This window comes from Apostichopus japonicus, chromosome 11, assembly GCF_037975245.1.
Source record: "Apostichopus japonicus isolate 1M-3 chromosome 11, ASM3797524v1, whole genome shotgun sequence".
Lineage (NCBI taxonomy): Eukaryota > Metazoa > Echinodermata > Holothuroidea > Aspidochirotida > Stichopodidae > Apostichopus > Apostichopus japonicus.
In genome coordinates, this window is record NC_092571.1 from 13,715,335 (window position 1) to 14,003,692 (window position 288,358).

Sequence of the window (288,358 nt, forward strand, 5' to 3'; positions counted from 1 at the left end):
CAACAAAGTAAGGTTGCATCTTGAATGAGTTTCAAAAATTTGGTGACTCAGGAACAGGACCTCTCCATCTCCCACTATACCTAAGGTCAGAGAAACTGGAGTGATAAAAACACGCGTACAAATATTCATTTCAGCTTAATACTTTAATATGTTTCATAAACTCTGTTGTTTGTATTGTTTTCTCTAGTATTTGAAAAGTGGGTTAAGAAACTGTCTGCCAGCAGTGTTCTTACAAGCTTCATAATATACAAATATCATAGAGTAATGACTAACCTTGATCGGTTTTAGAGATGTTAAACTCACATCTTTGTGAATACTGTGATGTAGCAAGGGACTCCGACGGTTCCTGGGTAGCGATGCATCCAATGGTTGAGTTCTGATCACAAGAAGTAACGTACACTGAAAGCTCTTTAGTTCCGTTATTATCTGTGTAATGTTTCTGATAATCACAGCCATCGGGTTTGATTACTTCCAGATTTATCGGTGGATACCCGTCTGTTATTGAACAAGATAGGACGACGTGGTATGATGCAGACGGAGATGAGGACGGGCCTTCACAAACAAGAGGTGAAGGAGGCTGGTAGACTGTAAAGAATTTATATATGTAATGAGTGTAAAGAGTATACGGGAGTTATCATCAGTCAGTGGTAGACGATAAAGTACAAAAATCGTCTCGTTGAAGGTTGAAGATGGAGTAAGTGAAATCAGCCTTTGTAACTCAAGGAAAGTAGCACGAGTAATCCTCATTAACTTAAGTAAATGTTTATTGACAGCGAACCTTTATTATACAAGAAATGAAAAATTTCCGAAAAATTGCCGATAATGTGGGGCTAGAAATGAAATTTAGCAATATTACGTTAAATCATAATATTTAAGTGGTGCACTCGTATCATAAAATACAAGGACTTAATGTAAAGAATGTAAAGAAAACTGGCGACGCTCTCACATGCAATATGATACTTAACATGACTCCGTGAGCATTCTACCATAATCAGCTATGAATAATTCACGAATGCTTCCACAATGTGACGTTACATTGTAGACATACACCTACGCCTCGTCATATGCATAACTAAGTTAAATATATTGCATCTAAAGCATTAAGCAAAAGTATTAATAGAATACTCACGGAGTAACCCTTTCGAACCACTAATAATATACTATAATAGAATATCCTGTTTACAGATAAAATCAATTATATTATATTTATCGAATTTTTGAGATGCCACAAAAACGAGATTAGAACACACAGAAGCTATCCTTAATAATTTTGCACAGACTGAGAGAGTAATACTGTATTTAATGTATTAATAATCTTGTTACGAGTTCACTGTTGATGCATATACAGTTAGCAAACGTATCTGATACTTGAATTAGTGGGGGATAAAAACATTGAAATACGAAAATGTTGTAAGGCAAGACAAGATTGACCTTAGAATACGTTACTATGTACAAACTCATAGTTACATCCGAACTACTTTTACTTGTTTGTAGGCATGTTCATTGATGGCTATCGCCTTCGGTAAAAGTATATTAAAAAATTGTGGTTTGATCAAGGCGGTTCATCATTACTTTATATGATATAGTACTCGTGTTTTCCAAGTGTTATTCCAAGAAGGTGGTACAATTGACATATTGTGACCTGTCTTATTTTATTAGATCAAAGAGCCGGTGTCATCGGGCCGTGATTATCAGACTGATATATAATATTCATATATTTGATATGAGACGGAATTGATCTTCAGCGTGATAAAAAATGGCAAATCAGACCATGTTGTGTACTGCCTGGACTGCTTTCTTATAAGTTGTTGTATTTTTTCGTTTAATGTGATAGCGTCTGTCAAGACGATAAGGTTGTGTGCCGTAAATTTAAAACTACCTGCCGACGGAGAAATTATTCAAAATAAGATACTGTGAAATTATCAATATCCCACAAAATGTATGTTGAAGTGATGGGTGATAAATATATTTGAATTCGTTCCACATATAATCCACACATATTTCATATCTTTGTTTTTCTCCATAATTTAAGAAAGAACTGGAAATATCAATGAAAATTTGGTATAATAAAACGTAACTCACAAAGTATGTGTTTTGCCACTAAAATCATGAGACGAGATATGAAAATGGTAAGACACCGGTGCCCTAGAACGCTGGAAACAGATATCATATAACGGTATGGCTTACCTGCATATGTCTTAGGAACTTCCCAAGCACAACTATCAGAGAAACCTGTGATGGACATGAAGCCCAAGTGTCCCTGGGTAGCAACACAGCCCACTGTTGAATTACCACTACACGAGGTAATGATAATAATTACTACATTAACGTTACCTTCACGTGAATAATGTTTCTTAAAACTACAGTCTTTTGGTTCCATAACGTGCAAGTCTACGACAGGATATGCGTCTGGAATGGAACATGTCAGTTCAAAGTTAAAGTCATTATTCTGAAGTAAAGTAAGATTTTTCCTTTCACAGAGGAGAGGTGCATTAGGAAGATAAATGGTGAACAGACGGTAAGTGTGCAGAACGAGAAGTCTGTCATAATAATCATAGAATAGTGACACATGGTAGGTTCCAGCATCTTCTGGTTGGAGGTTTAGGATTGAAAAATTTAAGTCATGAAAGTACGATGGATAATCTCCGTGTGAGTATTCTACCTGAAATAAATAACGATTGACTGTGTGATTATAATCCGACCAGAAGAGCTCAGTGTAGGCAAAAGTACGGGTAGATGTTTCTCCGGTGTGGGCCATCTCAGTGAAGTTAAACTCTAATCGAATATATATATTGAATTCATATTTATACGAAAAGGAAATATCTCGAAAGGCAAAGTCACATCCTACTACCGAATAGCAGTCTGTCGATCTGATAGCTGGTCCATCTTGACAATAAAAATCACAATCGGTGCACTTGGAAAATGACATTAACAGGAATACAACAAAGAAGAAAACAGAAAAATTTAAAATCTCCATTATTAAAGACTTATTATCTTTACAACGTTTACGCTGTACGTTATAACTACCGTTGATTAGCTCTGCAGTGTAGTCTCCTTTCGATAGAAACCAATAGTAGACAGTAGGTATTCTAGAAGCGATTAAGGTTCGTACGCATGCTCGGAAGCGTTCACAACATGTAATCTCACTATAGCCACGCGTCTAAGATCGCTCATACTAAAAAGTGAAATAAAATAGTTTTAACAGTCTTTTGCAATGAATTTATTTTCAACGTATTCGACTGAGGCTCTTTCGTTAACATGGACGGACGGACGGACGGACGGACGGACGGACGGACGGACGGACGGACGGACGGACGGACGGACGGACGGACGGACGGACGGACGGACGGACGGACGGACGGACGGACGGACGGACGGACGGACGGACGGACGGACGGACGGACGGACGGACGGACGGACGGACGGACGGACGGACGGACGGACGGACGGACGGACGGACGGACGGACGGACAGATACACCGCTTATATACCGATCTGTGATTTTTTTTTTGTCTAAATCCAAATCTTGACTTTCTTGTAACAGACTGTTGAGGAAGGCATTATTTTCGCTAGTTCAATATTTCTCCATACTCTATACACCGCTCAGAACAGTTACATGTTTGCCCTCTTCTGCGCTTCCTCCCTGACGTCACGAAAACTATTACGTAATAGTACTTGTTTCCAATTTCTACCCTTTTGGAGAAGGAAAATGGACGAGGAGTCAACTCTAGATTTCCATTGACCTTTAAGTAGCTCCTGTAGGCCTACATGTGACTTGGAAAAAAATAAAAACAAGACATATTAGACAGGAAAAGAAAACGATGATTCGATACTGAGTTACTGCCCTCATTTTATATTAATACTTGCTAAAGTTTCAATTTTTTATAGGCTCTTAGGTCAATGCCTATGTGAATCCTGCAATGGCGTCGTCATCCTTGGTTGTAACTAACATAATATGTTATAGCATATGATGTTCTAATGTAGCTTATATCCGTCACACTGCGTGCGGTTTTCCGTTCCTTAAAATTACATATGAAGACTATGAATCAACACAGCAAGGCTTCACTGTATTACTGTACTAAGTACTCGTGTGTTTGTACGGTAATGTTTGTACGGTTATGGTCAGGAAAAAGAAGTCCCTTGACCACACCCACCAGCCCACTGACTTCGGAGCAACGCGTGCAAGGAATTAAAATTGTGTACTTTAACGATAACAGGGAACTAGCTGTTAGAGAAGTACATTGCTTGTTTTGGTGCGATTTGTTATTTGGAAATTGTTCTAAGTCTGAAACATTTTCTAAGTGGGTGGGATATTTTTATATGTTAGGCGATGTCTTTAAGAATAGACTGTTTTTCCTTTCAAAGCATTTGCGTACACTGTTAATAAAGTAAATGACAAAAGACTCACCAGGATTACTTTTAGAGATGTTAAATTCACATCTGTCCAAATACTGCGGTGTGAAAAGGGACGCCATCGTTTCCTGTGTAGCGATGCATCCAACAGTTGAGTTCTTATCACAAGACGTAACGTAAATAGAAAGCTCTTGAATACCGTTATCATCCGTGTAATGTTTCTGAAAATCACAGCCGTCGGACTCAATCATTTCCAGATTTATCGGTGGAAACCCGTTTGTTATTACACAAGATATAGTTACGTGGTAAGAGCCAGATGGGGACGAGGAGGGGCCTTGACAAACAAGAGGTGTAGGAGGCTGGTAGACTGTAAAGAGATGATAGGTGTGATGAGAGTAAAGATACGGGGAGTAAGAATCAGTCAATGACAGATGATAAGTACCAGCATCCTGTCGTTGAAGGTTTAAGATGGAGAAAGAAAAATCAACCTTAGTAATCCGAGGCGAATAGTTGTACAGATCTTCCTCGATATATTCTACTTTTACTTGAAATAAATATCGATTGACTGTCTGATTCTGTCTTATTTGTAAACCGTTGAAGGAGTGAGTTCCTTTAGAGGGAACGTCTCCGTTAGTACGTGCGGTAAAGTTCATCGCTACTCGTAAACCATATATGTATACATCTATTTCATGTATAGATAATGTAATATGATTTTTATTAACAGCAATATCCGGAAACGAGAAGTCACAGCCTAGCATAGCATAGCATTCCTTTGAATTTACTGTTTGTCGTTCTGTGCAGTGATAGTTACAGCCGATTACGTTACAAGTATATAATACCAAGAAGATGGCAAGATGAAAGAACTTTGAAACAATGAAACCATCCATGTTTAAATAATTAACACCTTTTTAAGTTGTCCAACGTCGCAGACGTGCGTTTGTGCCTACATTTATTTTGAAAACTCTTATGAGAGATAGAAAGTGATCTTTGTTACAATGCGCATGCGTTAATTTGCTTTGAACTGTGCATGACTGGAAAATATATTTCCGACATGACAACTTGCATGCACGAGAGGTTTCGAATTTTGAACGTCGTTATGTTTTGTTTTTATTTGAGCAGTTACATAGGCTAAGAAGTAGGCTAATGATTTCATATAACAATGTTATTTAATGACAAACAATTTTTTTTAAGGGTGTGTTTGTGTATGAACCGTTTGTTGTCCTTTGTGTTCTCGCTATTTATTTAATGCTTATACGTGGCTTTTGGAACAGTATCCTCCAGTAACATCAAATCAAGTTTTAGTATGTAAAGAATGTCATAACTTTACTTTCATACTGAGTAAGACCGAGAAAACAGAATGAAAATTCAACGTGGAGCTTGAAATGAAGCACTGACAGAGCATAAGCATATATACATTATATTCATCATTTTAATGTGATACATTCATCAAAAACGTATTAACTTTACCTTAAAGTGATGACGCTCTCACGTGAAACATTGAATAGCATTCTACCTTAATTTGCCCTGGTGACCTGACGAATGCATTCAAAATGTGATGCAACAGTGTATTAACAAAAAATCCGGATTTACTATTCTTTTTTTTTTGCTTTATATTTCACATCCATGTGAATTAATATCTTCGTGGTTCTCGATCATCCGCATCGAATTACTTTCAGTGTTACTTTATCACAGTTTAAATACAACATGCTCGTGGACTCATATGGCAGGAAGATTAGTAAAACGCACTTACAAATGGTGAGACCTTTATTTACCTTCCATTGCTTTTTTGGTAGAATCTTCCACCCTTTTTATATTGAATAATTTATGGAATATAATTAATCGCATTGTTCATTGTGCCGTTATCGGGTAACCTATATTAACTATGCACACCTCGATAACGAGAGTCCAAGCCGACTTAGAACTCAATTCGTTTTCAAAGAATATGGCAAAACTTTGTCATAGAACTGAACATCAGTCTCCATTTCGATGGTACCCTAACCCACCTTACCTAATAACCATCAGTTTATAATGGCAGTTCTATAATGTGGAAATATATTCAAATTCACTTCAGAAAACGAAAAGACACATGATGTCATCCTTGTTAACGAATAGTAAAAGTTATTTCTTATTAAGCTTTTTTTTTAATTTCACGAACAGCTAATCACTTGGATATTTCTGTTCGTTTTTATTTCAATCAAAGTTACTTCTTAACTCAATGCATGTAAAGAATTTTAACATTTACAGTAATGCTTTGCCAGATGTTTCAACGATGTTGGTTACTCTGAACATGTGTCTCTAACACTCGACGGCTTTTAGTCATATATAGCTGGGTATGAGTAGATACATGTTAGGTAGAGCTTACCAAATAGATGGTATGTGTGTTGCAATACAGTCAGGCCGACAGTCCAGTCGCTGTTTGTAGACTTTATGTCAACTTGATAAGTTCCAGCATCGTCTAGTTGGATAGTTAGGATTAAGAAATTAAAGTTAAAAAAGAAATCCTCATGGTCAAAATATACTTGGAATAGATAACGCTCATAAGTATGATCCTCATATCCCCAGAACATTCCAGAGTAAAGGAAGGGAGCTCGAGGAACAGTATCATCGGTAGCCAGCTCGGTAAAGTTCAAATCTAATTTAAGTAGCCTATATCTATATATAGATGAAAATGAAATATTTCGAAACGATAAATCACAGCCTACAACCACAAAACAGTCTGTTGAATTTACTCTAGGGCCATCTTAACAGTGATAATCACAATCAATATCTTCGGGAAATGAAAAAATGATCAGAAAATTGAGAAAACAATGTATAACAGGTACAAATCCCATATCGATAGATCGCGGTATTGTCACAATTATTCACAGTAAATATGATGCATTTATTGCAACATTTCGCGCATCTGTCTGTACAGCGAGGAGCGCTGTTTATCAATCAAAACAAGGAGTCGTTATTAAGAAACACCCGTGCATGCGCACATGTGTGTGTTTTCATTTGAATAATATATGTGCTGATTCAAAATGAAAATGAAAATGACTAGGCTGGCAATGAATTTTTTTATGGCTACGTGACAATAAAAAATAATTTTAACTTGAAGTTTCGAGAGAAGGAAGCCTGCTGATGTCTGTAGTGTTTTCATAACCTTTTAACTTGTAATCTTAATGGATGTAAAGCAGTTGAAATCGCTCGGATGATATTATTTTATACATGCACGTCAAATAGTTTTAAATTCCCTGTGTCTGCATTTTCTGTAAGAAATTATAATGCGTTAAACTTTTAAAGTATGCAATTGATTGTCGATGCTCGTGAATTTTACATAGTTACTATCTAACTTAACCAGATTCACCACTCAATGAGATGCTATACGTATCTACAAAAGACAGAAAACATCTTTGAGCCTAAAATGAGGAATCCTTTGAAGCAAGTTTATAAATTTTAACAACTTTATATCGTAACAATTATTACTCAATATAAGATAATTGTAAGTTATTAAGGTGAGACATCCCTCATAGACTTTAGCAAACAATTTCATTTATTACAGTCGTACATAGTAGGCAATTAGTAGGCATAATATTTTATTTATGTTTTCACAGCCCCTGCTACCCGTCCCGCCAACCTAGATCACTTTTTAATAAATTTGATGACTATTTTATAATAATAGCCGAAACAACCCTATGAATATCACGTGGTTTGAAGTGGAGATTTCGTTTATGTCAATAATACATTATTAATCAATTACTACTTTGTTACGTAATTTCAGATATTAACAATTTAAAACAGTGAGCTTCTATTATATTATTTCTTGATTTGTTTTAAATGCGTTTATTTTAAAATCATATCAAACGATTCATCCAGAGTGTTATTATCAATTGGCTAATATTCTATAAGGATTACATGTTCAGTTCCTTTGACTTAGTCAATTACCTTTCTTCATTCAGGTAACAGGGGACCTGTGCAAGACTCATTGTATACAATGTCCCTGCAGATTCTCAAAACGTTATCATGTAACACTGGTAAAGATGGGTACCAAATTATCAGTTAAAACTGATGTGTTATAATGTAGGACCAGTTGCTACTGAGGACACATGATCCTATGCATATGTGGATTGACTGGACTGACCACTCAGGTTTCGCCAATTATTTCGTCCATATCAACTTGTTTTACTGTGTTATAACACACTTCAGTTTATACTGACGGCTGTCTCTTATTCAGAGTACAAACTGATCAAGCCATGTATATTGGGTGGATTTTCCGACGCGTATTTGGTCCGCCTTAACGCTCCGAGAGCAACTTTTTAAAGTGCACAAGATTCTGTATATGGGTGTAACATAACATTACATGACTGTGCTACTGTCGTGTTATGGGTCTTGGTCTTGATACGAAGAGTGTAAAATATAACTACAATTAATGACAGACTTTAATGTTATCAGATAGTGTGAATTACTTTACGTAATCATTTCTGACCTAAAAAGGTAACAAATTTAACTTAGGGTCGCTATCAATTCGCTCGATTACTCTCTCTGTCTGTCTCTCTCTCTCTTATGACAAGTGCCAAAAGCAACAGCAATCCTTGTACATATGGTTCTAACCAAGATTTGTATTTTTCTTTATGCACGTGGATGTAGCTTGCGACTTAAAGAGCATGATTGGTGCCACGACTGACTCAACTGAGGCTAATTTACACCACGTTAGAATTTCAAAGAGTAGCGTAGAATATTTGTTAACCCGTAAGTAAAGAGGCTTGTCTACAAATGACGAAAAGTTGCGGCTTTTGGGGTAAATGCCTTCACGAAGAGCTTACGCTTCAGCTCTAAAATGAAGGACTGCGTATTTTTTACGTGACCCGCCCTGCGTGATCCAAAACGTCACGGCCAAACGGCACTACTCAACCATCCCTTTCTGACAAACAAAACTCAGGTCAGGCGAGCCAAAGAAGTCAAAACGCCCACCGACCTGCAGAGGCATACCCCCAACTACCCACTCAAACATTAAAAAAAAAAAAAGGACGTTGCTTTATATGGGTGGTAAATTATTCATATATAGCAGTATCATTCTACCAAATCGTCTGACTGTTGCCATGGTCAGTCGAGGGCGCTGTAACAAATCTCTGTTGAAGTTAAACACCTTCCCACTCTCGGACTGTATTGACATGGTGTATGCTATCGATCGTTGATGATCCAACAAACAAGGTGCGGATGTCCCTAGCCTCTATGGGCTTATGAGTGGGGTGTTGCGCTACTAGCTTCGTTTGGTTCGTCTTCATCCCGTTGCACGGCCATCCTTCTGGCACCTTCTTCTGGCACCTTCAGACGGGTTGTGCCGCTAGGGTGGAGACGGACCATGACGTCCGATTGGTTTGCATTCTCTTCAAGTATCCACATGGTAATATCTGCCTTTGTAACATGTATACTCCCTATCGGTCTTCTGCTAGACGAGATATTTATCAACACACTGCCTTCCTTTGTTCCTGGTAGTGCACTCGGGGCTTCTGTGTCTGCTGGTCCTGATACTGGGATTGCAAAACTCGACAGATTCCCCTCGGCAAAACTTTTAGCCGATGTTTGGAGGCATATGAGCGCCCGGAATACATTCCACGAAGTCATCATTGCATAACGTTATTACTCGTAGTATTCAACATATTAGATTTATGAGTAATATATTTTGGTTATTTATATTGTTGACTCATAGCACTTTTTGGTCTCTTTTATCCAGGATTGTGTCGCATGTATTTTATTCATTCTGACTAAAGTCATTCGTATAGAGTTAATTAACGTATTATGTGAAAGCAAAAGATAACATTTATTACATTATGATTTTTCTCTCTTTGAATAAAAAATAATAATAATAAAAAGCCATCTTGAAATAGTTTAGTGATTATATTTGAGGTGTATTATCCAATACGTTCTGCAGGTTGTCCAAGTTTATTGAATCTATATGATCGAGGTATATGGAACAAAAATTTGACCATGTTGGTTGCCTAGTGCAATTTTCTATTAATTCAATAACAAAGTGGAATGATCCAACAACTCCGTGAAGTACATGCCGTGCTAAACAATGGGGGCAAGAAACATACTCATGCCCCTTCACAATCTCTCCCTCCCATGCACACACCCCCTCTCCAACATATTTGCCACTTTAAACGCCTGTTATGGCAATATGATCCGAAACAATTCTTTATATATATTAAATGGCCTGAAGTCAAGGTTTTCTAAATGACTAATAGTTCATTACGAATCAGTAATGACTTTAATACATGGCTGTGACAGGACACAATGTGATGACTGCCAAAACGCATCAAGAGAACGTCAAAGTGTACACTGTAGTCCCATTAAAATGCAATAGCTGTAATTTATTCTTTGTAATTTATTTCTTCTTAATAAGAAACAACTCCGTGCCGTTGTCAAAGTATGATATGTCAGATCGAACGTTTATTTATGCTAATCAATAAAATACAATTAATTAAAAATTAAACTAGTCTAGTAACCATGCTCATAAGCAATACGTTTCAGATGACGCTGTACCACTATATAACAGAGGAAGTTATAAAATTCTAACCGCATAATTTTAAGGTGATAAGAGTAGATAGCGTACGTGTTATTAAATTTTCTTGTTCCCTTCAAGTAGGAGATCGCATGTGTCACACCTATTTCATAAATAAGTGTGTGTTTGTTCTTGTAGCAGTACATATTCTTATTCGGCTATTGATTCTATTTCTGTGACTAAAAGAGTTCTACATTTCAAATTAAATAATCTATTGTTATGATATCACATATTACAGAGGACACATTACTCGGGTGGAATGTCTTTATCTATCTCTCTTATATATCTCATCCAGCTATGTCATTGGAATGACCTTGAACACCTGACCACCTTTTATCTGTCACAATATCCTGTAATTGCAAATCAAACAATAATACAAACCAAGGGCGTAGGAACCGGGGGGCTGGGGGCGCCATCACCCCCCCAGTGAAAAATATGGCGGGCGGAAGTATCATTCCGCCCCCCGCTTCGCAAGTCAGAAAACCCCTTTTTTCATTTCCAAATGAGAAAAAAATCTCATTTGGAGCACCAAATTGCATCTAAGGCAAGGTGAAAATGCAAAATTATTTACAAAGTGGAGTGGGTGTTGAAGTATGCTATATAGCACCAAATTGCATCTGAGGCCACCTGGAAATGCAAAAAAATTCCCCCTCCCCTTAAACCCCCCCCCCAGGCCGGCCATCAGTCTTCAGCCCCCCACTCAAGAGTCCCTTCCTACGCCACTGATACAAACCAAAAACAAAGTAACGGTGGTCCTAAAGGAACACACGAGTTGCAGACTAACTGTGTTAGTATAACCCGACAACCAGTGAAAATTACAATATTTGTCGTGTTGTCCAATTACGTGCAGCACAACAACTGATCACTGGTATTCTTCGTCAAATGCCAATGCATATAATAGCTTGTCAACTAAGCAAACATATACACATTTGTCGAGGTGTGAACAATTCCCTTTTGCCTTCAGAAACAACATTATATCTTTGATCGTGTCGTTATTTCATCGTATCGAGAAGAATATGGTTGGGTCTCGATGATTGGTCAATTTAAAAACTCATTGTAAGGTTATAGTCGGTTTGTCGGCTTGTCGAGACCTGTTTCCTCAGTTGGTTTTCTGGTGTGGGGGAATAAATTAAGGGCCCACGGACGGGCCGACCGTTTTTACTTTTGTAGATGCTTCGTGGTCAGTTCGGTGTGTGGGGGTGGAGGTGTGTTTTAATTGTTTGTTGCTGATAGTTTAGTTGAAGTGCGGGTAGGGTTTGGTGTTGAAAGCATTTTAGGCCGGATGTTCTGGATTCCGCTTGGCGGATCACGTTAACAGCACAGTAAAGTTACCAACAACTATCGGTTCCAAACCACTGGGTGTACCATATTACGTAAATACCTTACCGTAAATATAAATGAGACTATCAGCATATAGGGCGGGAGCTCGGCCTCGCATGCATTGTAATAAAATTTCAAAGTCGTTCATGAAGAATGAATTTGGGATATTGATGATTGAGCATTGTTTCTAAGTTCCTTAGATCTGAAAACTATTAGAGTGGTCCCCTTAATTACGTACATAATATAGTTTTCTATAACCTTTTCTTGTTCTGTTCCTCGTGTATATTTTCTGGCTCACTATAGCCTGTTTTGCATGGCTGTAGATGATAGGTACGGTGGACGGGGCTAGGTCATTTTTGCATTCAAAGAATTGTTATTTCTTCTTCCTCTTTTTGTCAGTTATCTTTATTGATTCTTTTCTCTTATATGCTCTTTCTGGACTACTATACTCTATATGTTTCCTTAAAGCTTTCTCAGCAGCCCTAGTCACCTCAATCAATTAGCATATTGTTTGATCTACCCTGTACAATTTTATTCATTTGCATATATCTATATTAATACTGTCTCTCTTGAGTAAGATTATGTCTTCGTCTTTATTGATTAAGTGATTGAAATAAACTTGAATTAGATTAAAAACTTGAATTGTACTGAGTTTTAACGGTCAATACCGCAGTACAAATTGACCAAAACTTTTGTTTGTGTAACTTAAGTGATACGTTGGTTATCTGAATTAATCAGGTTGTTATTTCAAGTTACCGTCGATTCGTCTCTTCCACCCCTTTCTACTCGAGGGGGAAGGTTAACGCTGCATATCCAATGCTCTAATGCCGTAATGGTATTTCCATACTGTGTGTATGGAAATGACTTTCAGCAAACATGGATTACTTTGGTGAACAACCCGCAGAATCAACATGTTTAAGGAAATAATTGCTCTATTTAGGAGACACATGGGTTGGATTCAGTATCGAGGGGCTGCCATTTTGATGAGATAAAGGAGTATAAGAGATGACAGTCATTGCGGTTCATTTTTAGGGGCGAATATTCGCCGTCCAATTGTTTTTACTCTTTTAACCAACTATACTTTTCTATTCATTTTACGCAACTAAGAACCTTGGCGGTTGAGGGACTAGTGTATTCAGCCACCGTCCCAGACGGTATGTCTGAGGCGTGAAAAATACATTCCATACTTGTCTTACGTTTTCGGGAGAATATCCCAGCACCAAGATGTTACCAGGCGATGGAAGCATTGCCAAAGACCTTTATATTTTATTCTTATAGATTCTTATAAATGAAAAGCATTGCAAGTGCCCTCGATATTTACATTGTAAACTTTTTACAATAAGGTCTATGAAACTAAAATGTCGCCCTCACATTCAAGCGAAAGTTATCTCTTGTTTCTTGAATGACAAGTTGTGGTCTTTAAGCTCCTACGTGTAAAATGCTTCTTGTATTTTGTCATTAACATAACGTCCTTTGGGCTATTCTTAAAGGTTAATCAAAGATAGTTTTCACGTACCCAAAACAAAAACTAATATTTGTGAACGATAAGTGACATGCATTCCTTACGATTGGCCAATCTTATTATAATATGTGTATTAAAAGACTTTGATTATACACGTTGTTGATTTCTATTATTATTTTCATATGTCTTTTTAATACCTCACAGTTGTTTATGAGTAGATGAAATTAACAAATTCGACGGCATGTTTCACAGTATCTATTAAATCTCTTTTAATAAAAGGATCTATATTATTTCTTGATTCATCGAGTTATACGACTTACTGTTTGTTGTGTGAAACATGGAATGTTTAGTCCCTCCAATATTTCCTACTTAAACCACGTTTCTTTCTTCCATTTCGTTAATTTGATAGTTTTTTACCAGCTTAAAAGAATATTAATAATGTCTTAAAGTCGCTAACTTTTAAACAATATTGTTATTTTACAACTGTCACGTCTTCCAAAATTCCTGCTCTTTTACAACGTTCTTATTTTCAAAGTTGGTCAGCCAGTTGAATTGGCCCTCTCATGTATTATAATATCACTTTCTACCCCAACATCATCTCTCAAGAATAGCTGCTGCCACACAAAGATGGTTTTATTTCATATGTTCCTGTGTGCCTCGTAAGCGATATCAAAATATAAATTGGGGCGAATCCGTAGTTTTTTTTAAGGAAATGGATGAGTTCTTCGGTCGATGAAGCTGCCTCCCGTGTAGGAGGGAAGATTTGTTGGGAGCATCCTTATGTAAAATGGTGCAATCTGATGCATTTGTAAACTATAAATTAGGTTTATTATTAAGTCTAAGCGCAACAGTACTAATAACTACTTTTAAATTGTGATGTTAGGTTGAAATGAAGGAAGTAATGTACACCTCCACTCGTAAAATCAGCTGCTGTGATAACAATATACATATGCGATCGATATAGAACTTAATATAGAGCAGTCGTCCACAGTTCTTGACTCGTAAGTAAGCTCACCGATGTCATATCGCCGATCCCGAAGAAAGATGATGAATGCTGCAACGAGGAAAATGAAAGAAAGAAATATCATTAATAGTTCGATAAGCAGTAACATGATTAAAGTTCTTCAAGATGAAACACAATTAGATCGCTTATCTATCAATACGAAGTACTTATTCATCTCACCCGTTACATTTAATTGAATGCAAAATATGTGTCGCTGTAACGCCAACATGAATACATTTAAAGCTTGTTCATTACGCATTGCTCATTGTGTGTGAGATGCCCTCGCTCTCTACTCTAAATGAATGATATTTATTTCAATGATTAGATTATATATAATTACCTGTATTGCTCTAATATGGTGTAAATTTGTGAGACAAAACACAGTTAGTAGAAACCTTGGTCAACCATTTCAAGTGAATTAGATGTATTTATTTCCAATTCTCTCAATCCGCTGAATTTATAAGCGTCATTAGGCTTTGAAAATAGACGAACCACAAATCACAGAGACTTTTGTGTAATTTTAATAGAGACATAGCAAATATATAAAGACCAGAAAAGTAAGATAAAGATGTAGGCAGACCGTTTAGTGTGTGTTAACGTGGGGATGTATGTCGTCGTGACTGTGCGTGTCATGTAAAAAGAAGAACATATTATTCATATTAGAAACTGTTTCTCTTCTTCTCATTACACATGTGTTGGTTGACTGTTGGCTACCTAGATGTGCACCCTCATATAGTATTACAGTCATTATATTTATAACTCTCTTCTACTCTAGTTCAATAGACGAAATAAAGTGCGTAGAATTGTGAAGACACGGTCGTACTTTTTCTTTTCGCAATAACTTCACCACAATTGCTGTGTATTTCAATGAATGAAATCATCAGTAACAAAAACAATCAGGATACTTAATATCTGTGCTTTAATCTGTCACGGTTTTGTAGTCTGACTTTTTCCTGAATATCCTCTCACTGAATTTTGAAGTTTATCTCATCTGCCAACCACCGTAAGTTAGCTCTCTTCAAAACTAGATTCGTAATACCGTAGCTATTCCAGGTGAAACTAGGCGTTTTGGGTAGCAAAGAGTAAACTGCTTTACGGTGGATACCAACTTTTTCGGAATGTTCCAAAATAAGTGCTATAACGGAGGATATCAGATGAGCGTTACGGCGAGTGACCTGTACACCTTACCAATGAGAATATTTTCTTTATTATAAATTCAATAAAATGAGGTGTTGAAGGGACTGCAAAGTGCTCGTTGGATAAGAATCTAGAGGCAAGGGTACGGTTGATACGGAGAGTACCAACTTGGAACCTCAGTTAGTACCATATCAGCGGCAAACTAATATACGATGAGTTCTGCTAATGATAATTGGGTCATGTTTTTGAAAGTTCCGGATAGTTGATGCTGCTTTCTACAGCATATCTGTTAATAATGTGCCAATCGCATACTGATCTTCTGCAAAAGACAAAATAAATATTAGCCCGTGACTGGAAAATTAATTAGACCTTTACACAATGCGGTACATCAATATTGGTGCAACTAATTTGCATATAAATTGACAAATACCAAGCAATTTATCCAGACTGCTAATGCGCTACATGAATTAGAATTTTGAAACACAATTTAAAACAGAATTTTAAAAGCAATGCGATAAAATCAAAACCCAAATAACTAATGATGATCGCAAAAAGCGCTAAAACATAATATAGTGAGTTTTACTTGCAAACAATGTAAACCTATACAAAGTCCTCAAAAACACGACATCACATATTCCCAAACACCAATAGGAAGAGACCCATAACCTCTTAAACACCTTCAATATATCTAGAATCAATGAAAAACTTGGGATTTTGTGAAAATCAGAAAGCACTCAAAATGATATGTACAGAACCGAGGAATGTAGGAACCCAAAAAAGTAATGGCACATCTGGAATCGTAAAGAATACTCATTCTGTGCGACGGAATAATTAATAATTTGAAATCTCTTTGAACTTAATGGCTAGCCAGACGATACCAAGAAAAGTCTCTTAAAGCAAAATATGATCATAAATGATCATTTAAGAAAAACATTGCACACCAAACGATTGTCTATAGAGCCTTGCACTAATACTATAAATGATATTTCCAGAACCACAGAGACGTTTACAAACCCTTAACTATACTGTACATAACGTCGGAAAATACTTGTAATTGTCAAATGTCAGTATTCTACCATAAGGATCGGTGTGTAAAGGTATATTATATAATAAATGCTATCATTTAGTCTTCTCTGATTATCTTGTCATATGATACACTTAATTTTGAAATGGTGGTTGCCATTCATTTTCATTTAATAAAAAATCAGCATAGTTATAGTTTTGTCTTTTATATTCGATTCAATGATTAAAAAGTCAGGTAAATATTCATTGTTTCGTTTTCGAATATTGTTTGATCTTGTATAGAATAAATGAAGAAAGTGATTTCATTTCTTGATCCAAACAGTTTTGGGTAACTTGTTTACGTATAGGAAAGGTAATATAGACACCTATTCTGCATCCTGGATTAACTGTCATAATTCAGAGCATACTAATTTTAAATATATGGAAAGTATTTTTTCTCATGAATGGCATTGGAAATATTCACAATTTAAGTTGTGTTTATTACATTATTTACACGTTGTCTCTTTTAATTAGTGTCACCGTTTAGGTTCAATAAGAAGGTTGTTGTACATAATATATTCAATGATCGTTTATGTATCAAACGTAGTTTTAGGTCTTGGTTGATTATAACCAACTTTAGCAAGGAATCGAAAGTCTTGTTTTATATAAAATAAATCGAAATATCATTATATCATAAATAGGAAAAAATTCTTTCAAATTTATGTAAAAGCTTACAAATCTGGATATCGTTTATATCATTCACAATTTTAAAGCATAAATATATTTCAAAGAAGCATCATTGGATACTCACTTGACCACTGCACTATGGTGCTTAATATTTTATTTCCTTGTTTTATTATAATAGTATTGAAATTGATAATTCCATAAAGTAGAATTAACAAACTTCTGAGAGGGATTATTTTTTTTTTACAATTGCAATATTATAAGTTTGTAAAAGAATAGAAATATTCACACAGTTCATGACAGTTGCGTATAAATAAAACTTTGTTTAAATCAGCATACGAACTCTCATGAATAGGTGTTATCGATTAACGAAGATGACATATAATCACATTGTGTCATTAATACTTTCACTTACCCAGGAAATAATATACTAAAAACTGTAAAACAGTGTAATTCGACTTTCCCCTCCGTTAATGAATGATCGATATTGTTTCGTTTTTTCTCTCTCTAATATTCAAGGTAATAGTAAAAGATTGCGTGGAGTACTTGACGCTGACGTTCATTTACATACTTTCACCTGATTTCTTCATCAAGCAAATCGAAAGTCCATTAAACATGACACTATTTCTTGTGAACCTCTGTTACATCAGAGATGTGTCTACAATACACTAATAGTTCAATTAAATCAATAAAACAATATTCTGAACCTTCATTAACGCCTGTTTCTCACTTTCAGCTAACACAGCTGTTTGGGCTAACCACAGGTAATAACAAGATTCAAACATACACGTATTATTTGATACCACTTTACAGATTTTAAATCAGTATGTGAACAATATTCGGTTTGATTGACGCCTGTTTCTGAGCTTACGCAGCAGTTTGGGCTGATCAAAGGCACTACATACCTGTGGCGTAGCTAGGGGGGTCAAGGGGGGCGCTGAAATGGGAGAATGAGAGTAAAAAACAAGCACTTTTTAGAACAACATGACGAAATTGATGTTTGTCGTCAGGCATGAATTTTTACAGTTTTAAAATCTGAACTGAATGTACATGTTTTTATTAGCAAATTTAATAAAATTAGATAACAAAAAAGGCAATTTACTCTCCAGATGAATCACCCCCAACCCGTCAGTTAACAGATTTTGTGACATTACCGCACTCTTGACAAGCTCTGTACCACCCGACCAAATAAAGGAAAACATCCAGTCGCACCAGAACGCGACGCGTTATTGGGTACACCGCGTCCGGGTACCAAAAGATAGGCGAAACAAAACATCAAAATAAGATAATCCTCCGAGAGGGCGCTGACGCAGGTCAGACTCGAAACCACACACGTGACCACATCTGCATATTGAAGGTATTCACTTTGGCCCTACGTGTCACAACGAATGGACAAATTCTCAAGTCCCTTTCTAAAAGCCTACAATGAGACTCCCTAAACAAAACATAATGGAGACAGAGGACACCCCTGGCGCATCCCTCTCTCTACGATATAAACTTCAGAACCGTATTAATCAAATGGAAAAACAAATACAATGGATATTGTCCGTCTGTGTACTCATCTTGGAATAAATGCTGCTAATATGAACCTTTCAAAGAATAAAACAGAACTTTCTGCACAGTCAGACTGTTGCATTCCAGTTGTAAGTTAAGTATTCAAAACAACATCCGTAGACGGACGATGGATAATATAACTTCACAAAAAAGGTGCCGTTTGGTCCTGAAATAAGTAAAATTAAAGTGTGACCAATTTCAGTATATACATTAATTTTGAATGAATATTTGCCAATCTTGAAAATGAAAAGGTAATGTCTGGACAGGGAAAGTTACAATCTACATAAACAAACTTTTGATCTGACAATGCAGATAGCATTTCAGGAAAGCAAAATTGAACCACTTCAAAACTTTCGACTTTAAATTAAAATTATAATTTTACTTATCCGACCTAATCAACCATATTGTTAATACAATGAAATAATTAATGGCATTGAAAAAGTTAATTGAATTAAACAAACATTTGCTTTAATCTCAAATATATATGTTTTCGCCTTTTATTTATGGTTTCGAAAATAGTAATATACCAAATAAATCTTTATTTGTTAAAAATGTGATGTAATAACAGTCACCGTTGTTCGTTTTGTGAAGTAGTTCATTACATATCAAGAGAAGTTATATTTACCAAAAATAATCAAATTAGGAATTGAATGAAGTATGCATTCATATATTTCGTGCATGGAAAGTACAATACTTTCTTCCTACGCACAATGGTTTAAGTTTTCAAAAGCATTTGACAGACAATGCGAAACTCGCAATGATATAAACTTACTAATGTTTTTGTTACTCCTTTCGTAACTGCCGAGCTGTCTGGAATGTGTTGAAAAGAATCCATACAAAGAAATATCTCTGTTCATCTGAGATAGTCGCCAACCACTTAACTTATTAAAAAGAGAATACTAATATAACAATGTGCTTGGTTTCTTTCTTGTACATTGTTTGAAATTGAAGGATTTAAAAACAAACAATGAATGAAATGATTTAATCCACGAATCAAAGCAACTTTTCAACTCGTTAGCCTGTATGAAGGATATACAAAAGAGAAATTACACTTTTAGGTTTTACTTTCACAATTGAAAGCATGGTAACTTTCAAAAAGTAGCAATTACAGTTTCTCTCAAATGACATCAATAAGCATTCTCAATAATAACTTTCTATAGTTTATATTAACTTTATTAACTTTGTATTAAATTGTGTAGATGCTTTTCAAATGCCATTACAAATGAAATCGTTACACAACAATTTGACGCTCTCTTTGTATTCTGTTTGACCTTATAGCGTTCAGGGTTAAAGGGTTAAGAATCTAAATGCGATGATTGTATACATTGATCGTTATAGCAGTAAACTTATATTCGTGACACAAAGTACCAGTTAAAAGAAGAAAACGACTAATGATCTTTTCTTTCACACACAACAACATGCCTTACCTAAATATGGTGAAACTTGTCCATCATAGGTATGAAAAAATCCCTTTGTTTCTGTGGAAACTTTGAATTTTTTTAATTGTGCCAGCAATTATTTTGGACAAAATAAATTATGGCAACTTAAGAGAAAAAAAAATATATACATTAAGACAGGAACTATAGTGCCATACATCTACCATATACTTGTTAATATTACACTCACGAATGTTAGGGCAATAAATATGCGAACACTGAACTAGAAACTTTCATTAAGAATGTTGATTTCTTGTTTTCTTTAGTATTCCAAAAGAGGTACTATAATTTAACAACGAAATGAAACGATTTTATTTGTGTTCAACATTCTGCGAATACCCGGATTTTCCTTAAATAACTGTTACCATGATCACAAACAGCAGTTAGCTCTTTATTGAAATGTATCCATAACAATAACTGTTTTAAAGCGTCACATTTGTTTCTCCATCTTCCACATAAGTTCTGCTGCCCCCTCCTCTCACGTTGACAGCAGAAAGTGGTGTCCCAGCTAATCATTCCCTGTGTATTATTTGTAGACAGTAGAGATAGAGCAGGTGTAGGTATGGCTTCAATTATAGACAATTTGCCGAAAATGTAACTGTCTTCCAAAGTTTGAAGATTTTTTTTTACATTATGTGCAACATTGAACGACCTTTAACTTCAGTCTCAATTAATGTTATGAAAGGAAGACAAACATCGATTCTTTAGAGTAACCACTGTTTTGTAATGTTTCCTATTTTGTCTTCATTTTGGCTGATAACCCTGATTGGTTGAGGGTCCTTTAAAAGGTTTAGAATGTTCAAAAAAATGTTCCTACATTACTGAAAGCCTTTATCTTTTGTTAAACATATAATCAGTTTACAGGTGTACTCACTGTCTAAGGGTGTTGTAGAGGGCATACAGAAAAGTATAATTTACAATAATCCATTCTTAATTAAGTAAAACCGCATTTAGCATCAGTGTTTATACACATAAATAATACCAATAGCATTTTACACTAATTAAGGGTACAAAATATTTTTTTCTGCCTAACTTCCATATCAGAACAAATTTTGTAGTAACTGGCATACTTTCATGTAATGAAACTCCCACGGTAAATACGTCATATTTAAGACAGCAGCGGCTGAAAAGGAAACTACACACAGTTATTAACAACTTCTCAAAAAATGATTGAAAGGTCCATATTGATATTTGTTTTGGAAAATGTTTATTTTGTAGTTTGGGATTGCAGCTCTTTTTTGATACACATAATTTGGACACCTATCCGATTCTGGTGTAACAATTTGCAGGCGCACTCGAGGGGCTATGTGGTTTATGCATTCATGGAGGCATTTAGAAACGGATACAATTATTTGGTCTGAAATACACCAGGAGCAATACAAACAGATATTAGAAAACTGAGAGAAAGGTTTTTTTCAGAGTATGTTCATACGAGATCAAAAGTATGTCACATGCCCACACACGTTGTCATTGGAAACTGCTATAACTCGATAATATAAAACCGTTCTTCCTGATAAATACTCTCTCAGCTGTCTACAAAATTCAGTTTCATAAGCTGCCACATATCAATCAGAAAATGTTTTGTTTGCATTGTTTCTTGAAAATGTGTTCGCTCTAGTTAAAATAAAGTTTAGTAAAACTTTGATATCGCCCTCACTTTTACAGGGAAGTTTATCTCTTGTTTGAAAATGAAAACTTTGGTATTTAGACCCCTGAAATGCTACTTTATACTTTTTAGCCAATTTTAATTGAAACACTTTATGTTATTTCAGAGGTAAAGAAAGATAGTCGTCATACACAATATGATCAAAAGGTAACGCCCTCTGTCTGTCATTGGCTAATCTTATTATGATATGTCTGATTTAAGACATTGTATAAACACGTAGGTTATACACACGTAGTTCCCATCCTTACGTGAACAGGTGTTTTTCAAGGACTCTCAGTTTAGGGATAAAAAATGTAGTGAACAAATTCTACTGCATGTTTCACAATATATACTAAATGTCTTTTTATAAGGGATTTTTTTTTATTTCTCTCCTGAATATTCTTTATACTAGTTGATCATCGGGTTATACGGACAGTTACTGTATGCTGTGTGGTTGATGGAAGTTTAATCCCTCACTACTTATCCTTTTGTGGTTTTTGAATGTTTTAGTGGGTGGGTGGTGGTTTTTCTTTGCATGTCGATGGGCGTATTTTCCTTTTTTTTGGCTCGCTTGACTTGAGTTTCGTTTGTTGTAATGGGATGGTTCGGTAGTGCCGTTTGGCCGGGACGTTTTTGTATTGTTTTGTGGCGGGTCACGTAAAAAGCACTTATCCTTTAACGCTACCCAGGCATCTATCTTCCATTTCGTATTGTTTTTTCCAGTTCTCATCATTCAAGAATATTTGTAATATCTTAAAGTTCCTATGTTTTAAACAACATTATTATTTAACATGGGTCACGTCTTCCAGAGTTCCTACTCTCTTTGAACATTCAAAGTTGTGTGCTAGTTGATCAGCCTTCTCATTTCTTATAATATCACTTTCTCCCCAACATATGTTTTCAAGAAAAGCTGCTGCCTCACAGGGATGGTTTCTCATTTGATATGTTCCGTGTGCCTCGGAAGCGATATTAAACGTTCAATTGGGGCGAATCCATATTTTTTCGAAGGAAAGGGATGGGCCCTTGGTTGTTGAAGCTGCCTCCCATGTAGGCAGGTGGTGTAGACCTCCACCCAAAATCAGCTGCTGTGATAACAATATTTATCTGGATCGACATCGAATTTAAACTTGAGCAAGTCTTCTACAGTTCTTGAATCGTAAGTAAGCTCACCGATGTCATATCGCCAGTCCCGATGAAAGACGATGAATGCTCTAACGAGGGAAAAAAGAAAAGAAATATCATTAATAGTTCGATAAGCAGTAACATGATGAATCTTCTTCGAGATGAAACACAATTAGATCGTTGTATGTATCAGTACGAAGTGCTTGTTCATCTCACCTGTTAAGTTTCCTTGAATACAAAATTAATAATTGTATCAGTGACGCAGTAACGATACACACAACATGTGTAGAGAAAAAAAGGCCTGCTCGTTAAGCATTTATTGAACATGCTTTGATCTCACATGTTCATGAAGTATTTGCATGTGAGTTGCCCTCGTTTTCTACTTGAATAAATTTTTAAGATTATATTATATATCATTTAGTATGTTGTTTTAATATGGAGTAAATATGTGAGACAAAGGACAAGTACTATAACCTTAGCCAACCATGTGAATTATAGATGTATTCATTTCCAATGAATAACGTGTATTTCTCTCAATCCGCTGAATGTAAGCGTCATTAGGCTAGAAAACTACTAACCGATCGCAGGTATGAAAGAAGCGTGCCATTATATTGGGCATTGCAGTTATAATTTTCCTGCAGAAATTCTGTGTGATAAAAGTTGTGATTATTTTTAACAGAGCCATTGAAAAGATTAAAAGATGAGTAAGATAAAGATGACTAGGACGTAACTGAGAATCACGTTTTAAGCATACCAGTGTTGACGTAGACAGGGGTGGCGTTTGGGCCGGAGGGGTTGGCAAAGAAGTTTTTTAAGAAACACTCCAACTTGAACTTATGGCATTTCTGGTAAAAAGTTATGCAAAATGATGTCAGATTTCCTTTCCGCGGTAGCTTCACCAAAATTGTCGTGTATTTCAGATCAATGAAGTCATAAGTGACAAAACAAAAGTAGGCTGACTTATTTCGAGCACCATAAGTTTACTTTATTTAACTCCGTATCAATTCCAGGAAAAAACGAGGCGTTTGATTAAGCGAAAAGTGCAGTGATACGGTGGTTACCAACTTTTTCGAGCATCTTAGATGTTCCATATAAGTGCTTTAATGTGGATATCAGATGAGACTTGTTAAGTGTAAGTGAAGGTACCATAGAAGTGTTACGAGGGTAGTTCATGAGGAGCCCGAGAAGTGCCCTAAGAGATAGGAAACCTACAGGCAAGGGTACTGGTGATACGGAGAGTAACAAGTTGGAACCTCAATAAGTACCGGGTGAGCGCCATTTCGGATAGAACTCGGATCATCTTTTGGAATGTTCCAGGTAGGTGATCCTGTTTTCTACAGCATCTCTGTGAATAACGTGTCAGCCGGACATCTGCAAAAGAAAATAGTCTGTGACTGGAAAACTTAATTAGACCTTTAAACAATGCGGTACATCAAGAGTCGTGCAATAATGGTGTTAAGATGAAGTATTCAAATTAGTTAACTAATTTAAACACCATTATGATACAATGCATCTAGATTGACAAATGCCAATCAATATATCTAGACCGCCAATAAGCTACATTAATTATAACTTTTGAAACACAAATACCAAATGATACATCTAGAACCGTTGAAAGCAATGTGACGAGACAAACCAAAATAACTAATGATGATTAACCTATGCTAAAAAACAATATAGTTAATCTTACTTAAGAAAAATTTAACATATACGATGTACCTCTATAACACGGCATCACAGTATCCCCAACACTAATGGGAATTGATCCATAACTTCTTAAACACCTACGCTATATCTAGAATCAATGAAAAAATGAAAACCTAATATTACAATAAGAAAACACTCAAAGGGATATGTACAGAACCGAGGAAAGAAGTAATAGCACATTTGGAATCCTAAAGAATAGGCATAGTAAAATCTATCCTACGGGAAAGACCATGCTGTGAAATCTCTTTCAACTTATTGGCTAGTCTGACGATCACAAATGCTGAATGATTATATCAAAAGTATTCTAAAACACCAAACGATTATCTATAGAGCCTACTCAAATGCGGTACCGGGACTTAAAATGATATCTCCATAACCATGGAAACATTTACAACCCCTTAACTATTATATAGGAAAATACAGCTACAATAAACAAAAAACTTGTAATCGTCAAGTGTAAGTGTTCTACCATTTGGATCTGTTTTTAAAGGTATATTTATATTAAATGTTATCTTTACCTTATCATGTGAAATGCTTAATTTCGAAGTGTTGGTTTCCATTAATTATTATTAAACAGTTGAATAATTTCGTTCAGCAGAGTTGCATTTTTCTATCATTTACATTCGATTAAATGAATATAACTTCAGGTGACTATTGGTTTTTACTTTGTTTCTTGTAATTAATGTGACCTTATAGATTTTTCCAGAATATAATCGATTATCGTTATGTAACAAACGTAGTTTAAGGACTTGGTTTATTAAAGACTTAATAAAGAAAGAAATTCAAGAATGGATGGACGATAAACTATTCGTTTTCATTCAAATACCGCGTAGGACAAATTTCTTTTCATTTCTGTCAAAGATTACAAAACTAAAAATCGTTTTCATCATTCTCAATTATTAAGCATACTTCAAGGCCTATATGAAAGTATAATTATTGAGTTAAAGTGTTTTGTCTACAATATGTATGACTATCTGAACCGTTCGCCTGGTGTATAATTTATACATGCATGGTCTTCACTTGACCTTCTGTAGTATGGTGCTTAATATTCATTTCCTTGTTTCTTGTGACAGCATAGCAATTGACATTTCAATAAGGTATTATTATGAAACTTCTCCGAAAGATTAAGCGTTGTTTCACAATTGCAATATAACAATTATTACTTTGTAAAAGAATAGAAATAGCCACACAATGCCATTTGCGTAAGAATAGAAACATTGTTCAAATCAGCATTATGAAATCTCATGAATAGGTGTTTCGATAAACGAAGATGACACAGAATGACTTTATACTTTCACTTACCCAGGTAACAATAGACTATTGACACAATAGATTTTACTTTCCCCTCTGTAAATAAATGATCGACATTGTCTTTTTTCTCTCTATCCCTCATCTTCAAGTTAATAGTACACTCATATGTCAATGACTGGGTGGAGTACATGATACTGACGTTCGTTAACATGTTTATACTTAGTCTAAAGTGCTTCTTCTCTTCACGCAGATTAAAGTCCTATTAAAATGATATCAGATAGAAGCCTTCAATACACCCAAGATTCAATCAAAATCAGTATGTGAACAATATTCAGAGGCTTTATTAACGCATATTTCTCACTGATCAAAGATACTAACAAAATTCAAACATACACGTATCATTTCATACTGGTTCACTGTCTATACGTAAATTCTACCTTTGGTCAATGTTTCATCTGATATAACAGTCTACGGGAACCTTAAATATGTAATGCTATAAGGCAAGACACGATTAACTTTATACCACTTTACAATGAATATGTTGGACATCCTATTGCCAACGTTCATAAGGTTATAGTCACTTCCAAGCCCCTTATTTGATATACTTCGAGAGAGGCGTAGTGATAACTGACGTAATATGTACTCAATATTATGAAGCCATCAAAGCTGTTTATTATTTAATTTATATGATTGTATACTCGTGGACCCCAATACTTCCGGCAACAATAAAGAAGATGTGCACTGTAGTGTTTTAAGAGAATTGCCACTTAATTCAGTTCAACATATATTCAACTGTTTTAAAGCGATTCTTTAACTTTCCGCACACATATTCTGCAATGTCACTTTCCAGTTAAACGTTTATGATTGATAAACCCAAATTCTAGTTGAACAAAGGACAATTTCCGTTTTATTACTCTGCTTTGGTGTCAAAGTAAATTATCCCACAACCCACATCCCAAATATCCCACAACCGAAAACAATAAACAATCTTTTCATCTGACAGTCGGTTCATCTTGAGAAACAAATCCATTCAGTGCTATCGGGAAAAGACATTATCAGGAACATTTCGACAAATGAACCGGGAAGAATGGAAGGCTCCATATTGAGTTATGCCAGTTTACAAAGATCTCAAACTGCTATTAGTCCATCGGGGCAGGCTCGATATCGTTCCCTGTCGTTGCACATATTTAGTACCAAGGTTTGATCACATATTATGGTGTGTTTTCATATCCTTATTACAATTCTAGATGTTGGATGGTCCGGGAAGTGTTATTTTAAGAGTAAACAGCAGTTTAATACGGACTCATTTAGTCCGCTTTGCGTTGTTAGGACTTCTCCGAACGCAGCGATTTTTCAGTCAAGGGCCAATCAAAATCCTCATTGTATGGCATGTAATTTGTCAGCTGATACAGAAACTGCTCGGCTCGACGTGGTGTATATGCACAGACTGTGTGTATGTAACGTTTGAACGTGTTTACAATTCGTCTGCATAACGCACTGCATAACAAGAGAACGATGGGTTTAAAGTCTAACGAAATTTACAGCCAACAGTTGGCAAACCGACGTCAAATGTGCCGAGATATGAAGCAGTATTGAGAGTGGCAAATTTTCAGGCAAATTTTCATGTCTAGAATGTGCTTCCATGATTCAATAAACGAACGATGAAGGTAATTCTAGGCCTGTTACTAATCCTCATGTTAGAGCATTACTGTGACAAGAAAGTATACATAACTTCCACAAGTGATACGAACGCCAACTATGAAAATTTAGGACAAGGCTCTTCAATATTATACTACTGCTAGGGATTTACGTAGCATCTATGAAGGATAGATCGACAGCTACTATAAACTGGTATCTGTTATTTTATGTTACCATTTATTTCACGTTTTATTTGTCATGAAACAAATAAATGAAATCAACACCAGTGTAGGTTCGATAGGCAGACTAACGTTAGGCCTATCAATATTCTATGTCGGCCTAGGCCTAGCCCCTAGCCTTGGATTAATTTGTCAAAACAGGGCCTTACTAAGCCCAGAGCATGTCTCTATGGCTGCTGGTAGTACTGGCACACACACAAACAAACAAATGTAGCCTGTAATGAAGCTTATATACAGGCCACTAAATATATAGGCCTAGGCAATGCTATAGTATTGCCTAGTCTCAGATCCCTTCTTGTATTTTGTACACCTAACAAAGCGAGTTGCCATATGCCATATGACATATTGTTCAGTTCTCGTGGAGTGCGGACGTGTTTTCGGCTGCTCTCCACCTTTCGTTGACCACACCTTTATTGTGTTTTTACGTTGGCCCTTCATTAGTTTACAGTTTGTTTTAGTGTAGTTTGTGTGTTTTTGGTTTGTTTCGTTTTGGTTTGTGTATAGGTGCGTGGCTTTGCCACACCACACCCCTAGCTGTCATGGCGGCTCGCCGTGACAGCAAAATCGTATTGTTGAGTTTTTCGGGGGAGGCTAAGGTCGTCCCCGTACAAGTTTTTTCAGTTTTGCGTTCTGTTGGTTTAAAGGTCCCTGGAGAGGTTGACGCTCTTCAGCGTAAACCTCTCCGGGGTATGAATTGTTTTGATGTACGGTTTACCTCGGAGGCTGCCCGCGTCCGAGGCGTCCATGTGTTGGAGGGAGTTGAGGGACTGAAGGTCACACCGTATGACAGTTCGGTGTGGGTGACAGTCCTCCATCTCCCTCTGAACAGGTTGTTGTGTGGACACTGGGGCGTTTTGAGAAAGTGACCGGCTACGAGGAGCCGGAATTCCTTGAATGTAAAGGTGTCAAGACCGGGACTAGACGAGTTAGAATCGAACTCAAGTCCGATATCCCCTCTACCTTGTGGGCTAATGGGCACAGGGCCCACATTGCATACCCGGGCCAGCCTCGCACTTGTTGGAGGTGTGGGCTGGAAGGGCATGAGCCCAGGTTGTGCCCGAACAAGCGGTGTAGCCGCTGTTTACAGGTTGGGCATACCCTGGCCGAGTGTAAAGGGGATATCGTTTGCAACTCGTGTGGGAAAACGGGCCATCTCGCCCGTTTATGCCCAGACCGCTCATACGCCGCGAGAGTGGCTACGGGCGTGGTTGAAGCGGTCCCTGTCCCTGCCTCTGACACCGTACCACATGATGCTCCTGTTATCGCCCCAGTGTCCGACACTAGGCCCCGATGGAGGCTTTGTTCCCCCTTTCGTGTCCGACCTCTCCCCTGATCGAACTTGCCGAGACTGCCAGCCTGCCCACTGAGGCAGAGCAGGACAAAACGGCGGAGATGGTACTAGCGGAGTGGCACGCGGCGCAGGATGCCGCTTGTACTGGTTCACCGGTAGCTACGCCCGCTATCGGTGATACTAGTCGGGGCCCGAGTCAACCGGCCCAAGAGACATTAAGTGGCCCAGATTCTGACTCGCCAATGGAGGACTGCACTACAGCCTTAGTAGTTGTGGCTAAGGAGTCCTCCGATTGGTTTGATGAGACAAAACAGGCCACTGATCTCATTGACTCGAGTGGCCCTTCCACCCTACCCGCAGCCGCTTCCGCTATACCGGCCACGATGGTCGCTATTGGACCTCCTGTTCCTGACAGGGAGGTCCACTCGATCAATGTTGACGAGGAGTTAAGAACTCTGCTCCCTCGTAAGAAAAGGGGGAATACTGTTAGGGGCTTGAACAGACCCGTATTGGGAAAATTTCGCAGGTAATGCGCAAGCCTGTCGTCTGCTATCGGGACGGCGTACCCCGGATAAATTTTGGAGTTAGTTAGTTCTTATGTGTGGAGTGGAGGGTTTGTGTGGTCCTTACATAATATGGGTTGGGGGTTTTCTGTTTGTGGTTTGGTGTTGGCTTTTAGGGGCTGGTTTGTGGAGCTTTTTCTGTTTTGGTTCTGTTAACCTTTGGGTCCGTGTCCTTTTCACGTCACGTTAAACGCTATATTTTATACATTTGTGGGTTAGTGAGAGATTTCTGTTTGTGAGTTTTCAGTTGGGTTTTTGGTGGTTGTTAAACAGACTGGGATTGTTTTTGGTTTTGTTGACCTTTGGTCCGTGTCCGTTTCTTTGCACGTAAAAAGCACACCGAGTTGCCATATGTAAGTTTCCAGCTATTGAGCATCAGCATGACACTCCATTTAGTAGCACCTATAGTCTTATTACAGCTCTTTCAAAACTTGGTACAAAATATTTTATATCAAAGCATCTTGCTTGGTTTATTTTACTTTGATGCATGTATGGTAAGGCCTTCTTTTATTATGGGAAATCCTCTCCAGTAGGGTTGCATGTGTTCTCAAACCTTTGTTGTGTGTGGGTTTGTAACTATGCCCTACCAAGCTCATGGCTCCAGACTTACACTGAAATAAATGGAATATCAGATGGCTTATTAGTCAGTTGAGTTCCAGTGTAGACAATTAATGTGAACGACAGTGTGATCGACAGACAATTCAAAATACTGTATCAACCAAACAAATTTGTTTTTTATTTGTTGCAGATGAAAGTACAGGCCCATCGGCGCCAAAGACAAGGATATTTGCGGTGCTTCCTCTACAGAGATTTCTCTGGCACAATCAGGACTCAAGTTTTCGAAAAGAAGAAGATCTGTTAGCAGGCAGACAGAGCAGCTGTCTCAGTGTCTGACACGAGATGCTGAAAAATGGCTCAAAGAAGCTTCTGAACAGAGATGTGCTTTTTACGTGATCCGCCATGGATACCAAACGTCACGGCCAAACGGCACTACCGAACCATCCCATTCTGAAAAACGAAACTCAGGTCAAGCGAGCCAAAAAAACAAGATACGCCCGCCGACCTGCAGCGACAAAAAATGCCCAACACCCCCCCCCCCCCCCCGCGCAGGAACATTCAAAAAACTAGAAAAGGACGACCCGCACGCAGCGAAACGAAAAGCTCCTCCCCAGCACACCAGCGTCCAAAAAAGGCAGCCCCAGATAAACGGCGAAAATCGCCTTCAACTTGAAGGCGAATGTCAGACTTCACCGCCTCCAGGACTGCCTGCCAACTGGCAACCGTCCCCCTAAAATCCACATCACATCTATTCCGCCAAACATGTTTTTTCACAATAGAGCAAACAAAAATAATGCGATGCAATAAAGCAATCGAACAAACTGGGGGGTCTACCCCATATAATATAAAGCCCTGTCCTACCGACCATGAACGGTCTCCCGTTACACGGTCGGTCCAGGTCTGGAACCACTCCCATAAGTTTAAAACAAAGCAACAATGCCAAAAAGCATGAGCGGTACTCTCTAAGCTGTCACAGCCGGTCCTGTCACCCAATCGCCAATGATACCTTTTAAGGTTCGTCACCAAGGCACCGTGTGCAATTCTCCACGCAAGATCACGGAGCCTGCCACCATTCAGCCTTGAATGCACCGAACGCCATACTTCGGCAGAATGACGTCCCTGGACAAAATTGCATTCAAGGCCCTATCCCGCAACGAACTGTGAACGAGGGCCGGCTGTGACAGGTCAACAGGGGGCAACTCAATCAGAGCGGAGCAAATGACACGCACCACCCTGTTTGGAGTACTACTATGCGGTTCTCTGTTGCTAAACAGCGCCGGGACCCATCGACGCAGGTGCAAACCGCCCCAAAAACGTACAAAGTATGAACAAGGCAACCCTGGGTCAGTCACCGCTACAAACAGTTGTTTAAATAACAAAGAGGTTAATTTACTTCTCAGATGAACCACCACTAGTCCCCCCTTCTCCAGTTTTTGGTACAATACCGCCCTCTTAACAAACTCTGTACCACCCGACCAAATGAATGAAAATATCGCTCTCTCCAACCGCACCAGGACGCGACGCGGAATTGGGTACACCGCGCCCGGGTACCACAAGATGGGCGAAACAAAACGATTAATAACGGTGACTTTCCCCAAGATCGAAAGCCAGCGGGTGCCAAAAGTTTCGAGCCTGCTCTCAAATACCACAGCCCTCTCGTTCCAGGTGACATCACAAGGTGCATCGTAGCCGAACCATATAACATTAATTTTGATATTCTGATCCGACCACGCCGCACCGAATGGTAAATCTCTGTATCTCCAGCTACCAAGACGAAGGCCCTTTGTCTTTCCCGGATTCAACTTCGCCCCGGTAGCTCTCTCAAAGATAGATAAATCCTGCGAGAGGGCACGAAAGGAGCCCAGACTCGAAACAACACACGTGACGTCATCTGCATATTGAATGCATTTCACTTTGGCACCCCCTGGCACAACGAATGGGGCAAGTCTGGAGTCCCTTTCCAAAAGACGAGAGAGCGACTCGCTAAACAAAACATAAAGTAATGGAGACAGAGGGCACCCTTGGCGCACCCCCCTCTCTACGTCAAAAACCTCTGAACAAAACCCATTTACGATTACAGAACTGACACTTTCCTGATACAAAACAGAAATCCATTTACGAAAATTTGGATGCATCTTAAACGTCTCCAAAACCTTCATTAAAAAACCGCGATCCACCATGTCAAAGGCCTTCTGCTGGTCAAGAGACACCAATACACATGGCAGATCACGCTCAATAACAAAGTCGGTTAAGCCGCGCATCAACCACAAGTTCTGCTGGATGCAATGACCCTTCACTACACAAGTCTGGAGATCACCCACAAGATGCGGTATAGCCAGTGCAAGGCGGTTGCACAAAGCCTTAGCCAGCAACTTGTAGTCCACATTTAACAAGGTGATCGGACGCTTGTTATGAGGATTCAAGGGGTCCCCAGATTTGGGCAGCAAAGTAATCATGCCCAGACGTTGACTTTGGTTTAACAATCCGTTTTGGAAGGCGTCTTCGAAGACGGCTCTGATGTCGGGTCCTATTATTGCCCAGAAGGCCCGGTAGAACTCCCTCGGAAGCCCGTCCGAACCCGGGGACTTGCCATTCTTCATCTTCGAAAGCGCCTTCCAAAGCTCAACAGTGGTTATTCCGCCCCCAAAATATCATTGACATCGTGGGGAACGGTCTTTAACATTCCCCTCAACAAATCGGCCTGTGCCGACAAGTCGACATTGCCACGCGTAAACAAACTCGAATAATACTCTTTATATACGCGGACAATGCCGTGAGGGTCACTAACCACGGTCCCATCAGTAGCGCGCACAGATGGGACGCGTCGGTCACCCGCCGATGAGCTTACGGACTGATAAAACCTCAGTGATGGGCGCTCCTCTGCTTCCATCGCTTCGACACGGGCCCTGACGCGGGCACCGTGGTACTTTCCATCTAGATATGTCTGCAAAGCGATGACAGCCGAAGGGTCGCCAAACTTCACCTCCGCGCACAGCTTCGAGAATTTTTGTCTTCGACGCCGTGCGCGGGTCACGCAATACTGAATTGCGTAGCGTTTGATGCGCAACTTGACATCATCCCACCACTGGGATGCAGAGGCAAAGGCCGGCTTCAATGTTTGCCATCCTTTGTACCTGGTCTCGAAACCTTGGCGGAACTCTGCCTCGCCAAGAATCCGACAGTTAAGCTTCCATAGGCCCCGCCCGATCGGGAAAATGGAAGGCAAAACAAAACGTGCTACTACAGTGTCATGGTCAGAGAGCGGACAGCTGAGCGTCTCGCAACCCGAAAATTTAAAACTCACGGGCGCATACACCCGATCTATCCTGGAGGCATCTTCTCCGTTAGGCCTCACCCACGTATACCCCGTACTACACGGGTGCAAAAAGGTGTGCCGAAGTAAATCTGTCCAGCTCTGTGATTCCAGCGTCAGGACTAGCAGACAAAGAAGTTCCGAATCTGTCAAGACCCGAGTTTGGGACACAGTTAAAGTCTCTGACCATGACACACGGCGCACTACCAGGAACAAAGGAAGGCAGCGTGTTAAAAAAAATCTCGTCTAGCAGAAGGCCAATTGGGAGCATACACATTGCAAATGGAGATGTTACCCTGTGGATACTTGAATAGAATGCAAACCAATCGGCCCTCGTGATCCGTCTCCACCCTAGTGGCACAACCCGCCTGACGAGCTGACAGAAGGATGACAGTGCCACAGGATGAAGACGAACCAAACGAAGCATGCAGCTCACCACCCCACTCATAAGCCCATAGAGGGACATCTTCTTCCAAAATATGTGTTTCTTGCAGGCAAACGCAGTTTAACTCCATTGATTTACAATACTGGAAAATGCGACTGCGCTTGCGATGATCCCTCATGCCATTCACGTTCAAAGTGGCAAGTGAAAGTGTATCGGCCATGAGAGGGCAATGGGGCAAAACTACGAAGACGACGATTTCGTAAGCTTCAAGCGCGCCCTAGACGACATATCGTCGTCCGAGTCGTCACTTGAAGCCAACCTTTTAAGAGAGGGTTCCCCCATATCGTCGTACCAGCTCGTCCCAGTGGCACGTTTCGGCTCGCTCATCATCGCGGTATCGCCAGTTCCGGAGGCTTTGTCTGACGGAAACACGGTGGTCATCGATTCTCCGGAGGCTCTGTCTGACAGCGACTCCGGTGAATCGGTGATCAGCGTGTTTCCGTCAGACAAAGCCTCCGGAACTGGCGATACCGGCGGCGGACTGGGGACGGAACTGGACGAGTTGATGGGGGAAGCTGGTGGAGACTTTCTCGGTGCGGGCACGGGGTTGGGGTCTGCAACGACGGGGGAGGGTGAACCAGTTGCAGGGGAGGGTAAAATCCCACCAGATTCCCCCTCCTCTCGTGAAGCAGTAGGTGCGTCGGAACTCGACTTACTCCCACTCTTAGTCCTAGAGACATAAGAGGAGGTACAAGCTCGAAAGACATGTCCCTCCTTCCCACAGAGTGAGCACACAACCTCGTTTGGGCAAGCGGTGCTATCGTGCCCAAGACGAAGGCAGCGCCCACATTTCTTGTTTGGGCAGTCCTTGGCTTCGTGCCCGATCTCCCCACACCTGAAGAAGGTACGGGGCTGACCGGGATACCGCACGTGGGCTTTATGCCCTGCTATAAACAGGAAGGAGGGAATGTCCTGTTTCAGGTCGATCCGAACCTGTCGGTGCCCGTTCAACACCCCAGGGGCCTGTGCATAGGAGCACATTTTGACAGCCCCAAACCGACCCAAAACCGTTACGACAAGTTCCTGCCGCACCTCTAGTCCTACGTGGATGATAGTTACCCATACGGATCGCTCGTATGGAGTAACTCTCATCCCCTCGACGTTACTCAGCAACGTGACACCCTTCTGACGGGCCACGTCACTGGTAAAACGTAAATCGTACGTATTACGACCCTGGAGAGCTTGTAAAGCATCAACCTCTCCAGGCACAACAACACCCTTGCTCTTCAAAATACTGAAAACTTGCACCGGTGGAACCGCTTGTTCACCGGTGAAGGACAACTTAACAATCCGAGAATCACGAAAGGATTGTTTGTGTAACCAAAGCCTAACCTGGTCAATGTTTTGTTGTTTATGTTGATCATTTCCTTTCATTTTCCCATTTTGTTTTATTCATTTGATCTTTTCCGTTCTTTTTCTTATTTTGATTTATTCATTTGACAATGAATAACTTACTTTGGTAGATTGAGGAGTTCCCTAAAGTTTCACATTTTTGCTACTACTACAGGGCAACAGTTTGTGGTCAGGTGGCCCTGTGTGACCTTTGTCAATTTGGAACATAGTAATTGTTTTGTGTGGCCCTTGTTTTCTAGGAATATATGTACTGGCTCCAAGCCTCTATCACTTTTGAGAACTGTGGGAGAAATAGACAATTTAATATCTATTTTGTTTTGGTAGGAATATTCTTGGTGATGGATGTGTATCTACAAACTTATTTAAGGACACTGATGAGAACCATTTATAAGTTTAGATTTGGGTTAAGTAATGTGCCTGGTAATTATTTAGTAAATTAATTGACAGCTGATAGGTCAATGGGCCCAGATACCAGGGAGTGAAGAGCAAGCTGGTCTAGAGCCGCCCAGAGAGCAAACCTACCCCAGAGACGTCCCCCAACAGAGTGAACCTGCCCCTGATCGAAGTAACCCAAGGAAGTAATTATATTTTGCAACTTTTTATTTGGCTGACCCGCGCTGTGATTGTGTTCTAATTTAGGACTTTTAGGCATTTTATTTTCCAATTTTGGATTTCTTGTGAGACGTAACAGCTCTGATATGATCTGTCAGCTACCCATTTATATCATTTAAATTTTTCTTTTAAGTTTAAGTGACCCCATTGTTTTTAATACAAGATTCATGTGCATAGTTAAACCTACTATTTTTCCTTATGTTTATTTTTGTGTGAGCGTTACGCCTTTTCAAGTTGTCCCAACGATCTCAGGGTCATCCGGTCCTATTCTCATGGGAAGGTGCTACTTGTAATTTTCCCAAACCTGAAACATATATTTTTGCCTGGTCACTGCGTTTTTGACCAGCTACATTTGCGTTAAAGGTGAGTCTCGAGGCAGACTTCAGGAGACGGACAGTGTTTAAAAATGCATTTGTTCAAACTATGTTTAACCAGGGAGTTCTCCCTGGTTTAAGACAACATGAATTTGTTGTTTTCGAAAAATAACACTGCTTTAAGAATCCGACAACTCCTAAAGTATTCTTCGAACATTCCTCTTTTACTTCAGCCAACACATCCTGGTTCTTAATACTGTGTTTAATTATTTTATCATCTTGCTGTGACAAGGAACTGCACTGTTTAATTATCGTACAGTACAACGTATAAGAATGACGTTATTTGATTATTGTTTACTCTTTACATAACACCTCTCTTAGCACCCAACAACTTAAAATTTTCTTCAGACGTTCCTATATAGCTTTCAAAAACATTATTTGGTCCTAAGTACTGTTAGTGCAAGAACATTAAAATTATGTTATCATCTTGCTGTGACAAGAAACTGCTCTATTTTCATTATCTTACAACGTATAAGAGTGACGTCATATGTATATTGTTTACTCGTAAAATAACACCCCTCCTAGCACCCAACAACTCTTTAAATATCATTTTGATATCGCTCCATTACTTTCAACCAACACGTCCTGTTTCTAAATAAGTGCAAGAACATTTAAACTGTCGTTTCCATGTTGCTGTTACAAGGAACTCCTGAGTTTTAATTGTCGTCCAACCTATAACAGGGACGTCATATGTTTATTGTTTACACGTAAAGTGTTACCTCTTTTAGCATCCAACAACTCCTAAGATAATCTCAGGACGTCCCTGTAAAACTGTCAACAAAAACATCTAGGTTATAAGAAGTGCAAGACCATTTAAATGCCATTTTCATGTTGCTGTGACAAGGAACTGTTGTAATTATCGTACACTGTACAAGAGTGACGTCATTTGTTTGTTGTTTACTCGAAAAATAACACCTCTCCAAACATCCAACATCGCGAAAAATGTTCCCAGGACATCCCTCTACAACTTCCAACCAACAAACCTTGGCACTAAATATGTGCAACGATACTCGTTTTTAAGCACTTTTTGAAGCCTGCCCTGATGGACTATGACATCATATGTTTATTGTTTACTCGAAAAGTATGACATCTTTTAGCATCCAACAACTCTTCCAAGTATTCTAAGGACATCACATCATCCAACCAACAAACCTTGGTTCTAAATAGGTTTAGTAACATTTAAAAACTATTATTATGTTGCTGTGAATAGTCGTTGCTGATTTTTAATTTAGCCCACACTTCATAGTGAGGTCATTTGTTGTTTACCCGCAAGATGACATCTCTCCAAGCATCCAACAACTCCTAAGATAATCTCAGGACATCCCTCTATACCTGTCAATAAGTACAAATGCATTTAAATGCCGTTTTCGTGTTGCTGTGACAAGGAACTGCTTTGTCGAAATATCACAGAAGGCAAGAAGAAATATCACAGAAGGCAATGTCAAATCATAAAACTTTGAATATGAACAGGTTGACCTGATAGTTGATAATCTTCACTATAAAAATATCAATCAGTTCCCTTTGGGAAACAGCAGTAACATTGCGAAGAATAATATGAAAATGAAAAATTACTACATTGCAAGATTTCGTCTCCATAAATATTCGACTGTCTTAAAACTGTGCGTTAACGATGTTGCCGCAAATCTGTATTTTACAATGGCCCGTCCTGTTAAAAAGATTAGGATTCAACTACTCGATTAATTATAATCTAAGTACTGTATAATATACATTTGGAAAGAAAAGCTCATCTCCTACAACCAAAGAACAAACTGTTGATCTGATAGTTGGTCCTCCTTGAAAATACAAATATAAACATTTATCTGGGAAATGTCGTTAGCAGGATCAAAACAAAAACTAAACCAGAAAAATGGAGAATCTGTTCATTATGAAATCTTAGTTTAATAAGGATTGAAAAAAATCATGAACTTACGATGGATAATCTCCATGTGATTATTCTACTTGGAATGTATAACGCTTGAATCTATGATACATACGCAATGATTGTACGCAATGTTACTGCCAGATTTGTCTCCGCTGTGAGTCATCACCAAGAGTTTGAACACTTAACGAAGTACTATATAATACTTTTATGAAAAGGAAATACTTGTAAAGGCATTCTATAATACACAGCTACACAATCAGCATGCGGAAAGTTTCGCTAGCAGGAGCATTACGAAGAGGCGGACAGGAAAGGTAAACCATCCATATTGATAGATTTCAGTTCGATGAATCAACAAATGTGTTCATGTTGTGCGTTAGTAACAGAGAATGAATTATTTTGTCTCATTTTCCACATGACTAGGCTTGAACCAAATGAACGTTTGACTGATATTCTCCGTGTGAATATGTACTTGGAATAAAGAACGATTGAAATTATTATCCACATAGAAAGGAACATTTCATTTGTACACAAAAGTACGGACAGATATGTAGCCGCTCTGTGATATCTCGGTGATGTTCAACTATAATCTAAGTACTATATATTATTTATGGCAAATCTACATAAAGGCAAGTTCTAGTTCCATCTATCTTCGACTCCTTTATAAGATTTGGGATAATGGCCACCTACAAATTATTGTTGCAGTGCTGCGTTCCTGTTTAAGGTTTTGGATTGAAAAAAAAAACAATATCATGACATTACAGTTGGTAATGTCCTTGTGAGTATATACTTGAACAAAATAAAGATTTTATCCAGTATCCATATAGAAAAGTGTAACCCATTGTATATGTATGTAAGGACATATCCATGTTTCCAGTTCAATTCTTGTCTGACTTTTGTGAAGAAGAAACATCAGAGAAGCATAGTAATTTCCTACAATGTACCTTTTTGGCTCGCTTGACCTGAGTTTCGTTTGTAAGAATGGGATGGTTTGGTAGTGCCGTTTGGCCGTGACGTTTTGTTTCCCGTATGACGGGTCACGTAAAAAGCATTTCATACAATCAAATAAGAACAGGTTGATCTGAAAGCTGGTAAATCTTGCTGATAAAAATATAAGTCAGGAAAACCAGGAACATGACGGAGAATGAAACAGAAAAAAAAGATAATAAGTCCCTACATTTGCAAGAAATTACTTCGGAACATGTTAGTTCGCATTTAAGATGCGAGTTACAGCCGTTCCTGCAGACGACTTACTTTGCAATGTCGCGTTCCAGTGTAAAGGTTATGAATGATAATACCAAATACAATGAATAATCTCCTTTCGTGTCTCCGATTGTACGCAACACTTCGGTCAGATTTGTATCCGGAATTAGTCATTCCCATGAGTTTCAAATCTAATTCATTGCAAGTACAATAAAATATATTTATGAAAAGGAAATGTTTGAAAGGGTGGAGTGACATCTACAACCAATCAACATATTGTTGATATTAAGTAAAGCCATTGACAACAAGTCAAATCAATTTGAGGAAAAAGTCTCTAGCATGGAAGTATGGTATATAATCTCCCCTCCAAATCGCATAAAGCATCGTCGTATTATAGGATTGCAAATATTCGATTGATAATATCAGTGTAAGTATCTACTTGAATCTATGATCCATAACGGAAAGAGCATCCTATTGTAGACAGAAGGCGGACAGATATGTTCTGGTCTGGGATATATCGGTGGAGTTAACTCTATAATATTTATACGAAAATGAAATATATAGAAAGACCAAGCTACGCAACAGAAAGACAATCGAATAGCAATATCATGATCCGACAGTTGTTCAAACTTGACAATAGAAAATTACAATCATTATTCTTGGAAATTAACGCATTGCACGACAATTTCGAGGAATAAAAAAGAACAATTTTGGGATTAAAAAAAACGAAAATTTATGGAAGGATGGATAATCTAATGAAGTCCCCCCCCCCCATCTCCCACCACTCCTCCAAATTGAGTAACGGTTTGCCTAAGAACAAGAAAAATTACGACAATGTACCCACTATAATTGGATACAAACGTAACACATTTTGGGTGAAGTAGTTTCCCAACTTTTAGACCAGGTCAACATTTTTTTTATTTTAAATTGAAATTAAATTTTACCAATCCTACTATATTGTTAAAAGATGTTAACATTTGATGTCATCGTTGAGTTATTTATGTGTTAATTATATTCAATCCAAACAGCTGCTTTAAGCACATATATTTATTTTATCGCATTTTATTTATAAGATATTTATAAGATATTATATTAAAAAGATAGTAATACTATATTTAATAGAATGTAATTAAATAGTTGATGGCCTATCAACCGAAAGGTTAAATTTAGCGAAACTGTCAAATTAGGAATTGGAAGAAGTATATTTTTATATATTTCGTTCATGGAAAAGTACGATGTTTAAGTTTTCAAACACATTTGGTTCCAGTGAGAAACTTTGTCTTTACATTTCATATTTATTCTAGATAATCAACGCCAAAATACATAAAATAGCAATATATCATTTTATTCCTATTTTAGAGTTCAAAACGATACGTAGACACAAGGCCTACTATGAATGATATTGTGTGTAGTTTCATTCATAGTTAAACTATATATCTGTCGATCTATAACGTATTACTTTGCTTACCTGTAGAAATATAGGATGATTATCACAGACAGGACGAGTACTACAGCAATTACGATCATCACCATGACGTTCATTATGTTGTTCGTGTCTGTAGAGATGATATTAAGATATGCAAATATGTTAATATCAGCAACCATATTGCGTAAGTGGATTAAATTCACTGCAAATTCACTTAGACATGAAAAAATTGTTTCATAAATAATATTTATTTGTGAAGTATATTTACTAACTTAATAAAATGTGATACATTAGATTGCTTAGCTTAGCTCTTAATGCAGTCTCAATTCAAGGTTTCGTCAAACTGATTTTTATCATATATCATTTTGCAGTTACTAGATATGTATCATCCAGTTTACTTAAATTTTCTGTGAACTCCGCTAACATATTTACATGGAAAAAGGCTCACATGACGATATTGATTATAATAGGGGTATGCTTCTTAGAAATTGTACATCTTCAGACAAAAATGCTCCATTTTCCGACCCCTGGCTCATTCGTCATGGACGCCGAAAACGTAATATAAACCATTGAATAATCAATTGATAAATTGTTACTCTCATAATCCGTTGAAATAAAACTCCACACGTTTTCTAAAGAAACTTTACTTTACTCCCTCACACAGTCACAAGTATTAAATGGTGAACCTCACACTACATCACATCAGATGTTACCCTGTGGTACACATCGCCCCCTCCCCCCTCACCCACCAAATAGAAAAGCCGCCCCCTGGCCAGGGGCGTCAATCCGATTTGAAACGTGGGGGGGACGGAATCGATTCGAGTATTCCGGTCGTAAGTACTATCTAAGTGGAGCGCCACCATCGGTTGGCGCGCAGCGTACAAGAAAATTTTTCTTCTGGCAGACCCCTCAGATTGCAGGAAACGGCACTTCCCGTGCATTATGGCAGAAAGCAACACCCCTAAAATTGATAAAAATTTTCGGCAATTTTTTATTTTGGGAAATATTCTCGAAGGATGTGATCGCCATTTATTCCTAAGTTTACGAATTCCTGGTCTCCCAGAAGCACCCAACATTTAAGATATCGAAACATTTTCGTGTTGACTGATCCATGATCACCGCCCATCAAGGGCAGCGGAAGCACTTTTAATCGGGGGGGGGGGGCACCGACATCAAAGGGCACTTTGCAGCAATTCGATTGGACTGATGCAGCCTTATATTTAGTACCCTTTACAACTCTTATTGTATTATCTTATTTGTGTACTCACATCACTCCATCAACGCCCCCCCCCCCCTCTCAAGGAAAATATGCATACTAGCACTGCAATCTCCAATGTGCAAATTGGGAAACAAGGAACAAGTTTTCTTTTGAGACAAAATGAGGCGAAATCATGCTAATTGCTAATGTAGGAATCTTCCGAATTGGAGTTTATTTCTTGTTATATCTTAACAAATTTGTTTCATTCGAAATAGCTTTGAGTTTGACCCACAGAAATTCACTAAGAGTCAGAGACGTAGCCAGGAGTTGCAAAGTTGTATGCACGACTATCTGAGCGGAGCGCCACCATCGGTTGGCGCAGAGCGTAGTAGAAAATTTTTGGTTTTACAAACCCCTCAGATGGCCGGAAAAAGGCCCTTCCCGAGTGTTCATTCTGGTTCCCTGGCCTCTTGCTAACTTGAGACACCTCAATTTTTATGTAGAAAATGGGCACATTTTTAATCTGGGGAAAAATGGGGGCACGTGCCCCCTGTGCCCCCCGGTTCCGCCGCCCTTGCCGCCCATGCCCGTGAGAAGTGGTGACTGGGTGAAGAAAGAGCCATGCCGTTTGAAAACATGGGCAGAACAAGTGAAAGTAGCGAAACCTAAGGTAAAACGCGCGATAACGAAGTGATTATTTTCCAGGTTAATTGAGACTGTATCAAACGCGAGCTTAGGACAAACATATTCAAAGGTAATGGCATTACTAATCCCGATATGTCGTCTTTGAGGTGTGTGGAAAATCTGCAACGACCATCAAAGAGCAATTGAATATTTAGTCTACTTTTCGATTTCAAAAACACTTTTTTTTTAATTATGACAAAATTTTATGACACCTTTGATTTTTTTTTTTTGGGGGGGGCTGTGCCCCCGGCCCCAATGGGCACGACGCCACTGACCACAGGGCCTCAGATATAGGCCCATTGCAGGGGTGGGCAACCTTTTGAATGAATGGGCCAGATTTTAGGAGTGAAAGATTGACAGGGCCGCACCTAACCAACGGCCTGCTGCTGATTACAAACCTTTGATTCCGAGGACGTTCAAGCAATAGGTGTGTGTACTTAATCTGTATCCACAAAACCATAATGTCAATACAGTCCTGTTGATAATTAATGGTGATAATAGACCAACCTGACAGCATCATAAGTGCAGATAAATTCTAAGCAGCTAGCTCGTTTTTGGTGATGATGCAAAATAGATTGATTTTTTTCTTTTTCTTGAGACATCTCACGGGCAGCAAAAAAATCACTGGCGGGCCGCATGTGGCCCACAGATTGGCACCCCTGGTCTATAGGAACGATGTCCCAAAATTTCCCTGGACATATAGGTGAAGGAAGCTATCCGCCGCGACTATGAGTTTCTCGACTTTCTGTCCTGGGGGAGTCATACCACAAAATGGTGCATTTCCTCATACGCCATTATTAATAATTTAAATAACTAACTAATAAGGCACAGCCCATATCCGAGTTCGTATAGCGAGCTTAGCGCAAATTTTGCGCCAGCATGTTAACCAGGTTGCTAGGTCTACGAGAATACATTTACATGAAATTTGAAAACAAGGATAGCAAGACATACAACTTTTATTATGTTTTCAGGACCTCACACATGCGCATGTATCGTCAGACTTAGAATAGGTCCCATGTGAGTGGTGGCTAAAGTGATGAAGGCATGAAAATAAATCAGTGGTTGTTCGTTGGAGTCCTCAAGCAAGTTACCTCGGTTGCTAGGTGGATTTGCATCTGGTTATCGGGTGAATTCTGGTCGGAGCGTACTATGTAACCACCATGTACCCAGGGACGTAGCTAAGGCCTGATGATTGGGGGGGGGGGGGTGTAGTGGCTGAAAATCGGTTTTGAAGCCAGAAAATTCCAACTGCTGCTTTGTACCCCCCACCCTCCCGCTACTCGTCAACGATACGGTCAGTGTCAGTCAGAAAACCCAATCTTTCGCGACTGCACTTCTGTTACGAACTTGTTGCGATACATTGGTACCCACTGGCACTCATTTCAAAAACTTATTAGCCCCCCCCACCCCAACCAAAAATTTTTGTGAAATTCGGGCAATATGCTGATAGCTTTTTTGATAATTTGCAATGTGTTTTTCAGTGGTTATACTGATATTATTATTACCCAACAATTATCACCAATACGGAAGGGTAATACTACGGAAAATGATTGTATGCTATTTGCATGCGATGTAAAAACCGATACATGCCTGTAGGGTATGCACATGATCATGCGTGAAAAATTTTGGTTATATTTTTCGGGCAAGTCGTTACAACCCCCCCCCCCCCCCCACAAAACGAATTGGGCTCCTACGCCTATGACGGTAGTTCTATTAAGCATTTTTTTGTAGTATTCAAAATCATAAGAAGTTTTGTACGGTGGAGTATAAGAATCGCGAGAAACAATTTCCCAAAGTGGCAAGGAAAACGTGGTATAAAAAACAGGTTAAAGGTCAATTTTGACCGAAATTTAAAAAAAAAAATTACATGAAAAGGCCTAGATAAACTAGAGTGCGACTGTCGGAAATTCCGACTGTCGCACTCCAATTTTCCAACTAGCGTCAGTTTTACCATGGCTTGGGGGTGAGACACACCCACACCCCCTCTAACGACGTCCCTGCGCGGTGAATATGGAACACGATCACATGGTTCAGCCTCTGTTGAGTCATGGTGCTCCGTAGCCTTGTCTTCAAACGCCTCAAAGCACTAAAAGATCTCTCGGCTTCCGTCGAACTAGCGGAGGAGACGAGGAGCAACCGCAAGAGAGCTTCGACTTCACCAAACATAGCCCGTACCACTGGATTCATCAACTTGAATATTTGTCTATACCCTTCAACTGACGACGAATGGAAATGGCCTCGAAATAAAGGCAGACTAAGCTTAAGATTGTTGGAATGCTCAGGGTACCAACTCACGAGATCTGGGTGGAATTCTCCATTCAGCAACATTGAGTGATATTCGAGGATATGAATCCTAAGTGTAAGCCGTAACCAAATAGAGCCACGACACTACTTTTTTTTCCAAATGTGTGGGGGGGGACATTTGATATTGTTTCCCCCATCCATCGAAATGTGGGGGGGGGGGGACGTGTCCCCCCGTCCCCCCCCCCCCCCTGGATTGACGCCCATGCCCCTGGCTCATTCATTATGGACGCCGACAACGTAACATGAACCATTGAATAATGAAATGATGAACTGTTAATCTCATAATCCGTTGAAATAAAACTCCACACGTTTCTAAAAAAACTTTACTTCACTCCCACACCCACACCCAGTCAAAAATATTAAATGGTAAGCCTCACACCACCTCACATCAGATGTTACCCTGTGATACCCATCGCCCCCCCCTCCTCCGCCCCCACCCACAAAATGGAAACGTCGCATTTGATATTCCGTTTGCCCTTAGGTACGTCGTTCAATGTGTGATCTATCGACTCTCTCCAGCAACTCTTGTAAACTAGAAAGCATTATTCCGCGAAAAATTACTTTTTTTTTATGATTATGCTGATTAGACCAGAGTGGGACTGGTCATGAGGCAGATGACTTCACCAATAAAAATGGGCGATTGACAGTGCTATTTGCCCAAGCAAGGTAGTTTGCTTGCTGTGTGGAAAGGAGGGTCATGTTTTTTTCGAGCCTGCCCCTTGTCATATAAAGCATGGCGAAAGCGCGAGGTGCAGCAGGCAACGGGACCTGTTCTGCTTCAATTTACAAAGGTGGGGGACCAGGTGACCCCTGCGTGTTTGGTGCCGGTGCCGGTGGGTCCCATGCTGTTACTCGCCCTTCCACAGCCCTTGTGGAAATTCCTGTTGTCACTTACCCCTTCCCAAAAATTGCGGATCCCCATATGGAATGGATTGGTTTGATGAGGTCGGGAGGCTAGCCTGAAGGTCGGCATGAAATAAGGAAACGAACCCACGTGAAACGATTGGAGTCATCGTCATAGTCAAATGTTAAATGTTTCAATATTGTAAGTGTATTGATGTCGACTACGTTTGCCTTCAGTAAATTCGCATAACTGAAGAGAATGCCGATTATGTACCTACAGTTGGGGTGGTGGCCTTCATGCTTCCTTTGGTACGGTATCATTCTGTGGTGCGGTCGTCCTAATTTCTCCACGTCTGAGTGGCCGTGCAATCAGGATTAAGACCGATCACGAAGGTCGCTTGGTATCCGTACTGTTAAAATACCCACAGGGAAACATTACCTTATGTACCGTTTACCCGCCTTATCAATCTTCTTAAGGGGAAGACTTTGTGAGCCTCTGCCATCCATTTACCTAGCAGTGCACATTGTGCCGTGGCTTAATTACTCGCAATTTTAAAGTTTGCTTACCTTTCATTGTCAGTTGGATAGTTTCATATCGTATCGTCGTTTGGTAGGTGTTTTGAGGTGTCTTAACCTTAGAGGTCATAAATTATCTTGGATAAGACTAAATGGGTCTGATGCTTACAGGGGTTTCTAATTGCGATATTATAAGTTGCCCGTATTCCGATAATGATGCTGTGGTAGCTAAGTTTATTCCCTGTGGGAAGGGGATTTTGAAAAGTTAATTGTCATATCTTAGGGGAAAGACAGTTTCTCCATGGATTATAATACAGGTACATTGAAGTACCTTGAAGCAGAAGTACCTTATAATAGTACCTTATAATACAGAAGTACCTTATAATACAGGTACATTGAAGTACCTTGAAGCAGACCTTCATGTCTTTAGCAGGCTGGTGGGAGGATGTTAAGTTTCGCATCATTCGATATGTTGTAGAGTACTGTGTAGCCAAAGCTCGTCGTCGAAGAGAAGATCTTTGAAACCTCTGCGCAAGTGTCAAAACTTGGGGTTCCCTCCACTGATGACGCTATATAAACGAAATACATTAATGCTAAAAGCCATGGAGCTCACATGAAAATGCGTGGAAGCGGAGGATCAACTATCATTTAGCTTTTACCGAACAGCCTTTTGGCTAAGATCATGTGTAGTATATGTGCTTTTTACGTGACCCGTCATACGGGATACAAAACGTCACGGCCAAACGGCACTACCAAACCATCCCATTCCTACAAACGAACCTCAGGTCAAGCGAGCCAAAAAAAGTACATACGCTCACCGACCTGCAGAGACAAAACGCCCAACCCCCCACTGAAATATTAAAAAAAACTACAAAAGGACGACCAGCACGCAGCAAAACAAAACACCCTTCCCCAGCACACCACCGTCCAAAACAGGGCAGCCCTAGATAAACGGCGAAAATCGCCTTCAACCTGAAGGCGAATGTCAGACTTCACCGCCTCCAGGACTGCCTGCCAACTGGCAAATTTCCCCCTAAAAACAACATCACATCTATTCCTCCAAATAAGTGTAGTATATGTTCCCTTTCGAGGGGAATGATGATGCCCACCCGACGACGATCACATTGTCTCGATGCAAGGAGACTGGGGTTGAGAGCGGAGTAGTCGTTCGTTAGTTTGTTTTTCGTGCCCAGGTTCTTTCCCGGGCGACTTTGTCTTAAAAATTATCTATTGACAAACGTGTTCCGCTGTCGGTAATACAAATAGGAATACCTTTTGTGATCCGGTAAGCATTATCTCCGTATACAGAGATTTTTTAAAATAACCTCTTTTCACGAGATAATGTCAATGGTCAATTGGGTGCTAACTTTACTACAGCCGAACTTGAATTGCGTTGTCAAAAATGAAGAATGGCAAACCTCCCGGATTGGATGGGCAACCTGGAGAATTTTACAGAACGTTTTGGTCGATCATCGGATCGAACATTTAGACCGTCTTTGCCAGCGCCTTCGAAATCCGAGTTCTCGAGTACTTCAGCCTCTGCTGGTCGGAGGGCGTACTTACTTTTTTAGGGGGGGGGGGGCTCGCTTGACTTGAGGTTTCTTTTTCTGGTTGGGCTGGTTTGGTAGTGCCGTTTGGCGTGTCGTTTATATTCCCGCAGGGCGGGTCACGTAAAAAGTACTCGAGTTCTTACTCCAAATCATCGTACTTGGATTTCTATTTTATACACCACAAGTTTAAGTTCTAATATTATCAAGCGAGCCAAAAAGTCAAAAACAACATTAAAAAACCCACAAAAGGACGACCAGCACACAGCGAAACTGTTAGATGTGCTGCAATGATAGTGCTTAAGATGACAGTGCCATGGATTTGGTTTCAAGCTTTTTGGAATATAAACATCCTACACAAATACTGACATTAAAAAAAATGTTTTAATATACAGCTCACTTTAAGTCAATATTTGTGACAGAAGCACCAAATTTAGCCAATATTAAGATAAAACGTTACATATCTTCGATCCATTGGCACAAATACACAGCCAATAATGGACAGCGAAAGTTTACTTTATGATGTTTTTATATTATTTCTTTACCTATATTTTAATTATTTTGGGAGTAGTAGATCCCTTTAAAGCTGTGGTGAATCTAATTCGCGTGGAACCATCTGTTAGGTTACCACGTTTTACATTTATGTATTTTAAAAGGTTATCAAGAGTATCTTCTATATAGGCTCTTATTTTACTTCCAGCTGTGAATTCCGGGATGCCTTCTTTCATTACAATGTTAGCGTACGCAATGACATCATACTGACAAATAATGCCCTAGATCATTCAAGTACAAATATGAGTAGCGACTTACCTTGATCGGTTCTAGAGATGCTAAATTCACACCTGTCATCGTACTGTGATATAGTTTGGGACTCCAACGATTCCTGAGTAGCGATGCATCCAATCGTTGAGTTCTGATCACAAGAAGTAATGTAGACTGAAAGCTCTTTAGTTCCGTTATTATCTGTGTAATATTTCTGATAATCACAGCCCTCGGGTTTGATTACTTCCAGATTTATCGGTGATTACCCGTCTGTTATTGAACAAGATAGGACGACGTGGTATGATGCAGATGGAGATGAGGAGGGGCCTTCACAAATAAGAGGTGTAGGAGGCTGCTAGACTGTAAAGAATTGATATATGTTCATGTAATCAGTGTGAAGAGTATACGGGATTTATCATCAGTCAATGATAGACGATAAAGTACAAACCTCGTCTCGTTGAAGGTTGAAGATGAAGTAAGTGCAATCAGCATTTGTAACTCAAGGAAAGTACCACGAGTCATCTTCCTAAATATATATTCAACATTAACTTGAGTAAATATTTATTGACGTAGCAGCGAACATTTCCTTCTTTACTTTTATATAGTAAAATACACGGACTTATTGTAAAGAATGAAAGAAAACTGCCGACGCTCTAACATGCAATATGAGACTTAAAATGACTCAGTGAGCATTCCTGAATCAGCTACGAATAATTGACGAATGCTTCCACATTGTGACGTTACATTGTAGACATGCACATACACCTCGTCAAATGCATGACTAAGTTTAATACACTTTCATCTTAAACATTAAGCAAAAAGTATCCGGAAAAACCCTTCGAATCACTCCTATACACTCTATATAGAATTCCTGTTTACATATGAAATCAATATAATATTTATCGACTTTTTGAGATGCCACACAACGAGATTGGAAACACAGATGCTATATTTATTAATTTTGCACAGACTGAGAGCGTATTACTGTACTTAAATAATTATCTTGTTAGGATTTCACTGTTTATTCGAATACCGGATCTGATAATTGATTCAGTGTGGGATAAAAACATTGAAATACGACGTTGTTGTAAGGCATGACAAGATTGGTGTTAGAATACATTACAATGTACAGACTGATAGTTACATCAAACCTCCTTGCTGTACTTGTATTGTAGACATGTTCATTGATGGCTATTACCATCGGTAAAAGTACATTCAAAATTGTAATTTGATCAAGGCGGTTCATCATTCATTTATATGATAAAGTTCTCCAGGACCAGCGCGCCACTTTAAAGTAGATCTGCTATGTAGGACTTTGTCTTGTCAACAATTAACCAAGTTAATTCAGTTTTAAACTAGAAACACTAGTAACCCTACAAAAAATGCATGAAAGTGTCACTCCAAGAAGGTGATACAATTATCATATGTCACTAGTGTTACTAGTGTTATATTATTATATTAGATCAAAGAGCGGATGTCATCGGGCCGTGATTATAATCGCGATGAGACTGTAATATTTTATATATATATATATATATATATATATAGTGTGTATATATATATATATATGTGTGTGTATATATATATATATATATATATATATATATATATATATATATATATATATATGTGTGTGTGTGTATATATACATATATATATGTATGGCACAGTATGGCAAATTAGACCATACTGTGAACTTTATGGACTGCTTTTCTGCAAGTTACGTTTTTTCTTCGTTAAAAGTGATAGCGTCTGTCAAGACTTTAAAACTTACCAGCCCTACCGATGGAGAAATTATTCAATACATCATATTAAAATTATCACTTTTCCACGAAATATAACTGATGAGTAGCAAATGTATTTATTTTTTTATTTTCTTAATGATAAATAAATATCGTCTCACAAAGGAGATCGGCAGAGTACTAAGCGTTTTATGACTGCTAACTGTATTCTTTTGGTCCGTTCGGTTACAACATTTTACTGGGCTAATATTTCCCATTTCATCCCCAGCCCACTCCTCCCTGTTCATATAAAGCATGTTTATGTCACTAAAACCGTGAACGAGATATAAATGAAGGAAAACACCGTTGACCTAGAAAAGCTGGAAGTTGATATCAAATAATACAGTGTCCTACCTGGATATGTCTTAGGAACTTCCCAAGAACAGCTATCAGAGAAACCTGTGATGGACATGAAGTCTAAGTTTCCCTGGGTGGCAAAACAGCCGACTGTTGAATTACCACTACACGAGGTAATATAAATCTTTAACACATTATCTTTACCTTCACGGGAATAATGCTTCTTAAAACTACAGTTATTTGGTTCAATAAAGTGCAAGTCTACAACTGGATATGCGTCTGGAATGGAACATGCCAGTTCAAATTTAAAGTCATTATTTGGATGTAAAGTAAGATTTTTCCTTTCACAGAGGAGGGATAAAGGAGGATGATAAATGGTGAACAGACGGTAAGTATGTCGAACGAGAAGTACGTTATAGATATCATCGAACAATGACACATGATAGGTTCCAGCATCTTCTGGTTGGAGGTTTAGGATTGAAAAACCAAAATCATAAAAGTACGATGGATAATCTCGGTGTGAGTATTCTACTTGAAATAAATAACGATTGACTGTATGATTATCATCCGACCAGAACAGCCCAGTGTGAGCAAAGGTACGGGTAGATGTATCTCCGGTGTGGGCCATCTCAGTGAAGTTCAACTCTACTCGAAGTACATATATATATTTATCATATTTATATGAATAGGAAATATCTGGAAAGGCAAAGTCACATCCTACAACCGAATAGCAGTCTGTCGATTTCCTAGCTGGTCCATCTTGACAATTAAAATCACAATCGGTACACTCGGAAAATGACGTTAACAGGAATACAACAAAGAAGAAAACAGAATTATGTAAAATCTCCATCATTAAAGACTTCTTATCTTTACAACGTTTACGCTGTACGTTATAACTACCTTTGATTAGCTCTGCAGTTTCCTTTCGATAGAAACCAATAGTAGACAGTAGATATTCTAGAAGAGATTAAGGTTCGTGCGCATGCTCGGAAGCGCTCAAAACATGTAATATCACTATAGCCACGCGTCTAAGATCGCCGATACTAAAAAGTGAAATAAATATCTTTAAAAGTCTTTTTCAATGAATTTATTTTGCAACGTATTCGACTGAGGCTCTTTCGTTAACCTGAAGGTTGCATGATGTGAAGTGGTTGGTAGTTGTAGTTACTATGAAAGATTGAAACAAGGATGGCATCTTACTTACAAATATTTGACACAATTTCTTGAACATCCGGGTTCTTTTCATACATGACAGCAGTTATTTCCATGATAATTGACTTTTACACTGACGTGTAATTGTACAATCATTACGATATTATCAATTTCCATCAGCTCAAGAAACACTTCTATAAAAATGATGGTGTTTTACTCTGTTAAAGTTTGTAATGTCTACTACAAATGGCGAGAATATGAGTTAGGGGTGGGTGATACGATGCAAGAACAGAACGGTGAGCATAGTTAGCAGTAAAAGCACGTGTTTGGGAATAGGAGCGAACAATGTAATTCAACTAATCTTAATTGTTTTTTCAAAGCATTGTTAGTTTCCATCAACTCGATTACCCGTTTCTCACAGTCTTGTGATAGACTGTTAACACATATATTGGGGTCTTTGGAATTATGCTCGAGATTGCTCGTCTATATACATCGGCGAAACGGGGTGTATTATTGGAACGAGAATAAAAGAACATATACGTATGACTAAACAGACCATATACACTCATTTACAAACTCACAATATAAATCCGAAATCTGGAGAAAACATCAATTTGGCAAATCCTACATCGCAACTAATCCAATACCAGTAAAAGAAAAATAATCGAAGCCCTTACCATTAAAGCCAGTAATAACTTATTGAATGGCTCTGCTGGACGTCAATTGGATATTTAAGCTTTTCGTCTCTTACCGGTCCGTCTGTACGCTCCGAATACAGTTTGTTCGCTGGTGCGTTTCAGCTCAGGGGAATTGGTTGTACAGTTTTTACTAATATACACGGAGTCGGTAGTTTGCATATAATTCCTTGCTATTATGTTATATATATATATGTTATATATATTATGTTATATATATATATATATATATATATATAACATAATATGTTATAGCATATTATGTTCTAATGTAGCTTATATCCGTCACACTGCGTGCGGTTTTCCGTTCCTTAAAATTACATGTGAAGACTATGAATCAACACAGCAAGGCTTCACTTTATTGCTGTACTAAAGTACTCGTGTGTTTGTACGTTAATGGAGCTTAAGGTCAGGAAAAAGAAGTCCCTTGACCACACCGACCAGCCCACTGACTTCGGAGCAACGCGTGCAAGGAAACACTTTGAAAAGCTAAAAGTCATATTGGGTTAACATTGTGTACTTTAACATTAACAGGGAACTAGCAGTTAGAAAGGTACATTGCTTGTGTCGGTGCGATTTAGTATTTGGAAATTGTTCTTAGTCTGAAAATTTTTCTAAGGGGTTGGGGTATATTTATGTTAGGCGATGACTTTAAGAATGGTGAATAGACAATTTTCTCTTTCAAGCATTTGTGTACACGATTAATAAAATAAATGACAAAAGACTCACCTGAATTACTTTTAGAGATGTTAAAATCACATCTGTCCGAATACTGCGGTGTAGAAAGGAACGCCAGCGTTTCCTGGGTAGCGATGCATCCAACAGCTGAGTTCTGATCACAAGACGTAACGTAAATAGAAAGCTCTTGAATACCGTTATCATCCGTGTAATGTTTCTGAAAATCACAGCCGTCGGGCTCAATCATTTCCAGATTTATCGGTGGAAACCCGTTTGTTATTGAACACGATATAGTTACGTGGTAGGAGCCAGATGGGGACGAGGAGGGGCCTTGACAAACAAGAGGTGTAGGAGGCTGGTAGACTGTAAAGAGATTATAGGTGTGATGAGAGTAAAGTGTATACGGAGATTTATCATCAGTCAATGACAGATGATAAGTACCAGCATCCTGTCGTTGAAGGTTCAAGATAGAGAAAGAGAAATCAACCTTAGTTATGTTACGGAAGTAGTGGGATAGATCTTCCTCGATATATTCTACCTTTACTTGAAATGAATATCGATTGACTGTCTGATTCTGTCTGATTTGTATACCGTTGTAGGAGTAAGTTCCTGTAGAGGGAACTTCTCCATTAGTACGTCCGGTGAAGTTCATCGCTACTCGTAAACCATATATATGTTCATTTATAGATAATCTAATATAATCTTTATTAACAGCATTATCCGGGAACGAGAAGTCACAGCCTAGCATAGCATAGCATTCCTTTGAATTTACTGCTTGTCCTTCTGTGCAGTGATAATTACAACCGATTACGTTACAAGTATATAATACCAAGAAGATGGCAAGATGAAAGAACTTTGAAACAATGAAACCATCCATGTTTAAATAATTAACGACTTTTAAAGTTGTCCAACGTCGCAGACGTGCATTTGTGCGCACATTTATTTCGAAAACTCTTATGAGAGATAGAAAGTGATCTTTGTTACAATGCGCATGCGTCAATTTGCTTTCAACTGTGCACGACTGGAAAATATATTTCCGACATGACAACATGCATCCACCAGTGTGCTTCGAATTTTAAACATCGCTTTGCTTTTTCTTAACTTGAGCAGTTATATTAGCTAAGAAGTAGGCTAATGGTTTTTATATAACATTGTTATTAAATGACAAACAAATTTGTTGAAGGCTGAGTGTGAGTGTATGAATCGTTTGCTGTCCTTTTGTGTTAAGTTAGATATTAATTTAATGCTTATACGTGGCTTTTGAAACAGTACCCTCCAGTAACATCAAATCAAGTTTAGTATGTAACGAATGCCATTAATATACTTTCATACTGAGTTAAACCGAGAATGCAACGTGGAGCTTGAAATGAAGCACTGACAGAGCATAAGCATATAGACATTATCTTTATCATTTTAAAGTGATACATTCATCAAAAATGGAATGACTGTACCTGAATGTGATGCTCTCACGTGAAACGTTGAACAAAACTGAAATCGTGAGCAGCATTATACTTTAATCTGCTCTGGTGACCTGACATGTGAGTTCCAAATGCGATGCAACAGTGTAGATAACGACACATCATCAATTCGATGGCTAAAATTACATTTTACATATGAGGTATTAACAAAAAATCCAGATTTACTATTCTGTTTTTCTTTTTTTGGCTTTATATTTCACATCCAGGAGAATTAATATATTCATGGTACTCGATCATTTGCATCGAATTACTTTTAGTGTTACTTTATCACAGTTCAAATACAACAGGCTCGTGGACTCATATGACAGGAAGATTAGTAAAACGCACTTACAAATGGTGGGACGTTTATTTACCTTCCATTGTTTTCATGGTAGAATCCTTTACCCTTACATATAGAATAATTTATGGAATATAATTAATCACATTGTTCATTGTGCCGTTATCGGGTAACTTATATGTACTATGCACACCTCGATAACGAGAGCCCAAGCCGGCTTAGAACTCAATTTGTTTTCAAAGAATATGGCAAACTTTGTCAAAGAACTGAACATCAGTCTCCATTTCGAATGTCCTCTTACCCATGCACCTTAACTAATAACCATCAGTATATAATGGTAGTTCTATAATGTGGAAATATATTCAAATTCACTACAGAAAACGAAAAGCAAATCATGTCATCCTTGTTAACGAATAAATAAGGTTTTTTTTATTAAACTTTTTATTATTTCGCGAACAGCTAATCACTTGGATATTTCAGTCCGTTTTGTTTCAATCAGAGTAACTTCTTACATCAATGCATGTAAAGAATTTTAAAATTTACAGTAACGTTTTGCCAGATGTTTCAATGGTTTTGGTTACTCCGAACATATGTCTCTAACACTCAACGGCGTTTAGTCATACATAAATGGTAAATTAATCGTTTTGTTTCGCCCATCTTGTGGTACCCTGGCGCGGGGTATCCAATTCCGCGTCGCGTCCTGGTGCGGTTGGAGAGAGCGATATTTTCATTTATTTGGTCGGGTGGTACAGAGCTTGTCAAAAGGGCGGTAATGTACCAAAAACTGGAGAAGGGTGGGTTAGAGGTGGTTCATCTGGGAAGTAAATTGACCTTTTTGTTATTTAAGCAGTTGTTTGTAGCGGTAACTGACCCAGGGTTGCCTTGTTCATATTTTGTACGTTTTTGGGGCGGTTTGCACCTGCGTCGATGGGTCCCGGCGCTGTTTAGCAACAGAGAACCGCATAGTAGTACTCCAAACAGGGTGGTGCGTGTCATCTGCTCCGCTCTGATTGAGTTGCCCCCTGTTGACCTGTCACAGCCGGCCCTCGTTCACAGTTCGTTGCGGAATAAGGCCTTGAATGCAACTTTTGTCCAGGGACGTCATTCTGCCGAAGTATGGCGTTCGGTGCATTCAAGGCTGAATGGTTGCAGGTTCCGTGATCTCGCATGGAGAGTTGCACACGGTGCCTTGGTGACCAACCTAAAAAGATATCATTGGCGATTGGGTGATGGACTGTGCCCTAGGACCGGCTGTGACAGCTTAGAGAGTACTGCTCATGTTTTTTTGGCATTGTTGCTTTGTAGTAAACTTATGGGAGTGGTTCCAGACCTGGACCGACCGTGTTACGGGAGACCGTTCATGGTCGGTTGGGCAGGGCTTTGTTTTATATGGGGTAGACCCTCCAGTTTGTTCGGTTGCTGTGTTGCACCGCATAATTTTTGTTTGCTCTATTGTAAAAAAAACATGTTTGGCGGAATAGATGTAATTTGGTTTTTAGGCGGAAATTTGCCAGTTGGCAGGCAGTCCTGGAGGCGGTGAAGTGTGACATTCGCCTTCAAATTGAAGGCGATTTTCGCCGTTTATCTGAGGCTGCCTTTTTTGGACGCTGGTGTGCTGGGGAGGGGTTTTTCGTTTCGCTGCGTGCGGGTCGTCCTTTTGTAGGTTTTTGAATGTTTGAGTGGGGGGTTGGGCGTTTTGTCTCTGCAGGTCGGCGGGCGTATGTTTTTTTGGCTCGCTAGACCTAAGTTTCGTTTGTCAGAATGGGATGGTTCGGTAGTACCGTTTGGCCGTGACGTCTTGTATCCCGCATGGCGGGTGACGTAAAAAGCACAAAAATAGGTATGAGTAGATAAATGTTAGACAGAGCTTACCAAATAGACGGTATGTGTGTTGCAATACAGTCGGGCCGGCAGTCCAGTCCCTGTTTGTAGACTTTATGTCAACTTGATAAGTTCCAGCATCGTCTAGTTGGATATTTAGGATTGAGAAATTAAAGTTACAAATGCAATCCCGATAGTCACAATAAAGGTATTCACATTGAAAAAGATAACGATCATAAGTATGATCCTCATAATCCCAGAACATTCCAGAGTAAAGAAAGGGAGCTCGAGGAACAGCATCATCGGTAGCTAGCTCGGTGAAGTTCAAATCTAATCTAAGTATATATATATATGAAAATGAAATATTTGGAAACGTTAAGTCACAGCCTACAACCACATAACAGTCTGTTGAATTTACTGTAGGGCCATCTTGACAGTGATAATCACAATCAATATCTTCGGAAAATGAATAATTGATCAGAAAAATGAAGAAACAATGTAAAACAGGTACAAATCCCATATCGATAGATCGCGGTATTCTGACAATTATTCACAGTAAATATGTTGAATTTATTGCAACACTTCGTGCATCTGTCTGTAAAGCTGGGAGCGCTGTTTATGAATCAAAACAAGGAGTTGTTCCTAAGAAAAACCCGTGCATGCGCACTTGTTTGTGTTTCATTTGAATAATATATGTGAAAATGACCAGGCTGACAATGATTTTTTTCTTTATGGCTACGTGACAATAAAAAATCATTTAACTTGTAGTTTCGAGAGAAGGAGGTCTGCTGATGTCTGTAGTGTTTTCATAACCTTTTAACTTGTAATCTTAATGGATTCAAAGCAGTTGAAATCGCTCGGATGATTTTATTTTATACATGAAAGTCAAACTGAGGTTTTAAATTCCCTGTGTCTGCATTTTCTGTAAGAAATTATAATGCGTTAAGCTTTTAACGTATGCAATTGATTGTCGATGCTCGTGTTTTTTACATAGTTACTATCTAACTTAACCAGATTCACTACTGAATGAGTTGTTATACGTATCTATTAAAGACAGAAAACGTATCTTTAAGGCTAAAATGAGGAATCCTTTGAAGCAATTTTTTTATATTTCAACAACTTTATATCGTAACGATTATTACTCAACATAAGATAATTGTAAGTAATGAAGGTGAGACACCTAATAGACTTTAGCAAACAATGTCCTTTTATTACAGTGACTCGTATATAGTAGGCAACGCAGGTTATTGTAGCCATCCATTGTAATATTTTAAAGAGAATATTTCATATGTTTTTATTTTGGTTACCAATGTTTCCAAGATGGTTTAATAATATTATCATGTATGTGAGACTTAAAACCGACTATTTGGTTGCCTAGCTTTTCTTCTACAATTCAATGCTCCGGCCGAATGATCCAACAACGATATGGATTGCATCCCGCGCTAGAGAAGTGAAGTGCGTGACGCTACTGCGGCCCCGTCCGGGGCGAATTATTTTTTCCAAAACAGGTTTGCAATAACGGAGTTTTCAGCCAATCAGATTGCTCGTTACGTCAGCATCAATAATGACCATCGCTCGGAGGTTCGAAGACATACACTGAGTTACACACTGACACGGGTTCGTGTTTACGTCATCCAAGATTCGTCAGCCGTTCTATTGAAATCGGAAATCGTTTCGTGGAATGGGTAGGCCTACACCAAAATCAACTTCACGACGCGAGTACAGTCTTGAATGAATATACGCAAAACAGTATAGTGTACAGTATGATATATTTCCGTCACTGCACTGTGTACACAGTTATAATATATATAGGCCTACAGCGCATGTGTGATGCACCCTGTACGAAACTTTCACTGTGCGATGTTATCGATTAATGCCTTGACAGAAATCTTCGATCAAAGTAGATCATACAATGTGCTTTTTACGTGCAAAGAAACGGACACGGACCAAAGGTCAACAAACCAAAAACAATCCCAGTCTGTTTAACAACCACCAAAACGACCGTAACGACCACACAACCCCCCCCCCCCACGCCTAACAACTAACTCACTCCAAAATTCATCCGGGGTACGCCGTCCCGATAGTAGACGACAGGCTTGCGCATTACCTGCGAAGTTTTCCCAATACGGGTCTCTTCAGGCCCCTAGCAGTGTTCCCCCTTTTCCTTCGAGCGAGCAGAGTTCTTAGCTCCCCGTCAACCTTGATCGAGTGGACCTCCCTGTCAGGAACAGGAGGTCCACTAGCGACCATCGTGTCCGGTATAGCGGAAACGACTGCTGGCAGGGTGGAAGGGCCACTCGAGTCAATGAGATCAGTGGCCTGTTTCGTCTCATCAAACCAATCGGAGGACTCCTTAGCCACAACTACTAAGGCTGTAGTGCAGTCCTCCATTGGCGAGTCAGAATCTGGGCCACTTAATGTCTCTTGGGCCAGTTGACTCGGGGCTCGACTAATATCACCGATGGTGGGCGTAGCTACCGGTGAACCAGTACAAACGGCATCCTGCTCCGCATGCCACTCCGCTAGTACCATCTCCGCCGTTTTGTCCAGCTCCGCCTCAGTGGGCAGGCTGGCAGTCTCGGCAGACGAGGTGGGACACGAAAGGGGGAACAAATCCCCCACCGGGGCGCTAGTGTCGGACACTGGGGCGATCAACGGAGCATCAGGTGAAACGGTGTCAGAGGCCGGAACGGGGACCGCTTCAGCCACGCCCGTAGCCACTCTCGCGGCGTATGAGCGGTCTGGGCATAAACGGGCGAGATGGCCCGTTTTCCCACACGAGTTACACACGATATCCCTTTCCAGTCGGCCAGGGTATGCCCAACCTGTAAACAGCGGCGACACCGCTTGTTCGGGCACAACCTGGCCTCATGCCCTTCCAGACCCACACCTCCAACAAGTGCGAGGCTGGCCCGAGTATGCATTAGCCCACAAGGTAGAGGGGATATCGGACTTCAGTTCGATTCTAACTCCTCTAGTCCCGGTCTTGACACCCTTACATTCAAGGAATTCCGACTCCTCGTAGCCGGTCACTTTCCCAAAACGCCCCAGTGTCCGCAGAACAACCTGTTCAGACATGTCCAGAGGGAACTGGAGGACTGTCACCCACACCGAACTGTCATACGGTGTGACCTTCAGTCCCTCAACTCCCTCCAACACATGGACATCTCGGACGCGGGCAGCCTCCGAGGTGAACCGAACATCAAAAACATTCATACCCCGGAGAGGTTTACGCTGAAGCGCGTCAAAACTGAAAAAGAAACTTGTCCGGGGACGACCTTAGCCTCCCCCGAAAAACTCAACAGTACGATTTAACTGTCACGGCGAGCCGCCATGACAGCTAGGGGTGTGGCAAGCCACGCACCTACGAAAAAATCACGAAACAAAGCCAAAACTACACTAAACAAACTACAAACTATTGAAAGGCCAACGTAAAAAAACACAAAGTGTGTGGTCAACGAAAAGTGGAGAGCAGCCGAAAACACGTCCGCACTCCACGAAAACCAACTACCAATCAAAGTAGATCATACAATACTAGTGTGCTCAATATGTCTAAACCAATTCCAAACACATCTACATATATTTACGAAAAGCTGCTGGTAATTTTGAACGGGTATCATCTTCGTTGCAACGAAAGGTTTCTATTGTTATGACGTAACTTTTCGGACCAATCCTGAGCGACTATTTACACACAATTGCAAACCTGTTTGGGAAAAAAATTCGCGTCCGGGGCGAGGGGTTGTCTCGCCCAGTCCCTGCCTCACGTCCCGCCAACCCAGAACACTTTTCAACTATTTAATAATAATAGCCGCAACAACCCTTTGAATATCACTTGGTTTGAAGTGGAAAATTTTGTTCATGACAATAGTCCATTAATAATCAATCACGACACGTCATTTCAGATGTTACAATTTAAAACAGTAAGCTTCTATATTATTTCTTGATTTGTGTTAAGGGCGTTTTAATTTGAAATCATATAAAACGATTAATCCAGAGTGTTAGTATCAATTGGTTAATATTCTATAACGATTACATGTTCAGGTCCTTTGACTTATTCAATTACCTTTCTTCATTAAAGTGTGTGACAGGGGACCTGTGCATGACTCATTGTATACAATGTCCCTGCCGCTTATCATGGCTATATCATGTAACACTGGTAAAGGTGGGTACCCAATAATATGTGTTATAATTTCTGCACATGTTGCATATGTTACATTCATGACCAGTTGCTACTGAGAAGGACTTACATACAGAAAATACTAAACAAACAATCCTATGCATATATGTATTGACTGGACTAACCACTCAGGTTTCGCCAATTATTTCGTCCATATCAACGTGTGTTACGGTGTTATAACACACTTCAGTTATACTGACGGCTGTCTCTTATTCAGAGTACAAACTAATCAAGCCATGTATATTGGGTGGATTTGCCCAAACCGACGCGTATTTTGTCCGCCTTAACGCTCCGAGAGCAACTGTTTCAATTGCACAGGTTTCGGTATATGGTTGTGACATAAAATTACATGACTGTGCTACTGTCGTGTTAGGGGTGTTGGTCTTGTTACGAATAATGGAAAATATAACTACAATTAATGACATACTTTATTGTTATCAGATAGTGACAATCACTTTACGTAATCACATCTGACCTTTAAGGTAACATATTCAACTCAGGGTCGCTATCAATTCGCTCAATTACTCTCTTTTTTTTCTAATGACAAGTGCCAAAAGCAACAACAAACCTTGTACATATGTTACTAAATAAGATTTGTATTTTTCTTTATGCTCATGTGTGTAGCTTGCAACTTAAGGAGCATGATTGGTGCCACGACTGACTCAACTGAGGCTAATTTACACCACGTTACAATTTCAAAGAGAAGCGTAGACTATGTATTAACCTGCGAATAAAGAGGCTTGTCTACAAATGACAAAGTTGCGGCTTTCTTGGCTAAATTACTTCACGAATAGCTACGTTTTTAAGCTCTCAAATGAAGGACTGCTTTTTTTTACGTGACCCGCCCTGCGTGATCCAAAGCGTTACGGCCAAACGGCACTGCTCAACCATCCCATTCTGTCAAACAAAACTCAAAAGTCAAGCGAGCCAAAAAAGTAAATACACCCACCGACCGAGGCAAACCCCCAACCACCCACTCAAACATTCAAAAAACCACTAAGGACGTTGCTTCATATGGGTGTAATTCAATTTTTCATAAAAAGCAGTATCATTCTACCAAATCGTCTGACTGTTGGTCAGTCGAGGGCGCTGTAACAAATCTCTGTTGAAATTAAACACCTTTCCACTCTCGGCCTGTATTGGCATGGTGTACGCTATCGATCGTTGAGGATCCAATATTAAATAAGGCGCGGATGTCCCTAGCCTCTATGGGCTTATGAGTGGGGTGTTGGGGTACAAGCTTCGTTTGGTTCGTCTTCATCCTCTGGCACGGTCATCCTTCTGGCACCTTCTTCTGGCACCTTCAGGCGGGTTGTGCCACTAGGGTGGAGTCCGATTGGTTTGCATTATTTTCAAGTATACACAGGGTAATATCTGCCTTTGTAATATGTAAACTCTCAATCGGTCTTCTGCTAGACGAGATGTTTATCGACACACTGCCTTCATTTGTGTCATGGTCGGAGACTTTCAAACTGTGTCCTAGACTCGGGTCTTGACAGACTCGGGGCTTCTGTGTCTGCTGGTCCTGCTGCTGGGATTGCAAAACTCGACAGATTTCCCTCGGAAAAACTTTTAGCCGATGTTTGGAGGCATATGAGCGCCCGGGATACATTCCACGAAGTCATCATTGCATACCGTTATTACTCGTAGTATTCAACATATTAGATTTATGAGTAATATATTTTGTTAATTTATTGTTGACTCAAAGCACTTTTTGGTCTCTTTTATCCAGGATTGTGTCGTATGTATTTTATTCATTCTGACCAAAGTCATTCGTATAGAGTTAGTTAATTTAATATGTGAAAGAAAAAGGTAACATTTATTACATTATGATTTTTGCCCTCTTTGAATAAAAAATAATAATAATAAAAAGCCATCTTGAAATAGTTTAGTGGTGATATTTGAGGTGTATTATCCAATACGTTCTGCAGGTTGTCCAAGTTTATTGAATCGATATGATCGAGGTATATGGAACAAAAGTTCGACCATGTTGGTTGCCTAGTGCTCTTTTCTAATAATTCAATAACAAAGTGGAATGATCCAACAACTCCGTGGAGTACATGCCGTGCTAAACAATGGGGGCGAGAAGCAAACACCTGCCCCTTCACAATTTATAGAAGGAAATATATCTCTTCCTCCCATGCACCCCAACCCCTCCCACCACACCCCGAAACGTTATTGCTTCTTTAAACGCCTGCTATGTCAATGGGATCCGATAAAATTCTGTGTATATTTTAAATAGCCTGAAGTCGAGGTTTCCTAAATGAAAAATAATTCATTACGAATCAGTAATGAATTTGTGACGCAGTTTAATACATGGCTGTGACAGGACACCATGTGATGACTGCAAAAAAGCATTAAGAGAACGTCAAAGTGCACAACGTAGTTGCAATAGCTGTCATTTATTTTTATCAATAAAATACAATTAATTAACAATTAAACTAGTAACCATGCTCATAAGCATTTAGTTTCAGATGGCGCTGTACCACTATATAACAAGAGGAAGTTATAGAATTCTAACTGCATATTTCATTAGGTGATAAGAGTAGATAGAGTATGTGTTATTAAATGTTCTTGTTCCTTTCAAGTAGGAGATCGATTGTTATGAGTATATATTACAGAGGACAATATCTCGGGTGGAATGTCTTTATCTGCCTCTCTTATATATATCATCCAGCAATTGGTATTGGAATGATCTTGAACACCTGATCACCTTTCATTGACAGTCATCTGTCGCAATATCCTGTAATTGCGAATCAAACAACAATGAAAACCAATACTATAGTTACGGTGGTTCTGATGGAACAGACGAGTTGCAGACTTACTGCACAACAACTGATCACGTTGGGATTCTTCGTCAAAATGCCAATGCATAGAATCGCTTCTCGGCCCTTTGGCTAAGATCATGTGTAGTATCTGTTCCCTTTCGAGGGGTATGGTGATACACACCCGACGATGATCACACAGTCACAATCTCGATGCAAGGGGACTGGGGTTGGGAGCGGATCAGTCGTTCGGTAGTTCGGTAGTGTGGTTTTCGTGCCCACGTTCTTTCCTGGGTGACTTTTCTTAAAAAGTATGCATAGAATAGCTTGTCAACTAGGCAAACATATAATAATTTGTCGAGGTGTGTACAATTCGCCTGTATCGAGAAGAATATGGTTTGGTATCGATGATTGTTCAATTTAACAACTCATTGTAAGATTGCTTGGTGGTGAATGAAATGGCGTAGCCTGCAGTAAAATAACAACCAGTTATAATCAGTTTGTCGGCTTGTCGAGACCTGTTTCCAAGGGCCGTTGTTATTCTGGTTTGGGGTAATAGAGGGCCTACGGACGGTCCGACCGTTTTTACTTTTGTAGATGATTCGTGTTCAGTTCGGTGAGTGTGTGCAAAGGGGGGGGGTCAGTTGGATGTTTGTAGTAATTGTTTGTTGCTGATAGTTTAGTTAAGGTACGGGTAGGGTTTGGTGTTGAACGCATTTAAGCCGTGACGTTTTGAATTCATCTGGGTGGATCACGTTAACAGCACAGTAAAGTTACAACCAATAACAATCGGTTCCGAACCACTGAGAGTAAATATTACGTAAATACCCCCTAAGTGAGAATATCAGCATATAGGCCGGGAAGCTTGGCCTCGTATGAGTTGTAATAATTCTGACCAAAGTCGTTCATGAGGAATACATTTCTGATTTCTTACGATGTTTCTAAGTTCCTAATATCTGAAAACTATTAGTCTGGTTCCCTTAATTATGTACATAAGATAGTATATTATAGAAGTTTTTTTCTGGCGAGGTCATTTTTGCATTCAGAGAATTGTTATTTCTTCTTCATCTTTTTTGATTCTCATCTACATGTTTCCTTTAAACTTTCTCAGCAGCCCTAGTCACCTCAATCAATTAGCATATTTTTTGATACACCCTGCATAGTTTTATTCATTTCTATTTATCTATATTCATGTTATCTCTCTGGAGTAAGTTTATGTCTTCGTCTTTATTGATTAAGTGAATGAAATAAAGATGAATTAGGTTAAAAACTTCAATTGTACTGAGTTATAACGGTCAATACCGCAGTGCAAATTGACCAAAACTAGCGACTATCTTTTGTTTGTGTAACTTAAGTGATACCGGGTTGGTTATCTGAATTAATCAGGTTGTTATTTCAAGTTACCGTCGATTCGTCCCTTCCACCCCTTTTCTACTTAGTTCCGACGGTGGCGAGGGAAAGGTTAACGCTGCATATCCAATGCTCTAATGCCGTAATGGAATTTCCTTACTGTGTGTATGGAAATGATTTTCAGCAAACATGGATTACTTTAGTGAACAGCCCCCAGCATCAAAAGGTTTAAGGAAATAATTGCTATATTTAGGAGACATATGGGTTGAATTCAGTGACTGGGGCTGCCATTTTGATGAGATATAGGAGTATCAGAGATGACAGTCATTGCGGTTGAAGGGGCGAATATTCGCCGTCCAATTGGTTTTACTCTTTTAACAAACTATACTTTTCTATTTATTTTACGCAGCTAAGAACCTTGGCGGTTGATGGACTAGTGTATTCAGCCACCGTCCCAGACGATATGTCTGAGACTAGAAAAACACATTTCATACTTGTCTTACGTTTTCGGGACATTATCCCAGCACCAAGATGTTACCAGGCGATGGAAGCATTGCCAAAGACCTTTATATTCGATTCTTATAGATAAAAAGCATTGCAAGGGCCGTGGCTTTTCTTATTGTTAACTTTTTAAAATAAGGTCTATGAAACTGAAATGTCGCCCTCACATTCAAGAGAATGTTATCTCTTGTTTCTAAATGACAATCTGTGGTCTTTGAGCTCCTAAATGTGAAATGATGCTTGTATTTTGACATTAAAGTAAGGTCCGTTGTGCTATTCTTTCAAAGTTAATTAAAGATAGTTTTCACGTACCCAAAACAAGTACCTAATATTTGTGAACGATAAGTAACACGCTCTCCTTACCATTGGCCAATCTTATTATAATATGTGTATTTAAAGACATTGATTATACACGTTGTTGATTTCTATTATTATTTTAACATGTCTTTTTAATACCTCACAGTTACTTATGGGATGAAGATGTAATGAACAAATTCAACGGCATGTTTCACAGTATCTATTAAATATCTTTGAATAAAAGGATCTATATTATTTCTTGCCTCATCGAGTTATACGACTTATTGTATGTTGTGTGAAACATGGAATGTTAACCCCCCTCCTACATTTACTACTTTAACCAACCTTCTATCTTCCATTTCGTTTATTTGATCGTTTTTTACCATCTTAAAAGAATATTAATTATGTCTTAACGTCGCTAACTTTTAAACATTATTGTTATTTAACAAAAAGTCACGTCTTCCAACATTCCTACTCTTTTACAACAATCATATTCTCAAAGTTGGTCAGCAAGTTGAATTGGCCCTCTCATGTATTATAATATCACTTTCTACCCCAACATCATCTCTCAGAATAGCTGCTACCTCACAAAGATGGTTTCATTTCATACGTTCCCGTGTTCCTCGTAAGCGATATCAAACTATTAATTGGGGCGAATCCATGTTTTATTTTTAAGGAAATGGATTGCCCTTCGGTCGGTGCATCCTTATGGAAAATTGTACAATCTGAGGAATTTGTCAACTATAAATTAGGTTTAATATTAAGTCTAAGCGCAACTGTGCTTCTTTTAAATATTGATGTTAGGTTAAAATGAGGAAAGTGGTGAACACCCCACTCGTGAATCAGCTGCTGTGATAACAATATCCACTGAGATCGACATAGAACTGAAACTAGAGCAAGTCTTCTACACTTCTTGACTCGTAAGTAAGCTCACCGCTGTCATATCGCTGATCCCGAAGAAAGATGATGAATGCTTCAACGAGAAAAAAGAGAGAAAGAAATATCACTAATAGTTCGATGAGCAGTAACGTGATTAAGTTAGATCGCTTATTTATCAGTACCAAGTACTTGTTCATCTCACCCGTTACATATCTTTGAAATCCAAAATATGTGACACTGTAACGCCAACATGAATACATAAAAGCCTGTTCATTACGCATGTTCATGGGGTGTTTGCGTGTGAGTTGCCCTCGCTCTCTACTTTGAATAAAATGATATTTATTTAATTGATTAGATTATTTATTATTACGTATATTGTTTTATTATGTGGTAAATTTGTGAGACAAAATACAGTTAGTAGAACCTACGCGAACATTGTCAAGTGAATAATATGTATTCATTTCCAATGAATAGCGTGTAATTCTCTCAGTCCGCTGAATGTAAGCGTCATTAGACTTGGGAAAAGGGCAAACCACAAATCGTTTGAAGGTACAAAAGAAGCGCGCCATTACATTGAGCATTGCAGTTAGCATTTACCTGCAGAGACATCGTTTGAAGCATATAATATCAGCGTAGCCAGGGGATGGCGTTTGGGCCGGAGGGGTTGGTGAACCTGTAGGCGAACTGGCCTTTGTTTTTAGAAAATTAGTTGATTGGATAGTGTGTGAACGTGGGAATGTATGTCGTCGTGGCTGTGCGTGTCATGTAAACAAAAGAACATATAGTTCTCTAATTTGTATAACAACTGCTTCTCTTCATACACCCTCATATAGATTACAGTCATTATATTTATAACTCTCTTCTACTACAGTTCAATGGACGGAATAAAGTGCGTAGAAGTTAACTTTTATTTAAAGTAGATTCTTAAAACCGTAGCTATTCCAGGTAACACGAGGCGTTTTGGTTAGCACAGAGTGAAATGTTACGGTGGATAAGTGCTATACGGCGGATATCAGAGGACACTTTGCCAATGAGAAGATTTTCTTTATTATAAATTCAATAAAATGAGTGTTGAAGGTACAACGAGGTTAGTTCATGACAGGTCCGCGAAATGCCCGATTAGATAAGAACCTAGAGTCAAGGGAATCGGTGATACGGAGAGTACCAAATTGAAACCTCAATAAGTACAATGTGAGCGCCAAATTGATATAAGATGAGTTCTACCGCGGGTAGTTGGGTCAGGCTTTTGAAAGTTGATCCTGCTTTCTAAAGCATATCTGTAAATAATGCGCCAACCGCATACTGATCAACTGTAAATGACAAACTAAATAGTAGTCCGTGACTGGAAAAATAATTAGACTTTTACACAGTGCGGTACATCAAGATTGGTGCAAAAATTGTGGAAAGATTAAGTATTCAAATTAATTGAACTAATTTAAACACAATTATGAACAAATGCATATAAATTGACAAATTGATTAAAACAAAACCCAAATAACTAATTATGAACGCAACAGCGCTAAAACATAAAACAGTGAATTTTACTTGGAAACAGCGTAAACTAGTCCTCTAAAACACGACATCACATTATCCCAAACACCAATAGGAAAAGATCCAAAACCTCTTGGACACCTACAATATATCTTGAATCAATAAAAAAAAAACTAATATTACAAAATCAGACAGCACTCAAAAGGATATGTACAAAACCGAGGGAAAAACAAACGGCCCATCTGGAATCGTAAAGAATACTCATTCTGTCCTACGGAATAATCAATTATTTGAAATCACTTTGACCTTAATGGCCAGACGATACCAAGAACGGTTTCTTAAAGAAAAATATGACCAGAAATGATGATGAAAGAAAACATTGAACACCAAACGATTGTCTATAGAGTCTAGCACAAACACTAAAGATATATTATATAATAAATGCTATCATTTTCTCTTCTCTGATTATCTTGTCATATGATACACTTAATTTTGAAATGGTGGTTGCCATTCATTTTCATTTAACAATTTGAATATTTGTTCAGCATAGTTATAGTTTGTCTTTTATATTCGATTCAATGATTAAAAAGTCGGTTGAATATTCATTGTTTCTTTTTCGAATATTGTTTGATCTTGTGTAGAATAAATGAAGGAAGTGATTTCATGTCTCGATGGAAACAGTTTTGGGTAACTTGTTTTCGTAGGAAAGGTAATATAGACACCTATTCTGCTTCCTGGTTTTACTTTCATAATTCAGAGCATACTCAATTTAAATATATTGAAAGTACTTTTTTCTCATAACTGGCATTGGAAATGTTCACAATTTAAGTTGTGTTTATTACACAAGCAAATCGAAAGTCCATTAAACATGGCACTATTTCTTGTGAACTTCTGTTACATCAGAGAGGTGTCTACAATACACCCTTAGTTCAATTAAATCAGTAAAACAATATTTTGAAACTTCTTGACGCCTGTTTTCACTTTTAGCTAACGTAGCTGTTTGGGCTAACCAAAGGTTATAGCAAGATCCAAACATACACGTTTTATTTGATACCACTTTAATGATTTTATAATTAGTATTAAGTATTATTATATGATTTTAAATCAGTTCGTGAACAATGTTCGGAGGTTTGATTGACGCCTGTTTCGCACTTTCAGCTTACTCAGCCGTTTGGGCTGATCAAAGGCATGACATACCAGTGGCGTAGCTGGGGGGAGGGGCAAGGGAGGATACGTTCCCCGGGTTAAGAGGGCGCTGTAATGGGAGAATGAGAGTATAAAAAGTAGCACTTTTTAGAAAAACATGATGAATTGATGTTTGTCGTCAGGAATGAATATTTTCCAGCTACAGATTCTGAACTGAATGTAGTTGTTTTTATTAAAAAATTTATAGATTGTGATTTCTCCAGTCCATTTCGACCGTTTTCTCTCTTTTTTTTTATAATTCTGTTCTGTATTCTGTAATGACTACATGACACGGTACATAAACAAACTTTAAATTATAATTATAATTTTACTTATCCAACCCACTCAACCACACTGTTAATAGAATTTAAATAAATAATGGCATTGAAAAAAAATTAAATTTAACTTAAAGAGATGCTTTAAGCACAAGTATATATGTTAAAGCACTTATTTATTGGTTTCAAAAATAGTATTACTATCAAATAAATCATTATTTTTTAAATGTGATGTAATAACAGCAACCGTTGTTCTTTTTTTGAAGTAGTTGATGACCTATCAAGAGAAGAAGTTATATTAAACAAATTACGAATTGGATAAAGCATGTTTTCCTATATTTTGTTCATGAAAAAACACAATACTTTCGTCCCCCGCATAATGGTTTAAGTTTTTAAATGCACTTAACAGCCACTGAGAACTCGCAATGGCATAAACTTACTTATTTTATTGTTACTCCTTTCGTAACTACCGAGCTGTCTGGAATGTGTTGAAAAGAATCCCTACAAAGAAAAATCTCTGTTTATCCGAGACAGTCGTTGATCACTTAACTTATTCATGAGAGTATCATAAAAATACAGTGTACTTTGTTTTGTTATTAAACATTGTTTGACATTGAAAGATTAAAAACAAATCAATTAAGGAAGTGATATGTTCACGAATCAAAGCAACTATTCAAATTGTTAGCCTGTATGTGGGAAAACAGAAGAGAAATTACACTTCTATGTTTTACTTTCAAAATTGAAAGCATGGTCAGTTTAAAAAAGTGGCAATTACATTTTCTCACGAATGACCTTTATAACCATTCTTTACAATAACCTTTTATAGTTTATATTAACTTTATTAACTTTGAATTAAATTGTGTAGATTCTTTTCAAATGCTATAACAAATGAATACCTCTATCGATACACAACAATTTAACGCTCTCTTTGGATTCTGTTTTACCTTAAAGGGTTCAGGGTTATAGGGTTAACAACATTAATGTGATGATTGTATTCATTGATCGTTATAGCATTAAACTTATATTCGTGACACAAAATACCAGTTATAATGTTAGTGTTAATATTACACTAATGAATGTTACAGCAATAAAATATGCAAATACTGAACTAGAAATTTTCATAAGGAATGTCGCTGTCTTGTTTTCTTTAAGATACATTTCCCCGTTCAAATAACGTAATGACTTAAAGTAATGACTAACCTTGATCGGTTCTAGAGATGTTAAATTCACATATGTCATCGTACTGTGATGTAGAAAGGGACTCAAACTGTTCCTGGGTACAGATGCGTCCAATGGGTGAGTTCTGATCACAATAAGTAACGTAGACTAAAAGCTCTTTAGTCCGTTATTAATGTGTAATGTTTCCGATAATCACAGCCCTCGCATTGGATTACTTACAGATTTATCGGTGGAAACCCATCTGTTATTGATCAAGATAGGGCAACGGGTTATATGATGGATATTAGGAGAGGCCTTGACAATAAGAGGTGTAGAAGGCTGGTATAATGTAAAGAGTTGTTAGATGTGATGAGAGTAAAGTGTATACGCGAGTTATCATCAGTCTATGATATATGATAAGTAGAAACACATGAGAGCGTTTTACTGTACTTTAATAATTATCTTGTTAGGAATTCACTGTTTATGCGTACATCGATAGTAAACGTATTTGATACTTGAGTCTGTGAGGGATAAAAACACTGAAATACGAAAATGTTGTGAGGCAAGACAACCTTGACCTTAGAATACTTTTCATATATTTAATGAGACGGAATTGATCTTGTGCGTGATAGTAAGTTGTGGACTGCATGAAAAACGAACAACAACATTACAAGACACCCATGTCTCTTTTGTAAGCCGACGAGGAGTGTGCATAAGTTTAAAACTTTATGCGGTACTATTACCAGCCCTATCGACGGAGAAATTATTCCAACCAGGATGCCAAAAGTATCACTCTCCCACGAAATATAATTTAAAGAGTGCCAAGCAATTTATGACTGCAACCCAATTTACTGGGCCAATAATTTCGGGATTATCCCCAGCCCACTCCTGCCTGTTTATATATATGTCTTTGGAACTTCCCTAGCACAACTATTAGAGTAACTGGTGATGGACATGAAGTCCAAGTGTCCCTGAGTAGCGACAAAGCCAACTGTTGAATTACCACTACACGAGGTAATATAAGTTTTAAACACATTAAATGTTACCTTTAAGTGAATAATAGTGTTTCTCAAATTTCCCTCATTTCAATAACAAGCAACTGGATATATTTGTCTGGTCTGGAACATGTCAGTTCAAAGTAAAAGTTATTATTCTGAAGTAAAGTAAGAGTTTTCATGTCACAGAGGAGAGGTGAAAGAGGATGATAAATTGTAAACATACGGTAAGTATGCTGTAGGAGAGTAGCATGTATAATATTATGATCATAATCGACCAATGGCACTTGATACGTTCCAGCATCTTCTGGTTGGAAGTTTAGAACTGTAAAACTAAAATCATAAAAGCGCGATGAATAATTTTCAAGTGTGTAATTAAAACAAATATTGATTGACTTTATGCTCACCATTTGACCATAACAGCTCAGTTTCAGCAAAAGTACGGGTAGATGTCACTCCGATGTGGGCCATCTCAGTGAAGTTCAACTGAAATCGAAGTATATATATATATATATTATATATATATATATATATATATATATATGTATATATATATATATATAATTCATATTTATATGAAAAGGAAATATCTCAGAAGGCAAAGTCACATCCTACAACAGAATAAAAACCTGTCAATCTGATAGCTGGTCCATCTTGACAATTAAAATTACAATCGATACACTCAGACAATGACATTAACTGGGACATTACGACGAATAAAATGAAAAATTGTAAAATCTCCATTTGTAAAGATATCTGATCTTTAACAATGATTATCCTGTACGTTACCGCTGTCTAAATCTGCAGTGTCGTCTTTAACAATGTTTACGCTGTGCTTTAAAGCGACCGCCGACTAACTTTGCAGTGAAGTCTTCTTTCGATAGAAACCAATAGTAGACAGAAGGTATTCTAGAAGAGGTTAAGGATTGTGCGCATGCACGGAAGTGTTAACACAGGAAAATAAAATACTTTGGTCACAGTATTCAGTGAAATAATATAAGTATTTCTCAATTCCTGTTAATCTGCCTTCGGAGTGTTGATTGTAGAAGGCAAAGAACCAATGATTATTTTTCTCGCTTATCCTTTCAATGCTCAGCTTACCATTTGTTACTCTCAGAGAATGGATGATGATAAATCTCTTTCATAGTTTCCATTTGCAAACCATATGACTATATGACAGTAATGTGTTTATATACAGGTAAATATAAACTAAACGCTGGTTATGCGAAATAATCCTCTGACACTGTACAAAGCTTTTGCACCCGGTGCTTGGCTAAGTAACTTTTAAATGTTAAAGAATCGAAATCTCATTGATATTTCAATGAAATACTGCGTGAAATCTTAAAAAATGAAACGAAAATCGCCTTCAATCTGAAAAGCGAATGTCACACTGACAAGGTTGTGCAGAGATGTCGGTGGTTTTCTTAAAAAACAAACGGACGTGAACTGAATATGACAGAATGTTTCACATAGTGAACGTAGGGCAAGCAATGTCGCTTATTCCACTATTTAAATCTACCATGAGCCCACACTACATCTTCACCCATTCGGCATACACCAAAACGGTAACAACAGTCCACTTTTAATTACAAAAATATGCTGCCTCAACTAGGTCACCACACAAAGGTTATAAGTATTTCCTTATATTTGTCCTAATATCTGTCCTTATATTTGTCCTAATACTTGTCATTTAGCCTTTGAAGAAGATCCTGCTAGAATCGAATGTCAGGCCAACTTACTTTTACACCTTCTCCCACACAGGCTCTCTAGTGGATAAACAGTTTGCCAGCAGTTTTATTTTATTCTAATATTTAATTCATACTATTTTAGGCTCTAAGGTCAAAATCTTATGTCAATCATGCAATTGTGCCGTCTTCCATGGTTATAACTATCATATATTCTAATGTAGCTATACCGCCCCTGCGTGCAGGTCTCCGTTTCTTAAAATTTAAGACTATTAAACAACATAACAAGGCTTCTTTTTATCACTGTACTTATCAATAAATATCACTTGAAGAAAGTTCACAAGTTAGCGTTGAACGTTTCAAAGAAGAACCTGGCAATGACAGGACAGGAATATCAGGAGGCGCCTGTAAAATGGAGCTTGGGATCAAAAACAAGAAGTCCCTTAACCATACCCACCAGCCCACCGACTTCGGAGCAACGTGTGCAAGGAAACACTGAGCTTAAAGTCATTTTGGATTAAAATTGGATACTTCAACATTAACGGGGAATAAGCAGTTAGAAAGGTAAAAGCTTCTGTTGGTATGATTTAGTATTCAGAAATTGGTCTTGGATAGTTTGTTAAATTTGAACGATTCTTTTCTTCTTGGGGTGGGGATATATTTATATGTTAAGCGATGGCTATACAAATGAATAGACACTTTTTTCTTTCATATCATTTGCGCACACGGTTGATAATAAAAATGACAAGAAACTCACCTGGATTACTTTTAGAGATGTTAAACTCACATCGGCCAGAATACTGCGATGTAGAAAAGAACTCCAGCTGTTCCTGAGTAGCGATGCATCCAACGATTGAGTTCTGATCACAAGACATGACGTTAATAGAAAGCTCTTGAATACCGTTATCATCTGTGTAATGTTTCTGAAAATCACAGCCGTCGGGCTCAATCATTTCCAGATTTATCGGTGGAAACCCGTTTGATATTGAACAACATATAGTTACGTGGTAAGAGCCAGATGGGGATGAGGAGGGGCCTTGACAAACAAGAGGTGTAGGAGGTTGGTAGACTGTAAAGATATGATAGGTGTAATGAGAGTAAAGAGTATACGGGGAGTAAGAATCAGCCAATGACAGATGATAAGTACCAGCATCCTCTCGTTGAAGGTTTAAGATGGAGAAAGAAAAATCAACCTTAGTAACTTCAGGTCGGTAGTGGGATAGATCTTCCTCGATATATTCTATTTTTACTTCAAATAAATATCGATTGACTGTCTGATTCTGTCTGATTTGTATGGCATTGAATGAGTAAGTTCCTTTAGAGGGAACGTCTCCATTAGTACGTCCGGTAAAGTTCATCGCTACTCGTAAACCATATATGTATACATCTATTTCATGTATAGATAATATAATATGATCTTTATTAACAGCAATATCCGAGAACGAGAGGTCACAGCCTAGCATAGCATAGCATTCCTTTGAATTTACTGTTCGTCCTTCTGTGCAGTGATAGTTACAACCGATAACATTACAAGTATATAATACCAGGAAAATGGCAAGATGAAACAACTTTGAACCAATGTAACCATCCATGTTTTAATAACTAACGACTTTTAAAGTTGTCCAACGTCGCAGACGTGCGTTTGTGCCTACATTTATTTTGAAAACTCTTATGAGAGATAGAAAGTGATCTTTGTTACAGTGCGCATGCGTTAATTTGCTTTCAACTGTGCATGACTGGAAAATATATTTCCGACATGACAACATGCATGTACGAGTGTGTTTCGAAATTTAAACCTCGCTTTGTTTTTCTATTTAATTTGATTAGTTATATTAGCTAAGAAGTAGGCTAATGATTTTAATATAACATTGTTATTTAATGAAAAAATATATTTTTAAGGGTGTTCGTATGAATCGTTTGTTGTCCTTGTTTGTGTTCTTGCTATTTATTTAATGCTTAAATTCGGCTTTTGAAACAGTACCCTCCGGTTACGTCAAAACAAGTTTTAGTATGTAAAGAATGTCATTACTATACTTTCATACTGAGTTAGACCGAGTAAAACAGAGAATACAACGTGGAGCTTGAAATGAAGCATTGACAGAACATAAGCATATATACATTATCTTCATCATTGTAAAGTGATACATTCTTCAAAAACGGAATGACTGTACCTGAAAGTGATGACGCTCTCACGTGAAAATTTAACAAAACTGAATTCGTGAGCATTCTACTTTCAACTGCTCTGGTGACCTGACGAGTGAATTCAAAATGTGATGCAACAGTGTAGATAAGAACTTATTAGCAATTGAAGGCTAAAATAACATCTTCCATATGAGGTATTGAGGTATATATGAGGTAACAAAAAAATCCGGATTTACTATTCTGTTTTTTCTTTTGTTGGTTTTATATTTCACATCCAGGTAAATTAATATATTCATGGTACTCGATCATCCGCATCAAATTATTTTTAGTGTTACTTTATCACAGTTTAAATACAACAGGCTCGTGGACTCATATGGTAGGAAGATTAGTAAAACGCACTTACAAATGGTGAGACCTTTATTTACCTTCCATTGCTTTTTTGGTAGAATCTTCGTTTTCAAAGAATATTTCAAAATTTGGCAAAGAACTGAATATCAGTCTCCATTTTGAATGTCCCCTTACCAACCTTACCTAATAACCATCCGTTTATAATGGTAGTTCTATAATGTGGAAATATATTCAAATTCACTTCAGAAAACGAAAAGACACATGATGCCATCCTTGCTAACGAATAAAGTTTTCTTTTGTATTACTTTTTATTAAACTTTTTTATTATTTCTCGAACAGCTAATCACTTGGATATTTCAGTCCGTTTTTTTCTTGTTCAATCAAAATAACTTTTTCATCAATGCATGTAAAGAATTTTTAAATTTACAGTAACGTTTTGCCAGATGTTTATATGGTTTTGGTTACTCTGAGCATATGTCTCTAACACTCGACGGCTTTTAGTCATACATAAATGGGTATGAGTAGATAAATGTTAGACAGAGCTTACCAAATAGACGGTATGTGTGTTGCAATACAGTCGGGCCGACAGTCCAGTCGCTGTTTGTAGACTTTATGTCAACTTGATAAGTTCCAGCATCGTCTAGTTGGATATTTAGGATTGAGAAATTAAAGGTAAAAAAGCAATCCTCATGGTCACAATAAAGGTATTCAACTTGGAATAGAAAACGATCATAAGTATGATCCTCATAATACCGGAACATTCCAGAGTAAAGAAAGGGAGTTGGAAGAACATCATCATCGGTAGCCAGTTCGGTGAAGTTCAAATCTAAATATATATATATAGATGAAAATGAATATGAAAATGAAATTTTTGGAAACTTTAAGTCACAGCCTACAACCACATAACAGTCTGTTGAATTTACTGTAGGTCCATCTTGACAGTGATAATCACAATCAATATCTTCGGAAAATGAAAAAGTGATCAGAAAAATGAGAAAATAATGTATCACAGGTACAAATCCCATATCGATAGATCGCGATATTGTGACAATTGTTCACAGTAAATATGATAAATTTATTGCAATATTTCGCGCATCTGTCTGTAAAGCGAGGAGCGCTGTTTATGAATCAAAACAAGGAGTTGTTCCTCAGTAAAACCCGTGCATGCGCACTTGTTTGTGTTTCATTTGAATAATATATGTGCTGATTCAAAATGAAAATGACCAGGCTGACAATGATTTATTTTCTTTATGGCTACGTGACAATAACAAATAATTTAACTTGTAGTTTCGAGAGAAGGAAGTCTGCTGATGTCTGTAGTGTTTTCATAACCTTTTAACCTTAATGGATTCAAAGCAGTTGAAATCGCTCGGATGATTTTATTTTATACATGCAAGTCAAACTGAGGTTTCCCTGTGTCAGCATTTTCTGTAAGAAATTATAATGCGTTAAGCTTTTAAAGTATGCAATTGATTGTCGATGCTCGTGAATTTTACATATTTAATATCTAACTTAACCAGATTCACTACTGAATGAGTTGTTATACGTATCTATTAAAGACAGAAAACATATCTTTAAGGCTAAAATGAGGAATCCTTTGACGCAAGTTTTTATATTTCAACAACTTTATATCGTACTGATTATTACTCAATATAAGATAATTGTAAGTAATCAAGGTGAGACAACCCTCATAGACTTTAGCAAACATTGTCCTTTTATTACAGTCGTATTTCATATGTTTTTATTTTGGTTACCACTGTTTCCAAGTTGGTTTAATAATATTATCATGTATGTGAGACTTAAAATCGACTATTTGGTTGCCTAGCTTTTCTTCTACAATTCAGTGCTCCGGCGGAATGATACAACAACGATATGGATTGCATCCCGCGCTAGAGAAGTGAAGTGCGTGACGCTACTGCGGCCCCGTCCGGGGGCGAATTATTTTTTCCAAAACAGGTTTGCAATAACGGAGTTTTCAGCCAATCAGATTGCTCGTTACGTCAGCATCAATAATGACCATCGCTCGTAGGTTCGAAGACATATACGGGGTTACACACTGACACGGGTTCGTGTTTACGTCATCCAAGATTCGTCAGCCGTTCTATTGAAATCGGAAATCGTTTCGTGGAATGGGTAGGCCTACACCAAAATCAACTTCACGACGGGAGTACAGTCTTGAATGAATATACGCAAAACAGTATAGTGTACAGTAGGATATATTTCCGTCACTGCACTGTGTACACAGTTGGAAGACTTCCTCCACTTTGTACTTTTGTGGCAAACAAATAAATAAAAATAAATAAAAATATATAGGCCTACAGCACATGTGTGATGCACCCTGTACGAAACTTTCACTGTGCGATGTTATCGATTAATGCCTTGACAGAAATCTTCGATCAAAGTAGATCATACAATGTGCTTTTTACGTGCAAAGAAACGGACACAAAACCAAAAACAATCCCAGTCTGTTTAACAACCACCAAAACGACCGTAACGACCACACAACCCTCCCCCCCCCCGCCACACCTAACAACTAACTCACTCCAAAATTCATCCGGGGTACGCCGTCACGATAGTAGACGACAGGTTTGTGCATTACCTGCGAAGATTTCCCAATACGGGAGTGTTCCCCCTTTTCCTTCGAGCGAGCAGAGTTCTTAGCTCCCCGTCAACCTTGATCGAGTGGACCTCCCTGTCAGGAACAGGAGGTCCACTAGCGACCATCGTGTCCGGTATAGCAGAAGCGACTGCGGGCAGGGTGGAAGGGCCACTCGAGTCAATGAGATCAGTGGCCTGTTTCGTCTCATCAAACCAATCGGAGGACTCCTTAGCCACAACTACTAAGGCTGTAGTGCAGTCCTTCATTGGCGAGTCAGAATCTGGGCCACTTAATGTCTCTTGGGCCAGTTGACTCGGGGCCCGACTAATATCACCGATGGCGGGCGCAGCTACCGGTGAACCAGTACAAACGGCATCCTGCTCCGCGTGCCACTCCGCTAGTACCATCTCCGCCGTTTTGTCCAGCTCCGCCTCAGTGGGCAGTCTCGGCAGACGAGATGGGACACGAAAGGGGGAACAAATCCTCCACCGGGGCGCTGTGTCGGACACATGGGCGATCAACGGAGCATCAGGTGATACAGTGTCAGAGGCCGGAACGGGGACCGCTTCAGCCACGCCCGTAGCCACTCTCTCGGCGTATGAGCGGTCTGGGCATAAACGGGCGAGATGGCCCGTTTTCCTACACGAGTTACACACGATATCCCTTTACAGTCGGCCAGGGTATGCCCAACCTGTAAACAGCGGCGACACCGCTTGTTCGGGCACAACCTGGCCTCATGCCCTTCCAGACCCACACCTCCAACAAGTGCGAGGCTGGCCCGGGTATGCAATGTGGGCCCTGTGCCCATTAGCCCACAAGGTAGAGGGGATATCGGACTTCAGTTCGATTCTAAATCGTCTAGTCCCGGTCTTGACACCCTTACATTCAAGGAATTCCGGCTCCTCGTAGTCGGTCACTTTCCCAAAACGCCCCAGTGTCCGCAGAACAACCTGTTCAGACATGTCCAGAGGGAACTGGAGGACTGTCACCCACACCGAACTGTCATACGGTGTGACCTTCAGTCCCTCAACTCCCTCCAACACATGGACACCTCGGACTCGGGCAGCCTGCGAGGTGAACCGAACATCAAAAACATTCATACCCCGAAGAGGTTTACGCTGAAGCGCGTCAAAACTGAAAAAAAAAACTTGTCCGGGGACGACCTTAGCCTCGTCCGAAAAACTCAACAATACGATTTTGCTCTCACAGCGAGCCGCCATGACAGCTAGGGGTGTGGCAAGCCACGCACCTACGAAAAAAAATCACGAAACAAAGCCAAAACTACACTAAACAAACTACAAACTATTGAAAGGCCAACGTAAAAAACACAAAGTGTGTGGTCAACGAAAAGTGAAGAGCAGCCGAAAACACGTCCGCACTCCACGAAAACCAACTACCAATCAAAGTAGATCATGCAATACTAGTGTGCTCAATATGTCTAAACCAATTCCAAACACATCTACATATATTTACGAAAAGCTGCTGGTAATTTTGAACGGGTATATCTTCGTTGCAACGAATGGATAAGGTTTCTATCGTTATGACGTAACTTTTCCGAGCAATCCTGAGCGATTATTTACACACAATTGCAAACCTGTTTGGGAAAAAAATTCGCGTCCGGGGCGAGGGGTTGTCTCGCCCAGTCCCTGCCCCACGTCCCGCCAACCCAGAACACTTTTCAACTATTTAATAATAATAGCCGCAACAACCCTATGAATATCACGTGGTTTGAAGTGGAAAATTTTGTTCATGACAATAGTCCATTAATAATCAATCACGACTTTGTTTCGTCATTTCAGATGTAACAATTTAAAACAGTAAGCTTCTATATTATTTCTTGATTTGTGTTAAATGCGTTTTAATTTGAAATCATATAAAACGATTAATCCAGAGTGCTAGTATCAATTGGTTAATATTCTATAACGATTACATGTTCAGATCCTTTGACTTATTCAATTACCTTTCTTCATTCAGGTGTGTGACAGGGGACTTGTGCATGACTCATTGTATACAATGTCCCTGCCGCTTATCATGGCTATATCATGTAACACGGGTAAAGGTGGGTACCCAATAATATGTGTTATAATTTCTGCACATGTTGCATATGTTAGATTCATGACCAGCTGCTACTGAGAAGGACTTACATACAGAAAATACTAAATACACAATCCTATGCATATATGTATTGACTGGACTAACCACTTAGGTTTCGCCAATTATTTCGTCCATATCAACGTGTGTTACGGTGTTATAACACACTTCAGTTTATAATGACGGCTGTCTCTTATTCAGAGTACAAACTGATCAAGCCATGTATATTAGGTGGATTTGCCCAAACCGACGCGTATTTTGTCCGCCTGAACGCTCCGAGAGCAACTGTTTCAATTGCACAGGTTTCGGTATATGGTTGTGACATAAAATTACATGACTGTGCTACTGTCGTGTTAGGGGTCTTGGTCTTGTTACGAAGAATGGAAAATATAACTACAATTAATGACATACTTTATTGTTATCAGATAGTGACAGTCACTTTACGTAATCATATCTGACCTTTAAGGTAACATATTCAACTCAGGGTCGCTATCAATTCGCTCGATTACTCTCTTTTTTTTCTAATGACAAGTGCCAAAAGCAACAACAATCCTTGTACATATGTTACTAAATAAGATTTGTATTTTTCTTTATGCTCATGTGTGTAGCTTGCAACTTAAAGAGCATGATTGGTGCCACGACTGACTCAACTGAGGCTAATTTACACCACGTTACAATTTCAAAGAGAAGCGTAGAATATTTATTAACCTGCGAGTAAAGAGGCTTGTCTACAAATGACGAAAAGTTGCGGCTTTCTTGGCTAAATTACTTCACGAATAGCTACGTTTTTAAGCTCTCAAATGAAGGACTGCTTTTTTTTACGTGACCCGCCCTGCGTGATCCAAAGCGTTACGGCCAAACGGCACTACTCAACCATTCCATTCTGTCAAACAAAACTCAAAAATCAAGCGAGCCAAAAAAGTAAATACGCCCACCGATCGAGGCAAACCCCCAACCACCCACTCAAACATTGAAAAAACCACTAAGGACGTTGCTTCATATGGGTGCAATTAAAGCAGTATCATTCTACCAAATCGTCTGACTGTTAGTCAGTCGAGGGCGCTATAACAAATCTCTGTTGAAATTAAACACCTTTCCACTCTCGGCCTGTATTGGCATGGTGTACGCTATCGATCGTTGAGGATCCAATATGCTTTTTACGTGACCCGTCGAACGGGATACAAAACGTCACGGCCAAACGGCACTACCAAACCACCCCATCCTTACAAACGAAACTCAGGTCAAGCGAGCCAAAAATAAAGTACATACGCCCACCGACCTGTAGAGACAAAACGCCCAACCACCCACTGAAACATTCAAAAAACCACAAAAGGACGACCAGCACGCAGCGAAACAAAACAGCCTTCCCCAGCACACCACCGTCCAAAAAAGGCAGCCCCAGATAAACGGCGAAAATCGCCTTCAACTTGAAGGATACAATATTAAATAAGGCGCGGATGTCCCTAGCCTCTATGGGCTTATGAGTGGGGTGTTGGGCTACAAGCTTCGTTTGGTTCGTCTTCATCCTGTGGCACGGTCATCCTTCTGGCACCTTCTTCTGGCACCTTCAGGCGGGTTGTGCCCCTAGGGTGGAGTCCGATTGGTTTGCATTATTTTCAAGTATACACAGGGTAATATCTGCCTTTGTAATATGTATACTCTCAATCGGTCTTCTGCTAGACGAGATGTTTATCGACACACTGCCTTCATTTGTTCCTGGTACTTTTTAAGAAAAAGTCACCCAGGAAAGAACCTGGGCACGAAAACCAAACTACCAAACGACTGATTCGCTCTCTGCCCCAATCCCCTTGCATCGGGACTGTGACTGTGTGATCATCGTCAGGTGTGTATCACCATTCCCGAAGGGAACAGATACTACACATGATCTTAGCCAAAAGGCCGAGAAGCCTGGTAGTGCACCATGTGTCATGGTCAGAGACTTTCAAACTGTGTCCCAGACTCGGGTCTTGACAGACTCGGGGCTTCTGTGTCTGCTGGTCCTGATGCTGGGATTGCAAAACTCGACAGATTCCCCTCGGAAAAACTTTTAGCCGATGTTTGGAGGCATATGAGCGCCCGGAATACATTCCACGAAGTCATCATTGCATACCGTTATTACTCGTAGTATTTAACATATTAGATTTATGAGTAATATATTTTGTTAATTTATTGTTGACTCAAAGCACTTTTTGGTCTCTTTTATCCAGGATTGTGTCGTATGTATTTTATTCATTCTGACCAAAGTCATTCGTATAGAGTTAGTTAATTAACTATGTGAAAGAAAAAGGTAACATTTATTACATTATGATTTTTTCCCTCTTTGAATAAAAAAATAATAATAATAAAAAGCCATCTTGAAATAGTTTAGTGGTGATATTTGAGGTGTATTATCCAATACGTTCTGCAGGTTGCCCAAGTTTATTGAATTGATATGATCGAGGTATATGGAACAAAAGTTTGACCATGTTGGTTGCCTAGTGCTATTTTCTAATAATTCAATAACAAAGTGGAATGATCCAACAACTCCGTGCCGTGCTAAACAACGGGGCAAGAAACATACTCCTGCCCCTTCACACACACCCTCTCCAACATATTTGCCACTTTAAACGCCTGTTATGGCAATGTGATCCGAAAAATTATGTATATATTTTAAATGGCCTGAAGTCGAGGTTTCCTAAATGGCTAATAGTTCATTACGAAGCAGTAATGAATTTAATAAATGGCTGTGACAAGACACCATGTGATGACTGCCAAATAGCATCAAGAGAACGTTAAAGTGTACACTGTAGTCCCATTAAAGTGCAATAGCTGCCATTTATTCTTTGTATTTTATTTCTTCTTAAGTAAGTATGATGTTCCAGATCGAACGAAGGTTGGTTGTTTATTCTAATCGATAAAATAAAATAAATTAAAAATTAAACCAGTCTAGTAACCATGCTCATAAGCATTTAGTTTCAGATGGCGCTGTACCACTACATAACAGAAAAAGTTTTAGAATTCTAACCGCATATTTCTTTAAGTGATAAGAGTAGATAGAGAATGTGTTATTAAATGTTCTTGTTCCTTTCAAGTAGGAGATCGATTGTTATGAGCATATATTACAGAGGATAATATCTCGGGTGGAATGTCTTTATCTGTCTTTCTTATATACATCATCCAGCAATTGGTACTGGAATGGCCTTGAACACCTGACCACCTTTCATTGACAGTTATCTGTCGCAATATCTTGTAATTGCAAATCAAACAATAATGAAAACCAATAATAAAGTTACGGTGGTTCTGATGGAACAGACGAGTTGCAGACTAACTGCGTTAGTATAACCCGACAACTAGTGAAAAATACAATATTTGGCGTGTTGTCCAGCCACGTGCAGCACAACAACTGATCATGTTGGGATTCTTCGTAAAAATGCCAATGCATATAATCGCTTCTCGGCCTGTTGGCTAAGATCATGTGTAGTATATTTTCCCTTTCGATGGGAATGGTGATACACACCCGACGATGATCACACAGTCACAATATCATATCATTTCATTTCATTTATTTCTTCACAACATTATTTACATATTTATATAACATATATACAAGAAAATAGCATTGGTACAGAAAATTTACAATCATATAAATATAAGGAAAAAATTAGAATGAATAATATTGTGAAAGGAAGTGTTGTACAAAAAATCTGGAGGGCTTAACAGGGTACAACACTCCCCGATACAAATAATGATATATAATTAATATATATACTCCTCTCCCTTATCCCACACTCTGCACCCCTTCCCCACCATCCTTACCCACACCCCACCTTAATACAATTCTGATGCATTTTGTATTTACCGAGAAAGTACTTCTTAAGATGTTTCTTTAAGCTAGACAGGGTAAGAAAAGTTCTATCGTTTAAATGCAAAGAATTCCAAATATTAACTGATCGATTTCTTAAGCTCTTTTGGACATTGTTAGTATAGCAAGGAAAAGCGTGAAAGTCATTGCGTTGTCGGGTATTGTATTTGTGAATCTGACTGTTTTGTGTAAAAAAAAGGTATTAAATTTATTAGGCAAGTTACTGTTACTACATCTAAAATATACGAGACAATACTTAGGTTAATGAGGTCTGGTAATTTTAATAAAGTAAGCGATGCAAAGAGGGGACTAGTGTGGTAAAAATAAGCTCAAGTAGATAGAACGTAAAATATTTCTAGGCAAGAAGTGTTTGAGCTTAGATAAGATTCCAGCACACTTTGCAAGAGATGAAGAGATAGCATTAATGTGATCACGCCAGGATAATTTGGAGTCTATGAAGACTCCCCAAAAAACGTATTTTATCAGTACAAATGATAGGTTTATTGTTTAGGCAAATGCGAAAATTGAAATCATCTCTAGGTTTACCAAAAATCATGTAATTCGTCTTGTCAATATTTAAGGATAATTTATTTGCATTAAACCAATTATTAAATTTATTAAGTTCCTCGCATATATTATATTATAACCTTTTCGGATCATTATCAGAGAAAAAAATGTTTGTATCATCAGCAAATAAAACAAGGGAAGAATTAGTAGAAACCTTACTTATATCATTTATATACAAAATAAATAATAAAGGGCCAAGGATTGAATCTTGTGGTACTCCACACTTAATACATAACTGTGTTGAGCTTACACCGTTAATAAGTACTAAATATCGATGCAAGGGGACTGGGGTTGAGAGCGCATCAGTCGTTCGGTAGTTTGGTTTTCGTGCCCAGGTTCTTTCCTGGGTGACGACTGTTCTTAAAAAAGTATGTATATAATAGCTTGTCAACTAGGCAAGCATATAATAATTTGTCAAGGTGTGTACAATTTGCCTGTATCGAGAGGAAAATGGTTCGGTATCGATGATTGTTCAATTCAACAACTCATTGCAAGATTGCTTGGTGGTGAATGAGATGGCGTAGCCTGCAGTAAAATTACAACCAGCTATAATCAGTTTGTCGGCTTGTCGAGACCTGTTTCCAAGGCCGTTGTTACTCTGGTTTGGGGTAATAGAGGCCTACCGGTCGACGGTCCGACCGTTTTTACTTTTGTAGATGATTCGTGTTCAGTTCGGTGAGTGGGTGCAAAGGGGTGGGGGGGGGGGGGGTTGAGTTGGATGTGCATCGTAATTCTTTATTGCTGATGGTTTAGTTAAAGTACGGGTAGGGTTTGGTGTTGAAAGCATTTAAGCCGTGAAGTTTTGAATTCCTCCGGGCGGATCACGGTAACAGCACAGTAAAGTTACAACCAATAACAATTGGTTCCGAACCACTTGGAGTACCATATTACGTAAATACCCCCTAAATGAGAATATCAGGATATAGGTCGGGAGGCTTGGCCTAATATGAGTTGAAATAATTCTGACAAGTCGTTCATGATGATTACATTTTTGATATCTTGCGATGTTTCTAATATCTGAAAGCTATTAGTCTGGTCCCCTTATTATGTACATAAGATGATATACTATAGTAGTTAATTTTTTTCTGGCTCGCTGTAGCGTGGTTTGTACTGCCGTAGGTGATATAGGTAGGGTGGACTCGGCGAGGTCATTTCTGCATTCAAAGAATAATCATTTCTTCTTATTTATTTTTTTATTCTCCTCTACATGTTTCCTTTCTCAGCAGCCCTAGTCACCTCAATCAATTTGCATATTATTTGATGTACCCAGCATAATTTTATTCATTTATTTGTATCAATATTCATGTTCTCTCTCTTGGGTAAGTTGTCTTCGTACCTTCCACCCCTTCTTCTACTCAGTTCCGACGCTGGCGAGGGGGGAGGTCAACGCTGCATATCCAGTTCTGTTATCGTAAATGGGTTTTGTTCGGAGGTTTTTAACGTAGAGAGGGGGGTGCGCCAGGGGTGCCCTCTGTCTCCATTACTTTATGTTTTGTTTAGCGAGTCCCTCTCTCGTCTTTTGGAAGGGACTCCAAACTTGTTCCATTCGTTGTGCCAGGGGGTGCCAAAGTGAAATGCGCTCAATATGCAGATGACGTGACATGTATTGTTTCGAGTCTCGGCTCCTTTCGCGCACTCTCGCAGGATCTATCTATTTTTGAGAGAGCTACCGGGGCCAAGTTGAATCCAGAAAAGACAAAGGGCCTTCGTCTTGGTTGCTGGAGATACAGAGACTTACCATTCGGTGCGTCGTGGTCGGATCAGAATATCAAAATTAATGGTATATGGTTCGGCTACGATGCACCTTGTGATGTCACCTGGAACGAGAGGGCTGAGGTATTTCAGAGCAGACTCGAAACCTTTGGCACCCGCTGGCTTTCGATCTTGGGGAAAGTCACTGTTATTAATCGTTTCGTTTCGCCCATCTTGTGGTACCCGGGCGCGGTGTACCCTATTCCGCGTCGCGTCCTGGTACGGTTGGAGAGGGCGATTTTTTCATTCATATGGTCTGGTGGTACAGAGCTTGTCAAGAGGGCGGTATTGTACCAAAAACTAGAGAAGGGGGGACTAGGGGTGGTTCATCTGGGAAGTAAATTGACCTTTTTGTTATTTAAGCAGTTGTTTGTAGCGGTAACTGACCCAGGGTTGCCTTGTTCATATTTTGTACGTTTTTGGGGCGGTTTGCACCTGCGTCGATGGGTCCCGGCGCTGTTTAGCAACAGAGAACCGCATAGTAGTACTCCAAACAGGGTGGTGCGTGTCATCTGCTCCGCTCTGATTGAGTTGCCCCCTGTTGACCTGTCACAGCCGGCCCTCGTTCACAGTTCGTTGAGGAATAGGGCCTTGAATGCAATTTTTGTCCAGGGACGTCATTCTGCCGAAGTATGGCGTTCGGTGCATTCAAGGCTGAATGGTTGCAGGCTCCGTGATCTTGCATGGAGAGTTGCACACGGTGCCTTGGTGACCAACCTAAAAAGATATCATTGGCGATTGGGTGATGGACTGTGCCCTAGGACCGGCTGTGACAGCTTACAGAGTACTGCTCATGTTTTTTGGCATTGTTACTTTGTAGTCAACTTATGGGAGTGGTTCCAGACCTGGACCGACCGTGTTACGGGAGACCGTTCATGGTCGGTAGGGCAGGGCTTTATTTTATATGGGGTAGACCCTCCAGTTTGTTCGGTAGCTGTGTTGCACCGCATCATTTTTGTTTGCTCTATTGTAAAAAAACATGTTTGGCGGAATAGATGTAATTTGGTTTTTAGGGGGAAATTTGCCAGTTGGCAGGCAGTCCTGGAGGCGGTGAAGTCTGACATTCGCCTTCAGATTGAAGGCGATTTTCGCCGTTTATCTGGGGCTGCCTTTTTTGGACGCTGGTGTGCTGGGGAGGGGTTTTTCGTTTCGCTGCGTGCGGGTCGTCCTTCTGTACGTTTTTGAATGTTTGAGTGGGGGGGGGGGATGGGCGTTTTGTCTCTGCAGGTCGGCGGGCGTATGTTTTTTTGGCTCGCTAGACCTTAGTTTCGTTTGTTAGAATGGGATGGTTCGGTAGTGTCGTTTGGCCGTGACGTTTTGTATTCCGCATGGCGGGTCACGTAAAAAGCACGCTGCATATCCAATGCTCTAATGCCGTAATGGTATTTCCATACTGTGCGTATGGAAATGATTTTCAGCTAGCATGGATTTCTTTAGTGAACATTTTGATGAGATAAAGGAGTATAAGAGATGACAGTCATTGCGGATCATTTTTAGGGGCGAATATTCGCCGTCCAATTGTTTTTACTTTTTTTACCACCTATACTTTTCTATTCATTTTACGCGACTAAGAACCTTGGCGGCTGAGGGACTAGTGTATTCAGCCACCGTCCCAGACGATATGTCTGAGACGAGAAAAACACATTCCATACTTGTTTTACGTTTTCGGGAGATTACCCCAGCACCAAGATGTTACCATGCGATGGAAGCATTGCCAAAGACCTTTATATTCGATTCTTATAGATTTATACATAAAAAGCATTGCAAGTGCCCTCGATTTTTACATTGTGAACTTTTTAAATAAGGTCTATGAAACTGAAATGTCGCCTCACTCACATTCAAGAGAAAGTTATCTCTTGTTTCTAAATGACAAGCTGTTGTCTTTGAGCTCCTGCATGTGAAATGATGCTTGTATTTTGACATTAAAATAACGTCCTTTGTGCTTTTCTTTCAAAGTTAATTAAAGATAGTTTCCACGTACCCAAAACAAGTACCTAATATTTGTGAACGATATGTAACACGCTCTCCTTACCATTGGACAATCTTACTATAATATATTTTTAATACCCCACAGTTACTTATGGGATGAAGATGTAATGAACAAATTCGACGGCATGTTTCACAGTATCTATTAAATATCTTTGAATAAAAGGATCTATATTATTTCTTGCTTCATCGAGTTATACGACTTATTGTATCTTGTGTGAAACATGGAATGTTAACCCCTCCTATATTTCCTACTTTAACCAACCTTCTATCTTCCATTTCGTTCATTTGATCGTTTTTACCATCTTAAAAGAATAATAATTATGTCTTAACGTCCCTAACTTTTAAACATTATTGTTATTTAACAAAAGTCACGTCTTCCAACATTCCTACTCTTTTACAACAATCATATTCTCAAAGTTGGTCAGCCAGTTGAATTGGCCCTCTCATGTATTAATAATATCACTTTCTACCCCAACATAATCTCTCAAGAAAAGCTGCTGCCTCACAAAGATGGTTTCATTGCATGTTCCCGTGTTCCTCGTAAGCGATATCAAACTATTAATTGGGGCGAATTTTTTTTTAAGGAAATGGATTGCCCTTTGGTCGATGCCTCCCATGTAGGCTGTGGGTATGTTGGCAGCATCCTTATGGAAAATTGTGCAATCTGAGGAATTTGTAAACTATAAATTAGGTTTAATATTAAGTCTAAGCGCAACTGTGCTACTTTTAAATGTTGATGTTAGGTTAAAATGAGGGAAGTGGTGAACACCCCCACTTATGAATCAGCTGCTGTGATAACAATATCCACTGAGATCGACATAGAACTTAAATTAGAGCAAGTCTTCTACAGTTCTTGACTCTTAAGTAAGCTCACCGATGTCATCTTGCCGATCCCGAAGAAAGATCATGAATGCTTCAACGAGGACAAAAAAAGAAAGAAATATAATTAATAGATCGAGAAGCAGTAACATGATTAAAGTTCTTCGAGATCGCTTATCAATCAGTACGAAGTGCTTGTTTATCTCACCCGTTACATTTCTTTGAATACAAAATATGTGACACTGTAACACCAACATGAATACATTTAAAGCCTATTCATTACGCCTTTATTGAACATGCTTTGATCATGTTCATGAGGTGTTTGCGTGTGAGTTGCCCTCGCTCTCTACTTTGAATAAATGATATATGTATTTAAATGATTAGACTTTATATTATTACCTATATTGTTACCTATATTGTTCTAATATGGTGTAAATATTGTGATACAAAAGACAGTTCGTAGAACCTAAGCCAACCATTTCAAGTGAATTAGATGTATTTCTTTCCAACTCTCTCAGTCCGCTGAATGTATAAGCGTCATTAGGCTGGGAAATAGACAAACCACAAATCACAGAGACTGCTGTGTAATTTTAATAGAGACATACAAAATATTAAAGACCAGAAAAGTAAGATAGAGATGAGTAGGATGTAACGGAGACTCACGTTTGAAGCATTTAATATTAGCGTAGCCAGGCGATGGCGTTTGGGCCGGAGGGGTTGGTGAGCCTGTAGGCGGACCGTATATTGTGTGTCAACGTGGGGATGTATGTCGTCGTGGCTGTGCGTGTCATGTAAAAAAAAGAGAACATAATATTATACATATTCTTCTGATTACACATGTGTTGGTTGACTGTAGACTACCTAGATGTACACCCTCATATAGTATTACAGTCATTATATTTATTACTCTCTTTTTACTCTACTTCAGTGGAAGAAATAAAGTGCGTAGAATTGTGAAGAAACGTTCGTTCTTTTCTTTTCGCGATAAATTCACCAAAATTGCTGTGTATTTCAGTTCAATGAAATCATTAATAACAAAACAAAAGCAAGTAGGATGCTTGATATTTGTGCTTTAATCTGTCACGGTTTTGTAGTCTGACTTTTTTCCTGAAGATCCTCTTACTGAGATTTGAAGTTTATCTTATCTGTCAACCACCGTAAGTTAACTGATATTTAAAGTAGATTCTTAAACCGTAGCTATTCCAGGTAAAACGACGCGTTTTGGTTAGCAAAGAGTGAAATGCTAGGGCGGATATCAGAGGACACTTACGGCGAGTAACCTGTACACCTTACCAATGAGAAGATTGTCTTTGTTATAACTTCAATAAAATGAGTGTTGAAGGTACCACGAGGTTAGTTCATGAGAGGTCCGCGAAGTGCCCGATGAAATATGAACCTAGAGTCAAGGGAATCGGTGATACGGAGAATTGATATAAGATGAGTTCTACCGCTGGTAGTTGGGTCATGCTTTTGAAAGTTGATCCTGCTTTCTATAGCATATCTGTAAATAATGCGCCTACCGCATAGTGATCACCTGTATAATTCATTTAACTAATTTAAACACCATTATGAAACAATGCATATAGATTGACAAATACTAAGCAATCTATCCAGACCGCAATACGCTACATGAATTTCAATCACAAATAAAAAACAATATAATAAAAGCAAAACCCAAATAACTAATTATGAACGCAAACACCGATAAAACATAAAATAATGAATTTTACTTGGTTACAGCGTAAACTAGTTCTCTAAAACACGACATCACATTGCCCCAAACACCAGTAGGAAGAGATCCACAACCTCTTAAACACCTATAATATATCTTGAGTCAATAAAAAAAAACTAATATCACAAAATCAGAAAGCACTCAAAAGGATATGTACAAAACCGAGGAGAGAAGTAACGGCACATCTGGAATCGTAAAGAATACTCATTCTGTCCTACGGAATAATCAATAATTTGACCTTAACGGCTAGCCAGACGATACCAAGAAAGGTCTCTTAAAGCAAAATATGATCAGAAATGATGATAAAAGAAACACATTGAACACCAAACGATTGTCTATAGAGTCTAGCACAAATACTAAAAATGATATTTCCAGAACCACAGAGACGTTTACAAACCCTTAACTATAATATACATAACGACGGAAAATACTTGTAATTGTCAAATGTCAGTATTCTACCATAAGGATCGGTTTGTAAAGGTATATTATATAATAAATGTTATCATTTTCTCTTCTCTGATTATCTTGTCGTATGATACACTTAATTTTGAAATGGTGGTTGCCATTCATTTTCATTTAACAATTTAAATATTCGTTCAGCATAGTTATAGTTTTGTCTTTTATATTCGATTCAATGATTAAAAAGTCAGGTGAATATTCATTGTTTCTTATTCGAATAATGTTTGATCAAGTGTAGAATAAATGAAGGAAGTGATTTCATTTCTTGATCGAAACAGTTTTGGGTAACTTATTTTCGTAGGAAAGGTAATATAGACACCTAATCTGCTTCCTGGTTTTACTTTCATAATTCAGAGCATACTCATTTTAAATATATTGATTTTTTTTTTTTAACGAAGATGACACATAATCACATTTGGTGTCATTAATACTTTCACTTAACCAGGAAATAATATACTAATAACTATAAAGCAGTTTAATTTTACTTTCCCATCCGTTGATGAATGATCAATATACTCTTGTTGTTTGTTAGAGTACATGACGCTGACGTTCATTAACATGCTGTTACCTGATTTCTTCATCAAGCAAATCGAAAGTCCATTAAACATGACATTATTTCTTGTGAATCACTGTTACTTCAGAGAGGTGTCTACAATACACCCTTTGTTCAATTAAATCAGTAAAACAATATTTTGAAACTTCTTGACGCCTGTTTCTCACTTTCAGCTAACGCAGCTGTTTGGGCTAACCAAAGGTAATAACAAGATCCAAACATACACGTATTATTTGATACTACTTTACAGATTTTAAATCAGTATGTGAAGAATATTCGGTTTGATTGGTTTGATTGACGCCTGTTTCTCACTCTGAGCTTACGCAGCAGTTTGGGCTGATCAAAGGCACTACATACCTGTGGCGTAGCTAGGGGGTCAAGGGGGGCGCTGGAATGGGAGAATGAGAGTAAAAAAAGTAAAGCACTTTTAAGGAAAACATGATGTTTGTCGTCAGGCATGAATTTTTCCAGTTATAAAATCTGAACTGAATGTAGTTGTTTTTATTAGCAAATTTATAGATTGTGATTTCTTTTCAGTCCATTTCGACCGTTTTCTCTTCTTTTTTTTTTTAAATTGTATTCTGTAATGACTACATGTCACGTAAATTTCGGGTATTCAGTATACAGTTCCAAGGCAGTAGATTTCGAAAGGTGGAAATATCATAGGCGTAGGAGCACAATTTGATTTAGGGGGGGGGGGGGCTGTAACGTCTTGCCCGAAATAAATAACCAACATTTTTTCGCGCGCTTTGCGCGACATTTTGTTTTCTTCCAGTATGTGGGGCGCAATTTTCTACTGTTGTACTCGGGCGCCAAAACCTCTAGCTACGCCACTGCTATATACACGTATCATTTCATACGGGTTCACTGTTGATACGTACAATCTACCTTTTAGTAATGTTTCATCTGGTACAACAGTCTTCGAGGACCTTACATATAGAAATGCTGTAAGTCAAGACACGATTGTATGTTTTGAAAATCCTATTACCAACGTTCACAAGGTGATAATCACATCCAAGCCCCTGATTTGAAATACGTTTATTCTAGATAGGCGTATTGATGACAGTTCCATGTGTACTCAATATTATAAAATTCACTTAAATGATTGCTTATTAGTGGCCCCCAATAGATCCCGCAACAACATAGGACTCTTTCCATTATAGAACTTTTCCTTAACTTCATAAAATAAACGATATATATATATATATATTTCAGTTCAACATATATCCAACTGTTTTTAAGCTGTGCGTTAACGTTCCCACAGACATATTCTGCAATTTTTACAGTTAAGTGCTTCTGCAGATACGAAGGAAAAGCCCAAGTTTTATTACTCTGCTTGGTAGCACTAACTATTGAATCCATGATTCATCAGTAAATTTTCGGGCAGATACGTCACCGATACGATATAATTCCGTATTGTCAGCTCAAATCGAAGTACTTAATAATATTTAATATATGACAGTGAAATCAAATGGAAAGAGAAAGTCACATCATCCCACAACCCGAAAACAATATTTTCATCTGATAGTTGCTTCATCTTGACAAGAAAAATCCATTTAGTGCCTTCGTGAAACGTTATCAGGAACATTTGGAAAAATAAACCAGGAAGACGGGAAGACTCCATATTGGATTATTCCAGTTTACAAGAATCTTCAAATGGTTTTATACGTTGTGCGTTAACTACCATGCCTTTCATAGCTTAAAGAGCTTCCCATCGTACACAAAAGTACAGACAGATATTTCTCCAGTGTGCACACTTCGGTGACATTCCACTCAAATGTAAGTACATCTTTATGATATTTATATGAAGAAGAAATATTAGAGAAGGCAATGAATAGGTTGACCTGATAGTTGATCTATCTTCACTATAAAAATAACAATAAGTTCCCTTTGGAAATGACGCTAGCCGGAAAAATACGAGGAATAATATAGAAAATGTTAAATCACTACGTTGCAAGATTGCGTCTCAATAAATATTCGACTGCATTTAGGCTGTGCGTTAACGATGTTGCCGCAATTTTTTTTTTTACAATGGCCCTTTCCGTCAAAACATTAGCATTGAACTACCTAAATTCGTTTAATTATATTTTACGTACTATATAATATTAATATGGAAAGAAAAACTCATATCCTACAACCAAAGAAGAAACTGTTGATCTGATGGTTGATCATCCTTGACAATAAAAATATAAACATTTATCTGGCTAATGTCGTTAGCAGTAACAAATCGAAGAATAAACCAGAAAAATGGAAAATTTGTAAATTATAAAATCTTAGTTTAATTAGGATTGAAAACAAATCGTGAACTTACGATGGATAATCTCCACGTGAGTGTCTCTCAGTACCAAACGGCACTAGCCAACCAGCCCATTCTTATCAAACAAAAAATCAAACTCCATGTGAGTATTCTACTTGGAATGCATAACGCTTGAATCTATGATTAACATCCCAAAACAGCTGATTGTACGCAACACTACGATTAAAGTTGTCTCCGGTGTAAGTCATTCCCATGAGTTTCAACACGAAAGGAACACTTAATTGTACACAAAAGAACGAACAGATATGTAGCCGCTCTGTGATATCTCGGTGATGTTCAACTCACAATCTAAGTACTATATAATATGTATTTATTAAATATGTAGAAAGACCAGGCCACACAACAGAAAGACATGCGAATAACAATATATTGATCTCATAGTTGATCCATCTTGACATTATTAAAAAAATACAATATTCTCGAGAAAAAAGTGCATTTTCCTTTTAAAATAGTTTAGAAGGTGTAGGTTTGAAAGAAACAAGAAAAAATGATCATAATCACTGTGTGAGTGTTCTTCCCCGAGCATATAATCTTTGAATCTAAGATATATCTCCGAAAAAACAGCCGATTGTACGCAACACTACGATCAGATTTGTCTCCGGTGTAAGTAATCCCCATGAGTTTCAACACTAATCTAAGTACTATATAATGTTTTTTATGAAAATGAAACATTTGTAAAGGGGAAGTGATATCTACAGCCAAACAACGTATTATTGATTTTTAGTTGCGTTAATAACAGAGAATTAATTATGTTGTCCCGTTTTCTAGTTGCAGTATAGGATTTAAAAAAAAAAACAAATCATGGAAGTAAGATAATCTCCGCTTCAAATCGTATCAAACATCATCGCATTGTACTTTTTACGTGACCCGTCCTGTGGGAACCAAAACATCACGGCCAAACGGCACTGAGAATCAAACCGCCTCTCATAAACAGAACTCACAGCCCAAACAAGCCAGAAACAAAAGGCTTACCACCTCCCACCCGAACATTCAAAGTGCTACAAACGGACGACCTGCCCGCAACGAAACAAACTGCCCTCCCCCCCCCCCGCAGCATACCAGCGCCCGTAGAAGGCAACCCAGATAAACGGCGAAAATCACCTGCAACCTGATTATCTTCCGCATAAGGGTACTTTTTAAGAAAAAGTCGCTCAGGAAAGAAAACCAAACTACCGAACGACTGATCCGCTCTCAACCCCAATCCCCTCGCTTCTCGGCCTTTTGGCTAAGATCATGTGTAGTATCTGTTCTCTTAGGGAATGGTGATACACACCTGACGATGATCACACAGTCACAGTCCCGATGCAAGGGGACTGGGGCTGAAAGCGGATCAGTCGTTTGGTAGTTTGGTTTTCGTGCCCAGGTTCTTTCCTGGGTGACTTTTTCTTAAAAAGTATCCCCTTGCATCGGGACTGTGACTGTGTGATCATCGTCGGGTGTGCATCACCATTCCCCTCGAAAGGGAACCGAAACCAAACTACACATGATCTTGGCCAAAAGGCCGCATAAGGGTATAACTTTTCTAAAGCATTTGGCAGCCAGTGTGAAACTCACAATGTCATAAACTTTATGATAGACTGAAAATATATGCATTCACATGTTCGGAAAGATAATTCGTCAATCATAGCATAATCATGAAAATTATTCTGGATAATGAACGCCAAAATACATAAAATAGTATTAATCATCTATTCCTGTTAATAAGTGATACATATACACAAGGCATACTTTGAATGAACTTATATGTAGTTATCATAGTGTCATAGTATCAATCTTAGTGGAACTATTTTTTACTGTAGATGTATAACGTATAACTGTGCTTACCTGTAGACATATACGATGGCTATCACAGAGAGGACGAGTATTACGGCAATTACGATCATCACCAACGTCATTATTTTCTTCGTGTCTGCAGAAATGACAGTAAGATGCAGTTTATTAATATTAGCAACCAAACTACGTAAGTCGATTAACTTCACCGCACTTGGGTGAATGTTCTTGTGAGTTCAACATGATGTACTAACTTTGTAAAATGTTATACATTCGGAAATTTGGCTTAGATACAAGATTTCGTCGAATTGATTCTTTCTTTTTGCACCAATTAAAAATTGCCCAAACGAGGTACGTTTGTTTGCAGTGTGGAATGGAGGGTTATGTTTTTCGCGCCTGCCCCTCGTCGTATGTAGCAAAGGCGAAACGCGAGGAGCAGCCGGCAATGGGATATGCTCTACTTCCAGTTACAAAGGGTTTTAGACAGGGTAAAAAGGTGGAGGTCCCGGTGCACACTGTGTATCCCTTGTTGATACTGAACCCTTACCGAACCCCGCAGATCACCCTGCTGTCACTTGCTTCCCGTAACCCCTCCGACAGACGATTCCACCAGTCTGTCGAACAGTGACTCGGTCTCTTTGAAATCGTGTCCTGGTTTGATGAGGTCGGGAGCCCTCTCTGAAGAGGTCGACTTCATGTGATTACGTTGAGGAATTATGTAACAGAACCCGCGTAAAATGGTTGGAGTCCTCTTTATTGTCAATTTTTTTACTTCATTTGGTCTGGTAAAACAGAACTTTTTAAAAGGGTGGTTTTATATCAGTTTTTCGTCACTGGGGATTCGGGTGTGGTTTATTTCCCAGCAAACTATCAACTAAGGCAACTGTTCGTAGCAGTAGAAAATGAAGGTTTGCCATGTTCGTATTTTTGCAGTTTTTGGGGTGGCTTGCATGTGCGTCGTTGGGTTCCAAATATGTTACGGAACTCGGAACCACAACGTAGTATGCCATCTGATGTTATTGTTAGCATTATTGAAACATTGCGTTACCAATAGCTTTCTGTGGATTTGTCTCGGCCTTCTAATATTCAGAAGATCATATTAGAACAAGCTGTTTGACCGAGCTGTCCGCACAGAATCGTCATCCGACCGATGTATGGCGATCTGTTCATTCTAGGTTACATAATACAAGGCTTCTTCGGACATTATTACCGGTGACCGATCATGGTCAGTAAGGCAGAGGTTTGTATTTTACTGGATTGATCCGTTGCTGATAGTTTAGTTACTGTGTGTAGGGTTTGGTGACGTTTTGGATTCCGCTTAGCGCATTACTTAAAAGCATCGGCAAACAACAAATAGATGAAAGCTACAACCGACGATGTCTGGTTAAAGAAAATAAAAGACATAAAAATGATTGCATTTTGAGAACCCCTTCAAAGAAAAATCTCTGTTTGTCCGATACAATTGTCAATCACTAAATTGATCATAAAAGGAAGATAAAAACATCGTGTTTTTGTTTCGTTGTTTAACATTGTTTGACCTTGTAGTAATAAGAAACAATCATTGAATGAAGTAATTTCCTCCTCGAATCAAAACAAACTATTCAACTTGTTTGCCTGTATGTAGGAAAAACAGAGATATTAGAAAAGAGAATTACACTTCTGGGTTTTACTTTCACAATGGAAAGCATAACAAGCTCCAAGACGTTGGAATTACATTTCTCACGAATGGCATTAATAAAGATTCTTTAAGAAAAGTAAAGTGGATTAACTTGTGTTTAAATGCTTTTAGAAGTTATGAAAATGAATCCTTTCTAATCGATACACTACACTTTTGAAAACTTTCTTTGGATTTTTGTTGAACCTTACTGTGTTCAATAAGAATATTAATGTGGTGATTGTAATTCATTGATCGATTAGCATTAAACTTACTTTCGTGAACAATTTTACTATTTGTAGGAAAACAGCTATAGCAATAATTTTACTTTATAGTTTTGTTACTATAATATGGTAAAAATTGCTTACTTACTTCAAACGAATGAAAAATCAGCATATAAAACGTCCGCATACCGTCCGAAATAAGTGTTTTGAGTGAAAATGAGATACAACATCTTATTTCTTTTAAATAGTACTCGCACTTTTTCAAACAACTTAAGTATTGTTTACACCAAATCACTTTTCCTGAATTTCCCTTCGATTGGAAAGGTAGCTTGTGTGAGCTAGATAAAGGTTTCATTTGATTCTCGTTTTAAGCGGAACTAAACCAATATAACTAAATGAGGTTATTTCTGTTTGTAGAACATCAAAAATCATGGATCTCTCTGTCTAAATCACGTCAAAATAATATTTAAAAAAATATGACTTGTTAGGATAGATACAAATTAAACCCTGTCTGTTCTTTTTCTGATGATCCTATTGTTAGCTAGATTAACGAGATAGTAGACTAAAATTTTGATGATCTTCCATGCAAGATTAGAGCGTGTTGCATAGTTACATAATGATAAGGTCACATGAGATGTAGTTTCCTAATACTGCATTGCTAAAGAAACTGTTAGATGTGCTGCAGTGATAGTGCTTGAGATGACAGTGCCATGGATTCAGTTGTATGTATTTTGGATTATAAACTTCCAACACAAATACTGACATTAAACAAAACGTAATATACAGCTTCCTTTAGTCAATGGTTGTGACAAAAGCACCAAACAGTTTAGTCTATGATGTTTCCATATTATTTGTTACCTATATTTTAATTATTTTGAGAGTAGTAGATCCCTTTAAAGCTGTGGTGAATCTTACTTGCATCTTCCCTCGTCCATCTCACAACAAACCCATGAGATCATTACGTATCCCCCCCCCCCCTCTCAGGAACTGTTAGGTCACAACCACGTTTTTCATTTCACGTCATGAGAATTACCATCAAGCTTTAAGTATTCTAAAAGTTTGTCAAGAGTATCTTCTATGCAGGCTCATATTTTAAATCCAACTAAGAATCCTAGGATGCCGTCTTTCATTACAATTTTTGGGTACGCAATGACACCATACTGAAAAAATAATTCTCCAGATTATGCAATTTGTAACATGGGAATACCAATAATTTGCTTAGGTTTTGTTCCCCTAAACTTTCACAGTATGTAATACCTATACGTTGTACGTGTTTCTGTAAGTAATGACTAACCTTGATCGGTTCTAGAGATGTTAAATTCACATCTGTCAGTATACTGTGATGTAGAAAGGGACTCCAACGGTTCCTGAGTAGCGATGCATCCAATGGTTGAGTTCTGATCACAAGAAGTAACGTACACTGAAAGCTTTTTGGTTCCGTTATTATCCGTGTAACGTTTCTGATAATCACAGCCACCGGGTTTGATTACTTCCAGATTTATCGGTGGATACGCGTCTGTTATTGAACATGATAGGACGACGTGGTATGATGCAGATGGAGATGAGGAGGGGCCTTCACAAACAAGAGGTGAAGGAGGCTGGTAGACTGTAAAGAATTTATATATGTAATGAGTGTAAAGAGTATACGGGAGTTATCATCAGTCAATAATAGATAAAAAGTACAAAAGTACCACGAGTAATTCCCTCAATATATTGAATATTAACTTAAGTAAATATTTATTGACTTTGCAGCAAATATATCCAAGAAGGGTCAGTGCCACTTAAAGATTGCCGACACAAATATGGTGCTAGAAACAAAATAGGGGTGCATTCGTATAATAAAATACACAGAATGAATGTAAAGAATGTAAAGAACTGGCGACGCCCTCACTTGCAATATCAGACTTAACATAACTCCGCGAGCATTGTACCTTAATTAGCTATGAATAATTGACGAATGCTTCCACAATGTGGCGTTACATTGTAGACACCTACACCTCGTAAAATGCATGACTAGGTTAAATATATTTTCATCTTTAGCAGTAAACAAAATGTATCTCGAAAGAACTTTTTGAACCACTCCTATATACTCCATATAGAATTCCTGTTTACATAAGAAATCAACATAATATTAACCGAGTTTTTGAGATGCCACCACAAAACGAGATTAGAAAACACAGATGCTATCTGTAATAATTTCGCACAGACTGAGCGTATTACTGTACTGTAATAACTATCTTCTTACGAGTTCACTGTTTATGCGTATACCATATCTGATACTTAAGTCAGTGTGGGATACAAACATTGAAATACGACATTGTTGTAAGGCAAGACAAAATTGACTTAAGAATACATTAAAATGTACAGACTGATAGTTACATCCAACCTCCTTGCTGTACTTGTACTGTAGACATGCTCATTCATGGCTATCACCATCGGTAAATCTATATTCAACATTGTGATTTAATCATTGATTTATATGATGTAGTTCTCGAAGAGCCGCACCAATTTAAAGTAGTTCTGCCATGTAGGACTTTGTCTTGTTGACAATTAACCATGTTAATTTAGTTTTAAACTAGTAACACTGCCAGAAATGCATGAAAGTGTTAGTCCAAGAACGTGATACAATGATCATATATCACTAGTGTTACCTATATCATTTTATTAGATTAAAGAGCGGATGTCATCGGGCCGTGATTATAATCGCAATGAGACTGGTGTTATATATTCATATATATGATACGACACGGAAGTGATCTTGAGCGTGACAGAAACGGCAAATTATACTTTATTGTGAACTTTATGGACTGCTTTTCTGCAAGTTGTTGTTGTTTTCTTCTTCGTTTAAAGTGATAGCGTCTATCAAGACGACGAGGTTGTGTTCATGAACTTAACACTTATTACTCCTACCGATGGAGAAATTATTCAAAACATGATACCAAAATTATCACTATCCCTCGAAATATAATTTGAAGTGATGGGTAATAAATGTATTCGATTTCGATCCACAAGCATTCCACAAATATTTCATTTCTTCGATTTTCTTCATTATATGAGAAACAACGGAAAATATCAATGACAATTTGGTACGATAAAACATCGTATAAGATATAAATAAATATCATCACACAAAGCGTTTTATGATTGCTTAACTGTATTCTTTTGATCAGTTCGGTTAAAATATTTAACTGGGCTAATATTTCCGGTATTATCCCTAGCCGATATTCCCTGTTCATATAAAGCATGGTTTATCACTTAAATCATGAAAGAGATATAAATAAACCTAGTAACGCTGGAAGTTAGACAAGAAAAGAAACCGATGATTCGATATCTTAGCGAAATCAGTTGTTGTGCTATCGGAATACATTCCGAGAAGCCATCATTGTATATCGTTATTACTCGTAGTATTCAACATGTTAGATTTATGAGTAATATACTTGTTAATTTATTGTTGACTCAGCACTTTTCGTTCCCTGTTATCCAGGATTACGTTGTTTTACAAATTGCTCTTGTTTAATTATGCAAAAGTTGGGCAAAATTTCAGTTCAATAGAAAGAAACTCAGTATATCCACCGTCAATGAGATAACAGTTACTCATTACTTTACGAATTAAATTGGTTGCTTTAGATATGCAAAAGAGGCAAGGGGAAATGAAAATACAAGCTGAAAGAGATAGAAAGAAAAAAAAGAAAACTTGAAACTAATCCCAAAAGTCGACGCTCATATAGAGACATGCTAGATAGAAACGAGAACATTTCTTTTACCTACTCGTCATGAACTGAACACGTTGAAAGAACCTTCAACGTAACAGATCTTATACTAAAACCAAAAGGAAGAAATATACTGCAGGGACCAAGTAAAGAGGCGTCTGAATGGAACCATATGTAGTATATATGAAATAGACGTAAACACGTATGAGAATATATAGAAAGATGCTTCTAACTGGTATAAATTACAATGTTGTTTATATTCCACATCAAAACTCATATACACTCTCTGTCCTTCTTTATTTTACGTCTTCGTCGACTGCTTTCTACAAAGAATCCTGTCATATAACCAGAATACACTACCCATACACTGAACAATATAATAAGTTTTAATTTGCCTGAAGTTTGCTTTACAGAAAACAGATGTGGTGAATACTGATAACATTAATATTTCTATATTGAACTACTGACAAGGAACATAATTTAAAGGGTTCCCAGAACAAATTCCCCGGACGGTTACCCTGTCGACGATTGATTGACAGCCGATGTAGGCGGGGTTTATGCTATTAGTCCAGTAAAACCTAGAACTAAATGCAACAGAAGATTTCATTTTGTCATATTTGTTGGTGTGTCCCCACTGAACCATTTAAAGAAATTGTTCGAAGCCCCGTCTACTCATGTGACCGTCTACTCACTATGGGTAACCTACCTACCAAGTATGAGACCGATCGGGTCTTGCATCATTCAGTGATCGTGATTACAAGCTGGCGTTACAGACACACAAACAGACACACGCACACATGCGTGACTACATATATTTATTTTGCATCTGGAAGTTCAAGGAATAAAAAAGGGTCAAAGAAAAGTCTACCCGGGAACAAATGCAGCAATAGTGCGCGAAAAGTGCGCAGAAAATGTTAAGGTGATCTAGCTAACATGCATGTGAAAGGAGTCAATAATTTTCACAGTATCAATGCAGCTAGTGCGCGCGAAGCGACAAATCTATTTTTCACAAAATTAATAAAGTGACGCCCAAAATATTATCATTGTATCAGTGAAGCTACGTTAATTTATATCTCTCTGTAAGTAGATCAAAGTCAACCAATATCTCACACCTTTATATATATTTCTAATGCACGAGAATCTCGCACAAAGATACTCGTTGTTCGTATCTTTAACTTCGCGCTTATTTTTCCGGGGGGGGGGATGAGCCTGTTGGTTATGCTAATATAACATAATATAGTACGCACGGTTTTTATTAGTAATTAGCGTTATAAAATCGTCCCAATTGGGTGCTCCCGATTGACAATAATCTGTGGGCCAATAGTGTCCGGGAGGGTAATTGTCCGATGGAGAGTCGACCGGGGTGGGAATTGTCCAGTGGGTAGTTTTCAAGTGTGGGAAGTGTCCAGGATGGGGATTATCTGGGTAGGGATTGTCCGGGGGTACTCGTCTAGGGGTTATTGTCTGGGGGTAACTATCCAGGGGGGGGGGGGGGGTCCGTTCACCATTTAAAGAGTGTGACGTCGTATAACACAGAATTCACTACCCACTTACTGAACAAGAATAGTGGATTTAAATTTGACTATCACACGTTGCCCTATAGAAATTGTACGTGGTTAAATTTAAAAGTTAATATTACTTGATAACTTACTAACTGACAATGTATTGCAGGTTCTTGTAATACATGGATGTGAACTGAAGATAGTATGCGTAGGAAAAAGATGTCACTCGTGCCAGTATTTAAATATGCCATGACCTACCCTATATCTTCACAGATTCGATACACACCAAAACCCACTGAAATAACAACAGTCCAAATTCCTTACAAGAACATGTTGGTTCTGCTCAGTCACTACACCGTTATTTAAAGACTATAGGTACTGGCCTCGTTTTATCAATACTTGCTAACTTTTCATTGGCTCTTATGTCAAAAGCTTATATGAATCCTGCAATGGTGCCGTCTTCCATGTAATATAGTAGCATATGTTCTAATGTAGTTATATTCACCACTACATGCAGTTCTCCGTTCCTTAAAATACATAACATTAATAAACACAGCAAGGCTTCACTGTACTAAAGTACTTGTGTGTTTGTACGATAGCGTTGAAAGTTCACAAATATGAAAAAGGCAAAGGCAGGTATGGCAGGAGGTGCCTGCATGATGGAGCTCGGGTTCAGGAAGAAGAAATCCCTCGACCATACCCACCAGCCCACTGACTTCGGAGCAACGAGTGAAAGGAAACACTTTGAAAGAGCTAAAACTCATATTGGATTAAAATTGTGTACTTTAACATTAAAAGTACGTTGCTTGTTTTGGTGCGATTTAGTATTCGGAAATTGCTCTTAATCAGAAACATTTTCTCAGGTGGTGGTTTATTTTTTTGTTTATGTTGGACGATGACTTTAAAAATGATGAATAGACAGCCGGATTTTTCTTTCAAAGCATTTGCGTACACGGTTAGTAAAATGACAAAAAAAATACCTGGATTACTTTTAGAGATGTTAAATTCACATCTGTCCGAATACTGCGGTGTAGAAATGGACGCCATCGTTTCCTGTATAGCGATGCATCCAACAGTTGATTTCTCATCACAAGACGTAATGCCAACAGAAAGCTCTTGAATACCGTTTTCATCCGTGTAATGTTTCTGAAAATCACAACCTTCGGGCTCAAGCATTTCCAGATTTATCGGTGGAAACGCGTTTGATATTGAACAGGATATAGTTACGTGGTAGGAGCCAGATGGGGATGAGGAGGGGCCTTGACAAACAAGAGGTGTAGAAGGCTGGTAGACTGTAAAGAGATGATAGGTGTGATGAGAGTAAAGAGTATACGGGGAGTCAGCATCAGTCAATGACAGATGATAAGTACCAGCGTCCTCTCGTTGAAGGTTTAAGATGGAGAACGAAAAATCAACCTTAGTAATTTTCGGCCGGTAGTTGGACCGCTCTTCCTCGATATAGTCTACTTTTTCTTGAAATAAATATCGATTGACTGTCTGATTCGGTCTTATTTGTATACCGTTGTAGGAGTAAGTCCCTTTAGAGGGAACGCCTTCATTAGTACGTCCGGTAAAGTTCATCACTACTCGTAAACCATATAAATTTACATATATTTCATTTATATATAATTTTATATGATCTCTATTAACAGCAATATCCGGGAACGAGAAGTCACAGCCTAGCATAGCGTAGCATTCCTTTGAATTTACTGTTTTTCCTTCTGTGCAGCGATAGTTACAACCGATTACGTTACAAGCATATAATACCAGGAGATGCAAGAACTTTGAAACAATGAAACCATCCATGTTTTAATAACTAAAGCCTTTTGAAGTTGTCCAACGTCGCAGACGTTCGTTTGTAGCTACATTCATTTGACAACCCATATAATAGATATGAAGTGATGTTTGTTTCAATGCGCATGCGTTAATTTGCCTTCAACTGAACTAAACTGGAACTATATTTCGGACATTAAAACATGCAAGAGTGTGTTTCAGTTTAAACATCATTGTATTTTTTTATTTGAGCAGTTATATTAGCTATAAAGTAATGCTTTTAATATAACATTGTTATTTAATGAAATAAATATATGTGTGTTTGGGTGTGTCTGTGTGTGTGAAGGGTTCGTTGTCCTTGTTTCGTGTTATTGCTATCGATTTCATTCTTGTACGTGGCTTTTGAAACAGTACCCTCCAGTAACCTCAAATCGAGTTTTAGTATGTAACGAATGTCATTACAGAACTATACTCGTACTGAATGAGACAAAGAAAAACACATGACGGGAATACAACGTTGGACTTCAAATAAAGCACTGACAGAGCCAAGGCATATAGACATTATTTTCACAATTTTAATGTGACACAAAACAGACTGAATGTACCTGTACAGTTTAAATATAACAGGATCGTGGACTCATAAGACAGTAAGATAAGTAAAACGCACTCGCAAGTAGCAACTCCATGATTTACCGTCCGTTTTATTTTTTGGCAGAATCCCTATAGACGACCCTTACATATTGATTAATTTATGGAATTTAATTAATCGCATTGTTCATTGTGCCGTTATCAAGTTATTTATATCAACTTTGCACACCTCGATAACGAGAGTCCATGCCGGCTTTGAACTCAGTTCGTTTTCAAAGAATATGGCAACGCTTTGTCAAGAACTGAATACCAGTCGCCGTTTGGAATGTCCTTTAACACACCTTGCTTAATAACAATCCGTATAATTGTAGTTCTATAATGTGGAAATATATTCAAATTCACTTCAGAAAACGAAACGACACATGATAGGATCCCTGTGGACGAATAGTAAAGTGATTACATATTTAACTCTCTACAGTAACTTTTTGCTAGGTGTTTCAACGTCTAACACTAGATGGCTTTAAGTCAAACATAACAGGGTATGAGCAGATAAATGTTAGGTAGAGCTTACCAAATAGACGGTATGTGTGTTGCATTACATTCGGGCCGGCGGTTGAGTCGCTGTTTGTAGACTTAAGGTCAACTTGATAAGTTCCAGCATCGTCTAGTTGGATGTTTAGGATTGAGAAATAAAAGTTATAGCAGTAATGCCTATAGTTACAATAGAGGTTTTCTGCTTTGAATAGATAACGATCATAATTATGATCTTCATAATACCAGAACATTCCAGAGTAAAGAAAGGGAGCTCGAGGAACAGCATCATCGGTAGCCAGCTCGGTGAAGTTCAAATCTAATCTAAATATATATCTATATTCATATTCATATGATAAGGTAATACTTGGAAATGATAAGTCACAGCCAACAACCACGTAACAGTCTGTTGATTTTACTGTTGGTCCATCTTGACAATGATAATCACAATCAATATCTTTGGAAAATGACAAAATTATTAAACAAATGAGAAAACAAGGTAAATCAGGTAAAAATCCCATATCGATAGATTACAGTAATGTTACAATTATTCACAGTAGTTATTTTGAATGTTGTCACAGCAGTAAATGCAACACTTAACGCATTCTGTTTTTTAAGCGAGGAGCGCTGTTTATTAATCAAAACAAGGAGTCGTTCTTAAGAACCACCTGTACATGCGCACATATGTTTTTTCATTTGAATAATATATGTGATGATTCAAAATGAAAGTGATCGTGATGACAAATTATTTTTTTTATAGTTATGTCACAATGGAATTCAATTGAACTTATACTTTCGAGAGAAGTAAGTCTGCTGATATATGTAGTGATATCATAACCTCTAACTGGTTATCTTAATGGATATAAAGCCGTTCAAATCGCTCGGATGATTTTATTCTATACATGCAAGTCAAACATGTATTGAAGTCCTGTGTCTGGATTTTCTGTGTGTAGTGCATTTTACATAATACTATCTAACTTGATGAGTTGTTACACCTATCTATTAAATACAGAAACATGTCTTTGGGGCTAAAATGGAGAATACTTCGAAGCAAGCTTTTTACATTTCAACAACTTTACTACTACCGATTAATACTCAAAATAAGATAATTGTAAGCAGTCAAACTGAGACAACCCTCATAGTTCCGCAAACAATGTCCTTTTTTTTATTACAATCGTACATAGTAGGCAATAAGTAGGCAACGCATGTGGTTTTAGCCGTTTATTTTACTAGTTTAGAGACAAAATTTCATGTGTATTTTCAAGTTTTACAAGATAGTTAAAATAATATTATCATATATGTGAGACCAAAAACCGTCCATTGATTGCCTAGCTTATTTTCAACAATTCAATGTTTCGGTCGAATGATCCAACAGCAATGTGGATGGCATCCTGTGCTAGAGAAAAGGAGGGCGGGAAATTACGCCTGCCCCCTCCCACCTAGAAAGGGGCAAATTTGTCTCTCCTCATACCTGCCTCCTATCCAACCACCAAAACACATTTAATAATAATAATAATAATAGCCGAAACAACCGGTAAATATGACGTGGCTAGAAGTGGAGATTTCGTTCATGACTATGATCCATTCCTAATAAATCATGACTATGTTACGTCATTTCAGATGATACAATTTGAAACAGTAAAGATTCTTTAATATTTGGTTTTTCTAGATTTGTGTTAATTGCGCTTTATTTTGATTGATAGATTTGCCAATCATATAAAATGATTAATCGAGGGCGTTTGTGATAAATTGGTTAATATACTATTCAGATCCTGACTGGATCACTGGGTTGTGTCCTTTGGCTTATTCAATTACCTTTCTTCACTCATGTGTGTGACAGGGGACTTAAGATTTGGTTATGATCAACATACTTAGTTTAATGCATGGCTCATCCTATACGATTTCCAAGCCGATACTCATTTAAAACTGATATGTGTTATAATTTCTTAACATATTTTACATTTATGACCAGTTGCTACTGAGAAGGACTGAGAAGATAGTGGATTACACTTTACTTCAGGTCGGTGGGCCTATGTACTTTTTTGGCTCGCTTGACCTGAGTTTCGTTTGTAAGAAGGGGGTGGTTTGGCCGTGACGTTTTCTATCCCGCATGGCGGGTCACGTAAAAAGCACTTTACTTCAGAACGCGTAAAATATGCAATCTAACATGTGTAAAGGTGTTATAACATACTCCATTTTATAATGATTACCGCTTGTCTCTTATTCACAGTTCAAACCGATCAAGCCATGTACATTCGGTGAATTTCCCCCAAAAGGACGCGTATTTGGCCCGCCTTTACGCTCCGAGAGCAACTGTTACAATCTGTATATGGTTGTGAAGTTAAATTACCTGTGACAAGAGTTTTACTGTTGTTACTGTCGTGTTAGGGGCCTTGTTCTTGATACGAAGAATGTGAAATGAAACAATAATTGTTTAGCTGATAGTATAATTCACTTTACGTAATCATTTCTGACCTTAAGGTAAAAAATCCAATTAGGGTCGTTATCAATTTGCTCGATTACTCTCTCTGATTGCAAGTGCAAAGCAAACAAATTCCTTGTATATATGTTATCAAAGAAGATTTGTCTTCCTCTGTGTGCTTACTTGTATAGAGTTTGCAACTTGACCCGACATCAGAGCCGTCTTCGAAGACGACTTCCAAAACGGACTGTTAAACCAAAGTCAACGTCTGGGCATGATTACTTTGCTGCCAAAGTCTGGGGACCCCTTGGATCCTTATAACAAGCGTCCGATCACCTTATTAAATGTGGACTTCAAGTTGCTGGCTAAAGGCTTTGTGCAACCGCCTTGCACTGGCTATGCCGCATCTTGTGGGTGATCTCCAGACTTGTGCAGTCAAGGGTCATTGCATCCAGCAGAACTTGTGGTGCTTTTTACGTGACCCGCCATGCGGGATACAAAACGTCACGGCCAAACGGCACTACCGAACCATCCCATTCTGACAAACGAAACTAAGGTCTAGCGAGCCAAAAAAACAAACGCCCGCCGACCTGCAGAGACAAAACGCCCAACCCCCCCCCCCCCCCCCACTCAAACATTCAGAAACGTACAGAAGGACGACCCGCACGCAGCGAAACGAAAAACCCCTCCCCAGCACACCAGCGTCCAAAAAAGGCAGCCCCAGATAAACGGCGAAAATCGCCTTCAATCTGAAGGCGAATGTCAGACTTCACCGCCTCCAGGACTGCCTGCCAACTGGCAAATTTCCCCCTAAAAACCAAATTACATCTATTCCGCCAAACATGTGTTTTTACAATAGAGCAAACAAAAATGATGCGGTGCAACACACCTACCGAACAAACAGGAGGGTCTACCCCATATAAAATAAAGCCCTGCCCTACCGACCATGAACGGTCTCCCGTAACACGGTCGGTCCAGGTCTGGAACCACTCCCATAAGTTTACTACAAAGTAACAATGCCAAAAAACATGAGCAGTACTCTCTAAGCTGTCACAGCCGGTCCTAGGGCACAGTCCATCACCCAATCGCCAATGATATCTTTTTAGGTTGGTCACCAAGGCACCGTGTGCAACTCTCCATGCAAGATCACGGAGCCTGCAACCATTCAGCCTTGAATGCACCGAACGCCATACTTCGGCAGAATGACGTCCCTGGACAAAAGTTGCATTCAAGGCCTTATCCCTCAACGAACTGTGAACGAGGGCCGGCTGTGACAGGTCAACAGGGGCAACTCAATCAGAGCGGAGCAGATGACACGCACCACCCTGTTTGGAGTACTACTATGCGGTTCTCTGTTGCTAAACAGCGCCGGGACCCATCGACGCAGGTGCAAACCGCCCCATGAACGTACAAAATATGAACAAGGCAACCCTGGGTCAGTTACCGCTACAAACAACTGCTTAAATAACAAAAAGGTCAATTTACTTCCCAGATGAACCACCCCTAGTCCCCCCTTCTCCAGTTTTTGGTACAATACCGCCCTCTTGACAAGCTCTGTACTACCAGACCATATGAATGAAAAAATCGCCCTCTCCAACCGTACCAGGACGCGACGCGGAATTGGGTACACCGCGCCCGGGTACCACAAGATGGGCGAAACGAAACGATTAATAACAGTCACTTTCCCCAAGATCGAAAGCCAGCGGGTGCCAAAGGTTTCGAGTCTGCTCTGAAATACCTCAGCCCTCTCGTTCCAGGTGACATCACAAGGTGCATCGTAGCCGAACCATATACTATTAATTTTGATATTCTGATCCGACCACGACGCACCGAATGGTAAGTCTCTGTGTCTCCAGCTACCAAGACGAAGGCCCTTTGTCTTTTCTGGATTCAACTTCGCCCCGGTAGCTCTCTCAAAAATAGATAGATCCTGCGAGAGTGCGCGAAAGGTGCCCAGACTCCAAACAATACATGTCACGTCATCTGCATATTGAGCGCATTTCACTTTGGCACCCCCTGGCACAACGAATGGAAGTCTGGAGTCCCTTTCCAATAGACGAGAGAGGGACTCGCTAAACAAAACATAAAGTAATGGAGACAGAGTGCACCCCTGGCGCACCCCCCTCTCTACGTTAAAAACCTCCGAACAAAACCCATTTACGATAACATAACTGAAACTTTGTTCATACAAAACAGAAATCCATTTACGAAAATCCGGGTGCAACTGAAACGTCTCCAATACATTCATTAAAAAACCGCGATCCACCATGTCAAAGGCCTTCTGCTGGTCCAGAGACACCAATGCACATGGCAGATCACGCTCAATAACAAAGTCGGTCAAGTCGCGCATCAACCACAAGTTCTGCTGGATGCAATGACCCTTCACTGCACAAGTCTGGAGATCACCAACAAGATGCGGCATAGCCAGTGCAAGGCGGTTGCACAAAGCCTTAGCCAGCAACTTGTAGTCCACATTTAACAAGGTGATCGGACGCTTGTTATGAGGATCCAAGGGGTCCCCAGACTTTGGCAGCAAAGTAATCATGCCCAGACGTTGACTTTGGTTAACAGTCCGTTTTGGAAGGCGTCCTCGAAGACGGCTCTGATGTCGGGTCCTATTATTGCCCAGAAGGTTCGGTAGAACTCCCTCGGAAGCCCGTCCGAACCCGGGGACTTGCCATTCTTCATCTTCGAAAGCGCCTTCCAAAGCTCAACAGTGGTTATTCCGCCCCCCAAAATATCATTGACATCGTGGGGAACGGTTTTTGAGATTCCCCTCAATAAATCAGACTGTGCCGACAAGTCGACATTGCCACGCGTAAACAAACTCGAATAATACTCTTTATATACGCTGACAATGCCGTGAGGGTCACTGACCACGGTCCCATCGGTAGCGCGCACAGACGGGATGCGTCTGTCACCCGCCGATGAGCTAACGGACTGGTAAAACCTCAGTGAAGGGCGCTCCCCGGCTTCCACCGCTTCGACACGGGCCCTGACGCGGGCACCGTGGTACTTTTCATCGAGATACGTCTGCAAAGCGATGACTGCCGAAGGGTCGCCAGTGTGTTAAAAAAATCTCGTCTAGCAGAAGGCCGATTGGGAGCATACACGTTGCAAAGGGAGATGTTACCCTGTGGATACTTGAAAAGAATGCAAACCAATCGGCCTTCGTGATCCGTCTCCACCCTAGTGGCACAACCCGCCTGACGAGGTGACAGGAGGATGACAGTGCCACAGGATGAAGACGAACCAAACGAAGCATGCAGCCCACCACCCCACTCATAAGCCCATAGAGGGACATCTTCTTCCAAAATATGTGTTTCTTGTAGGCAAACGCAGTCGACTTCCATTGAAATACCATATTGGAAAATGCGACTGCGCTTGCGATGATCCCTCATGCCATTGACGTTCAAGGTGGCAACTGAAAAAGTATGGGCCATGAGAGGGCAATGGGGCAAAACTACGCCGACGTCGATTCCGTAAGCTTCAAGCGCGCTCTAGACGACATATCGTCGTCGGAGTCGTCACTTGAGGACGACCTTTTCAGTGAGGGTTCCCCCATCTCGTCGTACCAGCTCGTCCCAATGGCACGTTTCGGCTCGACGATCACCGAGCCTCCGGAGTCGCTGTCAGACATAGCCTCCGGAGACCCGACGACCGAGTCGTCGTCAGACAGAGTCTCCGGATCTGGCGATACCGGCGGCGGACTGGGGACGGAACTGGACGGGTTGATGGGGGAAGCTGGTGGAGACCCCGTGTCCGCTTCGCTGTGTGGTGGAGACGGTGCGGGCACAGGGTTGATGGGGGAAGCTGGTGGAGACTTTCTCGGTGCGGGCACGGGGTTGGGGTCTGCAACTACGGGGGAGGGTGAAGGAGGTGCGGAGAGTGAATCCTCACCCGTTTCCCCCTCCTTGCGTGGAGCTTCCTCCGGGGCAGTAGGTGCGCCAGAACTTGGCGCCTTTGCTTGACCCCCACTCTTTGTCATAAAGACATAAGAGGAGGGACAGCAGAACTTGTGGTTGAAGCGCGACTTGACCGACTTTGTTCTTGAGCATGATCTGCCATGTACATTGGTGTCTCTTGACCAGCAGAAGGCCTTTGACATGGTGGATCGCGGTTTTTTAATGAATGTATTGAGACGTTTCAGTTACACCCAAATTTTCGTAAATGGATTTCTGTTTTGTATCAGGAAAGTTTCAGTTCTATTATCGTAAATGGGTTTTGTTCGGAGGTTTTTAACGTAGAGAGGGGTACGCCAGGGGTGCACTCTGTCTCCATTAACGTTATATTTTGTTTAGCGAGTCCCTCTTCCGTCTTTTGGAAAGGGACTCCAGACTTGTTCCATGCGTTGTGCCAGGAGGTGCCAAAGTGAAATGCGTTCAATATGCAGATGACGTCACATGTGTTGTTTCGAGTCTGGGCTTTTTTTGTGCCCTCTCGCAGGATTTATGTATCTTTGAGAGAGCTACCGGGGCGAAGTTGAATCCGGAAAAGACAAAGGGCCTTCGCCTTGGTAGCTGGAGATACAGAGACTTACCATTCGGTGCATCGTGGTCGGATCACAATATCAAAATTAATGCTATATCGTTCGGCTACGATGCACCTTGTGATGTCACCTGGAACGAGAGGGCTGAGGTATTTGAGAGCAGGCTCGAAACCTTTGGCACCCGCTGGCACCCGATCTTGGGGAAAGTCGCCGTCATTAATCGTTTTGTTTCGCCCATCTTGTGGTACCCGAGCGCGGTGTACCCAATTCCGCGTCGCGTCCTGGTGCGGTTGGAGAGAGCAATATTTTCATTCATATGGTCGGGTGGTACAGAGCTTGTCAAGAGGGCGGTTTGTACCAAAAACTGGAAAAGGGGGGGGGGGCTAGGGGTGGTTCATCTGGAAAGTAAATTAACTGTTTTGTTATTTTAGCAATTGTTTGTAGCGGTAACTGACCCAGGGTTGCCTTGTTCATATTTTGTACGTTTTTTGGGCGGGTTGCACTTGAGTCGATGGGTTTCGGCGCTGTTTAGCAACAGAGAACCGCATAGTAGTACACCAAGCAGGGTGGTGCGTGTCATTTGCTCCGCTCTTATTGAGTTGCCCCCTGTTGACCTGTCACAGCCGGCCCTCTTTCACAGTTCTCTGCGGGATATCGCCTTGAATGCAATATTGGTACAGGGACGTCATCTTGCCGAAGTATGGCGTTCGGTTGCATTCAAGGCTAAATAGTTGCAGGCTCCGTGATCTTGCCTGGAGAATTGGACACGGTGCCTTGGTGACCAATCTGAAAAGGTATCATTGGCGATTCGGTAACGGACTGTGCCCAAGGACCGGCTGTGACAGCTTAAAGAGTACTGCCCATGTTTTTGGGCATTGTTCCTTTGTTTTAAGCTTGTGGGAGTGGTTTCAGACCTGGACCGACCGTTTAACGGGAGACCGTTCTTGGTCGGCAGGACAGGGTTTTGTTTTATATAAGGTAGATCCCCCAGTTCGTTCTGTTGCACCGTATTATTTGTGTTTGTTCTATTTTGAAGAAAAAAACACTTATTTGGAGGAATAGATGTAATATAGTTTTTAGGGGGAATTTGAAAGTTGGCAGGCAGTCCTGGAGGCGGTGAAGTGTGACATTCGCTTTCAGGTTGAAGGTGATTTTTGCCGTTTATCTGGGGCTGCCTTTTTTGAACGCTGGTGTGCTGCGGAGAGGTGTTTCATTTCGCTGCGTGCTGGTCGTCCTTTTGGTTTTTTTTTTAATATTTGAGTGGGTGGTTGGGGATTTGTCTCTGCAGGTCGGTGGGAGTATTACATTTTTGGCTCGCTTGACTTGAGTTTCGTTTGTCTGAATGGGGTGGTTGGGTAGTGCCGTTCGGCCGTGACGTTTTGGATCCTGCATGCGGGTCACGTGAAAGTGTGTGTGTGAGATAATATGGAAAATGTGTTGCTCTATATGGTGATCAACAACTGGTGAATTCAAGTAGGTCTAGTTGACTCTTTAATGCGCAATGTAATCGTTGATGCATTGCTCAACTTTTTCTCGGTAGGCATTGGCGGAAAGATGAACATGATCTAAATCAAGACGTTACACTATTTGGGATAGTTGGTTCAGTCGCAGGCGATAACTAATATGTCTTTTTTACATCTTATTTGAAAAAGACTACCAATTGGTTATGAAGTATGAGACATCAGATCAAAACGAAGTGATTATTTGTGTTAATTTAAGCCAGTATTATTTAAAAACTGAGTTTAATCATGCACATTAACATTCAATTTTAGATGGCGTTGCGCCACCATTTCAAAGTCTGCTATATTCAGAGTATGTGTGAGTGTAACTATTCGTGTTACAAGAAACATACTCCTGCCCCTCCACAATTTAAAAAGGGAAATATATCTCTCCCTCCCATGCACACCACCCCCCCCCTCCCCAACACCCTTGCCACTTTAGACGCCTGTTATGGCAATGTGATCCAAAACAATTCTGTGTATATTTTAAATGGCCTGAAGTCGAGGTTTCCTAAATGACTAATAATTCATTACGAATCAGTAATGAATTTAATACATGGCTGTGACAAGACACCATGTGATGACTGCCAAAAAGCATCAAGAGAGTGTCAAAGTGTACACTGTAGTCCCATTAAATTGCAATAGCTGTCATTTTATTCTTTGTATTTTATTTCTTCTTAAAGAGAAACAACTCCCTACCGTTGTCGAAGTATGATGTGTCAGATCGAACAAAGTTTGGTTGTTTATTCTAATCGATAACATACATTTAATAAAAAATTAAAATAGTCTAGTAACCATGCTCATAAGCATTTAGTTTCAGATGGCGCTGTACCACTATATAACAGAGGAAGTTATAGAATTCTAACTGCATATTTCTTTAGGTGATAAGAGTAGATAGAGTATGTGTTATTAAATGTTCTTGTTCCTTTCAAGTAGGAGATCGATTGTTATGAGCATATATTACAGAGGACAATATCTCGGGTGGAATGTCTTTATCTGTCTCTCTTATATACATCATCCAGCAATTGGTATTGGAATGACCTTGAACACCTGACCACCTTTTATTGACAGTTATCTGTCGCAATATCCTGTAATTGCAAATCAAACAATAATGAAAACCAATACTATATTTACGGTGGTCCTGAGGGAACAGACGAGTTGCAGACTAACTGCGTTAGTATAATCCGACAACTAGTGAATAATACAATATTTGGCGTGTTGTCCAGCCACGTGCAGCACAGCAACTGATCGGGATTCTTCGTCAAAATGCCAATGCATAGAATCGCTTCTCGGCCTGTTGGCTAAGATCATGTGTAGTATAGGTTCCCTTTCGAGGGGAATGATGATACACACCCGACACAGTCACAATCTTGATGCAAGGGGACTGGGGTTGAGAGCGGATCAGTCGTTTTTTGGTAGTTTGATTTTCGTGCCCAGGTTCTTTCCTGGGTAACTTTTCTAAAACAGTATGCATAGAATAGCTTGTCAACTAGGCAAACATATAATAATTTGTCGAGGTGTGTAAAATTTGCCTGTATCGAGAAAAATATGGTATCGATGATTGTTCAATTCAACAACTCATTGTAAGATTGCTTGGTGATGATTGAGATGGCGTAGCCTGCAGTGAAATAACAACCAGACTGAGTTATAATCAGTTTGTCGGCTTGTCGAGACCTGTTTCCAAGGGCCGTTGTTATTCTGGTTTAGGGTAATAGAGGGCCTACGGACGGTCCGACCGTTTTTACTTTTGTAGATGATTCGTGTTCAGTTCGGTGAGTGTGTGCAAAGGGGGGGGGGGGGGGTTCAGTTGGATGTGTGTGGTAATTCTTTATTGCTGATGGTTTAGTTAAAGTACGGGTAGGGTTTGGTGTTGAAAGCATTTAAGCCGTGACGTTTAGAATTCCTCTGGGCGGATCACGGTAACAGCACAGTAAAGTTACAACCAATAACAATCGGTTCCGAACCACTGGGAGTACCATATTACGTAAATACCCCCTAAGTGAGAATATCAGGATATAGGCCGGGAGGCTTGGCCTCGTATGAGTTGTAATAATTCTGACCAAAGTCGTTCATGAGGAATACATTCTGAATATCTTACGATGTTTCTAAGTTACTAATATCTGAAAACTATTAGTCTGGTCCCTTTAAATATGTACACAATATAGTATATTTTAGTAGTTATTTATTTCTGGCTCACTGTAGCGTGGTTTGCAATGCCGTTGGTGATATAGGTAGGGTGGACGGGGTGAGGTTATTTTTGCAAGCAAAGAATTATTTCTTCTTCATCTTTTTTGATTCTCCTCTACATGTTTCCTTTAAACTTTCTCAGCAGCCCTAGTCACCTCAATCAATTAGGATATTGTTTGATCTACCCTGCATAGTTTTATTCATTTCTATTTATCTACATTCATGTTCTCTGGAGTAAGTTTGTCTTCGTTTTTATTGATTAAGTGATTGAAATGAAATTGAACTAGATTAAGTACTTGAATTGTACTGAGTTTTAACGGTCAATACCGCAGTACACATTGACCGAAACTAGCGACTATCTTTTGTTTGTGTAACTGAAATGATACCGGGTTGATTATCTGAATTAATCAGGTTGTTATTTCAAGTTAACGTCGATTCGTCTCTTCCACTCCTTTTCTACTCAGTTCCGACAGTGGCGAGGGGAAGGTTAACGCTGCATATCCAATGCACTAATCCCCTAATGGTATTTCCATACTGTGTGTATGGAAATGACTTTCAGCAAACATGGATTACTTTGGTGAACAACCCGCAGCATCAACATGTTTAAGGAGATAATTGCTGTAGTTAGGAGACATATGGGTTGAATTCAGTGTCGGGGCTGCCATTTTGATGAGATAAAGGAGTATAAGAGATTACGTCATTGCGGATCATTTTTAGGGGCGAATATTCGCCGTCCAATTGTTTTTACTCTTTTTACCATCTTATACTTTTCTATTCATTTTACGCAACTAAGAACCTTGGCGGTTAAAGGACTAGAGTATTCAGCCACCGTCCCAGACGGTATGTCTGAGACGCGAAAAACACATTCCATACTTGTCGTACGTTCTCGGGAGATTATCCCAGCACCAAGATGTTACCAGGCGATGGAAGCAATGCCAAAGACCAAAGGGCCCTCGCTTTTTACATTGTGAACTTTTTAAAATAAGGTCTATGAAACTGAAATGTCGCCCTCACTTTCAAGAGAAAGTTATCCCTTGTTTCTAAATGACAAGCTGTGCATGGTCTTTGAGCTCCTACATATGAAATGATGCTTGTATTTTGACATTAAAATAACGTCCTTTGTGCTATTCTTTCAAAGTTAAATAAAGATAGTTTTCACGTACCCAAAACAAATACCTAATATTTGTGAACGATAAGTAACACGCTCTCCTTATCGTTTATTTGATCGTTTTATACCATCTTAAAAGAATATTAATAATTTAAGCAATATTGTTATTTTACAACAGTCACGTCTTCAAAAATTCCTGCTCTTTTACAACGTTCTTATTTTCAAAGTTGGTCAGCCAGTTGAATTGGCCCTCTCATGTATTATAATATCACTTTCTACCCCAACATAATCTCTCAAGAAAAGCTGCTGCCTCACAAAAATGGTTTCATTTCATGTTCCCGTGTGCCTCGTAAGCGATATCAAACTATTAATTGGGGCGAATCCATATCTTTTTTTAAGGAAATGGATTGCCCTTCAATCGATGCCTCCTATATAGGGGGTGGGTATGTTAGAAGCATCCTTATGGAAAATTTTGCAATTTGAGGTATTTGTAAACTTTAAATTAGGTTTAATATTAAGTCTAACCGCAACTATGCTACTTTTAAATGTTGATGTTAGGTTAAAATGAGGGAAGTGGTGAACACCCTACTCATGAATCAGCTGCTGTGATAACAATATCCACTGACATCGACATAGAACTTCAACTAGAGCAAGTCTTCTACACTTCTTGACTCGTAAGTAAGCTCAACGCTGTCATATCGCCGATCCCGAAGAAAGATGATGAATGCTTCAACGAGAAAAAAGAAAAAGAAATAGCACTAATAGATCGATGAGAAGTAACATAAAATGATTAAAGTTCTTCGAGAAGACACACAGTTAGATCGCTTATCTATCAGTACGAAGTGCTTGTTCATCTCACCCGTTACATTTCTTTGAATACAAAATATGTGACGCTGTAACGCCAACATTAATACATAAAAAGCCTGTTCATTACGCATGCTCATGTGGTGCTTGCGTGTGAGTTGCCCTCGCTCTCTACTTTGAATAAAATTATATTTATTTAAATGACTAGATTATTACGTATATTGTTTTAAAATGGTGTAAATGTGTGAGACAAAATACAGTTAGTAGAACCTTAGCCAACATTGCCAAGTGAATTATTTGTATTCATTTCCAAAGAGGTGTCTTTAGGCTTGGGAAAGAAGCGCGCCATTAATTTGACTTCTGTGTAAATTTAATAGAGACATAGAAAATAGATAAAGATGAGTAGGACGTAACGGAGACTCACGTTTGAAGAATATAATATCAGCGTAACCAGGGATGGCCGTTTGGCCGGATGGGTTCGTGAACCTGTTTGCGGACCGGCCTTTGATTTAGAAAATATGTTGATTGGAAAGTGTGTGTGGACGTGGGAATGTATGTCGTTGTGGCTGTGCGTGTCATGTAAAAAAATATAACATATAGTTCTCTAATTTGTATAACAACTGTTTCTCTTCAAACAACCTCATGTAGAAGTAGTGTCATTATATTTATTACCCTCTTTTACTTTAGTTCAATGGACGAAATATATTGCGTAAAATTGTGAAGAAACGTTCGTACTTTCTCCTTTTTACGTAAACTTTACCAAAATTGCTGTATTTCAGATCAATGAAATCATAAGTAACAAAAACAAAACCAAGCACAATGCTTGATATTTGCGTTTTAATCTGTCACGGTTTTGTAGTCTGACTTATTTCCAGAAGATCCTCTCACTGAATTTTGAAGTTTATCTTATCTACCAATGACCGAAAGTTAACCTTTTTTAAAGTAGATTCGTAATACCGTAGCTATACCAGGTCAAACTAAGCGTTTTGGTTTCAAAAAGTGAAATGCTACGATGGATACCAACTTTTTCGGAGTGATCTTAAATGTTCCAAATAAGTTCTATACGGTGGATATCGGATGACACTTGGACCGAGTAACCTGTTCACCTTACCAAGAAGATTTTCTTTATTATGAATTCAATAAAATGAAAAATGTTGAAGGTACCTCGAGGTTAGTTCATGAGGGGAACGTGGAGTGCCACGATGAGATAAGAATCTAGAGGCAACGGTGATACGGAGAGTACCAAATTGGAACCTCAATAAGTAACATGTGAGCACGAAACTGATATAGGAGGAAAATTTTAGAGGAAAATTTGCCAGTTGGCAGGCAGTCCTGGAGGCGGAGCAGTGTGACATTCGCCTTCAGGTTGAAGGCGATATTCGACGTTTGGGGCTGGGGAGGGGTGTTTCGATTCGCTTCGTGCTGGTCGTCCTTTCGTGGTCTTTTAAATGTTTGAAAGGGTGGTTGGGGTTTTTGTCTCTGCAGGTCGGTGGGCGTATTTACTTTTTTGGCTCGCTTGACTTGAGTTTCGTTTGTCAGAATGGGATGGTTGGGTATTGCCGTTTGGCCGTGACGTTTTTGGATCCCACAGAGCGGGTCACGTAAAAAGCACCAAACTGATATAAGATGAGTTCTACCGATGGTACAGTACTTGGGTCATGCTTTTGAAAGTTCCGGATAGTTGATCCTGTGCCAACCGCATACCGACAATTTGCAAAATACAAAATAAATAGTAGTCCGGGACTAGAAAATTAAGTAAAATTAAGTAAAATTAAGTAAAATTAAGTAAAATTAAGTAAAATTAAACAATGCGGTACGTCAATATTGGTGCAACTAATTTTTTCATCATTATGAATACAATGCATATTAATTCACAAATACCAAGCAATATATCCAGACAGCTAATGCGCTACATGAATTATGATTTTGAAACAAATACCAATATGATACATATAAAACCTTTGAAAGCAATGAAAAATTCAAAACCAAATAAGTAATGATAATCGTAAAAAGCGCTAAAACATAACAGTGAATTTTACTTGGCAGCAATGTAAACCTATACAAAGTCCTCTAACACACGACATCACGTCATCCCCAAACACCAACAGGAAGAGATCCAGAAACTCTAATGAAACACCTGCAATATATCCAGAATCAATCAAATTGAAAGAAAAACGAATTTCTCAATATCATAAAGCACTCAAAAGGATATATGCAGAACCGAGTAAAGAAGTAATGCCACATCTGGAATTGTAAACAATACTCATTCTGTCGTGCGGAAAGATCATTAATTTAAAAACTCTTTGAACTTAATGGCTAGCCCGACGATACCAAAAACGTCTCTTAAAGCAAAATATGATCAGAAATGATGATATAAGAAAAACATTGAACACCAAATGATTGGCTATAGGGTTTCTTACGAATACTAAAAATGATATTTCCAGAACCATAGGAACATTTTCAAGCCCTTAACTGTGATATATTATATACACTTGTAATTGTCAATGTCAGTATTCTACTATAAGGATGGGTTTTTAAAGGTATATTATATATGAAATGCTATCATTTTCTCTTCTGTGATTATCTTGTAATGTGATACACTTAATTTCAGTAGAGATATAGCTAATGATCGTTTATATTCGATTAAATAATTATAACCTCAAGTGGATATTCGTTGTTTCTTATTGAACATTGTTTAATCTTGTAGAATAAATAAATATAGTGATTTCATTTTTTGATCGAAACAGTTTTGGGTAATTTAACTTGTTTTCGCAGGAAAGGTAATAAAGAGATGTATTCTGCTTCCGGGTTTTACTTTCATAATTCGGAGCACACTCATTTGAAATATATTGAAAGCATTTTATCTCAAGAATCGCATTGGAAATGTTCACAGTTAAATTGTGTTTATTACAGGGTTAATGGATTGATGATTTATTACAATTGCAATGATTACTCTGTAAAAGAATATAAACATGAACACAATGACAGTTGCGTATAAATAGAAACTTTGTTTAAATCAGCATATGAACTCTCATAAATAGGTATTATCGATTTAACTAGATGACACATAATTACATTAGGTGTCATTAATATTTTCACTTACCTTTGAAATAATATACTATTAACGTTAAAGCATTTTAGCTTGACTTTCACCTCTGTTACTGAATGATCGATAATTGTCTTTGTCTTTTCTCTCTCATATTCAAGGTAATAGTAAAAACTTTCGTGGAGAACATGACGCTTACGTTCATTAACATGCTTGTTGCTGATTTCTGCATCAAGCAAAACGAAAGTCCATTAAAAATAACACTATTGCTTGTGAACCTCTATTACATCACAGAGGTGTCTACAATACACACATAGTTCAATTAAATCAGAACCAAAGAACAGTAAAAATGATATTCTGAACCTTCATTAACGCCTGTTTCCCACTTTTAGCTAACGCAGCTGTTTGGGCTAACCAACGGTAATAACAAGATCCAAACGTACAAGTATTATTTGATACCACTTTACTAATTATATAAGTAGTATGTAGTATTATATGATTTTAAATCAGTATGTGAACAATATTCAGAGGTTTGATTGACGCCTGTTTCTCACTCTCAGCTTACGCAGCTGTTTTGGATGATCAAAGGTACTACATACACGTATTAGTTTACCTTTAGTAATGTTTCATCTGGTATAATAGTCTACGGGGACCTAACTATGGAAATGCTATAAGGCAAGACACGATTAACTTTATAACACTTTACAATGTATGTTTTGAAAATCCTATTACCAACGTCCACAAGGTGATAGTCACATCCAAGCCACTTATCTCATATACTTTGATTCTAGATAGGCGTATTGATGACAGTTCCATGTGTACTCAATATTACAATATTCACTTAAAATGATTGTTTATTAGTGGACCCCAATAGATCCCGCAACAACACTGAAGCCTTTCCATGATAGAACTTTTCCTTAACTTAACTTAACTTAAAATCAACGATATATAAATACTTCAGTTCAACATATATCCAACTGTATTTAAGCTGTGCGTTAGCGTTCCCGCAGACATATTCTGCAATTGTTATAGTTAAATGTTTAAGATTGTAAACCCCAAATCCTGCAGATACGAAGGACAAGTCCAAGTTTTATTACTCTGCTTGGTATCACTTACTATTGAATCCATGATTCATCAGTAAATTTTCGGGCAGATACGTCACCGATACGATACAATTCGGTATTGTTCAGCTCTAATCAAAGTACTTAATGACAGTGAAATATATGGAAAGAGAAAGTCACATCATCCCATAACAGAAAACAATATTTCATCTGATAGTTGCTTCATCTTGATAAGAAAATCCATTCAGTGCCTTCGTAAAACGTTATCAGGAACATTTCGAAAAATAAACCAGGAAGACGGGAAGACTCCATATTGGATTATTCCAGTTTACAAAAATCTTCAAATGGTTTTATACGTTGTGCGTTAACTACCATGCCTTTCATAGCTTAAAGAGCTTCCCATCGTACACAAAAGTACGGACAGATATTTCTCCGATGTGCACACCTCGGTGACATTCCACTCAAATGTAAGTACATCTTTATGATATTTATATGAAGAAGAAATATTAGAGAAGGCAATGTCAAATCATAAAACTTCGAATAAGAACAGGTTAACCTGATAGTTGATCTATCTTCACTATAAAAATAACAATAAGTTCCCTTTGGAAAATGACGCGGAATAATATAGAAAATGTTAAATCATTACGTTGCAAGATTTCGTCTCAATAAAATTCGACTGTATTTAGGCTGTGCGTTAACGATGTTGCCGCAAGTCTTTTTTTTTTAACAATGGCCCGTTCCGTCAAAAGATTAGCATTGAACTACCTAAATTCGTTTAATTATAATTTACGTACTATAAATATTAATATGGAAAGCAAAACTCATATCCTACAACCAAAGAAAAAACTGTTGATCTGATAGTTGGTCCTCCTTGACAATAAAAATATTTTAAAAAATCAGGGAAATGTCGTTAGCAGGAACACAACGAAGAATAAACCAGAAAAATTGAAAATTTGTTCATTATAAAATCTTAGTTTAATTAGGATTGAAAACAAATCATGAACTTACGATGGATGATCTCCACGTTAGTGCTTCTTACAAAACGGCACTAGCCAACTAGCCCATTCTTACAAACAAAAATCAAACTCCATGTGAGTATTCTACTTGGAATGCATAACGCTTGAATCTATGATTCACATCCCAAAACAGCTGATTGTACGCAACACTACGATCAGATTTGTCTCCGGTGTAAGTCATTCCCATGAGTTTCAACAAAAAGGAACATTCCATTGTACACAAAAGAACGAACAGATATGTAGCCGCTCTGTGATATCTCGGTGATGTTCAACTCTAATCTAAGTACTATATAATATTTATATAAAACATATTTAGAAAGACCAGGCCACACAATAGAAAGAAAGGCGAATAACAAGATATTGATCTCATAGTTGATCCATCTTGACAAAAGTACAATCATTATTCTCGAGAAAAAAGTGCATTTTCCTTTTAAAGTAGTTTAGAAGGTGTAAGTTTGAAAGAAACAAGAAAACATGATCATAATCACTGTGTGAGTATTCTTCCCTGAGCGTATAATCTTTGAATCAAAGATACATCTCCGAGAAATCAGTCAATTGTACGCAACACAACGATCAGATTTGTCTCCGGTGTAAGTCATCCCTATTAGTTTCAACACTAATCTAAGTACTATATAATATTTTTATGAAAACGAAATATTTGTAAAGGGGAAGTGATATCTACAGCAAAACAACGTATTATAGATTTTTAGGTGCGTTAAGAACAGAGAAATAATGATGTTGTCCCGTTTTCTAGTAAATTACTCTGGATAATGAACGCCAAAATACATAAAATAGCATTAATCATCTATTCCTGTTAATTAGTGATACATATACACAAGGCATACTTTGAATGAACGTTTATGTAGTTACAATCATAGTAGAACTATTTTTTACTGTAGATGTATAACGTATATCTGTGCTTACCTGTAGACATATACGATGGCTATCACAGAGGGGACGAGTATTATGGCAATTACGATCATCACCACCGTCATTATGTTCTTCGTGTCTGCAGAAATGACAGTAAGATGCACAAATATATTAATATTAACAACCAAACTACGTAAGTCGATTAACTTCACCGCACTCGGGTGCATGTTATTGTAATTTTAACATGACATACTTTTGTTTATAACATATGTACTAACTTTTAATATGTTATACATTTGGAAATTTGGCTTAGATACAAGATTTCGTCGAATTGATTTTTTCTTTTTGCACCAATTAAAAATTGCCCAAATGTTTTTCGCGCCTGCCCCTCGTCGTATGTAGCAAAGGCGAAACGCGACGAGCAGCCGGCAATGAGATTTGCTCTACTTCCAGTTACAAAGGGTTCTAGACAGGGTAAAAAGGTGGAGGTCCCGGTGCCCCCTGTGTATCCCTTGTTGATACTGATCCCTTACCGAACCCCGCAGATCACCCTACTGTCACTCGCTTCCCGTAACTCCTCCGACAGACGAACAGTGACTCGGTCTCTTTGAAATCGTGTCCTGGTTTGATGAGGTCGGAAGCCTTCTCTGAAGAGGTCGGCTTCATGTGATTCCGTTGAGGAATTATGTAACAGAACCCGCGTAAAATGGTTGGAGTCCTCTTTATAGTCAAATGTTTTACTTCATTTGGTCTGGTAAAACAGAACTTTTTAAAAGGGTTGTTTTATATCAGACTTTCGTCACTGGGGATTTGGGTGTGGTTTATTTTCCCAGCAAACAGCAAACTATCCACTAAGGCAACTGTTCGTAGCAGTAGAAAATGAAGGTCTGCCATATTCTTATTTTTGCAGATTTTGGGGTGGCTTATATGTGCGTCGTTGGGTTCCAGATATGTTAGGGAACTCGGCGTACTACGTTCGTTGTGGTGTTATTGTTAGCATCACTGAAGCATTGCATTACCAATAGCTTTCTGTGGATTTGTCTCGGCCCTCTAATATTCAGAAGATCATATTAGAACAAGCTGTTTGACCGAGCTGTCCGCACAGAATCGTCATCCGACCGATGTATTGTGATCTGTACATTCTAGGTTACATAATACAAGGCTTTTTCGGACATGATTACTGGTGACCGATCATTGATCAGTGACGTTTCGGATTCCGCTTAGCGCATTACTTAAAAGCACCGGCAAATAACATAGCAATATGTTGAATTGTGTGTATGCGGTCCGTCAAATCGATGAAAGCTACAACCGACGATGTCTGGTTAAAGAAAATAAAATACATAAAAATGATTGAATTTTGGTATAAATGGCACACCGAGAGTTGAAATGTTAAATAACAAAAGTGAATTCGTTTGCTGTTCTACCTGGAATGTGTTAAAAGAACCCCTTCAAAGAAAAATCTCTGTTTGTCCGATACAATTGTCAATCACTTAATTGATCATAAACGGAAAATAAAAACATCGTGTTTTTGTTTCGTTGTTTATCATTGTTTGACCTTGTAGTAATAAGAAACAATCAATGAATGAAGTAATTTCCTCCTCGAATAAAAAAAAACTATTCAACTTGTTTGCCTGTATGTAGGAAAAACAGAAAAATTATGAAAGAGAAGTACACTTCCGGGTTTTACTTTAACAATTCAAAGCATAACAAGCTCCAAGACGTTGGAATTACATTTTCTCACGAATGGCATTAATAAAGATTCTTTAAGAAAAGTATAGTGGATTAACTTCTGTTGAAATGCTTTTAGAAGTTTTGACAAATGAAACCTTCTAATCGATACGATACAATACAATTTTGAAAACTTTCTTTGGATTTTTTTGGACCTTATAGTGTTCAATAAGAATATTAATGTGGTGATTGCATTCATTGATCGATTAGCATTAAACTTACTTTCGTGAACAATTTACTAGTTATAGGAAAAATAGCTAGCAATAATTTTACTTTATAGTTTTCATGTATAGTTTACTATAAGATGGTAAAATTTGCCTACTACCTTCAAACGAATGAAAAATCAGCATATAAAACGTCCGCATAACGTCCGAAATAAGTGTTTCCAGTGAAAATGAGATACCAAATCTTATTTCTTTAAAATAGTACTCGCACTTTTTTCAAACAACTTAATTATTATTTACACCAAATTTTCCTGACTTTCCCTTCGATTGGAAAAGGTAGCTTGTGTGAGCTAGATGGAGGTTTTTATTGATTCTCGTTATAAGTGGAACTAAAATCAATGAGGTTATTTCTGTTTTGAGAACATCAAAAAACATGGATCTGTCTGTCTAAATCACGTCAAAATAATATTAAACAAAATATGACTTGTTAGGATAAATAAAAATTAAACCCTGTCTGTTCATTTTCTGATGATCCTATGTTAGCTAGATTAACGAAATAGTAGACTAAAACTTTGATGATCTTCCAGGCAAGATTAGAGCGTGTTGCGTAGTTACATAATGATAAGGTCACATGAGATGTAGTTTCCTAATACTGCATTGCTAAAGAAACTGTTAGATGTGCTGCTGTGATAGTACTTGAGATGACAGTGCCATGGATTCACAACAAACCCATGAGATCATTACGTCTTGCCCCCCCCCCCTCCTCACAGGAACTGTTAGGTCACAACCACGTTTTTCATTTCACGTCATGAGAATTACCATCAAGCTTCTATACAGTCTTATATTTTAAATCCAACTATGAATCCTAGGATGCCGTCTTTCATTACAATTTTGGTGTACGAAATGAAACCACACTGAAAAAAAAAATAATTCTCCAGATTATGCAATTTGTAACATTGGAATACCAATAATTTGTTTAGCTTTTGTTCCCCTAAACCTTAACAGTATTTAATATCTATACGTTGTACGTGTTTCTGTACGTTTAGCTGAACGATTGCAAATAATATGTACAACAAAGTAAGGTTGCATCTTGAATGAGTTTCACAAATGTGGTGACTCAGGAACGGGACCTCTTCGTCTATCCAACAATACCTAAGGTCAGAGAAACTGGAGGAATGAAAACACGAGTAACAAATATTTATTACAGCTTTATACTTTAGTATGTTTCATAAACTATGTTGTTTGTATTGTTTTCTTTAGTATTTGGAAAGTGGGTTAAGATATTGTCTGCCAGCAATGTTCTTACAAGCTTCATAATATACAAATATCATAAGAGTGATGACTAACCTTGATCGGTTCTAGAGATGTTAAATTCACATCTGTCATCGTACTGTGATGTAGAAAGGGACTCCAACGGTTCCTGAGTAGCGATGCATCCAACAATTGAGTTCTTATCACAAGAAGTAACGTACACTGAAAGCTCTTTAGTTCCGTTATTATCTGTGTAATATTTCTGATAATCACAGCCCTCGGGTTTGATTACTTCCAGATTTATCGGTGGATACCCGCCAGTTATTGAACCAGATAGGACGACGTGGTATGATGTAGATGGAGATGAGGAGGGGCCTTCACAAACCAGAGTTGTAGGAGGCTGATAGACTGTAAAGAATTGATATATGTAAATGTAATGAGTGAGTATACGGGAGTTATCATCAGTCAATGATAGAAGATAAAGTACAAACATCGTCTCGTTGAAGGTTGAAGATGGAGTAAGTGAAATTAGCCTTTGTAACTCAAGGAAAGTAGCACGAGTAATCCTCATTAACTTAAGTAAATGTTTATAGATAGAGAAAATTTCCTTCTTTACCTTTATTATACAAGAAATGACATTGCCAATTAAAAATTGCCGACATAATGGGGGCTAGAAATGAAGTATAGCAATATTACGTTAAATCATATTATTTAAGTGGTGCACTCGTATCATAAAATACAAGGACTTAATGTAAAGAATGTAAAGAAAACTGGTGATGCTCTCACATGCAATAGGAAAATTAACATGACTCCGTGAGCATTCTACCTTAATTTTAATCAGCTATGAATAATTCACGAATGCTTCCACAATGTGACGTTACAATGTAGACATACACCTAAGCCTCGTCAAATGCATGACTAAGTTAAATATATTTCATCTAAAGCATTAAGCAAAAGTATTACTATAGTAATATACTATAATAGAATATCCTGTTTACATATAAAATCAATTATATTATATTTATCGAATTTTTGAGATGCCACAAAAACAAGATTAGAAGACACAGAAGCTATCCTTAATACATGTGCACAGACTGAGGGAGTAATACTGTACTTAATGTATTAATAATCTTGTTACGAGTTCAATTATTGAAATACGAACATGTTGTAAGGCAAGACAAGACGTTAAAATGTAAAAACCCATAGTTACATCCGAACTACTTGTACTTGTTTGTAGACATGTTCATTGATGGCTATCGCCATCGGTAATAGTATATTAAAAAGTAAAAACTGGCAAATCAGACCTTGTTATGAACTGCATGGACTGCTTTTTTCTAAGTTTTTTTTTTATTCGTTTAAAGTGATAGTGTGTGCCGTAAATTTAAAAACTACTAGCCCTACCGACGGAGAAATTATTCAAAATATGATACCAAAATTATCAGTATCCCACGAAATGTAATTTTAAGTGATGGGTAAAAAATATATTCGATTTCGATCCACAAATATTCCAGACATATTTCATTTCTTTGTTTTTCTCCATAAATTAAGAAAGAACTGGAAATATCAATGAAATTTGGTATGATAAAACATAAATCAATATCATCTCACAAAGTTGCTCTACGGAGTACTAAGCGTTTTATGATTGCTAACTGCATTCTTTTGTTCCGTTCGGTTACAACAATTTACTTGGCCAATATTTCCGGTATTTTATCCAGCCAACTCCTCCCTGTTCATACAAATTATGTGTTTTGCCACTTAAATCAGACGAGATATGAAAATGGTAAGACACCGGTGACCTAGAACGCTGGTTGCAGATATCAGATAACGGTATGGCTTACCAGGATATGTCTTTGGAACTTCCCAAGCACAACTATCAGGGAAACCTGTGATGGACATGAAGCCCAAGTGTCCCTGGGTAGCAAAACAGCCCACTGTTGAATTACCACTACACGAGGTAATATAAATCTTTAACACATTATCTTTACCTTCACGTGAATAATGCTTCTTAAAACTACAGTCATTTGGTTCAAGAACGTGCAAGTCTACAACTGGATATGCGTCTGGGATGGAAAATGTCAGTTCAAATTTATTGTCATTATTCGGATGTAGAAAAAGATTTTTCCTTTCACAGAGGAGAGGTGAAGGAGAATGATAAATGGTGAACAGACGGTATGTCGAACGAGAAGTATGTTATATATATAATCATCGAGCAATGACACATGGTAGGTTCAAGCATCTTCTGGTTGGTGGTTTAGGATTGAAAAATCAAAATCATGAAGGTACGATGGATAATCTCGTTGTGAGCCTTCTACTTGAAATAAATAACGATTGACTGTGTGATTATCATCCGACCAGAACAGCCCAGTGTAGGCAAAAGTACGGGTGGATGTTTCTCCGGTGTGGGCCATCTCAGTGAAGTTCAACTCTAATCAAAACATAATTATATATTTATATGAAAATGAAATATCTCGAAAGACAAAGTCACACCCTACAACAGAACAACAGTCTGTCGAGTTGGTAGTTGATCTTGAACATTGAAATCACAATCGGTACACTCGGAAAAAGACATTAACTGCAACATGAAGAAGAACAAATCAGAAAAATGTAAAATCTCCATTTTTAAAGAGTTCTTATCTTTACAATCTTTACGCTGTACGTTATAACCATCGTTGATTAGCTCTGCAGTTTAATCTCCTTACGAAACTAATAGTAGACAGTGGGTATTCTTCAAGCGATTAAGGTTCGTGCGCAAGCTCGGAAGCATTCACAACATGTATTATCACTATAGCCACGCGTCTAAGATCTCTGATACTAAAATAGTAAAATAAAATATATCAAACAGTTTTTTCAATGAAATTATATAAATTTCCTTTCTTTGTTGATAGAGCTGTGTCGACTATAAATTTGGAAGAACAACGTATTCGTCCGAGCCTCTTTCGTTAACATGAAGGTTGCTTGATGTGAAGTGGTTGGTAGTTGTAGTAACTATGACAGATTCCAACAAGGATGGCATCTTACTTACAAACATTTGCCACAATTTCTTGAACATCCGGGTTCTTATCATACATGACAGCAGATTATTTCCATTACATTTGACTTTTACACTGACGTCCTCTGCAAATATAATTGCACAATCATGAACATAGTATCAATTTCCATCAGCTCAATGATGGTGTTTTACTCTGTTAAAGTTTGTAATGTCTACTACAAATGGTGAGAATAGGCGTAAGGGGTGGGTGATACAATGCGAAAACAGAACGGTGAGCATAGTGAGCAGTAAAAGCACGTGTTTGGGAATTGGAGCGAACAAAATAATTCAACTAATCTTAAATGTTTTCTTCACTCCCCACTTATTGAACAAGAATAATGGGTTTTAATTTGTCTATCGAATTTAGCTTTACAGAAAACAGATGTGGTTAATACTTATAACATTAATATTTCTAGATTGAATTACTGACAAGGAACATAATTTAAAGGGTTCCCGGACAAATCCCCCCGGGACGATCCCCTTCCTCGGAAATCTCGACGATTGATTGATAGCCGATGTAGGCGGGGTTTAGGCTATTAGTCTAGTAAAAATGAGGGTGAACCTAGAACTAACTGCAATAGAAGATTCCATTTTTCATATTGTTGTTGTGTCCCCACTGAAGCATTTAAAGAAATTGTTCGAAGCCCCGCCTACTCATGAATATTGATGCCATTGGCACCACAAACAAAAGGCACCATCTACGCACTATTGGTAACCTACCAACCAAGTATGGGCTGATCGGATTTTGCATCGTTCAGTTATCGTGATTACAAGCCGGCGCCACAGACACACACACACATGCGTGACAGAAATTCCTTTGCCTCTGGTAAGGAATAAAAAAGAGTCAAAGAAAAGTCTACCCGGAAACAAATGCAGCTATTGTGCGCGCGAAGTACGCAGAATATGTTAAGGTTATCTAGCTAACATGCATGTGGAGGGGGCATTGCTGTCATGCACAGAGACTCTATCTTATTGGTACCCAATACATCTAATAGTTATCAATCATTTGAGTGCCTGGAATGTGTGATGCAGACTACTCCTGTGCGCCTAGTGACCATCTACAGGCCACCACCATCAAAGACAAATGGTAACAACTTTAGAACTTTTATGGAGGAAATAACTGCTTATTTTGAACTTCTCGTCATATCCACCGGTATTCTCCTTGTCCTTGGAGACTTTAATCTACACATTGACAAGCCAGCAGATAAGGAGGGAGCGGAGTTCATTTCTTTAGTGGAGTCACTTGGAATGACTCAACATGTGACTGGGGCTACGCATCGTGGTGGGCACACGCTGGATTTGGTACTGACCAGGAACATGGATAACATTGTGCCACGTGTTGCTGTTGAGGATAAATGTCTCTCTGATCATTACCCTGTGTTCTGTGTGCTACCCCTACACTGCCTTATGCCTAAAACACAGGTAATCACCTACAGAAGGACAAAGGCCATCCAGCCTGACAGCTTCATCTGTGATATTAGTGCCTCATCTCTTGCTTCAATTTCAAGTGACACTCCAGCAGACAATGCCATCAGTCTGTATAACTCTGTCCTATCTTCCATCGTGGACAGTCATGCCCCAAAGAAGACCAGACGCGTCCCGGTGCGTTCACAGCCAGACTGGTATACGGCTCTGATAAGAGAGGCCAAGCAGCAGCGGAGGCAGTGTGAGCGGCTGTGGCGAAAGACCAGGCTTACTGTGCACAGAGATATGTTCATCGAAGCTAAGCGAAAAGTTAACATCATGATAGCAGAAGCAAAGTCAAGTCACTTCCACAACATCATCTCTGAAAATAGCGGTGACTCCAAGAAGCTCTTTTCTGTTGTTAGCAATCTCCTTGGTAGGAAGGCAACACCAACATTACCCCCCGACAAGGATTCTAAGGACCTTGTGCATGAGTTTAGCACATTTTTCATTGACAAGATCACCAGAATTAGAGCCAGTATAGTCAGTGAAGGGAAGTCAAAATCCTTCTCATTGACAGTGCAGAAACCGCCATCTTGTGCACTAGATATGTGGGAGCCAGCTACAGAGGATGAACTGAAGCGGATCATAATGGCCTCCCCGTCTAAGAGCTGTGGCCTTGATCCGCTGCCTACAAATCTCCTTAAACAGTGTGTGACACCTCTCTTGCCAGTTATCAGCACTATTGTGAACAACTCCCTCATAACTGGCGATGTACCATCCGCTTTCAAGCTCGCCCATGTGACGCCACTCATCAAGAAACCCTCGCTGGATCCTACCGTTCTCTCAAATTATAGGCCAGTGTCAAACCTTCCATTTGTTTCAAAGATTCTAGAAAAAGTTGTGTCATCCCGTCTCACATCCTATCTTGAACACAATGGTCTACAGGAGACTCATCAATCTGCCTACAGGAAACACCACAGCACCGAGACTGCCCTCGTGCGCATTCAGAATGATGTGATGGTAGCTCTTGGAGGTCAGAAAGCGTGCCTGATGGTTCTGTTAGATCTTTCGGCCGCTTTTGATACGGTCGACCACCGCCAGCTTCTTAGTACACTCAGTGACCTTGGTGTTAAAAGTAGCGCCTTAAAGTGGATGACATCATACCTCAGTGATCGCCAACAGATTGTGTGTCTGGGAAAGGATTCTTCTGACCCTCAGACGTTAGAATGTGGCGTGCCCCAGGGTTCGGTCCTGGGGCCTGTGCTCTTTACGGTATACACGTCTTCACTGGGTCAGCTCCTTCGCTCGCAGGACATGGACTATCACTTCTATGCAGACGACTCGAGTCTCTATCTTATGTTCCATCCCAATGACATTTCTATCACTGTGCACCGTCTAGAGAAGTGCATAGCCTCAGTTCGGCAATGGATGTCACACAAATGCCTGAAAATGAATGACTCAAAGACTGAGGTGCTTCTAATATCAAAGCATCTGGCCAGGAAGATAGAGTGTCCAAGCATCATTATTGGTGACCATCAGGTGGAGCCTAGTGATATGGCAAAGAGCATCGGTGTCATAATGGACAAACATGCCTCTATGGAAGACCATATAACATCTGTGTGTCGGTCTGCTCAGTACCATCTCTACAACATCGGAACAATACGAAAATACCTCACCAGAGAAGCCACAGAGCAGTTAATCCATGCTTTCATAACATCTAAACTGGATTACTGCAATGCACTTTTCTGTGGACTACCAGTTAAACAAATAAAACGACTGCAAAGGCTCCAAAACATAGCAGCAAGGATCGTTACACTAACAAGAACATCTAATCATATTACCCCAATATTGCATGAACTTCATTGGCTGCCAGTATCACAGCGGATTAGGTTCAAAGTCCTTCTTCTTGTGTTCAAGTGCCAGAACAACATGGCACCTCCATACCTGCAAGATCTGATCCGTCTTTATCAGCCAACAAGAGCCCTACGTTCTGCTGGTCATAGTCGTCTGGAGGTTCCGATCACCAAAACAAACAGCTATGGGAACAGAGCTTTTTGCGTGGCTGGGCCACGCCTCTGGAATGAGCTGCCAGCTGAAATGAAAACTGTTCCTACTCTCACGACCTTTAAATCAAAGCTGAAAACTTTCCTTTTTAGACAGCATTACTGCAATTTTTAAACTATGTATTTAAATTTCTTTCATGTGCAATACTCAAACGTGCATGTTTTTTTTTTTTTTTTTTTTTTCATACTCATTTATATTGTATTTAATTCTGCATTTTTTACTACATATTTTGTGTCATATTTTTATATTTCTTATTTGCTGTTATATAGCGTTTTAGAGCACTTTTGTGGATTTTACGCTTTACAAAATAAATTATTATTATTATGTGGAAGGAGTAAAAAATTCTCACAGCATCAATGCAGCCAGTGCGCTCCAAGCGCGACAAATCTATTTTTTCACAAATTTAATAAATTTAACTTCGCTGTTACTTTTTTCTCAGTTGAGTTGGGCCTGTTGGTTATGCTTATATAACATAATATAGTACGCACGCACAGTTCGTCCCAATTGGGTGCTCCCGATTGACAATTATCTGTGGGCCAATATTGTCCAAGGGGGGGGGGGGGATTCCTGATGGAAATTGTCCGAGCGGGTAATTGTCCTGGGTAAGTCCTGTGGGGTCCGGTTGGGAGTCGACCGGGCTGGGAATTGTCCAGGGGGAGTTTTCTGGTGTGGGAATTGTCCGGGGGGTATTCTTCCAGGGGGAGTTGTCTGGGGGTAATTGTCCGTGGGGTAATTGTCCAGGGGGCGTTGTCCGGTCACCTTTTAAAGAGTCTGAAGTCGTACAACCTGAATACAATACCCTCTGAACAAGGATAGTGGGTTTTAACTTGACTATCACACGTTGCTTTACAGAAATTGTACGTGGTTAAATTTAAAATGGTGAGTGCTGGGAGATCATAATACTGATTAAAGTTAATATTACTAGATAACTTACTAACTGACAATGTATTACAGGTTCTCGTAAAATATGGATGTGAACTGAAGATAGTAAACGTAGGAAAGATAATGTCGCTCGTTCCATTATTTAAATATGCCATGAACTCACCCTATATCTTCACAGATTCGATACACACCAAAACCCACTGAAATAACAACAGTCCAATTTTCTTACAAGAATAGGTTGCTTCAACTAAGTCACTACACAATGCATTAAAGACGATAGGTACTGCCCTCGTTACATCAATACTTGCTAACTATTCATTGGCTCTTTTGCCAAAAGCCTATGTGAATCATGCAATGGTGCCGTCTTCCATGTAATATACCTAGCATATGTTCTAATGTAGTTATATTCGCCACTACATGCAGTTATCCGTTCCTCAAAATACATAAAAAGACTATTTATAAACACAGCAAGGCTTAAAGATGAACGATAGTGATTTTTCAGCATCGACGAAAAAATACGATTTTATTCAAGAGTATTCTAGTTGGTTTCCATATTACACATGTGAAAATTCAAGTCAATCCGATGTTGGGAAAGGCTTAAAAAAAATTCCTAAACTCGTTGATTTTTTAAACAAAAAATGGGCTTTTCGCGAACAGCGATATGATGATCACGTGATCTACAGTGACATGTGACGTCATTATGATGATAACAAAGTGAGCTCGGCCTAGTGTACTCAGGTGTACTTCAGCAGTGTGCACTTAGTGTGTAAGTTTAGTTGCAACCTACTCTATATTGGACTCGACAAACAACCTAAACCAGAGAGGAGATTTGATACACTGCGTGAGACATTTAACGGTCTAATTTTAATAAGGTGTTATTATTGTTCCTGCTTTTTCTTGTCGTTTTAGTGAAGCCGACTGCCCCAATGTAAATTACGGAATAATCGGTCATAGAGCCATCTCGGGCCCAATTGAAATTTGCGTGTGGCAAGGTCACTAAAGTAAAAAAAGTTTGAAAGATTGATGCTTTTACGCCGCATTATTTATATATATCCCGATAAATGCAACAGTAAGTGTTGGAACTGGAAGACATGTCAGACGTGAACAACCCAATGACTATGTGAGGAGAGAATCCACGTGCAAATTTCAATTGGGGCATGGACGTCGCTTAGGCAGAATTTTTTGGGGCAGAGATGTGTTCATACCCTCCAAACTACTTTAAATGTAATACGAATAGGAAATGTGTGTATGCTCGAGCGAAACAAGACATCGTGTAAGTATTACTTACGGTAGCGCACACTGTCACTTATGTTTGCACAGTGTGAAAGTACCGTTTGCGGACCTACGTGAAGTTGGGCTAGAATACGATTCCTCCTGAAGCCCAAACCACGAGGCATGCATGTGAATAAACGCAATAGGCATTGCATGTAGTGAGAAAATTGTTCGAGCTAGCCTAACTACTCGATTGAGTTCGAATGCGGTTGTATTTCAAGCTCAGTGAAACCTTTCTGTTGGATTTAATGACGCACGGAACAAGGAACGTTTATGTTTTACAGTAGGCCTAGTACAAGCGAATCTACTTTGTTTAGAACTTTGGATTTTCTTTCGGATGTTATACTAAACTACGTTTGAGACTATCATCACTATTGTTATTGTGCCAGTTTGACTGGTAAGTGAGCACATTCATACATCACTCTGTATAAAACCCGCCAAAAACGTGATCTTGAGATTTACGTTACTTTGGGTCAGCTTGCGAGTTACCTCTTCAGATATTGGGAAATCGTTGCGAAATCGCCGCAAATTTCGTAAAAAAAACTTGTAAACACGTGGTGAAGAAATCAAGAAACACCATGATATTCATTATCTATTTATGTCTTGAACATTACGCCGGAAAATAACAGTTATGCTGACACGAAATGCACGCACATATGGAAAGCCGTTTTAACATTTAATAAGGAATTTCAGATATCTCGAAATAATTTCAGATATCTCGAATTCATTTTCAGATATCTCGAATTCAATTTCAGATATCTGAAATTTCCCGATTAAATGTTAAAATGGCTTTCCATACGTGCCATTTTAACATTTAATCGGAAATTTATGCATATGCATTTCAGATATCTCGAATTCAATTGCAGATATCTCGAATTCAATTTCAGATATCTCGAATTAGAATTGCAGATATCTTGAATTCAATTTCAGATATCTGCAATTAAATTTAAGATATCTGAAATAGAATTTCGGATATCTCGAATTCAATTTCAGATATCTCGAATTGAATTTCAGATATCTGAATTAGAATTTCAGATATCTCGAAATCTATTTTAGATATCTCGAATTCAATTTCAGATATCTCGAATTGAATTTCAGATATCTGAATTAGAATTTCAGATATCTCGAATTCAATTTCAGATATCTGAAATAAGAAACAATTTCAGATATCTAAAATTCCCGATTAAATGTTAAAATGGCTTTCCATACGCACAGCTCCGTACTGAACAGTTCACAACAGAAAAGATCATCACAGTGACGTCATTCACTGACCTGAGGGCTGTTCAAGGTCGTTGCAGTGTTTGCAAATTCCTAAATTACGGAGACGAAAAAACGATGTTTTAATTCCCTTTTTTATAACTTTCCGGTGTGCTATTTGGAAAATTAAAAAAATATGTTGCTTGGTAACATATAAACTACATTATATATGAAAATCAGAGATTTGTTTTCTGTCACTATCGTTCTACTTTAACTGTATCACTGTACTAAAGTACTTGTGGGTTTGTACGATAACGTTGAAAGTTCACAAATATGAACAAGGCAAAGGCAGGTATGCCAGGAGGTGCCTGCATGATGGAGCTTGGGGTCAGGGAAAAGAAATCCCTCGACCATACCCACCAGCCCACTGACTTCGGAGCAGCGAGTGCAAGGAAACACTTTGAAAGAGCTAAAACTCATATTGGATTAAAATTGTGTACTTTAACATTAACAGGGAACTAGCAGTTAGAAAAGTACGTTGCTTGATTTGGTGCGATTTAGTATTCGGAAATTGTTCTTAATCTGAAGCATTTTCTAAGGTGGTGGTTTTTTTTATATGCTAGACGATGACTTTAAAAATGATGAATAGACAGCCGGATTTTTCTTTCAAAGCATTTGCGTACACGGTTAATAAAATAAATGACAAAAGACTCACCTGGATTACTTTTAGAGATATTAAATTCACATCTGTCCGAATACTGCGGTGTAGAAAGGGACGCCATCGTTTCCTGTATAGCGATGCATCCAACAGTTGAGTTCTGATCACAAGACGTAATGCCAACAGAAAGCTCTTGAATACCGTTTTCATCCGTGTAATGTTTCTGAAAATCACAACCTTCGGGCTCAAGCATTTCCAGATTTATCGGTGGAAACCCGTTTGTTATTGAACAGGATATAGTTACGTGGTAGGAGCCAGATGGGGATGAGGAGGGGCCTTGACAAACAAGAGGTGTAGAAGTTTGGTATACTGTAAAGAGATGATAGGTGTGATGAGAGTAAAGAGTATACGGGGAGTCAGCATCAGTCAATGACAGATGATAAGTACCAGCATCCTCTCGTTGAAGGTTTGAGATGGCGAAAGAAAAATCAACCTTAGTAATTTTAGGCCGGTAGTTGGACCGCTCTTCCTCGATATAGTCTACTTTTTCTTGAAATAAATATCGATTGACTGTCTGATTCAGTCTTATTTGTATACCGTTGTAGGAGTAAGCCCCTTTAGAGGGAACGCCTCCATTAGTACGTCCGGTAAAGTTCATCACTACTCGTAAACCATATAAATTTACATATATTTCATTTATAGATAATTTTATATGATCTCTATTAACAGCAATATCCGGGAACGGAAGTCACAGCCTAGCATAGCGTAGCATTCCTTTGAATTTACTATTTTCCTTCTGTGCAGTGATAGTTACAACCGATTACGTTACAAGCATATAATACCAGGAGATGCAAGAACTTTGAAACAATGAAACCATCCATGTTTTGATAACTAAAGCCTTTTGAAGTTGTCCAATGTCGCAGACGTGCGTTTGTAGCTACATTCATTTGACAACCCATATAATATATATGAAGTGATGTTTGTTTCAATGCGCATGCGTGAATTTGCCTTCAACTGCACACAACTGGAACTAAATTTCGGACATTAAAACATGCAAGAGTGTGTTTCAGTTTAAACATCATTGTATTTTTTATTTGAGCAGTTATATTAGCTATAAAGTAATGCTTTTAATATAACATTGTTATTTAATTGAAATAAATATATGTGTGTTTATATGCGTCTGTGTGTGAAGGGTTCGTTGTCATGGTTTCGTGTTATTGCTATCGATTTCATTCTTATACGTGGCTTTTGAAACAGTACCCTCTAGTAACCTCAAATCGAGTTTTAGTATGTAACAAATGTCATTACAGACCTATACTTGTACTGAATTAGACAAAGAAAAACACATGACGGGAACACAACGTTGGACTTCAAATAAAGCACTGACAGAGCCAAGGCATATAGACATTATTTTCACAATTTTAATGTGACACAAAACAGACTGACTATACCTGTACAGTTTAAATATAACAGGATCGTGGACTCATTAAGTATAACGCACTCACAAATAGCAACTCCATGATTTACCTTCCGTTTTATTTTTTGGCAGAATCCCTAGACGACCCTAACATATTGATTAATTTATGGAGTTTCATTAATCGCATTGGTCATTGTGTCGTTATCAAGTTATTTATATCAACTTTGCACACCTCGATAACGAGAGTCCATGCCGGCTTTGAACTCAGTTCGTTTTCAAAAAATATGGCAACGCTTTGTCAAGAACTGAATACCAGTCGCCGTTTGGAATGTCCTTTAACACACCTTGCTTAATAACAATCCGTATAATTGTAGTTCTATCATGTGGAAATATATTCAAATTCACTTCAGAAAACGAAACGACACATAATAAGATCCCTGTGGACGAATATGTAAAGTGATTTTATATTTAACTCTCTACAGTAACTTTTTGCTAGATGTTTCAAATCACACTAGATGGCTTTAAGTCAAACATAACAGGGTATGAGCAGATAAATGCTAGATAGAGCTTACCAAATAGACGGTAGGTGTGTTGCATTCCATTCGGGCCGGCGGTTGAGTCGCTGTTTGTAGACTTAAGGTCAACTTGATACGTTCCAGCATCGTCTAGTTGGATGTTTAGGATTGAGAAATAAAAGTTATAGCAGTAATGCCTATAGTTAAAATAGAGGTTTTCTGCTTTGAATAGATAACGATCATAATTATGATCTTCATAATACCAGAACATTCCAGAGTAAAGAAAGGGAGCTCGAGGAACAGCATCATCGGTAGCCAGCTCGGTAAAGTTCAAATCTAATCTAAATATATATCTATATTCATATTCATATGATAATGAAATACTTGGAAATGATAAGTCACAGCCAACAACCACTTAACAGTCTGTTGATTTTACTGTTGGTCCATCTTGACAATGATAATCACAATCAATATCTTTGGAAAATGACAAAATTACTAGACAAATGAGAAAACAAGGTAAATCAGGTAAAAATCCCATATCGATAGATTTCAGTAATGTTACAATTATTCACAGTAGTTATTTTGAATGTTGTCACAGCAGTAAATGCAACACTTAACGGCATTCTGTCTGTAAAGCGAGGAGCGCTGTTTATTAATCAAAACAAGGATTCGTTCTTAAGAACCACCTGTACATGCGCACATATGTTTTTTTCATTGGAATAATATATGTGCTGATTCAAAATGAAAGTGATCAGGATGACAAATTATTTTTTTAATAATTAAGTCACAATGGAATTCAATTGAACTTATACTTTGGAGAGAAATAAGTTTGCTGATATCTGTAGTGATATCATAATTTTTTACCTGGTTATCTTAATGGATATAAGCCGTTCAAATAGCTCGCATTCTATACATGCAAGTTGCCCAGATTCACCACTGAATGAGTTCTTACACCTATCTATTAAAGACAGAAAACATGTCTTGGGGCTAAAATGGAGAATCCTTTGAAGGAAGCTTTTTATATTTCAACAACGTTACTACTACCAATTAATACTAAAAATAAGATAATTGTAAGCAGTCAAACTGAGACACCCTCATAGCTTTCGCAATCAATGTATTTTTTTATTACAACCGTACATAGTAGGCAATTAATTGGCAACGAATGTAGTTGTAACCATCTATTGTATTAGTTTAGAGGGAATATTTCTTGTGCACTTTCAATATTTTCAAGTTTGACAAGATAGTGAAAATAATATGATCATATAAGTGAGACTAAAAACCGCTCATTGGTTGCCTAGCTTATTTTCAACAATGCAATGTTTCGGTCGAATGATCCAACAACGATGTTGAGTACATCATGTGCTACGCCTGCCCCCTCCCACCTATAAAGGGGTAAATTTGTCTTTCCTCATCCCTGCCTCCCACCAACCACCAAAGCACATTAAAACGAGTTTGATGGCTATTTAATAATAATAGCCGAAACAACCCGGTAAACATGACGTTGTTAGAAGTGGAGATTTCGTTCATGACTATGATCCATTCCTAATAAATCATGACTATGTTACATCATTTCAGATGACACAATTTGAAACAGTAAAGCTTCTTTAGTATTTTTTTCTACATTTGTTAATTACGTTTCATTTTGATTGGTAGATTTGGCAATCATATAAAATGATTAACAGAGCGTTTGTGATAAATTGGTTAATATACTATAAGGATTACATGTTCAGATCCTGATTGGATCGCTGGGTTGTGTCTTTTGGCTTACTAAATTACTTTTCTGTAACTTTTCTGTTACTTTGTGTAACATGGGACTTAAGGTTTTGGTTATTATCAACATAGTTTAATGCATGGCTCATCCTATACGATTTCCAAGCCGATAATCATGGCTTTTTCAGGTAAAACTGGTAAAGGTGAGCACCCGTTTATCATTATAATTTGATGAGAGTGTTATAATTTCTTACCATATTTTACATTTATGACCAGTTGCTGAGAAGGACTTACAAACAGACTTACCAGTCTATTCTAAACGTTTTCGCCAATAAATTCGTTCACATTTTAACAGATAGTGGATGACACTTTACTGCAGAACGCGTAAAATGTGCAATCTAACATTTGTAAAGGTGTTATAACATACTTCATTTTATACTGATTACCGCTTGTCTCTTATTCACAGTTCAAACCGATCAAGTCATGTACATACGATGGATTTCCCCCAAAAGATCGCGTATTTGGCCCGCCTTTACGCTCCGAGAACAACTGTTTCAATTGCACACGTTTCTGTATATGAATGTGAAATTAAATTACCTGTGACCAGAGGTTTACTGTTGTTACTGTCGTATTAGGGGATTGTTCTTTATACAAAGGTGCTATAAACTTCAACTACAACAATAATTGTTTAGCAGATAGTATGATTCACTTTTCGTAATCATTTGTGACCTTTAAGGTAATAAAATCCAATAAGGGCCGTTATCAATTTGCTCGATTATTCTCTCTAATGACAAGTGGAAAAGCAATAAAAATCCTAGTATATATGTAATCAAAGTAGATTTGTCTGCCTCTGTGTGCTTGCTTGTGTGTAGTTTGCAACTTGAAGAGCAGGATTTCTGCGACGGTTGACTCAACTGGGGCTATTTGACACCACTTAAGGCTTTCAAAGAGCAGCGTAGAACATTGGTGCTTTTTACGTGATCCGCCATGCGGGATACAAAACGTCACGGCCAAACGGCACATCCGAACCATCCCATTCTGACAAACGAAACTCAGGTCAAGCGAGCCAAAAAACATAAGCCCGCCGACCTGCAGAGACAAAACGCCCAACCCCCCACTCAAACATTCAAAAAACTACAAAAGGACGACCCGCACGCAGCGAAACGAAAAACCCCTCCCCTAACATACTTCATTTTATACTGATTACCGCTTGTCTCGTATGCACAGTTCAAACCGATCAAGTCATGTAAATACGATGGATTTCCCCCAAAGGAACGCGTATTTGGCCCGCCGTTACGTGTAACGGGAGACCGTTCCTGGTCGTTAGGACAGGGCTTTATTTTATATGGGGTAGACCCTCCAGTTTGTTCGGTTGCTGTGTTGCACCGTATTATTTTTGTTTGATCTATTGTGAAAAAAAACTTGTTTGGAGGAATAGATGTGTGTGGTTTTTAGGGGGAAGGTTGCAGTTGGCAGGTAGTCCTGGAGGCGGTGAAGTGTGACATTCGGCTTCATGCTGAAGGCGATTTTCGCTGTTTATCTGGGGCTGCCTTTTTTGGACTGTGGTGTGCTGGGGGTGTTTCGTTTCGCTGCGTGCTGGTCGTCCTTTTAGTGGTTTTTGAATGTTTGAGTGGTGGTTGGGGGTTTGTCTCTATAGGCCGGTGGGCATGTTTATTTATTTTTTTGCTCGCTTGACCTGAGTTTCGTTTATCAGAATGGCCGTTTGGCCGTGGCGTTTTTGGATCTCGCATGGCGGGTCACGTAAAAAGGACACTACGGTATAGATTCTGATTAAAGTATGAAAAGCAATCGAAATTAGCTTGGAAAATAAAAACAAGAAATATTAGACAGGAAAAGAAAACGACGATTCGATATCTTAGCGAAATGAGTTGTTGGACCCCCGGAAATACATTCCGAGAAGTCATCATTGCATACCGTTATTACTCGTAGTATTCAACGTATTAAATTTATGAGTAATATATTTTGTTAATTTATTGTTGACTCATAGCACTTGTTTGTTCTCTTTTATCCAGGATGACGGTATTTGACAAGTTGCTCTTGTTTAATTATGCACAAGTTGGGCAAAGTTTCAGTTCAAAAGAACGAAAATCTGTTTATCCACCATCAATGGGATAATAGTGATTCATTACCTTACGAATTAAATTGGTTGTTTTGGTACCTTTATATATGGCAAAAGCGGCAAGGGGGAAGGTAAATACAAGCTGAACTAGAAAGAAAAAAAGAGAACTTGAAATAAATCCCAAAGAGTCGACGCTCATCACGGAGATATGCTAGAAAAACGAGAACATATTTGTACCCAATCGTCATGAACTGAACACGTGGAAAGAACCTTCAACGTAAGTAATAGGCGTAAACACTTATGAAAATATATCTGTTATTAATTACAATGTTGTGTATATTTCACACTCATATACGACTACTTTCTACAAAGAATCCTGACAACAACAACAAATTTGAGAGTGTGCCGTCATATTACCAGAATACACTATCCACTAACTGAACAAGAATAATGGGTTTTAATTTGCCTATTGAATTTTGCTTTACAGAAAACAGATTGATTACCACCCGGAAAAGTCCCCCTCCCGGACGATTTCTCCCCGGACAATCCCCCTCCTCAGAAATTTCGACGATTGATTGACAGCCGATGTAGGCGGGGTTTAGGCTATTAGTAAAAATGAGGGTGAGGCTAGAACTAACCGCAACAGAAGATTTCATGTGTTCATATTGTTGTTGTGTCCCACTGGAGCGTGACTGCATATATTCCTTTGCCACTGGCAAGGAATAAAAAAGAGTCAAAGAAAAGTCTACCAGGAAACAAATGCAGCTATAGTGCGCGCGAATTGCGCAGAACATGTTAAGGTTATCTAGTGTTACTACATTGTAAAAGTATTACATTGGTAGCGTGACAGGACGAAAGTGGTAATTCAGATCTCTATGTAAGTAGAGCAAAGTAAACCAATATCTCACACCCTTTATGTGGAAACAATTAAGCGAAAATCACTCTCTTCAGGGTAGTAGACATGGTTTATACACAGAAAACGGAAATAAATAAATATATCACCATTGCACGAGAAACTCGCACAAAGATACTCGTTGTTCGTATCTTTAAATTCGCGATTTTGTTTTCTCAGGTGAGTTGGGCCCGTTCATTATGCTAATAAAAAATAATATAGAACGCACGCGCAGTTTTTTTTGTTAACTAGCGTTATAAAATCGTCACAATTGGTTGCTCCCGATTGGCAATCATCAGTGGGCCAATAGTGTCCGGGAAATTGTCCGAGGGATTTCCAGGGGGAAATTGTCCGGGAGGGTAATCGTCCGGGGGTAATTGTCCGGTGGGGAGTCGATGTGGGATATTGTCCAGGTGGAGTTTTCTCTGGTGGGAACTGTCCAGAGTGGGTATTACCTGGGTGGGTACTCGTCCTGGGGGGTTGTCTGGGGAGTGTGACGTCGTATAACCAGAATACACTTCCCACTTACTGAACAAGGATAGTGGGTTTCAATTTGACTTTCACACGGTTATATTTAAAATGGTGAGTGCTGGGAGATTATAATACTGATTAAAGTAAATATTACTAGATAACTTACTAGCTGACAATGTATTGCAGGTTCTCGTAAAACATGGATGTAAACTGAAGATAGTAAACGTAGGAAAAAGAATGTCGCTCGTTCCATTATTTAAATATGCCATGAACTCACCCTATATCTTCACAGATTCGATACACACCAAAACCCACTGAAATAACAACAGTCCAATTTCCTTAAACTAAGTCACTACACCATTCTTTAAAGACTTTAGGTAGTGCCCTCGTTATATCAATACTTGCTAACTATTCATTGGCTCTTATGTTTAAAGCCTATGTGAATCATGCAATGGTGCCGTCTTGTTATATAACTAGCAATTGTTCTTATGTAGTAATATTCGCCACTGCATGCAGTGCAACGTTTCTTAAAATATTATTATGAAGACTATTTATCAACACAGTAAGGCTTCGCTGTATTACTGTACTAAAGTACCTGTGTGTTTGTACGATAGCGTTTAAAGTTCACAAATATGAACCAGGCAAAGACAGGTACATCAGGAGGCGCCTACATAATGGAGCTCAGTTAGGATCAGAAATAAAGGGTCCCTCGACCATACCCACCAGCCCGCGGACTTCGGAGCAACGCGTGCAAGGAAACACTTTGAAAGAGCAAAAACTCATATTGTATTACAGTAAATTGTGTACTAACGATAACAGGAAACTAACAGTTACAAAAGTGAATTGCTTGTTTAGGTGCGATTTCGTATTCGGAAATTGCTCTCAGTCTGTAACATTTTCTTAGGGAGTGGGTATTTTTATATGTTAGGCGATGACTTTCAATGTTTTGCGTACACGGTTAATTAAATAAATGATAAACTCACCTGGACTACTTTTAGAGATGTTAAATACACATCTGTCCGAATACTGCGGCGTGGAAAGGAACGCCAGCGATTCCTGGGTAGCGATGCATCCAACAGTTGAGTTTTCATTACAAGACGTAATGTCAACAGAAAGCTCTTGGATACCGTTATCATCTGTGTAATGTTTCTGAAAATCACAGCCCTCGGGCTCGATCATTTCCAGATTTATCGGTGGAAACCCGTTTGTTATTGAACAGGATATAGCTACGTGGTAGGAGCCAGATGGGGATGAGGAGGGGCCTTGACAAACAAGAGGTGTAAGAGGCTGGTAGACTGTAAAGAGATGATAGGTGTGATGAGAGTAAAGAGTATACGGGAAGTCAGCATCAGCCAATGACAGATGATAAGTACCAGCATCCTCTCGTTGAAGGTTTAAGATAGAGAAAGAGAAATCAACCTTAGTAACTTCAGGCCAGTAGTGGGATAGATCTTCCTCGATATATTCTACTTTTACTTGAAATAAATATCGATTGACTGTCTGATTCTGTCTGAATTGTATACCGTTGTAGGAGTAAATTGGTTTAGAGGGAACGTCTCCATTAGTACGTCCGGTAAACTTCATCGCTACTCGTAAACCATATATATATATATGTGTGTTATATATAAGTAATTCAATATGATATTTGTAAACAGCAATATCCGGGAACGAGAAGTCACAGCCTAGCATAGCGTAGCAGTCCTTTGAATTTACTGTTTGTCCTTCTCTGCAGTGATAGTTACAACCGATAACATTACAAGTATATAATACAAGGAAGATGGCAAGATGAAAGAACTTTGAAACAATGAAACCATCCATGTTTAAATAATTAACGACTTTTTAAGTTTTCCAACGTCGCAGACGTGCGTTTGTGTCAACATTTATTTTGAAAATTCTTATGAGAGATAGAAAGTGATCTTTGTTACAATGCGCATGCGTTAATTTGCTTCCAACTGTGCATGACTGGAAAATATATTTCCAACATGACAACATGCATGTGCGAGTGTGTTTCCAATTTAAACATCGCTTTGTTTTTATATTTAATTTGAGCAGTTATATAAGCTGAGATTAGGCTAATGATTTTAATATAACATTCTTATTTAATGAAAAACATTTTTTTATAAGGGTGAGTATATGTGTATGAATAGTTTGTTGTCCTTTTGTGCTCTCGCTATTAATTTAATGCTTTTACGTGGCTTTTGAAACAGTACCCTCCAGTAACATCAAATCAAGTTTTAGTATGTAACGAATGTCATTAATATAGTTTCGTACTGAGTTAGACCGAGAAAAACAGAGAATTAAAATGCAACATGGAGCTTCAAATGAAGCATTGACAGAGCATAAGCATATAGCCATGATCTTTATCATGTTAAAGTGATACGTTCATCAAAAACGGATTGACTGTAGATGAAAGTGATGACGCTCTCACGTAAAACATTGTACAAAACTGAATTCGTGAGCATTCTATTTTAATCTGCTCTTGTGACCTGACATGTGAATTCAAAATGCGATGCTACAGTGTAGATAAGAACTTATCAGCAATTGAAGGCTAAAGTATTATCTTCCAAATGAGGTATAAACAAATAATCCGGAGTTACTATTCTGTTTTTTGTGGGGTGCTTTATATTTCAAATCCAGGTGAATGATTATATTCATAGTTCTCGATCATCCGCATTAAATTATTTTTAGTGTTTCTTTATCACAGTTTAAATACAACAGGCTCATGCACTCATTTGGTAGGAAGATTAGTGAAACGCATTTACAAATGGTGAAACCTTTATTACCCTTCCATTGCTTTTTTGGTAGAATCCTTCACCTTTACTTATTGAATAATTTATGGAATATATATATTAACTATGCACACCTCGATAACGAAGGTCCAAGCCGACTTAGAACTCAATTCGTTTCCAAAGAATATGGCAAAACTTTTTCAGAAAACTGAACATCAGTCTCCATTTTGAATGTCCTCTTACCCACCTTACCTAATAATGATCCGTATATAATTGTAGTTCTATAATGTGGAAATATATTCAAATTCACTTCAGAAAACGAAAAGACACATGTCATCCTTGTTAAGGAATAGTTAAAGTGGTTTCTAATGAAACTGTTTGTATTTTTCGCAAACATCTAATCATTTGGATATTTCTGTCAGTTTTTTTTCTTCAATCAAAGTAACTTCTTACATCAATGCATGTAAGGAATTTTAAAATTTACAGTCACGCTTTGCACTCGTCGGCTTTTAGTCATATATAACTGAGTATGAGTAGATTCATGTTAGGTAGAGCTTACCAAATAGACGGTATGTGTGTTGCAATACAGTCGGGCCGACAGTCCAGTCCCTGTTTGTAGCCTTTATGTCAACTTGGTAAGTTCCAGCATCGTCTAGTTGGATATTTAGGATTGAGAAATTAAAAGTAAGAAAGCGATTCCCATGGTCATAATAAAGGTATTCAACTTGGAATAGATAACGATCATAGGTATGATCCTCATTCCACCGGAACGTACCAGAGTAAAGAATGGGAGCTCGAGGAACATCGTCATCGGTAGCCAGCTCGGTGAAGTTCAAATCTAATCTAAATATATATGTATTTTGATATGAAAATGAAATATTTGGAAACGATAAGTCACAGCCTACTACCACATAACAGTTTGTTGAATTTACTGTAGGTCCATCTTGACAGTGATAGTTACGATCAATATCTCCGGAAAATGAAAAAGTGATCAGGAAAATGAGAAAACAATGTAAAACCGGTACAAATCCCATATCGATAGATCGCGGTATTGTGACAATTATTCACAGTAAATATGATGCATTTATCGCAACACTTCGCATATCTGTCTGCAAAGCGAGGAGCGCTGTTTATGAATCAAACCAAGGAGTTGTTACTAAGTAAAACCCGTGCATGCGCACATGTGTGTGTTTTAATTTGAATACTATATGTGCTAATTCAAAATGAAAATGACTAGTCTGACAATGATTTAAATTTTTTCATGGCAACGTGACAATAAAAATTTATTTAAATTGTAGTTTCGAGAGAAGAAAGTCTCCTGATGTCTGTAGTGTTTTATAACCATTTAACTTGTACTCTTACTGGATGCAAAGCAGTTAAAATCGCTCGGATGATTTTATTTTATACATGCAAGTCAAACAGGTTTTAAATTCCCTGTGTCTGCATTTTCTGTAAGAAATTATAATGCGTTAAGCGTTTAGAGTATGCAATTGATTTACAAGTCTCTTAAATTTTACATAGGTACATCTAACTCAACCAGATTCGCCACTGAATGAGTTGTTATACCTATTTATGTAAGACAGAAACATGTCTTTGAAGCTAAAGTGAAGAATCCATCGAAGTAAGTATTTTATATTTCAACAACTTTAAACCCGTACCGATAATTACTCAAAATAAGATAATTGTTAGCAGTCAAACTGAGACACCCTCATAGGTTTTTGAAAACAATGTATTTTTTATTACAATCTTACATAGTAGGCAATTAGTAGGCAACGCAGGTAGTTGTAGCCATCTATTGTACTAGTTTAGTGAGAATATTTTATGTGAATTTTCATTATTTTCAAATTTTACAAGATAATTAAAATATTATTATCTTGTATGTGAGACTAAAACCGTCCATTGATTGCCTAGCTTTTTTTCAACAATTTGGTCAAATAATCCAACAACGATATGGAGTGCATCCTGTGCTAGAGAAGTGAAGGACGTGAAATTACGCCTGCTCCCTCCTATAAAAGGGGAAATTTGTCTCACTTCACCACAGCTTCCCGCCCCACCCACTAAACACATTTCAACGAGTTTGATGGCTATTTAGTAATAGCCGAAACAACCCGGTAAATATGACGTGGCTAGAAATGGAGATTTCTAGTAAATCATCACTCTGCTACGTCAATTCAGATGATACAATTTGAAACAGCAAAGCTTCTTTAATATATTTTACCACATTTGTGTTAATTACGTTCCATTTTGATTGGTAGATTTGGCAATCATATAAAATGATTAACAGAGAGCGTTTGTGATAAATTGGTTAATATACTATAAGAATTATATGTTCAGATCCTGATTGGATCACTGGGTTGTGTCTTTTGCCTTGCTTAATTACTTTTCTTTACTCATGGGTGTAACATGGGACTTAAGGTTTTGGTTAAAATCAACAGAGTTTAATGCATGGCTCATCCTATACGATTTCCAAGCCGATACTCTTGGCTTTTTTAGGTAAAACTGTTAAAGGTGAGCACACGTTTATCACTCTAAACTGATGAGGGTGTTATAATTTCTGAACATATTTTACATTTATGACCAGTTGCTACTGAGGACTTACAAACAGACTTACCAGTCTATTCTAAACGTTTTCGCCAATAAATTCGTCCACATTTTAACAGATAGTGGATGACACTTTACTGCAGAACGCGTAAAATGTGCAATCTAACATGTGTAAAGGTGTTATAACATACTTCATTTTATACTGGTTACCGCTTGTTCTCTTATTCACAGAACAAACCGATCGTGGATTTTCCCCAAAAGAACCCGTATTTGGCCCGTCTTTACGCTCCGAGAGCAACTGTTACAATCTGTATATGGGTGCGAAATTAAATTACCTGTGACCAGAGGATTACTGTTGTTACTGTCGTATTGGGGGCTTGTTCTTTATACAAAGAATGTGCTATAAACTTCAACTACAACAATAATTGTTTAGCAGATAGTATGATTAACTTTACGTAATCAATTCTGACCTTTAAGGTAAAAAATTCCAATTAAGGCTTTCAAAGAGCAACATAGAACATTGGTTAACCTGCGATTAAAGAGGCTTGTTTACAAGTGACGAAAAGTTGCGACTTTCTGGACTTAATGCCTTCAAGGTACGGAACATTACGGAAGTTACCACGAATAGCTAATGCTTCGGTTCTCAAGTGAAGGACAACTTTTACCCAATGAAAAATTCTACAAGGGCATAGAGACTACTGTAACATTATTTTGGTGGTGTAGTGTGTGTGTGAGTTAATATGGAAAATATGTTGCTGTATAGGGTGATCAACAACTGGTGAAATCAAGTGAGCCTAGTTGACTCTTTAATGCGCAATGTCATCGTTAATGCATTGATCAACTTTATCTCAGTAGGTGTTTGCGGAAATATGAACATTATCCAAACCAAGACGTTACACCATGAGATAGTTGGTTCAGTTGCAGGCGAAATCTAAAATGTCTTTTTGACATCTTATTTGAAAAAGACTACCAATTGGTTGTGAGGTATTAGACATCAGATCAACACAAAGGATTATTTGTGTTAATTTAAGCCATTTTTAATTAAAAACTGAGACTAATCATGCACATTAACATTCAATTTAAGATAGCATTGCACCGCCATTTCAAAGAAAACATTATTTCTTTGTGTGAAAGCTAACCTTATACTATTTAATTCAGTTTAATACAAATGCTAAAGTGTGTTCGTAATAGATCGTCTGCTATATTCAGAGTATGTGTGAGTGTAACTGTTTGTGTTGTAATTATTCATAATTGGCTATTGATTCAAGCTCTATCCAACAAAGTTAAACATTTAAAATTAAATTATATTTTCCTGCATTAGTTTTTCTTAAATCATTCAAGGGGAAATTTCCCGAATGAAATTCCATCATACAGCATATATAGCTATTCACCATGGAATGATCTTGACCAGTCATTCGTATAGAGTTAGTTAACTTATAATGTGAAAGCAAAAAACTCTTTGATTAGTCAAAGATAACATTTATTACATCCTGATTTTTTTCCCTTTTTGAATAAAAAATCATCTTCAAATAGTTTAGTGATGATATTTATGTGTATTATTCAATACGTTCTGCAGGTTGTCCAAGTTTATTCAATCGTTATGATCGAGGTATATGAAACAAAAATCCGACCATGTTGATTTCCTAGTGTTATTTTCTAATAATTCAATAACAAAGTGGGATGATCCAGCAACTCCGTGGAGTACCTGCCGTGCTAAAGAATGGGGGCGAGAAGCAAACTCTTGCCCCTTCACAATTTATAGAGGGGAATATATCTGTTCCTCCCATGCACCCACCCCCCTCCCACCCACACCCCGAAACATTTTTGCTTCTTTAAACGCCTGCTATGGCAATGGGATCCGATAACATTCTGTGTATATTTTAAATGGCCTGAAGTCGAGGTTTCCTAATTGAAAAATAATTCATTACGAATCAGTAATGAATGTGTGACGCAATTTTATACAATGTGGTGACAGAACACCATGTGATGACTGCCACAAAGCATTAAGAGAACGTCAAAGTGCACAACGTAGTTGCAATAGCTGTCATTTATTGTTATCAATAAAATACAATTAATTAACAATTAAACTAGTCTAGTAACCATGCTCATAAGCATTTAGTTTCAGATGGCGCTGTACCACTATATAACAAGAGGAAGTTATAGAATTCTAACTGCATATTTCTTTAGGTGATAAGAGTAGATAGAGTATGTGTTATTAAATGTTCTTGTTCCTTTCAAGTAGGAGATCGATTGTTATGAGCATATATTACAGAGGACAATATCTCGGTTGGAATGTCTTTATCTGTCTCTTTTATCATCCAGCAATTGGTATTGGAATGACCTTGAACACCTGACCACCTTTCATTGACAGTTATCTGTCGCAATATCCAGTAATTGCAAATCAAACAATAATGAAAACCAATAATATAGTTACGGTGGTCCTGATGGAACAGACGAGTTGCAGACTAACTGCGTTAGTATAACCCGACAACTAGCGAAAAATACAGTTTGTTCGGTTGCTGTGTTGCACCGCATTATTTTTGTTTGTTCTATTGTGAAAAAACATGTTTGGCGGACTAGATGTGATGTGGTTTTTAGGGGGAAATTTGCCAGTTGGCAGGCAGTCCTGGAGGCGGCGAAAATCGCCTTCAAATTGAAGGCGATTTTCGCCGTTTATCTGGGGCTGCCTTTTTTGGACGGTGGTGTGCTGGGGAGGTGTTTTTCGTTTCGCTTCGTGCTGGTCGTCCTTTTGTGGTTTTTTGAATGTTTGAGTGGGGGGGGGGTTGGGCGTTTTGTCTCTGCAGGTTGGTGGGCGTATGTTTTTTTTGGGCTCGCTTGACCTGAGTTTCGTTTGTCAGAATGGGATGGTTCGGTAGTGCCGTTGGCCGTGACGTTTTGTATCCCGCTTGGCGGGTCACGTAAAAAGCACTAGCGAAAAATACAATATTTGGCGTGTTGTCCAGCCACGTGCAGCTCAACAACTGATTACGTTGGGATTCTTCGTCAAAATGCCAATGCATATAATCGCTTCTCGGCCTGTTGGCTAAGATCATGTGTAGTATCTTTTCCCTTTCTAGGGGAATGGTGATACACACCCGACGATGATCACACAGTCACAATATCGATGCAAGGGGACTGAGGTTGAGAGCGGATCAGTTGTTCAGTAGTTTGGTAGTTTGGTTTTCGTGCCCAGGTTCTTTCCTGGGTGAATGTTCTTAAAAGTATGCATGTAATAGCTTGTAACATACAATTCGCCTGTATCGAGAAGAATATGGTATCGATGATTGTTCAATTTAACAACTAATTGCAAGATTGCTTGGTGGTGAATGAGATGGCGTAGCCTGCAGTAAAATAACAACCAGTTATAATCAGTTTGTCGGATTGTCGAGACCTGTTTCCTAGGGCCGTTGTTATTCTGTTTTGGGGTTTTAGAGGCCTACGGACGGTCCGACCGTTTTTACTTTTGTACTTGATTCGTGTTCAGTTCGGTGAGTGTCTGCAAAGGGGGGGGGGGGGGTTCAGTTGGATGTGTGTGGTAATTGTTTGTTGCTGATAGTTTAGTTAAAGTACGGGTAGGGTTTGGTATTGAAAGCATTTAAGCCGTGACGTTTTGAATTCCTCTGGGCGGATCACGTAAACTGCAGAGTAAAGTTACAACCAATAACGATCGGTTCCGAACCACTGGGAGTACCACATAACGTAATTACCCCATAAGTGAGAATATCAGTATATGGGCCGGGAAGCTTGGCCTCGTATGAGTTGTAATAATTCTGACCAAAGTCGTTCATGAGGTTTACATTTTGGACATCTTACGATGTTTTTAATATATGAAAGCTATTAGTTTGGTCCCCTTATTATGTACATAAGATAGTATACTATAGTAGTTATTTTTTTCTTGCTCGCTGTAGCGTGGTTTGCACTGCCGTAGGTGATATAGGTAGGGTGGGCGGGGCGAGGTAATTTTTGCATTCAAAGAATATTTATTTCTTCTTCATTTTTTTAATTCTCCTCTACATGTTTCCTTTAAACTTTTCTCAGCAGCCCTAGTCACCTCAATCAATTAGCATATTATTTGATGTACCCTGCATAATTTTATTCATTTATTTTTATCTATATTCATGTAATCTCTCTTGAGTAAGTTTATGTCTTCGTTTTTATTGATTAAGTGATTGAAATAAAATAAAATTAGATTAAAAACTTGAATTGTACTGAGTTTTAACGGTCAATACCGCAGTACAAATTGACCAAAACTAGCGACTATCTTTTGTTTGTGTAACTAAGTGATACCGGGTTGGTTATCTGAATTAATCAGGTTGTTATTTCAAGTTACCGTCAATTCGTCTCTTCCACCCCCTTTCTACTCAGTTCCGACGGTGGCGAGGGGAAGGTTAACGCTGCATATCCAATGCTCTAATGCCGTAATGGTATTTCCATACTGTGTGTATGGAAATGATTTTCAGCAAACATGGATTACTTTAGTAAACAACCCCCAGCATCAAAAGGTTTAAGGAAATAATTGCTCTATTTAGGAGACATGTGGGTTGAATTCAGTGTCAGGGGGCTGCCATTTTGATGAGATATAGGAGTATAAGAGATGACAGTCATTGCGGTTCATTGTTAGGGGCGAATATTCGCCGTCCAATTTCGTTTATTCTTTTTACCACCTTTACTTTTCTATTCATTTTACGCAACTAAGAACCTTGGCGGTTGAGGGACTAGTGTATTCAGCCACCGCCCCAGACGGTATGTCTGAGACGCGAAAAACACATTCCATACTTGTCTTACGTTTTCGAGAGATTATCCCAGCACCAAGATGATACCAGAGAATGGAATCATTGTCAAAGATCTTTATATTTTATTCTTATAGATTCTTATAGATGAAAAGCATTTCAAATGCCCTCGATTTTTACATTGCAAACTTTTTAAAATAAGGTCTATGAAACTGAAATGTCGCCCTCACATTCAAGAGAAAGTTATCTCTTGTTTCTGAATGACAAGTTGTGGTCTTTAAGTTCCTACGTGTAAAATGCTACTTGTATTCTGTCATTAACAAAACGTCCTTTGGGCTATTCTTACAAAGTTAATCAAAGATAGTTTTCACGTACCCAAAACAAGTACCTAATATTTGTGAGCGATAAGTGACACGCATTCCTTACGATTGGCCAATGTTATTATAATATGTGTATTTAAAGACATTGATTATACACGTTGTTGATTCTTATTATTATTTTAACATGTCTTTTTAATACCTCACAGTTGTTTATTGGTATATTTTCAAAGTTGGTGAGCCAGTTGAGTTGGCCCTCTCATTTATTATAATATCACTTTCTACCCCAACACCATCTATCAGAATAGCTGCTACCTCACATGTTATACCTTTATTAAATCTTACAACTCTTGTGTCTGCTTCCTGATTAAGGGTTAAACTGTAACCATCTACCGCCCCTTACCCCGGTTGGTTTCCAGACAGGTTCCCCCTACTAGGCGTTGGCGGCGTTACGGTGGAATTCTATTTCTGGTGTGGACCGAATCTAGATATCTGTTATTAACCGCTTTGAACATACTATGGTGTACAGCCGGCTACGTAGTCACCTCCGGACGAGAACATCCCTGATGTCTACGTGCCGGTTAGACCGAGATCCTGGGGAGCGATGCAACCAACGAAAGATCAAAACGGGTCTGGCCGGGGAGATAAAGGGGACAATGACAGATTGGCTGACTTTCCTGTGAATCCAGAGGCTCTGAGGGAGGATTACGTAGTTTGGTTTGAAGTATTATTGGAGCTAATTTGTTGGGATGACAGAACAAGGGCCTTACACTTAATTTAACGACAAGTCTGTAGGGCCCAGACTATGATGTCTTAGCTGATCTCGATGCGGCGAAGAGTAGGAGATTTGAGTCTCACGGATGTGCTCGACCAATAGTAATAAATAAAATAATATTTGCTTTTTATATAGCGCTTCATACCAGCGATAAGTCTCAAAGCGCTTTACAGAAGTTATATTTATCCCTGGTCAATGATAACCTGTCCCAGTCGGTTACCTCAAAGGTTCCCATTTATCCCCTGGGCGGAGAGAGGCAAGTGAGATAACCCTGAACCCCATAAGGTCAAACAGAATCCAAAGAGAGCGTCAAATTGTTGTGTAACGATAGACGTATTCATTTTTTAATAGCATTTGAAAAGCAACGTATGACACAACGTATGAACTAGGCAGGAATCGAACTAGCAATCCTTAGCCAAGCTTGTGGGAGTGGTTTCAGACCTGGACCAACGGGAGACAGTTCATGGTCGGTAGGACAGGGCTCTGAGTTATATGGGATGGACCCTCCGGTTTGTTCTGTTTCTGTGTAGCACCGTGTTTTTTTTGTCTGTGATGTTTTGTAAAAAACTTATTTTGTGGAATAGATGCAATATAGTTTTAAGGGGAAAATTTGCAAGTTGATAGGCAGTACTGGAGGTGTGGCCTTCGCCTTCAGGTTGCAGGCGATTTTCGCCGTCTATTTGGGGCTGCCTTTTTGTTTTGCTGCGTGCTGGTCTTCCTTTTGTGATTTTTTAATGTTCGAGTGGGTGGTTGGGGGTTTGTCTCTGCTGGTGGGCGTATTTACTTTTTTTTGGCTCGCTTGACTTGAGTTTGTTTGTCAGATTGTGCTGGTTGGGTAGTGCCGTTTGGCCGTGACGTGTTGGATCCCACAGGGCAGGTCACGTTAAAAGCGCATTTAGTCATTTTTTACAGTTCATACAGGGACGTGCGTTTACGGGGGGGGGGGAGGGCGGGATTTATAGAGGTTATTTCGTTTTCGGTCTGATGCAAGATGAGTACTTCTCCCTATGTAACATATACAATGAGAATAAGATGAGATATTTTACCTTTATTAATATTAAAAATCTGGTGTCTGCTTCCTGGTTTAGAGTTAATCTGTACCCGTCCCCCACCTACCGCCCCTTCCCTCCGGCTGGTTTCGAGACAGGTTTTCCACTACTAGACGTCGGCGGCGTTTCATTGGTGGAAGCGATGGGATTCTATTTCTGGCGTGGACCGAATCTAGATGTCTGGTACCAACCGCTGTGAACAGCCGGCTACGTAGTCACCGCCGTACGAGAACATCCCTGATGTGTACGTGCCGGTTAGACCGAGATCCTGGGGAGGGATGCAAGCAACAAAAGATCAAGACGAGCCTGGCCGGGGAGATAAATGGGACGGTGATAGATTGACTGACTTTCCTGTGAGTCCAGAGTCTCTGAGGGACAAAAAATGTGGCTCAACGGCAGACAGAACTAAAACCGCCTTCCGGTGGTAAAGCAAAATTATAAGAGGCCAACTGAATAAGATGGCTTGACGGCAGGTGGATGGCAACCAGCTAGCATAGAACAACCGTGGGATAGTCCAAAGGAAGAGACTGTGATGCAGCCGCCGAAAAGGTCTTATGAAAGTGTTCCAGTTTTTGGCCGGAGTGTTTCTTAGAACAAACGAATTGCGACCTGGTATGACATTAGGGTATCCATGAAAAAGGGAGTAATCGGAGGTTGTCTATAATGATTGAACACCAGTTGGCAAAGAATGTGGCACCCGCAGTTTGAGCCAAGGCTCTCATTTCGAGTGCTTCAAGAGTAACATCGCCCTCAATTTATGGTTCAACACCCTGGGAGGATTACGTAGTTTGGTTTGTCGTAATATGAGAGCTAAACTGTTGGAACGGCAGAACAAGGGCGTTAACTTACGACTTAACGACATGCCAGCAGGGCCCAGACCAGGATGTACTTGCTGATCTCGATGCAGCGAAGAGTAGGAGATTTGAGTCTCTCACGGATTTACTCGAACAATAATAAAAGATAATATAACATTTGCTTTTTATATAGCGCTTTATACCAGCGATAAGTCTCGAAGCGCTTTAAGCACGTTATATTATCCCTGGTCAATGATGCTTGTCCCAGAGACAATACCTCCAGTCGGCATCAGTTATATACTGCGCCCAATGACAAGTTACCTCAAAGGTACCAATTTAACACCTGGGTGGAGAGAGGCAAGTGAGATAAAGCATCTGCCCAAGGACACAGCGTAATGAACTAGGCAGGAATCGAACCAGCATTCCTTGGATCACGAGTCCGACGCCTTAGCCAATTGGCCACCACACTCCACCAAAGGTTCGGGACAGCTAACCAAATGGACATATTCAGAACGCTATTACGATAAAGGACCCGACAACAAAGGGAGAGTTGTCCAGAACTGGCGATGATATACAACAATTTCTCGCGTGCTCAATCTAATGCCTTCATTGGGATGAAAGAGACCCTAGCAAAAGAGTTCTTCATAAATACCATTAGTGACAGTAGATGGAAAATACCCAAGAACCTTGATGAACAGTGAGCAATAAATGTTGGAACTGTAGAGAGATGGGCCATTTTCGGAGGGACTGTCCCTAACCCAACCCCCAAACCCCTCCCTCCCTGAAAGAGGTTACCTGCAGAGGAGGAATAGAAACAGGAAAGTCGGTATTGTAGGACAAAGATGGACTAGTCCACATCGTAATCCAGTCGATGTACCACTCTCATGGAAGAGGTTACGGTCTGTGGGTACGAATTTGGTTTTTTACTTTAATTTAGAGCTGGAGGGTGTCGAAGTGAGCATACTTTTTACTTGACCCGCCCTGGGGAACTAAAAACGTCACGATCAAACGGCACTGAAATACTAACCCCTCTCATAAACAAAACTCACAACTCAAGCAACCCAAAACAAGGCCGACCGACGGAGACAAACAACCGACAACCCCCCCCCCCCCCGATCATTAAAAAAGGCACAAACGGACGGCCAGCCCATATCAAAACAAAACGCCCCTCCCCTTGCACCCCAGCGCCCGTAAAAGGCAGCACCAGATAAACGGCGAAAATCAACTTCAACCTGAAGACAGATGTCACGGTTCACCGCCTCCAGGACTGCCTGCCCATTCGGTCGGTCAGGGCCTGAAATCAATCCCACAACTTGAAAACGAAGGAACAATGGAAAAAAAAAAACATGACCAGCTCTCTCTAGGCTGTTACAGCCGCTGCTCGGGCACATCCCTTAACCAACCGCCAATGATACCATTTCATATTGGTCACCAAGGCACCGTGTGCGATTCTCTAAGCAAGATCGAGGAGCCTGCAACTATTCAGCCTTGATATGCACCGCACGCCATACCTCGGTGGAATGACGACCATGTTCGAATATTGCATTAATCGACCTGTTTCTCAAGGAACTGAGCACAAGGTCCGGCCGTGACAGTTCAACGGGGGGGGGGGGGCAACTCCTTAAGGGTGGAACAAATGACACGCACTACTCTGCTCGGGGTATTACTATGCGGTGCTGTGTTGTTAAACAGGGCCGGTGCCCTATCGACACAAGTGCAACCCTCCCAAAAACGTAGACAAAACAAGGCAACCCTGGGTCTTCTACCACTACAAAAAAATTGCTTAAATAACAAAAAAAAGGCGATTCACTTTCCAGATGAATCACCTCCAACCCACCAGATTGCTCAGCTAGACTGCTGCATTCCAGTTGTAAGTTAAGGATTAACAAACAACATTCATAGACGGACGGTGGATAATTTAACTTCACAAAAAGGTGACGTTTTATCCTGAAATTTCAGTAGATACATTAATTTTGGAAGAAATATTTGCCGTTCTTGAATATTAAAAGGTAATGTCTGGACAGAGAAAGTCACATTCTACATAAACAAACATTTGGTCTGACATTTGGTAATAGGTAGATAGCGTTCCAGGAAAACAAAATTGAACCACTTCAGAACTTTCGACTTTTATAAGTATAATTTTACTTATCCAACCTAATCAACCACATTGTTAATATAATTTAAATAATCAATGGCATTGAAAAAGTTAATTAAATTTAACTTAAACATTTGCTTTATCTCAAATATATACGTTATAGCCTTTTATTAATGGTTTCAAAAATACTAATAGTATCAAATAAATCACTATTTGTTAAATGTGATGTAATAACAGCAACCGTTGTTCGGTTTGTGAAGTAGTTGATGACCTATCAAGAGAAGAAGTTATATTTAGCACAAATTAATCAAATTAGGAATTGGATGAAGTATGTATTCATATATTTCGTGCATGGAAAAGTACAATACTTTCTTCCTACGCACAATGGTTTAAGTTTTCAAAAGCATACAGTCATTGTGAAACTCGCAATGGTATTATAAACTTACTAATGTTTTTGTTACTCCTTTCGTAACTGCCGAGCTGTCTGGAATGTGTTGAAAAGAATCCCTACAAAGAAAAATCTCCTAAAAAGAGAATAATAATATAACAGTGTGCTTGGTTTCGTTCTTGTACATTGTTTGAAATTGAAGGATTCAAAAACAAACAATGAATGAAGTGACTTCATCCACGAATCAAAGCAACTATTCAACTCGCAAGTCTTTATGTAGGAAATACAGAAGAGAAATTACACTTCTAGGTTTTACTTTCACAATTGAAAGCATGGTAAGTTGTAAAAAGTGGCAATTACAGTTTCTCGAGAACGATATTAATAAGCATTCTTTGTAATAACTTTCTATAGTTTATATTAACTTTATTAAATTTGTATTAAATTGTGTAGATGCCTTTCAAATGCTTTTAACAAATGAATACGTCGATCGTTACACAACACTTTTAAGCTCTGTTTGGATTCTGTTTGACCTTATAGGGTTCAGGGTTATAGGGTTAAGAATCTTAATGTTATGATAGTATTCATTGATCGTAATAGCATTAAACTTATATTCGTGACACAAAAATACCAGTTATAAGAAGAAAATGGCTAATGATCTTTTTTTCACACACAACAACATGCCTTACCTAAATATGGTCAAACTTGTCCTTCAAAGGTATGAAAAAATCCCTTTGTTTCTGTGGAAAACTTTATATTTTTCAAATTGTGCCAGCAATTAGTATGGACAAAATAAATTATGACAACTTAAGAGAGAAAAAAATATAAACATTAAGACAGGAGCTATAGTGCAGTACATCTACCATATAGTTGTTAATATTACACTCACGAATGTTACAGCAATAAAATATGCGAACACTGAACAAGAAATTTTAATAAAGAATGTTGTTTTCTTGTTTTCTTTAGTATTCCGTATTAGTATTTAGTACAACGAAATGAAACCGACTTTATTTGTGTTCCACAGTCTGCGAATACCCGGATTTTCCTTAAATAAGTGTTACCATGATCACAAACAGCTCTTAGCTCTTTACTGAAATGTATCCATAACAATAACGGTTTTAAAGCGTCACATTTGTTTCTCAATCTTCCAATTAAGCTCTGCTGCCCTCTCTTCTCACGTTGACAGCAGCAAGTGTGTACCAGCTAATCATTTCCCTGTGTATTATTGTAGACTGTAGAGATAGAGAAGGTGTAGGTATGGTTTCAATTTGTCCGAAAATGTAACTGTCTTCCTATGTTTGACGTAATGCTTTTTTTTTTGGCATTATGTGCAACATCGAATACTTTTTGTTGAAAAATTGAACGACCTTTAACTTGAATCTCAGTTAATGTTGAAAGGAAGACAAACATCGATTCTTTAGAGCAACCACTGTTTTGTAATGTTTCCTATTTTGTTTACATTTTGGCTGATAACCTTGATTGGTTGAGTGTCCTTTAAAAGGTTTAGAATGTTCCAACAGATTGAGTGCATCACAAGAGAGACTTTGAAGCGAAATGGAAGAAAGCAGCAAAGTCCAAGTCTAATCCTAACATCGCCCATGTCACATGAACAGATTTATTATTCTTAAATTTCCAGAAAACCTGAAAGGTAATTGTTATACATTTTTGGGTTTTACGTGCTATTTGTATGCTAGGCAAACTATCGGCATTGACCACTACACTGCCAAGGAATACTACGAGAACGCCAACAAATTGCAATATGCTCGAAAATTCATGATAGCTCGACTGTACGAAGTACGTTCTTCGCCACAAGGACACTACAAAAAGGGTTCACGTGAGAGGTGAAATTGTATGGAGAAATGCCAAATTGTTTCTAAAAGTTTTATTAAATATTGCTTATTGAGATATTCTCATTTGTATATTGTTTTATAATATGAGTTATAGCAAATTATTGCGCATATCTAAACGAAATTTGTAAGGCTAACAGCAGGGAAATTGAGAAGTGAAATTGTGTGGAGAAATGCCAAATTGTTTCTAAATGTTTTATTAGATATTGCTTATTGAGATATTCTCATTTGTATATTGTTTTATAATATGAGTTATAGCAAATTATTGCGCATATCTAAACGAAATTTATAAGGCTAACAGCAGGGTTTGGAAGTGGGCTGATATTTTTTTGTGACGGTGGGCTCAGCAAAGGGAATAATGTAGCAGTTCTTTTCATTATTTGTTAAGTAATATTAGAGATATATCGCTTTTCACTTACAAGCTACAATGACTGCATGAATTGCATTACCGAAAGCGTGGGCGTGTTTGCTTTGTTGGCTCGCATGACTTGATTTTTCTTTGTCAGAGCGGTCTGGTTGGATAGTGCCGTGTGGACGTGACGTTTTGGTTCCCGGAGGGCGGACTGATCACGTAAAAAGCACTACATTACTGCAAGCTTTTTTCTTGTGTTAAACATATGTTCAGTTTGCAGGTGTACGCACTGTCTAAGGGTGTGGTAGAGGGCATAGAGAAAATAATATTTTACAATAATCCATTTTGAATTAAGTATTACCGTATTTAGCATCAGTGTTTATACACATAAAAAATACCAATAGCATTTTACACTAATTGATGGTACTAAATATTTTCTTCTGCCTAAGAACAAATTTGGTAGTAACTGGCATACTTATATGTAAAGAAACTACCACGGTAAATACGTGATATATAAGACAATGGCTGAAAAGGAAATTACACACTGTTATTAACAACTTCTCAAAAAATGATTGAAAGGTCCCTATTGTAAATTTTTCTCTTACATGTTTAATGTTTTTAAATGTTGGGATTGCAGTTGCTTTCATACTCATCCTTTCATACTCATACTTCGGACACTTCACCTATCCCAATCTGCTGTAACAGGCGCACTCGAGGAGCTATGTGGTCTATGCATATCATGGAGCCATTCAGAAACGGGTAACAATTATATGGTTTAAAATACCCCAGGAGCGTCCATGAGTATGTTCAGACGAGATCAAAAGTATCATGTCATATGCCCACATACGTTGTCATTGAAAACTGCTAACACTCGATCATATAAAGCCGTTCGTTAAGAAATATTCTTCCTAATATGTACCCTGAATCGTTTCCATCTACCACCTATCTGCTCTCGGCTGTCTACAAACTTCAGTTTCATAAGCTGCAACATATCAATCAGAAAATTTTTTGTTTGCATTGTTTCTTGCAAATATGTTCGCACTAGTTCATAAACATAACAAGTGCCATCAATAACTAAATTCTGAACTGTTTGAAATTAAGTCTAGTAAAACTTTAACATCGCCGTCACTTCAGGGGAGAATCATCGCTTGTTTGAAAATGAAAAGCTTTGGTCTTTAGGTCCCTGAAATGCTGCTTTGAATATTTGGCCTATTTTAACAGTAACACTTTATGTTAATAGTCGCCATATACCATATGAACAAAAGGTAACACCCTCTGTCTGTCATTGGTCAATCGTATTATTATTAAATATGTGTTTTAAGATATTGTATAAACACGTAGTTAATACACACGTAGTTTCTATCACTACGTGAACGGGTTTTTTTTCAAGGACTCTCAGTTTAGGGATAAAAAATGTAGTGAAAAAAATTCTACCGCATGTTTCACAATATCTACTAAATGTCTCTTTATAAAGGGATGATTTTTATATTTCTTTCCTGAATGTTCTTTATACTTGTTGATCATTGGGTTACACGGACAGTTTCTGTATGCTGTGTGAATGATGTAATTTTAATCCCCCACTACTTATCCTTTTGTGTTTTTTTTTTAATGTTTCAGTGGGTGGTTGGGGTATTTTTCTCTGCAGGTCGGTGGGCGCATTTCCTTTTTTTTGGTTCGCTTGACTCAAGTTTTGTTTATTGGAATAGGATGGTTGGGTAGTGCCGTTTGGCCGTGACGTTTTGGATCCCGCAGGGCGGGTCACGTAAACAGCACTTATCCTTTAACGCTACCCAAGCATCTATCATCAATTTCGGGGTTTTTCAGCTCCCATCATTCAAGATATTTATAATGAATCATGTCTTCCAGAGTTCCTACTCTCTATGAACATTCAAAGTGCTTTTTACGTGACCCGTCGAACGGGATACAAAACGTCACGGCCAAACGGCACTACCAAACCACCCCATTCTTACAAACGAAACTCAGGTCCAGCGAGCCAAAAAAAAAAGTACATACGCCCACCGCCTGTAGAGACAAAACGCCCAACCACCCACTGAAATATTCAAAAACCACAAAAGGACGACCAGCACGCAGCGAAACAAAACAGCCTTCCCCAGCACACCACCGTCCAAAAAAGGCAGCCCCAGATAAACGGCGAAAATCGCCCTCAACTTGAAGGCGAATATCAGACTTCACCGCCTCCAGGACCGCCTGCCAACTGGCAAATTTCCCCCTAAAAACAACATCACATCTATTCCTCCAAATAAATTTTTTTTTAGAACAGAACAAACATAAATAATACGCTGCAACACAGCAACAGAACAAATTGGAGGATCTAATCCATATAAAACAAAGCCCTGTCCTACCGACCAGGAACGGTCTCCCGTTAAACGGTCGGTCCAGGACTGAAACCACTCCCACAAGTTAAAAACAAAGGGGCAATGCCAAAAAACATGGGCAGTACTTTCTAAGCTGTCACAGCCGGTCCTCGGGCACAGTCCATCACCCAATCGCCAGTGATACCTTTTTCAGATTGGTCACCAAGGCACCGTGTGCAATTCTCCACGCAAGATCACGGAGCCTGCAACCATTCAGCCTTGAATGCACCGAACGCCATACTTCGACAGGATGACGTCCCTGTACAAAAATTGCATTCAAGGCCCTATCCCGCAAGGAACTGAGAACGAGGGCCGGCCGTGACAGGTCAACAGGGGGCAACTCAATAAGAGCGGGGCAAAAAACACGCACCACTCTGCTTGGTGTGCTACTATGCGGTTCTTTGTTGTTAAACAGCGCCGGTACCCATCGACGCAAGTGCAACCCGCCCCCAAAACGTACAAAATATGAACAAGGCAACCCTGGGTCAGTTACCGCTACAAACAATTGCTTAACTAACAAACAAGTTAACTTACTTCCCAGATGAACCACCCCTAGTCCCCCCTTCTCCAGTTTTTGGTACAATACCGCCCTCTTGACCAGCTCTGTACCACCAGACCATATGAATGAAAAAATCGGCCTCTCTAACCGCACCAGGACGCGACGCGAAATAGGGTACACCGCGCCCGGGTACCACAAGATGGGCGAAACGAAACGATTAATAACAGTGACTTTCAGCAAGATCGAAAGCCAGCGGGTGCCAAAGGTTTCGAGTCTGCTCTGAAATACCTCAGCCCTCTCGTTCCAGGTGACATCACAAGGTGCATCGTAGCCGAACCATATACCATTAATTTTGATATTCTGATCCGACCACGACGCACCGAATGGTAAGTCTCTGTATCTCCAGCTACCAAGACGAAGGCCCTTTGTCTTTTCTGGATTCAATTTCGCCCCGGTAGCTCTCTCAAAAATAGATAGATCCTGCGAGAGTGCGCGAAAGGAGCCGAGACTCGAAACAATACATGTCACGTCATCTGCATATTGAGCGCATTTCACTTTGGCACCCCCTGGCACAACGAATGGAACAAGTTTGGAGTCCCTTTCCAAAAGACGAGAGAGGGACTCGCTAAACAAAACATAAAGTAATGGAGACAGAGGGCACCCCTGGCGCACCCCCCTCTCTACGTTAAAAACCTCCGAACAAAACCCATTTACGATAACAGGACTGTAACTTTGTTGATACAAAACAGAAATCCATTTACGAAAATTTGGGTGCAACTGAAACGTCTCCAATACATTCATTAAAAAACCGCGATCCACCATGTCAAAGGCCTTCTGCTGGTCCAGAGACACTAATGCACATGGCAGATCACGCTCAATAACAAAGTCGGTCAAGTCGCGCATCAACCACAAGTTCTGCTGGATGCAATGACCCTTCACTGCACAAGTATGGAGATCACCAACAAGATGCGGCATAGCCAGTGCAAGGCGGTTGCACAAAGCCTTAGCCAGCAACTTGTAGTCCACATTTTACCAAGGTGATCGGACGCTTGTTATGGGGATCCAAGGGGTCCCCAGACTTTGGCAGCAAAGTAATCATGCCCAGACGTTGACTTTGGTTTAACAGTCCGTTTTGGAAGGCGTCCTCGAAAACGGCTCTGATGTCGGGTCCTATTATTGCCCAGAAGGTTCGGTAGAACTCCCTCGGAAGCCCGTCCGAACCCGGGGACTTGTCATTCTTCATCTTCGAAAGCGCCTTCCAAAGCTCAACAGTGGTTATTCCGCCCCCAAAATATCATTGACATCGTGGGGAACGGTTTTTGAGATTCCCCTCAATAAATCAGACTGTGCCGACAAGTCGACATTGCCACGCGTAAACAAACTCGAATAATACTCTTTATATACGCGGACAATGCCGTGAGGGTCACTGACCACGGTCCCATCGGTAGCGCGCACAGACGGGACGCGTCTGTCACCCGCCGATGAGCCAACGGACTGGTAAAACCTCAGTGAAGGGCGCTCCTCGGCTTCCACCGCTTCGACACGGGCCCTGACGCGGGCACCGTGGTACTTTTCATCGAGATAAGTCTGCAAAGCGATGACTGCCGAAGGGTCGCCAAACTTCACCTCCGCGCACAGCTTCGAGAATTTTTCTCTTCGACGCCGTGCGCGGGTCACGCAATACTGAATTGCGTAGCGTTTGATGCGCAACTTGATATCATCCCACCACTGGGATGTAGAAGCAAAGGCCGGCTTCAATGTTTGCCATCCTTTTTACCTGGTCTCGAAACCCTGGCGGAACTCTGCCTCGCCAAGAATCCGACAGTTAAACTTCCATAGGCCCGGCCCGATCGGGAAAATAGAAGGCAAAACAAAACGTGCTACTACAGTGTCATGGGCAGAGAGCGGACAGCTGAGCGTCTCGCAACCCGAAAATTTAAAACTCACGGGCGCATACACTCGATCTATCCTGGAGGCATCTTCTCCGTTAGGCCTCACCCACGTATAGACCGTACTACACGGGTGCATATGCCTCCAGACATCGGCTAAAAGGTGTGCCGAAGTGAACCTGTCCAATTCTGTGATCCCAGCGTCGGGACTAGCAGACACAGAAGCCCCGAGTCTGTCAAGACCCGAGTGTGGGACACAGTTAAAGTCTCCGACCATGACACATGGAGCACTACCAGGAACAAAGAAAGGCAGTGTGTTAAAAAAATCTCGTCTAGCAGAAGGCCGATTGGGAGCATACACATTGCAAAGGGAGATGTTACCCTGTGGATACTTGAAAAGAATGCAAACCAATCGGCCCTCGTGATCCGTCTCCACCCTAGTGGCACAACCCGCCTGACGAGGTGACAGGAGGATGACAGTGCCACAGGATGAAGACGAACCAAACGAAGCATGCAGCCCACCACCCCACTCATAAGCCCATAGAGGGACATCTTCTTCCAAAATATGTGTTTCTTGCAGGCAAACGCAGTCGACTTCCATTGAAATACAATATTGGAAAATGCGACTGCGCTTGCGATGATCCCTCATGCCATTGACGTTGAAAGTGGCAACTGAAAATGTATGGGCCATAAGAGGGCAATGAGGCAAAAGTACGTCGACGACGATTCTGTAAGCTTTAAGCGCGCTCTAGACGACATATCGTCGTCGGAGTCGTCACTTGAAGCCGACCTTTTCAGTGAGGGTTCCCCCATCTCGTCGTACCAGCTCGTCCCAGTGGCACGTTTCGGCTCGACGATCCCCGAGCCCCGGAGTCACTGTCAAACATAGCCTCCGGAGACCCGACGACCGAGTCGTCGTCAGACAGAGTCTCCGGATCTGGCGATACCGGCGGCGGACTGGGGACGGAACTGGACGGGTTGATGGGGGAAGCTGGTGAAGACCCCGTGTCCGCTTCGCTGTGTGGTGGAGACGGTGCGGGCACGGGGTTGATGGGGGAAGCTGGTGGAGACTTTCTCGGTGCGGGCACGGGGTTGGGGTCTGCAACTACGGGGGAGGGTGAACCAGGTGCGGAGAGTGAATCCTCACCCGGTTCCCCCTCCTTGCGTGGAGCTTCCTCCGGGGCAGTAGGTGCGCCAGAACTTGGCGCCTTTGCTTGACCCCCACTCTTTGTCATAAAGACATAAGAGGAGGGACAAGCGCGAAAGACATGTCCCTCCTTCCCACAGAGTGAGCACACGACTTCGCTTGGGCAAGCAGAGGTATCATGCCCAAGACGAAGGCAGCGCCCACACTTTTTATTTGGGCAGCCCTTGGCTTCGTGCCCGGTCTCCCCACACCTGAAACAGGTACGGGGCTGACCGGGGTAACGCACGTGAGCTTTATGCCCGGCAATAAAAAGGAAGGAGGGAATGTCCTGCTTGAGGTCGATCCGAACCTGTCGGTGCCCGTTGAACACCCCAGGGGCCTGTGCGTAGGAGCACATTTTAATAGCCTTGACAGCCCCAAACCGACCTAAAACAGTTGCGACAAGTTCCTGACGCACCTCTAATCCTACGTGGATGACAGTTACCCATACGGAACGTTCGTATGGAGTAACTTCAACCCCACTCAGCAACGTGACACCCTTCTGCCGGGTCACGTCACTGGTAAAACGTAGATCATACGTATTACGACCCTGGAGAGCTTGTAAAGCATCAACCTCTCCAGGCACAACAACACCCTTACTCTTTGAAATACTAAGAACTTGCACCGGTGGAACCGCTTGTTCACCGGTGAAGGTCAACTTAACAATTTTGGAATCACGGCGCGATGCCATGATACCGAAGGTGGCTAGGCCACAGAGGAGTAACAAAAACAAACTAAAGACAGGTTTAAACTTAAAACGATATACGATAACTATATACAACAAACGCACACACCCGCCTGGCGGGAAGTATAGCACAGTACAGTACAGTGAGGTAAGAAAGTAGCTGTATCAGATGGAGAGCGAGAGCGAGAGCGAAAAACACGTCTGCACTCCACGAAAGCCAAAGTTGGTGTGCTAGTTGAATTAACCCTCTCATTTCTAATAATGTCACTTTCTTCCCAACATGTGTTTTCAAGAAAAGCTGCTGCCTCACGGAGATGGTTTCTCATTTGAAATGTTCCCGTGTGCCTCGTAATTGATATCAAACTTTCAACTGGGCAAATCCATTTTGTTTTTTTAAGGAAATGGATGGTCCCTCGGTTCGTTGAAGCTGCCCCCATGTAGGAAGGTGATGTAGACCCCCACTCATTAATCAGCTGCTGTGATAACAATATTCATGTGGATCGACATCGAATTTAAACTTGTGCAAGTCTTCTACAGTTCTTGAATCGTAAGTAAACTCACCGATGTCATATCGCCGGTCCTCATGAAAGACGATGAATGCTTCAACGAGAAAATAAATAAATATCATTAATAGTTCGATAAGCAGTAACATGATTAATGTTCTTCGAGATGAAACCCAATTAGATCGCTGTATATATCAGTACGGAGTGCCTGTTCATTTCACCCGTTAAATATCATTGAATACAAAATTAATAATTGTATCTGTGACGCAGTAACGATACATACAACATGGATAGAGAAATAAAAGTCTGCTCGTTACGCAATTATTGAACATGTTCATGAAGTATTTGCGTGTGAGTTGCCATCGTTTTCTACTTTGAATACAAATGATATGTTTTTTAATGATTACGTTATATCATTAAGTATTTTGCTCTTATGTGGTGTGAATTATAGATGTATTCATTTCCAGTGAATAACGTGTATTTCTCACAATCAATCAAGTGAGAAGTGTTGAAGGTACCAAACGAGTGTCACGAGGGTATTTCATGAGGGTCCCGAGAAGTGCCCTAAGAGATAGGAAACCTACAGGTAAGGGAAATTGTGATACGGAGACTAACAAATTGGAACCTCAGTAACTACCGGGTGAGCGCCACTTCTGATAGAACTGTGGTCATCTTTTGGAAAGTTCCTGATAGATGATCCTGTTTTCTACAGCATCTCTGTAAATAACGTGCCAACCGTACATCTACAAAAGAAAAAAAAATAGCCCGTGGCTGGAAAACTTAATTAGACTTTAAACAATGCGGTACATCAATAGTCGTTTAAACACCATTATGATACAATGCATCTAGATTGACAAATACCAATCAATATCTCTAGACCGCTAATACGCTACATTATAATTATAATTTTTGAAACACAAATACCAAAACGATACATCTAGAACCGTTGAAAGCAATGTGATGAAGAACCCAAAATCACTAATGATGATTAACCAATGCTAAAAAAACAATGTAGTTAATATTACTTAAGAAAAAATTAACATATACGATGTACCTCTTTAACACGACATCACAGTATCCCCAACACCAATAGGAATAGATCCATAACTTCTTAAACACCTAGACTATATCTAGAATCAATAAAATGAAAACCTAATATTACAATAAGAAACCACTCAAAGGGATATGTACAGAACCGAGGAAAGAAGAATAAAAAAATAAAAAAAAGAATCCTACGGAAAGATCAATACTTTGAAATCTCTTTCAACTTATTGGCTAGTCAGACGATGCCAAGAAACGTCTCTTAAAGCAAAATATGTTTGTGGATTTTCAGTTGGGTTTATGGTGGTTGTTAAACAGACTGGGATTGTTTTTGGTTTTGTTGACCTTTGGTCCGTGTCCGTTTTCTTTGCACGTAAAAAGCACAAAATATGATCACAAATGCTGAATGATGATATAAAAAATATCCTTAATTAGCAAACGATTATCTATAAAGCCTACTCAAATACTTAAAATGACATTTCCAGAACCATGGAAACATTTACAAACCCTTAACCATAATATAGGAGAATACAGCCATAATAAACAAAAACTTGTTATCGTCAAGTGTAAGTATTCTACCATTTGGATCTGTTTTTAAAGGTATATTTATATTAAATGCTATCATTTTCCCTTCTGTGTTTATCTTGTCATGTGATATACTTAATAACTTAAGATTACTACTGGTTATATCTTTGTCTCTTGTAATTAATGTGACCTTAAAGGGTTGTACAGAAAAAAAATCGATTATCGTTATGTATCTAACATAGTTTTAGGACTTTCAAGAATGAATAGACGATAAACTCCTCCTTCTTCATTCAAATACAGTGTAAGACAAATTTCTTTTCATTTCTGTCAAAGCTTACAAAACTCAAAATCGTTTACATCATTTGCTAAGGTCATGTGTAGTATCTGTTCTTTTCCCTTTCGAGGGGAATGGTGATGCAAACCCGACGATGATCACACAGTCACAGTCTCGATGCAAGGGGACTGGGGCTGGGAGCTGATCAGTTGTTTGGTAGTTTGGTTTCGTGCCCAGATTCTTTCCTGGGCGGCTTTTCCTTAATAAAAAGCATTAAGCATACTTGACGGCCTGAACCGTTCGCCTGATGTATAATTTATACATGCATGGTCTTCACTTGACCGTCTATACTATGGTGCTTAATATTCATTTCCTTGTTTTTTGTGACAGCATATTAATTGATATTTTAATAGGGTATACATAAGAAATTTCTCCGAACGATTAAGCGTTTTATTACAATTGTTATATTATGACTTTGAAAAGAATAGAAATACACACACAATGCCAGCTGCGTATAATTAGAAACACTGTTCAAATCAGCATATATAAACTCTCAAGAATAGGTGTTTTCGTTTAACGAATATGACACAGAATCACTTTATACTTTCACTTATCCAGGTAACAATAGACTATTCACACTTTGTAGATTTTTACTTTCCCCTCTGTGAATAAATTTGAACAATATGAAAAATGAACAATATTTAGAGGCTTTATTGATGCATATTTCTCACTGATCAAAGATACTAACAAAATGCATACATACACGTATCATTTGATAGGGGTTCACTATTTATACGTATAATCTACCTTTAGTCAATGTTTCATCTGGTTTAACAGTCTATGGGAATCTTAAAATATGAAATGCTATAAGACAAGACACGATTCACTTCATACCACTTTACAATGAATATGTTGAAAATTCTATTGCCAACGTTCACAAGGTTGTAGTCACATCCAAGAACCTTATTTGATATACTTTGAGGAAAGCGTAGTGATGACTGCTGCTTAAAGTAAACATGCACCCAATATTATGAAGCAATCGAAGCGTTTTACTATTCAATTTATATTATTGTATACTCGTAGACCCCAATACATCCGGCAACAATATAAAAGATGTGCACCGTAAGGTTTTTCCTTAATGAGGATTGCTACTAAATTCAGTTCAACATATATTCAACTGTTTTTAAGCGGTTCGTTAACTTTTCGCAGACCTATTCTGCAATGTCACTTTCCAGTTAGGAGTTAAGGATTGAAAAACCCAAATTCTATATGTAAAAAGGACAATCTCCGTTTTTATTACTCTGCTTTGGTATTAGTAACTATTGAATCAATGATCCATCAGAAAAATGTACGGGCAGATATGTCACCGTTAAGGTACATGTTCGGTGACGTTCAACTATAATCGTAGTACTAAATAATATTTACATGAAAGTAAAATATTCCACATCCCAAATATCTCACAACCGAAAACAATCTTTTCATCTGACAGTAGCTTCATTTTGTCAAACAAATCCATTCAGTGCTCTCGGGGAAAGACATTATCAGGAACATATCGACGAATTATGCAAGATTACAAAAATCTCCAACTGCTTGTACAAGCTGTATGTTACCTACCGCAGATTAATGTTGCAGTGTCGCGTTCCTGTAGAATGTTTAGGGCTGGAAATCCTCCGTGAGAGTATCTTCTTGAAATAAATAACGATTGAATCCATATCTGAAAAAGCATTCCATCGTGCACAAACGTACGGACAGATATGTCTCCGGTGTCACACAGCTCGGTAACATTCCACTCAAATCTAAGTACATCTATATGATATTTATATGAAGAAGAAATATCAGAGAAGGCAACGTCAAATCATAAACGTCGAACGAGAACAGGTTGACCTGATAGTTGATCCATCTTTACTATAAAAATAACAATAAGTTCCCTTTGGAAAACGACGCTAGCAGGAACATTACGAAGAATAATATAGAAAATGTAAAATCACTACATTGAACGATTTTGTTTCAATATTTATTCAACTGTCTTTAAGCTGTGCGTTAACGATGTTGCCGCAAACTCTTTTTACAATGGCCCGTTCCGTTAAATGATTAGGATTGAACTACCCAAATTCGTTTAAATATTATCTAAGTACTATATAATATTTACATGGAGAGAGAAACTCACCTCCTACAACCAAAGAACAAACTGTTGATCTGATAGTTGGTCCTCCTTGACAATAAAACTATAAACATTTATCCGGGAAATATCGTTAGCAGGAACAAAACAAAGATTAAACCAGAAAAATGGAAATTCTGTGCATAATAAAATTTTAGTTAAATTAGAATCGAAAACAAATCATGAACTTACGATGGATAATCTCCATGTGAGTATTCTGCTTGGAAGGTGTAACGCTTGAATCTATGATACATATCCACAAACAACTGATTGTACGCAATATTACGACCAATTTTGTCTCCGCTGTGAGTCGTCCCCATGAGTTTAAACACTTAACGAAGTACTATATAATACTTTTATGAACAGGAAATATTTGTAAAGGCATCCTATAATACACAAAATACACAGATACACAATCAGCATGCGGAACGTTTCTCTAGCAGGAGCATTACGAAGAGGAAGACAGGAAAGGTAAAATATCCATATTGATAGATTTCAGATCGATGAATCATCAAATGTGTTCATGTTGTGCGTTAGTAACAGAGAATGAATTATTTTGTCTCATTTTTTACATGACTAGGCTTGAACCACATGAACGTTTGACTGATATTCTCCGTGTGAATATTTACTTGGAATAAAGAACGATTGAAGTTATCATCCATATAGAAAGGAACATTTCATTTGTACACAAAAGTACGAACAAATATGTAGCCGCTCTGTGATATCTCTGTGATGTTCAACTATAATCTAAGTACTATATAATATATATGGCAAATCTACATAAAGGCAAATTCTAGTTCAATCTATCTGCGACTCCTTTATACGATTGACTTTCATGGCTACCCACAAATTATTGTTGCAGTGCTGCGTTCCTGTTTAAGGTTTTGGATTGAAAAAAACATTACAGTTGGTAATATCCTTGTGAGTATATACTTGAACAAATAAAGATTTTTATCCAGTATCCATATAGAAAAGTGTATTCCATTGTATATGTATGTAAGGACGGTTCAATTCTTGTCTGACTTTTGTGAAGAGGAAACATCAGAGAAGAGTAATGTCCTACAATCGAATAAGAACAGGTTGAACTGAAAGCTGGTAAATCTTGCCAATAAAAATATAAGTCAGGAAAACCAGTAACATGACGGAGAATGAAACAGAAAAAAGGTAATAGGTCACTAAATTTTCAAGAATTTACTTCGAAATATATTATTTCACATTTAAGCTGCGAGTTACAGCCGTTCCTGCAGACGACTTACTTTGCAATGTCGCGTTCCAGTTAAAGGTTATGAATGAAAATACAATGAATAATCTACTTTCGTGTCTCCGATTGTACGCAACACTACGGTCAGATTTGTATCCGGAAGTAGTCATTCCCATGAGTTTCAACACTAATCCATTGCAAGTTCTATAAAATATTTTTTATGAAAAGGAAATACTTGAAACGGCGGAGTGACATATACAACCAAACAACATATTGTTGATATAAAGTAAAGCCATTGACAACAAGTCAAATCAACTTGCGGAAAATGTCTCTAACATGGAAGTATGGTATATAATCTCCCCTCCAAACTGCATAAAGCATCGTCGCATTGTAGGGTTGCAAATGTTCGATTGATAATCTCAGTGTAAGTATCTACTTGAATATATGACCCATAGCGGAAAGAGCATCCTAATGTAGACAAAAGGCAGATAGATATGTTCTGGTCTGGGATATATCGGTGAAGCTCAACTCTATTTTATATACTATATAATATTTATTCGAAAAGGAATATATAGAAAAGCCAAGTTACGCAACTGAAAGATAAGCGAATAACAATATTTAGATTGGACAGTTGTTCCATCTTGACAATAGAAAATTAAAATCATTATTCTTGGAAAAATAACGCATTTACACGACAATTTCGAGGAATAAAATAGAAACTTTAATTCCGCGCTGTCAGTATATTGCTTTGTAGTTGAAATTTTGGGATTGATAAAACGAACATTTATGGAAGAATGATGGATAATCTAATGAAGTGCCCCCCCCCAATCCCCACCACTCCTCCAAATTAAGTAACGGTTTGCCCAAGAAAAAGACAATTACGACAATTTACCCACTATAATTGGACACAAACGTAACAAATTTTGGGTAAAGTAGTTTCCCAACTTTGAGACCAGGCCAACATTTTTAATTTTAAATTGAAATTAAATTTTAACAATCCTAACATATTGTTAAAAGATGTTAACATTTTCTGCCATCGTTGAGTTATTGATGTGTTAATTATATTCAACTCAACAGCTGCTTTAATCACAGATATCTATTTTATCGCATTTTATTTATAAGATATTATATTTAAAAGATGTTAATACTATACAATATATCACTATTTAATGAAATGCAAAGAAATAATTAATGGCGTATTAACTGAAAGGTTAAATTTAAAGAAAATGAATCAAATTCGGAATTGGAAGAAGAATGTTTTTTAGATATTTCGTTCATGGAAAAGTACGATACTTTCTTTCTCCGCATAAGTTTTTAAAAACATTTGATTCCAGTGGGAAACTCACGATGACATTAACTTACTTAACATGGGATTTGTATGTATCTCATTTTGTACCTACAGATCTGTCTATACATTTCATATTTATTCTGGATAATGAACGCCAAAATACATAAAAAAGCAATGTATCATATATTTCTATTTTAAAGGTTAATTAACGATACATATATACAAGGCCTACTATGAATGAAATTATGTTTAGTTTCATTCATAGTTGAACTATATTTATGTCGATCTATAACGGATTTCTTTGCTTACCTGTAGACATATACGATGATTATCACAGACAGGACGAGTACTACCGCAATTACGATCATCACTAACTTCATTATGTTGTTCGTGTCTGTAGAGATGACTACGTAAGTGGATTAAATTCATGACATATGGTTGAATGTTCATCGACATGACAAATTTTCTTCATAAATAATATTTGTTTGTGAAGAGTATATACTTACTTAATAAAATGAGATACATTCGATTGCTTTGCTAAGCTCTCAATGCAGTCTCAATTCAAGGATTCGTCAAACTGATTTTTTTTTTCTTTTTGCAGTAAGTAGATATATATCATCCAGTTTACTTGAATGTTTTGTACACTCCGCTAACATATTTATATAGGATAAGGCTCATATGATCACATTGATTATTATAGGGGTATGCTTCTTACAAATCGTATATCTACAGACAAATTGCTCCAATTTCCGACCCGTGGCTCATTTGTCATAGACGCCGACAACGTAATATGAACCATTGAATAATTAATTGACAAATTGTTACTCTCATAATTACATATATTAAATGGTGAATCTCACAGCACCTCATATCAAATGTTACCCTGTGGTACCAATCGACCCTCCACCCACCGACCAAATGGAAACGTCGCATTTGATATTCCGTTTGCCCTTAAGTACGTCGTTCAATGTGTGATTTATGTGGTTATCGACTCTCTCTGCAATTATAATGATTGCTTAACTTTGGGACGCACCAGTTTCTGTTAATTAAAAGAGCCATTTATCCCGCAACGCTAACTGAGTTTTCTGAGAGAACAAAAGTTATTTGTCAATGGAGAATAACCACCAACCCATTAAATGTTGAAATGTTGTTTACTCACAACGCTCTTACTTGGTCAAACCATGGATTTACCTCCAAAGACAAACGAATGCGATCGATTTCAAGTGACAGATCGTCTTTTATAGTTAATTGATATGAAACGAAGATCACGTGACCAAGTTTTTTTTTCGTTATGGGCTTGTTTAAATAAGTATTAAAATGCTTTAAAATGTGTTCGAATTGTTTTAGAATTGTTAAAGTAGCTCTTGTAAACTTTATGGTTATGCTGATTAGAGCAGAGTGGGACTGGTCATGAGGCAGATGACTGCATCAGTAAAACTGTGGGCGGTTCTTTCTTCTTGGATATGACAGTGCCATTTGCCCAAGCAAGGTAGTTAGCTCACTGTGCGAGAAGGGAGGTCATGTTTTTGGCGCCTGCCCACTGTCATATATAGCAAGGCGAAAACGCGAGGAGCAGCAGGGGGCTAGACAGGATGAGGATGTGGAGGTCCAGGTGACCCCTGCGTGCTTTTGGCTCTTCCACAGCCTCTGTGGAAATTCCTGTTGTATCTGACCCCTTCACAAACCTGACCGATCCCCTTATGGAATGGATTGGTTTTTTGAGGTCGGGAGCCTAACCTGAAGGTTGACATCAGGTAAGGGAACAGAACCCGAAACGGTTGGAATTATCGTCATAGTCAAATGTGAGGGTGTTACATATTTCAATAGTGTAAGTATATTGATGTCGACTACGTTTGCCTTCAGGAAATCCGCATAACTGATGAGAATGCCGACTTTGTACCTATGGCTGGGGTGGTGGTCTTCATGCATCCTTTGCTACGGTCTCCCTGAATTATCCCACGTCTGAGTGGCCGTACCATTAGGATTGAGACCGATCACAAAGGTCGCTTGGTATGCGTACCGTTAAAATACCCACAAGGAAACATTACCTTATATGCCGTTTACTCGCTTAATCAATCTTCTCGCAGGGAGGACTTTTTGAGACCCTGTCATCCTTTTATCTGGCAGTGCACCTTTTGTCGTGGTCGGAGATTTTAATTGGGAGGCCGATACAAGGGTTGATAGGATTAATTACTCGCAATTTTCAAGTTTGCCTACCTTCATTGTCAGTTGGATAGTTTTATATCGTATCGTCGTTCGGTAGGTGTTTTGAGGTGCTTTAGCTCTAGAGGTCATAAATTATCTTGGGTGAGACCAAATGGGTCTGATGCTTACAGGTTTTTTTAATTGCGATATTATAAGTTGCACGTATTCCAATAATGATGTTGTGGTAGCTAAGTTTATTCTTCCATCTTCCCTGTGGTAAGGTGATTGTGAAAAGTTAATTGTCATATCTTATGGGAAAGACAGTTTATTCATGGATAAGAATACAGGTACACGGGATGTTGTACCTTGAAGCAAGCCTTTGTCTTTAACAGGCTGGTGGGAGGATATCAAGTTGCGCATCATACGATATGCTGTGGAGTACTGTGTAGCCAAACCTCGTCGTCGGAGAGAGGATTATTCGAACCTCTGCGCAAGTGTCAAACGTGAGGTTCCCTCCATGGATGCCGCTATAAAGAAATACATTAATGCAAAATGACATTAAGCGCGTGGAAGCGGAGGATCAACCATCACTTATTTTTTACCGAACAGCTCAGAGGTCGTCTCTTCACAAACGTGTTTCAGCTGTCTGTAATACGAGTAGGAAAACCTTTCGTGAATGTCAATGGTCAACTGGGTGCTTACTTTACGACAGCCGAACTTGGATGGCGTTGTCAAAAATAAAGAATGGCAAACCTCCTGGATTGGATGGGCAACATGGGTAATTTTACCGATCATTATTGTCGATCATCGCATCGAATATTAAGACTGTCTTTGGCAGCGCCTTCGAAATCCGAGTACTCGAGTACTTCATCAAAATTATCATACTTGGATTTCTATTTCATACACCAGAAGTTTACGTTTTAATATTAATAACAGGCACTGTGCGTATTCCATTTGTGTGGGGAGGTGGGTCCGTCAAGGATGCCCTTTTTTCCAACTGCTTTTTGTTTAGTTAGTAAGACAATCTCACATATGTTTAATGAAGATGTGCTATTCATTCCTTTTGTATTGCCGGGTGATAAGAGAGTCAAATGCGTGCAATACGCAGATGATGTGAAATGTACGTTTTCAAGTTTGCCCTCTTCCAATGCCCTGTCTGAAAACCTGATGGTGTTTCAGCAAACTACCGGGGCAAAGGACCTTCGTCTTGGTAGCTGGCGATTCGGGCCTCTGCCTTTCAGAGCGTTATGGTCGGATTATAATATCAAAACCAATGGTTCGGCTGTGAGGTTTGGGTATAGTTCATTTGCCTAACAAACTCGTATATGGTTACTTAATGCCATGTGTGGATTTGTCTCGGCCTTCTAATATTCAGAAGGTCATATTTGAGCATTAAACCGAGCTGTCTGTACAGAATCGTCATTCTACAAATGTATGGCGATCTATTTATCCAAGGTTACATAATGCTAGGCTTCGTGACCTAGGTTGTGGACTGGTACTTGGGGCCCTGGTCAGCAACTTACCACTGGCGCCTGGGTGACAAATTATGCCAGAGAAACTGCTGCAATAGCCTTAAAAGCATTGTACATGTGTTTTGGACTGTGACTTTGTTTTTCGACTGTGGGAGTGGGTTTCAGGGACAGAATTACTGGTGACCGTTCACGGTCTGTGGGGCATAGTTTTTGTATTACACGGGATTGATCCCCGAATTGTCCTCTGACTGTGATTCGTATTTTCTGTTTTGTACCGCTTCAAATTATAAACATGTATGACGTAATAGATCAAAATAGTGTTTGTGAGACGGTCGATCAGTGGGATCTGATTCTTGCAGCAGTGAAAAGTGATCAAAATACAGGCCGATTTTCACCGCCTGTCGAGACCTCTTTCTAAAGCCGTTGGTGTTCGGGTTTGAGGGAACGTTAGGCCTGCGGGGGCCGTTTGTAGAGGTTTCGTGTTTAGTTCGGATGGGGGACTGGGATGGTTCAGGTGAGTGTGTGGTAATTGTTCGTTGCTGATTGTTTTATTTCTGTGCGGGAAAGGGTTTGGTTTCTGGGCGGAGCACGTAAAAAACACATCTAAAGTAAGGCTTAGTAGTACTAAGACGTTGGTCAACATATTGGTTACAATAAGTACCTTGAACACGAATTGAATATACTTAGGAATAGTCACGGGTGCTTGAATGTGTAAATATCGTACTGAGATGAGCTAATGGATATGTGCATAAACATAATGTCATCTTATCCCCGTTCACGAGAATGGTTATATGAATGGTTTTGTATCAGTGTTTATTGCGGCAAACGGCCAAAATCGTTTCCATATTCCCCTTGTCACTTGTGCACACCGATACACCAATTTGCAAAACATCACAGGTGTAAATCGTAAATTTTAGAATCCGTCTCTCGTCATTGGTAATTGGAACAGTGTTACATAAAATGTTTATCTATGTTGGACGATTTGAATGAATTAAAAAGCGTTGATGTGGATTGTGTTCTAAGTAACCGCTGAACCGTGAGCTCTGTATGGATGGTGTAAAATAATAAGTGTTTTATTGGATTTGCTACTTGTTTGGGTGGTTGGTTGTTTGATTAGTTGGTTGATTGATTGTATTGACTTATAATTAGCAACTTATTCATCTGAACAAACTCATAAAACATGTTATGTTTATAAGCGTTCATGCAAAGCTGAGGATAATACAATAGATAATACAATACAAAGAACTATCCAAGAATTATTAAAACGGTATAATGAACTAATCTAAGTAGTGTTATAGCTGATAAGAAAATTATTTCTTTGCTCAGAACACAAAACTACACTTTAACCCCAATGGCTCTGTTTCATCACTAGAGTATCACTAATAGCAAAACGATACTTGAAGAAACGCTAAAATATATTCTCTTCTGTCAGTCTTGGGGACGAGATATGACATCCTTTGACTTACCGGGATCATCTTTCGGAATATCAAAGGAACAACTGTTTGAGTATGGTATCGTAGACATGAAATTTAGCTCTCCTTGAGTAGCAGTGCAACCAACGGTAGAATTCACAGCACATGTAGAAATATAAACTGTAAGCTTCTTCATGTCGTCATTCTGTGAATAAGATTTGTAGTACGAACAGTCATTTGGTTCTATCATATCTAAAACCACTGAAGGGTAAGCATCCGAGACTGAGCAAACAATGGAAAACCTGTATATACTGGAGCCTGTGGATAAGATTTGTTTTTCACAGAGAAGAGGTGTGGATGGTTGGTAAATAGTAAACAGACGGTAGTTGTGTTGTACAATTGCCTCTTCAGTCGTCTCTTCAATCAAAGTCACGTGATACGACCCACAATCCTCTGCTCCCATGTCATCAATCGTAAACGAAAGCGCAGCAGCAACGTCTTCTAAATCATCGTTGGGAGTTTTGTCTTCTTGTAGATATATTCGTATGACTTCAAAACTATAACGATCCACCGTGTGACTGTCCCGATACCAGAACTTTCCTTTGTATTTATAGATCCCTCGAGAAGATGTATCATCGACATAGTTCATGCTCAGACTCAGAGAACTTTTGTAATTTCCATAGATGGGGACATCAGGAAACGAAAAGTCACATCCTGCAATAACATAGCAATCTGTTGACTTGTTTGTATCCGGTCCGTCAATGCAATGAAAGCTACAACCGACGATGTCTGATGGAACAAATTGATTGCATGTAAAGATGCATGGGTAACCGAGAGTTTGAATGTTAATAACATATGTGAGTAAGTAAGTCGTAAATGTTTTTATCGTTATCAATAACTGGACACGCTGCACACGCTTTGACGTGTCATTTCATATAAGTCTTTTGATTGCTTTCTTTTCTTCTCTCATTCCCTCTATTTGTGAAAACCCTATATGATTTATCAACAACTGACCGGTCGAACCGGTGAACTGACCGGTCGGCTAATCGGGGGATGTACAAGAGCTTAAAGATATATGCGACTCACTAGCCAAGATAGTTTCTATATATAAGAGGCTAGGAAACATTTAGGGTTTCTAGGAACTATTTAAACCTGACTTTTATCCAAGAAAAAAAAAACTTTTTGTTCAACATTGATAAATTTACCAGAAATTATATTGCTTTTATTGACGTTTGCACTCGGGTATAAAAATATGGTATATATAAGGGAAAAATCTACGCTATGACTGTCATTGTCTTTAAACCTTCAAAATGTGAGTTAAAAAGGCAAATGCATTGTAATCATACTGCAGATACATAAATTTGAGACAAAAAATAACACAATGAGAAAATTATTCTTTGTTTGTACCAACTTATGTATTTCATGTTATATTTTATCTACATGACCATAAACTGAAATTTAGTAGGTTAATTTCTTACATGAATAAAGGAAGAAAAATACCTCTTGTCCCTGTACAAAAGTGAATCAGTGAAACAAATACACCCCACAACTGCAAGGGAGTGTCATTTAGCACCAAGAAGAAACACCATTAATGGCTTACAATACAGTTCTGAGGGGCGTACCAATACGCCCCGCTACTGGTTGGAGTGTCATTTAGCACCAAGAAGTAACAACATTTAGTGGCTTGCAATACAGTTCTGAGGGGCGTACCAATACGCCCCACTACTGGTTGGAGTGTCATTTAGCACCAAGAAGAAACACCATTAATGGCTTACAATACAGTTCTGAGGGGCGTACCAATATGCCCCGCTACTGGTTGGAGTGTCATTTAGCACCAAGAAGTAACAAAATTTAGTGGCTTGCAATACAGTTCTAATGGGCGTACCAATACGCCCCGCTACTGGTTGGAGTGTCATTTAGCACCAAGAACTAACACCATTAAGGGGCGTACCAATACGCCCCGCTACTGGTTGGAGTGTCATTTAGCACCAAGAAGTAACAAAATTTAGTGGCTTGCAATACAGTTCTAAGGGGCGTACCAATACGCCCCGCTAATGGTTGGAGTGTCATTTAGCACCAAGAACTAACACCATTAAGGGGCGTACCAATACGCCCCGCTACTGGTTGGAGTGTCATTTAGCACCAAGAAGTAACAAAATTTAGTGGCTTGCAATACAGTTCTAAGGGGCGTACCAATACGCCCCGCTAATGGTTGGAGTGTCATTTAGCACCAAGAACTAACACCATTAAGGGGCGTACCAATACGCCCCGCTGCTGGTTGGAGTGTCATTTAGCACCAAGAAGTAACAAAATTTAGTGGCTTGCAATACAGTTCTAAGGGGCGTACCAATACGCCCCGCTAATGGTTGGAGTGTCATTTAGCACCAAGAACTAACACCATTAAGGGGCGTACCAATACGCCCCGCTGCTGGTTGGAGTGTCATTTAGCACCAAGAAGTAACAAAATTTAGTGGCTTGCAATACAGTTCTAAGGGGCGTACCAATACGCCCCGCTAATGGTTGGAGTGTCATTTAGCACCAAGAACTAACACCATTAAGGGGCGTACCAATACGCCCCGCTACTGGTTGGAGTGTCATTTAGCACCAAGAAGTAACAAAATTTAGTGGCTTGCAATACAGTTCTAAGGGGCGTACCAATACGCCCCGCTAATGGTTGGAGTGTCATTTAGCACCAAGAACTAACACCATTAAGGGGCGTACCAATACGCCCCGCTGCTGGTTGGAGTGTCATTTAGCACCAAGAAGTAACAAAATTTAGTGGCTTGCAAAACAGTTCTGAGAGGTGTACCAAAACGCCCCGCTAATGGTTGGAGAGTCATTTAGCACCAAGAAGTTACACCATTAGTTCTGAAATAATATAATAACACCATTAGGTGGCTAAGAATGCAGTTCTGAAGACCGATACACCCCTACTGCTCGGAGTGTCAGTTAGCAATAAGAAATTACATCATTAATAACAACAATAAGTGGCTTACAATGCAGTTCTGAAGGATGTACTATTCAGACCCTCAGATTGCTCTAATGGGCATACTGATACCCCTACTAATAATTTTTCACCAAAAAAATACAATAATAAGAGAAAGTCACTGTAACCTTACCCCCCCCTCCCCCCCCCCCTTTTTATTTCACACACACTTAAAACAAGCATTTTAGGATTTGCAGAGTAGAAGACCATGTGGCTGTTTCAGTGTTGCCACTTTCTGAACATGAACACATATACCCTACAAGACAATTAACCTCCCTGTTGTCCCCAAATGACCTTTGACCTTCACCAAAATCAATACACTTCTTTTAATCAGTGCTATACACATTTTTTTCATCCTCTGTGATCTAGGATCATCCCTAGCAACAATAGTCACATTAAGTTCTGTGCCATCATCCCATCAAAGTTTCCTTGCAATGGTTTTCCTCTTGAACGCAATGGCCAGACCAAACAGACTCAGTGTGAGCATTTCTGTGTCATCTTCAGAAAAAAAGAGAGAAATAAAACTTTATTCTACACTGACAGTCTAACCATTTTATTTATTTTTTATCTGTTGCATTGATAGTAAAAAAACAAATGAACAAAGACTGCAAATGTTTTTTGATATGATAAGTTAGCAGGACTATACTGTCATATGATTGCAGTGCTATCACTCTGCTGTCCTCTACAATCTGAGTAATACTATGACAGAGGTCACATTTCTGCCTGTATTAGTAGCCTACATGTTGTTCCCATTATACACGTGAAGATTCCATTTGAATGTAATGTGTCCCCTTGGAGTAATATTGAATTAAAACATTGAATTTAATTTGATGTGACATTTGACCCCTGTTTCTGGGGGGGGGGGGGTCTGCTAGACATAGACTTTAACCCTAAAACACCTTCATACCAAGTTTTAAGAAAATCAAGCCAGTCATTGAAGAGGACTGTTTGACATAAAATTGGACACCCCACACAGACAACTTTTACCCCTCCCTCAGTCAAACACTTCCAGTGACCATGCAATACCCCACAATGAATGACCCCTATTGGGAAAACTAACCACTACCATGGCAACTGTTGCATAATACTGTTAATGGTCCAACTGGCAAAGGAACTACAATATTGTACCTAATCCTTCCTATCAGAGTGATTAAATAACAATTATTTGAAAATTCACATACTGTAAGAGAGCGATTCTGTGTGCACAACACAAAGTTATGTGTTATGTGTAGACAAGGACTTTTCCATACACACTTTCAATGTCTTAATGCATAGGTCATTGCAACCTGAATATACAATATGGAGGAATGAGATGAATAACTGCTCGGCAAAAATTCTTCTATAAAAACAACATTCATAGTAGTCACCTTTACCTCAATGCTCATATGATGCCTGGTTTCCCCTATTTTGATGTGCTTGTTTGCTAACCAAAGTTTTGTATCTTTACATTCTTGTCTGGATTTCTCTCTCTCAGCTCCTTACAGGCTGTCAGATTGTGGATGCCACCAATAACTTCATAATGGTATCCATTTGCCTGAAAGAAAAATTTGTTACAAAATGTGAAAATGAATATATCAGTAACTTAAGTCAAAGTAGCGTAATGTCAGACTTTTGTCCTCAAAGATCAGGTGTAATTGACATGCAAACAGAAAGCCACAGGGCTTAGTGATTCCTTTGCCTATCGTTATTGTAGGGCATTGGAGGGGAGAGTTCTACTGAGTACTTGGGATCCACAGTGAAATGGAAAAAAAATCTCTTGCAACTATTAGCAAAGGAGAACTAAATGTGTACTCAAAGATATGGTGTGGACAACCCTGAGTTATCATGTTTTCAAAGGTTTTTAATATTATGATGTATGTAGGAATCCACATGTCAAGTAAAAGATCTGTTCATGTTGTTCTTCTTGTCTAGGGCTAATATTGCCATGTGCATGGTGAGGTACCATGTTCAAGAAGTTTTTCAGACTGAAATTAACTGACCTTGAGTGACCTTGACCGAAACAGCCAAAAAAAAAAGAAGACAAATGCTTAATTCCTATCAAATTTGAAATTTACCAAAACTTCACTTCTTCAGCTAGAAAAGTTGTCAGTTGTTGACCACTAGTGACCTCAAATGACCTTGACTTCTCCCAACACACTATCAGCTGAGTATTTACTAAGAGTGTCTTCATACTGAGCATTAACTTCATGCAAGCTGTACTTAGTGAGATATGTTTTCAGAATTTAACTAAAATTTACCTCAAATGACATTTGACCTCAAAAAAGTTAACATTACAGATGGCAAGTATTCAATCAGAGGAACAAATTTGACATTCTATGTAGCTTTATTCTTTGAGTTAGCTCATTCACAAAGTTTTCAGGTTTAGACCATTGGTTATCTCATATGACCTTTGGCCCCTCCCAAAGCAATAACAGTGAAGAATTTACTAAGGTGGTAGATACCGAATACATTCTTCTAATTGTTCAAAGTGTGAACTATATGTAAGCTGTACATGGTGAGATAACCTGTTAACAAAGTTTCAGATTTTTAGGTGGTGTGGACCTCAAACAATTTTTGACGTACTAAGTAACAGCAAGTGGTAAGCACTCGATTGAGGGATAAGCATACTAATTTCACTTAACCTTTACTTCAGTAAGGTCATTTATAGGGTTTATAACGGTTGACCACTGGCAATTAAATAACAATTGCAGCTGAGAATTTGCTAAGGGGTAGCTTTCTACCAAGTATGAACTTCATGCATATTGCACTTGTTGAATTATCAAAGTTTTCAAAATTTGAGCTAAGGCATCTCTCTCTCATATGCACACACAAGCAGTCACTGCTGCATGGTTTTTGATAAACAATTATGAAGCTCCATTATAAAAATCACTTTATAATCAAGTGCTGATTACTCACCGTGGGTTCTGAAAAATTCTCCAAGTTTTCCAAAGTTGTTGCTATAACAGTCAGTGGTTGATATTGTGGTTGTTAAATTCTAACATAGCCTCTTTTAGTTTGGTGAGAAATTACACATTCACTTCTCTCAACTTCCGACCAACTTCTAGATTTTCTATGTCAATATTTGCAACACCTGTGGAGAAGTAAAAACGATGGTAAGTAAATTTCTGCAAAGCTAACATCAACTGACAGGGAAATGCCATACTGTAGGTATGCAAAAGGTTTTCCGTAAACTTTGTAAAGCTAAAAATACTATTCAAACCAAATGAACACAGTGACTATAGTGATTGTTAAAGTATGTTGAAAAGCAATGTTCAATTAATGAACACATTATTAATGGGGTTCTGACCCCTCCACGATAACACTCAAATAAAAACTGATACTTCTATTGATGTTGTAAATTTCTGGTGAAAAGTCAACAGTTGAGGCAGTTCTTAATGGGCATGCAGTAGGAGGCATACAGATGGCTCAGTATGAAGGACACTGCACAGAAACTGATGTAAAATGAATTTAACAGCTGCCTACTGTCCTTTTAGTTGTGGGTTGCTGAATATTACTCATACAGTATGCGGGCCCACCATGGTAGCCACAGGAGAAAATTTTGACTAACAAAAGGCCAAAAATAGATTGCTGAAAATGGAAGATGATTGTTTTAGCATCTAGGACAAACTTTTACCAATGTTTTTTCGTGTTGAAAATTAATGCTTATTCAAATTCTCTTCAATTTTTCTTTTTGTCCAGTAAATTGGTGAACCAAAAGGTTTGGTTTTTTTTTCCCTTTGTTTTTTGGTGGGCCAGATTAGATTGTCTGGCATGCTCAATCTGGCTAATAGGGGCCCCCTGTTCTAAAACCACAACAGTTCCAATTCCTGAGGCAGTATATTGTACTGCTACCGTACCTGACAGCTTCTAAGGGTTCTCACCTAAGAATGCTGCATTAACTTCCTTCTTGATGAATTCTAAAGGGCTGACAACTGGCTGATCCTTATTACTCTTCCTCTTTTTGTGAAGCACAGGTAACTTGTGCTGAGCCTTTCTTTTCTCTTTACTTCCTGATGTTGAGGGTCTGTTTTAAAGTGGAAAAGAGCAGTTAGTAAACCTGAATATCATAATAAGCTAGTGTCCTTTGACTCCTTGGACTCCAATATCTCAACCGCAATCTTGGCCCAATGTCTGACCCAGAGGGGAGAAGGGGTACACATGAGGCTTTCACCCCCATAAAATTGAAGACTGTAAACATTTTACTGCACTGGTGCATGTCAGTCTCTGAAGCAATAATATTCCTTGTTACTATATCATATTGATTCAAAACTAATTATATAGTTGCAATAAAATTTTAGGATTTTGGAGTAGCCGACAACAGGAACGAAATTAGGATTTAGGAGCACTTCACGTTTTAACAATCTTGATATGTTAACACTATCCTGGCTTCACTGATTAAATAGGCTTAGGGCCTAGCTCTTGCTAAGTTGGAGTTGGACGTGACAATGTTATTTTCTACGAAATTTTAACAGATTTGTAGGTGCAAACAACAAAGACACACGTTGTTTTTTTTTTAAATGAAAGCTGAAGGTTAAGGAACGTGAAGCATCAATCGAATTAATCAAATAGCTGCACGAAATTAGGACTCACCTTTGATGTTGTGACCTAGCCTACACAGACTTCAATCTGGAAATAGTGTGCACGCTACCTAGGGCCTAAGTTAGAGCCCGTAGAGGCCCCTTTTCTTCTAAGTTCTATTTGAGGCGTATTACAACGAACCGAACTTGTCAGAAAAATTGGCAAAATCGCATGGTCAATAACTTCCTGGGCTCCTGCCTTTAATTGTACCGTAAATTGTCGAGAGGACTAATAAATTTAAAATGCCGGTATATCCTAGTCATTGAATCAACTTGAAGTAGGCCTAACGTTTAATACTAACTCACATCATGTAGTGTACTTCACTTGTTCACCTTTGACCCTCAAGTTTTATGTCAAATTCACGTACGTACATAATATAAGCTTAAGGAGGTAGCACTTGTATGTTACTACGCGACTGTGGTCGCCGTTTTCTTGTTCGTCGGAAAATATCACAGAAACAGATTGTAGTAGTAGAAACCGTCAGGAGTGTCACTCGTTGACTTGTTAAATGGCTGTCAGCTTTGCTTGTTATTGCACTTGCTTCAAGTAGCATTTTTTCACTCACAATCAAGTCAGAATTGATTGAAATATCTTTTCTAATCAGTTTGGGTTGTAGACAAGCCACACTACATGACACGGACGTTTTTTTCGTCAAAGTCAGTCTAGAGCAATGTATAGGGTGTCCATTATGTGCTTGCATCAACAACTTAAAAATAGTAATACACAAAATATGACGACAGATCATGAAGAAGTTCGAATTCAAGGTATAACGTTAAATGCTTGTCTACACTGCGGTTGGACACCTGCAATCACAAATAAGTTACGCTTGGCAGTTACATTAGCACACTGCGGTTCAAGCGTCCTTTGACTCGAGTCAGAGAACAATAGTATTCACTGTTGATGTCAGTTCTGTATGAAGATAAAAAACACTGATAATGTGCATTCTGACAGTTAACCCACCACAATGGAGGTTATAGGTCGGTTAATTACGCGGTGACTTGATTCGGTTTTTCAAGAATGGTATGGTTTAGACATTTTATCCTTCACTGACCTTTTCAGGTTTGCCAAGCAGAATTACCAGAGATCAATGTCTTAAACTCCAGAAGTTATAAGTACCATATATTTGTCAAAACTCCTTTTTATTCTCAGAGGGTTATGGAATAATTTGTCTGAGAAAGTTGTACTTGCAAGTAGTGTACGAACATGGGAAGTATCACTTCCTTGGTAAGAAAGGCTTTGGGTGTTCATTTAGAATATTTGAGAACAAATGGAGAGTGAATGCTTCCAGGAAAGTACTCTTTGAAAACGCCTAGCAATTTTAGCGTGCTATGATTTGGGGCGATTGGCTATGCACTTTCAATTTATTTTAAAAGCATACCCATATACATGCAAGAACCAAAAACTCCACCTGGTTATTCTTAACACAAAATATATTTCATTATACGGAAATAAGTCCAAAAATTTTCCTCACCTTAATGCTGTTTGGGATCGGCGGTATATTTCGAATCTTCATGTAATTGGTGACAAGGGCTCTTTGGTTCCAAAAGTAGAGTCCGGACAAGTCCGAAAAAAAGAAAAATCTTGAGTCTTCCTCTGCCACACACCAATTTCTTGGTCTCGTCAGTTTATAAAATTATTATTTAGGCGTTTCGAACTTTTTCGCAACTTCGGCTCTACGATTTTGCGTTTGGTGCATCCGTGCATGAGCAGTCTAACCTTGTCAGGGTATAAATACGTTGGCGGTCTGAACAACTCCCTGGTCTAACAAACGTATACGTATGTGTATGCAACTACCACAGTGAAAATTAACGATATCAAATAATAGTGCGGATGTTTGTGGTAGAAAAAAGACAACAAAGTCTGGTTGAACATCTCCACGTTTGCGGTCAACATCGAGAGGGCCGATGAAAGATGATATTACGTAATCATTCCTATCACGTTGCGTTCTCTCACACAGGAAATGAAGGTTAACGTTTTTTAAGTTGACGACATGCCATGGCCTTAGCCTTTAATTAGAACTATAGTTGTAAATAATGAAAACAGTGTGTTTGGCGAATAGGATCACGGTATGTGTATGCATGGAGGTCAAAAACAGGTAAAAAAAACAGGTAAAATGGAGGTAAAAACAGTTTAACCTCCATGGAGGTAAAAACAGTTTTCCCTCCATGGTGTATGCATGTGTGCATGCGTGAGTGTATGTATGCAATGCATGTACGTGTATAGGTATGGATGGATGGGAATAACAAAGAAGCTGCATTAAACAAATATATGATGCATTTCATTGAAAATAAGGCTGCAATAATATATATATATATATATATATATATATATATATATATATATTTATATATATATATATATATATATATATATACATAAATATATATTTCTATATATATATATATATATATACATATATATATATATATTATTATTATTATTATTATTATTATCATTATTATTATAGAAAACCAGAGAAATAAGATATGACTCATAATTGACAAATAAGGAGTAAAGTTTTAGAAAATATATTAGAATTTCGGTCCCCTTGGGGCCTTCGTTAGCAATACTTGGCAGTCGAATGAAAAGTACAAAATATACTAACACAATGAAAGTTTGATGCTAGATAAGTGTAAGTTGCATTGATGGAATTAAAAACCAAATAAACCATGACTATACAGGAAGCGGATGAATGAGCAAAGAACGGATAACATGTTTGTAGAACTGATAGTTGTTAAGGCACTTAAGGGGTCCCAAGTCTTTGTCGAGGCCGGTGACTTAATACGAAAGATCCAATCGATTTCTTTACGTTTACGTTCAGTAGCGAATTTGAAGTTCGAGGCAATTAAAATACATTTTTAGTTTTTGAGAGAATGTCTATGAAGATTGAAATGTTCGGAAACGGGGAATCTGATCAAATTATCACGAAATATACTATTTGTGATTACTAAAACGTAAGCGGAACCGGGAGCCTGTTCACCTACATAATTGCCCTCTTTGCAAAGTACACAATAGAAAATGTAAATAACATACCACAAAAGAGGGAATGGGGATAGTTGACTATAGTCTTAGACCCGTTACCGTTAAATATCATTGAATTTCTGTTATTGCGTGATTCCTGAAGAACAGATAAATGAAACGTTAACCTATGTGTACAACAAATTTTACATCATTACTCACTATCACACATTCCCACTAGGATATTTTTAGTATTCAACAGGGTTGTAACATTTAGGTTGTCCCTTGCAATTTTAAAGTGAGTGTACGCAGGGACGTAGCTAAGGCCTGAAGTTGGGGGGGGGGGGGGGGGGAATGCAGTGGCTGAAATTCCAACTGGATGGGTTTTGGAGCCAGAAAATTCCGACTGCTGCCTTGTATCCCCCCCCCCCCCCCAAACCCGCACTACTCGTGAACGATACGGTGAGTGTTAGTCAGACATCCCATCTTTCGCGACTGCAATTTTGTTCCGATTTTTTTGCGGTACATTTGTAGCACTGGCCCTCACTTCACAAACTTATTAATCACTCTGGTTAAGCGGGTAAGCAACTGAGTTGAGTTATCTGCTTGATAGGCTACATAGACTACTAACTACAAAAGCTATGTTAATGTAACAAAGGGGAAAACCATTTTTCAACAAATTATATTCGACGACATAGTGAATTACCCCAAAATACAGTGCTTTTTCCTAGCGCGCTTAATATTATTTTCTTGGGGGGGGGGGGGGGAGGCTATTTATCACTTGCATGAAAACAATTTCAATTGTTCACATCATTCCAACTGAGCATTATGGAATGAAATGAACACTTAAACATTTTGCAGAAAAATGTTGAGTTGACGACTGATACGATAAGTTACTAATCAATAAACATTTTGCAGAAATTTTTCAATTGCTCCATTGGAATGAAGTGAACAATTGAAAATTTTGCCAAAACATGTCCAATTGACAAGATAAGATATGTTGTCAATTAAACATTTTGCAGAAAATTTTTCATTGCTCAGATGGAATGAAGTGAACAACTGAACATTTTGCAGCAAAATGTCCAATTCACGAGATATGATAAGTTGTCAATTAATCATTTTGTAGAAAATTGTTCAATTGCTCAGTTAAAGCAACTAAGCAATCCAACATTTTTTTCTTTTTTTTATAAGATTTTATCTTGTTATCTAAACAATTTACTGAAAAATTTCACCCTATGGGGCAAAGTTTTTCTCATGTTGATGGCACTTTAAAGCTTCCGTAGATAAGCATTGAGCGTTTTTATCGTATACGTTGTACAGTAATTTTATTAGGCATTTCTTTTTACAGTATTCAAAATCGCACGAAGTTTTGTATGGTGGAGTATAAAGATCGCGAGATACAATTTCTAAATGTGACAAGGAAAACGTGGTAAATATGACTGATTAAAGGTCAATTTTGACCGAAAATTGTAGGTCACTCACAAATTACAAGAATATATGAAATTAGAGTGCGACAGTCGGAAAAATTAGAGTGAGACAGTCGGAAATTCGGACTGTCGCACTCAAATTTTCCAACTATCATCAGTTTTACAAAGATTGGGGGTGGGTGTGAGACACCCCCACCCCTCTAGCGACGTCCCTGAGTGTACGCATACACACGGCACGTCGAATAATACACGGGCGAAACTCGCAGTGTCCTGCATTACCATTGAACTTCTGAGTTCGTATATTTTTCAAGAAACCGACACGGATACATACGACAACGTATACCAATATGTAAATGTCTCTCAAGATCGGTATGTCATAGGCACCTATAGATGACTGAATTTCCCAGTGAGGTAAAATTCCTCCTAGATGGTAATCAAACGGTTTAAGAATTTTACCCAAAGGTGACCATATTTTAATATGTAGCATATATGGGGCCAATACATCATAACTTTAAGCCTTCGAAATAACCTATTGTAGTTGCATATAACAAGGTTTGAACCTAACTGGAGACCAAAACTTCCCCGTATGCAACACGTTTGAAAAATAAAGAGGCGCGGGGGGGGGGGGGGGGGGGTCGGGGTCGGAAAGAGGATTCAAGAAAGTTTGTAATATATAGGCTTCTTAAATAGTGCAGTTCCTAAAGGGTCTACTCGTTTGTATTGGGTTTTAATGCCTTCTGAATCGCTTAATTTTCAAACAGTTTCTGTGAAGACTACTATATTTCAGTCATACTTTCTCAAGCGTGGGCACAAGAAAGCGTGGGCACACATGCATGTTAACCAATATGTATATGTGTAGTGTACGCGGCTGCGTGCAGTACATATGTTGTCTATGTATATATGTTAATCGTAATGTCTTTTTCCCGTTTTGATAGATGGGCTATAGTATGGGGTGCCTCCTATGATAGTAAGAAACCAGTTACCAGTACCATTGACGTACCCATCAGTGGCGTCGCCGAAGGGGGGGGGGGGCTGGGGCCTGAAAAAAATCGTGCCCCAGGTGCCCTTCCTCTTCAGATGCGGTTGTAGTGTTAAAAAAAAAATACTCAGAAAAAAATCTTTATTTGCCTAAATTAAAAACATCAATATTGGACAGATGCAAGCCCGAAAATTACTTCAAGTTGCTAAATATAGCACCAGATTGCATCTGAGGACCCTTAAAATTGATCCAAAATTCACAAAGTGGAAGGGAGAACTCTCCCCTATCACCCCTCCCCCTGGACGGCATTTAACAATACACATTGTGCCTCCATAAGTAAGTGATGTGCCCCCCCCCCTTTACTACATGAAAGAGGACAGTAATGATGGATGAAGAACCCGAAGTACATCTGTTTTTCCGTATCACATATTATTTCACAAAAATTACAAAATTTAAACCCCAATGACGTGCGGGCATAATCTATACGAATTCAATACATCACTAACTATAGGTGGTGGCGAGATCCCCAACCCTAAATGTGATAGATTTTGTGTATAACTTCTGCATATCAGTTTCCAATCTTATTTCCGAAAATATTAATCAATAAGAAGTGCTGAATGTGAACAAATCCTAAATGAGAGTATATGCCTAGAGTCGGCGAATAAACAATTTTGGTTGTAAAATATATACATGATATTTTTCTCAAATTGATACATATGACCTTGAATTTTGCCCATCTTTTTAATTGTGTTAATGACAATGACATATGTAAAGGAGGATTTTGTAACACCTTTAGATCCAGAGATATGTGTGTTTTCCACGTCGCAAAAAAGTACGCCCTCTATTCCATCTTGTTGCTAAAATGTGTTTTTTCCCTCTTTTGTTGGAGACTAGGTATTTTCCTTTATATAGTAACATTATTCAGCTAGGAGTTGATCACAATGCACAGAGTAAATTGGTAAATTTGTATAATTATACTCCAAACAAAATTAAAATAACCCTATCAATTAGACACAAGCATTTTACTGTTTTCCAAAATTATCATGGAAGTTTGATGTATTTTGCCACATTAGGAGGCTTTAAATGTATTGTCAATGTTAGTGCGATTAATTAAGTGAAAATAGCTATGGCTGTAGAAAATCGGAGGGTTGAGCGCCGTAGGCTAGGACTATATTGTAATGGACTTGTCGCAACAGAAATGTGTATGTGTATGTGTATAGGTGAGGCGGGGGGGGGGGTGGGGATATAATGATATTCTTTATAGCAAGTGATTTTAATGTTATGATCACAAGCTGGCTGAAAAAATATACCATAATTTATCTTACAAGCATGCAGCTATTTTTTTTGGGTGGGGAGGGGGGAGGGGAGGTGGTCAGGTCGACCGTTGTTTATATAGCATCAGCAAAGTCGTTGGGAGCTGGGGTTAGCATCGATGTGGGGCAGATCTCCATGCCCCTGCCCCCATACCCCACCGTGCTACTGTTTACACAAGTGAAAGCGACATTTTCCAAATGTATCCATGTAAACCACAAATGAATACTTCTACAGAAAGGCTAACCTAACACAAATAAGACTATATGCATGTGTGTTTGACAAGTAATACTGATGAGAACTCCGCATAGTGCATATTTTTACACAGTACAACTAAACAAGTCTACTACAGTACTATTATAAAGGTTACCAGAGTTAGCCTTTTCACACAATAGATCTAGCGTATTTTTTTTCACCTTTCTAGGGTTCCAGCATACGTTTTATCAAAAATCGCACCAAATCGGTAATTCACAAAATAATTACTTTGTTTTCTGAAACTTTGAGACCAAATTACCACTTGGCAACCCAATAAAATATATTTATAGGCTTCCGTGGCTTTTACACTATAATACCGCGTGAACTGCTTTAATATTAATGGGTTTTTCATACTTGGGTTTAAAATCCACAGTTAATTTTCTTGTATTATTTCCTGATTGTTATTAACCGTTTTAACTTGTTAAAATAATCACTAGACTGCCTATGATATGAATCAGTGCAACGAACAGTCAACGAATTATTGAAAACAACACATAACAAGTGAGTGAAACTGATTATCTAGCGTTTTCTGGGGTTTTATTTTGGCAAATCTAACGTTTTTTTGTTACTTGTCGCTGGTAACCCTGATTATTATTATGCTAACCGTAAATGACCTTTGGCCACCCCGTACTAGTTTTAAGTGATTGACAGATCAGCTGTGCCGCAACCCATTACAACTCCCTGGTAGTACAGTAGATAGTAGATACTGTAAGTGTAATCGCACAAAAACATCGTGTGTTATGACACATACGTTGTACTCCCTGTCCCAGGGCAACTCCGAATATTGAGCCTATCGTTTTGAATTCTACACTTGTTGCTAGCGACCATACTGACACGATTTTTATCGTCAACTCTTCTTCGAAATCGGGTGTTTTTCGTAAAAAGCTTGCATCCTGAATTCCTGACCATCGTCGATACAATACAACATAATAATCATAACTGACCTATGAATCTTACGTAGCATTGTCACTCTAGGCCATGAACCTTGAAAACGAAAATTTTGGACCAAATGTACTACTAGTACGCGATTTCCGGCTGCGAGTGACACATTTCCAATCCGAATTTTTTACCGGCCCGGGCAAGGATCAGATCCATAGTACGGCTCGAGTGCAAATGCGACTGGATCAATGCATCAGTTTACCCCGTGGAGAGATGATCGTCTGATAAAATCAGAGGATCTGATCTGGATCTTGTATAAAAGCACAAGTCCAAGAACAGATTTAAGAACTTAGGTAAGTGCTAATTTTCAAATTTAATCTTTATAGCAGCAAATATGCTCATATACTTCATTATTGCATACTGTACATGGTGCATATTGCTATAATTTATTTCAGGCTTTTCCAGTTACAAACATGCCCCTCCCCCCAAGAAAAAAATAACAAAACATAAATAACAGTTTTGGCATATGGGTCTGTTCACGTTAAAGCGCCCAAATTAGCATAAATGGCATTTGGAGCATTGTGACAAAATAATTAGAGATTCTAGAGATACAAATATTATCCCCATGGAGAGAGTCCACCTAGCTGTACCTACCATAGCATAGACAATTTCCTGAGATATGCATATAGGTATGTTATACTCCCAGAAGTGCCGAAATGTGGACGGAAAATGTTGCCGTTTTCAAACTGCACAATTTGTACTTTGATCTATTCTCAACTCCAAAAGAGGATTACTCCAAACTTTGTCATGATTGAACTTTGTGGCTATAGGTTCCCTCTCATAAATATTTCAGAAAATTTCATCGATGAATTTGCGAATTATTGCGAAACTGGACCAGTGTTTCGGACATCACTTTTTCCGTCCACATTTATACACCAATTTATGAGTGGCATAGTTTGGGGTTAAATAACAAATGTTGAAAGTGGTGTGCCTTTTCAATACTGTCATAGTTGTATCAAATAAAATATATATCAGATGCATGTCCATTCAGCCACATTTTACTACACAATGAAGTTAAACAACATGCAAAATGTTTCCGTCCACATTTTGGTGATGTCCGAAACGTCATGAAGCAACTATTATATGAAGTATGCTAAAACCCACAAGACTGTTTTGTTACTCTAATTAAAGCATAAGTACTCCCCCAACTACAGTATGTACATGACACATTTCCACTCCTCCGTTTTGATTTTATAACCATTTCAAATTTTCCGTCCATGTGTGTGATGTCCGAAACACAAGTGATGTCCGAAACAAGTTTTAATTAATATTGCTTTATGTTGCTTGAAAAAAAGCCACAATAGATGAGCACTTCATATATTATGACAAGTTCTATTGTTACAAACATACATACTGCACTACTCAAAACTTCATCCATCTTTACCAAATATTATAGCAAAATAACCTTAAAAGTATGTTTCGGACATCACCATGTGTTTCGGACATCACTTTTGTGAATCCAACATATTGTAAAACAGCACTAGTTTCAACTGAATGATTCAATTGGTTGATTTCAGTGTGCTAGAATACACTAAGATCCTACAACAGAATGCTTCTCAACTTTTGGTGTCATTTGACCAACATGTATTCATCTTTTGATGACTTGTGACAAGTCTAAAATGATATTCTACATATTTGGGTATGAATGTTACTGGGAACATCAAGTTACTTGGATTTTTCTAGAACTGACATCATTAACACTACAATTTTCCTTTTTTTAGTACTGAAGAAGTAAAAAAAACGTTTAGTGAAATTTTTTCTGACATAACATGTATCAGGATACCATCACAGTATACAGTACATTAGAAAGTAATGCTGTAATTTTCTGCTATAGCTTAAATCAAGCTATTTGTCACAACCATAGAAAGCCTTTTTATAGGCTAGAAGAACTACATCAAAGGGCACGTGGGTACCATGCATGGACTGTCATGTGATGTGTTTTAGCTTCCATGGCGGTACCAATTTGATATTTCCCAATATCATATTGATAATTGTAAAGTTAATTACACACAATTGGAATAGGCCTAGATGAGTTTTGTAGCACAGTAGCTCATGTTTCTATCACATCGGTCTACAGCAGGGTTGTCCAACCTTTTGCAGAGGAGGGCCACATGGAATGATTATGATGAAGTAGGGGGCCGTATGAACCCTTCGCTCGATTTTTCGACTTTTTGCGCGAAGCCTAAGGCAACAAAATGTGAGCACTGCCCGTGGAGCGCACTAACTTATTTTCCTTCCTGATAAAACAGTCCAGCCGGCCCCCCTCCCCTCCCCTCCGCTGAGAGAGTGTCATACAAACTGACCTGTATAAAGTTTTTTTTTGGACCCAGAAGGTTCGAATGATTGATTATATAGCTTCAAATTGTTATCAATAAATCTGCTCACTAAATTTCACATCGTAGAGCCTCTCTGGCGGGCCGGACGCAACCCTGCGGCGGGCTGGACTGTGGCCAGCGGGCCGTAGGTTGGACAACCCTGGTCTATGCTCATAGTATGTCAACGTCACTTTGAAAAACTGAACACCGTTCAGTGTCGTCTGTCGCTCTATATGATATGGACTCAGTGTGCATCTATAACACCCTATGTCAGAGCAGTTTAACTGTTGATGGGAACTTGATGGTTGTCAAGAAAAGCTACCAGTATTTTGGGAAGATGTTAGCTAAGTAGTAGGACTGTGGAACGTGTCTGGTGATCTAACCTATAAATGTTGGTCAACGACTATAACTATAATGTTAAGGTACAGACATTGCTAGGTAACTGTGTGTTGTCTGCTGCTCTAAGCCCAAATATACATTTACTGTATTAGTTAGTAAATCACAATGGGCAATGTGAAGATTAATGCAGTATATCAGATTATTAGTACCACCCTGGAACACATTACAGCACATGACCCTCTTTGACTGGTACACGGATTTACTGTGTGATGAAACCTCCAGGTTTACTCGATGGTGTCAACAGTATTAATATACACAGAGTGGTGCATCATGCATGCATGACCATGTTTTCATTCCGAGTTGCTTCACTGAGACTTCAGATCTTTAGTGATATGTACAGTATACAGATATTTATCATGATGAAACTTAATGATAAAGTTGAACAATTTGCTGAGCTGCTGTATACCATAACATCTAAGCCCTATACTTAAATGTAAGTTTAGGCCATAAGCTTAAATCATAACAATCTTACAAAGTAAATCATTTAATTCATATGTGACAAGGAGTATTTGTACAAACCATGAATACTTGTTTTTCACATCATAGTTGCCAAGGCATAATGATGAATCTCAATAAAGAAGGATATTTAAACTAGTACTTATAGTAGTTACTCGTATTGGCTACTGCTGTTGCTTAGCTGGGCCAGTGGAAGCAATCTTCAACATTGGCAGATCCAGCTCAAAGGTGCATGGGGAGGGGGTGGGAGCGGGTGGGTACCATTTGAAGGGATGCAAAATAGTTGTTATTGCTGACATTACAAAATAGGACCAAGCATTCTAGTGGAGTTTAGGTTATGATACCTCCCTTCTGAAAATTGTTTAAATAGTAGACTCTATGATACTAGCTACAACAGGTGGGTGCCAAATTAGCTATGTAGGGATGTCTCCTGTGTACATCTGTATATTTATTAAATGGTAAATATTTGCTGTTTGTTTCAATTATTGCAGACTTCATCTAGGTGGTGATGGAAATGTGGAAACCGTAAAAGATAAAAAGAATTCTATAACCCTTTTGGGGAAACATTTCTTTGCAGTCAATAATAATACCATTTTCTGCAAAATAATGTATAAGTTGATGTCTGGGAAGTGTTGGTGAACGCTTGCCAATGCAAATGGTATGCTGGACAGGTACAGTAACGAATGTGGTGAAGCAGAGATTAACTTTATGCCTATTTTTCAATGAATGGTCACTATGTGGAGTGTTATGGAGTGTTTGCGCAGTGGTTAACGCCGGTGCCTTTCAATCATAAGGTCCCGAGTTTGTGTCACTCCAAGATTAATGTATGTCGTCCAGTTACAGAGTTGTTGACAATTGACAATTCATAATCATGGTCGCTAAAAATGAATCTAAGAGACTGACTTCGGTCAGCTTGCGGCTTTGATAAGCCAATGATGGCTTCTTCGTGAGTTCCTGCTTGCACGAAGATCTAAACTAAATGTGTGTATTCTGGATATGTATGAATTGAGTATGTAGTAAACAGTGATAATTCATTAACATTAAATGGGGTTATCATTTACACCAAGCCTTCAGATTTTCACTTATCACCTATCTTTTCACCTATCGGCTCTGTCCAGATGTTCAATTTGAAATATGTGCCTCAGGGCATTTGTTTTCCCAAGAATTTACAGTGCCATTATTTTTCAGTACACCTTGTTGATTTCCCAGTCTATGGTGTTTTAATAAACTGCATTCCCTCAAAAATTCATAATATCTAGTGTAAATCTGCTAAGTACTGTACTGTCTGACTGTTGTGTCTATATTGAAGCAGACTTTTGTTGCTTGAACAGGTTTGAATAGCAAAAATATTACTTCATATTGTTGTTACCTGCTGATATATGTATTATTGTTATGCAGCTTTGTGAACATTTTTCCAAGGTGATGTCCGAAACATTCAGTGATGTCCGAAATGCTCATAAAGTAACTTGTAATAAACACTGAGGATTTGAACTATAATAAGTTCAAAACTGTCATTATACCTTGTAGGTAGCCTGTCAACAACAAAGACCCCTTTGTTACAAATTTAACTTTTGATATGATATGCGTTGTGTAGAAAACATTACAGTGATGTCCTAATACAGTTGTGGTGATGTCCGAAACATAGTCCAAGACAGTCTTATGCAAATCTATAAAACAAGTGTTTGCATTTTTCATTATTTCAAATGAATTTTATGCTGTTTGTTATCATCACATATCGTGATGTACTGATATATATTGCTAAGTATTAACAAGCATGGCCTTCGTTTAATAATTGTCTTGTTGATCACTTGGATCACTTGTATCCCTTTTCTTTGTTTTGAACTTGGAACCTAGGAAGGGTCCAAAGATCTCTTTTGGTACAGGTAACAACTTACTAAAATGCTTTTCTATTCATTATTGCCATGAAATGAACATCATTTGGTTTATTACTAAATATTAGGTTTAATATATTAGGTAAACCATTGGTGGGTGATGTCCGAAACAAGATCATTTTGGAGGGGTGATGTCCGAAACAAGAGTCAAGAAAAAAAAAATTCTGAGAGGACATGACCCAGAATTTTCAGCTTTTGGTTAATATATGTGCTTATGTTGTGGTTTAATTTTATGGTATAATTGTTACTATTAATTTCAATTTTGTTCTTTAAATAAAAACTTTTTAAATTTTATTTCAGGAAAAATTGAATATTTTCTAACGATACTCGAATATTTTATAAAAAACATCATCGATATCATTGAAAACTTGTCTCACAATAGCAAATTTTGTGTTAATAAAGAAAATAAAAACAGAATTCCCAAATGTAGCAGCAATGGAATGACACACCACCATTACAAAAAGAACAAATTTTGGAAAATTTATAGATTGTCACACTTTCAGCCATCTTGAATATAATTTCCAGAATAGTTTAAGCTCTGGTCAATTCTGATTCATAAATTGCAGATATTAGTTATGTTATTTACTTAGAATAGAAGTTCTTTACTGTAATTTGAAAATTTGGTACCTCAGGCAACCAAATTGGGCGCTTTAACGTGAACAGACCCAAATATATGTCCCTGCATGGTCCAGTGTGCAGATTTTTACTCACATTTGTTGCTCTCACTATGTGTGATTGTGGGAACTAGGGACTGTGTCCCAATGGCTAGGAAAATTATTGAAGGTCAGGCTATTTTATTGAAGTTAATGAGTTTTGTCCTTTTTTACAAGTTGTACTGAAGTTTGGTAGAACACTACCATTTCGACAAAATATTGTCAACTAAAAATTCACTTTTCAACATTGCAGCATTGATACTGACATTGGAGAAGTCCTCTCCCTCCATACATCCACATACAGTACCTCACAGATGTGCAAGATTTCATAACAGGGCTACACAGTCTGCATAAAGTACTAACCTCAGAAGCAATCAATCACAACAATATTGTCTTGCCTGATTGCAACTCCATTGTGGAAATAAAACCTGAAAACTTTGCCTCTTTGGTTGTGGTCAAACAGTGTGTCAATAAAGGATCATATGACACCTAGCCAGTTCATATCACAGTGTAAGGCAGTCTATACTGCAGCAACCAACAGTGAATATATACAGTCTTCAAAAGCAGGGTTAACCACAGAAAGGGAGTAAAACTGTTGAGCAGTGGTCATGCTGTGAGGGCTTACTCTTTCAATGCATGCCTTTGGATACTGTTTCACATTCATGGCTCATATTATTGTGGTGTGCAGCTGAGTAAATGAAGATTTAGTTGTGCTCATTTGTCATTGTGCTCCACTTACATGGGAAACAAAATGTGTGAAGGAACCCTTACAAATTTTAACAAATTACCAGTTTTCTGTCAGAATGTAAAGAGGATGATCCTGACAAATTGGACATTGAGCCAACTCTTTTCTTATCTCCACACAAAAGCAAGGGAAATACATCCCTACCTAATACACTTAAAGACCAAATATGGAGGCAATTTTTGTTGTTGAGATTTTCCATTAATTTGGGAGTTTACATACCCATAATCAACATGTGTAAAAAATAATCTTCGAAAACCTACTATAACCCATCAAAAAACGACCACGAAAGTGGACATTTTGGGTAGTCACGTGACATGAACCTTTGGAATGTCTGAAAACAGAGATTGACCCAAAGGAGCCCCTGGTCACCGTGTGACGTCAAAGTTTGTATACCGCGAAAATCAAACGCTGATATAGGCACTGTTTGTACACAGATAGCGAACAATTGTACTGTTTTTGACTTCCAATTTCGAGCGTTTGAAAAGCTGTTAGCTTAAAACAAGAACACATGAAGGTTAACAACAAGTTTTAAGACAATTATAAGCAGAAATTTTAGTTAAATTGCTTATTTTATTAGCAAAATTTCAACTCAAATGGAGGCATCTTTTACATAGCGTAGCGTCAATAGGTCCGTACGGTACAATATACTTACGTAGTACTTACTCGTTTTAATCATCCAAAAGTACAAACACAGAAAAAAGTATCCTGTCAATAAACAAATTTAGCAGTGAATATCCTAATCCACGTTTCTTGTTCAATCCTGGGCGAAAAACTACCGTGACTCTGTGTAATTCCATAGAGTTAGGTCTAGTTGAAACAGGCCTTGACCAGTAACATCCCACAATCACAAGACAGTCACTAACGAAATAAAACGTCCGATCGCTACATACTACCGTTTTTATTCAACTCCTTGGAACATGCAGATGTCGGAATAAACAGAACGGACAATATTACACATGTATCACGAACTCACGATACTGGAATACAACAAATGAAATAGGTAAATCCTAACATGGCTATTTACACATGCTGTGAGCCAACGCCGGCGAGAGTTGTAACTAACTACCGTACATGTACTAACAATGCTATACCCTTGGCACGGTATATATATACGGTCATCTCTTACAGTAAATATATTACTGTCAATTGCGTGATATAATGTTACATGTAAGGACGTCCAGGGCGTGTTTACGGTCAATTTCACATTAGCTATGTCCGACCATGGTCCGACACAGCTATCGACAGTATATAATTTTCACAGAATGAGACATTTGCAGCATACACAGAAGCAGGGTCATGCATGTGGACTCATGGGCATGAGATACTCCGGGTGCTGAAAAATCTTTCCGCGTGGATCTCAAAAAATTGATCCAAAGTCTGCGGCGTTTTACGTCGGTTCTTTTACTCGGAAATCTAAAAAAGCTGATGCTTTTGTTGGATGAGGTATAACTGCAACCTCCAACAACACAGAATTGTGGCATTTTGAGGAAAAAGGAGTAATATCGTTGATGTTTTTGGCAGCTCAAGTATACGACTTTACACACTAAACGTATAGTTGTGAGTGAGGTATACAAACGTTGACGTCACATGGTCACCTGATGTCTTAGGAATGTTTCAGGAATGTCTGAAATAGAAGCTGACTTTTCGTCCCATTTTTCACGTATTAAACGTCCGAAATTGGTAAAGTTAATTACAGCAATGTAATTGGAGTCAGTTAAGGATTACATACATGCAAAATGGTGGGATTTTATGTTCATCGAAAAGTCTCCATAGTTGGTCTTTAAAAGGAACGTGAGCATGGATAATGAAATGGAAAATTTGGAAGAGGAACCAACTTTAAATAATCATACTAAAACAAAACTTTCACTGCCGTTTGAATGGGGCAGTCACTGTGAGTTACAACATCAGTACTATTTCTCCAGATACAACAAATGATTCGCTGTGGTTGTACCTTGACATAAGTTCAAATGGAAGTAGTAGCAGTAGCTTTGGTATTGCCAGAGAATTTTCTGCATCAATTTCTTCATGTGATCAAAACCTTTTTTTTTTTTAAGGAGTGAGAAAAAATGAAGGAGACCCAATCAAGCATTTGATCCACTGCCTATGTTCCAATCTGATTGCTGTGATGGTAGCTGTATCAAATCGCTTTCTTACGATGACCTAGAACAGTCTTTTCTAGAGGTTAGTGAAGTGAGGGAAACTTAGCTAAAGCAATTCACTCTGGACAAGATTTGGATTCATCAGGAAAGATCATGTCACACCTGAGACAAATCTTGTTCTATTTATGTAATTTGTGGGAAGATTGTATGTGAGAAAGCATTTTGTATGTTCTTTGGTATTAGTAGCAAGTTATTCAAAGATTGTCTGAAATAATTTCAAGTTGGCAAGAAAAATGCAATTCATGGCAATAAAGGCAAGAAAAGGATGAGAACAAAAACTCCATTTGCACTAGCTTGGATGAGGTGTTTATTTGAACATATTGGAGATTACATGCCCCACAAAACAGAAGTGCACCTTCCAGTGTCATACACAAAGACTTCTCTCCATGCACGCATGAAGAAGGAAATGATAGAAATTGGCATTGGTGAACAAAGCATCATTTCCAAGGAATACTTTATGGAAATCTTTAGAAGAGTTCAAGATTCCTAATTATTTTATCTTGTGAATGTGCATGGATTTATGACAGTTATTGTTGCATACATTGCATGGGAAAAGGGGAATAAAATTTCAAATTCCTCATAGCTAGCCTAGTAGCTTTAAATTGATTAACTAGCATGAAGACATTGATAAAGTAAACTGAAACTTGTGAGGTCGAAAGTGTTGTTGTAAGACTGTTTTGCCAGAATTATCACACAAACAATAGCTGTGTACATTACAAATGATAACTTTCAAGTACTGTACATGGTCTGCTGATCAATCACAATTGGTGGGTTATAGCCCGGGGTGTCAAAACCACAGGCATTGCATCCTTTTATCTTTGCTGACTATGGAGGCTTTAACTTCATACAATCCAGTGACATTTAATCTGTTTAGTTAACTACATGTGCAGTCCATTAAACATTTCTTCAGAAAAATTCATGTGTCTCTATTGTTAGCTTCAGCTTCAGCAAGCACAAAGACTGTACTGTACATACTGGAGAGAATACACCTCACAGCTAGTGTGCCACTAAAGCTGCATTATCATTCCTTAAAAACATTAGAATTATTGTCAAAAATTTTGATTTAAAGAAGTTCTAAAGAACATGTGACATAAGTTTGATTGCAACCTCCACTCAAATCAGGAGTAAAAGTGCTTTCTGCTGAAATGTCAATGAACAACTCCCTTAGATAGTGACATTTTCAGAAAGTTCCCCCAAATATGCCAGAAATTGAAATATGCTTACCTTTGGTCAAACTTCTTTAATTGTTTTAATTTCCACCTTTGAGGACATTTACCTCAACTGTCTGGGAAAATGATTAGGTCTTATTTCCAAACATCCCTATCAATTGGTCTAATAAATAACATGAGAAGATGTTGTACAGCTTTACTTGTTCTTTTCTCAATTAGCTACTCTCAACACCCTATACTCCTTTAAAGGAATTCCCTAAAGTACCTAAAAGAATGCTTAACTTCAGTTATAATTAGTAAACAATTTCAACATGCTCATTGCATTATTCTATGGGTATTCATAAAAACAACATGGTTCAAATTGACACAATAAAACTCTATCACTAATCACTACATAACTTTTTCTTGATTAGGTTAAGCAGTTCAATTTTACACCATTGTGTGAAGTAAAACTTATACTTTAAATGCTTAATTAAAGTATTTCAACATTATATTTTTCTAGACGACTGAGTTTACTGTGGGTGGTACTTGAAAGAGGTAGCGGAAAGAACAAGGAGTGGAAAGGAAAATGAAGAATGCCGACAATTGCAAGAAGTTCATCTTAATCATCTTAAGTGAGTCAAAATATTTTACTAATTTAGAATTAAAAGTTGATGTCTGCTTTCCTTTTTGAATCCTTGCAGAAGTCAAAAGCAATAGAAAGACTATCTATTCCTTCAAGTCCTCTATATGTGTGGGTGTGTCAGTGATGCTCCTAGTTAACACTTATCTCTTTCAAAAACTTGCTTGAACTACAAATTGGATATAGTAGCCCTAACTAAGATGACAAACCCTAAAGTTCAGAGAAAGGTCATTGGATCGGTCTCAATTTTTCGTAACAAGTAATTAAAATGGCAGAAAATGAGATAGGGGCCTTTTCTGGCCCTACTCTGAGTGTGCTCTATATTCACAAGCAAAGGCATGTTTGAGTTTTAATTTCCATAGGATCCTTGCCCAGTAGTAGTTGTACGGGAAAAGTGCAAAAAAAAGTCAAGTGGGTGGTACGTTTTATGAACAGCGCCCTCAAACTTAAGAAATCTCACTTCTGGCCCTAATTGGGGGTCCATTTTGGGCCTGTGGGTATATTTCAATTTTTTTTTTTAAATACCATTTTTCAGGAGCGTATTGACCCTATTTTTAGAAACTCAAGTAAAAAAGTTGTGTATTTTGTGTTATCTACTCAAATTTCTGACTCGAAAATTGCGAAAATCACCTCATTCATATGTATGAAAATGCTTGCACAAGCCGATTTGAGTAATTCAAATGACAACAACTTCTTAGCATTAGCATACAGGTGCTTAACAATTAAGAGGGTGGTCTACTAGCATAAGGACCACAAATAAACTGCATTTCCAGGGTCATATGTTGAACGATGTCTGTGAACAGCACCCTTAAACATCACATTTTACCAATATGTTGGGCTATTTTGGGCATTTCAAGGTCAAATTTGGTCACAATTAAAATTTTTTTTTTTGGTTTTTAATACAAAACTAGTAAGATATATGTATAGTTATGATGCAAAGAATGAGCTAAAACATCTTTTATATTAGTTATTAATGCTCTGATGAGCAGCTTAAAGTGGCGTATGAGAGTTACATCAGCTCTACAGAAACATGCTTGCGAGGGCAAACAGTGGTAACATTGTATCTTCATTCAAGGAGATGTTAAACAACATTAGAAACTATTGAAATGTATTTATTAAAAGTGTTCTGACAACAGATAACACACATGTATACTGAACATGTACACACATATATAGTGCACACTGTACGCACTGGTTCACAATTTTCTATTCTGATATAGGGTTGGGTAGAGGATGTGGGTGGGAGGGGTGGGTTACATGCATACAGACAATTTTAAGCAGAAGATTACCATACCAAAACATTCAGTATATGCATGTTTATGCAGTCTCTATGCAGTAAAAGTCAGTCACATACTGTATGTATACAAATCTGCATAGTGCACTATGGGGAGGGTGTTGGGGGGGGGGGGTGGGGGTGAGAGGGAGTCAAAGAGTATTAGACAGAACACTTTTAATAAATACATTTCAATAATTTCTAATATTGTTTAACATCTCTTTGAATGAAGATACAATGTTACCACTGTTTGCCCTCGCAAGCATGTTTCTGTAGAGCTGATGTAACTCTCATATACGCCACTTTAAGCTGCTCATCAGAGCATTAATAACTAATATAAAAGATGTTTTAGCTCATTCTGTGCATCATAACTATACATATCTTACTAATTTTGTATTAAAAACCGAAAATAAAACTTTTAACTGTGACCAAATTTGACCTTGAAATGCCCAAAATAGCCCAAAATATTGGTAAAATGTGATGTTTGAGGGCGCTGTTCACAGGCATCGTTGGGCATATGACCCTGAAAATGCAGTTTATTTGTAGTCCTTATGCTAGTGGACCACCCTCCTAATTGTTAAGCACCTGTATGCTAATGCTAAGAAGTTGTTGTCATTTGAAGTACTCAAATCGGCTTGTGCAAGCATTTTCATACATATGAACGAAGTGATTTTCGCAATTTTTGAGTCGTAAATTTAAGTAGATAACACAAAATACACAGCTTTTTGACTTGAGTTTTTAAAAATAGGGTCAATACGCTCCTGAAAAATGCTATTTAAAAAAAAATTAAAAAATACCCACAGGCCCAAAATGGACCCCCAATTAGGGCCAGAAGTGAGATTTCTTAAGTTTGAGGGCGCTGTTCGTAAAACGTACGACCCGCTTGACTTTTTTTTTGCACTTTTCCCGTACAACTACCACTGGACAAGGATCCTATGGAAATTAAAACTCAAACATGCCTCTGCTTGTGAATATAGAGCACACTCAAAGTAGGGCCAGAAAAGACCCTATCTCATTTTCTGCCATTTTAAATACTTGCTACGAAAAATTGAGACCGTAAATTTTCCTCAAAATTAGCTAAATTCGAAAACTGGCCACATGTCTTCCACAATATCTGCAATATCAGACATAAAATACTTAACATTTATGCAAAAAATGCCTCCAAACTTGACACAAATTAAGGGCTCTTAAAATGCAATCTGGATTTGGTTGCTAGGCGGGGCTGTATCCTAGCAAGGAAAATTTAAAAAAAAAATTTTTTGCCCAATTTCATCCTTTGAGACATATGGCAAGACACCATATCAATTTCAGGCGATTCTGAGAGGGTCGACGTGGAGGCCACTGTTGATTTGGCATGGATTGACCCATATGTGTGTAAATGTTCAGTACAGTGTTATTTTTACACCAAGCACTAAATAAATACACACTGTCCACAATCATGTACAGTACACACTGTGTACTGGTCATTCCATTCAATACTGTGCATATTTCAATATCATTTTAAATATTTGCAATTTAGTGTATGCTTTTGCTAATTCAATAATTAAAAGACTTTCAATAATTTAAAAGGAATGTTTAACCAGTACATAAATGTGCAGTGTGTACTGTACATGTTTTTGGACAGTGTTTATTTAATAGTAATTGGTGTAGAATAACACTGTACTGAACATGTACACACATATATAGTGCATAGTGCATATTTCAATGTCTTTTTAAATATTTGCAATGTAGTGTATAATTCGTTTGCTAATTCAATAAATTAAAAGACTTTCAATAATTTAAAAGGAATGTTTAACCAGTAAATACATGTACAGTGTGTATACTGTTCATTATTTTGGACAGTGTGTATTTAATAGTACTTGGTGTAAAATAACACTGTACTGAACATGTACACACATATATAGTGCACACTGTGGACCATACCAATAATTCAGTATACCTTGAATGCATGTTTATGCAGTCTCTTTGCAGTAAAAGTCAGTCACATACTGTATGCATGTATACAAATATGCATAGTGCACTATGGGGAGGGTGTGGGGGGGGGGGTTGGAGTCAAAGAGTATTAGACAGAACCCTTTTAATACATTTCAATAGTTTTTAATGTTGTTAGCATGGCTGATGTAACTCTCATTTTCGCCACTTTAAGTTGGTTGCTAGGCGGGGTCGTAACCTAGCAACGAAAAAGTTTTCAAATCTTTTTTTTGCCCAATTTCATCCTTTGAGACATACAGTATGGCAGGACACCATATCAGTTCCAGGCGATTCTAAGAGGGTCGACGTGGAATCGACCCAAAAATCTGTTGATTTGGCATGGATTGACCCATATATCATTTACATTATTTCTCAAATGATATTGGATCAAAACTCAAATCAATATTTCTTATCTGATATCGTAAACCCTGTATCAGTTAAGAGTTTATTTTGTATCATTATATGTTCTATTTTTACTAGGTCAAAAGGAGAGCAGTAACATCTTGCCCGCACTAAGGCGTGCCAGGTTTCTTTGGAACTGAATACCCTTATAGTCGATGGAATGGACCAATCAAAGACTGATCTGCCACATTTTGTCCAGAGTGATAAGGATGTAAAACATTCACATCCACATAACAGGTCAGTATTATCATGGAGGTCTGTTTTACCTCCATGGTATTGTGAAGTGACCTAAGAGTGCACAAGACGGAAAGTGTTTATGTCATTATAAGTGTAACCATCATGTTTTCTGGTTTCCGAGAAATTGTAATCCTACAGTATGAAATTGTAATGTCATGTTGGTGTATAGTACAGTATGTATGTGCGTGAGCAGCATGTGTGTGTGGGTGTTTATACAGGGTGTTTGTTTGTATGATGCCTTGTTTTACAACACAATGTCTCAAGAGGGGAAGTTTGATTATCTTCATAAATAGTATAAGGATGGACACCTAAGGTTACAAGAAGTCTAGTGTTCCTATTGTTTTGGTTGAGGTAAAATCAATTATGTTCTTTATTTGTTGTTCTGATAAAGATAATGGCCTTAGTATCCATCAAATATTATGTGACTGTTTTGTTTTGTTTGTTAAAGCACATAGTAGGTTAATTATCAAACTTTATTTAACAGCAGAAAACAAGTAATAACAACCTCTTTATCATACATGTCAATGAAGTAGTATATATATATTCATTCTTCTCTTTCTTTTCAGGTGGTCTAATTCACACTAAAGGTCCATGTGACAAGTTTGCATATATGTTATGACTGATCTGAAGCATATCCAACATGATTCAAACATGACCATTACATGCAATTTGTGGACACTAGTGAAGCACAAGGATACTCTTGGGAAGGATCTGTTTTTGCAAATGGATAATTGTTACAGGGAGAATAAGAACCGCTATCTTCTGTCCTTCTGCCCTTCTGCTCCTTGCTTTTAGAGTTGAAGATCTTCAGAGTGGTGATATATATAAATGTTATAACTTTGCGAAAGAAGTTATTGAAGTATCTGACTATATTAAAGTTGGGAATATAGCAGCCGTAAACCTCATTGATTCAAGCACACGACCATACTTTGGAGAAGTCACTAAAATTGAAAAGGATGAGGTTATTTTACATTGGATGAAGGGATCCTGGACTGGAGACTGGAAACTGCTAGACTGTGGCCAAGGAAGAAATAAGCAGCCATACACACCATCAGTTTCTTTCCATTCCTTAATGTTCTGGGACTTAAAATTTAACCCATAAAAATCGCCTTCCAAAGAGGGAAGTCTGTGACTTGAAAGAAAGATATGCAGCTATAGATCAAGAATTTGAGCTGAATAACTAGGAAACCTTATGTTTTACACATACTATTGATTGGGCAGTGTGTACTCTTATTTTCTTGCAACAACTTGTGTAAAAGAAGATATGTAGTTTTGAGAAACACACACAATTTTCTTGGTGTATTGCTACACTTAACTGGTTGGGGCGTACTGGTACGCCCCAAAGATATATACAATTTATCATAGGGGTGTATTTCTACTCTAAACTGGTTGGGGCGTACTGGTACGCCCCAAAGATATATACAATTTATCATAGTGGTCTATTGCTACACTTAACTGGTTGGGGCGTACCAGTACGCCCCAAAGATATATACAATTTATCATAGTGGTCTATTGCTACACTTTAACTGGTTGGGGCGTACTGGTACGCCCCAAAGATATATACAATTTATCATAGTGGTCTATTGCTACACTTAACTGGTTGCGTACTGGTACGCCCCAAAGATAAATACAATATATCATAGAGGTGCATTTCTACACTTAACTGGTTGGGGCGTACTGGTACGCCCCAAAGATTTATACAATTTATCATAGTGGTCTATTGCTACACTTAACTGGTTGGGGCGTACTGGTACGCCCCAAAGATATATACAATTTATCATAGAGGTATATTTCTACACTTAACTGGTTGGGGCGTACTGGTACGCCCCAAAGATATATATAATTAATCATAGTGGTGTATTGCTACACTTAACTGGTTGGGGCGTACTGGTACGCCCCAAAGATAAATACAATTTATCATAGAGGTGCATTTCTACACTTAACTGGTTGAGGCGTACTGGTACGCCCCAAAGATATATACAATTTATCATAGTGGTGTATTGCTACACTTAACTGGTTGGGGTGTATTGGAACGCCCCAAAGATACAAAAAATATTGTACAATATATCCATTTTGCCCCAAAATGACTATTTATCAAAAAATACTTGCATTTTATGTTCGCTTTGGGAAAATCATACCAAAAATAATCATATATTAAATTTTTGCTATATTTTGTCAACTTGATTGATAAAAATCTTTGCTTTTGTTAGTAAGTGATGGTTTATTCAAAATTCAGTGAATGTTATGGCTAAATTGCTTAATTTGTTAGTATCTGTAACAGCAAACTCTTTTAAGACATCTAATCCACCAGAATTGAGATAAAATGTTTATGTCTGCTCGTTTTACTATGAATTAACAAGGTAACACTGTTGTGTAAAATTATTCCATTTAAATGGCTATTTATCCTGCATTTTTGAATAAATGTATATTTACAGAATTTTACAAATAAGAAATGTTACATGCAAATAAATGAGAAAATACGCAACATATTTCATATGTCATATTTTTCATGCACTTATACAATGCAAAAACCAGGCCTTGGTTAACAGACCACATTTCAACGTAAAATGGTTGAATTCACTCGTACATCTTTCATTTTTCAGCTTTTACTTGGAGAAAAAGTGAAAAGTCATATTTCCTTAATTACCCAAATGTTTCCTAGTCTCTTATATATATATATATATATATATATATATATATTAAATTATTCTGTATATATTAAAATCAGCATATAAAACGTCCTTCTACCGTCCGAAATAAGTGTTTCGAGTGAAAAATGACATGCAAAGTCTCATTTGTTTTTAAAAAGTACTCGCACTTTTTCGGAAAGCTAATTATTATCTACACCAAATCACTTTACCTGATTTTCCCTTTGATTGTAAAGGTAGCTTGCGTGAGCTAGATGAAAGTTTTATATGATTTTCGTTTTAAGCGGAATTAAACTCAATGAGGGTATTTCAGTTTTGAGAACACGGAAAATCACGGGCCTCTCTGTTTAAATCACTTCAAAATAATTTTAAACATATTATGCCTTTTTAGGATAAATAAAATTAAACCTGCCTCTTCTTTTTCTGATGATCCCATTTTAGGTACATTAACGAAATAATTGTCTAAAATTTTAAGGATCTTCCAGGCAAGTACTTGCATTTGTAATATATTTAAATGATTTATTATTACTCGATAAATGAAAATATCAGCCTAGATTAGAGCGTGTTGCATATTTACATCATGTTAAGGTCACATGAGATGTAGTTCCCTAACACTGCATTGCTAGAGAAACTGTAAGATGTACTGCAGTGATAGTGCTTGAGATGACAGTGCCATGGACTTGGTTGCAAGTATTTTGGATTATAAACATCCTACACAAACACTGACATTAAACAAAATGTTTAAATATACAGCTTCCTTTAGTCAACATTTGTGGATAAAAACACCGAATTTACCCAATGTTAGGATATAACGTTACATATCTTCGATCTATTTGCACAAATACACTGCCAATAATGGACAGCTACAGTTTAGTTTATGATGTTTCCATATTGTTTCTTACTTATATTTTAATTATTTTGGGAGTAGTAGATCCCTTTAAATCTTGGTGAGTCTTACTCGTATATCTCATAAGAAACCCCCACACAGGAACGTGGAACCATCTGTTAGGTCACCACTTTTCACATTTAAGTCATGAGAATAACCATCAAGCTTATGTATTCTAAAGGTTATCAAAAGTATCTTCTTTATAGGCTCTTATTTGAAATCCAGCTATGAATCCTGGGATGTCGTCTTTCATTACAATTTTAGCGTACGCAAAAGTATTTTAAAACAGTATTACACTTTTGTATGTTTCATAAACTAAGTTGTTTTGTCTTGTTTCCTTTAGTATTCGAAGAGTGGATTAAGGTAGTGTCTGCCAGCAGTGTTTCTAAAGGTCAGGCCTTTTTCATTAAGATATATCTTTCCCGTTCAAATAAAGAATTCTTACAAGCTTCATAAAATACAAATATCAAAGAGCAATGACTTACCTTGATCGGTTCTAGAGATGTTAAATTCACATATTTCATCGTACTGTGATGTAGTTTGGGACTCCAACGGTTCCTGAGTAGCGATGCATCCAATAGTTGAGTTCTGATCACAAGAAGTAACGTACACTAAAAGCTCTTTAGTTCCGTTATTATCTGTGTAATGTTTCTGATAATCACAGCCCTCGGGTTTGAGTACTTCCAGATTTATCAGTGGATACCCGTCTGTTATTGAACAAGATAGGACGACGTGGTATGATGCAGATGGAGATGAGGACGGGCCTTCACAAACAAGAGGTGTAGGAGGCTGGTAGACTGTAAAGAATTTATATATGTAAATGTAATGAGTGAGTATACGGGAGTTATCATCAGTCAATGATAGACGATAAAGTACAAACATCCTCTCGTTGAAGGTTGAACTCAAGGACAGTACCACGAGTAATCCTCCTCAATATATTCGACATTAAGTTAAGTAAATATTTATTGACTTTGCAGCGAACATTTCCTATTTTACTTTTATTATAAAAGAAAGGTCATTGCCACTTAACGACAGGGACGTAGCCAGGGGGGAGCAGGGGGAGCGACCGCTCCCCCCCTTTCAGTGTCGATTTTTTTTTTTAAACTGTAGTTTTTTTAGCATGGTATTTTGTCAGTGCTCTTTTGATCTTGAATACTCGTCAGCTCCGTTAACTCGATTGTAATCGTAGTAACATTCATGCCTACTGATTCAACTACTTACTTAGTTTGGCAGATGCAATTAGCTAAATTTAGCTTATAGCCAATTACAAGCCTACAGTTGGCCACTGCGTAATAACATACATATTGCCTGCCTAACCGCACTCTATGGAATGTCACGAACTGTATGCACAACAGGCGCGTATCCAGGGGGGGGGGCGTTGGGGGCGCGCGCCTCCCGGGTAAGAAAAAGAGGAGAGAAAAAAAAAAAAAAAAAAGGAAAAAAGAGGGGAAAAAGAGGAGGAGGAGACGAAGGAAGGGAAAAGAAAAAGAAGAAAGAGAGAAAAAGGAGAAAAAGAGGGAGTAGAAGGAAAACGCCAAGACACCGGGAAGAGAAAGAGAAACAGTGACATCATTACAGCGCTGGTCCCTATTATATACACAGGGTAGTCAGTGACGGATCAAGGATTTCGGAAGGGGCGTTTGCCTCACCCTACCCCTTACACCGACAACTCCATTTTTGACGTTTCCATTTTTCCTCTCTCACTCATGATCTATATACTATATATGGTCTATCATAACGCGTGTGTGTGTATATACGCCTTAAACAATTGTAGAATTGTGCTATGAAACCAACTGTGGCTGGTCTCGAACTCGACCGTGTCGTCGGGGAACCTGACGCATTTCGGGAAGGGGGCGACCGCCCCCCTCCCCCTTCAGCATATTTTTTTTTTTTTTTATGATATCGCCAGTAATTTCAAAATAGAAAGTGCTTAGATGCAACTTACAAGGCCTGGGAAGTGTCGTTTCCAGCGATCTGGGAGGCATTTTCGGCCAAAATTTACTTGTACGCTTCGCGCCAACAAATGGTCCTGGGTAGTGCCATTTCCAGTGATCTGGGAGGCATGTTCGGCCAAAATTTTCTTGAACGCTTCGCGCCAACTTATGGTGGCGCTACGCTTAGATAATTTGCCTACAGGCTTCGCCCCTCCCTTGGCAAATTCCTCGCTACGCGCCTGTTCGAATTTGTAAAGCAACAGCAGCAGATATCACATCATATCAGTGAGCATGAAAATGGCGTTCCAGGATGAACAGCCTCAAAACTGTCCGACTTGCCCGAAAAAAATAACCAAAATTTCGTTCAACATGTTATGGTCAATATCATATAAACAAGCATCGGTTATTTACCCTACATCGCATGCCATCGTGTACCGTACGGTCCGTGAAAGTTGCGCAGTGTACCGCGGGATGCTAATGTAAACAACCAAATGTCTTATGTAGATGGAGAAAAAGGCATGGAGGTCCAATTATGTCAAAACTCTCTTTTACATTAGAAATGGCGAATTAAGGGCTGCAGCCCCCCCCCCCCCCGCCTCCTACGCCTATGTGTGTAGTGTTCGGTTTCGGAAATATCTGCTATTTTTTTCATTTCCTTCAACCAAGTTTTATAATAGCCGTTATAAGAGGTTTTAATATTTCTACACCAATAAATTAACTGTGTCTGAATTTTCCAAAATTTCTGACCAACATTCTGCATCACACTTCCCTCTACTCGTGCAATTTTGACCGGTCTGTTAGGGGTTGAAGGAGGTTTTTCTATATTGGTTGTCCATAGATGAAATTTTGTGCAACATTATGGATATGTTTTGAAGTGAGTTTATTCACGAGAAGCGTGAATTTTCAAATTCTGAACAAATAATGGGCTTGGAACCTTGAAAAGTGGGCCTGACGGATATTGTGGGCCGCGACGTAGAATCACCTATAAAAAGCAATGATCCACAGGACATGCGATGAGGTCGAACATGATTTGTGACTGGTGACAATCTTCAAAAAGGTTATGGATGGAAAAAAAAACTATCGGGAAATACTTGGTTCTCAGGCAAAAAGTGTACATCTGGTTGGTCATTTTCAAGCCCGAGAAGTGCCATTTCCGGTGATCTGGGTGGTATCAAAACCAGAAATTTTCCTGCACGCTGCGCGCCAACCGATGGTGGCGCTCCGCTTAGATAGTCCTGCCTACAATTTTGAAAATCCATATCAATCGCAAAAAGTGCTCCCCTCCTTTCAAATTCCTGGCTACGTCGCTGCTTAACGATTACCGACACAAATGTGGTGCTAGAAACAAAATATGGCAATATTACGTTAAGTCATAATATTTAAGAGGTGCATTCGCATAAAGAATGTAAAGAAAACTGGCACGCTCTCATATGTAATATGAGACTTAACATAACTCCGTAAGCATTGTACCTTAATTAGCTATGAATAATTGACGAATGCTTCCACAATGTGACGTTACATTGTAGACACCTACACCTCGTTAAATGCATGACTAAGTTAAATACAATATCATCTTTAGCATTAAGCAAAATGTATCTCGGAAGAACCTTTCGAACCACTCCTATATACTCCATATAAAATTCCTATTATCATATGAAATCAATATAATATTGTTTTTGAGATGCCACAAAACGAGATTAGAAAACACAGATGCTATCTTTAATAATTTCGCACAGACTGAGAGCGTATTACTGTACTGTAATAACTATCTTGTTACGAGTTCACTTTTTATGCGTTTACCAGATTTGATACTTAAGTCAGTGTGGGATACAAACATTGAAATACGACATTGTTGTAAGGCAAGAAAAATTGACATTAGAATACAATACAATGTATAGACTGATATTTACATCGAACCTCCTTGCTGTACTTGTATTGTAGACATGCACATCGATGGCTATTACCATCGGTAAAAATATATTCAACATTGTGATTCAATCAAGGCGGTTCATCATTGATTTATATGATGTAGTTCTCGAGGATCCGCGCCAATTTAAAGTAGTTCTGCCATGTAGGACTTTGTCTTGTCGACAATTAACCATGTTAATTTAGTTTTAAACTAGTAACACTACCAAAAACGCATGAAAGTGCTATTCCAAGAACGTGATACAATGATCATATATCACTAGTGTTACCTATATCATTTTATTAGATCAAAGAGCGGATGTCATCGGGCCGTGATTATAATCGCAATGAGACTGGTATAATATATTCATATATATAATACGACACGGAAGTGATCTTGAGCGTGATAGAAACGGCAAATTAGAATTTATTGTGAACTTTATGGACTGCTTTTCTGCAAGTTGTTGTTGTTTTCTTCTTTGTTTAAAGTGATAGCGTCTATCAAGACGACGAGGTTGCGTGCATAAATTTAACACTTACCAGTCCTACCGATGGAGAAATTATTCAAAACATGATACCAAAATTATCACTGTCCCAGGAAATATAATTTGAAGTGGTGGGTGATAAATGTATTCGATTTCGATCCACTAGCATTCCACAAATATTTCATTTCTTCGATTTTCTTCATTAATTTGAGAAACAACGGGAAATATCAATAACATTTTGGAACGATAAACATCGTATAAGATATAAATAAATATCATCTCACAAAGTTGCTATGCAGAGTACTAAGCGTTTTATGTCTGCTAACTGTATTCTTTTGGTCAGTTCGGTAAACATTTTACTAAAACCATAAATAGTTGAAGTTGATATCAGATAACAGTGTGTCCTACCTGGATATTTCTTAGGAACTTCCCAAACACAGCTACCAGATGCTACAGACTAGACGCAGTTTGCGGCTATTGATTCTGATTATAGTATTGAGAACAAGAAATATTAGACAGGAAAAGAAAACGATGATTCGATATCTTAGCTAAATTAGTTGTTGTGCGCTCGGAATATATTCCAAGAAGTCATCATTGTGCTTTTTACGTGACCCGCCATGCGGGATACTAAACGTCACGGCCAAACGGCACTACCGAACCATCCCATTCTGACAAACAAAACTCAGGTCAAGCGAGCCAAAAAAAAACATACGCCCGCCGACCTGCAGAGACAAAACGCCCAACCCCACACTCAAACATTCCAAAAACTACAAAAAGACGACCCACACGCAGCGAAACGAAAAACCCCTCCCCAGCACACCAGCGTCCATATGGATACATACATACATATAGTGGGGCGGATATGTGAAATAATTGTGGGATTTGTGGTAAAAGGATCAAATTTGTTGTGTTCCATGCTGGGACATTTGTAAACATTTTAGGATATAGTGCCAAGCTATTTTTTTTTTCGGTCACCCATTACATGACAAAATTCAAAATGGCCGCCATCCGAATAAAATAAGAATCACAATTGAGCTATATGTGCCAATAGTCATCATTGTATAACGTTATTACTCGTAGTATTCAACATATTAGATTTATGAGTAGTATATTTTGTTAATTTATTGTTGACTCATAGCACTTTTTGTTCTCTTTTATGCAGGATTACGTTATTTGACAAGTTGCTCTTGTTTAAATATGCAAAAGCTGGGCAAAATTTCAGTTCAAAAGAAAGAAACTCAGTATATCCACCGTCAATGAGGTAACAGTGACTCATTACTTTTCGAATTAAATTGGTTGTTTTTAGTACCTTTATAGATGGCAAAAGAGGCAAGGGGAAGCGAAAATATAAGTTGAGCAAGAACTTGAAACTAATCCCAAAAGTCGACGCTCATATAGAGACATGCTAGACAGAAACGAGAAAATTTCTTTTACCTAATCGTCATGAACTGAACACGTTGAAAGAACCTTCAACGTAACATAACTTATACTAAAAAAAAAAGGAAGAAATATACTGAAGAGACCAAGTGAAGACGAGTCTGAATAGAACCATATGTAGTATAACAAAGAAAACTCAAGTCAAGCGAGCCAAAAAAGTAAATACGCCCACCGACCTGCAGAGGCAAACCCCGAACAACCCACTCGAACAATCAAAAAACGACAAAAGGACGACCAGCACGCAGCGAAACGAAACACCTCTCCCCTGCACACCAGCGTCCAATAAAGGCAGCCCCAGATAAACGGCGAAAATCGCCCTCAAATTGAAGGCGAATGTCACACTTCACCGCCTCCAGGACTGACTGCCAAGTGGCAAATTTCCCCCTAAATACTATATTACATCTATTCCTCCAAATAAGTTTTTTTTTTTCTTCAAAATAGCACTAACAGGCAATTCTCCAGGCAAGATCACGGAGCCTGCAATCATTCAGCCTTTAATGCACCGAACGCCATACTTCGGCAGGATGACGTCCCTGTACAAAAATTGCATTCAAGGCCCCAGAACTGTAAACGAGGGCCGGCCGTGACAGGTCAACAGGGGGCAACTCAATTAGAGCTGTGCAAATGACACGCACCACCCTGCTTGGAGTACTACTATGCGGTTCTCTGTTGCTAAACAGCGCCGGACCCATCGACGCAAGTGCAACCCGCCCCAAAAACGTACAAAATATGAACAAGGCAACCCTGGGTCAATTTACTTCCCAGATAAACCACACTAACCCCCCCCCCCCTTCTCCAGGTTTTGGTACATTACCGCCCTCTTGACAAGCTCTGATTAATGACGGTGACTTTCCCCAAGATCCAGCCAGCGGGTGCCAAAATGTTTTGAGCCTGGTCTCAAATACCTCAGCCCTCTCGTTCCAGATGACATCACAAGGTGCATCGTAGCCGAACCATATACCATTAATTTTGATATTCTGATCCGACCACGATGCACCGAATGGTAAGTCTCTGTATCTCCAGCTACCAAGGCGAAGGCCCTTTGTCTTGTCCGGATTCAACTTCGCCCGGTAGCTCTCTCAGAGATAGATAAATCCTGAGAGAGGGCACGAAAGGAGCCCAGACTCGAAACCACACACGTGACGTCATCTGCATATTGAACGCATTTGACGTTGGCACCCCCTGACACAAAGAATGGAACAAGTCTCGATTCCCTTTCCAAAAGACGGGAGAGAGACTCGCTAAACAAAACATAAAGTAATGGAGTCCTTCTTTACTTTAGGTCTTTGTCGACTGCTTTCTACAGAGAATCCTGATAACAGCATACAAGAGTGTGCCGTCATATAACCAGAATACACTACCCATTAACTGAACAAGAATAATGAGTTTTAATTTGCCTATTGAAGTTTGCTTTACAGAAAACAGATGTGGTGAATACTGATAACATTAATATTTCTAGATTGAATTACTGACAAGGAACAAAATCGGATCTTGCATCATTCAGTTATCGTGATTACAAGCTGGCGTAACAGACACACATACAGACACACATACGTGACTGCATATATTAATTTTGCCTCTGGAAGTTCAAGGAATAAATAAGAGTCAAAGAAAAGTCTACCCGGGAACAAATGCAGCAATAGTGCGCGCAAAGTGGGCAGAAAATGTTACGGTTATCTAAATAACATGCATGTGGAAGGAGTAAATAGTTCTCACAGCATCAATGCAGCTAGTGCGCGCGAAGCGACAAATCTGTTTTTTCACAAATTTACTAAATTGGCGCCCAAAATATCATTATTGTATCAGTGTAGCTATAGTACACACAATTCACGCGAAACAAAAAAGTGTTTTGTTACTTTGTCTCCTAAAATACAGTCGTTTTGCTATTTAAGCCTTTCAATTCAACGATGTTCGTATGTTTTACTACACTGCCAAAGTATAACATCGGTAGCGTGACAGGTGAGTTGGGCCTGCTGGTTATGCTAATATAAAATAATATAGTACGCAATAACAGTTTTTATTGGTAACTAGCGTTATAAAATCGTCCCAATTGGGTTCTCCCGATTGACAATAATCTTTTTGCCAATTGTGTCCGAGGGAATTGTCCGGGAGGGTAAAGAGTAAAGGTATAGTGTGGGGGTATTGTCTGGGGGGTAATTGTCCTGGGGGAGTTGTCCGGTCACCATTTAAAGGGTGTGACGTCGTATAACCAGAATACACTACCCACTAACTGAACAAGAATATTGGGTTTTAATTTGACTATCACACGTTGCCCTACAGAAATTGTACGTGGTTAAATTTAAAATGGTGAGTGCTGGGAGATCATAATACTGATTTAAGTAAATATAACTTGTTAACTTACTATAGGCTCTTAGGTCAATGTTTATGTGAATCCTGCAATGGTGTCGTCACCCTTGGTTGTAACTAGCATGTATGTTATAACATATTATGTTCTAATGTAGCTTATATCCGTCACACTGCATGCGGTGTTTCGTTCCTTTAAATTACGAATCAACACAGCAAGGCTTCGCTGGATTACTGTACTAAAAGTACTCGTGTCTTTGTACGGTAATGGAGCTTATGGTCAAGAAAAAGAAGTCACTTGCCCACACCCACCAGCCCACTGACTTTGAAGCAACGCGTGATAGGAAATTGTGTATTAAATAACAGGGAACTAGCAGTTAGAAAAGTACATTGCTTTTGTTGGTGCGATTTAGTATTTGGAAATTGTTCTTTGTCTGAAACATTTTCTTAGGGAATAGGGTATTTTTTATATGTTAGGCGATGACTTTAACAATGATGAGTAGACAGTTTCTCTTTCAAAGCATTTGCGTACAAAAGACTCACCTGGATTACTTTTAGAGATGTTAAACTCACATCGGCCAGAATACTGCGGTGTAGAAAAGAACTCCAGCTGTTCCTGAGTAGCGATGCATCCAACGGTTGAGTTCTGATCACAAGACATGGCGTTAATAGAAAGCTCTTGAATACCGTTATCATCCGTGTAATGTTTCTGAAAATCACAGCCCACGGGCTCAATCATTTCCAGATTTATCGGTGGAAACCCATTTGTTATTGAACAAGATATATTAACGTGGTAAGAGCCAGATGGGGATGAGAAGGGGCCTTGACAAACAAGAGGTGTAGGAGGCTGGTGTACTGTAAAGAGATGATAGGTGTGATGAGAGTAAAGAGTATATATACGGGGGGTAAGAATCAGTCAATGATAGATGATAACTACCAGCATCCTGTCGTTGAAGGTTTAAGATGGAGAAAGAAAAATCAACCTTAGTAATGTTAGGCCGGTAGTAGGACCAATCTTCCTCGATATTTTCTACTTTTACTTGAAATAAATATCGATTGACTTTCTGATTCTGTCTGAATTGTATACCGTTGTAGGAGTAAATTGGTTTACAGGGAACGTCTCCATTAGTACGTCCAGTAAAGTTCATCGCTACTCGTAAACTATATATGTGTACATCTATTTCATATATAGATAATCTACTATGATCTATATTAACAGCAATATCCGGGAAACGAGAAGTCACAGCCTAGCATAGCGTAGCATTCCTTTGAATTTACTGTTTGTCCTTCTGTGCAGTGATAGTGACAACCGATTACGTTACAAGTATATAATACCAGGAAGATGGATATATGCAAGAACTTTGAAACAATGAAACCATCCATGTTTTAATAACTAACGACTTTTAAAGTTGTCCAACGTTGCAGGCTTGCGTTTGTGCCTACATGTATTTGAAAACTATTATGATAGATAGAAAATGATCTTTATTACAATGCGCATGCGTTAATTTGCTTCCAAACTGTGCATGACTGCAAAATATATTTCCGACATGCCAACATGCATGCACGAGTGTGTTTCGAATTTTAAACATCGCTTTGCTTTTTCTTAACTTCAGCAGTTATATTAGCTAAGATGTAAGCTAATGATTTTAATATAACATTGTTATTTAATAACAAACATATTTTTGGAAGGCTGAGTGTGTGTGTATGAATCGTTTGCTGTCCTTTTGTGTTAATTTAGCTATAAATTTAATGCATATACGTGGATTTTGAAACAGTACTCTCCAATAGCATCAAATAAAGTTTTAGTATGTAACGAATGTCATTAATATACTTTCATGCTGAGTTAGACCGATTAAAACAGAGAATGAGAATGCAAATTGGAGCTTGAAATGAAGCACTGACGGAGCATAAGTATATATACATTACCTTTATCATTTAAAAATGATACATTCATCAAAAGCGGATTGACTGTACCTGAAAGTGATGACGCTCTCACGTGAAACATTGAACAAAACTGAATTTGTGAGCAATCTACCTTAATCTACTCTGGTGACCTGACGAGTGAATTCAAAATGTGATGCAACAGTGTAGATAACAACACATCATCAATTGACGGCTAAAATAACATCTTCCAAATGAGGTATTAAAAAAAATCCGGATTTACTATTCTGTATTTTTTTTTTTGGCTTTATATTTCACAACCAGGTGAATTAATATATTCATGGTTCTCGATCATCCGCATCGAATTATAGTTAGCGTTACTTCATCACAGTTTAAATGCAAAAGGCTCGTGGACTCATATTGTAGGAAGATTAGTAACACGCAATTACAAATGGTGAGACCTTTATTTACCTTCCATTGCTTTTCTGGTAGAATCCTTCACCCTTACATATTGAATAATTTATTGAATATAATTAATCGCATTGTTCACTGTGCCGTTATCTGGTATTTATATTAACTATGCACACCTCGATAACGAGGGTCCAAGCCGACTTAGAACTCAATTCGTTTTCAAAGAATATGGCAAAACTTTGTCAGAGAACTGAACACCAGTCTCCATTTCGATTGTCCTCTAACCACCTTACCTAATAACCATCCGTATAATTGTAGTTCTATAATGTGCAAATATATTCAAATTCACTTCAAAAAACAAAAAGACACATGATGTCATCCTTGTTAACGAATATTTAAAGTGATTTCTTTATTGTGGTTTATTACCCTGTCTTATATCATGTTTTACTTTTACTGCTGTTTTTATTACTTTTAGGTTTTCTTATGTTTGTTAATTTTATATTCCAGGTTTTGGTTCTTTTGTACAGTGCTCTTAAGCATGTTTTATTTCATGATAACAGCACTTTAATATATGGTATTTATTATATTATTATTATATTTCTTATTTAAACTCTGTTTTTTCGCCAACAGCTTATCACTTGGATATTTCTGTCGGTTTTTTATCAATCAAAGTAACTTCTTACATTTATGCATGTAAAGAATTTTAAAATTTACAGTCACGTTTTGCCAGATGTTTGAATGATTTTGGTTACTCTGAACATGTGTCTCTAACACTCGACGGCTTGTAGTCATACATAATTGGTAAGAGTAGATAAATGTTAGGTAGAGCTTACCAAATAGACGGTATGTGTGTTGCAATACAGTCGGGCCGACAGTCCAGCCCCTGTGTGTAGGCTTTATGTCAACTTGATAAGTTCCAGCATCTTCTGGTTGGATATTTAGGATTGAGAAATTAAAGCTATAAAAGAAATCCACATGGTCAAAATAATGGTATTTAACTTGGAATAGATAACGATCATAAGTATGATCCTCATGATACCGGAGCAATCCAGAGTAAAGAAAGGGAGCTCGAGGAACAGCATCATCGGTAGCCAGCTCGGTGAAGTTCAAATCTAATCTGATTATATATATAAATATATATGAAAATGAAATATTTGGAAACGATAAGTCACAGCCTAATACCACATAACAGTCTGTTGAATTTACTGTAGGTCCATCTTGACAGTGATAATCACAATCAATATCTTCGGAAAATGAAAAAGTGATCAGAAAAATGAGAAAACAATGTAAAACAGGTACAAATCCCATATCGATAGATCGCGGTATTGTCACAATTATTCACAGTAATATGATGAATTTATTGCAACACTTAGCGCGTCTGTCTGTAAAGCGATGAGCGCTGTTTATGAATCAAAACAAGGAGTCGTTCTTAAGAAACACCCGTACATGCGCGCATGTGTGTGTTTTCATTTGAAATAATATAGGTGCTGATTCAAAATGAAAATGACCAGGCTGGCAATGATTTTCTTTTTTATGGCTACGTGACAATCATAATTAATTTAACTTGTAGTTTCGAGAGAAGGAAGTCTGCTGATGTCTGTAGTGTTTTCATAACCTTTCAACTTGTAATCTTACTGGATGCAAAGCAGTTGAAATCGCTCGGATGATTTTATTTTATACATGCAAGTCAAACATATATGAACCAGATTCACCACTGAATGAGTTGTTATACGTATCTATTAAAGACAGAAAACATATCTTTAAGGCTAAAATGAGGAATCCTTTGACGCAAGTTTTTATATTTCAACAACTTAATATCGTACCGATTATCATACTCAATATAAGATCATTGTAAGTAATTAAGGTAATTGTAGCCATCTATTGTAATATTTTAGAGAGAATATTTCATATGTTTATCGTTTTGTATCCAAAATTTCCAAGATGGTTAAGCAATATTATCATGTATGTGAGACTGAAAAAACCGACCATTTGGTTGCCTAGTTTTTCTTCTACAATTTAATGCTCCGGCCGAATGATCCAACAACGATATCGAGTGCATCCCGAGCAGAGAGAAGTGAAGTGCGGGAAGCTACTAGTCCAGGGGGGGGGGGCGGTTGGTCCCTCCCATGCAGCCCCTGCATTCCGTCCCGCCAACCCAGAACACTTTTCAATGAATTTGATGACTATTTAATAATAATAATAACCGCAACAACCCTATGAATATCACGTGGTTTGAAGTGGAGATCTCGTTCATGACAATAGTCCATTATTAATCAATCACAACTTTGTTGCGTCACTTTAGATGTTACAATTTAAAACAGCAAGCTTCTATATTATTTCTTGATTTTTGTTTAATGCGTTTCATTTTGAAATCATGTAAAACGATTATTGTCAATTGGTTAAAATGCTATAAGGATTACATGTTCAGATCCTTTGACTTATTCAATTACCTTTCTTCATTCAAGTGTGTAACAGGGGACCTAGCTGTGCATGACTCATTGTATACAATGTCCATGCCGATTCTCATGGCTTTATCATGTAAAATTGGTAAAGGTGGGTACCCAATAATCAGATAAAACTGATGTGTTATAATTTATGACCAGTTGCTACTGAGAAGGACACAAAATTCTATGCATATATGGATTGACTGGACTAACCACTCAGGTTTCGCCAATTATATCGTACAATTTTCAACCTGTGTTTTGGTGTTATAGCATACTTCAGTTAATACTGACGGCTGTCTCTTATTCAAATAAAAACTGATATTTCAGAGGCGGAATAACCACTGTTGTGCTTTGCAAGTCCCCGGGTTCGGACGGGCTTCCGAGGGAGTTCTATCGAACCTTTTGGGCTATAATTGGACCTGATATCAGAGCCGTCTTCGAAGAGGCCTTCCAAAACGGACTGTTGAACCAAAGTCAACGTCTGGGCATGGTTACTTTGCTGTCCAAGTCCCCTTGGATCCCCCCTTGGATCCCTTGGACCCCTTGGGACCCCTTGGATCATCGTAACAAGCGTCCGATAACCTCGTTAAATGTGGATTACAAGTTGCTGGCTATTAGCTTTGTGCAACCGCCTTGCACTGGCTATGCCGCATCTTGTGGGTGGTGTGTGTTGTAATTGTTTGTTGCTGATAGTTTAGTTTAACTACGGGTAGGGTTTGGGTTTAGTGCATTGTAGGCCGTGACGTTCGCGGATCACGTTTACAGCACAGTAAAGTTACCAAAAACTATCGGTTCAAAACCAATGGGTGTACCATATTACGTAAATACGTTAAATGAGAATATCAGCATATAGGCAGGGGGCTTGGCCTCGTAGGCGTTGTAATAATTCTGCCCAAAGTCGTTCAAGGGGAATACATTTCGGATATTGATGATTGAGCATTGTTCCTTAGATCTGAAAAGTATTAGAGTGATCCCCTTAATTACGTACATAACATAGTTTTCTATTATTTTCTATTTTATTTTCTAACTCTTCCTTATCTTTTCTTGTTCTGTTCCTCTTGTATTTTTTCTGGCTCTCTATAGCCTGGTTTGCATGGATGTAGGTGATAGGTTGGGTGGACGGGGCGAGGTCATATTTGCATTCAAAGAATTTGTGTTTCTTCTTTCTCTTTGATTCTCCTCTCTTATATGCTCTCTCTGGACTTCTACTCAACATGTTTCCTTTAACTTTCTCAGCAGCCCTAGTCACTTCAATCAATTAGCATATTGTTTGATTTACCTTGCATAATTTTATTCATTCTATTTATCTATTCGCCGTCCAATTGTTCTTACTCTTTGAACCAACTATACTTTCTATTCATTTTACGCAACTAAGAACCTTGGCGGTTGAAGGGACTAGTCTATTCAGCCACCGCCACAGACGATATGTCTGGGACGCAAAAAACACATTCCATACTTGTCTTACGTTTTTGGGAGATTATCTCAGCACCAGAGAACGTCATAAAAAGATGTTACCAGGCGATGGAAGCATTGCCAAAGACCTTTATATTCGTTTATTATAGATACAAAGCATTGCAAGTGCCCTCGATGTTTACATTGTGAACTTCTTAAAAGAAGATCTATGAAACTGAGCTGGCGCCCTCACTTCAAGAGAAAGTTATCTCTTGCTTCTAAATGAGTCTTTGAGCTCCTACATGTGCAAATGCTGCTTGTATTTTGTCATTAACATAACGTCATTTGGGTTATTCTTTCAAAGTTAATTAAAGATAGTCTTCACGTATACAAACAGGTACATAATATTTGTGAACATATAAGTAACACGCTCTCCTTACCATTGGCTAATCTTAAAATAATATGTGTATTTTAAGACATTGATTATACACGTTGTCGATTAATATAATTATTATGGCTTTTAAATACCTCATAGTTGTTAATGGGTAGATATAATGCACAAATTCTACGACATGTTTCACGGTATCTATTAAATCTCTTTTAATAAAAGGATATATATTATTTCTTGCTTCATCGAGTTATACGACTTATTGTATGTTGTGTAAAACATGGAATGCTAGCCCCTCCTATATTTCCTACTTTAACCAACTTCTATCTTCCATTTCGTTTATTTGATCGTTTTATACCATCTTAAAAGAATATTAATAATGTCTTAACGTCGCTAACTTTAAGCAATATTGTTATTTTACAACAGTCACGTCGTCAACAATTCTTGCTCTTTTACAACGTTCTTATTTTCAAAGTTGGTCAGCCAGTTGAATTGGCCCTCTCATGTGTTATAATATCACTTTCAACCCCAACATCATCTCTCAAGAAAAGCTGCTGTCTCACAAAGATTGTTTCATTTCATGTTCCCGTGTGCCTCGTAAGCGATACCAAGCTATTAATTGGGGCGAATCCATGTTGTTTTTTAAGGAAAGGGATTGCCCTTCGGTCGATGCCTCCCATGTAGGCGGTGGTTATGTTGGCAGCATCCTTATGGAAAATTGTGCAATCTGAGGAATTTGTAAACTATAAATTGGATTTGATATTAAGTCTAAGCACAATTGTGCTACTTTTAAATGTTGATGTTAGGTTAAAATGAGGGAAGTGGTGAACACCCCCACTCATGAATCAGCTGCTGTGATAACAATATCCACTGAGATCGACATAGAACTTAAACTAGAGCAAGTCTTCTACAGTTCTTGACTCTTAAGTAAGCTCACCGATGCCATATTGCCGATCCCGAAGAGAGATGATGAATGCTTCAACGAGAAAAAAGAAAGAAAGATATATCACTAATAGTTCGATGAGCAGTAACATGATTAAAGTTCTTCGAGATGAAACACAGTTAGATCGCTTATCAAACAGTACGAAGTGCTTGTTCATCTCACCCGTTACATTTCTTTGAATACAAAATATGTGACACTGTAACACCAACATGAATACATTTCCTGTTCATTACGCCTTTATTGAACATGCTTTGATCATGTTCATGAAGTGTTTGCGTGTGAGTTTCCCTCGCTCTCTCCTTTGAATAAATGATATATGTATTTAAATGATTAGACTATATATTATTACCTATATTGTTCTAATATGGTGTAAATATTGTGATACAAAAGACAGCTCGTAGAACCTAAGCCAACCATTTCAAGTGAATTAGATGTATTCATTTCCAATTCTCTCAATCCGCTGAATTTATAAGCGTCATTAAACTTGGGAAATGGACAAACCACAAATCACAGAGACTGCTGTGTAAGTTTAATAGATACATACAAAATATATAAAGACCAGAAATGTAAGATAAAGATGAGTAGGATGTAACGGAGACTCACGTTTGAAGCATTTAATATCAGCGTAGCCAGGGGATGGCGTTTGGGCCGGAGGGTTGGTGAGCCTGTAGGCGGACCGTATATTGTGTGTCAACGTGGGGATGTATGTCGTCGTGGCTGTGCGTGTCATGTAAAAAAAGAGAACATAATATTATACATATTCTTCTGATTACACATGTGTTGGTTGACTGTAGACTACCTAGATGTACACCCTCATATAGTATTACAGTCATTATATTTATTACTCCCTTTTTACTCCACTTCAATGGAAAAAATAAAGTGCGTAGAATTGTGAAGAAACGTTCGTTCTTTTCTTTTCGCGATAAATTCACCAAAATTGCTGTGTATTTCAGTTCAATGAAATCATAAATAACAAAACAAAAGCAAGTAGGATGCTTGATATTTGTGCTTTAATCTGTCACGGTTTTGTAGTCTGACTTTTTACCTGAAGATCCTCTCACTGAGATTTGAAGTTTATCTTATCTGTCAACCACCGTAAGTTAACTTTTATTTAAAGTAGATTCTTAAAACCGTAGCTATTCCAGGTAAAAAGAGGCATTTTGGTTAGCACATAGTCATATGCTAGGGTGAATAAGTGCTATACGGCGGATATCAGAGGACTCTTACGGCGAGTAACCTGTACACTTTACCAATGAGAAGATTGTCTTTGTTATAACTTGAATAAAATGAGTGTTGAAGGTACCACGAGGTTAGTTCACGAGAGGTCCGCGAAGTGCCCGATGAAATATGAATCTAGAGTCAAGGGAATCGGTGATACGGAGAATTGATATAAGATGAGTTCTACCGCTGGTAGTTGGGTCATGCTTTTGAAAGCTGTAAATAATGCGCCTACCGCATACTGATCATCTGTAAAATTAATTTAACTAATGTAAACACCATTATGAAACAATGCATAGAGATTGACAAATACTAAGCAATCTATCCAGACCACAATACGCCACATGAATTTGAATCACAAATACAAAAAACAATATGATAAAAGCAAAACCCAAATAACTAATTATGAACGCAAACAGTGCTAAAACATAAAATAATGAATTTTACTTGGTTACAGCGTAAACTAGTTCTCTAAAACATGACATCACATTGTCCCAAACACCAGTAGGAAGAGATCCACAACCTCTTAAACACCTATAATATATCTTGAGTCAATAAAAAAAAAAACTAATATCACAAAATCAGAAAGCACTCATCCAAAAGGATATGTACAAAACCGAGGAAAGAAGTAACGGCACATCTGGAATCGTAAAGAATACTCATTCTGTCCTACGGAATAATCAATTATTTGAAATCTCTTTGACCTTAACGGCTAGCCAGACGATAACAAGAAAGGTCTCTTAAAGCAAAATATGATCAGAAATGATGATAAAAGAAACACATTGAACACCAAACGATTGTCTATAGAGTCTAGCACAAATACTAAAAATGATAGTTCCAGAACCACAGAGACGTTTACAAACCCTTAACTATAATATACATAACGACGGAAAATACTTGTAATTGTCAAATGTCAGTATTCTACCATAAGGATCGGTTTGTAAAGGTATATTATATAATAAATGCTATCATTTTCTCTTCTCTGAATATCTTGTCATATGATACACTTAATTTTGAAATGGTGGTTGCCATTCGTTTTCATTTAACAATTTAAGTATTTGTTCAGCATAGTTATAGTTTTGTCTTTTATATTCGATTCAATGATTAAAAAGTCAGGTGAATATTCATTGTTTCTTTTTCGAATATTGTTTGATCTTGTGTAGAATAAATGAAGGAAGTGATTTCATTTCTTGATCGAAACAGTTTGGGGTAACTTGTTTTCGTAGGAAAGGTAATATAGACACCTAATCTGCTTCCTGGTTTTACTTTCATAATTCAGAGAACACTCATTTTAAATATATTGAAAGTATTTTTTTTAACGAAGATGACACATAATCACATTTGGTGTCATTAATACTTTCACTTACCCAGGAAATCATATACTAATAACTGTAAAGAAGTTTAATTTTACTTTCCCCTCCGTTAATGAATGATCAATATTGTCTTGTTTTGTTAGAGTACATGACGCTGGCGTTCATTGACATACTCTTACCTGATTTCTTTATCAAGCAAGTCGAAAGTCCATTAAACATGACATTATTTCTTGTGAACCACTGTTACATCAGAGAGGTGTCTACAATACACCCTTAGTTCAATTAAATCAGTAAAACAATATTTTGAAACTTCTTGACGCCTGTTTCTCACTTTCAGCTAACGCAGCTGTTTGGGCTAACCAAAGGTAATAACAAGATCCAAACATACACGTATTATTTGATACCACTTTACAGATTTTAAATCAGCATGTGAAGAATATTCGGTTTGATTGGTTTGATTGACGCCTGTTTCTCACTCTGAGCTTACGCAGCAGTTTGGGCTGATCAAAGGCGCTACATACCTGTGGCGTAGCTAGGGGGAGGGGTCAAGGGGGCACTGAAATGGGAGAATGAGAGTAACAAAAATAAGCACTTTTTAGAAAAACATGACGAAATTGATGTTTGTCGTCAGGCATGAATTTTCCAGTTATAAAATCTGAACTGTAAATGTAAATGTAAAGGTTTTTATTAGCAAATGTATAGATTGTGATTTCTTTTCAGTCCATTTCAACCGTTTTCTCTTCTTTTTTAAAACAAATTCTGTTCTGTATTCTGTAATGACTACATGTCACGGAAATTTCGGGTATTTCAGTATACACTTCCAAGGCAATAGATTTCGAAAGGTGGAAATATCATAGGCGTAGGAGCACAATTTTATTTGTGGGGGGGGGGGGGCTGTAACGACTTGCCCGAAATAAATAACCAACATTTTTTTTTCGCGCGCTTTGCGCGGATTTTATTTTTCTTTCAGTAGTGTTGGGGCACAATTTTCTACTCTTGCACCCGGACGCCAAAACCTCTAGCTACGCCAATGCTATATACACGTATCATTTCATACGGGTTCACTGTTGATACGTACAATCTAAGTTATGTTTCATCTGGTATAACAGTCTACGAGGACCTTAAATATGGAAATGCTGTAAGTCAAAACACGATTAACTTTATAACACTTTACAATGTATTTTTTGAAAATCCTATTACCAACGTTCACAAGGGAATTTCATTTTGGTTGACCCCAATTAGATCCCGATGTGAGAGTGGGGTGGTATTGGCCTGCAGGTCACGTGAAAAGCACATTTAGTTTCCTCAGAGGTTACATCCGTTGAGCTCCGCGATGGCTACGAGAGATGTTTATCCTCTTATTTCGCTGTATTCCTGTGCTAGGCTTAGGCAGTCAATGAGGTGGATGTGTGTGAGCCGACTCCATTGGTAGCAGCGCACTGTTGCTCTGTACAGGTAGTCTCTGATTGATCGAAGCCATTTTTTACAGTTTATTCAGGGACGTGTGTTTACCGGGAGGGGGGGGGGGGGGATTTCTGGGGTAAATAAGGTAATTTCGTTTTCGGTCGGTTGCAAGACGAGAAACTTGCCTTATTAGACCAATGTATATATTTAACGTATGCGATGTAGAATTAGAACGAGATGAGATATTATACCTTCTTTTAATATTACAACTCTGGGGTCTGGTGTCTGCTTCCTGATTTAGAGTTAATCTGTACCCGTCCCCCATCTACCGCCCCTTCCCTACGGTTGGTTTCGAGACAGGTTTTCATTGGTGGCAGCGGCGGGATTCTATTTCTGGTGATTCTGGTGATTTCTGGTTGATTCTTTGCAAGCTCTCCATGGTCGTAATACGTACGATCTACGTTTACCAGTGACGTGGCCCGTCAGAAGGTTGTCACGTTGCTGAGTAACGTCGAGGGGATGACAGTTACTCCATACGAGCGATCTGTATAGGTAACTCTCATCCATGTAGGACTAGAGGTGCGGCAGGAACTTGTCTCAACTGTTTTAGGTCGGTTTGGGGCTGCAAGGCTGCCAAAATGTGCTCCTATGCATCAAACGCTACGCAATTCAGTATTGCGTGACCCGCGCACGGCGGCGGAGAGAAGTTCTTGAAGCTGTGCGCGGAGGTGAAGTTTGGCGACCCCTCTGCTGTCATCGCTTTGCAGACTTATCTCGATGAAAAGTACCACGGTTCCCGCGTCAGGGCCTGTGTCGAAGCGGTGGAGGCTGAGGAGCGCCCTTCACTGAGGTTTTACCATTCCGTTAGCTCATCGGCGGGTGACAGACCTGTCCCATCAGTGCGCGCTACTAGTGGGACCGTGGTTGGTGACCCTCACGGCATTGTCCGCGTGTACAAAGATTATTATTCGAGTCTGTTTGCGCGTGGCAATGTCGACTTGTCGGCACAGGCCGAATTATTGAGGGGAAACTCAAAAACTGTTCCCACGAGGTTAATGATATTTTGGGGCGGAATAACCACTGTTGAGCTTTGGAAGGCGCTTTCGAAGATGAAGAATGGCAAGTCCCCGGGCTCCGACGGGCTTCCGGGAAGGTTCTACCGAACCTTCTGGGCGGTAATCGGACCCGACATCAGAGTCATCTTCGAAGACGCATTCCAAAACGGACTGTTAAAATAAAGTCAACGTCTGGGCATGATTACTTTGCTGCCCAAGTATGTGGACCCCTTGGATCCTCATAACAAGCGCCAGATCACTTTGTTAAATGTGGACTACAAGTTGCTGGCTAAGGCTTTGTGCAACCGCCTTGCACTGGCTATGCCGCACCTTGTAGGTGATCCCCAGACGTGCGCAGTGAAGGGTCATTGCATCCAGCAGAACTTGTGGTTGATGCGCGACTTGACCGACTTTGTTATTGAGCGTGATCTGCCATGTGCATTGGACTCTCTTGACCGGCAGAAGGCCTTTGACATGGTGGATCGCGGTTTTTTAATGAATGTATTAGAGATGTTTCAGTTGCACCCAAATTTTTGTAAATGGATTTCTGTTTTGTATCAGGAAAGTTTCAGTTCCGTGATCGTAAATGGGTTTTGTTCAGAGGTTTTTAACGTGGAGAAGGGGTGCGCCAGGGGTGCTATCTGTCTCCATTACTTTATGATTTGTTTAGCGAGTTCCTCTCCCGTCTTTTGGAAAGGGACTCGAGCCTTCTTCGATTCGTTGTGCCAGGGGGTGCCAAAGTGAAATGCGTTCAATATGCAGATTACGTCACGTGTGTTGTTCCCAGTCTGGGCTCCTTTCGTGCCCTCTCGCAGGATTTATCTATCTTTGAGAGAGCTACCGGGGCGAAGTTGAATCCAGACAAGACAAAGGGTCTTCGCCTTGGTAGCTGGAGATACAGAGACTTACCATTCAGTGCATCGTGGTTGGATCAGAATATCAAAATTAATGGTATATGGTTCGGATACGATGCACCTTGTGATATCACCTGAAACGAGAGGGCTGAGGTATTTGAGAGCAGGCTCGAAACCTTTGGCACCCGCTGGTTTTCGATCTTGGGGAAAGTTACCGTTATTAATTGTTTTGTTGTGCCCATCTTGTGGTACCCGGGCGCGGTGTACCTAATTTTGCGTCGCGTCTTGGTGCGGTTGGAGAGAGCGATATTTCCATTCATTTGGTCGGGTGGTACAGAGCTTGTCAAGACTTGTTTGGAGGAACAGATGTGAGATGGTTTTTAGGTGGAAATTTGCCAGTTGGCAGGCACTCCTGGAGGCGGTGAAGTGTGACATTCGCCTTCAGGTTGAAGGCGATTTTCGCCGTTTATCTGGGGCTGCCTTTTTTGGACGCTGTTGTGCTGGGGAGGGGTGTTTCGTTTCGCTGCGTGCTGTTCGTCCTTTTGTGGTTTTTTGAGTGTTTGAGTTGGTGGTTGGGGGTTTGTCTCTGCAGGTCGGTAGGCGTATTTACTTTTTTGGCTCGCTTAACTTAAGTTTTGTTTGTCACAATGGGATGGCTGGGTAGTGCCGTTTAGCCGTGGCGTTTTGGATCCCGCAGGGCGGGTCACGTAAAAAGCATTTTGCCACAGTAGCTCTCTCATAGATAAATCCTCAGACTCGAAACCACACACGTGGCAACATCTGCATATTGAACGCATTTCACTTTGGCCGCACATGGCACAACGAATGGAAAAATTCTCAAGTCCCTTTTCTAAAAGCTTAGAGTGAGACTCCCTAAACAAAACCTAATGGAGACAGGGGACACCCCTGGCGCAACCCTCTCTCTACGATATAAACTTCAGAACAAAATCCATTCATCATATGGAAAAACAAATACAATGAATAATCTCCGCCTGTGTACTCTTTTTGGAATAAATGATGCTAATATGAACGTTTCAAAGAATGAAATAAAACTTTCTGCTCAGTCAGACTGTTGCATTCTCAAAGCAACATCTATAGACGGACGATGGATAATGTAACTTCACAAAAAAAAGGGGGACGTTTTGTCCTGAAGTAGGTAAAATTAAAGTTTGACCAATTTCAGCAGATACATTAATTTTGGAAGAAATATTCGCCGATCTAGAATACGAAAAGGTAATGTCTAGACAGGGAAAGTTACATTCTACATAAACAAACTTTAAATTATAATTATAATTTTACTTATCCAACCTAATCAACCACATTGTTAATAGAATTTAAATAATTAATGGCATTGAAAAAAACTAAATTTAACTTAAAGAGATGCTTTAAGCACAAGTATATATGTTATCGCACTTTTTTTAATGGTTCAAAAATAGTCATACTATCAAATAAATCACTATTTGTTAAAGGTGATGTAATAACAGCAACGTTGTTCTTATTTTGAAGTAGTTGATGACATATCAAGAGAAGAAGTTATATTTGGCACAAATTAATCAACTTAGGAATTGGATGAAGCATGTCTTCATATATTTTGTTCCTAGAAAAACACAATACTTTCTTCCTCCGCATAAGGGTTTAAGTTTTTAAATGCATTTAACAGCCACTGCAAAACTCGCAATGGAATAAACTTACTTATTTTATTGTTACTCATTTCGTAACTACCGAGCTGTCTGGAATGTGTTGAAAAGAATCCCTACAAAGAAAAATCTCTGTTTATCCGAGACAGTCGTTAATCACTAAACTTATTAATGAGAGTATCATAAAAATACAGTGTGCTTTGTTTCGTTATTGAGCATTGTTTGAAATTGAAAGATTAAAAACAAATCAATTAAGGAAGTAATTTTTCACGAATCAAAGCAACTATTCAAATCGTTAGCCTGTATGTAGGAAAAACAGAAGAGAAATTACACTTCTATGTTTTACTTTCACAATTGAAAGCATGGTAAGTTTAAAAACAAGTGGAAATTACATTTTCTTACGAATGACATTTATAACCATTCTTTACAATAACCTTCTATAGTTTACATCAACTTTATTAACTTTGAATTCAAAGGTGTTTATTAGATGCTTTTCAAATGCTATAACAAATGAATACGTCTATCGATACACAACAATTTGAAGCTCTCTTTGGATTTTGTTTTACCTTAAAGGGTTCAGAATATAGGGTTAAGAATTAATGTGATGATTGTATTCATTGATCGTTATAGCATTATACTTATATTCGTGACACAAAATACCAGTTATAATGTAAGTGTTAATAATACACTAATGAATGTTACAGCAATAAAATATGCAAATACTGAACTAGAAATTTTCATAAAGAATGTCGCTGTCTTGTTTTCTTTAAGATACATTTTCCCGTTCAAATAACGTAAAGACTTAAAGTAATGACTTACCTTGATCGGTTCTGGAGAATGTTAAATTCACATCTGTCAGCACACTGTGATGTAGAAAGGGACTCAAACTGTTCCTGGGTACAGATGCATCCAATGGTTGAGTTCTGATCACAATAAGTAACGTAGACTAAAAGCTCTTTAGTCCGTTATTATAGCTGTGTAATGTTTCCGATAATCACAGCCCTCGCATTGCATTACTTCCAGATTTATCGGTGGAAACCCGTCTGTTATTGAACAAGATAGGGCGACGTGTTATAGGATGGAGATGAGGAGAGGCCTTGACAAGAGTTGTTAGATGTGATGAGAGTAAAGTTTACACGCGAGTTATCATCAGTCAATGATATATGATAAGTAGAAACACCTGAGAGCGTTTTACTGTACTTTAATAATTATCTTGTTAGGAATTCACTGTTTATGCGTACATGGATAGTAAACGTATTTGATACTTGAGTCTGTGAGGGATAAAACACTGAAATACGAAAATGTTGTGAGGCAAGACAACCTTGACCTTAGAATACTTTTCATATATTTAATGAGACGGAATTGATTTTGTGCGTGATACTAAGTTGTGGACTGCATGAAAAACGAACAACAACATTACAAGACACCCATGTCTCTTTTGTAAGCCGACGAGGAGTGTGCATAAATTTAAAACTTAAAGTAGCCTTCAAGTTTATGAGGTACTATTACCAGCCCTATCGACGGAGAAATTATTCCAACCAGGATGCCAAAAGTATCACTCTCCCACGAAATATAATTTCAAGAGTGCTAAGCAATTTTTGACTGCAACCCATTTTACTGGGCCAATAGTTTCGGTATTATCCCCAGCCCACTCCTGTCTGTTTATATAAAAACACGTGTTTTGCCACTAAAACATGAACGAGGTATGAATAATAAATTGAAAGCACCGGTGACCTAGAAACGCTGGAAGCAGATAACAGTATGTCTTACCTGGATATGTCTTTGGAACTTCCCAAGCACAACTATTAGAGTAACTGGTGATGGACATGAAGTCCAAGTGTCCCTGAGTAGCAACAAAGCCAACTGTTGAATTACCACTACACGAGGTAATATAAATTTTAAACACATTAAATGTTACCTTTAAGTGAATAATAGTGTTTCTCAAATTTCCCTCTTTTCAATAACAAGCAACTCTACAACTGAATATAATTGTCTGGTCTGGAACATGTCAGTTCAAAGTAAAAGTAATTATTCTGAAGTAAAGTAAGAGTTTTATATGTCACAGAAGGGAGGTGAAGGAGGATGATAAACTGTAAACAGACGGCCAGCATGCTGCAGGAGAGTAGCATGTATAATATTATGATCATAATCGACCAATGGCACATGGTACGTTCCAGCATCTTCTGGTTGGAGGTTTAAAACTCTAAAACCAAAATCATGAAAGTGCGATGAATAATTTTCAAGTGAGTAATTAAAATAAATGTTGATTGACTATATGCTCACCATATGACCATAACGGCTCAGTTTCAGCAAAAATACGGGCAGATGTCACTCCGATGTAGGCCATCTCAGTGAAGTTTAACTGAAATCGAAGTATATATATATATAATTCATATTTATATGAAAAGGAAATATCTCAGAAGGCAAAGTCACATCCTACAACAGAATAAAAACCTGTCAATCTGATAGCTGGTCCATCTTGACAATTAAAACTACAATCGATATACTCAGACAATTACATTTACTGGGACATTACGACGAATAAAATAAAAAATTGTAAAATCTCCATTTGTAAAGATATCAGATCTTTAACAATGATTATCCTGTACGTTACGAACACCGCTGTCTAACTCTGCAGTGTCGTCTTTAACAATGTTTACACTGTGCTTTATAACGGCCGCCGACTAACTCTGCAGTGCAGTCTTCTTTCGATAGAAACTAATAGTAGACAGAAGGTATTCTGGAGTAGGTTAAGGATCGTGCGCATGCACGGAATTGTTAACACAGGGAAAAAAATACTTTCGTCACAGTATTCAGTGAAAAAATATAAGTACTCTCAATTCCTGTTAATCTGCCTTCGGAGTGTTGATTGTAGAAGGCAAAGAACCAATGTTTATTTTTCTCGGTTATCCTTTCAATGCTCAGCTTACCATTTGTTACTCTCAGAGAATGGATGATGATAACAAATGTACGAGTTATCTCTCTCATAGTTTCCATTTGTAAACCATATGACTATATGACAGTAATGTGTGTATATACAGGTAAATATAAACCAAACGCTGGTTATGCGAAATAATTCTCTGACGCTGTACGTAACTTTTAAATGTTAATGAAACGAAATCTCATTTATATTTCAATGAAATACTGCGTGAAATCTTAAAAAAATGAAACGAAAATCGCCTTCAACCTGAAAAGTGAATGTCACAATGACAAGGTTGTGCAGAGATGTCGTTGGTTCTCTTAAAAAAAAAAACGGATGTGAACTGAATATGCCAGAATGTTTCACATAGTGAACGTAGGGCAAGCAATGTCGCTTATTCCACTATTTAAATCTACCATGAGCCCACACTACATCTTCACCCATTCGACACACACCAAAACGGTAACAACAGTCCACTTTTAATTACAAAAATATGCTGCCTCAACTAGGTCACCACACAAAGGTTATAAATATTTCCTAATATTTGTCCTAATACTTGTCATTAAGCCTTTGAAGAAGATCCTGCTAGAATCTCCCACACAGGCACTCTAGTGGATAAGCAGTTTGCTAACAGTTTTATTTTATTCTAATATTTTCTTCAAACTACTTTAGGCTCTAAGGTCAAAACCTTAGGTGAATCATGCAATGGTGCCGTCTTCCATGGTTATAACTATCACATGTTCTAATGTAGCTATATCCGCCACTGCGTGCAGGTCTCCGTTTCTTAAAATTGAAGACTATTAAACAACATAACAATGTTTGTACGTTAGCGTTGAACGTATACAAAGATGAACCTGGCGATGACAGGACAGGAATACCAGGAAGCGCATGTAAAATGGAGGCTTGGGATCAAAAACAAGAAGTCCCTTAACCATACCCACCAGCCCACCGACTTCGGAGCAACGCGTGCAAGGAAACACTGGGCTTAAAGTCATTTTGGATTAAAATTGGATACTTCAACATTAACGGGGAATAAGCAGTTAGAAAAGTAAAAGCTTCTGTTGGTGCGATTTAGTATTCAGAAATTGGTCTTGGATAGTTTGTTAAATTTGAACAATTCTTTTCTTCTTGGGGTGGGGGTATATTTATATGTTAAGCGATGGCTATGCAAATAATGAATAGACACTTTTCTCTTTCATAGCATTTGCGTACACGGTTCATAATAAAAATGACAAGAAACTCACCTGGATTACTTTGAGAGATGTTAAACTCACATCGGCCAGAATACTGCGGTGTAGAAAAGAACTCCAGCTGTTCCTGAGTAGCGATGCATCCAACGGTTGAGTTCTGATCACAAGACATGACGTTAATAGAAAGCTCTTGAACACCGTTATCATCCGTGTAATGTTTCTGAAAATCACAGCCGTCGGGCTCAATCATATCCAGATTTATCGGTGGAAACCCGTTTGTTATTGAACAAGATATAGTTATGTGGTAGGAGCCAGATGGGGATGAGGAGGGTCCTTGACAAACAAGAGGTGTAGAAGGCTGGTATACTGTAAAGAGATGATAAGTGTGATGAGAGTAAAGAGTATACGGGGAGCCATCATCAGTCAATGACAGATGATAAGTACCAGCATCCTCTCGTTGAAGGTTTAAGATGGAGAACGAAAAATCAGCCTTAGTAACATTAGCGCTGTAGTACGACAGATATTCTAGCATAACTTGAAATAAATATCGATTGACTGTCTGATTCAGTCGTCGCTGTATTCCGTTGTATGAGAAGATTCCTTTAGAAAAAACTTCTCCGGTAGTACGACCGGTGAAGTTCATTGCCACTCGTAAACCGTATACATGTATATAAAGTTCATATATATATAATCTAATGTAGTCTTCATCAATAGGAATATCCGGGAACGAGAAGTCACATCCTACAAAAGCGTAACATTCTTTTGGAAGTACTGCTTCTCTATCTATGCAGTGAGAATTACAATCAGTGACGTCACAATAACATGATCCCAGAGAGATGCCAAGAACAAAGAACGAAGAAACAAAAAATCCTTCCATCTTAACAACTTTTAAAGTTCCCTCGCGTCGGAGACTTGCCCCCGTAACTGTATGTTTGTAATACTCTACATGTATAATTATCCTTGAAAGCATACTTTTAACGCATGCGTATCTTTAACTTCAATTGCGCATGGCTGAAAATAGCATACCAATAGCATAGCATTGAGAGCCTTGTATATCCTTTTAAATGAATATATTTCTATATTTTAATAATTACTCGTCAAATTCACTTTCTCTCTCTCGCTTTCTCTCTCCTGAGACATTCCTTCATGACAATTGTCTTTTATTCTTGACAAGTTGTAGACATATTACCTCTTTATATGTTAGGCCTAAGTAAAATCAAATATAGTCTTTATTGACCTTTTATGACTCAACAAGGAGGATAAAAGTTCATGGATAATAAAAATTAATTATTTAACAAAATACATGGTACATAGCTCGTTCTAAAGACGACATGAAAGTATATATTACATATTTTGCAGAGCTAAATGTAAGTTTTTCATATCGGGCTTCTCTGTGAACCGACTTGAGGAATATATGAGGTTTACAGAGAAGCAGTGATATGAATTTAAAGGACCACTAATTTAACGGCTTACTCAGTAAGCCTCATCTTACAATATATTAATTCAATATGAGCTATGCATTATTCTTTCTTTCCAGTGCAACTCTCTTCCCCCCAATATGTACCCCATGGAAATTCACATGCGTATTTAAACAGAACGATTTCGCTAACTCTAAATTAATTTCATTCTTCACGGATAGCATTCAAATACTGCGATAACATAATTCATCGAAATTGAATCAAAGGGAAGATAAAATTGTCCATGTCATTGCCATTTGTCTTTCCTACTTTCATCCAATAGTCTAGCTCCGGAAAATCTATGATATCCACGGGGCAGCTTACCAAACAGACGGTATGTGTGTTGTAAGAGGATTGGACTGTCAGTCCCGTCATAGTAAATCTCTGTTAGGTTAATATGATATGTTCCAGCATCTCCCGGTTGAATGTCTCGGATTCGGAACGAAAAATCGTCACACTCCCCCAATGGATGCCAGAGCAGGTATTCAACTTGGAAAAGATAGCGATCATAAGTATGGTGTTCATTCCACCGGAACGTACCAGAATAAAGAAAGGGAGCTCGAGGAACAGCATCATCGGTAGCCAGTTCGGTAAAATTCAAATGTAATCTAAGTATATATATATATACATATGAAAATGAAATACTTGGAAATGAAAAGTCACAGCCTACAACCGCATAACAGTCTGTTGAATTTACTATAGGTCCATTTTTACAGTGATAATCACATCCAATGTCCTCAGAAAAAGACAACGTGATAAGAAAAATAAAAGAATAATATAAAGTAGACGAAAAATCCATATCGATATATTGCGGTAGAGTTACAATTATAAACAGTAATTATGATTTATGTAGTAACCGCAGTCAATGCAAAACTGTTCGCAAATGTCTGCAAAGCGATGAGCGATGTTTATCAATCAAAACAGAGAGTCGTTCTCAAGTACTGCCTGCACATTCGCACACGTGTGGGTGATTTCAATTGAATACAAAATGAAACTGATCAGGATGCTAATGAAAGGATATCCCTATAGTTAAGTCACAGTGAATTCATTTGAAACTTTAGTTTTAATAATGTTTAAGCCATTTTTGCTGATGTAGTCTGCTGATGTCTGTGGTGATATACCGAAATTGACAAATTTTAGAATTTTATTTTAACATGCAGTTCAAACATGTTTTGTATCTTAAGCTTATAAAAGATATGCAACATGGTCAAGTGGTGATATTTAAATAAATTATATTTCACTCAACTCGGTTCAACACTGAAGGAGTAGTACTTACCACACATATTTGAGACCGATTATTACTCAAAATAAGACTGCAATTTTCAAACTGAGACTCCATAGATTTTCCCAATATCAATTTGTGGACCACATTACCCGTCAGGCGTTTTAAGCATGCAATTTTAGCCATCTTGAAATATTTTAGTCATGAAATTCCATGTGTATTATCCAATAATATCGGTATTTTCTCCAAATTTAGTACATCATTATGATCGAGGTATATGAAACTAAAATTCGACCATGTTGGTTGCCTAGTGTTATTTTCTAATAAATCAATAACACAGTGGTATGATCCAACAACGCTGTGAATTACATGCCGTGCTAAGGGAAATTAGCTTCCTCGTTACGTCAGCATCAATAATGGCCATCGCTTGGATGTTCGAAGACATACACTGAGTTTTACACTGACACTAAATTAAATCTTGTTACGGGGTTTTCCTTCAAACGCCCTAACATTACTTTAGATGTTTGGATCACATGTTGACCTTACTCATGATACATACATACTTGTGTTTGTGCTGTTTTGAAGGGAAAAAATAATTTGGAGAGATAGATGCGATAAAGTTTTTAGGGGAAGATTTGCCAGTTGGCAGGCAGTCCTGGAGGCAGTGAAGTGCGACATTCGCTATCAGGTTGAAGACGATTTTTGTCGTTTGTCTGGGCTGCCTTTTTTGGACGCTGGTGTGCTGGGGAGGGGAGTTTCATTTGGCCACTTGCTGGCCCTTCTTTTGTGCTTTTTTAAATGTTGAATGGGTGGTTGGGGTTCTGCCTCTGCAGGTGGGCGTATATACTTTTTTGGCTCGCTTGACTTGAGTTTTTGTTTGTTAGAATGGGATGGATGGGTAGTGCCGTTTGGCCGTGACGGTTTGGATCCCGCAGGGCGGGTCACCAAAAAATATATACTCTACATACTCTACATTCTATTGGGTTCGTGTTTATGATATCCAAGATTCGTGAGCCGTTCTATTGAATTCGGAATTCGTTTCGTGGAATGGGTAAGCCTACACTAAAATCAACCTCACGACGCGAGTTCACGAGTCTTGAATGAATATACGCAAGAAAAAGTATAGTGCACAGTGTGATATATAACCGTCACCGAGCTGTGTGCACAGTTATTATACAAATGGCCCTACATCACACGTGTGATGCACCCTGTACGAAACTTTCACTGTGCGATGTTATCGATTAATTCCTTCGCGAAAAAAACTCCAATCAAAGTAGATGATACAATATTAGTGTGCTAAATATTTTTAAACCAATTCCAAACATATCTACATATATTTACGAAAATTTTCGGGTAATTTTGAACTTCGTTGCAACGAATGGATGCAGACATTTCGGTTACCTTGAAGTTAAGGTTTCTATTGTGATGACGCAACTTTTCCGACCAATCATGAGCGACTATTTACACACGATTGCAAGCCTGTTTGGGGAAAAAATCGCTGCCAGTGAGCGGTAGGAGGGGGTGGGTATCACTGCATCATTCGTATCGTAAAGTCACATGTGATATCTTTGTAACTATTTAGTATTATCGAACAAAGTTAGGTTATTTATGCTAATCCATACGTTACTATTAATTAAAACTTAAACTAGTTACCGGTAGTTATTGGCATTTAGTCTCAGATGGCGCTGTACAACTACATAACAAATGAATTATTGAATTCTTACCTCCTATTTCTTAAGGTGATACAGAGTTTATTGACAATGCGTTCTTAAATGTTCTTGTATAGTAGCTGTTCGTCTCCCACACACTTATTAAAATAACTAGTGTTTAACTGTTCATATAGTAATCAATATTCTTATTTGGCCATTGATTATATTCTGTGTATACAGTTCTACAATTCAAATTAAATAATCTATTGTTATCATATCATATATTACAGATGACAATTTATTTCCAGTGGATTGACTTCATCTGTCGCTCTTGTATATATCTTGGCATTTGAATGACCTTAAACACCTGACCACCTTTCATTGACAGATATCTGTCGCAATATCCTGTAATTGCAAATCAAATAAATGCAAACCAATAATATAGTTACGTTGATCCTGATGGAACAGACGAGTTGCAGATTTACTGCATTAGTATCCCTGGTGGAAATTCCAGTTGCACTTTTGAACTGGGTTCAACTGGAATTTTCTATATGGAAATTGGCCCAAATTTGAACTAGGTTGAAATGGGTGAACTGGGGTTCCCAACTGGTTCAACTATGTTTTACTGGGTCCAACTGGTTCAACTATGTTTTACTGGGTCGACTATGTTTTACTGCTTATATTTTTAAATAGTTTGAACTGGGATTATCAACTGGTGTTATGTAAACAATATAACACCACACTATAAAGTCTTCTTCTTCTTCTTCTTCCAGGTGGACATTCCCTTCTTTGAATATAGGTGCCACAATTGCATTACGCCAGTGCTCAGGAAGCTGACCAGTGAAAACCGACTTGTAAAATATCAGCAAAAGTCCTGGCTCTAGCTGTTGTGCGCAAGTCTTGAGGTAGATATTTGGAAGGTTATCAGGACCACTAGCTTTTGAAGTATTAATGTTCTCCAACAATTTAGCAACCCCATTACTTGTGATAACAAGAGGGGGTACCGAAGTTAAGTTCCTCAAAGGATCAAAGGTCGCATCTCCACGGGTCTCTGTGGTGAAGACTGACGAAAATTGGTTTAGTAATATTTTGGCCTTCCTAGAGGCTTCACAAACGAGGTTACCGTTTTGCTTAAGGGGAGATGTCCCAATATTGTCACTTCTTTTAGATTTATATATTTCCAGAAAGGTTATTTATTCTTGTTTGCAGTTCCGTCTATTATCGTATTATTGATATAGTCCTGTTCTGCCTGTTTTATTTGCATTTTCCAAAGCTTTTGGTGCGTTCTATACCTAGGCCAATCATTTGTTAGTTTTGTTTTATTATAAAGTTTTTGCTTTTGTCAGAGCAATCTTCTCAAGTCGCGGTTGAGCCAGGGCAATTGACCTTTTGGTTTACTGGTCTTAGAGGGACATGTTTTGCAATAGACTGCAACATAGAAGTTTTAAATGTCTCCCAGAGTTCCACAATATCGGCACCATCATTATAAAGCTTAGTAATGTGAGTACTAATAGAATAAGCATCTAGTTTGATCTCAACCCGGTTAGCTTTAGAATAAACAAAAACATTCCTACGCTTCTGTTTGACGTAAGTAGGCTTCAAGACAGAGTCTGTGACCAGGATGTCATGGTCAGATATACCTGGAATATTCATAGAGGACTTGATCAGCGTAGGATTGTTGGTGAACACAAGATCTAATCTTCTTGCACCTCTAGTTGGCAGGTCGTGAACTTGGACCAGTTCATGATCATTAGCAAGATCTAAAAGAGCTTGATGGACCTCCCTATCCTGGGCATTGGGTCTGAGACAGTTGTTATGTCAATCAATATCAGGGCAGTTGAAATCTCCCGAGAGAATAATGTTCTTGAAATGCCCATCAGAGAGTTTGGTATGTGAGGAATTCAAACTTTGGATGTCACGAAGAGACCTATGGGGCATATAAAAAGCCCCAACATAGAGATTTTTCTTTCCCTGAAGTCTTATTCTAGCCCATTCAACCTCACAGTCCGTGATTAGGTCTAATTGCTCACATGAAGGTATTTTACCTCTGTAGAAACAAAAACACCTCCGCTCTTGGTAGAACGGTCATTTCTGTATACACTGTAACTCGATGGGAAAATCTAACAAGATTTTATGCAATTTGGTGCTGGTGCTGACCCTGGCTTGATCCCTCTGAGCCAAGACTCAGTACCAACCACGACATTTGGTTTAATGTATTGCAGAACGGCTGCGAATTCAAAGGTTTTGACAACGATACTTCTGAAAATTCACAGTCATAATTCTGAGGTTGGATTTGGGGGGAGATTCAACATCTCAGAATCTGCACAACTAGTACTCTCATTTGTGCTATGTTCTGCTAGGTTACTGTTTCCTTTACAGAATTTGGGGATACTAGTATGTTGAGGAACGTGTCTTGGTGCCCCATCTGAGGATGGGAGGGTGGAATCCGAGGAGTGAAAATCTTGTAGGACACTGAACGAGTTGGAGTTTTGTATTTCTAAGCTGTTGTAAGTGAAACTGTCTGCGTTCATCCTCCCACATTTGTAACATTACTGCGGTTTAGAAGGTTATAATTGGCACTGCAAATTTCCATACAAGATCTGTGGTGCCAAAGACTACACTCGTCACAACAAACGCCATCTGTGGACCAAGTTACCCGAATTTCACACAGGCCACATGGATAAATGGTGGTTTGATGTGGCCCAGGGTTTGTGGCCACATATCCTGCTAAAATGAAGAACAGGAGTAGGTAGGTTTCATTTATATTCAGGTTTTGGTTCTTTTGATGAGGTTTGTGGAGGCAGGATCCTGTTGGATTACGTTAAAACTGAGTTGTGACAGCATCACTTTTGAGACTATCACCGGTTCCTTCTGATCTATGGCTTTTAGGTAAGTGATTAAGCCTATTCCTGTGATAAGAAAACAAAGAAGATGTATGAAAGGTCTGAAATCCATCACCAAATGTATGAAAGGTCTGAAATCCATCACCAAAACAGGATAGGCCTAGACCAGCCCGTATCAATACGAGATGAACAAAAAACTTGGAAAGGTCTCACCAGATGTACATACTATATCAAACTTTAGAATTTGTTACCAATCTCTGCCGTTATCTAACTATTTAACGTTTCCTTTTTGTTTTACGGATATGTTTTTTTCTATGTTTTTTTCTGGCTCACTGACCGGGGCGAGGTCATATTTGCATTCAAAGAATTGTTATTCCTTCCTTTTTTTCAATTATGTCTCCTTTGATTTTCTTCTATTACATGCTCGCTGGGGACATCTTTTCTACATGTTCTCCTTTTAAACTTTTGTAGCAGCCCTTTGTCATCTCAATCATTTAACATATCGTTTGATCTACCCTATGTATTTTTTTTAAATGAGTAATAACTGGTGAACGGTTGTGTGACATGACCAGTAATTGCCGTACAAACCATTCAGTGCGAGTTCTTAAATGCGCGATTCGAAAATGAAGTCGCATCCAATCGTTTTATGCTATACGTATGTCTATGGATATACCTTTCTTCGTTCTCGGCATAACAAATTCGCGTATGTTAGGAGTGGTATGAATAAGTGGTACCGTACCCCCGTTACTTCAAACATATAGCTAGTACAGTAACTACTGGTGCCACCTGTAACACTGTCATGTCCCACAACCGTGCATCTTGTTGGAGGTGTGGGCTGGAAGGGCATGAGGCCAGGTTGTGCCCGAACAAGCGGTGTAGCCGCTGTTTACAGGTTGGGCATACCCTGGCCGAGTGTAAAGGTGATATCGTATGTAACTCGTGTGTGAAAAACGGGCCATCTCGCTCGTTTATGCCCAGACCGCTCATACGCCGCGAGAGTGGCTACGGGCGTGGTTGAAGCGGTCCCCGTCCCGGCCTTCCACACCGTAACACCTGATGCTCCTCTCATCGCCCCAGTGTCCGACACTAGCGCCCCGGTGGATGCTTCGTGGCCCCTTTCGTGTCCCACCTCGTCCTTGATCGAACTTGCCGAGACCGCCAGCCTGCCCACTGAGGCAGAGCAGGACAAAACGGCAGAGATGGTACTAGCGGAGTGGCATGCGGAGCAGGATGCCGCTTGTACTGGTTCACCGGTAGCTACGCCCGCTATCGGTGATATTAGTCGGGCCCCGAGTCAACTGGCCCAAGAGACATTAAGTGGCTCAGATTCTGACTCGCCAATGGAGGACTGCACTACAGCCTTGATAGTTGTGGCTAAAGAGTCCTCAGATTAGTTTGACGAGATGAAACAGGCCACTGATCTCATTGACTCGAGTGGCCCTTCCACCCTGCCCGCAGTCGCTTCCGCTATACCGGACACGGTGGTCGCTAGTGGCAGGGGGTTCCACTCGACCATGGTTGACGAGGAGATAAGAACTCTGCTCGCTCGGAGGAAAGGGGGAACACCGCAAAGGGCCTGAAAGGACCCGTATTATCGAAACATCGCAAATTATGACACCAGACACCTTATCCCTCGTCACCCTTAATGTGAATGGGATGAGGGGTACCCCCAAAAGGCGGCGGAGTTTACAGTTCTGCAAGTGGCTCCAAGTGGATGTGGTCCTTTTGCAGGAGACCCATATATCTTGTGAGAGTGGAGTGGGGAGGAGGTCTTTATGCCTCCTTTGGATCAGGGGAATCTTGAGGGACTGTAATTTTGGTGTCCCCAAAAATTTGTCATTATGTGGATAAAGTGGAGAAAGACCATGAAGGTCGGTGGTGTGCATACACTTAAGGCTCACTCGGGGTGAGTTGGTGGTGTGTAATGTGTATGCCTCCAACCGGCCAGCATGTAGGAAAGATTTGTGTCCTTTGTACCGGGCAGGGCAAATTGTATCCTTGGGGGGGGGGGGGACTTCAACTGCGTCCCTCACTCTGCTTTAGATAGACGTTCGAGGAAAGAGTCCCCCAATTGTACCACCGGCATGATTGAGCTAGGCTTGTTTGTCAAGCACCTAGAACGTGTGGATGTTTGGAGGTCCCAAAATCCCCAGGTGGTTGCTTGCACGTGGCATAAACCAGATGGATCAGTTTCATCCAGACTCGACAGGTTTTATGCCCCGCGCAAGTTTCCTCGGTCTCGGTGCTCGATTATTTCATGTCCTTTATCTGATCATGACGCAGTTGTTTTGCGCTTGCAGCTGCCGGAGTCCTTTCATGTGGAGACAGGACTTTGGCGGCTGAACACGGAAATTGTTAAAGAGCAAAACTTCAAGGAGCAATTTGTCGAGAAGTACAGAGGATGGCGGTCCCTCAAGCCTGCTTTTCCCAATGCGTTAGTCTGGTGGGACGAGGTAAAGTCCCTCATCAAGCAGTTCGCATTCAGTTATTGTGTTGAGAGAGCTCACCAACGGAGATTCAAGTTCCATTCCTTGTGCAATAGAGCAAGGTATGGTTCTTCATCGTCTGATCTGCATGCACTTGGAGTGTTTCCCGATGAGAAACTGCACGGAGCCCGAGTGCGTGCCAGAATCCAGTTTTTTGAGGCGGACGAGAAACCCACAATTCGTTTTTACCGGGACGACACCAAGTCTGTGGTTGACCGCAGAATAAGGGCAATGTGTCATCCTGGTGGGGTCGTCGTGGAGAGCCCGCAGACAAGTTGGCAGTTGGCTTTCGTGGAGTGCGGACGTCTTTTCGGCTGCTTTCCACTTTTCGTTGACCACACACTTTGTGCTTTTTTACGTTGGTCTTTCAATAGTTTGTAGTTTGTTTAGTGTAGTTTTGGCTTTGTTTCGTGGTTTTTGGTTTCGTAGGTGCGTGGCTTGCCACAACCCTAGCTGCCATGGCGGTTCGCCGTGACAGCAAAATCGTATTGTTGAGTTTTTCGGGGGAGGCTAAGGGCGTCCCCGGGCAAGTTTTTTTTCTCAGTTTTGCGTTCTGTTGGTTTGAAGGTCCCTGGAGAGGTTGACGCGCTTCATCGTAAACCTCTCCGGGGTATGAATTGTTTTGATTTTATATTCACTTCGGAGGCTGCCCGCGTCCGAGGCGTCCATGTGTTGGAGGGAGTTGGGGGACTGAAGGTCACACCGTATGACAGTTCGTTGTGGGTGACAGTCCTCCATCTCCCTCTGGACATGTCTGAACAGGCTGAACTCAAGTCCGATATCCCCTCTACCTTGTGGGCTAATGGGCACAGGGCCCACATTGCATACCCGGGCCAGCCTCGCACTTGTTAGAGGTGTGGGCTGGAAGGGCATGAGGCCAAGTTGTGCCCGAACAAGCGGTGTAGCCGCTGTTTACAGGTCGAGTGTAAAGGGGATATCGTTTGCAACTCGTGTAGGAAAACGGGCCATCTCGCCCGTTTATGCCCAGACCGCTCATACGCCGCGAGAGTGGCTACGGGCGTGGTTGAAGCGGTCCCCGTCCCGGCCTTCCACACCGTACCACCTGATGCTCCTTTCATCGCCCCAGTGCCCGACACTAGCGCCCCGGTGGAGGCTTTGTTCCCCCTTTCGTGTCCAACCTCTCCCCAGATCGAGCTTGCCGAGACTGCCAGCCTGCCCACTGAGACAGAGCAGGACAAAACGGCGGAGATGGTACTAGCGGAGTGGCATGCGGAGCAGGATGTCGCTTGTACTGGTTCACCGGTAGCTACGCCCGCTATCGGTGATACTAGTTGGGCCTTGAGTCAACCGGCCCAAGATACATTAAGTGGCCCAGATTCTGACTCGCCAATGGAGGACTGCACTTCAGCCTTATTAGTTGTGGCTAAGGAGTCCTCCAATTGGTTTGATGAGACGAAACAGGCCACTGATCTCATTGACTCGAGTGGCCCCTCCACCCTACCCGCAGCCGCTTCCGCTATACCGGACACGATGATCGCTAGTGGACCTCCTGTTCCTGACAGGGAGGTCCACTCGATCAAGTTTGACGAGAAGCTAAGAACTCTGCTCGCTCGTAAGAAAAGGGGGAACACTGCTAGGGGCCTGAAAAGACCCATATTGGGAAAACTTCGCAGGTAATGCTCAAGCCTGTTGTCTACTATCGGGACGGCGTACCCCGGATGAAGTTTTGGGGTGGGTTAGTTGTTAGGTGTGGGGGGTGTGGTCGTTACATAATATGGGTTGGGGTGGGGGGTTCTGTATGTAGTTTGGAGTTGGCTTTTTTGGGCTGGTTTGTAGAGCTTTATTGTTTTCGTTCTGTTGTCCTTTGGGTCCGTGTCCTTTTCACATCACGTTGAACACATTGTATACATTTGTGGGTGAGTGAGTGATTTCTGCTTGTGGGTTTTCAGTTGGGCTTTTGGTGGTTGTTAAACAGACTGGGATTGTTTTTGGTTTTGTTGACCTTTGGTCCGTGTCCATTTTCTTTGCACGTAAAAAGCGAGCCCGCGGGCAGTCCTAGGGGTATTTAGGTCGTTCTTTTCGAACCTGTACTCCAGGGCTGCTGTTAGCGAGGATCTCCAGGAGGACTTGTTGTCTGGTATAGACAAGGCCCCCCCCCCCCCTGAGATTAAAAATGATAGCTTGGGCTCTCCGTTGGTGAGCTCTGGACAGCGGTAGCAGCGATGAAGAAGGGAAATTCCCCTGGTCCCGATGGCCTCCCGGCAGAGTTCTATAGGACCTTCTGGGAGGTCCTCGGTGGGGACTTGAGAGATGTGTTCGCTACCGCTTTCCAGTTGAATTACATGAGCCAAACACAGCGGGTTGGAAATATTGTTCTCCTCCCAAAGTCGGGAGACCCTTTGGACCCTAGAAATAGGCGTCCAATAACGCTGTTAAATGTGGACTACAAAATCCTGGCCAAAGCATTAGGAAATCGCTTATCGGACGTGATGACGGATATTGTAGGTCCTTTCCAGACTTGTGCTGTGCGAGGCAAGTGTATTCAACATAACATCTGGTTGATGAGAGACTTGATCGAGTTTGTTAAAGTTCGTGATTTGCCATGTGCACTGGTCTCATTGGACCAGGAAAAGGCCTTTGACATGGTAGATCACGACTTCCTGTTCAGAACCTTAGAGTCCTGCGGATTGAACTCCGTGTATATTCGTTGGGTCTCGTTACTATACAAGGACGTCACGAGCATTGTCACTGTTAACGGATTAACTTCCGGTTCCTTCCCGGTTCGAAGGGGAGTCCGTCAGGGTTTTCCCCTCTCCTCGTTGTTGTATGTTCTCTTCAGCGAAACGCTCAGTACTTCACTGGACAGATGATTGGGATTTCGACCCTTCAGCGTACCGGGCGGGGCTAGACTTAAATGCGTGCAGTATGCCGATGACGTCACTTGTATTGTGTCGGACCTCACCTCCTTCAAGCCTTTATCGAAGGTTTTGACCACCTTCCAAGAGGCTACTGGTGCCAGACTGAACAAGTCCAAGACCAAAAGGCTGCGTTTAGGAGGTTGGCGCGGCCAATCCCTCCCGTTCGATGCTACTTGGTCAGATGTCATGATCAAGGTAAATGGCATCTGGCTAGGTTATGGTGCCCCGGAGGCTACCACTTGGGCCGAGAAGGCTGATCAGGTGGAGGCAAGGCTCGACACATTCAGTCACAGGTGGCTCTCCCTCCCTGGGAAGGTTACAGTTGTTAATAGGTTTATTGTTCCTCTCCTTTGGTATCTTAGTACGGTGGTCGCCGCACCGGATCATGCTTTGGTGCGACTGGAGAGGATCATTTTTGATTTCAAGTGGGGAAAGCGCAAACCAAACCTTGTCAAAAGGACCGTTCTGTATAAGACCCCCTTGAGCGGTGGGCTTGGTTTGGTCCACCTACCATCTAAACTGCGCTTTCTCCTCTTAAAAGGTGTTTTTGTTGCTTTTGAAAATCCTTCGTTTCCCTTTGCTTTTTTTTGTCAGGTACTGGGGTGGGTTTCTTTTTCGCCACCACTGGCCCCGGATCCTTTTCCAATAACCGGCCAAAGGTGACACGCCCTTCTGGGGTCTATACTCAGATTGGTGACTCTCTTCGTAGAATCAAAGAAGAGGGTGGGCCACATGTTCTGCTGAACGTGGCCCACTCTGTATTATACCCACCATCGTTTCGTTCAATGCTCGCGCCTGTGTGCCCGTCGGCTTGCCGGACCGCCATCTCTCCAGATGTGTGGCGGTCTGTGTGTTGTAAGTCACTAGATAGCCGTCTCCGGGACTTGGCGTGGAGGATTGCACATGGGGTCCTCATCACTAACCATTTTCGCCTAGTCAGGTGATTAGATTAGGTGATGGGATTTGTCCCCGTGTGGGCTGTAAAGCCATCGAGACTATGCAACACCTTTTGCTGGAGTGTCCCTTTGTCCGGTTGGTGTGGGATTGGTTTCACGCCTTCGTTATTGGTGTTATTGGTTGCACACAGTGGGCCGTTAGTAGTGATGTTGTTTTGTATGGTTTGTTGCCTCCTGTGTGCCCAACCTGGGTTATGGATCTGCTGTTGTTGTTTGCCGCTGTCATCAGGAGACACATCTGGAACAGCAGATGCCGCCTAGTTTTCGATGGGGACGTCCCCCTCGTGCAACGTGACATCAGGTTGCGCATGGAGGCGGACCATGCACGGCTTCCCGACACTGCCTTTCGTAGACGCTGGCGCAAGCCCGTCGTCTACTATCGGGACGGCGTTCCACGGATGAAATTTGGAGTGAGTTTGTTGGTAGGTGTGGGGGTTGTGTGGTCGTTATATAATATTGGTCGCTTTTATTTTTACTGTTTGTGGTTTGGGGTTGGCTTTTGGGGCCGGTTTGAAGTGTTTTATTTGTTTTGCTTCTGTTAGCCTTTGGGTCCGTGTCCTTTCACGTCACGTTAAACGCTGCGTTAGTGAGCGATTGATGGGTTTCAGTTGTTGTTTTACAGACTGGGATTTGTTTTGTTTCTGTTGACCTTTGGTCCGTGTCCGTTTTCTTAGCACGAAAAAAGCACACCGTGCATCAGTAATTAATACTTTGTGTTCATAACACGGTAACATGAGTATCGGCTGGTTGAATTCAGTGTCAGGGGGAAGCCATTTGATGAGAGTGCCAGTATAGGACATGACATCCTTTGAGATTTCTTTGAGAAAAAAAAAACATGGGTTATGTATGTATGTATTTTAGATCCTCCTGCAAGCAGGAACTCGCGGAGAAGCCTTCTCGGCTTAGCAATGCCGCAAGCTGCCCGAAGTCAGTCTCTTACATTCATATTTAACGTCCATGATTATGAATTGTCAATTGTCAAAAACTCTGTAACTGGACGACATACATTAATCTTGGAGTGACTCGAACTTGGGCGAATATTCACGGTTGAAATTATTTTTGTAGTACATTCACCACCTATATTTTTCTATTCCTTTTAACAGCTACTAACCTTTCACTTTATTCCCTCTCACTTTCACTGTATTCACTTACTTTCTCAAATGGATACCTCTGAGGTGTATAACAAGTTCCGCTCTTCAATTTTTCGGGAGATTATCCCAGCACTTGAGGAGGTCTAAAGAAGATGACAGATGTCAGAAGATGGAAGCATTGATAAAAACCTGTTCTTTTGACTATGATTAGATCCTGTTCAAGTCATAGATTAATATTACATATTATAGATATATAACTTTTCATTTACAAGCGACATCACAGAATAAATTTTGTAAGTGACTGTCATTCTTTCATGTCACTAAAATACACGTAACTTGGCCTGACGTTTCGATCCTAGCAGGATCTTCTTCAGAGGCTTAATGACAAGTAACAGTAACAGAAGGGAAAAAACACACAGAATACAGACAGGTTAATGAGCACGGTGAACACAATGAGATAGATGAAAGGGGATTATAAGTAGACAAGGGATGGAGAGAAGAAAGCAACAGGGGAAGAGGAGAGGTAGGAGATAAACAGTGGAGGGACAAAGAGAGGATTAAAGGAACAGGGTAGGGAATAATCTGGAGAGGGACAAAGACAGAAAGATGTGGAGAAAAAAAGGAGGGGAAGAGAGCTATGAGAAGATGAGTGAAGGGGGGAGGGAGAAGAAGAGGGGGACAAAAGAAAAGTTAGTCATGTCCTTCCTGAATGTTCAGCCCATGAGGTTGAATGGTGCGAAGGCGTTGTATCCACAGCCTCTCTCTGCTGATTCGTATTATGTCAGCACGGCTAACTAAGGATTCAATCCCCTGTAGGGGCATGTTGCTAATGGTATGGTTGGGAAGGTTAAAATGTTCTCCAACTGGGGTCTCAGTCTTCATGGTTTTGACTAAATCGCTTCTTGAGGGTGGTTTTGGTTTCGCCAACATACTGGATGCCGCAAACTCTACAAGAGATCAGATAGATGACATTGGTGGTAGTGCATGTGATGTGACCCTTAGTCTTGTGTGTGAGTTGCATGCTGTGGCTTGTGATTGCATTGGATTCAACAATTTGGTGGCTGCAGACGATGTATCTCGAAGTACGATCACATTTGAAAGTACCATGCTGAATGGGGTGTAGGATTGGGAGTTAGACTTGGAACAGCAGCATGCACAAGAAGGTCTCGTAGGTTGCGTGGTCGTCTGTAGGCGATGATGGGTTTTCGGGGACGGCTTGTTAGAGTCTGAAGTGAGGAGAATATTGTGGTTGTTAGAGGTGATTTTCTGAAGAGGAGGAAGATTTGGGTGGAAAGTAACAACCTGGGGCAGCTTGTTGTCGCAATCTCGTCCCTTTTTGTCCTTCACTGCCAAAGTAGATGACCTGAAAAGGGAGCGGACTCTCTGAATGGCTTCACGCACCCTTCTGGCACTATGGCCCCTGGCAGTAAAGTGTTTTTCCAAAGCATCTGTATGGCGAATGAAAGAGGAATTGTTAGAGCAAATGCGACGAAGACGAAGTGCTTGACTGTAGGCAATTCCAGACTTGCAGTGACGGGGATGGCAGCTTGAAGAATGGAGATACTGGTGTGTGTCTGTGGGCTTGGTGTATAAGTCTGTTAATTGTTTTCACCGTGCTCATTAACCTGTCTGTATTCTGTGCATGTTTTTGTCCCTTCTGTTTCTGTTACTTGTCATTAAACCTCTGAAGAAGATCCTGCTAGAATTGAAATGTCAGGCCAACTTACTTTTACACATTTTATTAAACAGGCTCTCTAGTGGATAAGCAATTTGCTAACAGTTTATTTTAAATATAAAAATTAATAAACCGTAATATTTGCAACATCAACGGCTGTATTTGAAAATTACACATAATTATTAACCTGGCAGTTCAAACTTTTCTTTGTTTGGATGATTCATTGCCACTGTCTTAAAATTGAAAGCCCTTTATTTCTCTGCCATTTCTCTGACATGTCACTGCATATAATGTGGCACCTTCACACTATTGTTGTCCACAAAAGGTGTTACATATTCCGTAAACAAAATGTAAAATATCATAAGAAAAAGTACGATTATCTTTTAGTTCACCTGTAAACATTATTGATCGAAATCAATTTAACGCCAATGTTACATTTACATGTGTTAACAAACAAGATCTCTCTAGAAACGATTGCTTTCATTTTAATATTGTATATCTTAATATTTTATTAAATATTTTTGTGATTGCAGCTGCTTACACGGACTACGACACCTCGTGAATGGTTACTTTAGAATTCCCATTTTTGCTGTAAGTATTTGCCTATTACCCTCGAAAGGGCTCTATGGTCTATGAATTTCTGTCAACGGGGACATTCAAAAACGGGTGCAATTATATCCTCTAAAAGACCACAAGGACGTCAAAAACAGATATTTGAAAACTCAGAGAATTTTTTTAATTTTTTAATTTGTATTTTAGTATGTATGTTCAGACGAGATCGAAAGTGTCATGTTATTTGCCCCCACACCTAGAGATTGAAAACAGCTACGGCGCGTCAATACATAACGGTTCATTAAGAAAAGTTTCACCAGATAAATAACCTGAGTCGTTTCCCTATACTACCGATGTTTGCAAAATATTCAGTTCCATGATGAACAACATATCAATAAAAACTTTCTGTTTATATTTTTTCAAATATGTCACAGCTAGCTAAAAGGCATGGCAAGTGCCTTCAGTTATTACATTTTAAACAAATAAAGTGTAGTAAAACTTTAACATCGCCCTCATTTTCAAGAGAAACTAACATGTTTATCCCTACCTACTAATCTTATAATGGCAATCAGAAACGGATACAAATATATGTCAATGAGTATGATCAGACGAGATCAAAAGTATCATGTCATATGCCCACAAACGTTGTCATTGAAAACTGCTAAAACTCGATAATATTAAACCGTTCGTTAAGAAATATTCTACCGGATAAATACACTGAACCGTTCCCATCTACCACCTATCTGCTCTCGGCTGTCTACAAATTTCAGTTTCATAAGCTGCAACATATCAATCAGAAAAATGTTGTTTGCATTGTTTCTTGCAATATGTTCATTCTAGTTAATAAACATAACAAGTGCCATCAATAACTACATTCTGAACTGTTTGAAATTAAGTCTAGTAAAACTTTAACATCGCCCTCACTTTCAGGGGGAGAATCATCGCGTTTGAAAATGAAAAGCTTTGGTCTTTAGGTCCCTGAAATGCTGCTTTGTATTTTTGGGTCTATTTTAACAGTAACACTTTATGTTAATTCAAAGGTAAATAAAGATAGTCGTCATAAACAATATGAACAAAAGGTAACACACTCTGCCTGTCATTGGCAAAACTTATTATTATATTTGTTTAAAGACAATGTATATACACGAAATTAATACACACTTAGTTTCTATCATTACGTGAAGAGGTTTTTCAAGACTCTCAGTTTATGGATAAAAATGTAGTGAACAAATTCCACCGCATGTTTCACAATATCTACTTAATATCTTTTAATAAAGGGATCTTTATTATTTCTTTCATGTTCTTTATACTTGTTGATCATCGGGATCCAAAACGTCACGGCCAAACGGCACTACCCAACCATCCCATTCTGACAAACAAAACTAAAGTCAAGCGAGCCAAAAAAGTAAATACGCCCACCGACCTGCAGAGACAACCCCAACCAACCACCCACTCAAACACACGGACAGTAAGTGTATGCTGTGTGAATGATGAGATGTAAATCCCTCATTACTTATCCTTAAAAGCTACCCAAGCATCTATCATCCATTTCGTTTTCCATCTTACAAGAATATTTTTAAGTTCCTAAGTTTTAAACACTATTACTATTTAACATGAATCACGTGTCCCAGTTCCTACTCTCTTTGAACATTCAAAAGTTGGCGTGCTAGTTTAATTAGCCCTCTCATTTCTTATAATATCACTTTTTTCCTCGACATATGTTTCAAGAAAAGCTGCTGCCTCGCAAAGATTGATATGTTCCCGTGTGCTTCGTAAGCAATATCAAGCAACTTTCAATTGGAGCAGATCCATATTTTTTTAAGGAAAGGGATGGCCCCTTGGGTCGATGAAGCTGCCTCCAATGTAGGCAGGTGGTGTAGACCTCCACTCGTGAATCAGCTGCTGTGATAACAATATTTATCTGGATCGACATCGAATTTAAACTTGAGCAAGTCTTCTACAGTTCTTGAATCGTAAGTTAGCTCACCGATGTCATATCGCCGGTCCCGATGAAAGACGAAGAATGCTTCAACGAAAGAAAAAATAAATATCATTAATAGTTCGATAAGCAGTAACATTATTAATGTTCTTCGAGATGAAACACAATTAGATCTTTGTATGTATCAGTACGGGGTGCATTTATTGAACATGCTTTGATCTCACATGTTCATGACGTATATGCATGTGAGTTGCCCTCGTTTTCTACTTTGAATACAAATTATGTTCTTTTTTAAGATTACATTATATATCATTTAGTATGTTCGTGTATTTCTCTCAATCTGCTGAATGTTAGCGTCATTAGGCTAGCAAAACTACTTACCGATTGCAGGTATGAAAGAAGCATGCCATTATATTGGGCATTGCAGTTATAATTAACCTGCAGAGATTTTGTGTAATAAATGTTGTCATTATTTTTGATAAAGTAATAGTAAAATTAAAAGATAAGTAAGGTAAAGGTGACTAGGAAGTAACCAAGAATTACGTTTGAAGCATTCCAATGTTAGGCGTAAAAGTTTGAAGAAACGTTCCTACTTTAAATTATGGCATTCCTGGTAAAAAGTTATGCAACATGTCAGATTTCCTTTCCGCGATAGCTTCACCAAAGTTGATGTTGTATTCCAGATCAATGAAATCATAAGTAACAAGACAGAGTGTTTGATATTGTGTTTTAATCTCTCAAGTTTTATAGTCTGACTTATTTCTAGTACCATAAGTTTCCAGGAAAAACAAGGCGTAAGGTTAAGCGAAAAGTGGAGTGCTACGGTGGGTAATAACTTTTTCGATGTTCGAACATCTTAGATGTTCCTTATAAGTGCTTCACTGTGCATATCAGATGAGACTTTTTTAAATTATAAATTAAATCAAGTGAGAAGTGTTAAAGGTACTAAATGAGTGTAACAGGGTAGTTTCATAAGGTTCCGAGAAGTGCCCTTAGAGATAGGAAACCTACAGGCAAGGGAAATTGTGAAACGGAGACTAACAAATTGGAACCACTTTTGATAGAACTCGGGTCATCTTTTGGAAAGTTCCTGATAGGTGATCCTGTTTCTACAGCATCTCTGTAAATAACGTGCCAGCCGGACATCTGCAAAAGAAAAAAATAGTCCGTGACTGGAAAACTTAAAATGACTTTTAAACAATACGGTAAATCAAGGATCGTGCAAATTAGTTAAACTAATTTAAACACCATTATGATACAATGCATCTGGATTGACAAATACCAATCAATATATCTAGACCGCTTATACGCTACATTAAGTATAATTTTTGAACACAAATACCAAAACGATACATCTAGAACCGTTGACAGCAATGTGATGAAACAAACTAAAATAAGCAATGATGATTTACCTATACTAATAAAAACAATATAGTTAATCTTACTTAAGATAATTGTAACGTATACAAAGTACCTCTAAAATACGACATCACATTATCCCCAACACCATAGGAATAGATCCATCCCCTCTTAAACACCTACACATTTGTTCTAGAATCAATAAAATAAAAACCTAATATTACAATCAGAAACCACTCAAATGGATATGTACAGAACCGAGGAAAGAAGTAATAGCACATCTGCAATCCCGAAGAATAGTCATAGTAAAATCTATCCTACGGAAAGATCAATAATTTGACATTTCTTTCAACTTATTGGCTAGTCAGACGATACCAAGAAACGTCTCTTAGAGCAAAATATGATCACGAATGCTGAATGATGATATAAAAAAATATCCTTAAACACCAAACTATTATCTATAAAGCCTACTCAATTACTTAAAATGATATTTCCAGAACCATGGAAACATTTAAAACCCTTAACTATAATAAAGGAAAATACAGCCACAATAAACAAAAACTTGATATCGTCAAGTGTAAGTATTCTACCATTTGGATCTGTTTTTAAAGGTATATTTATATTAAATGCTATCATTTTCCCTTCTGTGTTTATATTGTCATGTGATATACTTAATAAGTTAAGATGACTATTGGTTTTCACTTTATCTCTTGTAATTACTCTGACCTTATTGGGAGGGTTGTACAGAATATATTCGATTATCGCTATGTATTTAACGTAGTTTTATGACTTGGTTGATTAAAACTTACTATAGGAAGAAATTCAAGAATGGAAAGACAATAAACTCCTCCTTTTCCATTCAAATACCGTGTATGACAAATTTCTTTTCATTTCTGTCAAAGCTTACAAAACTAAAATTCGTTTACATCATTGGCTAAGATCATGTGTAGTATCCGTTCTTTTCCCTTTCGAGGGAATGGTGATGAACATCCCGACGATGATCACACAGTCACAGTCTCGATGAAAGGGGACTGGGGCTGAGAGCGGATCAGTTGTTTGGCAGTTTGGTTTCGTGCCCAGGTTCTTTCCTGGACGACTTTTCTTTAAAAAAAAAAAAGCATTCGCAATTATTAAGCATGCTTGACGGCCTATATGAAAGTATAATTATCTGTACTATGGTGCTTAATATTCATTTCCTTGTTTTTGTGACAGCATAGAAATTGATATTTCAATAGGGTATACTTAAGAAATTTCTCCGAACTATTAAGCGTTGTATTACAATTGTTATATTATTACTTTTTAAAAGAATAGAGTGGCCCACACAATGCCAGTTGCGTATAAATAGAAACATTGTTCAAATCAGCATAAATAAACTCCCATGAATAAGTGGTTTCGATTAACGAATATGACACAGAATCACTTTATACTTTCACTTACCTAGGTATCAATAGAGTATTGACACTAAGTAGTTTTTTACTTTCCCTTCTGTTAATAAATAATCGATGTTTTCTGTTTCCTCTATCTCTCATATTCAAGTTAATAGTACACTCATATGTCAATGGCTGGGTGGAGTACATGACACTGACGTTCGTTAACATATGTGTACTTAGTCTAAAGTGCTTCTTCTCTTCAAGCAGATCTAAAGTCCTATAAAAATTACATCAGAGAGAAGTCTTCAATACACCCAAGTTTCAATCAAAATGTGTATGTGAACAATATTCAGAGGCTTTATTGGCGCATGTTTCTCACTGATCAAAGATACTAACAAAATTCAAACATACACCTATCATTTCATACGGGTTAACTGTTTATACGTAAAATCTACCTTTGGTCAATGTTTCATTTGGTATAACAGTCTACGGGAATCTTAAATATGAAATGTTATAAGGCAAGACACGATTCACTTTACAATGAATATGTTGAGCATCCTATTGCCAACGTTCACAAGGTTATAGTCACATCCAAGCCCCTTATTTGATATACTTCGAGAGAGGCGTAGTGATGACTGCTGCTCCGTAATATGTACTCAATATTATGAGGCAATCAAAGCTGTTTATTATTTAATTTATGATTGTATACTCGTGGACCCCAATACATCCGGCAACAATAAAGTAGATGTGCACTGTAATGTTTTTTCTTTAACGAGAATTGCCACTTAATGCAGTTCAACATATATTCAACTGTTTTAAAGCGATTCGTTAACTTTCCGCAGACATATTCTGCTATGTCACTTTCCAGTTAAAAGTTTAGGATTGAAAAACCCAAATTCTAGATGAACGAAGGACAATTTCCGTTGTATTACTCTGCTTTGGTATCAAAGTAAATTATCCCACAACCCACATCCCAAATATCCCACAACCGAAAAAAATCTTTTCATCTGACATTCGGTTCATCTTGACAAACAAATCCATTCAGTGCTCTCGGGAAAAGACATTATCAGGAACATTTCGACAAAAAAACCGGGAAGAAGGGAAGGCTCCATATTGAGTTATGCCAGTTTACAAAGATCTCAAACTGCTATTAGTCCATCGGGGCAGGCTCGATATCGTTCCCTGTCGTTGCACATATTTAGTACCAAGGTTTGATCACATATTATGGTGTGTTTTCATATCCTTATTACAATTCTAGATGTTGGATGGTCCGGAAAGTGTTATCTTAAGAGTAAACAGCAGTTTAATACGGACTCATTTAGTCCGCTTTGCGTTGTTAGGACTTCTCCGAACGCAGCGATTTTTCAGTCAAGGGCCAATCAAAATCCTCATTGTATGGCATGTAATTTGTCAGCTGATACAGAAACTGCTCGGCTCGACGTGATGTATATGCACAGACTGTGTGTATGTAACGTTTACAATTCGTCTGCATAACGCACTGCATAACAAGAGAACGATGGGCTGAAAGTCTAACGAAATTTACAGCCAACAGTTGGCAAACCGACGTCAAATGTGCCAAGATATGAAGCAGTATTGAGAGTGGCAAATTTTCAGGCCAATTTTCATGTCTAGAATGTGCTTCCATGATTCAATAAACGAACGATGAAGGTAATTCTAGGCCTGTTACTAATCCTCATGTTAGAGCATTACTGTGACAAGAAAGTATACATAACTTCCACAAGTGATACGAACGCCAACTATGAAAATTTAGGACAAGGCTCTTCAATACTATACTACTGCTAGGGATTTACGTAGCATCTATGAAGGATAGATCGACAGCTACTATAAACTGGTTTCTGTTATTTTATGTTACCATTTATTTCACGTTTTATTTGTCATGAAACAGATAAATGAAATCAACACCAGTGTTGGTTCGATAGGCAGACTAACGTGCTTTTTACGTGACCCGCCATGCGGGATACAAAACGTCACGGCCAAACGGCACTACCGAACCATCCCATTCTGACAAACGAAACTCAGGTCTAGCGAGCCAAAAAAACATACGCCCGCCGACACACGCAAACAAACAAATGTAGCCTGTAATGAAGCTTATATACAGGCCACTAAGTATATAGGCCTAGGCAATGCTACAGTATTGCCTAGTCTCAGATCCCTTCTTGTATTTTGTACACCTAACTAAGCGAGTTGCCATATGCCATATGACATATTGTTCAGTTCTCGTGGAGTGCGGACGTGTTTTCGGCTGCTCTCCGCCTTTCGTTGACCACACCTTTATTGTGTTTTTACGTTGGCCCTTCATTTACAGTTTGTTTTAGTGTAGTTTGTGTGTTTTTGGTTTGTTTCGTTTTGGTTTTTGTATAGGTGCGTGGCTTTGCCACACCCCTAGCTGTCATGGCGGCTCGCCGTGACAGCAAAATCGTATTGTTGAGTTTTTCGGGGGAGGCTAAGGTCGTCCCCGTACAAGTTTTTTTCAGTTTTGCGTTCTGTTGGTTTAAAGGTCCCTGGAGAGGTTGACGCGCTTCAGCGTAAACCTCTCCGGGGTATGAATTGTTTCGATGTACGGTTTACCTCGGAGGCTACCCGCGTCCGAGGCGTCCATGCGTTGGAGGGAGTTGAGGGACTGAAGGTCACACCGTATGACAGTTCAGTGTGGGTGACAGTCCTCCATCTCCCTCTGGACATGTCTGAACAGGTTGTTGTGCGGACACTGGGGCGTTTTGGGAAAGTGACCGGCTACGAGTAGCCGGAATTCCGTGAATGTAAAGGTGTCAAGACCGGGACTAGACGAGTTAGAATCGAACTGAAGTCCGATATCCCCTCTACCTTGTGGGCTAATGGGCACAGGGCCCACATTGCATACCCGGGCCAGCCTCGCACTTGTTGGAGGTGTGGGCTGGAAGGGCATGAGGCCAGGTTGTGCCCGAACAAGCGGTGTAGCCGCTGTTTACAGGTTGGGCATACCCTGGCCGAGTGTAAAGGGGATATCGTTTGCAACTCGTGTGGGAAAACGGGCCATCTCACCCGTTTATGCTTACACTGAAATAAATGGAATATCAGATGGCTTATTAGTCAGTTGAGTTCCAGTGTAGACAATTAATGTGAACGACAGTGTGATCGACAGGACAATTCAAAATACTGTATCAACCAAACAAATTTGGTTTTTATTCGGTGCAGATGAAAGTGCAGGCCCATCGGCGACAAAGACAAGGATATTTGCGGTGCTTCCTCTACAGAGATTTATCTGGCACAATCAGGACTCAAGTTTTCGAAAAGAAGAAGATCTGTTAGCAGGCAGACAGAGCAGCTGTCTCAGTGTCTGACACGAGATGCTGAAAAATGGCTCAAAGAAGCTTCTGAACAGAGATGTGCTTTTTACGTGATCCGCCATGCGGGATACCAAACGTCACGGCCCAACGGCACTAACGAACCATCCCATTCTGAAAAACGAGACTCAGGTCAAGCGAGCCAAAAAAAACAAGATACGCCCGCCGACCTGCAGCGACAAAAAACGCCCAACACCCCCCCCCCCCCGCAGGAACATTAAAAAAAAAACTAGAAAAGGACGACCCGCACGCAGCGAAACGAAAAGCCCCTCCCCAGCACACCAGCGTCCAAAAAAGGCAGCCCCAGATAAACGGCGAAAATCGCCTTCAACTTGAAGGCGAATGTCAGACTTCACCGCCTCCAGGACTGCCTGCCAACTGGCAACCGTCCCCCTAAAATCCACATCACATCTATTCCGCCAAACATGTTTTTTCACAATAGAGCAAACAAAAATAATGCGATGCAATAAAGCAATCGAACAAACTGGGGGGTCTACCCCATATAATATAAAGCCCTGTCCTACCGACCATGAACGGTCTCCCGTTACACGGTCGGTCCAGGTCTGGAACCACTCCCATAAGTTTAAAAGAAAGCAACAATGCCAAAAAACATGAGCGGTACTCTCTAAGCTGTCACAGCCGGTCCTTGGGCACAGTCCATCACCCAATCGCCAATAATACCTTTTAAGGTTGGTCACCAAGGCACCGTGTGCAATTCTCCATGCAAGATCACGGAGCCTGCCACCATTCAGCCTTGAATGCACCGAACGCCATACTTCGGCAGAATGACGTCCCTGGACAAAAGTTGCATTCAAGGCCCTATCCCGCAACGAACTGTGAACTAGGGCCGGCTGTGACAGGTCAACAGGTGGCAACTCAATCAGAGCGGAGCAAATGACACGCACCACCCTGTTTGGAGTACTACTATGCGGTTCTCTGTTGCTAAACAGCGCCGGGAGCCATCGACGCAGGTGCAAACCGCCCCAAAAACGTACAAAATATGAACAAGGCAACCCTGGGTCAGTCACCGCTACAAACAATTGTTTAAATAACAAAGAGGTTAATTTACTTCCCAGATGAACCACCCCTAGTCCCCCCTTCTCCAGTTTTTGGTACAATACCGCCCTCTTGACAAGCTCTGTACCACCCGACCAAATGAATGAAAATATCGCTCTCTCCAACCGCACCAGGACGAGACGCGGAATTGGGTACACCGCGCCCGGGTACCACAAGATGGGCGAAACAAAACGATTAATAACGGTGACTTTCCCCAAGATCGAAAGCCAACGGGTGCCAAAAGTTTCGAGCCTGCTCTCAAATACCTCAGCCCTCTCGTTCCAGGTGACATCACAAGGTGCATCGTAGCCGAACCATATACCATTAATTTTGATATTCTGATCCGACCACGCCGCACCGAATGGTAAATCTCTGTATCTCCAGCTACCAAGACGAAGGCCCTTTGTCTTTCCCGGATTCAACTTCGCCCCGGTAGCTCTCTCAAAGATAGATAAATCCTGCGAGAGGGCACGAAAGGAGCCCAGACTCGAAACAACACGCGTGACGTCATCAGCATATTGAATGCATTTCACTTTGGCACCCCCTGGCACAACGAATGGGGCAAGTCTGGAGTCCCTTTCCAAAAGACGAGAGAGCGACTCGCTAAACAAAACATAAAGTAATGGAGACAGAGGGCACCCTTGGCGCAACCCCCTCTCTACGTCAAAAACCTCCGAACAAAACCCATTTACGATTACAGAACTGACACTTTCCTGATACAAAAAAGAAATCCATTTACGAAAATTTGGATGCATCTTAAACGTCTCCAAAACCTTCATTAAAAAACCGCGATCCACCATGTCAAAGGCCTTCTGCTGGTCAAGAGACACCAATGCACATGGCAGATCACGCTCAATAACAAAGTCGGTTAAGTCGCGCATCAACCACAAGTTCTGCTGGATGCAATGACCCTTCACTGCACGAGTCTGGAGATCACCCACAAGATGCGGCATAGCCAGTGCAAGGCGGTTGCACAAAGCCTTAGCCAGCAACTTTTAGTCCACATTTTACAAGGTGATCGGACGCTTGTTATGAGGATTCAAGGGGTCCCCAGATTTGGGCAGCAAAGTAATCATGCCCAGACGTTGACTTTGGTTTAACAATCCGTTTTGGAAGGCGTCTTCGAAGACGGCTCTGATGTCGGGTCCTATTATTGCCCAGAAGGCCCGGTAAGAACTCCCTCGGAAGCCCGTCCGAACCCGGGGACTTGCCATTCTTCATCTTCGAAAGCGCCTTCCAAAGCTCAACAGTGGTTATTCCGCCCCCCAAAATATCATTGACATCGTGGGGAACGGTCTTTAACATTCCCCTCAACAAATCGGCCTGTGCCGACAAGTCGACATTGCCACGCGTAAACAAACTCGAATAATAATCTTTATATACGCGGACAATGCCGTGAGGGTCACTAACCACGGTCCCATCAGTAGCGCGCACAGATGGGACGCGTCGGTCACCCGCCGATGAGCTTACGGACTGATAAAACCTCAATGATGGGCGCTCCTCTGCTTCCACCGCTTCGACACGGGCCCTGTGGTACTTTTCATCTAGATATGTCTGCAAAGCGATGACAGCCGAAGGGTCGCCAAACCTGACCTCCGCGCACAGCTTCGAGAATTTTTGTCTTCGACGCCGTGCGCGGGTCACGCGATACTGAATTGCGTAGCGTTTGATGCGCAACTTGACATCATCCCACCACTGGGATGCAGAGGCAAAGGCCGGCTTCAATGTTTGCCATCCTTTGTACCTGGTCTCGAAACCTTGGCGGAACTCTGCCTCGCCAAGAATCCGACAGTTAAGCTTCCATAGGCCCCGCCCGATCGGGAAAATTGAAGGCAAAACAAAACGTGCTACTACAGTGTCATGGTCAGAGAGCGGACAGCTGAGCGTCTCGCAACCCGAAAATTTAAAACTCACGGGCGCATACACCCGATCTATCCTGGAGGCATCTTCTCCGTTAGGCCTCACCCACGTGTACCCCGGACTACACGGGTGCATATGCCTCCATACATCGGCCAAAAAGGTGTGCCGAAGTAAATCTGTCCAGCTTTGTGATTCCAGCGTCAGGACTAGCAGAGACAGAAGTTCCGAGTCTGTCAAGACCCGAGTCTGGGACACAGTTAAAGTCTCTGACCATGACACACGGCGCACTACCAGGAACAAAGGAAGGCAGCGTGTTAAAAAAATCTCGTCTAGCAGAAGGCCGATTGGGAGCATACACATTGCAAATGGAGATGTTACCCTGTGGATACTTGAATAGAATGCAAACCAATCGGCCCTCGTGATCCGTCTCCACCCTAGTGGCACAACCCGCCTGACGAGCTGACAGAAGGATGACAGTGCCACAGGATGAAGACGAACCAAACGAAGCATGCAGCTCACCACCCCACTCATAAGCCCATAGAGGGACATCTTCCAAAATATGTGTTTCTTGCAGGCAAACGCAGTTTACCTCCATTGATTTACAATACTGGAAAATGCGACTGCGCTTGCGATGATCCCTCATGCCATTCACGTTCAAAGTGGCAACTGAAAGTGTATCGGCCATGAGAGGGCAATGGGGCAAAACTACGGAGACGACGATTCCGTAAGCTTCAAGCGCGCCCTAGACGACATCGTCCGAGTCGTCACTTGAAGCCGACCTTTTAAGAGAGGGTTCCCCCTCTCGTCGTACCAGCTCGTCCCAGTGGCACGTTTCGGCTCGCTGATCACCGATTCACCGGAGTCGCTGTCAGACAGAGCCTCCGGAGAATCGATGACCACCGTGTTTCCGTCAGACAAAGCCTCCGGAACTGGCGATACCGGCGGCGGACTGGGGACGGAACTGGACGAGTTGATGGGGGAAGCTGGTGGAGACTTTCTCGGTGCGGGCACGGGGTTGGGGATCTGCAACGACGGGGGAGGGTGAACCAGTTGCAGGGGAGGGTAAAATCCCACCAGATTCCCCCTCGTCTCGTGAAGCAGTAGGTGCGTCGGAACTCGACTTACCCCCACTCTTAGTCCTAGAGACATAAGAGGAGGGACAAGCTCGAAAGACATGTCCCTCTTTCCCACAGAGTGAGCACACAACCTCGTTTGGGCAAGAGGTGCTATCGTGCCCAAGACGAAGGCAGCGCCCACATTTCTTGTTTGGGCAGCCCTTGGCTTCGTGCCCGATCTCCCCACACCTGAAGAAGGTACGGGGCTGACCGGGATACCGCACGTGGGCTTTATGCCCTGCTATAAACAGGAAGGAGGGAATGTCCTGTTTCAGGTCGATCCGAACCTGTCGGTGCCCGTTCAACACCCCAGGGGCCTGTGCATAGGAGCACATTTTGACAGCCCCAAACCGACCCAAAACCGTTACGACAAGTTCCTGCCGCACCTCTAGTCCTACGTGGATGATAGTTACCCATACGGATCGCTCGTATGGAGTAACTGTCATCCCCTCGACGTTACTCAGCAACGTGACACCCTTCTGACGGGCCACGTCACTGGTAAAACGTAAATCGTACGTATTACGACCCTGGAGAGCTTGTAAAGCATCAACCTCTCCAGGCACAACAACACCCTTGCTCTTCAAAATATTGAAAACTTGCACCGGTGAAGGACAACTTAGCAATCCGAGAATCACGGCGGGATGCCATGATACCGAAGGTGGCTAGGCCACAGGGGAGTAACAAAAAACAAACAAACTAAAGACAGGATAGTGAAAACTACAAACGATATACGAACTGAGAAAAACACAAGAACACGAACACAAGCTATCACACCCGCCTGGCGGGAAGTATAGCACAGCACAGTACAATAACAGCTGTAATAGATGAAGAGTGAGAGCGAAAAACATGTCCGCACTCCACGAAAGCCAACTGCCAACCCCTGAACAGAGATGTGATGTGATGAAAGGATGAAAACGCTATTGCCCAAAACATTCTGTCTCCACATAACGGAGGAAGACTACTTCTTGCTAAGCAAGTGGCTTTGGGTGTTGGTCATGTTGACAGTGACGAAGAAGTCATATAACTCAGAAAGGATTGTTTGTGTAACCAAAGCCTAACCTGGTCAATGTTTTGTTGTTTATGTTGATCATTTCCTTTCATTTTTGGTAGATTTAGGAGTTCCCTAAAGTTTCACTTTTTTGCTACTACTACAGGGCAACAGTTTGTGGTCAGGTGGCCCTGTGTGACCTTTGTCAATTTGGAACCTAGTAATTGTTTTGTGTGGCCCTTGTTTTCTAGGAATATATGTACTGGCTCCAAGCCTCTTATCACTTTTGAGAACTGTGGGAGAAATAGACAATTTAATATCTATTTTGTTTTGGTAGGAATATTCTTGGTGATGGATGTGTATCTACAAACTTATTTAAGGACACTGATGAGAACCATTTATAAGTTTAGATTTGGGTTAAGTAATGTGCCTGGTAATTATTTAGTAAATTAATTGACAGCTGATAGGTCAATGGGCCCAGATACCAGGGAGTGAAGAGCAAGCTGGTCTAGAGCCGCCCAGAGAGCAAACCTACCCCAGAGACGTCCCCCAACAGAGTGAACCTGCCCCTGATCGAAGTAACCCAAGGAAGTAATTATATTTTGCGACTTTTTATTTTGTTGACCCGCGCCGCGATTGTGTTCTAACTTAGGACTTTTAGGCATTTTATTTTCAAATAAGTTCAGTGGATTTCTTGTTAGACGTAACAGGTCTGTTAAGATCTGCAAGTTACCCATTTATATCATTTAAATTTTTCTTTTAAGTTTAGGTGACCCCATTGTTTTTAATACAAGATTCATGTGCATAGTTAAACCTACTATTTTTCCTTATGTTTATTTTTGTGTGAGCGTTACGCCTTTTCAAGTTGTCCCAACGATCTCAGGGTCATCCGGTCCTATTCTCATGGGAAGGTGCTACTTGTAATTTTCCCAAACCTGAAACATATATTTTTACCTGGTCACTGCGTTTTTGACCAGCTACATTTGCGTTAAAGGTGAGTCTCGAGGCAGACTTCAGGGGACGGACAGTGTTTAAAAATGCATTTGTTCAAACTATGTTTAACCAGGGAGCTCTCCCTGGTTTAACACAACGTGAATTTGTTGTTTTCGAAAAATAACACTGCTTTAAGAATCCGACAACTCCTAAAGTATTCTTCGGACATTCCTCTTTTACTTCAGCCAACACATCCTGGTTCTTAATACTGTGTTTAATTATTTTATCATCTTGCTGTGACAAGGAACTGCACTGTTTAATTATCGTACAGTACAACGTATAAGAATGACTTTATTTGTTTATTGTTTACTCTTTACATAACACCTCTCTTAGCACCCAACAACTGTTAAAATTTTCTTCAGACGTTCCTATATAGCTTTCAACAACATTACTTGGTTCTAAATACTGTTAGTGCAAGAACATTAAAATTATAATGTTATCATCTTGCTGTGACAAGAAACTGCTCTATTTTCATTATCTTACAACGTATAAGAGTGACGTCATATGTGTATTGTTTACTCGTAAATAACACCTCTCCTATCACCCAACAACTCTTTAAATATCATTTTGATATCGCTCCATTACTTTCAACCAACACATCCTGTTTCTAAATAAGTGCAAGAACATTTAAATTATGTCGTTTCCATGTTGCTGTTACAAGGAACTCCTGAGTTTTAATTGACGTCCAACCTATAACAGTGACGTCATGTTTATCGTTTACTCGTAAAGTGTTACCTCTTTTAGCATCCAACAACTCCTAAGATAATCTCAGGACGTCCCTGTAAAACTGTCAACAAAAACATCTAGGTTATAAGACGTGCAAGACAATTTAAATGCCATTTTCATGTTGCTGTGACAAAGAACAACACTGTTTAATTATCGTACAGTACAACGTATACGAATGACATTATTTGATTATTGTTTGCTCTTTACATAACACCTCTCTTAGCACCCAACAACTGTTAAAATTTTCTTCAGACGTTCCTATATAGCTTTCAACAACATTATTTGGTCCTAAGTACTGTTAGTGCAAAAACATTAAAATTATGTTATCATCTTGCTGTGACAAGGAACCCCTGAGTTTTAATTGTCGTCCAACCTATAACAGGGACGTCATATGTTTATTGTTTACTCGTAAAGTGTTACCTCTTTTAGCATCCAACAACTCCTAAGATAATCTCAGGACATCCCTCTATACCTGTCAACAAATACATCCTGGTTCTAATAAGTACAAATGCATTTAAATGCCGTTTTCGTGTTGCTGTGACAAGGAACTGCTTTGTCGTAATCGTCGCACACCGTACAAGAGTGACGTCATTTGTTTGTTGTTTACTCGAAAAATAACACCTCTCCAATCATCCAACATCGTGACAAATGTTCCTAGGACATCCCTCTACAACTTCCAACCAACAAACCTTGGTACTAAATATGTGCAACGAAACTCGTTTTTTAAGCACATTTTGAGGCCTGCCCCGATGGACTATATAACACAATGTATGTTAACTACCGCAGATTAATGTTGCAGTGTCGCGTTCCTGTAGAATGTTTAGGGCTGAAAACCTCCGTGTGAGTATCTACTTGAAATAAATACTGATTGAATCCTGTATCCCATATCTGAAAGAGTATCCCATCGTACACAAAAGTACGGACAGATATGTGTCCGGTGTGACACAGCTCAGTAACATTCTACTCAAATCTAAGTACATCTATATAATATTTATATGAAGAAGAAATATCACAGAAGGCAATGTCAAATCATAAAACTTTGAATATGAACAGGTTGACCTGATAGTTGATAATCTTCACTATAAAAAATATCAATCAGTTCCTTTTGGGAAACAGCAGTAACATTGCGAAGAATAATATGAAAATGAAAAATTACTACATTGCAAGATTTCGTCTCCATAAATATTCGACTGTCTTAAAACTGTGCGTTAACGATGTTGCCGCAAATCTGTTTTTCACAATGGCCCGTCCTGTTAAAAAGATTAGGATTCAACTACTCGATTAATTATAATCTAAGTACTGTATAATATTCATTTGGAAAGAAAAGCTCCTCTCCTACAACCAAAGAACAAACTGTTGATCTGACAGTTGGTCCTCCTTGAAAATACAAATATAAACATTTATCTCGGAAATGTCGTTAGCAGGAACAAAACAAAAACTAAACCAGAGAAAAAGAAAATGTCTTCATTATGAAATCTCAGTTTAATTAGGATTGAAACAAATCATGAACTTACGATGGATAATCTGTATGTGATTATTCTACTTGGAAGGTTTAACGCTTGAATCTATGATACATATCCACAAACAGCTGATTGTACGCAATATTACGGCCAGATTTGTCTCCGCTGTGAGTTGTCCCCATGAGTTTGAACACTTATCGAAGTACTATATAATACTTTTATGAAAAGGATATTTGTTAAGGAATCCTTTAATACACGGAAAACACAGATACACAATCAGCATGCGGAAAGTTTCGAAGAGAAAGACAGGAAAGGTAAACCATCCATATTGATAGATTTCAGTTCGATGAATCATCAAATGTGTCCATGTTGTGCGTTAGTAACAGAGAATGAAATATTTTGTCTCATTTTCTACATGATAAAAAATGATGAACGTTTGACTGATATTCTCCGTGTGAATATCTACTTGGAATAAAGAACGATTGAAGTTATCATACATATAGAAAGGAACATTTCATTTGTTCACAAAAGTACGAACAGATATATAGCCGCTCTGTGATATCTCGGTGATGTTCAACTAAAATCTAAGTACTATATCATTTTTATGGCAAAGCTACATAAAGACAAATTCCAGTTCAATCTATCATCGATTCCTTAACACGATTGGCGTTCATGGCTACCCAAAAATTATTGTTGCAATGCTGCATTCCTGTTGCAGGTTTTGGATTGAAAAAAACCCAATATCATGTATATACTTGAACAAAATAAAGATTTTATCCAGTATCCATATAGAAAAGTGTAACCCATTGTATATGTATGTAAGGACATATACATGTCTCCAGTTCAATTCTTGTCTGACTCTTGTGAAGAAACAACATCAGAGACGCATAGTAATTTCCTACAATCGAATAAGAACAGATTGACCTGAAAGATGGTATATCTTGCCGATAAATGAAACAGAATGAAACAGAAAAAAAGGTAATAGGTCACTACATTTGCAAGAAATTACTTCGAAACATGTTAGTTCACATTTAAGATGCGAGTTACAGCCGTCCCTGCAGACGACTTACTTTGCAATGTCGCGTTCCAATTAAAGGTTCTGAATGAAAATACCAAATACAATGAATAATCTCCGTTTGTGTCTCCGATTGTACGCAACACTACGGTCAGATTTGTATCCGGAATTAGTCATTCACTTTCAACACTCTCAACACTTATTCATTGCAAGTACTATATAATATATTTATGATAAGGAAATATTTGAAAAGGTGGAGTGACATATACAACCAAACAACATATTGTTGATATTTAGTAAAGCCATTGACAACAAGTCAAATCAGTATGCGGAAAATGTCGCTAGCATGGAAGTATATGGTATATAATCGCCCCTCCAAATCGCATAAAACATCGTCGCATTGTAGGATTGCAAATGTTCGATTGATGATCTCAGTGTAAGTCTTCTGATCTACTTGAATCTATGATCCATAGCGGAAAGAGCATCCTATTGTAGACAGAAGGCGGACAGATATGTTCTGATCTGGGATATATCGGTGTAGTTCAACTCTATTTTATTTAATACTATATAATATTTATACGAAAAGGAAATATAAAGAAAGACCAAGCTACGCAACAGAAAGACAAGCGAATAACAATTTCATGATCCGACAGTTGTTCCATCTTGACAATAGAAAATTACAATCATTATTCTTGGAAATTAACGCATTACACGACAATTTCGAGGAATAAAATTTTAATTCCGCGCTGTGAGTATATTGCATTCTACTTACAATTTTGGGATTGAAAAAACGAAAATTTATGGGAGAAGGATGGATAATCTAATGAAGTGCCCCCCCCCCCCCCATTTACGACAATTTACCCACTATAATTGGATACAAACGTAACAAATTTTGGGTGAAGTAGTTTCCCAACTTTGAGACCAGGTCAACATTTTTTTATTTTAAATTGAAATTAAATTTTACCAATCCTACCATATTGTTAAAAGATGTTAACATTTCCTGTTATCGTTGAGTTATTGATGGGTTAATTATATCCAACTCAAACAGCTGCTTTAAGCACATATATCTATTTTATCGTATTTTATTTATAAGATATTATATTTAAAAGATAGTAATACTATAAAATATATCACTGTTTAATGAAATGTAATGAAATAGTTGATAGCCTATCAACCGAAAGGTTAAATTTAGCGAAAATGAATCAAATTAGGAATTGGAAGAAGTATGTTTTTATATTTCGTTCATGTAAAAGTACGATACTTTCTTTCTCCGCATAAGTTTTTAAAAACATTTGATTCCAGTGGGAAACTCGCAATGACATCAACTTACTTAACATGGGATAAAGTATGTATGTCACCGATCTGTCTATACATTTAATATTTATTTTGGATGATCAACGCCAAATACATAAAATAGCAATTTATCATGTATTCATATTGTCAAGGTTAATTAACGAGACATAGACACAAGGCCTACTACGAATGAAATTATGTGTAGTTTCATTTATAGTTGAACTATATTTATGTCGATCTATAACGTATTACTTTGCTTACCTGTAGAAATATAGGATGCTTATCACAGACAGGACGAGTACTACAGCAATTACGATCATCACCAACTTCATTATGTTGATCGTGTCTGTAGAGATGACATTAAAATATACAAATATGTTAATATCAGCAACCATATTACGTATGTGGATTAAATTTACGGCATATGTGTGAATGTTTTTCATAAATAATATTTGTTTGTGAAGTATATTTACTAACTGAATTGCTTTGCTTAGCTCTCATTGCAGTCTCAATGCAAGGTTTCGTCAAACTGACTTTTTTTTTCCATTTTGCAGTTAGTAGATATGTATCATCAAGTTTACTTGAGAAAAGGCTCACATGATAATATTGATTATTATAGGGGTATGCTTCTTACAAATCGTATATCTGCAGACAAAAATGCTCCATTTTCCGACCCCTAGCTCATTCATCATGGACGCCGACAACGTAATATGAACCATTGAATAATCAATTGATAAATTGTTACTCTGATAATCCGTTGAAGTAAAACTCCACACGTTTCTAAAGAAACTTTACTTTACTCCCACACACAGTCACATATATTAAATGGTGAACCTCACACCACATCACATCAGATGTTACCATGTGATACACATCGCCCCACCCCCCTCCCTCCGCCCCCACCCACCAAATGGAAACGTCGCATTTGATATTCCGTTTGCCCTTAAGTACGTCGTTCAATGTGTGATCTATCGACTCTCTCCAGCAATTATGATGATTGCTTAACTTTGGGGCGCCCCAGTTACTGTTAATTAAAAGAGCGATCTATCCCGCAACGCTAACTAAGTTTTTCTGGAGAAGAAAAGAAGTAATTTGTCAATAGAGAATAACCACTAACCAAGTAAATGTTGAAATGTTGTTTACTCACAACGCTCTTACTTGGTCAAACGAATGCAATCGAATTGAGGCAAAGTGACAGATCGTCTTTAATAGCTATTTGATATGAAACAAAATCACGTGACCAAATTGTGAGTTTCTCCTTTTGTGCTTATTTAAATAAGTATTGAAATGTTTTAATATGTGTTAGAATTGTTTTAGAATTGTTAAACTAACTCTTTTAAACTAGAAAGCAATATTCCGCGAAAAAATTACCTGTTTTATGGTTATGCTGATTAGAGCAGAGTGGGACTGGTCATGAGGCAGATTTCTTCACCAATAAAAATGGGCGGTTGACAGTGCCATTTGCACAAGCAAGGTAGTTTGCTTGGTCATAATTTTTCGCGCCTGCACCTTGTCATATATAGCATGGCGAAAACGCAAAGGGCAGCAGGCAACGGGACTTGTTTTGCTTCAATTTACAAAGGTGGAGGTCCAGGTGACCCCTGCGTGTTTGGTGCCGGTGGGTCCCATGCTGTTACTCGCCCTTCCACAGCCCTTGTGGAAATTCATGTTGTCACTTACCCCTCCCCGACAATTGCCGATCCCCATATGGAATGGATTGGTTTTATGAGTTCGGGAGGCTAACATGAAGGTCGGCATCAAATAAGGAAACGAACCCGCGTGAAACGGTTGGAGTCATCGTCATAGTCAAATGTGAGGATGTTACATATTTCAATATTGTAAGTGTATTGATGTCAACTACGTTTGCCTTCAGGAAATTCGCATAACTGAAGAGAATGCCGATTATGTACCTATGATTGGGGAGGTGGCCTTCATGCTTCCTTTGGTACGGTCTCATTCTGTGGTGCGGTCGTCCTGATTTCTCCACGTCTGAGTGGCCGTGCCATCAGGATTAAGACCGATCACGAAGGTCGCTTGGTATGCGTACTGTTAAAATACCCACAGGGAAACTTTACCTTATGTACCGTTTACCCGAGTAATCAATCTTCTCCAGGGGAGGACTTTTTGAGACACTATCATCCTTTTACCTGGTAGTGCACCTTGTGTCGTGGTCGGAGATTTTAATTGGGAGGCCGAAGAGATGGTAGGCTTAAGTCTCGCAATTTTTTAAAGTTTTCCTACCTTTCATTGTCAGTTGGATATTTTCATATCGTATCGTCGTTTGGTAGGTGTTTTGAGGTGTCTTAACCAAAGAGGTCTAAATTATCTTGGGTAAGACCAAATGGGTCTGGTGCTTACAGGGTTTCTAATTGCGATATTATAAGTTGCCCGTATTCCGATAATGATGCTGTGGTAGCTAAGTTTGTTCTTCCATCTTCCCTGTGGGAAGGGGATTTTGAAAAGTTAATTGTCATATCTTAGGGGAAAGACAGTTTCTCCATGGATTAGAATACAGGTACACGGGATGTTGTACCTTGAAGCAGGCCTTTATGTCTTTAACAGGCTGGTGGTAGGATGTCAAGTTGCGCATCATTCGATATGCTGTAGAGTTCTCTGTAGCCAAAGCTCGTCGTCGAAGAGAGGATTTTTCAAACCTCTACGCGAGTGTCAAACGTGGGGTACCCTCCACCGATGCCGCTATATAAAAATATACATTAATGCTAAATGCCATGGAGCTCACATAAAAATGCGTGGAAGCGGAGGATCAACCATCATTTAGTTTTTACCGAACAGCCTTTTGGCTAAGATCATGTGTAGTATCTGTTCCCTTTCGAGGGGAATGGTGATGCCCAGCCAACGACGATCACACAGTCCCGATGCAAGGGGACTGGGGTTGAGAGCGGATTAGTCGTTCGTTAGTTTGGTTTTCGTGCCCAGGTTCTTTCCCGGGCGACTTTTTCTTAAAAATTATCTCTTGACAAACGTGTTCAGCTGTCCGTAATACAAATAGGAATACCTTTTTTGATCCGGTGAGCATTATCTCCGTATACATAGATTTTTAAAATAACCTCTTTTCACGAGACAATGTCAATGTTCAATTGGGTGCTAACTTTACGACAGCCGAACTTGGATGGCGTTGTCAAAAATGAAGAATGGCAAACCTCCCGGATTGGATGGGCAACCTTGGGAATTTTTCAGAACGTTTTGGTCGGTCATCGGATCGAATATTAAGACCGTCTTTGCAAGCGCCGAGAAATCCGAGTACTCGAGTACTTCAGCCTCTGCTGGTCGGAGGGCGTGCTTACCTTTTTTTTGGGGGGGGGGAGGGGGGCTCGCTTGACTTGAGGTTTCCTTTATCAGATTGGGCTGGCTTGGTAGTGCCGTTTGGCCGTGACGTTTAGATTCCCGCAGGGCGGGTCACGTAAAAAGTACTCGAGCACTTCCTCCAAATTATCATACTTGGATTTCTATTTTATACACCACAAGTTTAAGTTCTAATATTACCAACAGGCACTGTTCTTATTCCATTTGTGCGGGGAGGTGGGTCCGTCATGGATGCTTTTTATCCCAACTGCTTATATTTAGTTAGTGAGAAAATCTCACATTTGTTTAATGAAGATGTGTGTTTCATTCCAAGTCAAGCGAGCCAAAAAGTAAAAAACAAAATTCAAAAAACCACAAAAGGACGAACAGCACGCAGCGAAACTGTTAGATGTGCTGCAATGATAGTGCTTGAGATGACAGTGCCATGGATTTGGTTTCAAGCTTTTTGGATTATAAACATCGCACACAAACACTGACATTAAAAAAATGTTTTAATATACAGCTTACTTTTAATCAATATTTGTGACAAAAGCACCAAATTTACCCAATGTTAAGATAAAAAGTTACATCTTCGATCCATTTGCACAAATACACTGCCAATAATGGACAGCTAAAGTTTAGTTTATAATGTTTCCATATTATTTCTTTACCTATATTATAATTATTTTGGGAGTAGTAGATCCCTTTAAAGCTGTGGTGAAACTTGTTCGCATCTTCCCTCGTCGATCTCACAACAAACCCCACGAGAGCATTACGTCTTCGCCCCCTCACAGGAACGTGGAACCATCTGTTAGGTCACCACTTATTACATTTTACGTCATGAGAATTACCATCAAGCTTATGTATTCTAAAAGGTTATCAAGAGTATCTTCTATATAGGCTCATATTTTAAAACCAGCTATGAATTCCGGGATGTCTTCTTTCATTACAATTTAAGCGTACGCAATGACACCATGCTAAACAAATAATGGTTTTGCTCCCCTAAAATTTCACAGTCAATTTAATATCATTACATTGTACGTGTTTCTGTACGTTTGGGTTGTAAGATTGCAAATAATATGTACAACAATGTGAATAAGAAAGGTTGTGTCTTGTATGAGATATTGTCTGCTAGCAATGTTTCTATAGGTCAGGCGTTTTTCTTTAAGATATATCTTTCCCGTTCAAATAACGTTCTTACAATCTTCATAAAAAACAAATATGAGTAATGACTTACCTTGATCGGTTCTAGAGATGCTAAATTCACATCTGTCATCGTACTGTGATGTAGTTTGGGACTCCAACGGTTCCTGGGTAGCGATGCATCCAATGGTTGAGTTCTGATCACAAGAAGTAACGTACACTAAAAGCTCTTTAGTTCCGTTATTATCTGTGTAATGTTTCTGATAATCACAGCCATCGGGTTTTATTACTTCCAGATTTATCGGTGGATACCCGTCTGTTATTGAACAAGATATGACGACGTGGTATGCTGCAGATGGAGATGAGAAGGAGCCTTCACAAACAAGAGGTGTAGGAGGCTGGTAGACTGTAAAGAGAAAACGGGAGTTATCATCAGTCAAGGGAGGCGGAACCGGGGGCACAGGGGGCACGTGCCCCCCCCCACTTTTCCTCAGGTTAAAAATGTGCCCTTTTTCTACATAAAAATTGAGGTGTCGCAAGCAAGAGGCCAGGGAACCAGAATGAACACTCGGGAAGGGCCGTTTTCGGCCATCTGAGGGGTTTGTATAACCAAACATTTTCTTGTACGCTCCGCGCCAACCAGGGACGTAGCCAGGGGTGGGAGCAGGGGGAGCGACCGCTCCCCCCCTTTCAGTGTCGATTTTTTTTTTTTAAACTGTAGTTTTTTTAGCATGGTATTTTGTCAGTGCTCTTTTGATCTTGAATACTCGTCAGCTCCGTTAACTCGATTGTAATCGTAGTAACATTCATGCCTACTGATTCAACTACTTACTTAGTTTGGCAGATGCAATTAGCTAAATTTAGCTTATAGCCAATTACAAGCCTACAGTTGGCCACTGCGTAATAACATACATATTGCCTGCCTAACCGCACTCTATGGAATGTCACGAACTGTATGCACAACAGGCGCGTATCCAGGGGGGGGGGCGTTGGGGGCGCGCGCCTCCCGGGTAAGAAAAAGAGGAGAGAAAAAAAAAAAAAAAAGGAAAAAAGAGGGGAAAAAGAGGAGGAGGAGACGAAGGAAGGGAAAAGAAAAAGAAGAAAGAGAGAAAAAGGAGAAAAAGAGGGAGTAGAAGGAAAACGCCAAGACACCGGGAAGAGAAAGAGAAACAGTGACATCATTACAGCGCTGGTCCCTATTATATACACAGGGTAGTCAGTGACGGATCAAGGATTTCGGAAGGGGCGTTTGCCTCACCCTACCCCTTACACCGACAACTCCATTTTTGACGTTTCCATTTTTCCTCTCTCACTCATGATCTATATACTATATATGGTCTATCATAACGCGTGTGTGTGTATATACGCCTTAAACAATTGTAGAATTGTGCTATGAAACCAACTGTGGCTGGTCTCGAACTCGACCGTGTCGTCGGGGAACCTGACGCATTTCGGGAAGGGGGCGACCGCCCCCCTCCCCCTTCAGCATATTTTTTTTTTTTTTTTATGATATCGCCAGTAATTTCAAAATAGAAAGTGCTTAGATGCAACTTACAAGGCCTGGGAAGTGTCGTTTCCAGCGATCTGGGAGGCATTTTCGGCCAAAATTTACTTGTACGCTTCGCGCCAACAAATGGTCCTGGGTAGTGCCATTTCCAGTGATCTGGGAGGCATGTTCGGCCAAAATTTTCTTGAACGCTTCGCGCCAACTTATGGTGGCGCTACGCTTAGATAATTTGCCTACAGGCTTCGCCCCTCCCTTGGCAAATTCCTCGCTACGCGCCTGTTCGAATTTGTAAAGCAACAGCAGCAGATATCACATCATATCAGTGAGCATGAAAATGGCGTTCCAGGATGAACAGCCTCAAAACTGTCCGACTTGCCCGAAAAAAATAACCAAAATTTCGTTCAACATGTTATGGTCAATATCATATAAACAAGCATCGGTTATTTACCCTACATCGCATGCCATCGTGTACCGTACGGTCCGTGAAAGTTGCGCAGTGTACCGCGGGATGCTAATGTAAACAACCAAATGTCTTATGTAGATGGAGAAAAAGGCATGGAGGTCCAATTATGTCAAAACTCTCTTTTACATTAGAAATGGCGAATTAAGGGCTGCAGCCCCCCCCCCCCCCCCGCCTCCTACGCCTATGTGTGTAGTGTTCGGTTTCGGAAATATCTGCTATTTTTTTCATTTCCTTCAACCAAGTTTTATAATAGCCGTTATAAGAGGTTTTAATATTTCTACACCAATAAATTAACTGTGTCTGAATTTTCCAAAATTTCTGACCAACATTCTGCATCACACTTCCCTCTACTCGTGCAATTTTGACCGGTCTGTTAGGGGTTGAAGGAGGTTTTTCTATATTGGTTGTCCATAGATGAAATTTTGTGCAACATTATGGATATGTTTTGAAGTGAGTTTATTCACGAGAAATGTGAATTTTCAAATTCTGAACAAATAATGGGCTTGGAACCTTGAAAAGTGGGCCTGACGGATATTGTGGGCCGCGACGTAGAATCACCTATAAAAAGCAATGATCCACAGGACATGCGATGAGGTCGAACATGATTTGTGACTGGTGACAATCTTCAAAAAGGTTATGGATGGAAAAAAAAACTATCGGGAAATACTTGGTTCTCAGGCAAAAAGTGTACATCTGGTTGGTCATTTTCAAGCCCGAGAAGTGCCATTTCCGGTGATCTGGGTGGTATCAAAACCAGAAATTTTCCTGCACGCTGCGCGCCAACCGATGGTGGCGCTCCGCTTAGATAGTCCTGCCTACAATTTTGAAAATCCATATCAATCGCAAAAAGTGCTCCCCTCCTTTCAAATTCCTGGCTACGTCGCTGGCGCCAACTGATGGTGGCGCTCCGCTTAGATAGTCGTGCATACAACTTTGCAAATCCTGGCTACGCCCCTGACCTTTAATGAATTTCTGTGGGTCAAACTCAAAGCTATTTCGAATGGAAAAAATTGTTAAGATATTAACAAAATAAACTCTAAATCGGAAGATTCCTACATTAGCAACTAGCATGATTTCCCATCATTTTGTCTCAAAAGAAAACTTGTTCCATGTTTCCCAATTGGCACATTGGATATTGCAGTGCTAGTATGCATATTTTCCTTGAGGGGGGGGGGGGGGTGGGGAGGCGTTGATGGAGTGATGTGTATACGCAAATAAGATAATACAATAAGAGTTGTAAAGGGTACTAAATATAAGGCTGCATCAGTCTAATCGAATTTCTGCCCTTTGATGTCGGTGCCCCCCGCCCCCCCCCCCGATTAAAAGTGCTTCCGCCGCCCTTGTCATCAGTCAATGATAGATGAAAAGTACAAATATCCTCTCGTTGACGGTTGAAGGTTGAACTCATGGAAAGTACCACGAGTAATCCTCCTCAATATATTGAACATTAAGTTAAGTAAATATTTATTGACTTTGCAGCGAACATTTCCTATTTTACCTTTATTATAAAAGAAAGGTCATTGCCACTTAAAGATTACCGACACATGTTGGGCTAGAAACGAAATATAGCAATATTACGTTAAGTCATACGAATGCAACATAATACACGGACTGAATGCAAAGAAAACTGGCGACGCTCTCACATGCAATATCAGGTTTAACATTACTCCGTGAGCATTCTACCTTAATTAGCTATGAATAATTGACGAATGCTTCCACAATGTTACGTTACATTGTAGACCCCTACACCTAAATGCATGACTAAGATGAATACACTTTCATCTTAAGCGTTAAGCAAAAAGTATAAATAGTAATACTCCCGGAAGAACCTTTCGAACCACTCATATATACTCTATATAGAATTCCTGTTTCCATATGAAATCAATGTAATATTTATCGAGTTTTTGAGATGCCACAAAACGAGATTAGAAAGCACTGATGCTATCTTTAATAATTTCGCACAGACTGAGTGCGTATTACATCGGTAAAAGTATATTCAACATTGTGAATTAATCAAGGCGGTTCATCATTTGATTTATATGATGTAGTTCTAGAGGACCCGCGCGCCACTTTAAAGTAGCTATGTCATTTAGGACTTTTTCTTGTCGATAATTTACCATGTTAATACAGTTTTAAACTAGTGATATATCACTAGTGTCACCTATATTATTTTATTGGATCTAAGAGTGATTATAATCGCAATGACCAATGAGACTAATATATTATTATTTTCATATATTTAATACAAAAGGAAGTGATCTGGAGTGTGATAAAAAAGGCAAATCAGACCTTATTGTGAACTTTATGGACTGCTTTTCTGCAAGTTGTGTTTGTTTTTCTTCGTTTAAAGTGATAGCGTCTGTCAAGACGACGAGGTTGTGTGCATAAATTTAAAACTTACCAGCCCTACCGATGGAGAAATTATTCAAGACATTATCACTTTCCCACGAAATATAATTTAAGTGATGGGTAAAAAATGTAATTCATTTATTTGATTTTCTTAATGATAAAAAAATATCATCTCACAAAGAAAATCTGCAGAATACAAAGTTTATGACTGTTAACTGTATTTTTTTGGTCCTTTCGGTTACAATATTAAACTGGGCTAATATTTCCGGTATTATCCCCATCCCACTCCTCCCTGTTCATATAAAGCATGTGTTTTATCACTAAAATCATGAACGAGATATAAATAAAGGAAAATACCGTTGACCTAGAAAAGCTGGAAGTTGATATCAAATAACAGTGTGTCCTACCTGGATATGTCTTTGGAACTTCCCAAGCACAGCTATCAGAGAAACCTGTGATAGACATGAAGTCTAAGTTTCCCTGGGTAGCAAAACAGCCCACTGTTGAATTACCACTACACGAGGTAATATAAATCTTGAACACATTATCTTTACCTTCACGTGAATAATGCTTCTTAAAACTACAGTCTTTTGGTTCAATAACGTGCAAGTCTACAACTGGATATGCGTCTGGAATGGAACATGTCAGTTCAAATTTATAGTCATTATTCGGATGTAAAGTAAGATTTTTCCTTTCACAGAGGAGAGGTGAAAGAGGATGATAAATGGTGATCAGACGGTAAGTATGTTGAACGAGATGTGCGTTATAGTAATCAACGAACAATGACACATGGTAGGTTCCAGCATCTTCTGGTTGGAGGTTTAGGATTGAAAAATCAAAATCATAAAAGTACGATGGATAATCTCTGTGTGACATTTCTACTTGAAATAAATAACGATTGACTGTATGATTATCATCCAACCAGAACAGCTCAGTGTAAGCAAAAGTACGAGCAGATGTATCTCCGGCGTGGGCCATCTCAGTGAAGTTCAAATCTAATCGAAGCATATATATATTTATATGAAAAAGAAATATCTCGAAAGGCAAAGTCACATCCTACAACCGAATAGCAGTCTGTCGATTTCATAGCTGGTCCATCTTGACAATTAAAATCACAATCGCTACACTCGGAAAAAGACATTAACTGCAACATCAGGAAGAAGAAAATATCCGAAAAATGTACAATCTCCATTTTTCAATAGATCTTATCTTACAATATTTACGCTGTGCGTTATAATTACCGATGCTAAGCTCTGCAGTGTGGTCTTCTTTCTATAGAAACCAATAGTAGAGAGTAGGCATTCTAGAAGAGATTAAGGTTCGTGCGCATGCACGGAAGTGTTCAGAACATGTAATATCAATGTAGCCACGCGTCTAAGATCACTGATACTAAAATAGTAAAATAAAATATATTAAAATATTTTCACGTGGTTAAATTTAAAAATAATACTGATTCAATTAAATATTACTAAATAACTTACTAACTGACAATGTATTGCAGGTTCTCGTAATACATGGATGTGAACTGAAGATAGTAAAGGTA

General features: G+C 39.0%; 1 protein-coding gene, 4 long non-coding RNA genes and 3 pseudogenes across 8 annotated transcripts; 4 read left to right on the plus strand and 4 right to left on the minus strand.

The window, feature by feature from the left end:
* Nucleotides 1-13,007: 13,007 nt before the first annotated feature.
* Nucleotides 13,008-55,047, minus strand: LOC139975697 (uncharacterized). The gene is made up of 6 exons (XR_011795843.1): nucleotides 53,620-55,047; nucleotides 49,014-49,325; nucleotides 41,154-41,241; nucleotides 24,472-24,630; nucleotides 19,829-23,348; nucleotides 13,008-14,730 (listed from the first exon to the last, which is right to left on the minus strand). It is a non-coding gene; the product is annotated as an uncharacterized lncRNA (long non-coding RNA).
* Nucleotides 55,048-64,198: 9,151 nt separating this feature from the next.
* Nucleotides 64,199-64,275, plus strand: LOC139976568 (U2 spliceosomal RNA; annotated as a pseudogene).
* Nucleotides 64,276-70,505: 6,230 nt separating this feature from the next.
* LOC139975695 (uncharacterized) lies at nucleotides 70,506-77,209 on the minus strand. Of its 2 annotated transcripts, none has more exons than XR_011795839.1 (3): nucleotides 74,660-77,209; nucleotides 72,625-72,703; nucleotides 70,506-71,484 (listed from the first exon to the last, which is right to left on the minus strand). It is a non-coding gene; the product is annotated as an uncharacterized lncRNA (long non-coding RNA). The 2 variants fall into 2 exon arrangements; XR_011795840.1 differs by lacking the exon at nucleotides 74,660-77,209 and adding an exon at nucleotides 73,007-74,642.
* An 11,280-nt stretch (nucleotides 77,210-88,489) lies between these two features.
* Nucleotides 88,490-241,902, minus strand: LOC139975693 (uncharacterized). 3 transcript variants are annotated; one of them, XR_011795835.1, is made up of 5 exons: nucleotides 240,896-241,896; nucleotides 240,383-240,455; nucleotides 239,432-239,655; nucleotides 231,735-231,848; nucleotides 227,857-231,164 (listed from the first exon to the last, which is right to left on the minus strand). It is a non-coding gene; the product is annotated as an uncharacterized lncRNA (long non-coding RNA). The 3 variants fall into 3 exon arrangements; XR_011795833.1 differs by having other exon boundaries at nucleotides 227,858-231,164; nucleotides 240,383-240,489; nucleotides 240,896-241,895; XR_011795834.1 differs by lacking the exons at nucleotides 227,857-231,164; nucleotides 231,735-231,848 and adding an exon at nucleotides 88,490-90,828 and having other exon boundaries at nucleotides 240,383-240,489; nucleotides 240,896-241,902.
* On the plus strand, nucleotides 96,317-96,411 carry LOC139976596 (U2 spliceosomal RNA; annotated as a pseudogene).
* On the plus strand, nucleotides 154,395-154,493 carry LOC139976588 (U2 spliceosomal RNA; annotated as a pseudogene).
* LOC139975689 (uncharacterized) lies at nucleotides 162,509-216,364 on the minus strand. The gene is made up of 5 exons (XM_071983799.1): nucleotides 216,093-216,364; nucleotides 182,423-183,157; nucleotides 171,490-171,595; nucleotides 170,911-170,949; nucleotides 162,509-162,748 (listed from the first exon to the last, which is right to left on the minus strand). Exons 2-4 carry the CDS (start codon nucleotides 183,015-183,017, stop codon nucleotides 170,931-170,933), a joined length of 720 nt encoding a protein of 239 aa, XP_071839900.1. The 5' UTR covers nucleotides 183,018-183,157; nucleotides 216,093-216,364; the 3' UTR covers nucleotides 162,509-162,748; nucleotides 170,911-170,930.
* LOC139975692 (uncharacterized) lies at nucleotides 196,622-214,558 on the plus strand. The gene is made up of 5 exons (XR_011795832.1): nucleotides 196,622-198,073; nucleotides 206,295-206,421; nucleotides 208,071-208,182; nucleotides 211,915-212,073; nucleotides 212,640-214,558. It is a non-coding gene; the product is annotated as an uncharacterized lncRNA (long non-coding RNA).
* Nucleotides 241,903-288,358: the final 46,456 nt, after the last annotated feature.

Coding starts and splice junctions, on each gene's coding strand:
- LOC139975689 (XM_071983799.1), bottom strand. CDS start 183,017: ATGAACTATGTCGATGATACATCTTCTCGAGGGATCTATAAATACAAA. Junction 171,596..182,422: donor TATTCCGAAAGATGATCCCG/GTAAGTCAAAGG, acceptor TTTCTTTTGTAG/ATGTACGGTTGGCACGTTAT.